Source organism: Pezoporus flaviventris, unplaced genomic scaffold, assembly GCF_033815535.1.
Source record: "Pezoporus flaviventris isolate CSIRO_AGI_PZ_B2104156 unplaced genomic scaffold, CSIRO_AGI_Pfla_v1 ptg000007l, whole genome shotgun sequence".
In the NCBI taxonomy this organism is placed as follows: Eukaryota; Metazoa; Chordata; class Aves; order Psittaciformes; family Psittacidae; genus Pezoporus; species Pezoporus flaviventris.
This window is the reverse complement of record NW_026892555.1, coordinates 32,066,143-32,296,549: the sequence shown is the minus strand read 5'-3', so window position 1 is coordinate 32,296,549 and position 230,407 is coordinate 32,066,143. Positions and strand designations below refer to the sequence as shown.

Genomic DNA, 230,407 nt, shown 5'->3' with positions numbered 1-230,407 from the left:
GAGTCACTTGAGTTGTGATCCCTGGTTTACATGCTTCTAAAATCTTGTGCAATGTTGTCATGACTGTGCAGTGGCTAGAAGTGGTTAGCTTTATGTGTTTTCTGCATTAGGTTTATATAAAATAAGATATCTGTATTATGGATAAATAAATGACTTAAACGCCAGGATGACTGGTCTAACAGAGTAGGTTTGTAAAAGGTGGTGGCATGGGGAAAGGTAGGTTGAACCCTGGCTTTGGTGTGGTAGCCAGTCATTCGTTAGTTTTTAATAGGCCTTTTTTCATTTCACTCTCTTACCAGTGAATGATAAAGAAAGAGACGACACTGCCATTGTACACATGAACTGATGTGGTTTTACTGCATTTGACCACGTACTTATAAGAAATATGCTGGTACAGAGTAGACACAGGTCTTATCTCTGCTGCCACTCCTTTCATAAAAGAATGATCTTTACATCAACAGCTTTCCATCCTTTTCTTGGTAACGTTGCAGTCCTGCCTTTTGCTCTTGGTCCAAATGCAGAGATTAAAAACACTCAGTTGGTGCAAACGGTGGGTTGATACAACACACAGAATGGGGTGTAGATGTGCTTCACACAACAGAGAGCAGAATTGAAGGGGAAAATGTTGCTTGGAGGCAAGACGCCTCTTTAATTGATTATGGCAAGGAAAATCAAATACCATATCTGCTTTTCTCCTGGAGTATATTGAGACTGATCATAACTAACATCTGTTCATGTTAAGCAAATACTTGTCATGATTTAAACTTCTGTTTGCATACAACTCTGAGTAGTGCATCTTAAGTCATACATATTCATATAGAATGAAGAATGCATAATGTTTGCATAAAAAGATAAGCTGTATGACTGTATATGAAGACAACGAGTACAATTCTCACAGCACTGTCATTGGTTAATTTTAAAATATCCAAGCATTATTTAAAAAACAGTAAGCTGAACTTAAAACTACACTACAAAATGATTGTATAACTGAACCAATGCTGACTTGTTTTCCTCAATACTAATTGATTTTAAAGTTTCCCTTTTTTCTCTAACACTTTTTGTTAATTAGTTGTTATTTTGACCTCCAGTAACATGATCAGACTTCTTCTGCCTCTGGGCAATTGAGTTATGCTCTGATCTTGAGTTCTAAGGGAGATGTTCAATTTTATTTTCTTCCACAGTTGAATAAACAGTACCATGTATACTATCTCTTGTGTTAGAATAGTGTTGTCTTCACATAAGACTCAAATAATGGCATTAGTCATTCATTTCCTTGTACACATACACCCTATTGCGTGTTGACAGGTTTATAAGGATGCAGTGGCAGCCGTGGGTGCTGGGAACCTCCTAGACGACAGCCTTTGAATCCTTGCAGTCCTGAGCAATGGTGCCTGAGTTAGTCTGTTTATTGTCTGCTTTCTCTCCCAGATGCTTGACTTGTCTGAAAGATTAATACATTAACAAGAGTGGTAAGGTCCAGGGTTGCACATCTTTAAGACATGTTTATTACCAGATGGCACATGAGATGCAAAGGTCACTGTGGAAGGTAACATTTTAAAGTGAAACAACAATATTTATGTTCAAATGCTATGCTGATGAGATCATATGGAAAAATGTTTCTGATTAAATTAGTTTATAAATAGCCACAATATATCTATTGAAAATTCCAAATGCCACTTCTAGCCTTCTTTCTTTTAATCTATTACTTCTTAATTTGTTTAGTAACAGGCTAGCAACTGGAAAAAAAAATCCATACTGGACAGACAATCTCACTTTCTTAAATAATTGAAAAGCCAGTGTGAAACTTGGTTCTATTGTCTACTACTTAAAGCCAATATTCCATATAAGAATTTTTTAAGACCTGAAAGTAATTTTAACTTTTAAATTCTCTGGGGTAAAGCTCATCTTGCACCCATAAGGACTTACTTGCAGATAGCTACCCCTATTTACAGGCAATATGATGTGATAAAACACATTTGACAAAAATCATGTTATGCTGATTACTCAAAATCCTTACAATGAAAAGAAAATCTTTTTCTTTCAGATTTCCATAGGAGGATGCAGTGTCTCATAGCTCATTAGTAAACATTATCAGTAACGCTAAACCTGAAATCTTGTTTATCCTCTCAAATTGTCATAAACTACATAAATTCCAGAGGAAATAGTTCTGAACAGGTTTAAAAGGTCAGCTAAGCTCTTAATTAGCATTCCTTATCTACCATGCCACACAGGCATTAAAATGCAGAGGATTAAATGGTACTTACTTTTCATGCGATCCATTTTCAACTTTCATAGCCCCTTCCACTGGATCCAGTCCTTGTTCTGAAAACTGTTTCAAGGCACTTAACGCTGCCTAAAATAAAAATGAGTTGTCAAAAACCCCACTGACACAACTGTATTAACGCCAAGTGAAGGTGTGTATTTTGATATCCTGTATTTAAATAATTTCCTGGATATTGAAGCCAGTTAGATTACAGAGCTAGTGGGGTGGGTACTTAACATAAATCTGTGTTCATGTGTGGCTTTGAGGATATCTCCTTTTTCCTGGGTATATGAGTAACTTACATTTGTGTTAATGCAAGCTTCATCACCTACATGAAGAATAAGATATACTTTTAGGATTCTTGCCTCTCTGACCTGTCAAGACTCTCCAGCTTCCCCACATGCTTTCCTAGAGCTCACACTTTCCAGAGCTCCTATGGACAAACTCTTGTCTTGTACATGATTGCAGAAGGTGTGAGCAATGGGAAGAGGGTCAGCAGGAAACTACTGGCAGTCCAAGACTGGATCTCAAATGCAGCAGACTAATGTCTTATGCATAGGTAGTGAAGTGTGCTAAACAGGATAAGCTAATATGGGATGATTATGAAGTATCAGCAATAGAAGAATGATCAATTTTCAGCTAACATTTTTCTTCACAAGTGCATTCTTTATTGACCAGATTCTCTCTCATCTTTGTGAGTCCTGCTTTAGGACTCAAAATTGTTCTCTCCCTCCCAACCACTTTGATAAAAAGAAAAAAAAATTATTATTTTTTTGTAATTAATTTAGCGAAAGTTGAGTATGAAACCCTCAGACACCATGTGGCTGACTTTGAAAACACACCCAGCACAATAAAACAGTTGAGGTCAGCTCTGTCTTGAAGGTGAAATGTCAAGCACAACTGAAAAGAGGATTTTTCTCTTTAATCATTCTCACCTAGATGCATTCAGTACTAACCCGGGGGAAAAGAGGTAACTTTTCACTGGCACCTCAAGTAATATCTCAAACACTGGAACTGACTGCAGGCCCTATGGAACTGCTCTTGACACAGAGGCTACAGCTGCTGTTTAGAAAATTGGAAGTTGCTTTCTTCTTAATTGTTGGGACAGAAAGAATGCATGTCTCTATCTTCACTTCCCTTACCTCTTGGAGAGCAGGGAATCTGTCCAGAACAGGAGCTGCCATTGTAACGAAGTACAAGATTTGCTTTTGTACTAATTCTTTGTCTGGCTTCTTTCAACAGCTCCTTCCCTTGAAAGGTGTGTTTATACAACTTAAATATTATTAGACAATGTGTATTTTGGTGAGATGAATAACAGTGCAAAAATTGCTAGGCTGCCCTGAAATAAAAGACCAATTGTCCTAGATTTCTCTATAGTAATAACTAGCTGCTAAGACTGCAAAAAGTATTCTCACCGTTAATGTGTGAAGGTGGAATCATTCTAGTTCTTGAAGTGAATTTTTTTTTTTCCCTAGCAAACAAATCAAAAGCTAAACCTTTCATAAAGTGTCTTGGTAAACATCAGATTATCAGTGTTACTTGCCCATCTACTCTATCTTTACCATGTGTTTTGGGCCTCCTGTATTTGACAGCTAACATGCTCCATACTTTCTTGTTTTTCCCATCTGTTGACATAATTTTCCCCTTCATCTTAAAATCTCTGCTGCCTGCATCTTTCTTTTTATTCTTTTATTATGTTATGGGTAAGGACTGAGTCTCAAATTCACCTCAATAACAGCTTCTCCTATCTTTCGCTTTTATCACCTGTTCAGTACCCCAGTGAATGAATCCTCCCTTTCCTCATTTCTTCTGGTTTTCTTGGCATTTTGATATATTTGCATTTTTTATGAGACAGGTCTTTCTCTACCACCTCATATTGTCTCTTGTAGCTTTAGACATTCATTCTCAGCTCTCTTATAAGCTCTAACCATCCTCTCCCTTTCCATCCTTGATCTTGACTGCACAGCAAAATCATTGTTTCTTAAACCCAAATAATTTCTCCCAGTGGCAACAAGCGTTTTCATCCACTGTCAACGTCTCTGTTTGTTCCAGTAACCTGGCACATTTCTTCATCCCAACTTCTCTTTTCTCTGCTTCTCCCTGGGGTCCTTTTCATCACAATGCCAGCACTACTTATGTGAGGAAGGGGAGCAGTTTGGGCTCCTATGCTTCCTTGCACAGGACTGCTTCTCTATTGTACTTTGGTTGGTCATGGGTTGGCAACTATGAGAGCGAGACAGTTCAGTGGGTAGGGACTGGCATACAGGAATCTTCTGTCTTCTTATGTCTATTTTTCCTGGTGCACATTAGCAAAACAGTCAGGATCTCTTTTCTTGTTATGTATGGTAATCCAAAAACCATTACCATTTAGCACTGCAAGGAAGCTGAGACATGTGCTTCTCCTACATAGTTTAACTACAATCTCATCTGTTTTTTAACACACCTTGTTTACTTTTTTCTATCCATCCTTAGCTTCCGGGTGTGATGTGTGAATTGTAAACTTGTTGTGGGAGAACTATTTGTTCAGGTTATTTGTTTGTACAGTGGCTTGGACAAAAAGGCCCTGATCATACTTGGTAAGAAGTAGAGCCAAGAAATGCTTAATTCAAGATTAGATCACAGGTTGATCATATGATACACAGAACAGCCTGATCTTGACCAGTGGTCACTGAAATCCCCACATTATCAAGAGATTAATTAGACCAACCCAAACTTCCTAATTCCCTTATAGAATTGCTCTGAATATGAATCCACCTGTTATTTAGTCCTATTTTACTCCTAGAACTGGCTATCACAAGGCATACCACATAAATTACAGAGAAGTTTTCAGGGTTGCTTTCCAGGAAAACTGCTTTGGAACTCCCTGGAGGACTATTAGCCACTATCCCAATAGAAACAGAGGGCATCTCTTTTCTTCTAACAGCAAGGGAAGTACCACGTTATAAAATAATGAACTCTGCTTATAAGCATGGATCGTTACTGTATGGGTGTCAAGGAAGTAAATATGGAACAGTTAGAGGAAACATATAAAACAAAGGTATGATTCAGGGTGTTTAATAATATGCATGTTTAATACCAACACAACATCCAAATTCTAAGCTTGTAACATGGCACAGTCTCATTTCTCCATGTCAACCTTTTTCAAGCCATGCTCTTCAAGCAGTCCTGTACCTGTATCCTTGCTCTAACAGAGGTGTCAGGGTGTTTGTGTGAGCACTGTTGAAAAGTCAGCCCTCTACAGCATCCCTCACTGCCAGATTTCTCACCTTTGATGCTCTAGAAGCTAATGATATCTTCAAAAGCTTATGGTTCTCACTACCAAGTCCCACTCCCCACATCTTCTGCCTCAGTCTCACATCTTTCCCAAGCCACTCCAGTGCACCCATTTTTCCCCTCCCTACTATCCATCCCAGAGCTCTGACTTCTTTTACAGCAGAGATGGTCACCTTTACTTCTTCACTTCAACTTCTCCCCCTATCCAGGCCCCTACATTTTTTTCCTGTTCTCCCACCCAGGACCCCCAGCTGCTCCCAGATCTAAACTTCCCTTCCCAAAGTCCTCCCAACTTCCTACATCCCACAGTCCCTCTTTATCTTCCAGTTTCCTAATGTGTTCCAGATTTATATGAGATCTAATTTCTTTTTCATGGAGCCATGTCTTTCTCTCCATAAGATACTTGTGGGGGAAGCCTAACTACTTATATCCCAACTTTTTCAACAACTTTTGACTTCTGGGAAAGTTTCTTTCCTTTTTAAAATGCTCATTTGTGGGATGTAACTGAAGGAAAGTAGAAAAATGGTAGACAGAGCCTTGCAGTGTCTTCAAAACTCCCCATTTTCTTTCTTCATAGCCTGCTTACATTTGGAAGGACCAGCAAAGCTGAGAGAAGCTGGTAAATTAGCGATACTTTGGATTTTAATAGGTGTCCTTAATGTTTCTCCTCCCCCCATTGTGCCCCTAGACAGACATGAAGATGCTGGATTCAGGAAGGAAGCTGGTAGCTGGGAGGCTGTGACCTGAATAGTCAGCAGAGTGTCACAGAGCCCAAGTAATCTGCAATGAAGAAGAGTTACAAGCAGACATAGGGCTAATTTAATCCATGATTCAATTCTATTAGTCCCAACAGATTTACACCACTTGGCTTAAATATAACTTGAGAATGGCAGATAACTTAGGTTAAATGAAAAGGAAAGAATGGAACATTTGACAGTGAATCTGGTGAACAATTTCCTCTTTTAAAGGCTCAACACTTCCTTCCGTTGATATTTTTCTTACAATAGAGCATCTGCACAGATACAGAGAAATTTTTCTCTCCCCCAGAAGATTTTACAACTGTTTTGTGAGTGAAGCCCCATAGGTTACAGAACAGATGTCCTTACACATTTCTTGTATCACTTGTTTTCTGTGTAGCTACAGCAGTGCCAAAAATATGATGCCAACAGGATGCACTGCACTGCTAGCTGTTTGTCTTGGCTGCCATTTCCATTATTAGTACGTGTGTGTATCAGGATAGGGATGGATGTTTCCAGTCATTTTTTAGCTTTCCTTAAGTCAATTGGCAATTAGTAAATAGCATTGAAACTTGTGAATATTCTTCCTGTTTCTCACTCTGGGGATTAAGTGTCTTACAGTGACAATCTAGTAACATTAGATCATTCTTTTAGCAAGAACAGCATACAGGCACTACACTAGTCCATGTGCATTTAAGACTACATCCTGATGATAAAATGTTTGCAAATTTATTTTAGCACAGTATGTGGTTTGTGATTTTCCTCTTAAATCTATATTACGTTTCAGATTATTCCATGAAGCTGAAAATTGTAAAAGTTTGTTGTTCTCTATGGCCCTTCCAGTTGACTTTACCAAGGAGGTCTGAGACAATCTTAATAAACACACTGCTTGATACTGTTAGTTTATTGGTGATACTTTTCCTAACATCGGTTTTCTAAGTACATAAAAAAAGCATATTCAGCTTGGCCTTAATCGTGGTTCTGAAGATGTAAAACTACGTGCAGAAATAGTTCCTCTGCAAAACTGAATTAAGTCAGGGTCCAGAGTAGGTCATGAAGGAGAAGATTTTACTGTCTGTAGTAGCTGGGTCTTAGTTCAAGGTTGAGTTTGCAAAGTCAAGCAGCTCATTGTGGCCACATGCCATATACATAACTAAGTCTCAGTCTTTAACTGCATGCATACAGAAATACACAAAGGGAACATATATATGATTGTATAGACTTACATATGTAAACACACACAAAGTAGCTCAAATTTGACTCCTTACCATGTCCATTTAATTCTCTTGGAATTACCAGGTTGGATACATACAAGCTAAACAAAACCCCACAGCTTCTATTGTAAAAGAATGTACTGTATTGCAAGCAATAACTTTTGCTAGTTTTCACCACTTTCTTCACAATGTGCCATTCTCCCCAGTTGATTAGATTTCATGTGAACCAATGTTAACATCTATTTAAAAATAAAATTCAGAAAGGCTTTTCACACTGCACAATGTAAACCTTAATTAAATGACTTAAAGCCCTTTCCTCAAGCAGTTTATGATATGCTTGAAAAACACAGGGTTATAATCTGATTAATTTATGTAGTTTACATGGAACTAGCATTTTCCAAACTGATTAATCTCTGCACAAAGGCATAGTCACCTGGTAGGGACTACAATTAAGGCTCCTGATTGCACCTGTCAAGAGAAGAGCTTGGAGGATAGAAGGACTCAACTATCTTCAAACAATGATGATTCACAGATGTAGTTTAGAACAAGTCCCATGTAGTAGTTAATGCTACCCTCAGGCAACTCATGCAGCCAGAATTTAAATGACACACAATCCATCTACAGCCTGACCTTGCCAGCTTTCTAGGGGTAATCCTACAGTAAGGATTAACTGTCCTTGAACAATTTTTCCAATATATTAAGCAGAGCTTCTATCAACAACAGCATGCGTGTTACCTTCTTCCACCTAGCTTTATCAGACCTCTGTGCTCATTCCTACATGCCTCTCAATATTCAAAGTGAATGGAGTAAAAGACACTACTCAACATGGAATTTTATTTCTGTAGGTTTTCATCTTCAACAATCTACTTAAGAGACTGAGTTAACTGTCGGAAGAGTCAAGTAGGCATAGCTTATTTTCACATGTGAACCAACACACTAGAATCTGACTGCCATTCTTGGTATTACGCAACAATTCTGCAATCCCAGTGATGTGGGGACTGAGGTGAAGTAATATCTGCAAGCTTTTGGAAGTGTAGAGTCTAGGCATATGGGTATTTGACTCTGCAGTGAAATGTTTGGGAAGCAGAGTTAAAACCTTTCACCCTCCTCTCTTTGGAGACACTGTAATGACATTGCTTCAGTGGATCAGATGGGATTTTGAGAAACCCCGGTCTATAGGGGTTAGAACTAGATGTTCTTTAAGGTCCTTTTCAACCCAAACCATTCTACGATTCTATGAGTGGCAAATTGTTCCTCAAAGCCTAAGACAGATCTGCATGATCATCTGGGGTGAGCCAGTTCTATTGCTTTAATGGTGATACAAGATTTTTTAGTCGTAAAGAGAGAAAACCATGCTGAAAAGCACCTAATTTTCAAAATAATTAAAAGGTATGGTTTTGCATGAAGAGTATTTCATAAATAATACTGAATGTCAAACTGAATGAATTTAACGCTAATGCAAGAGATCAATCCAGCATGGAGAGGTTAGTCTAGTTGCCAAGTTTAGGTTGTGTTCTTACTTGTGGGTGGAATAAGAGACAAAAGCATTGCTAAAAGACGGGGCTCTGACCATACAGGACTGTACTTAAACCTGCTGCGTTCTCAGAATCCTCCCACTTCATGTATTCCCAACTGTGAGGAGCAACATTTTCAAGTGCTACCAAAATGCGGGCTTTTGCCTCCATGACTATCTATGCTGGAAACCAGTAAATTGGCACTTCTTCATGAACATCGCAAAAGAGCTTTCAGGTTCGGTGCCAATACCTATTGAAGTGTGTCTGCATCCTTTAATGGTGATGTGAAGTGTGAAAGTTTGGCCCCAGTATCAGCAGTAAAATCCTAACCAAGCCTCTTTTGTCAGATATTTTCAGCATCTTTTCAGGATATATTCTTCAATTCTGGTCTTAAAAATCTGGAAGTTCTTTTAAAGAAAATTTATTTCTAAACTCAAAACTTCTTTCTCTTTTTCAATTGTTACAATTGAAAGAACAAAGACAAAAAGAATCATGCATCATCACAGCTTACTTATGAACATGAAGAAAAACATTTTTAAATTCAATTTCCAAGTGTTTACACTATGTTTATATACACATATATACATCAGATTTTCACCAGACAGCATTTAATCTTAAATTAATCTTGTTTCTAATTTTACATCCTCAGACAAAAGCTGCTTAAACATTGACTTTCAGAAGGAGGTACACATCTACATAGTATAGGTTCTTTCAATAATTAGAGATTTCCAAATGAGATAATTTAGATGGCAAATTATTGCATGGGTAAGTAGAGGTTTAAGTCACACAATTGTGACAACACGCAAGCATGGCTGAGAAGCTGCAGCCAAACATTATAGGAGAATTTAAGAAACGTGGCTTTAGACCTAAAACTGAAAACAGGAGAATGTATATCCTCAGGCAAAATCCTACACCAGCATGGAAGAAAGGCCGTGAATCACTGTCTCTTTCATCACTGATGGCTGGAAAGTATCCTTGTCAGCTGTGTTCTCAGAACAATATAGGGTTTTTAATTATTTATTTATACGCATTTCTACACATCACTGCCATAGATTTGCAAGTCCATTGTCATTAACCATATTGCAGAAGACTTTGACCTCTGGATTTTTAATAAATGGATTGAGGTTCTTGGCTATGTAAGAGTTCATGTTGACTTTAAAAATATGCTGCAATAGACAATCCTCTCCATCTGTCTGACCTCCACAGTTCCATTCTGTTTTTAAAATCACTACTACAGCCATCACTTTATAGCTAGCAGTACATAAATGAGTTGAAGACAATATCATTCCCCACCAGGGAATGGACTCTGACCAATATTAGCAGTGTAGATGTAGCCAGAACTCTTTTAATAAAACGTATGAGCTCTAGATTGAGTTGTATTTAAATAAGATACAAGCATTTTTTCTTCTAATTGGTTTTCTTAGGTAACTGCTCATGTAGAGTGGTTCAAAAAATTGTTATGAATTCTCAAAGATCCACACCAAATTAGTATACAACAAAGTTCAAACTATCAAGTATTACACAATGCTTACCCCACATGACTACACTTCCACTTAGTGAACTGAACTTGTAAAACATGCTTACAAGTTTTGGGGCTTTTTTTGCAAATACCTTTTTCTCCATGAGGCAAAATGGCACTAAAGACCAGAGGTTGTTTTATTATTCCTAATTTTAAAGAGAAGGAAACTGAAGTGAAGAAGAGAGTGCATAAGCACATAAAGGGCTAGCCCAAGGTCAGGCAATAAAAGTAAGAGTCAGTTTTACTAGCCTGCATGCATTTTATCATAGCCCAAGATAGAGAGAGTCTAAAACAAAAAAAGCTAAGCACTTTATGTGACACAGTGGGGAAAAGACTCCCTTTTAGGAAAAGAGGACAGGTGAGAGCTTCTAACAAATTTGTTTTGCTGAAATACTCTAATGAGTATTTTTCTCCCCCAATATTTTACAAAAATGCTTTTTTTTTTTTTGTTACAGCTCAACATGTTTCTGTTTCTAACGACCCTACACTTTGCTTTAGACATGGAACTAATTTCTGAAATATCAGATTCCTTGGTTTTAGCAATTTTAAAATGAAAGAATGTTTGTTCTCTCATACCAAGACCAGTACCTTAGGTTTTAAGTGTGTATCAGTCTAAACATGACTAGAAACTTTGGTTTGAAGACAAAAAACGTAGAGTACACCTAATGTAAACGACTGTCCATTGGCTTCTTCAAGGAGCACATTATATAGCTGGAACAATGGGGAAGCTTAAGGCTGTAGATTCCTTCATAACAACATCTGTAATGAAGCCCATGCACTAAATTGTATTGTATCTGCTCCCGTGTAACTCTACTCCTGTGGCCTGTCTATCGGCATTCAGAGGAGGATACTTCCACCCTCAGAGCCCTAAAACCAATCCCCCCTCTTCATTCACCAAGTCTCATTTTACAAGCATGCATGTACGTCCAACAAAGTTCCAAATCTAGATTGACAGCTAAAAGCATTATATCTAGCATATATGGTATGTAATTAGTAATTTGAGTGTTTCCAAAAGGCAAAAGTTTTGATTCTGATCTCAGGGTATTTTTACACTGCATTAACTGGTATTTTTCTCCTAATTGAAGTTGATTTAAGTGAGATCAGAGTCAGGCCCAAGAACTACAGGCTGAACTTCTCATCTGAAGTAGTTTGTAATGTAAGTTTGCCCTTGCTAACTGTTGATGGCTTGTCCTCATCCTATTTTAACCTACAACCATCAGCTCCTTTAATGGAAGTGTCTATAAAGATCTTCTCTAAAATATGCTTTTCCAGCACACTTAATGTCTTTTAATGTCTTTCCAATTAAATCCAGATGTGAAAAGCTTAAGGAACAGTTCTCAGGACTGAAAAAGATGACATAAATCTTGCAGCTGACAGAGATCCCACTGAGCTCAGTTGGGGAAACTCACAGAGGACTTCTTGTGGGCCAGAAAAGCTGCTGGGTATAAAGACAGATGTGTATACTCCTATTAAAAAAAATTAAATAAAAACTGACTCCTACAATGAGGTATCCACAGCTATCTGGGACATTACTAACTTAATTCCTCAATGTGCTGAGCACATCCTCTGTGGTACAGATTTCCCTCATCTTTTTGGGAAGTTTATCAGAGTTGAAGGGGGTCACATCTGTTCAGGAAAGAGCCCTTCACCTTTCAGGATTGCATCTTTTAAACCAGTGCAGGGGCTGATTCTGGAAAACACTGTCTGTCTTGGTCTCATGCTGCTATCAACAGGCAGATAATGTACTCAGCAAAGCGAGGCACTGAATTTCTGCCCTCTCTCCTTTGCCTCCTCTGTAATCAGGTTAGCAGATTCAATTGTGGTTTCATTACAGAAAAGTCCCCAAATGTGCTATTAATTATAAATTCTTACCAATCTGATGGGAAACTGGGCATTCCTAGTAGCTGACTACCACTGCTGGGCAAGTGCTGTTTGTGCAGCTGTCAATTTGGGGCTTATTTTGCTGTAATCACTTGTGTATTCTCAGGACTTTTTTATTTTTTATTTTAACAACAGGAGATCATCTTATTTTGCCCCTCCCATACTGTAAATGTGCGCTCAGCTCAAGCCACATCTTTCAGAGGGACAGAAAATAACCCACGCAGAGCTTGTATTAAAGGTCTCTAGAAAAAGTGCCCCGTGCACACAGCTTTAATACTTTCCTACCCTCCTGCTACTTACTCAATTTTTTTTCAAATTGGTGAATTTTCCAGACAGATCAATGACTTTCAAGAGCTAAATCCTTCTGAGACACCAGAAAGAAAAAAAGGGAACATGTTCCAAGACAGAAGAAAACCTCATTTCTAACTGAAGATTAAGATTGAGTCCATGTTCATCAGTGACAGGGACTTCAGTAGAGACAGTCTGGATAGTATTACTTAATTGCATTGCATTTTTCTAATTCCCAGAGACAGGTTTTAGCACAGTTTGGTGTCATGAGTTTCTGTATGGAAACATGAAACTAGGTACCTGAATTAAAGGATGATCTTACATCATCCAGTACAATAAGTGATCAAATAGGGGATCTGGACAATAGTGCAGATGTAACACTGAAAGTGGTAGGCTCTTAAACATGCACACGAGCTCCTGAAGATAAAATTCCTCCGGTTCTCAATTTTCCACAATGGCCAGCACTTTTCAAATTATTACTCCTGCAGGGCTGAAGGCTGCATCTGACTCCCACCAAAATCAGTGCTTCATGACCATCACTCAGGAGACACGAGGAATGCCCTTCCCTTGGAATGAGCCGCTGCCTCCATGAGGATCCCACTCTTGGCTAGCTCAGGGAATGAGCTCAAATCTCCTGTGCTTTGCTGCCAGGGACCACCAGGCCAGCTCTGATTTATAGCTTTTTCTTTGCAGTTTTATGATACAAGAATGTTCACTTGTAATTACAACAGCATTTTGTTGGCTCCCTGCCTTCACTTGGGTATTCACAACACCATATCCTTCATTCCAGCCTTTTTATGTCAAGGCCCCAAATTTGAGAAGAGAAGTACATCAGAAGTATTATGAAGATGCTGCAGATCTTGCTACTCCTCAAAGAGGGGACGTGTTCATATTTGCTGGGGGGACATGTGACCAGCTGGGTAGGGCACTGAACTAGGAATCAGGAATACAGCTAATCAAAATTCTTTCTCAGAAAAACACAAAATCAGCAAACAAATCTTTTTATGAGAATATGTCAGTTTTGAGGAAAGGTTTTCTAGGTCCAGGATAGGTTCTCCAGTCAAAATATCACAGACTGGGCTTGACTATGTTTGGCATGGCACATTTGTGTACTTGCTGGTTTTACAGTGTGAAAAAAAATTCAAGAGGTTAGACTAGCTCATTTCAAAGTGAATGAAAATACTTGAACATGATGGGGCTTTGTGGGATAAAAAATCTGTTTCATTCAGAAGACAGTGACTCTGCCACTAATCTGCTATGTGACCTTGGAGAACCATTTAGCTCATCATTTTCCAGGCGTATATTTAGCTAATATGATATTATCAGGCAGTATATTTCCATCATTTCTGGTGTAAATTAGATTTTCTAACTTTTTGTGGAAGTAGTATACTTCTTCAGAGGAAATTCCAGGTATTTTAGATACCATTTAACAGTTAACTGCCAAACAATTTCCAAGTCTTTTAGACACAGAATAGTTCTGTGCTAGCTTAATTTATAGAGCCATATATGTCCCATTTAAAGTGGCTGTGATTAAGAAGAAACAATAAGCTTAGATTTTTCTACTAAATGAGAAAAGTTTAAAGCCAATAAAGTATCTAGGATTTTAGCTGGAGATTAAATAAAGGGCACATTTGTTCCTGGTCACTGAATTTTTAACCTGGATCTGTTGCTCCTGCTGTTAATCTTCTATACATTCTTTATTAGCTTATAGCATCCAGCAACCCCAGCTCTGAGTGTTTGGAATTAGAGTTGAACTGCAAGATAACATTACTTTTTGGGGAGAGCTAGTGTATGGCAGCTGCCACATATTCTGACAGGAGGTGGCAGCCAAAGAAGTTGATTTTTTAAGAGGACTTCTTCCACAGACCTATTATAATTTTAGATTGGATGTATAAATTCCAACTTACAGTTGGGATCTGAGGATACTGACAATACCTGAGAAACCTGGAAGATGCTGCTGAATCTGGTGGATAAAATGCAAGCTGTACTTTGCCTAGTCCCTTAGTACAGTAAAGACATTGAGCCTTATGCTTGGACTCAGCTTCTTATCTCAGGTATGAGAATACCCTCCAAGTGCCCCAAAATTAGCCTTTATTATGCAACAAGAAGAAAAAAATCCTGGTTTTCTAGCAAAAAATGGAAGCTATATTATCTCTGTCCCCCCATTCCTTTCCATGTTTCTACGCATATTGTTAATAAAATATATTTTTCAAATAGAGTATTTTAACCTGCCTTTCTGTAATACAGGAGCTGTATCGTGACCTCATTGTTTCTCCTTTTACCTCAAAATCCTGTGAGAGTATTTTGGTATTTCCTAAAGGTGAAATAAAAAACTAATCTGCTTTCAGTGACTCATCGCTCTAGTGATTGAGTTAAACGACAGCATTGCAGAAAACTCTTGTAATGCGTATTTTTTTCCCCTGCCTAGTCCAGTGCTGCTATTTCACATACAATTTCAACCATTTCTTTAGCAAATGCATCTTGAGGTGAAGGATTAGCCTTCACCTAAAATCAGTAGCAGTTACCTTCCTGTTAATTTTGTTAAGTGGCAGATATACTTTTTATTGGACAATTTTATATTTTATATTTTATACTGCTTGCAGCTCCCCTTTTCAGTGGAAAGGCCAAATCTACCCCCAGATTCAGCTTCTACTGCCATTTGCTTGTTGATTTAAGTAGGAACTGGCTGTGCACACCTGGATTTGCTCTACAGCCATTAAATCCTACTTCTGGCTGCTCCTGCAACACAGGTAGAAAGATGAGTACTAACAATGTGGGATGGATCATGTACTTTCAGTCATCTCCATGAATGGTGTCATACAGGCTTCTGTGGTAAGAACAGGGTACACCGAGCAGTACGTAGCTCAAAAAGTGCTTCAAGAGAGACATTAACAAGCAGGAACCAGATTTCCTTAAGAACTCTGACTTCTTAAATTCAGGAACCTCTCCAACTGGCAGCTCAGCAATGCAGATGAGATACTCCTTGACTCTGATTAACTGAGCTCTGTAACTATGGACCTGCTTTTCCTCCATTTACAGTTACAGTCAAAAATATAGATATATGTCCAACAGCTTTACTGAACAGCTGGCTTTTAGTCTGGAAGATCTGCTCACAGCTATTTTATCATTTCATCCTAGCCTCTAATATTAAAATCCATTAACCACAGCTGTCAAAAAGAGCTTATTCAAAATCTTGCTAGTGACAAAATAACCTGTCAGGGTTAGACTCAATAAAGAATTCAGGTGCTTACGAATTAGGCACTGTAAAATAGAAAATAGCATATCCTTGGAATAAAATCAAAAAGGTCTAAAGTTAAGCGCTCAGTTTCTTTATTTGGTGTTAAGAGGAGAGCCAGGTTTCTCTGAAGAACAACCCAAGAAAGCTACATGCTGAGTATGCATCTACCTGTAGGTAATGAGGTACTCCAAGCCCAGAGGTGAACTCCTGCTCCCTTGAGTTCAGCTGCAAAGCCAGGATCACACGCAGAGGACATGGCAGCTTGGTCAGCTAGTGTCTGCAGATACACAGACCTCTCCCCAAGACAGCTGGCTCTTACAGCTCTTTGACAGGCCTGAGCAGAGCTCATTGTTTTCACTGAGAAGGTGAACACCAGTAAAGTGGATGGAGGTGAGATTCCCCTTTTTGTCAGTGACACGGGTGTGGAAACACTTGCCCAGCGTACAAGAGTTACAAATTTTACTTTTCTTAGCTTAAGGTCAACAAATCGCACATCCTACATCCCAGGTGACAGTCTAACCTTCAGGTCAGTGACAGGGAAGATTCAGATACTGCAGAAGACATAACATTCATGGGTGAAAGAAGAGTCCAAGGAAGAACCTGACTCCATAGGATAATCATAACTAGAGATACTGAGTTATCCCAAGGATCACCCCTATGCTCCCTAGATAATTTCTGTCCTTTATCTAATTGATACTTTAACATTAAATTCAGAATCACAGAATCATAGAAGAGTTAGGGTTGGAAAGGACATTAAGATCATCTAGTTCCAACCCCCCTGCCATGGGCAGGGACACCTCACACTAAACCATGTCACCCAAAAGTGATGTCACTTTTATGATGAAGTGATGAAAGCAGGAACTGCAATCCAGTACTCTGTTTTTTGGTGGCTACTTCAGCTGGTAGGATGCAGTAATACTCCTCATGATTTCTCTGTGTAATCCTGAGTATATTAAGTTTTTGTTATACAGTGGCTCTGGTTATCTGAAAAGGTAGATAAATAGCTGTACTTGCATTTAGACAGTCTCCTGTGACAGGACATTACAAATACCTTAAGGCTGTGGAAGGAACAGAGTCTGACTTCATGTTTCCTGAGTAGGTCTATGTTACTGTGTAAAACACAGAAACCACTAGCAACTGCTCCAACCACAGCTAAGAATAAATCCTTCAGGATGTTGTTATAGCTAATATTTTTCCATATGAGGCATGGTAATCAATATACATTTCTATCTTAATAAAAGATTTTATTAAGAAAAATAATAATAATCCTTAACTACTCAAGCTCTCTTTATGCAAATGATTCCAATAAGCCTGCTCATGTATGCAAACCCTATGTGAGGGCTTCCAGGATCATGCTACAAACAATTTTACTCTGCCATTATAGAGTAAAATTGAGTTTCTTAGAATCAACACACTCACAATAAAAGCAGAAATACTTAAATGGCAGTAGAGACTAAAAGATTATGCCCAGTCTGTTATCTCTAAGTATTTAATACTTTTAGCTGCCACATAAACAATACAATCATAGCATAAAGGAAATACTAGCTTTTTAAGGCTGCTACAAGAAGCAGAGAAAATACATTCATAAGCATGAGTATTATACAGTAATATGCTTCAAGTACAAATAAGATCTAACAGAAACCATGCTTGAGATAACTGTCATGCTATCAAGTTACAATAAAGAAAAGGAGAGGAGATCAGACTTATTCTTTCCTTCACAATGAAATCAGTATAAACAAATCATATAATGTTTGGACAGCAAACTCCTGAAACAAAGAAACCTAGAAAATCTCTTAAAACCACCCACAGACTCCGCATGCTGGTCTGTGATTATACAACTGGAGAAGATCATCCAAACTGCGATGTAAACCAACGTCAGTCTGCAAAGGATAGTACTACAATGGTTCTAACAAAAAATAAAGCAAGTCCCTGGAACAGCCATCAGTAATGGAATACTTTCATGTTTATCTAACCATTTTCCCTATAAATGAGGAATACTTTTTTAAAAAACTGAGAAAAAGAAGACAACTTAATCCCCATATTGAGGATAGTAACTTTCTTGTGTGTCTTTACTAAACTGCAACACACATCCAGCTAAACAAAAATGACCCTGGCACCAACAAAAAAAGAGGCTTTCTAAGTCACCCCAGTGCCTATTGCATTTTGACATGCTCCTCTATGAAACCCATTTTGTTCTCGTTCTTTTATACATGGGAATATTCACCCTCATTTTTGGCAAGATAGCTGCAAACAACATATCCCTTTCTCCTGTGGACTACACTCAAAAAGAGAAGATCAAATGCTGAAAACCTTTCAGTTTTGTCAGGAAAATACAGTGTTTCTGTAGACCACATATCTACCTCAGAACTGAAGTTTTTCTCCTTGCCTGGCAGCCAAAAGCAAATCATTTTAGATCTGAAAAAAATGAAGTAAAATAAAGTGCCTGTCTAGAAGAGATGTGAAAGAGCATGGTCAGTTCTCTGTCTATAGATATCACCTTGGTAGAATAAAGCTCTGTGTACTTCTTAGGTGAAGCTTCATGAGACACAAAGCAGTGGACTAACCCAGTTGCCCTGAAGGTGGAGTCTATGATCTACTAATTTTTGGTCTGTTTCTACTCAATTTATGATTCTAAATGGCTGAAAAATACTTTACTCAAATAAGAAGTTAATGACACGATACAAGCATGCTCCCTATTGCCAGTGCTGTGACAAGCAGTGGCGTTTCTTTCTTTCTAGCTATAGAGGAATTTGATCATTTGAACATGTATTTAGTAAGAAACTCACTTCATTAAAATCAACCACACCTGCAAATTCATTAATAATTTATATTTCTCTAACATTAATCTCATTTGCGTATTTAAGCCACAATTGACTGAACTGTAACTTGTTATCAAAAATGGGTATTAATCATAGAAAAGAAAACAAAAGAAGCACTAGTGAACTGACAAAGCTGGTTAGTTTACTCCAGTAAGGGTGCAATAATTAACAATACAGTGAATGAATATCAATCATTCAAATGCAGTAAAAAAACCCTCTCTATATAAGCAAAAGAAATGAAGAATGGTAGCTGACAAAAACTCAACAATCTTGGAGAAAAAATCTAATCACTATTACACTTACCAGACTGTGTGAAAGAACACTTTATTAAGAAGATGGCCCCATAAAATTGTACTAAAATGAATAAACTGTCATTCCTAAGAAAATATCTTCTTCAGCGTTCACACAAAGTTTGTTCCCTCATTAGCCATATATACTACTTATATTTCTATATTGCCAAAGTTTGATCTTTTCTAGGTCTTATTTATAGTATTGTGCCTGGCTAAAGCTGGGCTGCCAACATCAGTGTTACCAGCAGCTGAACACTAAGTTAATAATGCAGTTTACATGAACGGTACTTTTCAGGAAACATAATAAAAAAGGTTTCTAGCTGCTCTTTGTGATCACTGGCTCTCCTGTGTTTTAACTGTTGCCATGGTTTCATGAAAGCTGGTCATATATGAAAAGCTGAAGTAAAGTAATTTTACCTAATATTTTGATATGATTTTAAACATGCAATTTCAACTTTTAACTGAATATAAATTATTATGAATCCTAAAAGAAAAACAGAAAAAAAAATTTAAAATTGCATGTTCAAAATGTAATTCCCACTCATCACTGGGGTAGGGGTAGGAAGGAGTTTTTAATAAATGGTTCAGAATTGTGCTCTGGTATTTTTGTATCGCAGTTACAAGTTCACAATATACATATACACTACATATTCTAATAAACAGCATGCTTACTTTGCTAATAATTTCTAAAAAGAGCAAACCCCTCCTTATAACAGCTGAAATGGCCCAGATGTCACAAAAGCAGAATGCCTTTGCTATGCCAGGGAGGGGCAAGCCTTCCCTTCATGCAGGCACGTGGACGTCTGAGCCAGCACCAGCCCTTCACAAGCACATCGTGCCCAATGGGGTTTGGCAATGGGAGAGGGCAGGAGCACGTGCAGAACTGGTTCAGTGGAATTAAAGGTGGAATTAATTTATTTGTTGATGTACAGATTGCAAAGGAGTTTCAGACATGGTTTGCTGAGCAGAAAACAGCAGCTCCAGCCCCACGCCTCAGTCTCCTTGTAGCACCACAGTTCAACTGCCCAGTTTCTCTGATTTGTCAACAGAATCAAGCACTAGCCTTGAGAAATTGACTCCATAAAGAATATGATGTGTACATGCCAATTAACAACTTACCAAGTAGTCAGAGTTGATTGTTTCTGTTGAACAGCAAAGTTTGGCAGGCAGAAGAGCTGCTGGCACTGTTTGGCTTGTGGGAAGATAACATTTTTTATTGTTGTCTCTGCAACAGCTCTTAATACACTGTTAGACTGTTAGACTAAAAAGAGCAAGCTATAAAAAGCACTGATTTCTCCTGGAAAATACAAAACTTCTTCCTTGTAAAGCACTGTGGAAGATCCCACCTGGCAGTGCTAGAAACTCCAGCCCTCTACTTTCCCAGCGAAGTGACAGCACAGAGCTCCTCAGTTCCTCACAACATTATTACTCTCTGTCCTTCATTCATGTTTCTCACCAGCTCCCCTCAGCAGTGAAAAATCAGTCATCACATCCATTTCCTTGTTGAGTTGTTTCAATCTGAGGTTGCATTGGCTAACAGGGTGGATGCTGTCTCTGGGCACCAAAGAGCTAAGCATGAGGTCTAATCAAAATGGAAGAAACAGGTTTTTGCCTCTAACATCCCATAACAAAAAAAAAAAGGGTAACCAAAGGGTGAGGTGATGTTTGAGATCAGACAGAAATTGATCTATGATCTTCATCATGCAAATGAAGGACTCAGTCATGCAGTTTTCTCTTTGGAGAATGCTACCAGGTAGAAGTAACTTGACAGCTGTGCTCTCATAATAGCCAGTTTGGATTCCTGTACTCTTTTCAGTCCTGTGCATTGTTTTATTACTTTGTATTTAGATGGCAAAAACTCCATGACCTGCACTACACATCATTAAATCTACTAAATCTACCAACACACCTGTATCTCCTAAATCTGCCAACACAGAAGCTTACTCAGCCAGTGGAATTATTTGATGTGATCACTCACTACAAAGTGGGTTGAAAGCACAAACTTCTCTCAAGCCCACCACTGCAGAAACAACTGTAGCATTTTACTGAAGTGGGCAGGACCCAAGTGAGTAAAGGCAATTTGCAGCTCACTTGAAAAATAAGTTATTTTTGAACAAAGTTCCTTTGTTCAGTTTTAACACATTTCTTGACTTGTATTACCCACTTCTTCCTTTCCCATTCCCAAGGAAGTTTCCATTAATCATCCCTCTAATGGAAACACTTGTGTCTGATCACTGAGGAGTGGACACAGGCATAGATTTGGGCATGCACTGAATAAGAAGCCCAAGGGAAGCCTAGCTGAAAAGTTTGGGAAAGCAAGGATGCCTTTTTAAAATAAACTTTGTAGAGGTCAGCAGGACAGCAAGGGGTCAGCACCAGGCAGCCATTGGGTGGATGGCACAGGAGAAAGACAACAACACTTGTCATTAATTATATCTGTTGGAATGCTACACATTTCCCCCCCCAAGTGGTAGTACTCCAGACATCCAAGCACAATCTCTCCCACGTCCTACTCGACCCCAGGCAGGGCACATGCCAAGAAGCTTTCATACACGAGAAGCCAAGAAGTAGCTCATACAAGTGGAGGTTAAAGAATTTAAATTGTCCCTCCACTTTGAAACATTTTCTCGCTAGTTTAAAGCCATCATCTCACAATTGTCATTTCTACCAGAGAAATACATATTCTCTTTGAGCTAAATATGGCTAGATTTCTGTGCCCAGCCTCAAGCTAACAGAACTCTGTCTTTGGAGTGGAATAACTACTGGGAACTGTGTTGAATGGAACAAGAACTCCACTCCTAAAATTAATCCTGCATGATTCTAATACCACATACCACTTACCTGGGTCTAGACGTATCCTTCTCCTATAAATATTTATATTCAAAATGTCTGCAAATGTCAGACTGCATCACTACAGAGAATGCTCTTGCATAACCTTGAACTATTCCTATTTCATAACCAGTTTCATAACCAGTAGTATCTTTTATTTTAGTAAAATCCCCAATAAATTGTTAATTGGAGAAGAAATGGCAGGCTAGTAATTCATGGATGGATTCATTCTCACTTAACCCTGAACTTGCCAAAGATGTAGTCAAAATTAATTGTCTATTGTGAGCAGCCAGGAGACAGGTATCTTTGGAGCATAATTTGTCCTATCCTAAATAAATAGGGGAGAGAATTAAACCTCTGAAAATGCTTCTTTTTGTGCTTTCATTATAGAGCAACCCATAAAACTAACCCAATGTAAAAGTGTTGTAGGTGTCTGAAAGGTACAAAAAATGTTTTAGTGACTACATAGTTTATAAGGAAACTTTGGAATTCCAACATAGTAGTTATAATGCATAGTAGTTGCAAATCATGGAACAATATTATCTGGCCATGTTGTGAAAATTTCTGCCCATTTCTGCACAGTTACCTGAGATGTCTTAAAATCAGCTTCTGGCATTCTTTAGTGTATATGGAACAAAACAGCAGAATCAGCTGGACAGGAGGAGAGTGGGGTGTCCCCTGTACACTGCAGAACCCTGTCTTGCACTAATGGAACTAGACAAAACTTAGCAAAATTGATCTGGATATACTAAGCCCTGCTAATGGGTTCTGAATATTAAGTGGGAAAGAAAATAAAAACCTAGGCTGGGGTCACTGAAATACACTTCACTACTCTGTGGTTTAAGGAGAAATTCCCCTATGATGCAGGGAAACCCCCTACCCTAAATCCATCTCTTTTAGATTGCAGTAGTAAATAATGTATCTTTTTGTGGAAAACAAGTAGATCTGTAGAAAGACAGAATTCCACCAGTAGATAAAACAACAGACCGTGGCTGTGTTTTCATTTTTATGATGCATCCAACAGGGAATATTCAAACCGAGTGTTAATGTCTGCCAGTTCGAGATCCAAGATGGGCTTTGAACTTAGAGCTTCAGAGCCCAAGTTAAATCACCAAATTTTTTTGAGAGCTATTATTTAACTTCTCTTTAGTTTTCAAGCTTTCATACAGTCGTAAAACGTGGGCAAAAATATGCTCACTCTATAAACAGAAAAATACTGTGGAAGGAAACATATGCTGTGGTAAGACACAGTATCCACAGGAAAGTATTAATCATTTTATTACTGAAAAAAAGGGAAAGCTACCCAATGCTGAAAAAGTAGTAGCAGTGTAAAAGTAACTTGTTAGGTGGATAAAGAACTCCAGAGTCTCCCCATGATGTTTGTCACTCAGAGGTCTGTTCTTCCATCCCAGCCTTGAACAAAAGAGCTATGAATGGAGACCAAGTTACACGTAAGAATTTTAAAAGCAACCCTTCCTGCCTTCCCCTCAGAAAACTACAGCAAACAAGAACAGTAATGAGCCTGGCTGTGTTGATTTAAACCATTTGCAAAATTGCAGTTCTCAGTTGTGCTTGTATTAACCAGAGACCGGATACTAGGCTTCCTCTCTTATTTTGAGAAATCCATCATAGCTAGAAATTGCTTCTACAGGAGATGGAGAGAAAGACTTAAAACGCAAGAATCCATTATTCAAAACTGCAATCAGAAGTGAAAAAAAGACCTCACCATATCATTAGATTCAAAAAGAATTACCCAGAATTTGTCAGCTTTCATCTGAGACCTCATTATGAAAGCAAGTTGGTACCATACCTGGGTACACTTTTTTCAGTTTAGCTGCTCTCCTTCTCTGGTGATGTGCATTTTCCTGGTCTGTGCTACTTGGACCAGCAATAAATGTTACAGGTTAGTGATATTTCTGTTCCATAATTATAAACCACATATATTCATCAATTCATAAGCCAGAAGGGAATCTGAGTTGGTGTAGTCTGTCCTCCCTTATGTCCTATTATAATAATGCTGTCCCTGTGTGCTGACCAAAGAAATCCTATCCTGCTCCACAAAGTGTTAAAGACATCTAGGAGTCACTTTCCATGAATAAACATTTTTCTGCTTAGAACTTATTCTTTGTCGTCTGAATTTGCATCCCTTCAAAATTTTGCTATTGGTTCTTATTATGTCCTGCTCAGATAGACTAAAGAGTCCCTTAGGCAACAACAATTTTTATTTTGTAAATACTTCGACAGACTCAAGTCAGCTCCCAGTTTTTTTCATTAAGACATTACACCAAACGAGCTTTCAAGTCTCCCAACGGAAGGGATTTTTCCCCACTTCCTCCAGAAAATACTTTTGTGGCTGTTTTCTGAATTTACCTCAGTGTTTCCATATCCCTTTAAAAATGCTGTTATCAGGACTAGATGAATTTTTCCAGCATCAGCTTGACCAATGCCATATACAAGGATACACCTTCTAACTCATAAATACTATTACCTGTGACATTCATGGTCAAGTAGTCCTATGGGAACTGTTATGCAGATGCCCATCTTATATGACCCCTGATCAGTTACTTACTTCTTGGCTAAAATTCTTTGTTCCATCAGTATGGCTTTGATCCCTTGCTCCTTGATGAATAATCGTGCAGTTAGCTGTGTCAGGATGTACTTTGTTGAATCAGCTGGGCTTACTATATTGTATTCTACAATTTACCACCATGGAACGCTCTGCTGGCCTTTATGCTATCAGCAAACATTACTAAGAGATGATTTTATGCTTACTTCCAGAGCTTTGAGGAACATACTGCATATAACCCAAAGCTGAAAACTGAAACTGTGTTTTATATATGCAAATAAAGTGTTTATTTCTGTATAGTGTAGAGAAAGAGCAATAGAGTTTATCATATACTGGAACAGATTTCTCAGGATAACTCAGGAAATGCTGAATATATAATAAAAATAAAAGAGCAGGTCACATTTTTTGTCCTAGTCTGAAGTTTCCTGTAAACCAATGATAGGCTTGAAATGGAAATATATATATATATATATATATATATGTGCCAAGAAGACACTGCGGGTCAAGCTATATGATTTCTGTGCAGATTAGGTACATGAACCCTCATTTTTGAGTCTAGTACATGGCATGCTCAAAATCAATGGCCACCTCACACTTTGCAGATAGGCTTAAGGATACATTTGAGATCAAAGCCTTGAACTGTGTGTATTAACAGAGTTAATAAAGAAGAAAAGAAACAAAAAAAGCGATACCTAACTTTTTGTTACGATGTGAGAATAACGTTGAATATTGCCAGCAATATAAACTATCAAACATGAAGCCTGGAGCTTTCAGTACTATGCACCTTCTTAATGCAGAATACCCTATTCTGCTGAACTGAAATGTTTGAAGGCATCCAAAGAGCTCTTGCTTACTTGTGGTGGGTTGGCTCTGGGCGTCAGCTAAGCCCCCATCCATCTCCCTGCTCATTTTCCCCCCCGGCCCCAGAAAGATGGGGGAGAGAACTGGAATGGCAAAAATGAGAAAACTCATGGGTTGATAAAGTCAGTTTAATAAGTGAAGCAAAAAGAGGTAAATCCAAGCGATACAAAGGCACTCACCACTTCCCACCAGCAGACCAATGCTCAGTCACTCTGCAAGTGATGGCTACCTTGGAAAAACTCTTACCCCTCCCTCCCCCCCCTTCTCCCCCATGCTTTATTGCTGAACATAATGTTATATGGCATGGAATATCTCCTTGGCCAGTTAGGGTCAGCTGCCTCAGCTGTGTCCCCTGACAACCTCCTGCCCACCACAGCCTGTTTGCCCTGGGGTAGAGTGAGAAACAGAAAACACCTTGATCGTGTGCTTGCGCTATTCATCAGTGACTTAAAGAGTGGTGTGTTATCAACACTGATTTTGTCACAAATCTAAATTGTAGCATCATACAGGCTGCTATGAAGTAAATTAGTCCATCCCAGACAGATACAGTATACTACTGGGCAACAACAGAGTGGTACTGAATTCAGTGGGTACTGAATTCAGATTATGAAAGCAGGTGGTCAGAATATTATCATCAGCTCTATTCTAGCCTAAAAGTGGGTGTTTACCTCATTTGGCTATACAATATATAGAATTTTAAACAGCTGTATATCCTGAAGTCAACAGCCTGAAACTGTAGATTGTTATAACTGAGCTATGAACGCCCACCTCCTCTAAACAATACTGTGTTTCTTTCAAGAATATACAATAAATCTGTATAAGAATTGGTAGGACTCTTTCTATGCAAGACAAACAAAGGCTTTCTTAAAACATGAGCTATGCTTCACTGAACTTGTACTGCGTTTTTTAAAAAAGTTTTTTAGATTAAACCAATTTGTCTTTATTGCTTTTCAGTCTTAAACTTCATGGTCTGCTTGCTTCAGTATTTGAAAATCAATTATTTCAAAGTATTAATGTTATGAAGAGTTAGTTGGACAGATTACCCTAAAAAAGATTATTCTAAACATTCAAACTGCTTGAAATTATTTAGTGTGGACTTACTTAGATGTAAAAACAATGACTGTCTTTACATCTTACCCTTTTATTAGCTTACCAGCTCATTTTTATTCTCAAAACTCATGTACTTAAATACTACTCACTGTAGAGGAGCAGCCTGCACTGTCTCAGTGACAGGATATTAAATACCCTGCACTCTGTTTCCATTTAGTGTAGAAAGAATCTAGGTCTGTTGCATCCAGAAATGGAATTAAGTTATCAGAGAATATTGATTTCAACCTTGAGAAATGCTGTGGCTTTGTTGAAAAGTTTAATTGTGAAATAGAGTTAAAATAAAACTGAGGCAGAATGTCACCTATTAATTTCAAATGGAGTATTAGCAATACAAGACAAAATTAAGTTCTGAAAATTCAGGTTTCTGCATCATCCTTATTCAACTGTGATGTTATTACTGGCCAAAACCACTTGGGTTTGTTCCCATAGCTTAGCTAAAAGTTTATTTGTTGATATATGATCCCATAAAAACTATTCTCTGAGTCGGGATGGGAAAACAGCTTAGACATCCAGCCCTTCTTCTGGAAAGGTTTTCTAAAGGCTCCATTGCTTTGGTCAGACTTTTGTGTCTGGGCTCATAATCTGGGAAGAGCAAAGCCATGAATCCCCCAAAGTTATTATTTTATATAAAGTGACCTGTTCTCAGGCTGTTATTCCAGCCAGGGAGGCCGGCAAGAGAGATTAGGGTTATACCTACCTACAGTATAATAGGCTCTTACCACTAAGCTCCTGGAGGCTGAAACACTGTGGATTTTCCATGTATCTTAATATCCAGTTTAAGAAGAAAAAAGGATCAGGTAATCCATGAATTTAAGTGATACTGGGATCCCATTACAAGCAGAAACCTTTGGACCTTTCAAAGTTTTACATTCCATTGCCTGAAGCATTTCCTTGAATAATTTCTTGCTGAGTTCAGCATGCTGAACAGTGGGATCTGAAGTTTGGAAGAGGAAGATTTGGACACACTGGAGTTCCTTGAGATGTGAACATCATGCAGGAGAACAGTCATGGTCCACAGACTTTCAGTGCTCTTCAGGGCCAGACCCAGCATATTTCATTCACCTCAGTGATGACTCCCAGGGTGTGCGTCAGAGCAGTTCCTGAGGTACATACACTGAGCACCGCAGGAGCAGGTACCCTTTGCCTGCTCCAGCGATCTTGCTGCAATGCCTCCTGCAACCCATGCACTTGGATTATGTCTGGGGAAAAGTCAGGCTGGAGAGAAGTCAGCAAGGAGGCCTTCTGGGCACCTGCTTCTTGTCCCTGCCTGAGGCTGGGAGATAGCCAGAGTATATAGCAGCCTCAGGAGCTTGGAAGCTCAGAAGTGATTTTTGAAATAGTGAGCCCAAATATTTTTGGCGGTAGTTATATCAAATGGATCAGAAAACTGGAACAAGTAGGTGATAGAGCATCTTATTAAACTAACAATAAGACTGAAAACTACATTATTCTGAATTTTGCTCTTTTCTAGACCTGAGAAACAGGATATCCTGAATCCAAGGTTTTCACACACAAAAAAACCCACCAAGTCACATTACAGGTATTCAGGCAAAGGAGCTCTGTCTTATGACAAATCATATTCAATTCTCATTATTATTTGTCAGTCTCAAAATGAGTGTCCATCCTCAGTGAGAAATTTTAAATTCTTTGGTAAGTTTGAAGGAAGTACACAGGATGGATTTGAAAAGTCGTGTTGTGTTCTTCCATTTAATATTAAATATGTTTTCTTTTCTGTTTGTCTGGGGGGTTTTCCCTGAGGACAGAAGCACCACATCTTTACGTTCTCTTGAAATATTTTTTCTCACTAGTTCTGATGAAACTTCACTACTTCTGATGAAGAAGGAAGTGGAGATGCCAATGTTTGATGCTGATTCGGAGGTACACAGCAAGAGTTGTAAAAACGGCTGCCTAAAAGGGATTATGTGTTCCTTGAGCTGTTATACGTTTAAGGAGATATGAATAAATTTTCAAATTCCAAAATGATTAAAAAGATAGAAATACTCCCACAAAAAAAAAAAAAAAAAAAAAAAAAAGAACCGAAAAGAACGTTGGTGAAATGGAACCTATTCATGCCAAATATTGACAACACATTTTATATGAATAGGATGTCAGATGTCCTGGAGTTATTTATACAACTAGTCTACAAACAAGAACTGGCAGTACTAGAAAAAAAATGGGTTTCATCTGCTTATTTTTCAGTTCCAGAACATTTACAAACCTGTAGCAAAGAATAATCCACAGACTGTTGTGTTCAGTAGATTATACAACAAAGAATCAGAAGACTGGTTTGTTCTGCTATAATTTAAGGCTGATTAAGTCATGGTAGGGACTGTACAGATCATACATGATGTGCAGTCATCTTTGACCTCATCCTCTAGACCCTAGTTCAAAGAGTGGAAAACATCTGAAATGAGACCAACTTTTCATAGCTTTCTTAGTCAGATACGGGCTATAGCATAGGCATGATGGTCACTTTTCATGGAAGCTAGTTTCATTGTCACTATTCTCAATCATTTCTTTGAAATACATATAACAGCTTCATATCACTATTTATTTTTTATGTGTAAATTATTATCTCTCTCTTCCTTCTAAAGGTTCAGACAGAAGGAAAAGATGGACACTTCTCTAGTCCTTGGCATTTATCAGAGGATTTTTTAATCAACAAAGAGTCACAGTGGCTGAAAATCTGAATGTAACAATTCAGGAATTACTGAACTACTGAAGTACAGTGCAGTTCAGTTTCACTAGAACCCTAAGCTTTATCGCATTTTTCTCTTTAGAAGCAAATCTGCCTTAGGCAACCTATTTTTGACAGACTAGAGTACATCCTCCATAAACCTAAATTCATATGATAAGCTCTTATTCATAAATCCAATTTTATCCTTATTTTGGAGGGAAAAACTAAAGATAAGGATCAGTTTCTACACTTGCCCTTAGCTGCTTCAGAAGAAGGAATTCAAGCTGACAAAGCTTCTTTATTTCTACTTATTATTCTAATTACTTATCCACAGTTTGGATCATGATTGCTTCTATTTATACTGGGAGCCTACACACAGCACTATTTCTGCATGACTGCTTGTCAAACAAACACCTCAAACAATGATAAACAGCTCCCTTTCATAATCAGAAATTCAGAATTTTTCCGAGGAAACAAGCGAAACATATTTTTAAGATAGAAGGTGGCTGACCTGCAAATTGGAGATGTATACCTCAAATTTATTAATAGAGACAACTTGAAGTAAATCAAAGTCCTAAAATAAAAAATTAGGGCTCACAGTGCATAAAGTAAACTTTCAGTAATAAAGCATATTTACACATGTGAAATATTTAAAGTTCTTAACATGTAACATGTTATGCAGTATGCAGCTATACTTTGTAGGCATACTTTAAATGTACTTCAAATGATCCTGTTCTAACTAAAAGGCTACCCACGATTAGCATTAAATGAATGGGGTTTTTAACTAGGGAGAACAACAAAAGCTCTGCCTCTGATTTGAACGGTCATAAGAAAGAATGAGCGTGAAATACCAGCTTTCATTTACAAACAAACCGATATTTTAAGTCTGGTTCTAAAGTCTTTACACATAGTACATTTAGGGAAACAAAACCTGCTCATCGTTGTATGATAGGAAATGATGCAGTTAAGTTGAAGTGACAGTCAAGTTTCCATTTGAAAATCAGGGCGGCTAATGGGAAGCATTGACACAAACTACTTTTAGCCTCTGTGTAAGAACCTGACGTGCCAGTGATGTGCCCAACAGGTCTGACTCGCAGGCTGCTCTGCATGACAAACTTCCTCCATGTGCTACAGAGCAAAGTAGCACTAAGGAATTACTTGAGAGGAAGTTTGTCAACCTATACAAATTTGGGCAGAAAGAAAGGGACAGACAATTTTAAGAGAGTAGTACTTGATTTCCTTCCAAGGAGCTAACATAATGCAGTCCACTTGTTAAGAGCCTGCTGTGACGAGGTGTTGAAAGTACCCTAGTTCAATGGGCTGCAGTCAGCGTGGGATGCTGAGCAAATTTCAAGTTGCACCCTGAATCATGCAAGCATCCAATATGCTCACAACAGTTCTAGCACTCATCCTGAAGGTTTGCACATAACCCACGGCCACACAAAAAGAAGGTTAGAGCATATGGCAAGATTTTAAAGTGCTCTGAAAGACATTGGAGAACTTTACATGCAGCAACAAAATATTACATGTCCAAATGCTTCAAAGCTGTTCACAAGTATCACTATCATGCTGTGGGACTGATCCTGCTGTCACTCTCATTTCAGCAACCCCCTGCTTAGAATCTGAGAGTATATTGGCTCCGCAACTCTTCATGCAATGACATGTACTGAAGAATACCAGCAGAGACAACATGGAACTGTTATTTGAAGATGCTGATGTAAGCGTAACTCCTTGAGATGCTAACAAAAGTATATGTATACAATTACAATATTTTGCAGGTTCAGATCTGTTCTGTCGTCTACCCAGTGTGTCTGCTCTAGCCTAACAGTTTCAGTAAGGTGAGCATGCTTCCAAACAGGTGATGTGATACCTGAGAAATTCCCCTCTTGTCCCCAGCCCCTTCCTCCACCATTCATCTTGTGTGAACAACCAGCCCGGAATACGCTATCTAATCTTAGAAGCTCCTTTTAGGACTAACTTATTGCCAGTTTTGGTCAGACAGCTGCTTTATCTTACCCTGTACTCAGGGCTCAGATTTTCACCCACTTTGACTGACACCAAGAAGCAAATTGCATTACCCTGTTAATCTTTTGAGATTGTCACAAGGATCCACAGTGTGGCATGTTGGCAGTATGGTTTAACTCAGACCATCTGCTTCAAAAGTGAATGTCCTTCACACTTTAGATAAAGAAAAGCCTTTGCTAAACCTATACTACAGCAGTGGTTATTAAGGTAAATTTTTTTTGTGCCAGAATCTGCTTAAGCAGTTCTTCTCCCCTCTTCTCCACTCCCCTGTCACCATTACAGCCCTTGTGGATGCTTCATTGATTATGCTGCTGCAACTATCTATCAGGATGTATCAGTGACTGGCCTACAATTAACTTGCCAGGAAAAATGAAGTTATATTTAATGCTAGTCAGTTTTCATACCTATCTCATTCATCCTACAGGCCTGAAGAGATGCATCAAGACAAGGGGTGGCATGGCAGACGTACACGTTAGTGTCACCACTAACAGATTATCTGTGCAACCATGGCAAATGAACTACACTAGAAACACGATTCACTGGGAAAGTTAATTCAGTTATACAGGCTGACTCATAACAGGAACAACAGGTTGATTGTGGAATACTGCAATTATGCTGTTCTCTAGAGAATACCTACACTAGATTGTCAGGACAACTAGACTGATCTAACACTGTGCCACTTCTAAAATTAGCTGTCCAATCTATCCCCTTCCATGCCAGGAACACGCTCCTGCCTCCAGTCTTCCACCACCATGTGCATCTGCTGGTGCCCAAGGGGAGTCATAAATCTATTCCCATGTTTTCACAGGGTTCATTTCTCTGAACTGAGTCCCTGCAGGGGCAGGTGATGGTGCAAAGGAGCCAGCGACCATAAAGTTGGGAATAAGGTGGCAGAAAAGGGATAAGAGCACCTCTTTTGGCAGCAGGTAGCAATTAAGTTGATTTAGTTTTAGTGTCAAAGTACATAACGACTGATGACATACAAAGAAGTACTTACTACCTGTCTGTCAGTCAATCCCCCAGTGAGCATAAAAGGGTAGGAAGGTTCATTCTCCTGACTTAATGTGGTGGCATGTGTTAGAACTGGGCAAAGAAAGTGAATTAAGTTCTGCTGAGCTGAGAGTTTTGGGAGGAGAAGAGCCATGGCTCATTAGCTCCACTAGGCATAGGGGAGGGGAAGGTGGCTTTTCACCTAAGGGCTTAGGTAAACACGAGAATTTTACAGGAAAGTGCTTGAAGAAGTCAAGCGTGAGAGGAAACTGACTGAAGTTTGCATTTAGCTGCCTCTTTAATTAACAATGGGGATACATTCTGTGGAAATTACACATATTAGAGTGATTCTCTTTAGTCTCTATCCTGTGTAGTTCGTAAATTTTTATCGCCTTTTATCAATTCCTTGGTAAACAGTTTCTGAAATGCAACTCCTCTCAGTTGATGGTTCAACAATACAGAGACTTTGGTAGTACCAACTACAGGGGAAGAAGGGCTGATTCAGCATCCCTCCTAGCCTGAGATTTTCCACTTCTCATAAAAGCCTATGACAGATTAAAGAAGCAGGGCTGTAGAGATGAAGAAAGTCTGGTAATAAAATAGTGTGAGCTTAGAAACATGCTCTCTACTCTGAATACCTAGGTCTAGTGGAAGGTGTCCCTGCCCATGGCAGGGGGCTGGAACTAGATGATCTTTAAGGTCCCTTCCAACACAAACCATTTTACCATTCTATGATGATTCTACCATTCTATGAATATAGACACAGGAACAACAACAACAGCAATGAATTAGAGTAAATTGAGGGGGAAAAAAGATTTTATCCCCTCAGATTATTTCTCTCTCTCACCTTGCCCACATCACAGCCTCATCTGTGGGTGTGCTCTGCTCTTCCTACTAAGGATGCAGCACTGTTCAGGCAACAGCATAAGATTCCCACTGAGAGAGGATACAGCTGTCTGACTCTATAGGTGGTCATCTGGGAGAGGAAAGACATGGATTTCATTTTCCACTCTTAAATTTGTTGTCTATTTTAATCTAAAATTTAATTTTCTAAACATATGAACACTTTTAGGTAATTTTAAGGTACAACCATAATCTGTATTTGGAATTAAGCTACCATTATGATAGGATCCTGATTTTGTAGCCTGCATGTATGTTTACGAATACAGTGACCACCCCAGTTAGCAGCCTACAGCACTGCTCAAAGTGGACTTGAAGCTAAGTGCTTCTTCACTGGTGACATGTTTTCTCCTAAACAAGATCTGCTAAGCCAGTTTTCTTTTTACTTTTTCTAATAAAAGATCTGGGGCTAAACTACTGCTATTATAAATGAGATGAAACCATGACTTCTCTGTTGTGGAATCCAGCCCTTCAAAGTTTAGGCGGCAACTCCAGGTTGTTTTCTTACTCAGTATTGCTTATTCACCTGTTACCAGCCCCACAATGTTTTCATTCAACAGAGAAAAATTTGCTTGATTCCTACCTCTCAACAAACAGAAATTAACTGGCTTGCTTGCAACCATGCATGAAGACATTAGAACCAGCTGCTGTATATCTACAGCAGGCCTCAAGTTAAGATTAAAGCAGTGTACAGTACCAAGTAAATTGACCTATCCAGCAGTTTTCTCTGGGAAGAATACTGAACAGAACTGTAATATACCTCTTCTAATTTTCTTGTGTCAGCACTAAAGGTAGATACTATTAGGTATTTGCTTCACATCATTTACAAGGGAAAAAAAGTTTTCATGGGAAAGTGTAGCAAGGAGCTGAAGTGGTAAAAGACTGGTGAAATGCAGGTTGTGAGAAGGAATCTGGGGCAGAAATAAGAGCATTAAACCCCTTCCTTTAGCATTTGCTTTCTCCAAGACTACACTGCACTCTAATGCTCATGCTTAAAAAGCAGTTCAGAACAGGCTCCTGCTTCACTTGCATTACCTTACCCCGGGAGAGGGCTGTCATGGGGTACAAAAGCCCCCATGTCCCACCAAGGCCCTCACCCACCACCCTGAGGCTGGGTTTCCTCCAGCAGTCAGTCCCTGCTCCAGCACTGCCAGCAGAGATTACTAATTATGGCAGCGTGGGTCTGTAGCGCTGACACCTGCCTCCCCAGACCTAAACGTGGAGCTTCCTTCACAGGGGCCTCCTAGAGACATCACATTTGAAGAGCTGTCAATCACCCATGCCCTGGGCCAGATTCCTGTAGGTCACCTGCAAGTGAAATATTTCCCCTTACTAATCCCCAGTAGCCACCAAGGGCTCTCTTTAACAACGTGAGATGTCACTATGTCAAACAAAAATGGTACTAATTTCTGCTGCTGAGGTGAAAGTTAAATTCTGTTTCCTAATAATTATTTATATCAAAAAAGAAGACTGAATCAGTGACCTGTCCTCTGCCTTTAGTTTTCTTAGAGCCCTCTGTTCTTCGGGACAGCAATAGCCATGGGAATCATGGCTCTCTAAGGCCTGGCAGCTCCACAGCCCTGCAAATGTGCTGTCTCACTTTGCCTGCGGTTATACTCTAGTGCACAAAGAGCAGCAAGAAAGCTGAGCATTGAACAGCCAAAGGAACCAGGGACCAAAGGACATTCCATCTCCCGGCTTTGGAGGAGTGATAATGGGACAGGCAAAATCTACCTGCAAAACATGGTCTGGAGATGGCATCATCAGTAGGGACTTCTTAGCTAATACTGAAGGTAGAAACCCAATCAAAGCATGAGCTTGGAAGTGTGTTACCGTTTAGGTATTCATAGTCCAGCTGATATGTCAAACCATATACTTGCTCCCTCTGCCAATAAAATTATAAGGATATAGATACTTGGGATTACATATAAGAGAGAAATCTTAATGAATTCAATATGGCACCTTTATGTGCTTATTTTATATGACTACTCAAATACATATATTTTAAAAACATAAATGTATTCCTTCTGTGGGGAGACAAAAATATGGCTATTGGCTCTCTTGAAAAAAACAGCTTATGTAGCAATTTTTAGCTAGAGTTGGTTTAAAAATGAACTATGCACAAAGAAAAAATACATCTTTTTCTAAAGAAAGACTTTCAAAGAACCTTATGAAGATTAGCAATGCATTGAAGCCAAATATTTCACAAAAAGAACTTGGAAACAAAATACTGGTATTCTTTCTTGGATTACTCTCAGAGGCTTCCGACTATAATAGTATGCAGTACTTGTGTGATATGGACAATTGCCTTGGGACTGAGAAATCAGTTCTGCAAAGCAGTAAAAATGTTGAAGATCAGCACTTTGCAGGATACTGCCAATATTCTTTCTGGGACCAGTTACTTGCTGAGACACCCAAACTGACTTAGTGTTAGTGATGCATTTCAAATGCTAAACATGCCCTGCAGATCTGAATACTACTTTAGTAAATGATTTTTCCCTCAAGCATTGACAGATAAATCCCTTTAAGTCCCTCCTGCAACAGACCAGTGTTTATAAGCATACAAAAATTCTTCAAGAAAAACTGTGGATTAACTTTAAAGGGGAAGGTATATGCACCATGCAAAAGTGATTTTTACTGGAGGCAGTTAAATCTATTGACTGGGAATGAATTAATTTTATAGAGAAAATATTTAGGAAAAAAAAACAAGGTAGATATTGGTGGCTTAAGAAGATCTAATGGTAAATAAAGGATCTATTTCATAAAGCATGTATGAAATAGATGCATGTATGTCATTTTACAATGTCTTGGATTGTTTAATTATTCAGAACAACTTCAGCACCAGTTTTTCCTAGTCAGCTGCAATAAGTCTGAAGCAAGCTAATACTTGAAGATTTGGTCCAAATGAGCAACCAGATTCCAAAAACTTTATGGTGAAGATTTAGGAGAGGATTAGCATGAATAGCTGTGTCAGTGCTGGTTGACTTTCAAATAGCTGCCCATGGCTTGATTTTTCAGAAAATATTTGCTCAGTTCTGAAAAATCAGTTTCTCTGATGACTTTTTAAAAACTGAATCATCTGCAATCACAGGTCATTTGAAAATCTGTTTTCCTCCTAATGTTTTCTGGTAACTACACTTTTTACAGTTCTAACTAACAATAGTGAAACAGCAGAGAGAGAGTTTCTAAAAGTGAATCTTGTCAGCAACTAAACCATTGGTATGCCACATAAATAGCTTCACTCTTGGCATGCTAAATTTTCATGCTCTGATAAGATTTTTGGCATGATACTTTAATTATTCTTGCAAAGAACACAACTGAATCGTGAAGCACTCGGTTATCTTGGTGTCGTTCCCAATCAAAGGCAATATGATTATATGCAAAACATCACTATTGCTATTACAATGTAAATAAGGCAGTAAAACCCTAATAAAGAGAGAAAAAGTATAATATATAATACACCACAGTGTATTAACTCTGCAAAAAGTAAATGCTCAGCTTTGTAGTCCCCCTAGAATAGGGAATAATAAAATCTGCTTTAAAATGCCTATATAATGGCTGAAGAAGTAAGCCACTTTCCTTACGGAGTTTTTCAAACTCTCTTCTGCAGCACAACTGTCTCTGAGTATGTTTGGGGAAAAGGGGTCCAAAAGCTTCATGAATTATTCAAGAAATCTAGAAGCATTACAAAGGACATCCCACGACAGTTCAGCCCTGGCTCCGACCCTCTGCTCAGCACACAGACTAAAGGAAAGCATAGCCAAAGGCCCTGTAGTTGGTGCCACAGGTGATTATTTTCTTTGCACAGATCCCGTAAATGCCAGTGTAGGTGCAAAAGAACAGTCTTCTCCATGCTCCTTCTCTTTTGCCATGCCTTCTCTTTCCATCCTGATCTCTCTGGACACATGGATTAGGGAGAAAAGTCAAGTGCTCCAGGCCATAAACTGTTTTGTTCCTGTTCATAAAAGGGATGCACACATGGAAAATCCTGGGTTATAAGTGGAAGTCACCACCTACCTGATGCTTTGATACCATTGTATAAATTCTGAACAGGGACTATGGTACAAAACCAGATATAAATACTCTGTGTCCTCAAAGCCAGTTCTGGGCAGCTCCTTTTTCAGGTACAAACTTATCCAAATTACACGACTGAAATAACTATCTGCTGCCAATACAGCCACATCCTGTGGAAAGCAACTGAAAACTGAGGTAAGCTCTATTTCACAGAACTTCAAGCACTTGATTAGACATAATCATTAAAATTGTAAAACCAAAGACTGAAAAACATGTAGGCATTGGCAACCCCAGTGATTGCCTATGCAACCCTAGTATGGTCGGTCCCTTATGTATGTGCAACATAGTACAATCTTTAAATACATGCTCATTTTATTCCTAATGCTGCTCACAAGATGGGCATATTCAAAAGAGCATCTCTTTTCCAAACCTGACACATCATAAACCCAATGTTTCATGACAAAGAAAGTGGCAAATTATAAGGATGCCCTGGAAAGCAGCAGAGCCCACTAAGCAGAGCACTGGACCAGCACCTATGCTTCCAGGTTTGCTGCTGGCATGGTGGCTGATTTTTAGTAAGATGCTGATCATCCTTATCCCTCATTTCCCTATTTGTAACATAAACACAGTGGTAACAGCTTTCTTGGTAAAGTATTTGAGATAGATATACCAGTAAAAAGAGATAATAAGCAGTTTTGAGAGACAGGAGTTACACACCTCATACAACCTTCCCTTGTCAGTGGAAAGACTGAAAAAAACTCCACACCTTTCAGTTTAAACAAATCTAAACATTCCTAATCCTTGGATCACACCTGGAACTATTTATTACCAAGATCTGATTCTGTGATGGGATTAGTTCAGCCTCAGTGTTACAGTAACTCCACTGTGGTTTCACTCTTGTAACAGGGAATAAAAATACATACTTCTGGAGTTATGTTTCATATTAGATGGTGAGCATATTTGCATGAGCCCCCATTTTCCCATTCAGATTCAGAGGATCCCATTACAGAGTTTTGTATGGTTATTTTCTACTTCTGCATTGGGTCAAGCTTTCCCTAGGGTACACTTCTAATTCATAGTCTTCTACATTATTATTACCCTTTTGACCTAACTGATTAGCCAAAGTTTGAGGCCCTGAGGGCTGTTTCTATTAGGAGGAGAAAATTATAAAGTCAAGCATCTTTTAGGCATATCTTGTTAAATAAAACACCTCCAAAGTCACCTGCCCTCAACTTCATTCCTGTTTCCTTGAATGCAAGAGATTCACACAACAGCAAGGTATCTCTGCCATCCCTCTTGGAGTCTTTTCAGCCAGAACTCAAACCTTTGTGGGACTGTTCCAGTGCTCATGTAATTCTTTTAATTTCACTTTCTTTTCTTCCTTTGAGTCTTTTGCAATGCTTTTCCTCCTGCTTCATCTGCTTTTCTTTCATTTGCTTTTGTTCTTCTATTCCAGGTATATCCAACTTCCATAAAGATTAATATCCAGTCATACCCTTCTTCCACCTAGTTCAAGTGCCTGAGTATCCCCACATATGTTTTTGTTTCAGGAGGTGAAATGTGCCTGGGATTAGGTTGGAGGCTGCTGGTGTTTGAACTGCTACTAGCATAAGCTTACCTATTCCTTAACGGGTGCAGCAAGGATGCAGCATTCACCAAGTTCCATGTTATTTCACCCAAAGATGGGTGATTGCCTATTTTTGCAATGCTATGGAGAGCCTGCTGATTCACCTACATACCCCATTTGGCTGGCTCCAGAATCTGCAGCCAAACCAGCACTTCTCGGGGTAGTGCCAGTGGTAAGTATGTGTGAAGGAAGCAGCCGTATCTTTCCCCAGCCTTGTCTCCCTTGCTGCTTGCAGGATAAACAGCTGCAATAGCTCAAAGGAAAGCATAAGGAATGAGAAGCCAGGAGTGTGGGAAAGGCAAAACGGTGCTTTTTGCATTGGTGTCAGCACACCTGGCTTGAACTATTCATCAAACCAGCCTCATCCACGGCAGTCTCCCTGAGCTTTGTGCAAGCAGAAATGCTTGTATAGTTGACAACAGTAGCTGCCAGCTCTAATCTGAGAATTTGGATAGGAATGGAATGGAAAAGCTGTGAATTTTTAAATTACAGCAGTTACATAGAGTAGCATAAAGGGTCTCAATGCTTTCTAGCTGCCACATTTAAATATCTATCCAAATGAATTAGAGAACACAACAGGAAATATGCTCATGATGAACTCTACCTTGATCCTGCACTGACACAAGGGAGTTTTGGTATTTCATAGCCTTAGCAGCTGGAACCCTTAAAAATTTTAAGAATGTAGGAACCTCCAAAAGACTGCTGTGAAAGAAAAGTCAAATTTACGGTGACTTGCCCAATGCTAAGGGTGGCATCTCTGGCACAGCACCCTTTTGCCCATATCCCCATCTCCTAGCCCATCTGATTACAGTGCTTTCCTCACAATGGGAGTCCAACTATTATCTTCAAAGCTGAAAACCCTGTGTAAAAAGTAAGCTGTAAAAATAGCTAGAGAATAAGCTGTAAAAATAGCTAGAGAGCAGCACATCAGAGAATGCCCTGTTATTATTTCTTCTTGCAGAAACACATTTTCAAATAAATCTCCAGCATCAGTTCTTGTGGCAATATATGCAGCATTCTCTAAACTACTGCAGCAGTTGTGCTGTACCTATAACTCCAATCTATAACACAAATATTAAAGCAGATAAAAGGTGCATAACAACTATATTACCACATTAATCTCAAAAGGACACTTGGCTAATATAAAATTCAGCATCATCTTCATTGATGGCTCAGGGAAATAAAGTTGTAATAAATCGTTGCAAGGCAAAGTACTAATGATTGAATGAGGCTACGCAATTAAGATGTAACTTTTTAAATCGCCTTTGAGGTTAAACGTAGAAGAATTATGAGTAAAAGGGCAATTAAGTGCCAGGCTTTTCAATCTAAGGTCTCCTCATCAAAGATTCAGTTACCTAAATTGTTTTTCACTATTTCAGAGGAAGAGCTGGGTGTAACAATATTTCATCCCCCACAAGAGGAAGTAAAGAATACTCTTTCAAACAAAAGCATTACCAGGCTATCAAAATCTTTACAAAGAAAAATAAACCAATCAAGATTGATCTACTAGGGCTCTCAAGTTCCCGGATTCCTAAATGTTAACATTGGGTTATAAAAGGGAAAAGAAGTGTAAAATGTAGCCATTATCATCTTCATAGCACAACCTTGAGTAATATATATCTTAATGAAACATGAGCTTCACAAACATTGTACCTGATATTTCTATAATCTGCAACTTTTTATACAATTTTACATGCTGTGTTTAAAAATAATTTCCTTCTGAAATCTTTTGAGATTTATTTTTGAGGAGAAGTATGGAGTCATTTATGCTTTGATCCTGCAGATCTTAAATGACTTCAGTGTATATAATGTCTCTATTGATTAAAGCTATCCAAATCTAAGTGTATTCAAGATTGTGAAGCCAATTTAAGTTTACCTCAAGAGACACATGAAAAATCTAATACTTACTGACTGAAAAATTAAACTAGCTGCAAACAACAGTTGTGCATAAAACTTACAAAAGGACACTTTGCATAGTATTTAAAATAGCAATCTTTTTTCTACATTTCCTTTCTCTTTCCAAGTGACAATGTGCTAGTGCATTGGTATAAATTAGACAATTTTGTATTGTCATATCATATTCCATCCAAGGTTTCCAAGGCATGTTAAGATGCAGCAATTGATTAACCAGACTCATTTTGTGAGGTTTCATGTCTATATTTGTAGCAGAAAAGAGTGGGGGAAAAGGAATATAAGATGCTTCTCACCCAAGACCAGTAATATTTCTGTTACTGTGCTGTAGATTTCACTACTGTATCTGCATGACATAAACAAATAAAAACCACATGCAATTTTCCCTTGGGTAGAATGAAAAGCGGAGAAAAGAAAGAAAAGAAAGAAGCATAATTGATCGATGCTAGTCACATCACTTTCTGCATGTCTGGAAAGCCCTCAGAAGGCATATGTATTCCAAAATAACTAAAGAAATTCAAAATTCACACCAGTTTGTTGCAAGAGCTCACAGTTTTTATTTTGAACTAGGAATGTGCTATTTTGCTCTAACTTAAAATAGCCATGCACAACCCTCCTTTAGGAAAATACCACACTGAAAAATGTTCCCTTAAGTTACACAATAGAAAACTGATTTTCTTACTGATTGAAGTTAAACCAAAGTATCTCTAATTAAAAACTTACTTCCAGAGTAGGTAAAAGAAGAGTTCAGGAAGACATGAGAAAAAGAACTATATTAAACGTGGTGCTTTTTACCTTGGGCAAAATGGACATCTTTATCTTCAATGGCACCATAAACCTTGTAGCAACTGTTGCTACTGTACTGTCCAAGTTTCACTGTGCATCAATTTAAACAAGAAATGTCATTTATTGCTGCCACTCGCATTAGAGTAAAAAATCTGTTCCCTGAGTTTCAAAAGAACTTACAAGACTCTTCACGGAGCTGTTTACAATGGCCTTTCCAGCTTAACATTTCAGCTTTCCTGACACAAGAAAAAAAGTGCAAATTACTTGCGTATACAGCATCATAAAACACAGCCACTGACATAAAAGCTGAAAATGTGCATACCAGCTTTTTATTGTGTGTTTACAACCTAATTCAAGTTTATGAAAAAAGTTTCATTAAAAGTTGAATTATTGCATATCGGGCACGCTGGCATTACATTGACACTAAAGTAAAAAACAGAGTTAACTGCATTCCTGTTTGGTGGATGCAATTGAGCTTCTCTACATACATCTGTAATTTTGAAAAATTCCTCCTGCTTCTACAACAACCCTCTGCTAATTTTCTTCAATTTTCTGCTCCACTAACTTAAAAGTCATTTCCTTAAGAAAACAGATGACAGACAACCTGAGTGACTGATTATATTGTGCCATCACTTTGTTTTTTCGCTGAGGCCTTGGTTTAAGAGGATGGATGTTAGTGTAAATGACAGAAAGGGGAGCTTCGCATAGGATTTCACTTCTGTTCAAAGACAAGCTAATGCAACCTCGCTGAGGTGCAATCAACTTGACAAATGGATGCTGTGCAGCCCTGTGCCTCCCACTGAAACCCGAGAGTCTGATTTACACAATATTCCCCCTGTAAACGGAGGGAAGCCCAAATTCCAATCAGACTTAACGCTGCTCGGCTGTATAATGGGTTGATCTGATAATTCCTCCCATATAATGAAATCTGATAATAGTGGGAAAAAATACATCAGAGAGAATGGAATACATTAATGAACTTGTAAAAATACACTTAAGTCTTAACAGATTTAATAAACAGAGGAGGGATGGCTCAAACCAGGAGTCTTCCTATGTGGTCAGCAGTTCTCAGGTTTAACAATGAAGCTGACTGAAAATACAGAGTTTCTATTTACAATTGACTACATTCACCACACCTTTTCTCAGATGGCCAGGAAAAGAAAAAAAAAAAAAGCATTTAAATATCAAAGTAAGCTTTGTCATATGTTTACATGTCTTGCCTTGTTCTGTTTCCCCTTCAAACTAAACTAATTCTATGATACAAGCTGTTTTCTCAGGGAAATGTGAGTCAGATAGAAATGTTTTCCTACCCGAGAATCAGTGTTTCATTTACTGACTGGAAAAAAACAGGAAACATTTGCTTCTAGACTTTTATGATATTTTTTTTGAATTGAAAAACAATCAATTCAATTTAAAAACACTTTTCATACAAGTTCAACAGCTGGCACAAAACTTAACTGAATGTTTACACTGGAAAAATGTCACAAAAATGTCTACCAAAATCAGGATTTTTTGTGTATCATAATAAACTACTCTTACTGTCATTGCTCTCTACAAATAAACATTTTGCCTTAGCAGCTACAATTGCAACCAGAAGCTGTTCTCACACATATACAAGTTGACTAGTGCAGGATTTTTAGGGTTTTATTTACTTTGCTGTTGTCACAAATAAAAGAAAAAAAGAAAAAAACTTATGCAAACATTTCATGCTGAAGTGAATGGATTTCAACAGCTGCTGATTTGGTGACATCGAGAACCCCAGTGGAGATGTCCTGCTGAATTAACGTCTTGGAAATGTTAAAAAGAAACTTCAAACAGCCCTTGTTTAGCAGGCGGTCGAGGCTCACTCTCGGTGGGGATCATGTGAAGACTAGCAGAGCAGTCACTCAGTCATGAATCAGACTTGTCAATAGTTGCCTATTTTCTCAACAGGTGTCTCAATCACACGCCATCATCCTTCGCCCCATAGACTTCTGTTTAACAGAAATCTCTATTGCACAGGGCACTGTTTTTTCTTATATGAGACATGTATTGCTTTCTTAACAACCAGCTCCCTCCTACAGTCCCTACTGAACTTCATACTTGGTATAAACACATCTCTCTTGCCTATGTGAGCTAGCAGGGAAAGTATGAGAACTGTAACACAGGAGCGAGGAAGCATTTAATTCTTTGTTATTGCTGCAGATAAGCACAGCAAACACCAAACGATCATCATCAGCTGTTTTGTCAGATAATTATGAAATGCTATCATATCAAGGTACCCTTTGTGAGTCACTATGCAGTAATCACTCAGAATGTACTCAGACAGAAAAAGGCATCACTAACATAAAAGACCTTACTGTAAATAAAAATGTAGGGAAATGTTTCATATTATCTAAATAAAAAGTTTAAATACAAAGCACAGGAAACCATTTTCCAAAAGATTTTTCCTTATACCTAACTTTCAATTATCACTTTTTACAGCATTTTTTGTAATTAAATTATTTTTTCTAAGTTTTGGTATCCTCATTTCTTTTATATGACTCATACATACATATAACTATAAAAGTAAATTAAGTCCTATGGGTCACAGCTGTCAGAATCCTGAAGAATTACAGGTATTCACAGAAAACTTTAAATGACATAGTTTTTACCTTATAAAGTGTTTGTCTCTACTCTTACAGCTACATTCTTTGAGCCACAGCAGTATTAGGCAACGCAACAAAAAAGATTAGGGATTTTTTAGTCTTGCCTTTTGTGTTAAAAAGCAACAAACCAGTAAATATTCTACAACACTTACTAAGGCTTGTACAATTAGAACCCACTTTGTATCAGCGAACAACTCTGGGCTTCCTGTTGTTACCTTTGTTTTCCAATTTCATCTACTATATATACACAAAATACTGATGATCTGAAGTAATCTTTAGTATTTTCAGGCCAGTTTCTGCCTGCATCAGTGGAAGAAGTACATTTGTAAAATAATGTAGATAGGTTAGTAGCAGGGTACTTAACTTTTATAGTAACAGCTCCTGTAGAAACTACAGCTTCTGCCTGACTCACAAATTAAACATAAAAGGAAATTTACCAAAAAATATGTCTGCTTTATGCAATATTTTGAGATCATAACCCCCCTTGTATCAGGCTTTATTATAAAGTTCTCTAAAGAAGGCAAACTCTTCAAATGTAGCAGACAACTTAGTAATTTTCAAATACCTTTGAAATTCATGTCAAATGAAGTTAAGACAGCAAAACTGGTGCAGTTTGATCATTCCAGCTGTATGTCAAAATTCTTCCACATTGTTGGATAACATGAAAGTGCAGCACCAGTTCCTGTCACCCTCAATTTAAAAACTTTTGATATACTACCTCTGAGCATGGAGTTGTTTAAATACTATCTCTAACATCAGCAAACTGCATGTACCACCTGCACTGTGACTTGAATTACTGAAACACAACACTACACAATTAAAGAGATCATCTCAGATTTCAGCAGAAAAAACATTGTACCGAAGAAATTTATAACAAAAGAAAATATTTTAAATATATTTCAAATGTAAAATATAATTTGATTGTGTATGTGATGTATACACAGATAGTTAATTTATACAGGATACACCATAATGACAAGTTGTTTTAAGTATGCTGATGGATGAATATAATCTGGACCAGATCTTGAAAATGCCTTGTAACTGAGTGACCTTAACTACAAGCAATCGCTGTGAATTAATTTTTGTAACTTGGCATATAGATGTTTGTAATTTCTGTAAGAAGTAACGTATAATATACACGTTACTTCTTATGTTGCACTAACAGCATGGCCGTACTTCTTCTTTTGCTCTGAGATAATTTGTAAGGATTTTGTTCTTACTCATAGCCTTAATTTATTCAACACTGTATAAGACTTTTGACATAAGACTGGATTAATCAATTAGCTTCAACAGGACTGCTGAGATGTTATCAGAGGTACATCCTGCGCATCTGTACACAGAAAGCTTATATCTTTTGAGATTTACATTCTCTGTAATTTTTGACATTATATGAGGATATTATGCACAGAATATGCCGGGTGATTATTTAGAGAATACAAATTCATCCTCAGCAAATTCAGCCTCTAATGACATTTTCCTATTGACAGATTGATTTTGAACAGGAGCCCAGTCCTATATACAGACCACATTCATCAAAAGCATCGTAATCATACAAGCATATTAACATCTTGAACTTTACTCCCAGCACTCAAGGAATGCAGCTCATGGAATAATGAAATTTAGGGGAAATTATACCTTTTTTTTTTAAACGTAAAGACTTGCTTTTGACACAGAAAATGCACTTTTGCTGTACTTCCTGCTTTCTCCCCAGCAAAGAGCAAGAACTGCAAAAAAACCCAGCTATTTTGGAGCAAACCACTCATGTTGACATGTAATATTGTAAAAATTGAACTTTCAGCAGGTAATCTGCGATGATGCAAGTTCCACTTCATGGACACACACAGTCAGAATCATAATAAGAAAGAGGAAAGTGTTTTTACCAGCGGAGATAACACTGATATTCTAAAACTTGAGAATTCTTAGCTATAAACTCCAAAGATTAAAAGATATCTTAACAAATCAGATGGTTCTGAAAAAGAGTTAGAAGAATAAGCTATGCAAAATCTTCTCTGTATTTCAAGACTAAAGAAGCTTAAATTATTCTGCTTATGGGAGAAGGTGTGGGCAACCTAAGTGGACCTGCAGGACCTACAGTAAGAGAGATTTTCAGGGAGATGTCTCAAAAGTAACAAAGACAAAACCAAGATCTTTTAAAAGGTAGAGGAAGATCAGACAAGAAGAAAAGCACACAGCTTCTCTCAAACTCAGTGATATTCAGCTTTTTTTTCTTCTGCCAGACAAGGAATTTAATGGAAACTTCAGCTGCAAACTCTGTAACACTGCCTTTACCAAATTTCCTGAGCCAACACACTACCTCAGTGTACTCGCAATATCCATTCTGAGACCCAAAAAGACTTTCTGACTTCTTTGTATAGCAGAAACCAATCCACATCACCTGGTTATACCATTGGAAAAGAAAAGAGGGCAAAAGGGAGTTCAAAAACCAAATTATCTATTCTACTATAAACTCTGCGATATAGCTGGAAACTGCAACTTTCATGTAGTTTTACATTAAAAATTAAATGTAGGAATATCAGTTCTTAGTTTGACTGTATTTAGAGATGCCTTGTTTTACTGTTACGCACTTTAGAGAAGATCCCAGACAAAATGAAGATGGGACACTAAACCCAGGGAATGTTGCTGTATTTTGTATTTCACCTCAGATCAACCTTCATTCACATCAGTTGAACTTGCATTTCTGACTGTGTACATTTGTACGTATTGATCATTAGGTGATCTAAAGGAACAACTTGTATGCAGACCTACATTAAATATGAAAATGTTTACAGAATCAGGACATTTGGTCAGAATTTCTTAATGAAAGTGGTTTGGAAACTCATCTGGTATCGTTATAAACTGAATGAGTAAAGTTCTGGCAAAAAATAAAGCATGCATCCGTTTAAAAGCTGTGCGTGTTTTTTGTTTCTGAATACCATAGTTTAAAGTATCTAAATCATAAGTCCTGACTTAGAGGGTATATTTAAAATGTAGCCTTTATTTTTTCTCATGGGGCTTTAATTTGTATTTTAGACTTTGGGTCATAGTCCATATTAATTTTGAAGCTTCATGATTAAACTTCAATAAAGCTGTTCAGGTATCCTGAGTACTACTATCTTGTTACACACGGCAGTGTCTTATGCTGCTGATGGAACACATCTTGCCTAAATATCTCAGCAAGTGATTACCTCTGAAACAACTTCTGGTGGGCTGTTACATCAGACTGCTTCATACCTTCTCATACTTTCTTTCATTAAAAAATCTTTCAAGCAAATAATATATCCTTTTATTTTTCAATCCAACACTTTAAAATGCTACACTTATTTACGTAATCTTCAGTACCTTTTAATCACTTAGCCTTTTTGTCTAAAGATGGTACATTGAAAACAGCCAGTTTACCCCTTATCACTTTTCTCACTGTTTAGTGACGACTAGAAACAAGATGTTCCTTAAGATATTTCATAGTTTCATCAAATTCTATTCTTCCTGTTTTTTTGCAACTGGTTTTAGTACTGTTCTCTTCATTCCACTGCTTATTTTGTCACATTTCCCAAGTCTTACTATAACACAGTGCCTGATATATCGCTGTATGTTCTAGAGGTTATTTAGATATGAAGTGATCTTGACTTGTTACCCTACAAGGCCTATCTTTCACATAGAAAATAATCTTCTGCAGTTAACACTTAGCTCACTACTCTTCCTTTCAGCGACACTCATTGACAGAAAGTAGAATGGTGACAATTTTATTTGGTCATTTGCTTAATGCAGTTATTTTGGGTTTTGACAGGCAAATGAAACCCTGCTCTTTTCTCATGACTTGCCAATACTGTTGACATAGAAAGGTGTATGTCTAAACATATTAAAACACATGTTTGCAAGGCAGATGCAGAATGACCTATAAAGTGTATTAAAGCAGTCATATCTCCAGCTGAAGAACTAAGACAATTGCATTTAAAAGGAGTGTGCTGAGGGGAAAGTATGGGGACTCATTGCTACACTGCTCAGCTGACTCTTCAAGAAGCTCCTTTGCTGCTAAAAATGTATTCATGAGTTCCCCTTAATAATAAAAGTTAATTTCACAAAACAACTCCAGCCATATTAAAGCTATCAGCTTTTGCTTTTATTTTTCATATTTCATTAGGTCTCTGTTATAACATTGTTTAAAGAGCAAAATTGAGAGTCCAAATTGTGTATTTCTTTAAAATCCCAAATACTGTTCTCTACTGAATGTTGGTCTTGTATCACTTTGACCTGAAGAGTGATACAAAGCCATCAGAAATAGGAAGGATGCAGCCAAAATTTCTATTTTTCAGTACATTGTACAAACTTCTTTTACTCCAACTAAAACTCACAGCAAAACAGTCTTTAAGAGCAGAGGATAAATTTTAACTTTCCATCTACATTTGCCCCAGGAGCTACTTTTTATAAATGCAAAATGATTAATTGAAAAATATTACTTTCCTTTTTAAATGAAAATATATGTTGCCCCAAATACAATCACTTTACACTCTACTAAACACAGACAGGGATGGCTAGAGGCTACAGATCTTTAGGTTCTCCACTGATGCATAAACTAAACAAAAAAGACAACCTAACTTGTTTCAGAAAGCTTTATTAGAATAGGAATCTTTGAAGACAAACACAAAAGATTCTAATATGTTTAGATTTTATAATGTAAACAACTAATTTAATGCATCACTAGCAACATACAATAGTCGCCATCTTGCAACATGAATGCAAGTAAGAAACTGATGTAATCTGTGAGATATTTCAAAATAATTAATTTGAGAATGAAAAAAAGAACTTTTATTGTGTAAACTTTCACTGCATTTTTTAAAAGGATCAGAAAACTGCAGCAGTTGAACCTTTGCTAAATGAAGGTAACAAGCAATCTTTTGAACTGGCCTCTAAATTAAGAAGATGTAATTGCCTGAGAAAGGGTATTTGATCAAAAGGGATTTAAGTGTTACTTATCAGGGGAGTTCCAAAAAACTCTGCAAGATCCAGTTTATTTAAATGAGGGCCAAAAAACTTTCAAATTCTTGCAACTTTTCTCAAAGTACTTTGACATGTGCAAATCTATTTGCCAGCATGTCAGACTACTTCTGTGTTAATATTTTTGTTTATAAGGTCAAATGGGGCTTTAAACCATTTTCTGGTCAAGCCAGTGTTTGATGCCTCCTTTTAATTTCCTTAATTCCTTCCCAAACCCGTATCTTCTTGCTTAACTATTTTGCAGCTTAGAAAGTTATAGCAAACATTCCTTTCCAATTTTTTGCTTTTGTACTACTTTCCTCACAAGCATGGACAGATGCATGATGACAAAAAAAGGTCTACACACCGATCCCTGTTTATTTTTTATTTAATTTGAAAGAATGTTCCTGTTTTCTGGCATACTTCAAAACCAAGCCCCTGGTCCTGCAGTATTAGCTGCATTGATGAACTGCGGCACCCTGGGAAGCCTCACTCACAAGAACAAAGCTTCATGCACACCCAGCTGTCCCCTAAATGACTGACAGTGTATTATTGTACCACTTCACATAAATGACAACAGGGTACTGAATCAAATATGACAACATAAAAATTTTCTCAATTCATAATTCCCTAGAGCCTGCTGTGCTAGAAAAATGACCCCAATTATTCAAAACAGTGTTAAAATATGAAATATTTAGGGAGTAGTCTGAAATAGGACTGACTTGCTGAACAGCCTGATGTCTTGAAGCAATGACTAAACAGGTGTTCTGTGATCCCACAAACCAGCTAAAATCTTTATGTTACTGGGACGAGCCCTGTAGTCAGTATCAGCAAAAGGTGTGCTTTTTATATAAATAGCTTAGGCATGATGGGTACAGGAACTGCTTAGAGCCTCACTGCTGTTATCATGTAGAGAATTAAGTCTTCAGCACTTACGGTATCGAGCTACCAGTATAAGAGATTTAGCAACAGCAGAGATAAAAACAAATGCCAAGTTGTCCTTTATGAATTCTTGCCATATATCCACCCTGAAGCAAATGCAAAGCTTTTTTATAGACAGCTGAAGAGCTGAATGCTGAGGAAGAGAAGTTCTCATTTTGTCTGCAAGTTATGCTTAGAAGAATAATGAGATCGAGGAAGAAGACTTTCTAGGGGGTGCTGGGGAACACAGTGAGTCCAGCAGAACATGTCTTATTACCTTAAACTGCCATTGTAGCCTGACCTAGCAGTCCCTCTTTGGGGTCCATGTGGCAACCTCCAACCATGAGGAGCACATGGCTTGCAGGTTTAATCAATGCCACCACCACCTGGATATGTATTGGTGGCAGGGATGGGGTGGGCTGTAGAGCAAGGTAAGCATGTTCTTCCTGAAAATAGATATACATTGGAAAAAGCAGCTTTGTGTTGGGTAAATCCACTTCCAGAGTTGGGACAGGTATTCTGCAATTTAACTGTAAATAACTTCAGAAACTTAGAAGTTATCTATTAGTTTTCTTAGCTTTGGCCATTTGTAGTGAAAACAAAAGGGCAAGATTCACTTGATAGTCAATACCGAACTGTGGAAAATCATAGCTTACAGCTCTTTGACTCCCAGGAGGAATCGAATCCTTCTTTTCACCTTTCAGAACAGCCCTCTAACTGATATCTTGTTAAAGAAGAATTCCCCCAAACCCTTCTGCTCACGCAGCTCTACTGAACACACTGTTTTAGTGCATCAAAGAAGATGACCACTCTGTGCTTTTTACTTTGTGTTCCTGTGGCCACCCAGCTGTGCTGCTCTGCAGCATGAGGAGGGCTCCTACAGAGGATTCATGCTCCTGCAAAGAGAGGTGTAGAATAAAATTTACATCTTCTGCATCTTGTGTGAGCACACGAGCCGCTGAGCTTGTAGGTAAAGTAATTCATCATTTTTCCCACCAGCTTTGTGAATCTCAGCTATTTTCCTACTTTCACTACTAATGCCCAAGTACAAAATTAATTATTTTTTTTGGCTAGACACACTTTTTTCTTTATTTTGGGCCAGTCTGAATTGTTTTTTTGAGGGGATGCAGAATGAGAGAGGAGATTTTGGACTGTAAAATCAATTATTTGTACAGCCGTAAGGATCTGTGGAAAACTAGGTCTCACAGTCTCCCTAATGATGGGAAAGAGAAAGAATGAATATGAAGAAATACTTACAAAATTTAAAGTTTAACTTAAGAGTTCACTGTTTTGGTTTTGCTTGATACCTCCATTTTAGTGTTTATTATCTCAAGTCCTGGATCCTTGAGACAGTGAATTACTTGGAAGCAGACTTACATTCAGCATATGTGAAGGATCTTACTGGAATTAAGCATTAGTACTGGGACACAGACCATCTGTAAGGGCTATGAAATGAAGGACACAAGTACATATGGAGCTTCTGGGGATGCAAGAACTCCCATCAAGTGAGGATATTGCGCATTAAATGCTTTGAAGAGAAGGCTGGCTGATGACTCCTTCCTGTCTCAAACAGTGGGATGTTCTGACACGATGATCTGAGGAACTCAGCGAGACTACAAAAAACTATATATGAAATGAGTTTGACAGACAAGAGAAGGACTCAGATTCTATGTTAAATGAGTTATAGGAAAGAATATAAGCACTTCTTTTCCCTGGAGATGTCTGACACAGGGTATCAATAGTCATCATGTAAAAAAGGAAAGTGAAGGAATTTCCATGATCAAGCTAGGATAAGTTTTCATCTCTTTCTTGATAGGGTATTTAAAAAAACATCCAATGAAGAAAGCAGGATGTTGTTGCACCATGAATATCTAGGAACTGAATTTAATCTTAGTGCTCCTAAACATAGCTCCACAACTTCCTCATGTTCAGCAGAGATCTAAAGCTTCAATGTACTGATCCATATTACAGGTAGCATAGCTTAGAGAGCAACTTTAGAACTGAACTTTAAGTTGGACAGGAACTTGCCACAATCTGCACTGAGTGTGCATGCATGACTACTTTGACACTCTTCCCATTACTTGACAAAACTATTCCTTTGTTCCAAATTACTTATTATTAATTACCTATAAAACCCAACTTCCTTCATTTTCCTTTCAGGCTATTGTCGGGATATTTATTATGAGATCCTGGCTTCTTGCTATGAATCCTTGACATGAAGGGGTGTAGGATGTACTATGTAGATTCAGGGGAGCTGCATGACGATTATGCAAACAAGAAACTATGAAACTTCATTTGTACTAGGTAAATGCATAATGCCAGCTATGTGATATTATTTCAAGAGAAGTGGAAAAATTAGGTGACAAACACAATTTTGGCAAATGCACATTTCCTCAGATGCAACATGTGCAAATCATTATTTTGTCTTGCAGAGTGGTTAAGGCAATGTATTTTGAAATGGCAATTACATCATTAGTGTGTTAAACAACTTCACTGAATGACGAGTGATTAAACACACATCAACAAACAGACACAGCATTACTTTGATTAGTGTGTGGAAAATGCCACAGAATAACTCTGACAAGTACAGGGTAGGTGACAAAGTTGAGTCATGTACACTGTAACTTTCTTTGTCTAAAATGGAGGTGCCTACAAAAAAAGCAACTGGGTTTTGACTAAGTAAGTGTTAGTTTTAAATCATAAGGTTTGAAAGGTTTTACCGGTCCTAGAAATTAAAATGAACAATAGCTATTAAAATGAAATATGTCCTCTCAGGGTCAAGGTGAAAAATCCAGATTCTTGATAATCCCAACTGCAACATAAACTACTAGGGGGCTCTCCTTCCACTTTGATTTTGCCTCCATCTCTGTCACCAACTTTTGTCTAGTAGGTGTATGCCTATCCGATTTTAACTGTTGAGTAGAAAAACCCACCTCTGTTGTCTTCCCTCTCTTTATTCCTGTCAGGAAAAAAGCTGGTAGATTTCTTGATACTGCAAGAAGACTCAGTCTCCTGCTGCAGTGTGACAAGGAAGAAACTGACACTTTCAGCTTCTCCAAACTTCTCCAGTATCTTTCCCTTTTAAGCTTCTCCCCTAACACCAACAAGAAGATTCAAGATTTTTATATTTCCCCATTGGCCAGCTGAGCCTAAAGTAACAGCAAAACAAACCAACCCAGAAACAGATTTTCAGACTAAGGATAGCAAAGACCTAGCCTGTAATCCATAGAAGGCTGGCTCACTGCATGTTGTTAACGCCTTTCTTTTCACTTCCACATGCTACGCTGCACTGAAAGCCTGCTAATGCAAGCAACTAAGGGTGCAGTTCAAAACATCTAAACTTCTCCAGCTCAGGGCTGATATGATCCTGCTCTTCCTCCCTCCTTATGTGTGCATTCCTATTATTTTCTTATGCCAGGTCATGCTACTGTACAGCGAACAGGTTTAAGAGTACCAAACAAGACAAACCTTTCTACAAAAAAATAAGTTTTCTGTACAGTTAATTTTTGCCTCATCCTCTTCATTGGACATTTTACAAGGTGGGTAACCTGATCTAACAGCTTGCTGCTGTGGAAGGGGGTGGCTCTCCCTCCTCTTCTCTTGGCTGGGCAGTCCTGAGGTCTCCCTTGTTTCAGCTCTGGTACTCCTGTAAGCCACAGTACATCAGTTCAATTCACTTAACTGGATAAAAACTGGAGTTAGTTTCTGCCAGCTCAGTGGTTTAGGAAGTAGCCAGGGTTGGAGATGAACTCGGTGAGAAGGAACAACCAAGATAGAGTCTCCCACTATGGAGATAATCCTGCGACATGGTCCTGGGCAGCCTGCTCTAGGTAGCCATGCTTGGGCACAGGGGCTGGACCAGATAACCTTCAGAGGTCCCTTCCCACCTCAACCATTCTGTGATTCTGTGAATCTCACCACTCTTGTGAAACCTCACCAACAGTTGTCACCAGCAGAAGAGTCCCCATAAAATACATGGTCTTTCTTTGTCATCATTTACATGCCAAGCAAGGTAAGGTACCCTGAGACTGCAACAGCAGCATTTCATACCCTGCTGACACTACTGTGTAAACAAACATACATACACAGAGCCATGGAACATCGGCATCTTCAGCAAGCAGTCACGTTGGGAAGCTGCTCAGGAAGCCCTGAGTGAGAGCACCGAAGAGGTCTGGCAGGAGATAGCCAGGCCTTGGTTTACATTCTGTTCCCATTCGGCAGTTAATTATTAACTCACTTTTTGAAAACGAAAGATTATGCATCCTGAACAAATACAAATGTTTGATCTCAGGCTCATCAAGGAAAGCCTCAGCTGCCAGGGAAAAGCAAATGTTCTGTCACGTACATCTAGACGGAGATAATACGAAACAGAAGATGAAGAATACAGAGAGAATGTACCAACATTCCACACACAGTCATGGGGAGCACAGCAGCCAAAGAAAAAGTTCCAAATAGCAGACAACAGCCTGGTGATTCTAACTAAAACCTGGTGGGATGACTCCTGACTGAAACTTCCCTGACACAGTAAGAGAAGAGTGAGACATGGTGCTATATATCAAAAGCATGAATGGGCTCTTCTGGAGCACCAGGCACTCAGCTGCGGCCATGCCTGACTCACTCTGAAGATTATGTCAAGGAGAAGGCATCAGTCAGCCGCATCACACTGGCATGAGAAGGAGATGCTTTTACAAGGTCGGGTAGGAGTCCTGATGCTGAAATGGCTGTGATGGAATTGCCAGGCTTTGGGAAAAATACAAGAAGATTTTCACTGAGTCAAACTAACGTTTTCTCATTTTATCAAAGAAGCCACCCCAAAGAAATGAGAACTGCATTTATAGTAAATCAAGTGGAAATAAGCTGAAAAATGAAGCACATCATAACACCAGCCAAAAAAAGTAACACATGTATCTTAAAAAAAAAAACCAAAACCTAACATTTTCTTATTTTTTGGTTATGTCCAGGACAAAACTGCCCCCTAAAGTAAATCTGAACATCTAGAAAACAAGAATTTCACCTTAGAACAAAAATAATTTTAAGCAGAAATTAATGTCATGTCCACTAAATAATCTTTTTTTATGATGTGGAAAGGTATCTTAACAAAAAACCTAATCCCATTAATCTTTTTCAGGTACAGCACTGGACAAAATTCTCATCCTCTGCATACTCACTGACTACAGCATTAGGTTTTGTGGCTTTTGCTTTTCTTACAGATAAGACAGTGATGCTGGCTGGCATAAATCCCTAGATCTACAATTCTCAGACCATAACAAATACAGAGATGTGGAACTTCATATGTATTATGTATTTGATGCTACGGGTAAAGTTCTTCTTAAACCTTAAGTTTCAATGCTTCAGACACCTTCCCCTGAGCCTGACACCCATCTCTGAGGTCTTTTATCCCTAGAGCACTACTTCCACCTTTGCTGTATTCAAGTGCATTGGGAGTTGCTCACCTTTGGGCATTACCACAATCCGTTAGCCCTGCCCAGAAATGCCTGTTTGCAGGCCTGTATTGATGGTTTGCCTCATACCACATTTCCGTTTGCGTGTCACTGCTGTTTGTCAAGCGCTCTGTCAGCAATTTCTGAAACTGCTGAGCGTGGCAGCTTTCTTTTAGCACATCTCCTCCCTGCTGGACTCTCTTATCAAGTCTCTCTGTCTCATCAGTAGCTCTCTACCTCTACAATTTCTGCCCCTGCTTATTCCCTTTCCAGCTATTTTTATACTTGAAAATAAAAGTGATAATAGTGGTAGATTATACATAGCATCACACAATGGTTATCTGCCCTAGAAAATAAAAATATTCTATTTTAAGCATTAAAGTGTAGGAAAGTTCTAAAAACATGGTCTAACATACAACACAAATATAATGGATTGGATTAAATAGCACGGACTAAAAATATAAGCAGAAAAGGTCTGCTTTGAAAGAAGTTGTCACTTTAACAGCACATCTCATTGGGACTATAGGATGAAGTAATGGCAGAAGTCAGTAATAAGCAAATGGATAATACTGCCAACTCCAAAAACTGCACATATATAAAAACCTCCAAAATCACAAAAAAATTTTTAATAAAACTTTAAGAAAATGCACTGTTCTTTGATGTCTCTCCTGAAATTTAAGTAAAGAACTGGTCACTCCTCAATGAACATCAAGTTCAAAAAAAATTCAGGGTTAAAAATTCAGTCGTACAGGCTGAGTATTCCATGGCAAGCATTCAAAAAATCTCAAAATGGGCCCAAATAGGAAAAGAAATCATTCAGAAAAAAAGTATTCTAAAAACCATTACATTTCTACCAAAGATGTTGGCACAGCTAAACACAAAACCCAACAAAACATGCAGCAGGCTAGACTGCAGCGGTACTTCAGGGATGTTTCCCTTTTTTTACTGTTTGCCAAAGGAAAATGAAAGAGCAGCAACTGCTTCCACAATACTGCTTCATGATCAAATGAGATATGTCTTGTCAATCAGCCATTTGAAATGCACACTAATTAGTGTACAAGTATGAAATGTTTAATCTGAAAGAGCTCAAATGAAGTATATAGGGAAAAAATGTAAACTCATTAAAATCACAAGTTGAACCAATCTAAAGAATGAAAACTTCCTAGAGAGCATAGGAAAAGAGCAAGTGACTTGAAAAACTGCTGTGTCAAGTCCTGGCATATTTGAAAAAGCAAGATAATGTACTTATGTAGGATTGTAACCATCTGGTATCTGCTGGAAGCAAATCTACCACTGGATGTGAGTAGAGAGATATATTACAAAAGACAAATCCAATGTAGCAGGCAGACTGTAGTGCTGGAGATGCCATTGGGAAGCTGGCTTTCTTTTTCTTTTTTTTTTCATTTCTCTTTGTTTTTTTGATCAAGGTATGTGGTCAGCTGTGGTTCTGCTGCCGCAATACAGGGACAAATCTGGTATACAGCTCCCACCACTTTCCCACGAACTATTCCAGAGTCTCATTTAGACAGTTTTGCTTTTAAGAAACATAGAAATTCTAAAATCTACATTTTAGAATGAACATGAGAAAAATTATACTCATGAGCATAGAAGTGGACAGATCCTGAAGTCAAACTATGTCAGGCCTCATAGGCATCAACATGCCTATTGAAATCACAGGCTTTCAGGTGACTAGTCCTAATTACTAGTCCTAATTACCATACAATGCAAAAGAGATGATTTAAAAGTAATAGACTACTTAAGATAAAGAAGAGTTTCTGGAATTCAAGTTTTATACGATACAGCTATCTTGCACTTATTGCATTTCCAACTTTAAAACGTGGGTATTTCAGCTTAACAAAGGTACAGCAGTTCTGTCTCCTATTTTTTAAGAATAATAACGGTATCAAGTTAATCTGCTGTGAGGAAAATGGGAGAAACCCAAGCAAAATCATACCAATTACACAGGAACAGGAAACAAAAGTTGGTTGCTCTGGGTTTTTTTTAGTTAGCCCATTAAGCCCTGTAATTTTGTCAGTAATTAACGTCAGTGCCTGACAGACACTTGATGAGCTTTCTGTTTGCTAATGATTTGTTATTCTCTATTTATTTAGGTGAAGGCAAATAATGTTTCAATTCAGTCCTGCCACCCTGCTTATCGAACACAACCAGTCAATAGCATCCCTTTTCCCAGATACTGGAACTCTTTTGATATTTAGGAAGGAGACAAGCACAAATTTGTGAATCCTGTCCAGTATGTGGATCTCTTTTGTGACCCACTGGTTGGCAGTTGGCTTTTAGGTGATTGCTTTCTTTTGCTCTCAGCTCAGATGAAATCTTTTCATGAGTGATGTGGGTTCAATAATGCAACCACACTATCATGCAATGACAAAACATTTTTCTTTCCTTTTGAAGAATACTGTTGAAAACTACATAACTAAAACCAATGAACCAACAATGAGCATTTTTTAAACTTCAAGTTGAAGCAAGATTAGGAAATTGTAGCTACATTATGCTTCAAGCAAACCTATTTCTGCACATCCTATGATAAAATATCTATGTGATTTTATGTTTTTTTTTTTTTCCTCCCAGAAGAATGTCCTGTTTGGAGCGCTGAATGGGTACGCTTGGGATCAGAGTAATGCTGCATGTAATCTAGAATTTCCTCATTTCTAGGTGCTTGACTTTGCAGGCTCAATAGCAGTTTTTTCATTTAGATGTCTTAAATGTATAATTATTCAGATGGCTTAAATGTGCTTTTTGCTTACAAAGTCTTTTTTCTGTTTACATATCATACTCTAGCCTAAATAAATGCTAAGACAAAGGCCAAGCTGGCTGGTAGCCCAGAATGTAGTTGTTATCAAATTGACAGGGACCACCTCAAATTCATTGAAATGTCTAAATATTGTATTTGAGTTATAACTAAATTTTAAAAGACAATCTTTACCGACAGAAAAACAGAGTGAGTTTAGAACAGCATAAACAAGTTGCTGTATGAAATCAGAATTGAACATCGAAGTATGGTCTGACTTACCACAGCTCTCCATTATTACAAAACACCAAACACTCGAACACTTAAGGACAGGAAGTATCCTCATGTTACCATGTAAATAACTAATGGGCTTAGTTTATGTTAACAACTAACTTAGAAACTTCCAATAAAATGAAAAAAAACAACAATGCACCAATCAAAAATATGGCTAAAATGTCTGCAACTTTTCCCCAAAAGTAACTAATTATGATAATTATTAAGAATTATCCCTCTTTCCCTCTTTCCTTAGAGAATTTGTCACAGAGCCTAATAAAATGTATGGTAAATGTGAACACAGTACAATTCAAAGATGGCCTGCAAAGGCAAATAAAACTGGTACTGTTTCCAATCTACTGAAGATCTGAAAGGTACAAGGTTTGGTTTCATCAATTTTTTTCCTTTTTGCTTTTAAAACTTTTGGAGTAACCAAGTGTTGCCCTGCTTTTATACTTGAGTGTTGGAGGACAAGAATATTAAAATGGAAGCCCCCCTAAGTTCCCATCTGAAGGAGCAGGGTGCTGAGTGATTAACATTTAGGGTTTTTTTCTTCCTGGCTTTTCGCCAGAGGCTTGAATTAAACATTTTAAGAACAGCCAAACAAAACAGGAGTTTTACAGTCTGATTAAAAATTCCTTTCCCCTCTCAAATGCCAGTTTCTTGTGACAGATGATGGCAGGAGATGATGGCTTCATCTCCCTGCTTTTCCATCTACCCCTAATCTTCTATTACAAATAGGATAGACAAGACCTGATACATTCATAAAATCAAACACAACCTTTGCAGAAACCTTACATCTGACTTTAAACTAAAGCAAGCTCTTCAGGCTTCCTAACGTCTTAAAAATATGTAAAAGGCAATATAGTTTTGTCTCCTTTATGGATTGCTCTTTAGATCTAATCAGGATTTTACTATGGCAAGATAAGCAAATCCCAGTGACAAGAACATGCCATATGAAAAGCACAAGATGTGCTGACATTTAAAATCTACTAACGCTGATATTCTGGCCTTACTGGATATTAATAAAATTACGAGAGTGTGGGGTGAAGGTATTATACCTGGTCATGGCTGGCTTCAATGGAGCTTCCGATACCTTGGAAAGTCATCTGCACAGGAGACAGTGTCAAACAGGTCATACACTCTTTGCCATTTTGTCTATCACTGTAGTGTACCTATAACAGAATAACATACGTAATCTGCTAAACACCAGGTTTGTACAAGGGAATCATGCTAAAATACTGTCCCTTTTCAACAAGTTTGTAAGAAGAATTCCAAACATTTACATTGAATTCATCTTCAGTATAAAACAAGAAGTGTGTAAAATAATACTGAACTGGGGCCGAAATTTCTCTGATTTGTCTGTTGGATAGTTTTTCTAGTGCTGTGTTCTTCAGTTCCTGAGGCCTGTGAGACTGAATCCAAGATGTTGTATCTATATACAGACCTAGCTTCAGGTTTTCTTTTCCAGCCTAGATATAAATTTTAACAGCATTGTGCAGCTTAGTTATGAAGCATACATGTAAATCATTATACCTCCAAAAACTTAGCAATAATAATTTAAATTTTTCAAAAGTAATTCCATTTCTACTAAAATCCACTAACTCTTTTGACATGGCTAATCTACATTTGAATTTGATTTTTAATTAAATCCAAATGACAGATAAAATGGAGAAGAACTCACATTCTTGAGACGGCTAGGCTATCCTTTTCCAAGAGTAACTCATTCCCTACTAATGTCAAGATGTGCATATTGAACCTCAATCTTGCACGAAATACAGAGGAAGATAGTGCTTCTATTTGAATTATTCTCCTTGTCTTTAGGCTCCCTTCCAATAGTTCCTAAATCCCCTAAAGAAAGCATGGATTTTAATATGTTGAGACAAAATGAAATTAAATGTTGCCAGTGCTTCATTATTAAGAATAGGTTGCCACTCATGCTGAATTGTTGAAATATTACAGTTCTCTGTCTAGCTCCTGGCTTCTAGACAGGCAGATCAAGCACTTTGTTCTACAGGAGAGGTGGAATTTAGTTTATGGTGGTAATTTACATTGGCTATGTGACCCCTGTCAGAAATGGAAAGAGAGATCGGCTCTGCTGGAGACAGACCTTTTATGTTAGTATCTATTTACAGCTGTACAGCTCTCAGGCAAAAGTGACATGATAAAGCCTCATTTTGACATTTAGGCTACAAAATTAAACTTTATTATTTCTGAAGACAACTAGGAACAATATTAAAGTTATTCCCGTGGAAATAATTTAGTGACATAAGTATATATGATACTTAAGTGTACACTGTGTGAATGAAATCCCCTGTGCCTAGCTCTTCTCTGCCACAGGTGCAAATTGGGAATAATTCAGCTGAAGCAAAATCAGTGCAAAACTGGCTGAGAGGAAAACCAAGTTGATGCTATAGAATTATTTTACCAACACATCAAAACAGTTTTACTGTGGCCAAAAGTAAGATACAGAATGCAAAATTCTTGTACTGTGTATAAAAATATTAATTTCACTCAGCCCTTCCTAAAGTTTTCTGGATTATCCCTGCCTCTCTCTCAACCCCCACAATATGTGCCCACTAAATTGCTTGTGGCTCTCTGCCAGAAAAGCCATACTACTTACTTAGAAACCACAAGAGGCCCCTTCGCATATACAATGGTTTAATTTTGATTAATCAAAAGAGGTATGAAGGTATGAAATTTGGCTTGCAAATATAAACTGAAGTTCTTTAAATGCCAGGGACTACTGTTATGACAAGGACTTAAGAAGCTTCCACAACTGTGGTATCTGGCTGCAAGCTCCGTATTCTGCTGAGTATGTGTTGCGGGGATGTGATACGGAGAAATGGGGCAAAAAACCTCAAGAGGATGATTCTGTACTGCAAATATGACATAGCAAATAGTGCAAAATCTGGTGACTGAGAAAAGTACATGTCTTAGATCACATATGGAGAAATGGAAAAATAGCACTTTCTGAACTGCATAGCATGCCTGTAGGCTTATTTGTAATGAGAATAATATAAATAACATTACACTTCACAAACGTCCACTGGAATAAAGCAAAGCTAACAAGCTGAAAGAACAGGAGATACCCAGAGGAAAAATTATAATTAGTATTATGTGACGTTATGATCTGCAACAGCAGATTTGATCCATAACCCCTGTAGAGTCCCACATTGAAATTGCAATAAATTCAGAATTTTGGTTTCTTTCTAGGCTTAACTTTCCTGGAGGAATTTCATGATGCATTTTTGGCTTCATCTGAATGTATCAAAGCCATTACTTTGTAATTTCTCAGACAACAGTTCTCTAATTATCTCTTGCCCTGTTGAAGCTCTTCAGTTGAACCAACCCAAACACCTTCATATTATGTTAATAATATGAAAAGTAATATAAAACCCAAAAGACTGCACTTTAAATGGGGGACAGAATATAACTGTGTCCTTCCATCAAACCTCTCTAGCCTACAGATTTGTGCAATCACAGAAACATTCAGATTTCTTCTACAATTGGCATGGTATGCGCAATTTCCCAGTAATCACATTTTGTTATTTATCAGTCTAGCTGCTACATTCTCAAGCTCTCTATTTTATTTCTTTCTTCTTCAAATCTGATCTATGCTTCGAGTTTTTTTTTGCCAACCAAGAGTGCGAAGTATTTACCTTTTGGGCAGAATGCCCAAAATAGGCACTCTAACAGATAGGGTAGTGGTTGAATAGTTATCAAATAGTCTAAATAGGAGCAGATGCTTCTAGGTTTTTGGACAGCAGTATTGCATTTTATATGTCCTAGCTATTACAACTAAGTATGGGAGGAACCTGAATGTCTCTAAATCTATTTGAAGAATAGTGTCCCATCTAAGGCAGGAAACAAATCAAGTAAATACTTGATTCAGTATTTGCTATCAAGGAGAGGTGACTGAAGGCTGGCCAAATTATTCACAAATTAGCATAGTGCATTTTAAGGGTTAAACAGCAATGAAATTTCACTCACTAAAATTCAGAATGTTTTATTTGGATAACATATTGGCAGAGATCACCTTACAGAACAGCATTAGGAACCTGGTTAGAAAATAATGGCCAGCATACAGATGTCTGTAGTAAGGGCTGTGCAAGTTTCTATGTATGTCAAATGCAAGACTCCAGCCTCAGACTATTATGAGTGATTGACACATAATCCTCCTCCAAGGTACGTCCACATAGCACAAAGCAGCACCACAACAACAAGATCCTGGCAATAAGTCTACATGAGCCTGCTCATTTATTGGAAAAAGCACACAGCACTGCTAGCTTTTCTCCTGGGTAACTACATACGTGGAGTATCTGAGACAAATCATGTATAACCAGCTCAGAAATCCCAAACACAGCACTCCACGGGTACAGCACAAAACCTCTGTGTTTAAAATGCAAAGTGCATCCTGGGCATCAAAGCAATGACATATGCTCTAGAAGTCATTTTTTCCACAAGCACATGCCATGCATTTACTCATACATGTATGCGCTCATGTTTGATATCCACATGAGATGCAACTGTATATCTTTTTCACAGATTGTTTCAGTCAGGAACAAGCTGCATGGCATGAGTATGTGTAGAGGGATAGTACAAACTGGTGCATGTATATAGAAATGTATGTGAAGGTCTGAAACCATTTGACAAGTATGTTGAAATTTGGCCCTTGTTTGTAATACTTTAAATTACTGAAGAGATGCAAATACTTTGACGGACATTTATAGCTTCCCATAAAGGAAGATATAAGATGAATGTTTACAATGTTACAACTGAATGTAGAAGGGCATAGCCAAAATTCTCAACCTTTTATGTTGTTTTATAAAGGGAAAACTAAATTACATTGCATAAAGCTGCGCAAGAAAATACATTTAAGGTTACTTCTATCCTAAACCTGCTCTAAGAGTAGGAAATTTCGCATTTCGTGTTTCTATAAAGGCATCTCTTGAATCTACCTTTGCTATGATACCTTCCTATGTGCAAGCGTCCTGATAGAAACTGTAAAAATACTGAAGGATTTGTCTTGAAATAAGCTACTATAATCCACTGGATCAATATGCAATTCCAGATAATGGCCATCGTTATCTGCCTAAATTATTGTGTAAATAGAACAGGATAGTCTGCTGGTCTTCAGTGGGCACTTCTGGATTTGGACATCCGTCCTTCTGCAGGAACAAGGGCTATGGTTTACTGATTCACAACTGAGGAAGGTGAGAGACCCGTTATACACAGCAGTTAAGCTTCACTATAATATACTGAACCACTGTTAGAAACAAGCTAACTGTGCATTAACAAGAGACCAAGAGGAGTAAAAGTAAAGACTACTATTTTCACACACTGCTGCTTAGGTTTTCACAGTTTGAAACACAACTTCTGTCTGGCCAAACACTTTCTTTCTTGACCATTTAATAACTTAAAAGAAATAATATGCATTACCAAAAGAAAGAACTCATCTGTGACACTGGAGTTCATGTTTCCAAACCAAAAACTACTCTTGAGTCAACGCACCAGCAGGAGTCTTAGAATGCTAGACAGAAATAAACTAGGTAATAAAATGCCATTATGTTCAGCAATGCACAAATCTTCTGGATTGACAAGCCTGAACTATTTTGTTAGAACAAAGGATGGTATTCCTTTAAATCTGCCCCTTAAAGGGAAAGCACCCAATTTAGTCCAAAATTTACAGAATAATTTCCAAGATTCTATATAGGTTGCTCTGGATTTAAAGGGACAAGCAAACCAGAATGGGCTCAAAAATCACACGAGTCTCAAGAATAATTTTTCTTTCTTTAGCTTCCCAGTGAAATTCTTGTTTTTCTATACTGGTCTTTTATCTTTCCCTTTCTGTTGCTCTTCTACTTATACCTATGCCATCTACTATAAAGAAAGTGAAACAATTCTGTTTGTTTGAGCTCAGACTCTGTTTCATGCATGTTTACTGGCAAAGGAATACTCCTGGTGTGAAAATAAATGAAATATACTTTCATTTATAAAATAATTAAATAAATTAAATATACTATACTTTAATAAATTAAATATACTTGCTCACTTCAACCATTTTCTCAAAGCCAATTATAGGAGCTACCACAGTATAGTATTCTATTGCATTACCCACAGAACTTTCGTAACAAACAATATATTAGTCTCCTCAGGCGTGGAGCAGCAAATATCACTTTGCATTCTTACTACCTGCTTTACAATTCCATATATTTTATTTATGAGAGTAGAACAGGAGTAGAGTTAAAAGGAAAAAAAAAATTAAATTGGGGAAAAAGTCCTGTTGTATGAACAAAGACTTTTATGACAAGTTAAAGCATAGATAAAAAACAAGACCAGGACGAAAAAAAGAACTGTCCCAGATGAAAAAATAATACATACAATAAAAAAAAATAAATTAAAAAAACAGAAAAAAAGTGTTGAATCAAACTGTTTCCTGCAATGCTGGAGTTCCTTGATGTAGTGCTATTACTAAATATAGTATTTTACTAATCTCAGCAGGGAGCTGGCTAACTGCATGCCCGTCAGATGTTTTTAACGGTCACCCCCTGTGGAACAAATCTAAGGAGTGCATGAAAAACGCCCACATTTAAAAAAGCCCCCTTGCTAGATCATTAAGGGAAGATAAAGGCCTGTACATTCGGATGTGATATATAACACAATCATTGTGTCAAGAAAACATATGTTTGATTAGCGCGCCTCAGGTTCATTAATCGCTGTGTCTGCTTCACACCAGTGGGCAAAGTTTGCACCGCAGCTACTGCACGGAAGGATAAAGACACTCGGTAGCTTAAAGACCGACAGTTCAGCAGTAAATCTTGAGCTATTCCAACATGCTCCTCTCTTACAGAGTTTGAATAGCAGCTGTATCGTAGTCTTAAATCTTCATTAAAATATGGTCCTAGGGTTTAGACTAAGAAATAAAACATTACTGTACCATAAATAGCTAACAGCAAGCAGACTAAAGGCATTGTCACAGGTTACTGCAATAGTATTTTATGTTCCTCACTTTAGTAAGGCAGATAGCTGACATCTACAAAAAAATGTGAAATACAAATAAGAGTGAAAAAATTATTTGACACAGTTCCAAAAAAAGAATATACAAAATGTCTGCTAAATGCAAGACTAGTTTATTGCCTAAGCCAAAGAAGCCTATACATCTGGAATTTTTTCATGCTGTTTAGATACTCCCTGAATTTGGAGCTCCTGTTCCAGTGATGCAGGAGATCTGGAACGTTTGGCCACATATTATGCTCAGTCAAGCAAAGGAGGCCCAGCTCCATCCTGCCTCTGGATGTGACATTTGGTTCTAATTAAGAGAAAATTAGCCAACATCATGGTGTGCAGCACAATCGGTACAGTAAGGTGCTTACTGTTTACCTTCCCTATGTCAACCTTAACCCAGGTACGTACTTACAAAGACAGTGCTCCTGTGGAGCACAAGCAAAGTGAGCATCTGAGCAACTGTATTTTCAATGGCTGGCATTCAAGTGTGAAAAGGGACCTGTTTGTCTGACAGAGAAGCTGAAATCCGGAGATAAAATCAGGACATGGCTATTAAAAATCACACTTACACTGAAAAGTAATGTAAGTGTAAAAACCACACATTGCTACCTATTCATTTCCTCTAGTCTAATAACTAAGATATGTATTTTTTGCAGACATAGTAGAGAGTAGTTGAACCACAGTGAGTTAAACCACTGAATACAATCTTCCCCCCCCCCAAAAAAAATGAGTAAGAAAAACATGATTAAAAATGTATATTCAGAAATTAAAACAGTGTAAAGCACTACAAAATAACATAAGCTATAGCTGACATGGTTTTTGCAGAAACAACTTGTTTGCCTCTGATCCATTCACCCATAATTATTCAAGTAAATACTGTATTTTCAAGGAGAAGAGTTGAAAAAATTTTATAATTCACAATCAAAGCAAATATGAAAAACTGGCAAATGTGGGATCTCCTGTTGTTATCATACGGCCTAAAAAAATGGAGGGAGGTGAAAGAGCTTCTGTCTGTCTGCTAATAACATACGTAGCGGATGAGCATGGTACGGAGCACTTGTGTTGGAGCCCCTGTCTTGGGTATCATCCTGAAAAACTGACTGACATGAGAGAGGAACTTGGTTAGTTTGGAGGGAGAAAATTATCTGGGTTTAAAATTCTAGCAACAGCATGAATGGAAATATGTTCTCATGAACGCTCTTTAATTACGAAGGTTGTGAAGCATTGACTGTTCTCCATTTACAAACTGCACATGAAAGCCCCAGATGCCACATTACTGAAGAGGGAAGAGGATCACTATGAAATTGTGAGTACAAAACTAGCTGCCTGAGTTTGCTGAAAAGTCTGATGCTGGTACAGACACTGGATTTGTGCACTAACCTAGATACAGGGCAGTATGCAGAAAGAACCACCCTTCTTTAAGTAGAACAAGAAACAACCATTTCACTTCTGACAATTATCCTGCTTCGTTGTGCTCCCAATTCTGAACAAGCCTGAAAGAAACAACTGCCAAAAAACCCTTCCCTGAAAGCCTCAGCTTAACTCACAGAGGGGGCATAAACTGTTACTTGTCTCTTTTCTCCTTCTTCACCTTTTCTTCTCGCCTCTCTTTTCAATGGTTTCTGCTTGAGAGCTGAGTTCCCGTATAATTAAAATGAAAACCCAGTCTGCTATGAATTCACCACCTCACCTTCACATTTTTGCCAGCTGAAACTTCCAGTCTTTCAAAGTTTTGGCTGTATTCCAAGACAAGGTCTGTAGCTAAATTATCAAGTCACATTAGGATTTACTTAGAAAGATTTTGGCAGGGAACACAGCCTGGTGCATTTAGTTCTGGCTGCGGTATCTTGAGAGACCCTGATAGCTTTTATATTTTCTCACACATAAACCCCCTAAGTTCTAAAATTGGTTATGAAAATATAATCCACATTTTTTCCATGGACCAAGTTAAGCACAGGGATATGTAGGAGGATTTCAAATTGTTATTTGCAAGATGCGAGGAGAAAAGCTAAAATGTTACCGAGGTGACATCCACACCTCACCTGGGGACGCAGGCACTGCCATTAGCCAGCTATTCTCCATTTATCCTTCTTTCCTTTTAGAAACTGAAACAAAAAAGAAGCACCTGGCTGTTTATGGAGGCAAGAACAATGAAACTTCAGCAGCATTTGAATAAAGGGCTTTCTTCCTTGTAAGAGGGAGAGAGGCAACGATGGCCAGAAGAGAAGAAAGCTAGTTTAGACAGATTTCTGGCCAGAAGCCAGCTAGTTGGAGACCTGGTGTTAGAAAATTTACTGCCCCTCGTAGCTAGATTTGCATTTATTTTCCTAATTCTGCGTACTTGTGAATTAATTCAGAAACATTCTTCCTGCAGCAAATATTATCTCTTGCACCATGCTCTGTGAATGAATATGCTAGGTTTCCGAAGTTGCACACCTTTTCTTACAGTAACTAGTAGGAGGATGATTCTTATGGTTATTTTTATGCAGAACTACTACCACTATTTTGACTTCCTTTGAGGTCAAAAATAAGATAATGTGGACTAGATGGTCTACAGTCCAGAAAAACATTTCTTAAGTAAATGGAAACTAATAAAACCATTCCTTGTAGGTCTGCTCTGGGTCACTGCCATCAACTGTGGTACTGCCTACCTTCCCTCTGAAGTTAGTTGATTAAAAAATCCCCTATAAACCAGAATGCAATGAAGTCCAGGTGCTTTGATTTTTACATGAAGGTCTGTCTTTCAGGAACAATTCTTCCTATCAGTTTGTTCTGGTTTATCTCTCCCTCTATTTCACATTCCCAGCATGTTTTCTTACTTTTGGGTAGTCATGTATGAATTAGGGCTGGAGACCCTGAAGCCCTCTCCTACATAACATAGCCATTCAACGTCAAGTTGATTTTCAGTGTCGCAGCACACCTGCAAGTTTCTGAGACTGAGGTAAGGACTCTTGATTAACAGGTAACCTGATGTTGTGCAAATCAGAGATACCAGTAAAATTATCAATAAAATCCTGACTGATATGCTGCCTTTCCTTAGAAGAAACTACATTCCCTATTAATACAGCAAAAATTGTAGTTTTATTCCACTGTTGTCTGGAATAAATGGGGGAGTTTTGTACAAATAACCTGATAAAAGGGTGTAGGTTTTCTTCACAGCACAACAACTATGTTCTGTGTGCAAATTCACATGGATAAAAAGCGTTCTCCTATTTCGCGACTTATGCCCAGTGGCACAAAACTGTAAAGATGCCAGCGAAGTATAAAAGGCTGTACTAGTTTTGACTGGGATGGAGCTCATTTTCTTCACAGGAGCTTGTATAGTGCTACATTTGTGAGAGTATGCTCTGCTACAAAACAGAGCGGATAACACTAATGCTTCCCTTGCTGCTGAGCAGTTCTTACGCAGAGTCGAGGCCGCCTCTGCTCCTCTCACCACCTCACCAGCGAGTAGGCTGGTACTGCACAAGGATTTGAGAGGGGACACAGCTGGGACAGCTGACCACAAATGACCAAGGGGACATTCCACATGTTATGACTTTAGGGTCAGCATAAAAGCTGGGGAAGAAGGAGGAAGGGGAAGGTTTGGAGTCACAGCATTTGCCTTCCCAGGTAACCCCTGCACATGACGAAGCCCTGCTTTCAGGAAATGGCTGAACACCTACCTGCCAATGGGAAGCTGTGAATTAATTCCTTGTTCTGTTTTGCTTTACCTATTAAACTGTCTTTATCTCAACCCACAAGTTTTCATACTTTTACCCTTCCAATTCTCTCCCCCATCCCATGGAGGTGAGCGATTGAGCAGCTGTGTGGACCTGAGCTGCCAACCAGGGTTAACCCATAACAGTCCCTTCTAGCACCCAGTGTAGGGCATGACAGGTTTGAGGTAGCAACAGATTTGATCAGAGAATGGCAGATCAAATTTATAGCTGGTTAGCTACTGTTTGGCAAGCTCCTGTGCTTGCCATGGGGCTTGCTGGCTTCACTGTAGTCTAGCGCTTGTTAGTGGCTGCTTTTTGCTTCTGCCATTTCCTGTTCTCCTTATCATCCTATTCTGCCTGGGAATGCACTGATAACAGTAATGGGCTGGTAGATGGCCAGGGCATTGCTGCTGTTCCTGAGGTGCTGTACTGGATAGGCTAGAACTCAAGTCCTGGGGACGGTGACTGGATAAGTGAATGCTAGAGCAGGCACATCCAGAAGCATACGTGACCATGGAGTAGTCCATGCCAGAGCAGGTACTCCCCTGAAGGGACTGTGGCCTATGGGTAAGGTCAGGTAAGGTCATTCTGGAGCAGGTACACTCCTAAAGGATGGGCTTGTCCACAGACCACCACACAGGAGCAGAAGGACCTTTGGGCCTGTGGATAAGCCCATGCTGGAGAAGGTGAGGAGTTCATTACAATGTTAAACACAATGGCCTTATACAAAGGGACAACAGAGGAAGATTGTAATGGATATGCTTTTAAACTGTAACCCAAGATTTGGGTTGTATGCTGTACTATAGGTACCAGCTGAACCAGCAGAGGACAAGCCCCACAAAAAGCCATGAAAGTGCAGCAGTGGTCCAACTGATCTGACTTTGGTGTCCAATAACACCATAAAACAAACCACTTCTCTTGTCCTGAGTATCTACCCAAACAGATAAACATGGACTAAATGGACATTTTGAGGACTTTTTAAAGGGATGGCCCACAGACTAAGGGAATCCTATCTGTGTATAAAGCAAAGGATGGGAAGTGGGGGGGGGATAGGGAAGTGATGCTTAATGAGGATCTATTGTACAGTATGGGACCAGAGCATATTGTAAATGGTATGGAATAAGGTTTGGTTTTGGCTAGGATAGAGCTAATTTCTTCACAGAAGCTTGTATAGTGCTAAGTTTCGGATTTGTGCTGAAAATGGTGTTAACAACACAGGGATGTGTTCATTGCTGCTGAGCAGTGCTAGCACAGAGCCAAAGCTTTTTCTGCTCCTCACGCCACCACACCAGCGAGCAGGCTGGGGGTGCACAAGGAGCTGTAGGGGGGCATCCCAGAGACAGCTGACACCAACTGACCCAAGGGATATCCCACACCTATGACATTCTGCTCGGCAATTAAAGCTGGGGAAGGAAGGAGAAAGGGAGGACATTCAACGTGATGGCATTTGTGTTCCCAGACCATTACACATGATGGAGCCCTACTTTCCTGGAGATGGCTGAACACCTGCCTGCCCACAGAAGCAGTGCATGAATCCCTTCTTTTGCTTTGGTTGTACACAAAGCTTTTGTCTTCCTCTCAACTCACAAGTTTTCTCACTCATGCCCTTCTGATTCTTTTCCTCATCTCACCAGGGGGGAATGAGTGAGCAGCTGTGTGGGGCTTAAGCTGCCTACTGGGGTTGACCCACAACAAAAGTCTATAGTAATTTGCACATCAGGCAATAGTTTGCTAATTGCTGAAAGTGAAGAAAAAGTAACCAGCGTGACAGAAACTGAGATAATGAGGACTTTGTACACCATTTCTAAAGGTGTTTATACTCCCTGTGGGTAACGGACCAACATTGCTGTTGAGATTATTGTACTGGCCATTGAGCATGGCATAGTACAAACACACAGGAATACCCTTCTGCAAAAGGCCAGATTTCAATACTTCCAGTGATGATAGAGCACAGCACCATTCCACACATCATTTTATAGACCAATCTGACCATTGAGCAGGTGCAGCGCTAGTAAACTTCACTAAGACTCAAGGCACTGGGAAAGGAACCAAAAGCCCTATTCCACTGCTTGTTCTGCAGAAGCATGTATTGATAATTCATGGCAGCACAGTCACTCTCAAGCTACTTCAAGGGGTTTTATGAGTACTTATTTTTAAATATAAATGTCACTAATTCCCGCTGCCCTTTGAGTGTTAACATGAAGGCAAATCAGCTGACTACAGTTGCCCCTGGGCCCGACCACACACTACTATTTTAGAACAATTTCACTAATATTTGTAGTTTGGTTAATCCTGCTGGGAAAGAAATCTCCAATGACTTGAGGGGGGGAGCTAGTTGCACAGTTATATACTTAGAATTATAGGGGGGCTAACCCCAAATGTGGATGAAGTAGTATTTGCTTTAAAAGCCTTATTTCAAAAGTATTCTCTAACATTATTCCACAAACACGATAATGTTTTTAATACTCTAATTTTTTCCTTATTTCTGGAGATAAGGTCTTCTTCAGAGAAGCATTTATATAAAAGCAGTTTGCTGACATAGCATTCAAATCCATTTTACATTAATGATGCCAGGAAATCTACTGTTGTAATTTCAAAAGCTCCCTTTAATTATTGATCGTTTTGTCTAATTTGAATGAGTGATGAGACTTGCACTCCACAGGACTAGCCCATTTGCTGGCATTCCAGTCCCAAGCTGACAGTGGCCACAAACCTTTTTGGAGCTGACAAGTTCAAGGACAGAACAGGATGACCTGGGTTTACATTCTAGTTTTTAGTACTTGCTACACTTTCCCTCACTGTTTTTTCCTGAAGACTTGCTAAAACATACCTTTTGGTTCATTCATCTGCAAGGAACTTTGAAAATATACTCTGACAACACCATAATTACAACTATATTCATTATAACAGATTCAGTACATAGATCCCCCAAAACACAGTAAAATTTTACATTTATTTTTCCTCAAAAGCAATTTGAGGAAATCTGAGGAAAATCACATTAGTAATTCATGACTCATAAGAGATGGTTTGAGTTTTGTTCAATTTACCATATCTCACCTCAACTTCACCACTAAATAAAGCATAGAAACATAGAACGCAGAATGGTTGAGGTTGGAAGGGACCTTAAAGCTCATCCAGTTCCAACCCCCCTGCCATAGGCAGGGACACCTTCCACAACACCAGGTTGCTCAAAGCCCCATCCAACCTTGTCTTGAACACTTCCAGGGATTGTGCAACCACAGCTTCTTTGATCACTTGAACACAATCACCACAAAATGATTAAACTTCTAACTAAAACTTCTGTAGTGTAGGAAGAGTTAAGGTGAATGACTTCATGTGGGGCCACATTACACAAGGCAATGAGCTACCAGAAAGGCTGAAAGAAGCAGAGAGAAGTTGCTGCTTTCTGTCCTCAAAGAGTAATGGAAATGGAACCAACAAAAACAAAATAGAAGAATGTCTGTTATAAAAAATGAGACAGAACATTTGGGATGGGAAGGCAATCTATAGCCCATCAGACACCCAGAGACAGGAAATACCCACTGATTTTCTGGGAAACCATGGAAGCTTCATTTTAATGTGTTGCTTCAATGCCCTTCATTGAAGCTTCTACCTCCATCGCAGCATTCTTATTAGTCTGTCCTCATTTCTTTCCATTGGCCTCCTCATCAGGGAGATTCTGCAATACTGAGCATTTCTCAGAATGCTTTCACCTTACTCCTACTTACCAGAACAACAGAAAATATCTCCTAAGTCCCTTTACTATAGCTATTTGAATCTGGAGTCTATGTGAAATGCTTGGGGTTTTTTCCTGCTTATTTTTCTTCCTAACCAGCAATTTGTACCAATGAATTCTTGCAATTTTCAAAGCTAATTCAGAGATCTATGCTCTTCAAGAGCTCAAGAGACTGGTAAAAGTTTTGCTGTAGCCTTCTCCTTATTTATCATGGGGTTTTTTTGTGCAGTGCTCTTTGTTACCCAAATCCACAACTGGTGTGTCAATCTGTTGCCTTCAGACATGCAACAACTTGTACAAATAAACAATCTGGCCTCAGTTTTCCAGTCCTAAGTTATACTGAAGATCAAAAAAAAAAGAAATATCCTGGTGTGCTGGCAAAGACCGATGAAACTTAAGTTGAACAAAATTCTGCTTGCTGTGGGAAGAGAAAAAGAGAGACTGAAAAGGGATAAGATGTTGCTCTTACTAAGGCAAAAAACAGCTTCTGAGGTAAGAAAGGAGAGACATAGCTAATATCAAGACTGCCAAAGAGCTCTTTCAAATTAACTATGCATATTTTGCTGCAGTATGTAATGAGCAAGAACTAATGAAGGGAAAGCTACTTCCATCTAGTGAAGTCCAATGAATTTTAATTTCATGAAGCAACCAACATTTCTTAATTGCGACCTGCTTTGGAAAAGAACTTTTGAATTGAAATTGTTATTTTGGTCATCATCAATGAGTCGACGCACTTGGACACAAAATGTTAATGAAGGAAGATAAAGGCAACTGCACCAAATGTCAAGATACAAAAGTTGCAATGTGATGATAGTAATTTATATCCCTATTATTTCCTTCAGGCTTAACCCTTAATCTCTTGCTCATTCCTTTTGTATTAAAAATTCCCCGTGAACTCAAATCTGATTTTCATGAATGCATCTAGGTTTGTTTCAGAAAGAGTTTCAGGCCCAAATTCTTCACCATTAAAAATACTATGAACTATTAAACTGTGATGAACATTGTCAACAGGTTCTAACAGTGAATTTAATATTTGTCAGAGAAAGAGAACCCTGGGTAAAACCCAGGTTGGGATTCACAAGCCCTTGCAAATTCAGACAGATCAGATGCAAAGCTCACCCACCATCCTTTACTTGGGAAGCCAGATGCCAGTTCTGTGGTACTGCATTGTTAGTAACCACAGCTAACTCTGAGAGACCACAAAATGGTCACAGCATGGCCCAAGCTATGACCAATGCTTGCTTCACATACCATGCTGAGTCTGAAGAAGCCAGACTTGCCCCTGTTTGCTTGTTCACTAAGTGACTACATCCTTCAATGAAAGCAGAGAGCAGACACCGAGGAAAGTACCATTATCAATCACATTAGAATGACAACTGGCAGCACATGAGGACGTGTCTGCATCAGGCAACACAGCACAGGGCAGAAGTCTCAAAGGTATGACTGACTTCACAGTGTGAGGCAATAGCACAAACTTGCAAAACACTATGTAGGGTGCCCAGGCTTACAAGTGAACTGCAAGTTAGGTACCTAATTTGCACAGATGTTTATGAAAATTCAAAGAAGCATCTACCTTTTCAGATGATTTTGCAGCTTTAAATGACTTGCCATTAGCATCCACAGTCCCTGTGTCAATTTTGAAAATGGCATTTAAGTGCTTCTTAAAATTTAACCTGCTCCAGGAAATTTGCAGTTACATTCAAATCAGACCAAAACTATACATTTTTTCTTAAAATTCACTGAGGGTTGGATTTCCCTGAAATTTTTCTCACGTGTGTATCTCAGTAGTGACATTCAAGCACTCCTAGACTCCATCAAAACAAAATGAGGGCTTGTTTTGTTTAGAGCCATGGTAGGGAAACACTTGAGATCAGTGTCAACCCTAATACAACTGTGGAAATTTAGTTTAGGCCCACCTCTGGTGACAATTCAAAACCACACACTGAAATGTAAGTGCCACAAGTAAACCTGACCCTAGAGCTGGTGGTCTGTGCATGTGGTCTCTCAGAAACATATGCCTTCGGTACCGGCTGGGGGAATGAGAAGCATTTAGAAATGCCCAACAATAAAACATTCAAATCTATCAATGTATAAAATGGAACATTTAAGCCTCTAAACAAATGCTAAGGAGGTGGGAGGGGGTGTAAGATATAAACTGTGTAACCATTGCAATCAAAGGAATGCATCATGTAGAAACTATATCCTGTGTGAGGTTTTATTATATAGCCACTACAGAGAAAATGTTAAGAATCTTAAATCCTGCCAATGCAGCAAGCCAAGTATGTCTGCCAGCCACACACCAGGCCTGACTGTGGGCACGCAATTGTGGCTTTTTAAATTTTACAGTCTTTCCTTCATGGAAACTCCTAGGGGAATTTCCTACTGGACTACCTGCAACTTGGGTTTTGCCTCAGTAAAAACTGGAAGCTCAAATGATTCATGTGTAAACAGCTTCTCTAAATGTTTCCATTTAAACAAACTCTCTGAATAATTCACTGCAATTCAACAGTCAGCAAAAATAACTGTAACTTTCCTAATCTAGTTACAAAACAAGGGCCAAAATACCACATAGTCCCTTAAAAACAACATCTTTACCAAAGCCGAATTTTCCTTTAAATAATCTCTGGGCAAAGTCTGCAAAACAATTAACTGGTAGATCGTATAGGAAGCAAGCACTAAAATGCTTTATTCAGAGTTTGTAAAGGCTTGCTTGAAGTATTTGTGGTTAATTATCACAGGTAATTTGAAGCCTGAGCCTTGAAAGTATCCAAGCTAAACACCTGTTTTTCAGTGACACTGAGCTGCTGCTTATTGATGACAAATCTACTTAGAATAATAAGCCGTAAAACATAAAAAAGTAATTTTTTTTTAGTATTTTTCCATACACTGGTCCCAGTAACTCTTAATATTAGGGGCTTACAATTGAACATGGCTGAGATAATATACAAAAACTTTAGAAGAATTTAAATAACCACATTGTAAAGATGTGTCCCCTGAGGCTAAAGAAGTTAAAAAAGACCCATTCAAATAAGCAAATAACATTGTTTACATTTACAAATGAAACATCATATGAGTATTTATTGATTTTTTTAAAAATTCAAAAATACATTGTAACAGAACAGAATGCATACGTTCTTCAGTGAAAGACAAAACTATGGTTATCATCCGGACCAGAATACAAATACATGCTAACAATTTAAAAATCATTTTGGGTCATTCAGGAAACATGAAACAAGCTAGCTGTTTGCAAATGCAGTAGTTTTCTACTTTGTGAATATGCCTGAGAAAGTTAACCTGTAAAGAAATTGGCTTTTAAACTCTTAAACACAAAGAGCTTTCTAGGCTGAAATGGCGAAGAGACCTGTGATATGCACCTGACAGGCCACCGAGCCATTTCCCACAGAGATTCTGTTCACTGCTCCACCTCAGCTCAGCCACCCAGCAGCAGCAGAGTTTCATATCAATACCAGGCTTATTCAAGTGAGGTGTTAAAAACCACGCAAAGATGGTGTAAAACCATCAGTTACATACACAGCAGACAGATGTTAATAATCGAGATTCTCTACCAAACTCCTTGGTTTGTATCAGGGCCAAGTAAAAAGTAGTAGTCTAGTTTACGGATAAAATGGATTATATTTTTGGCTCAAGGTAAGAGCTTTTATAAACAATTTCTACAGAAGCATCTAGAATCAAAGCATGAGAAAAAACAGGACAAACACAACTAATCATTTTACAGTAACCACATACTGTAGGCAAGTAGGAATCAAAACGGTAACATAAATTGTGCATTGGTTCTATGAAAATAAAGTGTTACTAGAAGACACAAGCAATCTGACAAGATGTGAAAGGGAGCAGTGAAAACTTCACGGATTGAATTTCTTTTCATCAGAATTCATCTGTTTCTACTGCAGGCAGGTAACAAATGGAACTCAGGAAAACTGAATTCCTATTAGCAGCTTAACTCTACTACAGTGAGGCTTAGGCTTTTACCATTTCTTGTATTAAGAGACATTCAAACTAATAAATCAAAAATGATACTTTAAAAATGAAGACGAAAAGAAAGCTGCATGTACATTTTAGACAGAAACAGCATTAGATCAAATCCACTAGTGATATCTGATGTATGCAAATATATTGATTCAAAAATATTGAACTATGCTGCTTATGCCAACAGAACATCTGACGCTGCATCTTGAATTCTAGCAGCCTTTTTTATACCACTTCCAACAACTGCATACTTTGTAAATTACATGGGCTTTGATGAAAACAAATCATTGTCAGGCATGCAAAATTCTAACAGAAACCTCCCATTTCCAGAATTTGGTTACATGATCAAATTACATATGCTAGAACATACGAAACCAACTTTTCAAATGAAACAAATTCACAACTCTGAAAAACAGAAACTAAACCACCCATATAAAAAACCTACGACAGGAAAAATAGTATTTCTATGTAGCTCATTCTATCCTCTGGTGGTGCAACACAGCAAAATGAGCTACTGTCCTTATAGTGTGTAATTTTGCATGTCATAGTGATTGGGAAGAGGCTTCCTTTTCACATCTTCCACACTGCAGATATGACTGGATGTACTACAGAGGCTGCCACACCTATTCTATGAAATGCAGGGTATTTGCCATTGATGGATACAGGCTATCAGTGCTGAAGGACTCATGCACTGACCTGTGTGGTTCATCTTACATTCTCTAGAACTGACTGTGATGTCAAAAACATTCTGCATTGCTCTGACATCAGTTCTGCTCCTAGCCTGCACCTTCTGACGAAAACATTGTTCTATAGGTTACAAGCGAGGGGTGCAGGGTGGGAGGCAGAGTTACAGCTTTAACGACCTGGCCCAGAAGACAAACACAAAGTTAAGGTGGTGCATCACTACCTTCTGGCTCAGAGTCGAAGAGAGAAACTAATGCCAGAAATATATAAAGCTTCTAATGCCAAGAAGTGAAGACTCTTAAAGAAGTGCATGTAAAAAGCACAATTTAAGCCCGTAATTATTCAAGGAGAATAAACAAAGGAGAGGAAGATGGTCTGCAGTAAGGTGAATGGAAGGAAGGAACAAACAAGAGAAAGAGGGACATGTATATTGGTGCAGGGGTGGTATCTCCTGGACCCAGAAACTGCCTTGGACACCATCTAATTTTACAAGATAAGTTACATGCATGCCCACATTCACGAGGGCAAGAGTGAAACCTTGATGGCAATGCTATGATTCTGGCTGAAGAGCTTCATTTTCCCCCTCCCATACCTGAAAGCCTTGAATCCTTGCCAAATACTCCAGCTGTTTTGAAGGCTGCACTGCAGAACATGGGGAGGCAGGAGATATTCCTTTTAGACCTATGGCTTCGGCAGTTGGGGATGTTCCATTCATGAGAAGTTCCCTGGCAATCGTAGCTGTGCTATTTGTTGTAGGAGATATGCTGAAGAAAGAGCTAGAAGTCTGGCTCATTTCTTTGGATGACAAATAGCTTACAGTAGTACCAGGGGCTGATTTGTTGCGGCTTGCTTCCATCTCTTGATAAACATCAGGAGAGAGATGGAGTATTCCCTTTGGTGCTGAAAACAAAGACAAAGACCATTCTCATTACTCCAGAATAGGTTTGGCATGAAGACAATATCATTAACATATTTTACAGTTGAAAACAAAGTAAGCATTTAGAAGCAGTATCCTTTTTTCCACAGTAGCTGCAAATGAAATTGCATGATTTATTTAGAAAGAAAGCAGATTTGAAGTACCCGTCTTCCTACTCTTCCCCTGCTCTTTTTAAGGATTTACAATCCTGGATTCTAAAACAGTGGCTAGCACAGAACACACAACACGAACAAATAAGGTTTGGAGATCTGAAAACCATGAGGAACAGCTGCTACTTCAAAATAGTAGCACAACCATTATTTCACTACAATCTTCTACCTCCTATCTTATGCGATAATTTAGACTGTTATTTTACAAATAATTTAAACTAGCCTATGTCAGCACTGTTGCCACCAGAAGTAGCTCTTTTCTCTCCTTCCTACAGCTGCTGTTTGTACTCTCCAGCTGCTCTATTGCTTGTTCCAGGACCAGCACCTGTAGGACCATGCAGTGATGCTCATGAGAATGAGCTGCTGGATGCAAAGGAAGGCGTCTGGCAGTAGGAACACTGATTCAAGTGCTGGTTTAAAGTGTTTGCCAGCAGCCTGTGCTTAAATAACCTTAAATTGCCATGCAGCCACATCATTATGGTGCTAGTGACTCTAATGTCTTCAATTAAGAGGAAATTATTTATTTATGTATTTATTTAGCACATGTATGGCATCCTATGGTTTGCAAATAGCTATGTGCCTTGGACAACATTTACATTGAACAAAAAAAGCATGCATGTGTCACCATTAATATCAATAGGAGTTAGGGTAAACATAAAAAAGATCTACATTCATTTATGTGAATTACTTTTAAATGTTTCAGTGACATGTAAATTAGGGATAACTTGTCCACATTTAAAAATATATACTATATTTTCAGAAAGCATCTCAACCCTAAAACTGCTTGGAAACAGGAGCACACACTTGATCAGTTTTGCAGATATTCTTTTGCATGGAAAGGTGCAGAATTAAGTCTCAAATTTGCTAGTTTTCATATACAGTGAAGCATCTGTTGGAAACATGAGTCCCTAGTTTGCTGGTATAAGAGGAAAACTGTTCTTATTAATAATAAATTGAAAAATGAAATGTGTAATTTCATATTAATAGCATACTTTAATCTTCCAGCATATATCTGAAAATAAGATGGGTGAACCTGAGCCATATGGCATTTCATTCTAGCGATGATAAACCTATTTGTTAACTGATTTAGTAATCCCAAAAGAAATCAAAGAGTTCAATGCTTAATTCATTTGCAGTACACATTAAATTCATCTCAGAATGTAGAAAGAATTCAAAGAGGAAAAGAACATTCATTTCCAGTTACCTAGAAAACATTTTTCTAATCCTAGTAGTGAAAGTAGTATTTTTAAACAAAATGTCTACCACAAGGAGAAGACTCAAAAAATATTACCAGTAATTAATATCCTCATTTTCTAGTACATGGTGAAAATCGAACTTCCTCATTACTGACTCAGGAAACTGCTTACAGGTGAATATTTTAATTGAATTGCTCACACATTTGGCTTTTAAATTAATATTGCTTTCAGGAAGCTGGAGTATCACTTTGTACCATTCACAAAGACCTACCTGTTATTCACTTGATTGCTATCCCTAATTACCTTTGTGGGGCTGGGGAGCCTGGCTGGACCCCAAACTCTAAAAATGTTTTACCCAGTCTTAACAACTGGCTCCAAAGCTAGTGGACCCTGTGCTGAACTCTAGAGCTAAGCACAAGTTCAAGACTAGTGGGGAAGATAGAGGACAGGATCCCTAAATTTTGTTTTCTCTGTTTGGGACAATTTAGATTATAACCTCATAGATAACAACTATGTAAACATGCAGCATTATTTTATAGCACATAATCACTATACGATAGTGATTTTATACCCTTTTTCTAAGGCTATAACCTCCAAGGCCTATCACTGCTCATATTTTTAAACAGTCTTATACAAGACATAACATGAATGAAAATTAAAATAGATAACACAGACACTGATAGTTGATGTTAGGATACAACATCAAACAGCAACAATAATATTGAGTGGCAGGTGCTCATTACCTTCTAAGACCAGTCCCCTGTAAATCTGATTTCCCAAAAATATTTGAGAAACAGAAAGAAAGACTGAATAAAAGACAAAGCAGTGTACTTGTTTAGAAATAATGTTTTTCATATAAATAATCCATTTTAGAAAAGCACAGTACAACGTTAGCTTAAAAAAAAAAGTTTTAAAGAAGTTTAAAATCAAGTCCAGTGCTGCAGATGTCTGTTCCATTGATGTAATATTATTTAAAACAAACATTTCACATGCTTTCTCAGCCATTTCACTGTTTTTACATGATCCACCCAAATATCTAACTGCAGTCTGGAACAATGGTTTGGAATACTTCCAGATTACTAACCTTTCTAAATGTTAAAATAATTAATATGCAGCATATGATGAATAAAACGATATTGAACAGAGTATGGCAAATGCTCCTAAAGTACTGACTTTAATGGTGATGTTAAATTCATAATAGTACTTTTACACTTATGCAACACCTCTCTGCTAAAGACTTCAAAGTGCTTTATAAGCAATAATTAATTTAAATCATACATTGGCTCTGAGAGACAGATATTATATTACCATCATTGATTATCTCTGGAAACAAAGTAATGTAATATTCTAGACATTACATTAATACAGTTGCAAGCTATTAACTTTTTATATTCAGGGCCTATGCTTCATGCAGCTTCTTTCCTACAGACTAGTTTTAAAAAGACAATAAAACTTGGACTCTGAAAACTTTTAATTAATTATCTATTTGCAATATATTATTGAGGATTATTTTAATACCATTCCTCACTATCGTTTGCTTACTTCAACTCTGTTAAATTGTAGAGTGTATGTATGCAACAGTTTAATTACGGTAGAAAAGTTGTTACCACAAGATAAGGAGTATGACATCAACAGAGAAGTAAGTCTAAGAACAAAAGAACTCTTCAGAAATTATCTGAATTAGTCTTCAAACAAGCACTTTAATAAAAAATACAGGAGGAAGAAATTCTATCCTCTAATACCTTTAAGCATTGCAGAACCTCTCTAGGTAAATATTTTCATATTGTCAATAGTCTATCAGCTAAAAGCACTTTGGATTTTTGTGTCCACTAAATATTGATCCCATGCTAACTTCACCATACTCTAAGGGTTATCATCACAATTACTAGTCATTACCATTTAAACCAACAACATTGCATCTTCTGCTAATATAAATGGAAATGGAAATTATTTTAACGTTTCATGACTGTACCTCTAATTTAGAGGTACATTAAACTAATTTCCACATATATTACTTAAACCTGTGGGCAAACATGCTATGAAAATATGCAGGCTAGTAATGCAACGTAATCACTAACATTTGAAAAACATGTCTTATTCATCCCTGGTGGTAATTGTTAGCAGTCTCTCACAATCTTCTGAAGTCTCTGAAAACTCCACACCAAACGGCTCTCTTACCTATACATACATTTCTTGATCTTCCATTGTCTACTTTTGCTGTCATGTACTGGACCACTGCCAAACAGTTTAGACTCCAAGGCAAATGTACAATTAAGATATAAAATGGCCTGACTATCTTTCACAAGCCTTCCCCTTGAAGTGTAATCTCCATGCTCCGATTACACTTATTTTCACAGCAGCAGTAGCAGAGGCAATCTCCAAACGATCTATTGGAGTGGTGTTATTTTTATCCCTAACCCTTTCTCTGAATGGTCCCCTTGGCTGGGAAGACAAGGGGACCTTTCTACAAAAGGGATCCCCACTGTCTGGACCTTTACTCCTTCTGGAGTTCATGGAAAACAAAACTAATCACAAGAGGGACTTTCTACATGGGGAAGAGCGTGAGGAATGAGAATGACCACCAATATCATCAAATGAGCCTTAATGCAGTAAGACTCTGCAAAAAATGGAATTTGTTGATACAGGGGCAGTGAAAAGTTCCCCCACAGCAGTGGGCTACTAAATTAGGAAATGTTCAGAGCCATGACAGTGTTGCCTGCACACTATCAGGCAACACTGTCAGAGTCCACACTGGTACCACTGGTGTCCCATTTTCGATTTTCTATTTCTGTCAGGAAGATTAGAAAAAATGAAAAGCTGAAATTCCACTTTTACAATTCAACTCCAAAAGAAGACCTACAGCATGAGGCTTGTACTGTCAATTCGCATATACATATCAGTGCTAATTTTTTCTCTTTTCTACTTGATCAGCGCTGTAGGGATACTCTTCCTCTGCCTTCACTTACTGACTTCTTGGGGCTCAAGGTCACTTACTGACTTTTCATGTTTATGGATGCTCAGCATAACTGGTCTAAAACCACAACTTAATTCTTCCTTAGAGAACTACAGTTTTCTCCCTAGGCTTTCACCTGTCCTACAGGAAAAGCTGTATTTGGTATGCACAAGCAGTATAAGCTGGTGTATGACTTCCCCCAACATCCCTGAAGAGCATATGCTCTTCCCTGCACTACAACCAGTCAGGCACCAGCCAGGAGTGTTTTCATGTCTTGCGTAATGATGCACAGCAAACCATGATATAATTCTGTATATGACATGCTCATAAATTAACACCCTGATATTTGAAGCAATCCATCACTGGATGAAGAAAAGATTGTTCATAAGGAGATAATAAGCATTTATGGAACTGAATAAAATAATCAGTAATCATCAAGAAGCTTTCTTTCAGATTATGCTACCTGTATTGACAGACTTTTTATATTGTGCTGCTTAACATATATGGCACAATCCTCCAGTAAGGTGTTAAGCAGGAAATGTTAGACCCAGATCTAATCCTGACTTCACTATTATGTAAATTAAAATGGACAAAACCTTAAAAGGCACAGAGGACTTTCACATGCAATGATTCCTTCATAGAACTGGCAGGTTCTCAACATGCCCTAGAATATAGTCCATTAAAAATCCACTGAGAGAAAGAAAAGAGAATTTACAAAGCCAATTAACTATTTCAATAGCAAGACTGGAAAACGTAAATGTCATCATAAAAAATTATTGTTTTATACTCCACTCCCTACAAAAACCTATTTATATACTAGAATATTTTCAAATTTTGTTTCATTACCTCAGTAGGAACTCAGAAAACATCAGTCAAACAATTGAATAGGCAAATAATATGGCCATTATGTTCGCAGTCTACAGGCAATCTTGGCTTGAAATACCAAGATGCAATCATTACCCACTTAACACAGCTATCTGCTGTATTTCTAAGTCACCAGCTACTGCAATATTCAGACATGAAAAAATGTTTTCTCATTACACAATGTCCTTAAATCAAAAGATCTCATCTACATGACCTTAAACAAACAGATGTTATGTAAAGTCACTCACGAAAATACTGGCTTTTTTTTTAACCTCAAAATAACCATGACACTGAAGTAAATGCTATTTAGTTCTTTGTGAAGTCAGTTCTGATATCTTTAATTTCACTGGAACATTTTCTATACAGCCAAAAAGGGAAACTGCAGTATTACAGGAGGCAAATTGTATTCATGTCCATAACATTTGATGCTTAACTCATGTGAGGCAAATCCTTTGAAATCTCCCACAGCTTTACTCCTGCTTGGGAACATAAGATTTTTGTAAAAATAAGACTCACTGTTTGCAGTGGGGAATTTGTAGAGGAGATTCTATGAAATAATCCAACAGAGAGATGAAACACCTACACCATTATTTTACATGGTAACATCTGCATCATAAGTTTCAAAAAAAACATCAGCGTACCAAATAACCTAAAATTAAGATGAAGTAGGTTCTGAAAAGAACTGATCTAAATGCAGAAGAAAAGGCAGCATTCTTATCAGTAAAGAGAAAATTCAGAGTAGGAGCAAATCAAGCTAGTGAACTGGCAGAGCAAGGTTCTTGTAAAAGCTGCAAGAATGTGATTTTGAGGGAGTAAAGCAATTAGGAAGTGCCTAAGTGCAACTGGAGGTGACCTGTGCAGGCAAGACTTTTCATTAACAGATTAAGAGGGGAATGAGAATGGTGATGATGAAAACAAAGGCATGACCCGCAGGTAGAATAGATGAAAGAATGAGCAAGTCTACTAGACAAGGATGGAAAGGTTGCTGAGCTAAGAAGGTCAAGGGGGACATCAACAGACACAGTATATGTATGAGTGAAGAGGAAATCACAGGAAACAAAAGCAGTGCGGAAGTGGAAGTCATAGGGATAAGGAGTTTGACATAACAGAAAGGGGATGGAGGAGAGAATGGAGAACCAAGTCTTGATTATGGTAGCAATAAAGCCTCAGATCACAAGATTCAGTTCTTCAGGGACATTATTATCCTAGGTTATGGGTGAGGAACATGGTGGGTTCCAGGCTGGGGGACAGTAGGAAAAGCAGAAATTACTTCAGAAAAGTGACAGTATTTAGAGAAACACAGTGTTGAGGTTAAATGTATGATACTGGTCTGTTTGCCTTGCTGAGGACAGAAATGCAAATGCAGATAATTTATAGAATTACATTATCAAATCAGAATTTACAAGTTAATATAAAAAAAAAAGCACTCTGCATTGCTATTTCCCATGCAGGTTTTTTCAAAGGAACACACTAGCAACCCTGAACAAACGTAATTCATATAGGAATTAGGGGGGACTAGAAAAAGCAAAAGAATAGTTTCTCTGAAATTATCTCTACCCATAGAGCTGGCTATCTACTGTGATGGTGGCTGTTTCCTCTTTATATATTCTAGACATATCAAGAGCTTAATGGTTAAACAGTCTCCTAGAAGGCTGTCTTAGGTTCTTCCTCAGCCTGATGGCATCCAAACCACAAGCCTTACAGCCCAAGTGTATTTTTCCTACATACGCACAATCCATACCAGTCAAGAATCAAGCAACAAGTTGCTTGTAGAATATAATACTTGTATATTTTTATATATATATATGTATAATATCCCAGCCAGGGAACACCAGAATACATATCTGCACCTTCACTTACAAATGCTTTAATCAATGATAGACTACAAAGTCATGATTCCTTCAGATCACTCCTTCTATGTGGATTTCTTGCATTTTGACAGCATGTGACTTCCTATTTTCTGTCTGCAAATCATAATGATATTAGATACATATCTCCAAAAGACAGCTGCTGTTATCCAGATTACTCCACCCCTTAAGTACTCTCCTTCTAGTGAAGAAGGAAACTAAATCTGTCTCTCAACTTTCTGGGCCATACTTAAAATACTAGGTACTTTAAGAATATTCATTGTCCTTTAAACTCAGCAAAGAAAGTATCACATCCAAAGATGTGAAGCTTGCAGTACTCTGCATCTCAATAGGGGAGATGTGGGGAAACTGCATCTCAATAGGGGAAATGTGGGGAAAGGAGAAGCACCAATTGCAGCTGTGATCTTACACATGTGAATTGTGCCCAAATCCCACTCACACACAAACATGCTAATTTGGATCTTGCCGCTAGTTCTCAAAACAACAAATAATAAAGAAAAAATGACCACACTCCCCTGTTTTATTAATACGAGGTGATTTTTAGTATTACACGGTTTAGAAGGTTTTGGTTTTTTTTAAGTATTTCAAAAAAATATATACAAGAGTTATTTCATTGGTATTATTCTGGATAAATTATTACTTCATTCTGATTGCTAGATGAAATACAAAAATAAAACATTTAGTTACTGATAATGCCAAATACAGCACAGATTTCCTAGCTTCAGTAACTCAGGGAAGAAAAAAAATTGGACAAATCTCCTCTGCTTCTAAATTTATTTTTCCTATGTCTTCAAGTGAGAAAGAAATTCTAGTTATCTCATATTCTCGCTAAAAGATGGGATGAATGCAGAGAGGCAAGGTGCTACCAACTGCTATAAGAAGGTTATACAGAATGTAGGCAAGAGGCTCAGCTGATGGAACCCTGAACACACAGTCATGGTATAACGTTCACCTGATAGTATGTTTGCTAAAAAAAAAAAACCAACCCACTAACCAAACCAAAAATACCCCAAACCAAACAGTTTGAAAACTACTGTTCTGTGGCCTTCTGTGGCTTCATCAAGTAAGTAGTGTTGTCAAACCCTCTTATTGTGGTTTCTATTCAGAGTGATGTATAAATCTAACTCCTAGTAAGAGTATATTATAACTGACAAAGTTTAGTAAGTTTGGAAGCCATTCAAAAGTGAAATCCAAAGAAACAGCAGTACTTAATCAGAAAAAATGTAAACAATCCACTGCAAACCACCTTTGAAAAACACCCCAAAGAATTAGATATTTCCGCAAAACATAACACACAAATGCCAATTAAAAATGTCTGAAATACAAACAAAAGACTTTATTCCCAAACTGCAGACTTCAGTTACTGTTCATGGAAACACAGGAGTAGCAAATTATCTACTGTAAGTCTTCACCAAATTGCCCAGTTGAAAAATAAACATGAAGACAACTATTAAAAAAAGTCTTTCTAAAACTAGTGAGGGCCAGAACTAGGAAGTTCACATAAATTTTTCTTCCTCCAAAGGGAGGATGCATTAGTATGCAAAATTTCATAAATACACTCTTTATTTTGGGTTTATTTTCTCTTATCAACTCCCATCTCCCAACATCTAAGTAAGAAGTTGAATGTAACCATACAGTTAAGGCTTATAACAACACTGCATATTTTATTTTTCTCTTTTTTTTTAATGTCTTAATCTATTATTTAAGTAGATTTTAAACAAATATTAAAATACACATTATTTATAGAAAAAAAGTTTAGATTACCTCATCACAGATTCAAGAAACTCTTCTGAATACCTATTTTTTTTTTCTTCTTGCCTTTTTTTTTTTTTACTGTGAACAATTGCATAAGATCAAATGTCTCTGTTCCTTAGGAGATCATCTGCTCCTGCTGCTCATTTACCATCTGAAATCATAATCATCTGCTGGTGACAATCTAATCATCTTCACAGTAACTAATTGTGATGTCACAAACAAATGATTATGATTTCAGGTGGTGAATAAACAGCAGGAGCAGATGTACTCTGAAGAACAAAGACTGTAAAGTCATGCATGAATCTCTAGTAATAAAATGTTAGGCAAGAAAAACAAAGGGCCTGTCCTTTACAGAGAGGTAGGACTGCTCTGACTATATTTTATTTTATTCTCATTAGTTTTTCAATACTTTGTGACTACCCGAATTGCAGGAAACAGATAAAGGAAATCTATACTATGGAAATTTAAGGGTGGGGAACATATAAAACCAGTTAGGGTCATTTTTTCCTTCTTAGAATTATAATATATAAAACCACTATTACTTTTTCCTTTTATTTTTATGTATTTTTGTTTCTCATAGCTCATCTACAGCTTCTCCTAGAAGACATACTGCATGTTTGTGTTGTCCCATCCAGAAATATAAAACCAAAGTAAGTTCCCCAAAAAATGCACTTTGCATTAGGATTGTTTATTTGTTTCATGTTTTGCTTTTTTGTTGATAACTCTCTAAGTCAAACCCAGACTGATAAATGAGCATTCTGTTCACAGTAAACATCTCCTGTATGGGCTGCAAATGCTTGTGGTCTGCACACAGTGTCTCCATGTCTCCTCCAGAAGCATCAGGGAGAAAACTCCCCACTCAAAGTTATTGTTATTTCACATGTGAAAAAAGTCTAAGACATCCCAAACCAAGAAACAAATAGCTTCTTGCTTCATCTTTAAGATTGTGAAATGGAGAGGTAAAGAAGTAAACCTGTCAGAAGAAGCTTTTCCAGTGAGTAAGAGGAACAGAAGTGAAGTTTGCTGCTAAGTTATCTGCAAAAGTAACACAATAGAGGTGAACAAGAGGAGCTAATTTTCAAGGATATTTAATAGGGAACACTAAAAATGCATTGACTGTAGGGTATTTCTCAGCAAAACCAAACCACATAATGAGGCTACAATGAAATCTGTTCTACTGTACTAAAATATGACTGTTATGATTTTTGTTTTACTGTATTAAAGTATAAAACTTCACTTTACTATTCCAGTTTTATTTCACACAGTTTCAGATGGAAATTGTATTATGCACACAAAGAAAGAGTATCTGCCTGCAAAGGGGAACAGCAGATTCATACTTCTATCAGAAAGGCCATTTTAGTTTAGAAATACCAAGAGAGGTTTCAATGAAAAACTAAAAAGGAAGGCCTATTAGCAATTTGTTCAGGCAGAAATGATATCACGTTTAGAAAAGAAAAATGCTTTTCTCGGTCTTCCATGAGTCATGGATGAAATTGCAAGGTGAAGAAAGACTGGCCTGTTCTTTACATAACTGCTACATATTCATCCTCCTCTTATGACTTTATCACAGAAAATCACAGTTAAGCTGTAAATTTTAAAGAAAATACCCTAAAAGGAAAAGGCCCTTTAGAGGTGAAGAGTTAAAAAAATCAGTAAAAAAATATATGCCTGTTGGTACCATTTTGGATTCAAACCCTTCCTGCTTTGCAAAAGGATAGCACAGTCCTTATGACATTAAAAATGATACCCTTTTATCAGCTGTTTATTATTGTTGCCTCTAGATTGGAACCCTCAAAAAGGAGTTAGGGGATTAAGCACAGTGGTGTCTGAACAGGACTATGAGAAATAAATCCTGTGTCTATCAACATGATAGCCACATCTTCTTTCATTTCCAATTTACTTGGAGATCAGAAGAATGTAAATGAAAGCATCTAGAAATATCTTTCATGCATTAGAAAAGCACCCCAGAATGAAAACCTGTTTCTGTACCATCGCCTGTGGTGGTTGCAAAAAACATCTGTGAGCAGGTCAATCTGTGAAAAACAAGTTCTTTGGTCAGCACAGGTTTAAAATAATTTTTGTGTTGATCTTGTCTCCTGTTGAGTGAGTTTGCCTTTGTGTTTTCCTTCTGGATTTGGAGTCAAAGTATAACTGCCAAAGATTTCTTGCCAGATGAAGCCTGGGAAAAGGACTGTTTTTTCCTGTTGGTGTAGTAGATTGTTGTGATGTCATCTATAAATATATCTGCTACAAGACACTGCAGGGATAGGAGAGAAAAGCTAGATGTCTTAATTGTGCTGTTCCAAACTCCCATATGTTAATGTTTAAAAATGTCAGCATTTGAAGATGTTTCAGAGGCCATGTCCTTAGAGATTTTCACAACACAAACAGAAATCACTTAGAAGGGGATTGATGGGGATTGACAGTAGGGCTGGAAGGAAGCAATTAATAAGAAGGTCTTAGAATCTGTAGAAACCTTCTTTTCAGGGAAGCACAATGACATGTGCTGAATCCAAGAGTAATTAAATACTAGCAAACTTTTGTGTAAGTTGAAGCAGAAATTATTTCCCAGGTCTGACTGGAAATTCTGCATGTATACTGGAACAATACTGAATCCCCGTAAAATCTGCTTTTAGGACCATGTCCTTCAGACATATACAGACAAAAAATGGAAGGCAGCTTATGTGTGTGTCCATCTCTAGCACATTCCTTAGTTAAGGGAGATGATGTCTGGGGCTCTTAAGAAGTCCAAAACTCTAACACAGTTCAAGAGAAGAATCCAGTGCTCATGGAAAAGTGAAGGAAGTACTATTTAAATATTATCTTTACCACCCTAACCAGCAAAATCCTAGCTATAAGGTCACACAGGTCTGTCCTATTCATTACCTGTTGCAATAAAACTGAATTTGGTCTTCATCAACAAGGTCACTTGGGCCTTTGTGTCTTCAGACATGGCTCAAGGAAGAAAGGAATTACCAGTACCAGAACCTGATCAGGGTCAGGGATGTCTTGAGAAATTTTCAGCCCATACAAGTCCATTGGACCAAATGGGATATATCTTAGTGTGCTGAGTCAACAAGCTTATGTCATTGCAAGGCCACTCTATTATCTTCCAAAATGTCATGGAGATCAGGAGAGGTCTCCAATGCCTGGAGAAAGGCATCATCATAAAAAAAAGGCAGGCTGGTCAGCCCCACTTTGTCCCTGGGAAAATCATGCAGTAATTCCTCTTAAAGCCATTGGTGCGCACACAAACACTAAAAAAAATAAAAAGCCATTGGGAACAATGGGCATGAATTTATCCAGGTTAAAAAACAGCCTAAACAACCAGATTACCTTTGTGATAAAATGACTAGATTTATGAATGGAGGACAGTGGATGTTATTTACCTTGGCTTTAGCAATGTTTTTGACATTGTGCCTCCCTCAGCATCCTTGTATCCAAGCAATGATGTTAGAATCTAGATAGATAAATTACTAGATGATGAAAATCTGTTTGGATGATCAGGTTTAGAGGACAGTGATATGCTGTGGGGGACCCAATAGCAGCCTTCCAATACCAAAAAGAGGTTGCCAAACAGATGGAGTCAGGCACATTACTAAGGTATGTAGAAGAAGAACAGGAGATGATAGTCATAAACAAACAGAAGATGTTATGATTTGGATAAAAGGGAAACAAATCAAAGTGAAGATAATTAAGCACTGGAACAGGCTGCCGAGAGAAGCAATGGAATCTCCGTCCTTGGAGAACTGGAAAAAAAAAGACATAAGCAATCCTGTCTGAACTCTGTACTGACCCTGCTTTGAGTGGGCAGCTTAGATGACCTCCAAAAATTCCTTACAACTTGAAGGATTTTATGATTCAATGACTAAATAAAAATCTCCTTGTTCCTGCACTCATTCATACCTACACTCACAGGGAGGATACGAAAGACTTAATTCACCTAATTGCAATAAAACCCCTAAAATATTTATAAAAAGCATTTCAATTGTCTCTAATAATCCAATTCCTACAGAGACAAAGAGAACTAAGAATAAATATAAATTTAGAAAGCAATACTTACTGTTACTTGTCGGCTCAGGAAACCCAACATTCTGGCTGTTCCAACTCTTGTTTTCTCCAAGCTGAAACAGGTAGAAAAAAGACAAATAAGTAAAGAGCAAACTACTCCTTAAGCAGAACATTCATATTTATAAACTAGTTGAAAGATCCTAAAAACGATGACTTGGAATTGCCACATCTGCTCACAAAATTTTGTTAAGACATCTTAATTTTTGCCTAAAATAGGTTCTTTGAGAAATGAATACCCTTCATGAATAAACATTAACAACTATTGCCTAACACTGAAATATAAATGTTTCCCCAAGGATTAGGCTTAACTCAATGTTACCAAATCAGAGTTAAAATCAAATGTTTTATGCAGCTCTCAACTGAAAACATACACATACAAGAGAGAAATTATATTCTAAAATGAGAAGATCCTAATATCTATCCATGAAAGAATGCGTAAACACTACAAAGTATTTTGGGTATAATTTTAAAATATTTACTTGCTAGGAATACTTTCAGTTACTGAAGTGGACACAATAGAAAAGATTGCAATTTTCCATTTGATTTTAATACACAGACTTCTTTGAGGAAGCTAATTGCCTTCAAATTAATTATATTATGTTTAACACCGGGTATTACTCAGACACAGAAAGGGAGCAATTAACACAGAAGTTAAAAATGGAGCCATTCCTGAAGTCTCCACAGTAATTAAGATGGCAGTGTTTTAGAGTTATGTGTAAATGTGGACAAAAACGTCCGAGCTTGCTCATGAAATAGGAGTTATTGACAATCAGCTCTATGAATGCGAAGCCAATGACCCTTTTCAGATTTCACTGGGGTTACCCCTTGTCCTATCCTTATATGCCCCTGTAAAAAGTCCCTGTCCCTACAAGTTTTTTGAAGGCCTCCTTTAGGTACTGCAAGGCTACTCTAGGGTCTCCCTGAAGACTTCTCCATGCTGAACAAGCCCAACTCTATCAGCCTGTCTTCATAGGAGAGGTGCTTCAGAGGGCTGAAGCACCTTTGTGGTCCTTCTCTGGAGTGAGTCTCTGGACTCACTCCAACAGGGCCGTGCCTTTCTTATCTTGAGGACACCAGAACTGCACACAGCACTCCAGTATAGGGGGAGAATCACCTCCCTCGACCTGCTGGTCACGCTCCTTTTGATGCATCGCAGGAGTCGTTTGGCTTTCTGGGCTGCGAGCACACACTGCCGGCTCATGTTGAGCCTCTCACTGACCAACACCTCCAAGTGCTTCCCCTCTGGGCTGCTCTAAATCCATTCTCTGCCCAGCCTGTATTTGTGCTTCTGATTCCCCCCACTCATGTGCAGGTCCTTGCACTTGGCGTTGTTGAACCTCATGAAGTTCAGCCACCTATCAAGGGTGTCAAAGTCCCTCTGGATGGCATTCTTTCCCTCCAGCATGTCGACCGAACCTCATAGCTTAGTGTCATCATCAAAATTGCTGAGGGTGCATTGAATCGCACTGTCCATGTCACTAACAAAGATGTCAAATGTTCCAATGCCAACCCCCGATGAATGCCACTTGTCACTGGTCTCCACTTGGACACTGAGACATTAACTGCAACTCTGAGTGCAGCCATCCAGCCAACTCCTTATCCATCGAGTGGTCCGTCTGCCAAATCCATGTCTCTCCAGTTTAGAGACAATGATGTCATGCAAGACAGCGTCAAATGCTTTGACAAGTCCAGGTAAATGATGTCAGTCACTCTCCTCTTATCTACCAACACTGTAACCCCATTGTAGAAGGCCATTAAATTTGTCAGGCACAATTTACCATTAGTGAAGGCATGTAGGCTTCACCAGTCACTCCTTTTTTCCTATGTGCCTTATCATAATTTCCAGGAGGATCTGCTCCACAATATTCCCAGGCACAGAGATGAGACTGACTGGCCTGCAGTTCCCCATGACTTCCTTTTTTATTTCTTAAAAATGGAGGTTATATTTCCCCTTTTCTGGTCGGAAAAGAGACTAGGCTGCTATGACTTCCCAAATATGATGGACAGTGGCTTGGCCATTTGAACTGCCAGTTCCCTCAGGACCTGCAGATGCATTTCATCAGGTCCCATGGGCTTGTGCACCTTCAGATTTCTTCGATGGTCTAGAACCTGATCTTCACCTACTGCAGGCAGTTCTTCATTCTCCCCGTCCCATCTTTGCCTTCTGCAACTTAGGCAGTGCGGCTGGAGCACTTGCCAGTGAAGACTGGAGCAAAAAAGTTGTTGAGTAACTTGGCCTTCTCCATGCCTCTGGTAATCACATCTGCTTCCTTCTGGAGGGGCCCCACATTTTCCCTAATCTTCTTTTTATCACCAATATACCTGCAGAAGCTTCCCTTGTTGCCCTTGATCTCCCTGGCCAGATTTAATTCTTTAGCTTTCCTAACCTGATCTTTATCTTTCCTAACCTTGGCAAGCCTATGACCAAAGATGCTTTTCCCTTTCTCTGACAGATAAACTCCATCAGCCCACAACAGAACAGGTTTCTCAAAGTGAGTCCAATGGTCCAAGTAGCTGAACCCCCTGCCTGTGGTACCTGTCCTGTAACCATACATTGATTTGCCAGATTTGACTGGCCCTTTGAAACTCCCTCCTTTTGACTGGGAGGATTGATGAAAAAACTGCCTATGCTCCAGAGTCCCTCAAATATATTTGTATTTACCACTGTCTGTTACAACAGCATGTTTTTTGTCATGAATCCATATTGTGCATCCGTAACATGATAGGAAAATCAGCACAAGTGTGCCGCTACAATACGAGAATTTCCAACTCTCCTTATTAATCTCTTTTTACTGTTTATTAACTTGAGTGTGATGAGGAATTTAAGAATTCACTTAGTTATCCTTAGTGTTGCTGTCTCAAATGAATGCAATCTATTTTGGTTTTCCTCTGCCTAAGAGAATTAAAGTGACAGGAAGAAATTAAAAGATAGAAGCATGAAAAAGTAAAGACATCACAACTCTCCATTTTCACACATAGAACTGACGTCCTGATAGCTGCAAAAAGTCTCTCAGGGCACTATCAAACTTCTCTCCTCAGGGTTTCACACAACCATTACAGATTTCTTCCAGCAATCTGATTACCTCAGAAAAGAGCAGAGACTTTATATTTTACATTACCTGGATTACCTATTCACCCATGCTGCCATTAGCACCATGCATGGCTGTTGTAAAACTCTTAGGTCTTCCTTAAAACAGTTCATACAGTCACATTTTATGCACTGAGGTTAAGGTAAAAACTCTGACTTTGGTTCTGCTTTTTTTGAAGGGAGGAGGAAGGGTATGAAAGAATGTGGGGGGTGCAAGGGATAGAGAAGTTGCCTTTTTTAAAAGCATCAAAAATAACACAAGTGAAAATTGTCCATTTAGATGCCAACCTGATACGTCAGCTAATCTATGTTGGGCCCCATTTTGGAGTCAAAGAGAGAAACAAGTATCTTTTAATGGTACATCTTTATTGTGCAACTTTTATGGAAGGAATTTTGCAATGCTCAAATTGGTAGACATCTAAGGCTATTTTCTCTCTTCTCCAGCACAGTATCTGCAAATATGTTCAGTCTATTATATACAGAAGATAAAGCCAGATGTTCTAGATATTTTATGTCCTTAACCCCAGCAAAGCTATAAAAATTTGTTCTATGATCTTGAATACCGCCACTACATAAAATTTGAGTAGTTCACATTTTTTGGATACTGCATCATGTTTGCTCATTGTGTTCAGTATAACAGCAGGCCATTGTATGCTTTCCTATCAATTCTAAGATATCTATGTCTGCAAGCATGTAATTAAACCTTTTTTTTTTTTTTTTAAGATAATGCACTTGTAGGCAATAGTTTAATAAATGCAGGGAAACAAAGCAGCCACTCTATTTTTTTAATATAACCACAAGTTTCCACTGCATAGAGCTCTCCAAAGCAACTATGTTGTAGGCTGAAATTTTTCAGGCTTTATCTCTGAAAATTAGTGAGTAAAAATAGTTCAGCCAGTTTGAAATCCAGGAATGAAAACCTGTGTTTCTCTCTTTTGATTTGTTTTTTTAAAAAGCCCTTTGGCCAAATTGGCAGTGAAGAAAAACTGATAGAAAGTATCTTCTGGAGCAGAAAAGTCTCAGCATTCTGGTGAAATGAATTATCGTTTGACTCTGTCATAAGCCTTTTTAAAACAGCTATGAATGTAGTGTCTTCAGGCTAGAAACACCATCTAGGTTCCAAGTACCTCAGTTTAGAGTATGGCACGCTTGTTGAAGACTAAGTACAGTTAAGAACAGTGAAGAACATAGTGACAGTGAGTATGACTAGCATACATCGAGCAGCTCCTCTTAAAGAAGAGAGAAACAGGAGATGCAACACTAAGACAAACATTGACTACCATGGCTGCTTCACGTATAAAAATTACTAACATCATTCCTCTCAATGCTCTCTGGATGTCCAAAATGGATTAAAAGCAAGACGCACATTCATCCTGATTGGTAAGTAGAAATTGGCACACATGTCTCATGTACACTTTTGCATACAGACTATCCTATGGAACTACATTACTGTTTGTAATTACTCCTAGAATAGTACACTACTAAGTGTAGCTATAGAGCTATAGCTAAACAAAGGCTGATCTCTGACAAGCAACCTCCTAAAAGAGGGGGTGCACATGGTTAAGCTTCCACTCTTACTAAGTGACTAGCTGAGACAGCTAAAACTCCAGACAAGGGTAAAATGTGGGCATTTTAACAACTGATCCTTACCTTCTCTGGTTGGTCTTGAAGAGGAGTAGAGGCTTTGTAACCCAGCTGTAGCAACATTGCTTCTGCTGCATTTCTTTTAGCTATTTTCTTGTTTGGGCCTGTTCCAGTAGTAATATCATTGCCTACTTTCACCTTAAAAAGAAAACACTGATCATAATCACGACAAAGGTAAGACTTCTTAATATCAGATGTAATAATCTTGCTGATCTACCAACAACTGTCAGCCTCTTTTGATGAAAATGCAATCTTGAAAAAGTCACTGCAAAAGGGGACTACAATACTGCTTCTCACGGAGGAGCTGGATGAGATTTTTCAGAAGGTCCCCAAACTCATACCTCAAAGAGTTACATTTTTCTGTCTCTCAATGTACACACAGTCGTCTCTCTCTTCCACCAGCCTCTGTCAACCCCATTCTCCCTGCTGAACAACTCCCCCACTCTTTCTTAACGCAGGAAGGAAGCACTGTAGGACCTGTGCTTCCTCTTTCTTGTAGAAGCGCTGCCTTCTTGTAGAAGCTCCCGCGCATTATCAGGACAGTATCCAGAACAACGGAGAGACAAACAATGACCTGGAGATTTAAATAACAGTGGTTTCTAAAGAAAGATGAATACCACGTTCATATTCCTCCACTTTGTTGCATGCACTGCAAGGAACATGGGGGCTGGGTCTGCTTTCTTCAGCACTTACACCTGACAAGCTTTTATCAAAATTGTCTTTGGAAAGAAGTCTCCTCATTGGACCTGTGGCCTGTACTGCACACAAGGGTTTTGACAAACAGGATGCCTTTCATAAACCTGGGAGAAATTAAAATCTCAAAATAAAGGCAAATTATAGACAATGGATATCCACAAAGACTGAAACTCTAGCTTATTCATAGAATAATCATGGAATGGTTTGGGTTGGAAGGGACCTTAAACATCATCCAGTTACAGCCCCCTGACATGGGCAGGGACACCTTCCGCTAGACCAGGTTGCTCCAAGCCCCATCCAACCTGGCCTTGAATACTGCCAGGGATGGGGCAGCCACAGCTTCTCTGGGCAACCTGTGCCAAGTGCCTCACCACCCTCACAGTAAAAAAACTTCTCCCTAGTATCTAATTCCTTGGCTTTTAAATTCTTGAAGCTGTATGAGTGTGTTTTGTGAATTAGTGCTGTCATTGCTATTCACTTATGCAATAGTCATAGCTCTTGGATAGGTATATTTCAGTCTTTTCATTAAGCCATTTTATTTGCCAAATTTTTTCTTAAGATAGTGTATTACCTCAAGGTGTGTTAAAAAAAGGAAACCAAAATAAAATAAGAATAATAAAATAGCCAAGGTAATTTGAATGAAAGAAACCTCAGAGGTTAAAGACCTAAAACAGTCTGGAAGGAGCTTTAAAAATATTGTAAAAGTAGTCATGCACTTGTTAAATAAATAATAGCAATAAATTTAGTAATTGATGTTATACAATAACTATTCACTTTCCTCACATTGCCATTTATATATTTTCCTCATAGTTTTCATTTTTCTTTACTCAAATACTTATTAATTCTAAACACAGAGGATGTAACTAAATAATAGTGATCACAAATATCCTTTCTAAATACATATAGAATTATGCAAAAAAGCTTTGTCTACCTAAACCAGAAACATTAATAAACTCAAAATATAAACCTTATCTTCTATGCAGTTCCACGATCACAATTAAAAAATAGCCTTATGAGTTTATATGCAATAAAATTGAGGGACTTTAACGGGACAGGGCAAAAAGATAATTTATAACATAGCTCACAATAAATCAATACGCTGCTATTTCTCAGACCTGTAAAACTGGTTTAGCTATTATTAAAACCTCTATCAAGGATTAAAGGTCTGACTACAAAGAGAAAGAGCTTTCTGAAATTAACTTTGGGAACAGAACACCAACTAATGTCATCAGAGGTTTTCTTGTGTTTATCTAGTAGTCAGGACAAGTAATTGGATCCATTTCATCACATCTAAACTTGCTCTTTGTGTGACAGATAAAAATGAACATATTATCTCTGGATATTTTACTTCCACATTCAATTAAATTAAATGAAAACATTGTTTAAGCAGTTTATACAAAGGCTTTTTATCCTGATAAGGTTCTTTGCATGTCATAATGAATTCACTGAGACTTCCTGAAGGTGGGAGAAACAGCAGTATGATTTGAGTGTGAAAATATTACAAAAGGGGAAAAAACAGAGCTAAAGTGTTTAAAAGTATTCATAACAAAGCAACTGTTGTATGGAATTTCTTTGACTTTCCTAAGTCTTCTTAGATAGGGGAGACGTCTACATGTTCACTGCTGTCAAGATCCTTTTTTTATTCAAACCAAGGATTTTGCCACTATTGAGACTCCTCCAACAGAAAAAAATATTCCCAGCCCATCTTTCTAATACTGGACTGTGTTGCACAGTCATCTTCTGATGCTTTAAGCAACCATCTCTAACTGTGCACGCTCCCATGGGAGTGTAAGCATGGAAAAAGGGACTGTGTGTGACAGAATTACTCTTTTTTCAAGTACTTTCACGTAGCATAAAAAGTTGGAAATCCAAGTTTATATTCATAAATCAGTTTCTGCAACAAAAGGATCCCAATATCTTCTTTTGCTTCAGAGACAAACATAATATATCATCAAGAAAGACCACTGAGATCCAAGGAAATTAAGATTGCTAGCCTATCTTGATAAACATGAAGGAGGGACTCAAAGATTTAAGTGAAAATATAATTAATTTCCTGGGGAAGGAGATGCTGGAACATCATAAATCCTGCTTGTGATCAGAAGTGACATTTTGGTGTGGTTTGTAGACAACAAGTCAAAATATGTTGAGGCATGCTGTTCTGAATTGTTCTGACACAAAACTACCCATGAGTGAAAACACAAGAGTAAAGAATTCTTTCCTGTTCCTAATCTTTCTCAACCTGCTTTTGTGCTAACAAAATATCAAGGCTATATCAAATCTTTGTGCATGTTCTTCATTTGAAAATTAAAGCACCTACTGATTCTGTATTGGGTCCAGAGCCTTTAACTGGACGGGCTAAACCACTGGATGTAAGGCTGGTTTTGTGGTATTTCAGACATGAACAAAGCCACAAAGAAACTGAAAATCTGAAAAGATTTATAACACTTTTTAAAACTGAAACGCTTGGTAATAGGGAGATACTCATATCCATATTTCAGAATACTTGACTGTATTGCAATCATCTGATTAGCAACACCCCATTTTTTTCAAAAAGACAAGTAAAAGTAAATAAATCCTGAACCACCAGAGATAAAGACAAGTGATAAGACCATCAGGTGTAATAAAAATAAGGAGTATAAAAAATGCAAAACCACTACAACAAAACCATCTAAAAGGCACGTAACCTAATTGCCATTTGTTTCAGAAGAAAGTTTAAACAGGCTTTCTGATACTGTATTTCTTGCATAAGTGACCATAAAGCAAAGAAAGAGCTAAACACAGAGGGATCCATTTCATATCATGCCACCATTTTGCTCGAGTTTGAACATAACATAGCAAGAGCATTATCTCTAATGTGATGGCAGATGATACCTGCATAACAAATTCTCTACGGCGAGGCATTCCTCTCTCTGAAAGAAGAACATACTCTGGCTCCTTCTCCTTTTTGGCCTGTTGGATCTGAGCCAAACGACTGATAGGATTCATTCCTTGACCATATTCTGGTCCAGTCTAAAACAGATTTAAAAGAAAGAACCGTTATTTCAGCATATATCCATACTATTATGCTGCTTCAATAAGCCATTTACGAGGGTTACCTCTCCTTTAATACTGCCTTTGAGAAAATAAGAAGTAAAATTCCCATCGTCTAATCTGTTCTGAGACAGAAGGTAAGAATCCTTAAGCACAAAATGTTGCAAAAATTATACCTCTATTGTCTGCCACTGTTGAAGGTAGTGTGGATAACTAGTATCTGTAAGCTGCTAATACCCTCATGTCTCTATGGAGGTCCTATTGGGATGGATGAAAATTAGTGGGTCCATCAGTCAATTGCATCTTATTGCGTTATTTCTATGACCTTTTCCCTTAACACCTTAAAACAGGTTGCTGCAGTGCTACAGTATGCCATATGCTGAGGAGGGATTTACAAGGGGACTTAAACAGATTTGCCATTTAACAAGGAAGCTGCCTCTCTCAGCTTTCCTGCCTTCTTTCTCAACACTTTTGCCTTCCATTCTACAATGCAACTAAAGGTGTAGAAGGTTTGCTCTGTTTGTGTTATAGGAATTCACCCTCACAAAACTGTTACGTAGTGAAGCTAGAGAGGAGTAACTCCAAGGGTTAGAAATGTTGCATAGTGTGAGCCACCCACAAAGTATTCCAAATGCTTTACAGATGAATCCTTACAATAACATGTCAAAATGTATGCTTGTTGGAGGAACTAAACTGATGGAGGGAAAACAAAAGGACTGAGAGACTGATCTGTCCAAGATTTCACAGAGAGGTGAAAAACTGCAGTCCTTACAAAACATTTAGTTTTGAAGTCCTTTTAATATGTTATTAATCACACAGCAAATGCTCTCTGGATGCAAATAGCTATGAAAATATTTGTTTGCAGTTCCTACAAAGAAGAAATTAAGATCCAAAAAAAATTATCTGAAGTCATATTTAACTAATTTATATACTATAACACAAAGAATGAACTTGTAAATGTAAAAGGCATTTGAATGTAGAATTGGTTTTATGTTATTGAGTTACTTCCTCTTCATGAAGCCATTTGCAGGATAACATCAGCATTCATGCTTGTTTGAGCTTCTCAAATAAGAACAAACAAGTGGTCCAGAACCTAAAGAGATGATCAGCAACTGAAGGCAAAAAACCAGAGAGAGATATTATATTAAGAAAGCTGTGCAGCAAAACCTACATAGTGTAACTGCTGAAATTGTTAAGAGAAGACGTAGGTGACAGAATTAAAACAATGTCCTGCACAAGGGTAGCTGTGTGGGCAAGAAGCCAGGCAGAGATAAAATGCAGAGCAGGCTAAATAAAGTGCAGGCAATAAGATATAGCCTCATAAATATATATACAAAGAAAAATAAGTTAGTGTTGTCACTTTTTTTGATGCTCAAAACATATGCAGGTTAATTTAAAAGGAAATGGACATAGTGAAAGGATTTCAGAAGTTTGGCTATTCAAAAAATAAAAACCTTCTACATACCCAGGTTATTCTGACTATTAACATCTCTTTTAACTTGGCAAACTTCAGATAATTCAACGTAAAATTGTAATGGTAAATGGTACTTGGTAATGTGAGGTATTTTTTACATTATTATACCCTTAGCATCTTTCTTGAGAAAATCTTTCCAAAATGAGACTGCCAGAGCCAACAGCCTTTTCAGATCGTGCAGCTGCATTAATGCTGATGGTTTTCCATTGAATAATTTTTTATGTTAACTTTTTCCTGGACGTGTTTGAGAATTAGATCCTCAGAATTAGAGTAGGAGACAGGTATTTAATTAACCAAGCTTGTTTTGACAAATCACTCATTCTGTTTCGAAGGCAGAAGAAGATGATGAAGGAAGTCTTTATGTTGATTTTCCCAACCCGTTTTTGCACTCTCCAAAGTATTTGCTTATTTTAAATGGCTTTTACGTTGGCTGCTCCTACACTCCTTTGCACTCAGTGTACTGAGTATACACATTTCCAGTGGTCATACTTCTAGTAAAGTAAGTATTGATTTACTTATTTTTACAGTCTATCAATGTAACACTCGATGAGGACTGAGTTCAAGCCATACTGGTGTAATACTGTCCATATGTCCATATTATGGAAGCCATGGACTTAATTCAGAAAAACTGAAGATTTTTTTTTTTTTTAACTTACAAGAGGCAAATACAGAAAAAGAGATAAAATTTAGGTCCTGAAACTATATTCTGAAGTAGATTTTGGACATGAAGGTTTCATATTTTTTCCTGCAATTCTAGTCTCAAGGTTCCTGATCTGCACAGTATGGGGCAAAAGTGACTCTAAAACCAGAGAGAAAGTGAGTATCTCTCCACTGCTATTTACATTGACCTAAAATGAGTATTAAAGTCTACTAATGTGCCCTTACGTATACCAAAATCGCTATCCAACATGGCAGACAATAGAAATTCATGTACAGAGAGTTTAACTACTTCCTCACAAAATGCTTCTTCCTAAATTAAATGAAATGGAGCAGATTTCAGCCATTTCTAAAGCCTTGTCTTCTACATTGAGAAAATGACAAGTTAATCTAATTAGCTGCTCAGTACTGAGACCAGGTAGTGATGATTCACAAATACTTGGACACTGTGTGGCTGCTTTGGTTAGATCATTTGGAAGACTAATTACTTCAGACGACCCTTTGGTTTTGTATGAATTTAGGATGAGTAGACAAACCACGGCTAGTCACCGCAGACTGACTGAATTGTAGAAGTAGCAATATATTAATGCCACCGAGAATAAAAGCACCACTTACGAGGCTTGAGCTCTCAAAAATCAAGAGCCTCTAACGGAAGCCTCATGAGTGCAGCAGGAAGCATATTAATAGCCTCTGAGAAGGGTATGTTTTAATGGAGAGAGGGTGCAAAGTCTGCAAGTTCTCCATTGGCCGGTCTCCCATTTTCAGCATTTTCTATCTGTATTTAAGTGCCAGAGAGCATTTTCAAGCACACGCTAACTTTAACACAGACACCTGAAACAGAAAAAGTCCTTTGGCACTTGGCAAAGTGGTGCAGCAGGCTGAGATGTCCACATTCTATTTCAAAACTTTCAAAAATTAAATTGAAGCTGAAGCCACAAAACTCCCAGCTCCACAAGGGGAGGAAGCTGGACTGTGCACTGTTTCTCTGTATATCTAGTATTTCATATATCTTTCTCCCTCTTTAAACTGGGGAGGGGGAAAAGATCAGGAAGGGAACCACCACATATGCTTAGTGGCGTCTCCTAAAGACAATGCTAAAACTTCACATGGCTGTACAGAGCTGCTTGAAGGGTTTGATCCCCCACTAGACTTGGACCAAACCCCTGAAGACTTCAGTGATGTGAGCTCAGTTCTTAAGCTGAGCACTTTACAAGCTATATTATGTGTGAGAATTTCACAGCAATCTCAGAATTTAAAAAAGCACAGGCGTATTGGCACAGGCAAACAACAATATTGACAGAAAATGAGAAAAAGCCTTTACTGATTTTAAATCTGAGTAACTGTTACCGTCTGAGCAAACATTCTTAATTCTGTCAAAGATGGACACATACCTTCAATATTGTTTTTGGACGCTTTTTAAAGTAAAGTTTTGGCTTTTCAATCACAGGAAGCGGAGGAAGTTTCTTAAGTTCTTGTAGGACAGCTATTGCGGCACGTTTCTTTGAGAGTTTCTTACTGTTGCCTTCTCCTTCTGCAGTGAATTCTCCTACTGTAACTCGTGTAACAAAACTCTTCATATGAGGAGGTCCACTTTCTTTAATCACCTTTTAAGTGAAAGTAACATTGACTCAAATCACTCTAAAAGAATATAACTTGTTTGTATCTCTGCAATGTACTTACTACTAATGCAGTTTTCCTACTAATTGAAGGCATTAGATGAATGTCTGTAAAATGTGGACAATTAATTACAGTATCAAACTTGAGGACAGAAAATTAAGGCTAATTAGATAAAGCAAATCTAACGATCATGTTCAATGTTTCCCAGAAAGTACAGCAGACCTATGTTTTCAACAAGATGTATACAATAATACAATACACAACAATAAGGCATATGTAGACCAAGGCTGCTGTTTTTTACCTTGCAATGTGTTTCATATACTAAAAAAATTCAATTCACGAAGGTCCACTGCACTTGGGCTATTTCTTTACATAAAACATGTTCAATACTAGATTTATATGGCATCACTTCAACCCAGTCATCATTTTTTTCTATTATAATTGAAACTTAGGATGCTCATGCACAGTCCCAAACTTCAGTGTGAAAGGCGTGTATTTTTATGCTGTCCTGGCTGCCAGAGAGTACAACTCAGAGCACTATCCTATACATTGGAAAGCCTGCCACATTCTCACCTCCATGACTCTCAGCTGTTCCTTCCCAACAGTACCAAAAGGAAACATCAAAAGAGCCACCACAACTCACACAAAAGCCATCAGTTCTGAAAAGATTCATTTACTCATTCCCTTCCAAACACATCAGGATGACATTGAATAAAAACATCTGATGTACTTCTCCAACGTTAAAAGTTACAGTAATTTGGAAAAAGGAAAAAAGAAAAAGTTCTGAACGTACCTTCCTTTAGCTCTTTTTGTGTCTTCATTTTTACATACACACACAATCTCCTTTTAAGAGGCTGTACTGTTAGGATGCATTCACCAACAAATCACAGCACTACAAGTGGTAAGGTAGCCATCTCTTCATGTATGTACCCTATACTGGTCTGGACAATGTCTATCAGGAATTAGAGACCTCACTTGGGAAAAGGTTCAGTTATTTTGTTTGATGGGCGGAAGCAGCTACCTAATTTAATCTTTGTTACATGTAATGTGCATAAGGAGACATTAGAGCATCTGACAGGCATCTCCTTGTATCATCTTCAAAATCAATACAAATACATATGTTTTCAGTAGGCAGAATTACATCAAACCATTTGTTGAAGTGTAATGCTTGAGTGCAAGGGAATTGAGGTAAAGGTGCTACGGCCTTCTTGGTGTAATAACTACATTTTTAACAGGCTGAAACCTTCAACCTTAATATTATTACAACATGTTTTGTATTAAAGTTCTTTTTTATCAAGGTCATGTCCCTTGCATTATTTAGTTTTGCTATTACACTGTAATGAGGTCTCCTTAGGCTTGTATTTCTTTTTTAAGCTCTCTTTTGTGGCAACTTCACCCAGTATATACAATTACCACAGCATTTATCACAAAAAAGACACAAAATGAAAATTAACAGACAACTTTGTCCACATTTTCCCAGAATAAGACGACATCTGTGCCAGCATGGGATTTTGCTGTTGTAGTCCAGCAGTGTTCCCACACTTAAGATTCCAGGTAATAATTTCAGAAGTGTTTTCAAGATTGCCTCACTTGAAAGGTGCCCACTAATGTTCACCATGTGAGAAGGCAGTGGTGCTTTTGAGACCCAAGCTAAGCCTCAGGAAGCTTCACTGCCTGCATCAGAGCTGGGACAAGCTCAGCACCAGGATCTCCTGGCTCTCAGGCACAGTTGGGCTTCATATCAGTGCTGAACATCTTCATTGCACTGCAGTGTTTCCCTCTCTGTTTTAAAGGCATATCTAAATCCATCCCTGGACATTGCTATCCAGGTATTACAACATGTTGGCCAGAAAACATGGGTAAATTAACCTTACTAAGGTCCTTAATCTTTTTGTGGTCTTACTATCATTATATAGGTGTTTCTACTTACATGCAATATAATGTATTAATAAAACATATAAGAATGTCTATAGTGATCAGATTAAAAAGGACAAAATAACATGCTTAACAAATATAATTGCTGAGTTCCTAAAATATAACTTTCATATAAATTTTCTCATATTTGTATAAATGCACACAAGTATATATGTGTATGAAGAATGTTAATACAAAACCTGATCATATTTTCATATACAGGAAAATGTATTTCTTAATATAAAACTAATGTATTCTGGTGTGTTTTTCATCTTTTAAACATTTTAGTATGTGACACAAGGTAAATAATTGCCTGGAAAACATTCAAAATTGTTTCTTTGTTAGTGTGTAAATGAAAAAAAGTCTGTGTTGTCAACGGAATGAACCCCATAGGATTTAGATGGGATCTGGATCAAGCTAACCATCCAAATTTGGTAATTTAGCAAAAATAATATTTACCTAACAGCATTTTTGGTTAGCCCCAGGTTTTAGATCTTTTTACTCCACATGATTTCAAACAGTTGTTCTGTAAGCCTTGGGACAGAAAACACTGAAAAGAAATTCAGCCTTTGCTGTCCAAGAACACTATATGCATTAGTACATTAAACTATGTCCTCAGTTGAAAGATACGACCCGTGGACCAAGTCATGGCTAATTTAAAGCTGAGAATTTGATTAAAGGTGACAGTTCAATACACTTTTCTTTTTGTATTCCACAGATTTAAAGAATAACTCCAGGAAGAGAAAACACATGGGGCCAAAACACATCTAAGGTCAAGTTACATCAAAAGTGAATTTGGCTCAATTTAACGAATCATGCTGACAAATGAAAAACAGCAGTACAACTACAACGAAAGAGCAATGCTGGTTTAGTTATTAATTAAACTCCAGGTAGGAAATTCAAAAGATTATGACAAGATTAAATGGACATAAAAAGAAACCAATAATGGAGTAGTCAAAAAGCAGGTCAACAAAAACATTTCACCTATATCCAGTGATTATTAAGAAGTTTCAAAATACCAATATATTAATATATTTCCATATGCTGTGCAGGCATAGCAGATTTCCCCGGTTAAAAAAGAAAAAATAAGCCTGCATGTTTTATTAAAACTGGAGTAAGGAACGGTGACTGACCATCATGCAAAACCTGAGCAAGAGCTATTCAGTATGTCCATCATCCAACCTAAAAGCCTTAATCCCCAGGAGAGAAGGAGCTTGATGGGTGTAAGACTGCCTGCTGAGAACTTGCTCAGACTCCCAGCATCGGCAAATTGGTCAGTTCCTGTTTCAAAATACAGAATCTCTGCTTTACTGTGATAAGACTGGGACACAAGGAACTGCAACTCTTTTTTTCCCAGAACACTGGAAGGGGATGGAGGAGCAGAAAATCTACCTGTTCAGGCACTCTATCACTTCACTACTGATACTGAGAATAAACAAAAAAAATTAATAGTAAAATTACTATATTTGCTATTCTAAAGAAAGAGCACTCTAATCCAAAGTCATTCTCTCTTTTTTTACTGAAAATAAAACGACAACCTAAAGCAGTCCAACATGTTCTAACAATTGAAGTGGTTGACTTCAGTGATGTCTTTTCAGCTCTCCCAACTCCTTACTCACAAATCAGAAATAAAAACCATATATGTTGCAAAAGAACGGAAAAAAGCAAGGTTTTAGCCTACTGCCAAGGAGGGAATAGGAAGCAAAATGACCATTTTTCAGCTATTCTAACTCCTACAGCAATCCGTTTTGTACTCCTCCTTAAAAATTGTTTGTTCACTGAGAGTCACAGAATCATAGAATGATTTGGGTTAGAAGTGACCTTCAAAGTTCACCTAGTCCAACCCTCCTGCCATGAGCAGGGACATCTTCAACTAGATCAGGTTGCTCAGAACCACATCCAGCCTGGCCTTGAATGTCTCCACAAATGCCTTAGAATTCTGAGTTGTGTTTTGACTGAAAAAGGGCATGATTAAAGGTTAGCTAAGGATGCAGCAGCGATGAGTATGCGGTAAAGCTTGTTCTTTGTCAAAATTAAATGCTTTTATTTTAGTTAATAATTTAATAGATAAAAGTTCCTTAAAACTCATCCTAAAGTTCCTAGTCAATTAAAACTAGACATATTACATGAAACAGGGTAGACAGAAGAAACCCACAAGGTTCTGCATGCTCTTGCTATTTTCCACTTCTTGTGCAATTCTAAGGACATGTTTACATAGAACTTTACATATCTTTATGGTCACTGCTTCGTTGCATAACAAAACACTGTTGGAACATTTGCTGAAGCTTTGTCAGATGAAGAAAAGGCAGATCACACACACACACACAATGTCAGAGAAATATCAGAGAACGCTTTGATGCTTGCCTGGAATAACACAAGACCATTTGTAAATAAAAATCCTATCAGAAACATCAGATCCTGGGGATTACCCACAACTGCTTAGCATTTTTATTGAAATATAAGCCAGTACCAAGTTCAGCCAAAACTATTAAGAATGTCACCTATATAAGGACAGGAAATATAAGGGCAGGAAATAACACAAAACCTGTCAGGAGAAAAGAAACTGCCTTTTTTCAATTTTGGTAATGTTTTTTGGCAAATGACACATCAGACTTTTCTTATACCAAGTTATCTCTGCCTTCATTGTCTATTTGCCAAATGCTCTCCCTTAAATAAGCTGAAAAAAAGGAATAAAATTAAGAAGACATCTGAAGCACTATCCCTGTTTACTTTCCAATCTCCAAGGTATTCTCTGACCCATGCTCATACACCTCCTTGCAGTTTAGTGTAATGATTTGTATGGAACGATTCAAAATACTTTCTAAATGCTCAAGAAATAAAATGATGCGTGAAAACCGAAACATTAATTATGAGCTTCCTTTTTGAAACACAGGCATGTGTTTCCATTATGCCTGATCTTACAGAAGAGTTATGTTCTTTATATGTAGTTGCAAATTGAGATCAACACCCCCAGACACCCCAGTTTTATCCTCCAGATTTTACATTCTCTTAACTTTCTAATTACTCTATATCACATAGACCATACATATGAAGCATACAGCCTTTACAAGACTGAGGAATTCCTTAGTCAAGACCAATATTCCTTGTCTCTCTTACCTTCTGAGGGATTTCTCAGATCTCTAAGGTCCAAATATCTCATTTGACATTGGCCAACACTCAGTTTAAATGTAAAACAAACCCCAGAAATATAAAACTTTAAAGTGCCACTTACATCTGCATTTTCTGCATTACAAAGAAAAACAAAAAGGGAAAAAAACGAGCTTGAAGTGTGGTGGCTCCTACCACAACAACGTTGGATTTTTACAACCAGTTTGTGTAAGAACTCTCTCAACAGAAAAAATTTTCCTGCTGCTATTCTCCCGTAGTTAGCTCATTGATAGAATTGGAGCTATTCCAAATATTCTTTATTACTTCAGGTAAACAAAGGTGTCAGAAGCAGGTTCTTGGATAAAATCATGTTAAATGAGAACAAAAAATCATGAAGTCATAAGTAGAAATAGATAAGGAGTCAAACAGATAAAAAGATACTCATGCCTTTCCGAAACCAGTACATCGGATGAAAAGTATTTCAGTGGGAACTTTTAAAGTGTTTAAAGCAGTTAAAGCAAAGACTTTGGCTGACTGTTTTGAAGATTATTTCCAATCAGACTGAGTGTGGCTACTGATGTGGCTACTGATTCTAATCCCACAGCAAATCCTGGAATTGTCTTTCTGCCATACACCCATTTGCAATCAAATATTAGGTCTCTCATATCCTGAAAGAACATCTAATTTAATAGTAAAAACTCAGTGTCTTAGACTTTGATACACTAACATCTTTTTTATTTATAGTTTGCATTAATTCAAATGTAATATTCATAATGTATTTTTAACTGTGTTGAGTTGTAGAGGCACTTTTTTAATTCTTTCTTAGCAAACACACAAGTAATACATACCTCAAAACTGACGGGTATATTGCGCTTCAAAGCAATTTCAAACACTACACTGATCTCAGACTTGTTTGCATCTTTATCTTCTTCTGATTCTTTTCCTGTTTCTCCATTCTGAAAATGAAGAATACATTATCATACTACAATTTTTAGAAGATGTAAAAATACAGTATGCTTCTTCCCTGATTTCTCAGACTTTTGAGACCTCCTGTCATGCTGTATATCGGCCTTTTGTACATCCATCTCAGCACCCCATTATCAGACACCCACTAACTGTGAAGCCATATATAATGCACTTATGCTTCATAATAAACACATACACATTAACTGATAAATTAATGATAGGTGGCAAAATACCTTCTATGGGTTTTAGTGTTATTAATGACATGGGTAATAACCATGTGACACACACTTCTTCTGTCAAACATGAGGATCAAACAGACTCTCTGTGGATAACCCTTTCAAGCAAGGAAGAAGTACAGAGGACTGTATTTCTCTCAGAAGAAATTCAGTGAATCACCCTCATGCTTTGACTAGGTCACCAGGTTACAGGTGTCCTCAGCAGGTCCAGCTGGTTAATGGCCCCTCTATCAACTTCCCTGTGGGAGTTATGACCAGTGTGAAAAGGTAGTGACAGAGAACAGCTTGCTCAACACAGAACATTATTTATTTATCCATAGGAACATAACAAACAGAGAGGCTAAAAAATAAAACAACAAAAGGCACATGCAAACATTATCCTGACTATAATTCAGCTTTACACTTTAGGTAAGTCTTATTTTTCTCAGACAAACACTAGCATAGGGATCAGTGAAAGAGTTATTGCCTTCTACAACAACTACCTTTAGGTGTTTGCTCCCCAGGCCACATCTTCCTTAGTTCTCAAAGGTTTCACTTTCAGCTACTTTCAGACTGCAAAGCTCTGAATGTTTCAAACTGAGATCTTTCAACACCCATGTAACCTTGGCCAGGTTCCTAATTTTTTATTAGTGGAGGTAAACATCAAAGAAACTTGACCTAAATTAGGTGGATTCCTGCAGAGTTCCCATCTTACATAACAAAGTCTGATCTAAATCTTCAGCCCCCAACATAGCTGCACAATGCAGATACCAAAGTTATAAAATAACATTTAAAAGCATTGGGTTCTTCACATTAACAATGGAATTTATCAACCTTTTATCTACTATTAATTAACTCTTTATATATTAATCTGTAAGATAATGCAGATCCAAAAATCCAGCAGTCAGCTACAGCATGCAGACTGGGAGCACTTTTTGTCTCACTAAATGACTGCAAAATCCTGAGCCTGAAAGAGCAATTTCAATCCATAACATTAATCTGGAGCTATATACAAAACTAAAACCCCAGGACGTACCTCCTGAAAAAATAGGGTGCAGAGCAAAGCAGTAACAAGGGTAGTTAGAACTAAATTATGTAGGGCCTCTACTCATTTCATATAATGAAAAGTAAAGTATCACTTAAATCAAGAATGCAGGTCATTATCTACAGGACAGGCAAAGCATTGATTAGGTTCACTGAGAAAGATGATCTAAACAGAGTTAAAGGAACAATACTTAAAAGTAAAAATACTGGGGGGGAATATAAAGAGTATCAAATGTAAAGAGTGGGCTACTATTAGTTTGGAAGAACCTAAGTGAGAATCTTACCCAGTATTGTATTCTATTAAGCTTGTGTTTTATAATGGACACTGATAAGCTGAAAATCTGATAAAAAAAGCTACAAGGATGAACTACTGCTAAAAAACTCCAACTTTACCCCGAGACAGTGTGGAAACAATCTGTTCTATAAAAAGCTTCAAAATTGCTCAAGCAAAATTTGTGAATGTATATGGGGGAGATATTTTTTGATGTCTGCTTGTCTTTAGCAAAGACAAGAAAATACCAAATAGATAGAAAATGAGGCTAAGTGAATTTAGAAGAAATACTTTGCAAATTATCCTTGAAATGGGGAATACTCAATCACTGGTATAATTTACATAAAATAATACAAAGCCCACTGGACTGTCACCAAGACTTTAAGTCAAGAATGTTTAGGCTTTCTAGCTATGTTCTAGCTTAACCAGATAGGTAGAGTCTAATGTAGAAGTTACAGTTTAAAATTTCATGATTAATACAAACATATCAGTCCACAAAATCCCATATTGTCCCTTCTGCCCTTAAATTTATACCATATCTTTGCACATTTTTCCACCAAACTCAGTGAGACAGTTTAACCATGGGTCAAGAATAGGAAGAACCATAGATTTTAAGTTTTAGACCTTAGCACTGAGCAATAATCTTTCAAGCCACAGTCATGTGACTTCCCCAAGGAAGACAAAATATGTTCAGGAGTGTCTCAAGCATTCTGGATTTACATTTGATCCTCATTCCACAGCTGACACTTTAATTGTAAGGCCTTTCTTAGCCTTACATTTATGAAACAACAGAGGTGCTTTGGCAGCACACAATACCTCTTTTATGAAAGCAGGTTCATGTTCACCCATAACCGTGCCCTGTTTGCTGATTGCTTCTTGCTTCTGCTCACCTTATGCTCTTCTACATGTTTGCACAATGAAGTATTCAGATGGCCACTCTTTAGTGGTTTTATATGCATAAAAGCTTTTAGCCTTTTTTTTTTAAAGGAGGGGAAAGGGTATATCAAAATCAAAGAATACATAGAAGGCTGTATTTTAAAAAAACATAGTTATGAAGGCCAAAAGGTAAACCCATGTATTTACTGTGTTATATTCCATGGATCCCATTCCAGTGAAATTTACTAAGTTACTAATGGGATGTAGTTCTAGATTGTACCAGGTCTGTCCTTGCTGTACTCTCTGCTCTCCCTGGAAGCACACTGGCAGTGACTGAGGAAGAAATAAGCTAAATCTAGTCACGTAATTGAGGCCAGCCAGACTCTAACGTGTACTGGCCCTTATCCATGCATGCTGTTTGAGGAATGGTGAATCAGTCATCTCCCATGGCTGACCAAGCAGGTCAATTCTGCTTAAGGAACCAGAGTGTTACTGAGCTCGCCCACGTCCCATGGCAAAGGCCTATCCCACCACCATGTAGCAGCCCTGTGCAAACTTCACATGACCAGAAGCAGGGAGGAGGCTGAACCCTGGCACCATGAAACACTTAAGCTCTACTTTAACCAACCTCCAGTTCTCTGAAGAGCTACGCTCAACTCCACATGTTGCAGCAATTTGTACTCCACCATGACCTAGGCATAGAGCTGCCTCCAGCCTTCTCCAGTCACCTACACCTCTAACCCATGAAGTAACAGAGCAGTTTTTTCATTATTAGCTCCCTCTACTCTCAGTATAACCAAGCCACTGAGGAGCTGACAGTCTCCTACTTACAGACAGCTGCTACTGAGATCCTAACCGTATCCCAAGTGGTCTTCAACTGCTGTACCAGAAACTCACAGTGCTCCCACAGGTTTTACAAGTACAACGTGAATGTCTCAGCTAATCTACAGTATTGTCTCCTGACAACTCTATCCTATTTTTCTCATAGCTAACTGTAGATTTGAATCAGTTTACATACACAACTTATGGTGCTGAAGAGAAGAATGAAGTTACTTCGTGAGCTCACGAGACAGGCAATACTACAGCAGGCTACAAGAGTTTAGGAGACTCAATTTTCCATGACTACATTTTCTAAAAGCTTGCACATCTTAACAGATACTGATGTAAACAGACACGAAACAGAACCGATTAGGCAAGAATGTTAATTAGAGATTTTATTACCTTTGCTAGGTAAACTGAATATGTACATGGGCTGTGAAAATTCAGTATATAAAGGAGGTCCATATCGATGTTACGTATTTACTTCTGTCTACTATTTAACATCCTAAGCACTTAGTGGTTTCATTTCCATTCTGATTAATGGATAACTTGAATTCAAAGATTATTTTGATAAAATATATTATTAATCATACAATTTTTTAAAACTAAGAATATGCTGAGCTAAAAATTTGTTTCAGTAACATGAAATTCCCAGCCAGGCTTGTGCTATGGATTCATTATCAACCAATACGTTTGACTAGAAACCAAAAGAGAAATGAAGGGAATTAACAGTGAGAAAGGAAACAGGGATTCCTCCTAAGACTTTACATATTCTTTTTTAATAGTTTTCCTATTTTAAAATAAAACCAATATTAATTCTAGTAAATGATTTTGAAGAGAATTTCCTGATCCTAAAAAATAATGCAGCAAAACAAAGGGGTGAGTCAAACTGTCTTTGGATCAAAAGGAGGATGTAGACACGGGGTGAGGCAGAAAGAACAAAGATTTTTTTCATTATAGAAAATTATTTCCATTCTTAAAACACAGCTCAAAACTCTACACTCTCACTACTCACACAAGACACTGAAGGCACCATTAGTAATGTTTTGTGCTGTGCACAGGAGTTCAACAGGCGTCATCAGAAAAAGTGTACAAAATAAGAAGATTGTCTCCTTATGCATTCATTTGGACTGAGAAATGTTATTATATTTGTCCTTTCAATTTGCAAAGATTATTTTGACAACAATTTTGTGATACATATTTTTTAAAGTATGATGCAACATTTTCATTTTTAAGCAGCAATATACACCCCTTACAACACAGCAGTGAGAAAGCTAGCTATTTAAAAAGGTACTAAGTGGCTAAAAGCCTAAAACTATCAGACAGACGACCAGCAGCTGCCAGTAAGCTCCGTCAGGTTCTGGGGTACATTGGGCACAAGTAATTTCAACTGTAAAGATCATATGCATGGCACAACACACATTTAAGGTTACTAATTAACTCTCCATGAAGCCATTGATTAAATGGACACTTTCTCCACTTCTGGTATGAGCTCAAAAATTTTATTTCATTTTTATTTTATTTTTTACTTAGCCACTGCTGACAACCCCATCTTTAAAATCCCTACTTATTTTTGTTATTTAAGTCTAGCTCCATTTTAGATGTGGTTACGAAGAAAAAAACAGTAACAATTTGTCAGTATTATTTTTCTAATTACATAGGCTAGTAGGAAAAAAAAAAACATTAAAAATTAAACATTGAAAAAATGGCAATTAAATTGTTTGATTTGGTGTCTTAATGTGAAGATTCTGACACAAACCTGAGGTAATTTTTCTGGAATAGGCTCATTCTGGAGAGCTTGAAGGGCCTTCATTGCAGCATTATGTCTAGCAGCTTGACGAGTCTTTCCTTCACCAAAAAACTCACTGTTGCCAACAGTTAACTGGACATAGAAAATTTTAGGCACTGGGCAGTGATACCTAGAAAGAAGTCATGAAAAGAAAATAATACAAGTTATGAATTTTAACCATCAATCTTATGTAATATAGAGCAGTGGTTAGGAATAAAATGTTATCTTTTCTTACAGAGTAAGACCTAACACTCAACTATACAGACTGTTCCTCAGCAGGGCTATCAGTAACTCTGACAGCATCTCCTACATGACAACCAGCTCTTCACCCACATTTGCAGGGCTCTGCAATGAGCTCTACTATACTTCAGCCAAGCTTCCCAGCTCTGTTCTCTTCTTGGTTTCAGTCTTGAGAAGATTAAACCTAAGGAGAACTGAAAGTTCCAGTGTAAGCCACGCCTGGGAGACAACTCCTGTCCCACAGGAAAGGCACGGAGGAAGAAGCACTGCAAGGTCTCTCATTTGAAACCTGTTGGCGTAGCTCAGCTCACCCACATTGTTTTTCTTTTTTGTTTTTTTCCATCCTATAGAAAGATTTCCAAATATAATGGCAAGGTTTGATTTTCTGAGTATGTCTGAAAGGCACTTAAAGCAAAAAAAACCAAAACGTTTTCCTATGAACCAGCACAGATAGTATTTCTTGAAGGAAACAGTATCATCAACAGCATCATCGTATCATCAATTCCACATCTCTATTTTCAATAATAATAATAGCTTACCCAACCCATACTCAATACCCTGAAACCTGGCTCTCACTAGCAGCAAATGAAGAAGGCGATGTAATGCCATTCTTGGGTTTGGGAGGTCCTGTCACAGCACTCTGACAACTACAAACATAAAAACTTGTCTACATAAGCAATAGCTACAGAAAAGAAGTATTCCACCACCAGCCCCACACTCATTAAAAGCAATTCAGTACAGATAATTAGTTCTAATCACTGTTAAAATGATAATATTTTAAGAGAACATTTCCAAAAAGTTCTCTACGTAAATGAGGGAATCTTCTTCATACTCTTTGCTATGTAGTCTAGTCTGCCTGTGCTCCTTCCTCAAACAAAGGCTTTTCTTACACACTGGAGATTTAGTCCTTGGAAAAATACATGCCTATCAGAAATCGTATTTCATTTCTGATAAATAACTTGTATATATTTTATGGCATTGTAAAAAAACCCAGGATTCCAAAAGCATGGGCAAAAGCTAGCTCCATTACAACAAAACTAGAATCATTTGAAGACAAAGTACTACATTTTCCTTCTTCCTCTTAAAGGATCCTTATTAAAGCTTCCTCCCTCTATTTTCACCTGTTGACACAGATGATGATGTTTTCATATGAAGACTTTCTCACTTTTCATTAATAACTGTAACTGATTCATTTCAATTACCAGACAAAAAGGTGTTAGATAGCAGCACACTCCAAACCCAGATAAGCACTCCAGTCTCAGTGTCCCTGAACTTTGTCCCTAATTCTAAAAATACAATTATTTGGAAAGGGCAAAACCGTAATAGTGGCTCCAACAAGCCTCTGGCTATAGGGCCTTGGAGGGGTGAGCTAAGTTGCCTTTACGACATGTTAAAAGTGGGTATTTGCTTTCTTGTTTACAGTTTTAACACAGTTACAGGGAACTATTAAGACCTGGAAATGCATTTCCTTATGTCACTTTTTCATGAAATTATGGAATAACTCAGGTTAGAAAGGCTCGTGGAGGTTATCTAGTCCAAAACAGCACCCAAAGTAGGGTCAGCCTCTGAAGTTACACTTGTCTTGTTCAGACATTATCCAGGGTAATGTGGATATCCCCAAAGATAAAGATTCTATAACATCTCTGGGCAACCCATTCCAGTGTTTGACCACTCTTTCTGGAAGAACATTACAAAGGCCCTATATGCATAATGAAATTCAAACACTATGGTGCCACTCATTAACAAAGCAGCTGTCAAACCAAAGAAACAGCAACATTAATTTCTATCCCACTCCACCACTTCCTTCATTGCTTCTGACATACAGCATTCACCTTGTGCCTCCCTTTGCTTCTAAAAGGTACAGAATACCAAGACACTATCAATGTGGCAAAATCTACAACAAAAAGTACAGTGGCTTGAGACTGAGATTTACTTCAAAAAGAATGCAATTTTTTTCAAGTGAAAGGCAGAATTTCACTCTTTCCCTTCACTTAGTGAGTTTACATAAAATACTTCCTGTATCAACATTTTCCTTTGTTTTATTGGTTTTACTTGGTTTGCAATACTGTTTTAGGGAATATTAAAAATATATTTAGGGAATATGCAGGCAATAGATGCAAATAATACCTTGAAAGAATTTAAAACTAAGACTCAGGCACAGTCCTTTGACACCAAACATAGGTCAACCTATATTTCCAAGGTGAAAAATATTACACTTATTTAAAATCAAAGGAAAAATAATGAAAAGCTTCATAGTCACCATCAACTCCACTTCTTCCTCAGCTGACTTCGAGCTGTCGCTTGCTCCTCTACACTGCACCTGTGCCTTTTCTTCTGGCTAACCAGTCCCAGCTCTCTCATTCTCTCCTCAGATGAGAGATTCTGCAGTCCCTTAATCACCCTATGGCCTTCACCAAATTTGCACTGGTTTGTCCATGTCTCTCGTACTGGGGAACCCAAAACTGGTCCCAGCCCCAGGGCTGAGCAGAGCAGAAGGATGACTTCTCTCAACCTGTTGACAACAGTCTTGTAAATGCAGCCCAAAACGCTGTTGGCCACTTTTGTTGCAACAGCACAGTGCTGGCTCATGTTTAACTTGGTACCCACCAGGACTCCCAGGTCCTTTTCTGCAAAGCTGCTTTCCAGGCAGCTATCCTCCATCGTGCAGTAATGTATGGGGTTATTTCTGCCGAGATGCAGGGATTTGCATTACCTTTTGTTCAACTTCATGAACTTACTGTCCACCCACTTTCCCTGCCTGTTGAGGTCCCTCTGGATAGCAGAGGAACCCTCTGGTGCATCAGCCATTCCTCCGAGGTTTGTACCATCTGCAGACTTGATGAGGGTACTCTCTGCCACATTATGCAGATCATTAAAGAAGATTTTAAACAGTACTAGCCCCAGTATTGATCACTGGTGTACACCCCTAGCTACTGGCCTCCAGCTACACTTTATGCCACCAATCACAACCCTTTGACCCTGGCAGTTCAGCCAGTTTTCAAACTGCCTCACTGTCCATTTATCCAGGCCATACTTCATGAGTTTGTCAAGGAGGATAAGAGACAGTGTTACAAGCCTTGATAAAGTCAAGATAAACAGCATCTGTTCCTCTCCTTTCATCCACTGAGCTAGTCATCTCACTGTAGAAGGCTATCGGAATGGTCAGGCACAACCTTACCCTCTTAAATCCATGCCAACTGCTTACAGTCACCTGTCATTCTTAATATGGTCAGAAACAGTTTTCAAGATGACTTCCCCCATAATCTTCTCAGGGACTGAAGCGGGACTGACTGAATTACTATTTTCCCACATCCTCTTTCTTGCCCTTCATGAAAACAGGTGTGAAATTTGCTTTCTTTCAGTCCTCAGAAACCTCCTCAATGACAGCAATCTTTCAAAGATAATCAGAAGTGGCATCACTATGACATCATTCAGCTCCCTCAGCACTCACGGATGCATCCCATCAGGCCTCATGGACCTGTCCAATTTGTTGAAATGTTCCCCAACTCGATCCTCCTCCATCAAGAGCAAGTCCTACCTGCTCCAGACTTTCCCGCTGATCTCAGGGACATGGGACTCCTGAAGGCCAGTCTTATCAGTAAAGACTACGATGAAGGCACTTTGAGTATCACTATCTTGTCCATGATCATCAGGTTCCCTACCCCACTTAACAGTGGTCCTTAGTCTTCCTTTTGCTGCTGTAGAAGCCCATCTTGTCGCCCGTAACATCCCTTTTGAGACTCAACTTCCAATGGACTTCAGTTTTCCTAATTCCATTACTGCACACTTGTACAGCATCTCTACATTCACCGTTGGCCAACTCACCTGGGTCACAAATCCTGTTTGAGTTTAGACAGAAATTCCTTCTTCATCCATGCAAGCTTCCTGCTGCCTTTACTTGACTACCTGCATGCTGGGATGGACAGTTAAACCACTCTTGACCTTGGAGAAGGTAAACCTTGACAAGTTTCCCTGGACTCCTCTCTTCAGGAGCATATCCCCTGAGATTCTTCCAAGCAGGTCTCGAGACCTAAGTCTACTATCCTGAGGTCCAGTTTGTGATCTATTTGTCTTGTTCTCTCTTCTCAATATCCTGCCACTATCTCATGGCCCCTGCACTGACTCCAGCCTTCACATCTCTGACCAGTTCTTTGAAAGTGTGAGCTCCAGCAGCAGTGCCCATGCTGATTCCTCAACCACCTATGTCAGAATGTCGTCACTGGTGCACTACAGAAACCTCCTGGATTGCTCGTGCCCTGCTGTGAGGCTGTTTCCTCCTGTCGTATCACTTGTTATTTGGGAGAACAGCTCCTCACTCCATCCTCCTTCCAGGTAGTTGTAAAGAGCAATAAGGTCCCCTCTGAGCCTTCTCTTCTCCAGACTAAACAATCCCAGATCCCTCAGCCGTTCCTCATAAGACTTATTCTCCAGACCCTTCACCAGCTTCTTTGTTCTTCTCTGGACTCACTCCAGCACCTCAATGTCTCTCTTGTAGTGAGGGGCCCAGAACTGAACACGGTATTTGAGGTGCAGCCTCACCAATGCCAAATACAGGGGGATGATCACCTCCTTGACCCTGCTGGTTATGCTATTTCTGACATAGGCCAGGATGCCACTGGCCTTCTTGTTCCCCTGGGCACAAGCTGGCTCGTGTTCAGCAGCCGTCAGTCAGCACCCTGAAAGGGAGATTGACCCACTCTGAAACAAAAGCTCAGCTCAACTTTTGATCAGGACTAGCTGACAGAGCTGGTTGGCTGCTGCTACAGCTTGCTAGAAGCCACAGCCTCCTGCAGTTATCCTTTCCCTGCACCAACAGGCACCTTCAAGTTCCTCAAAGAGTTCCCAGGAACCCTCCCACCATCCCAGAAGTTCTCAGATCTACAGCTACAGCCTGAAACTGCTAACTCTGTTAGCTGCATCTTAGCACAGGATAAGCTCTGTCATGCAAAAGCAGTAGGCACCTTGATAGCACATCACACCTCACTACTTCACAATCCTCTTTAAATAAAGAGTAGTAGTGCTTTTAGAAACTACCTAGGCTTAGGGAAAATACAATATCCATCAGAAGTTCTTGTTTCTTATTGAGTTACTCTCCATTACAGGCAAAGGAGGAAAGCACATGAACCTTAATTCACTTCATAAACTCAGATCGTACAACAGGCCCTCACTTTTTTGCCTCCCCCCCTCTCCACCTTTTCTTTTAAAGGGTGTTTAGGGAGCTATTTATGTGATAATATGGAAAAATGATATTCAGCCTGTGGCTCTAGAGCCTCATGCAGCTCTTTGGCACTGGCAGAATTATTAGGCTTTTACATGGTTTTGATTAAACTTTCCTTGCTCTGGTTGGCCTCAAGCAGAGTTAGAAGAGCACTGATAATATGAACATTGACAGGAAAGTGCAAAGGAGCACCTGAAATGCTCAGAAAATGAACTAAATCTGTGAGGATACTGGCTTTTCTACAACATGGAGCATGTCAAATAGAACATCCTCCTCATCTCAAGGGTGAAGACAGAGTCAGTGTTAACAAAAGCCTTAAAAGTGATCATAATATTACAGTCTGAAAGTACGGTGTGATGATTAAACTGAGTTTTAATACAGAACGATTCTGTATCCTGAAGATGGATGCTCATGTAAGGAACAACTCCACGCAAATTTAAGATTATCTACCTGCCACTGATCATTAACAAACCTTCCCAATATACTACATTTGAGTTACTAAAAAGATTTGCTGTTATGCAATAACATATTAGCACATTTTCCATCACAAGAGCTCCTACACATCAGTCCTATGCTCCTTTACCTCTCTGACACTGTTCAGCCACAGAACTGAAACAGTCAGAATTTCCAACAGCAACACTTCGCAGACTCTTTAGGTTTCTGAAAGTTTTTAAATTACCTACATTTAAAGAATACACATCTCTCTGCATTCTACATGGCAGCTACACAGGCTAAGACTTTCCTTTGTATAAAATTCCTATGTAAAAAGTATTCCCAGGTGATACTGGCAGACACTTTGGACAGACACAATCAAATGACTGACTACAAGACCAGAAGACAATGAAAGGACATATGAAACAATAGATTCAATTGGAATGAAAAAAAAAAGTGATAAAGGATAATACTGTAACAACCAGTCACATATAACCTATTAAAACAAGATAATTTCTATCTGGCTCTTCTGGACATTTGAGATTCTTAAGAAGACCCCTCAGAAAAGAGGTCTGGAAAACAGGTTCTCTTCATTCCCTCTAAGTTTCATAGCATCAGAAATCAACTTTTTAGCTAATGTTGTTGGTATCACGTTAGAATAGTCAACCTGAAAAAGGATATTTGCTCTATGACTGTGACCTGGAATGCCAAGTTTCAGCAATGAGCAAATATTTACAACTAGTTATAAACCACTAAAAATAGGGGTTCATAACAGAAATGCTGACAGACCTTAACTAAGTTGGTGTGAGTGGGCGCCACTATAATTAAATAAATCACCAAAATCTGTTGACAATTAGAAAACTCATTTTGGTTTGCCACAGAGACAAACAAAAATTCTGTTCATTATAATTTTACTGGAATATGATGTCATAACATGTAAGCATACTGAAACAATCTGCTGCTTTTCTAGCCAAAATATTAATTGCATACTAAGGAGCCCTTGGGGCCTCTTCCTTTTTGGCCATCAAATCCACACACACAAAGACAAATAAAGTATTAGTACATACGTTATGTGTTCATACTGCATTTCCTGCATTTCTCTGGATTCCTCAATGGCATAAACGTTTTTGATAAATATTGTTACTATATTCTTAGAAGGGGAAAAAAAAAACACAACTGCAAGCTGCAGCTCATGGGAATCAGGAGATTTATTTAGATTTAGCCTCCTTTTCACTGTTAAAAACTCCAGCGAGACTTTGTCTAAATTCTAACGGCCAATGTATTCTCCACCTATGTAAAAAAGAACAAATAAACCCAATTACTTCCCCACTACACAAGTGTTATAGGAAGCATTACCCCATTCCCATTTCTTAATGCAAAGTGAAGAGGAATAGGGACCATTCTGGCTAAGGTGAGGGAAACACAAGATACAACATGAATGGGAAAGTCATTCTTCAGATGCCAGCTCTGTGCTGAAAGGGTCATTTTCTGTGCTTTTTTCCCCTGGCTCCTTTTCCATACCAACTCAATAAAGCTGGCAGCCCTGCTGAGACTGCTTAACCAGGAGAATGCTGTGAGCTTCACAAGTGGAGGCATAAAGAGCCACAGACTGCACAGGGGAGTATGAAATGGCATTTGCTGTGAAGAACTTTTTCTCCATAACATTTGGAATTCCTCTAGGGGAGCAAGTTGCTTAGTGCAGCTGTTCCCTCGCCACGTCTGATTTTTCTGAGCAGTCCATTAGCCACGTGCATTTCTTACAGATGTGAGCTCTATGTTTTGAAGAAGGAAACATCCAGTTCAGCCACTTTTGTCTTCATAGAGTCCACCTCCTGGTTCTTTCAGCAGGTCCACAACAACACCTGGGAACAAAGAGGCTCTCTTTTCCAAGTACTCCTTTTGAGAACCACAGTCCATTATCCCTGAATCAGTCTGGCTGTCCTCTTCTAGATTACCCTCACACCCTCCAAAAGCATTCTTAATGTAAAGGGAGCAAGACAAGGAACTATGCAGCTTTTTTTTTTGCCACGGACATCTGTTATTAGATGGAAAATCTGAAATTTCTATTCAGCTGATTTATTTAAATGGTCTATGACTGTTTTCACCTTTCTAATACTGACCTCCCCTCAGCTACATGGTCAAGATTTTAAAAAATGAAAAATCACCTATACTTGTCCCAGATCATCCTTCATTAGAAAGATGGTTTTAAACTACAATCTGAATCTTTAAAAGTTTAAAATTAATTAATTCTGAATTATTCAATATTTTTTCTCTATATGATCAGTTTATGAAACCAATTTTGACCTGGTTGTAGAAAACCACTAAGCAATAGAACATTTAATTGACCATGTAAGAATTGTAAAGAATAACCATGTGATGGAAATGTATTAACAGAGAGAGATTCAAAAGCATCTGTATTTTTTTTTAATAGTGAGAAAACATAACAAAGATGCTTCCTATTTTAAGACGCAGAACCCCCAAACCCTTTCTATTTCAAATGTAAGAATGCAAGCAAATCCTCCATTAAACACTCAAGATCCATGATTTGCAGGCAACTGCAATCTTGCAGGCAAATGCAGTCTTCTTTATCTATTAAGGTCTATTAGAAAACAGTGATTCTGCTGGGAATATGATCTAGACACTGAGTCGATACTTTGGAATCTCCTAATACTCAGGTTGGCTATACTTTTGTTTTTGTGTCAATGCTATCCTTTAACTTATATAGCTCACTTACTTTTTTGTTATATTTACCTTCCAAGGTGAGCTTTCCCATTCCCTCTCAGACTTCTGTTTTGCAAGGGAACAAGTCAAGTTAGTTTAGAAGTCTTTTGTACAAAAGGCTACCCACTATCCTGATAATCCTTCATAGCCCTTCCCTATGCTTGCTCCTGTTCTTAAATATGAGTGTCAAGAACGGTAGAAAATATACTGTATGAAAGGCTAACAGTGTTTTGTGCATTAGCAATATTCACAGATTTTTACTGGAAGTATCTTGCTCAACCCATCTTAAAAATCACATTTGCCTCTCCTCTGGTTCAATCAGCTGTTCTTCGTTTATCTTGCAAATAATTAATAATATTAGATAAAAATCCTGTTCTGTGATTTCCAACTGAATTAACTCTCAGGTGACAACCAAGCTAGCGCTATTAGTGCCTACAGTCTTCATCTTATATTTTATACTGGAAAGTCTAGTCTCACCCCATTTCTAATGTCAGTCCTCATGATCATCCAACTGTTCCTGGCATATCTTGATCTTCCTGTGTAGCAATTGAGCCTTCAACAGCACATGAACTTTTTCCTACTTTTTGTGCAAACACCTTTAACAAAGAAATTTAAAAGTTTGATTCTAAAACTGAAAGATCAGTATTTAATACATCTTCCTCCACGTTTGACTTTCAATACTGCTGATTATTTTTCTTTTCCTTTTCTACCTTGCATTTCTTATATAAATCCTTCCATTTCCTTCACTTTAATGAAAACAGTATCCTTATCTAATGCTATAAAATGCTGAACTGATTCTCACAAATATAACTTTTGCTTTACTCCCTTTACCTAAAAAATAAGTTAACACATAACACGCAAAGTTAACACATTAGCCAGACATAATCTACCTTTAGAATACAGTAACTTCGCAGTGAGTTTTATCCTTGTTTACTTGCATGTCTTTATTTATAATTTCTTTTAAATTTCTTTTGTGCTGAGTTGGGAGTATTTCATGAAGTTAATGATGATTCCCTTTTTTTTTCTTCTTTTCCTAGGCTAGAGACCATGCAGTTCCTTCAAGCTGTATGACTATCTTAATCAAAAAAACTGACTCATGATTTCAGGATCACAATACTGAAGCATTCCTGAGTAAAAAAACAAAAGGGAGGGGGATTCAGTTTAACATAACATTATCTAATGTGGACTCTTTCCAGGAGAATTTGTGATGACAAGATGATAACATTGCCACATCACTCTATCTCTGAATTCCAAGTTGCTCAGTACATTTGACTGTAATAAGTATTTCAATATTTACTCTCTACATGTACCACTACTTTGTTTACCATTTGCAGCAAATATGTACATCAACAAGTAAAAACACTTGCTCCTCGAAAGTAATTAGAAAAAAAAAAGAACAGAAAACTACAGACATTTTAAGTTAAATATTTTAACAGTCATAGATTAATCTAACAAGAAATACCACAAACATATTGCAGCACTAGCTATAGAGAGATGTTTCCATGCACAGCAGGTTCAGATCTCTCCTTCCACTTTTTTTGCTCTCTCTCTCACAGTGTAAAGCCTTAAAGTTTAGAAGGTAACACTTTTCAAAGTGCCAGAAGAGTCTCAAAACCAGCCCAAATACCTTTTTTTCAAAAAAAAACCCCAACAAATTAGTGCAAGAGAATACGAGGAAAAGAAGGAAAGGCTAAGAAGAATAAAAGGGGAAAAAAAAAAAAAACACTAGGAAAAAAAAGATCATGAAATGAACTTTCCAAAGTACCCTACACTGCAGATTAAGAGAAAAAACAAATGAAAAACAACAATCAAAATCAAGAAGAGAGCACAGAATGTTATGTGCCTCTGAAGAAGTATTTTTATCTGTCAACTGAATAACTAAGTAACGAAAATGGTCAACATAACTTCAACTTATTCCTGACTGCAAAAATAGCATGAATAATACAAGAACATAACAAGAATACTGCCTCCAGAGTTTAAGGCATTGGATAATGTCAAGTGGACAATGTTGTAATGGAGATAGTAGACGGCAGGGAGAAAAAGATAAATACAAGGAAAAAGAAAATGTTCTTTTCTATGCCAGAAAAACAAGTATAATAAGAATAAAAGGGAAAACATAATGAAGCTGTGATGTACACTGTATACTTAGAGGTTAAAGCAGACATTCAGAAGACAAACATCTCAAACTCTTATCTACTTCAGCTCATAAAATTTCCCATGAACTGTCTTACTCACTAATCTTTACAAGCATGCAGAGTGATTACTGAGAATGCTGTCCAAATATCCATTACAGTAAAAGAACATAAACAGTGTTGCATATCTGACTACAATGTCATTTTCTTTCTACATAAAAAACTCATGTAAAAAAAAAAAAAAAATCATGTCACCTGTCACCTAGAGACCAAGCAAATGAAAGAATGAAGTACCTCGTTTAATTTTATCATATATTTATACTGGTAATATAATGCTAATAAAAATGTTACTAACAAAATCATCTCAGGCCGAGGGCTTCATAAGAATTAATTAACCTAAAATTCCACAGAGGAAGAAGGCCCAAGCAAGCTCACAGTGTGATTCTTACCATCCAAGTTAACTTAAATTCAAATAACTAGTGTATATTGGGCTATATTCTCTTCCCACTTGGAGGAATGTAAACACAGGCATTTAATTGCATTATCCGGAGTAAAAAAATTAACTTGTAATTTTAAACTTGGCAACTATACGATTAAAAGTAAGAACAAACTCTAAAACCACACTTAATTCCAGCTTAAAGAGTCAATTCTCAGCAGCTGAGTGCAGTTAACTGAGGATGCACTCTCCTACCTTGCTAGTTATCATCTCTGCGTCCTATAAAAAACTACAATCATGGCCAGCTACAGCTTCTGTCCAGAAAACTTCAGACCTGTGTCATCAGACTTGCAAAGAAATAAAATGTGAGACAGAGAGAGCTTGGTCAATTGGAAAGAGATTCTGTGTTGCCCTACAGGGATCCTATCAGGGATGCTGAAAATAACATGGATGGTCTTATGAAGGAAGCTTTATGTGCACCTGTGAAGGGAAGGCAAGGGAAAGGATCTGTTAATCTATCATAGTGAAGTTTGGAAGGGGCAAAAAGGTCAGGAACTAAAAAGATGAGTGGAGAAGTCTTTCCATGCTTTAATTCCTTTCTATTTAAAAGCATAAAAAGAGCAGACTTCCTAGGGAAACTTGTTCATGAATAGCAGATACAATACTCTTTCAATATTCAAACTTTAATGGACAAATGGATTTACACCAATGTAAATACTGTAAGACAACTAAATATAAATAAATTGCTAATTAAAACATAAAAGTGATGCAATGAGGGTGCAGTAGTAGCAGTCACCAATGCACAGTGACTCACCTCAGTTGGTCTGCTGAGTACAATTAGGTACTGAATATTAACGCAGGAAAAAAGTTAAATCATGTTGGATCAATATATTACAATATAAGTTGCAGACTTGGTAGAAAATGTATATAGGATAGAGTATAACTGTATTCTAGAAAGCAGGGACTCCAAAAAAGACATGGAGGACAAAGACAGGAAGGACTGTTAGAATAGAATCACAGAATCATTTAGGTTGGAAAACACCTTTAAGATCCATCAAGTTGAGCTCCTTCAGTACCCCTGGGTAGATCCCCCCACCTGGCTCCATAGACTTGTGTATGTCTAAGCGTGTAGCATGTCACTGACCATTTCCCCTTGGATGATAGGGGCTTCATTCTGCTCCCAGTCCCTATTGTCTTCCAGTTCAGGGGGCTGGGCACAGTGAGAAAAAAAAATAGTCTTACTATTCAGACAGAGGCAAAGAAAGCATTAAGTACCTCAGTCTTTTCCTCATCCATTGTCACTGTTTCGCCCCGCATCCAATAAAAGGTGGAGATTCTCCTTAGTCCTCCTTTTGTTGCTAATGTATTTACAGAAACATTTTTAATTCTATTTTATGGCAGGAGCCAGATTAAGTTCTAGTTGGGCTTTTGCCCTTCTAATTTTCTCCCTGCATAAGCCCATGACATCCTTGTAGCCCTCCTGACTTGCCCGCACTTTCTTTCAAAGTTCAGAAACTCTAATTTTTTCCTGAGTTCAGTCAGAGCTCTCTGTTCCGCCAGGACAGTCTTCTTTCCCACCAGCATGTCTTTCAGCAAATGGGGATGGCCTGCTCTGGTGCTTTTAAGATTTCCTTCTTGAAGCATGGACAGCTTTCCTGAACATACTGGAACTCCTTTGCTCTTTAGGACTGCCTTCTAGTGTCAACCAGGCTCCTAAACATGCCAGAAGTCCAAAGTAGCAGTTCTGCAGAACCCCCTGCCTGCCTTTACTTCTCCAAGAATCAAAAACTCTATCATTCATGATCTTTATGCTCAAGATGGCCTCCAACCATCACATCACACACAATGAACAATAGGTCCAGAGGGGCACCTTCCCTAGCTGGCTCACTCACCAGCTGTGTCAGGAAGTTATCTTCAACACACTCCAGGAACCTCCGAGACTGTTTCCTCTCTGCTGTATTGTATTTCCAGCAGACATCTGGTAAGCTGAAGTCCCCCATGAGAACAAGGGCTAGCAATTATGAGACTCCTCCCAGCTGCTTACAGAGTATTTTGTCTGCCTCTTCATCCTGGTTGGATGATCTATAACAGGCTACTACTATCTGCCTTGCGGGCCTTCCCACTGAGTCTTACCCATAAACACTCAAACCCTATAGTCACCAGCATTAAGCTCTAGACAGTCAAAACACACAGGTCTACCCCACTGCCTCTCCCTCCTTCCCTATCCCTTCTGAAGAGTTTAATCTCCTTCTGTTGTGTATCCAAAATGGTTATTATGATTTATGACTTAGTAAACAAGGTCAGTACAGAGATTACCTTTACTGAATGGAACTAAGGTTCAGCTGCTGATGTCCACCTCCTTAAGAATTCCTGTTTCTGTTTCACTGACAATAATGTCAGACTTGAATCTAAATCAGTGAGGTGATTAGCCTCCATTTTCCCCTCCCTTGTCTAAAAGCTAAGAGAGTTTTGGGTTAGTTTTTTCGCAGAGATGATTTCCCTTTTGATCACAACACTGGGGGATTCAGCCCCGTATCAGTGAAACAAATTATCCAAACATATCATGGTGCCAAAGCAGCTGATGCTGTGAATGCAGCTATCCTTTGTGTGACAATGACCAACTTAAACAGATATCCTAAAAAGACAAGCAGATCTTCACACAATCCTGGTAATTAGCATTTCAGAAGAGATGTTAATTGTACTTCCTTTCACAGAAGCAGCCACCAAAATCACAACTGTAGACAAGACCTGAAGAAAAACTGTAATACAGTGGTTGCTGGTGAGAAGTTCTGCATTCAGACTCCATTTAGTCTGTCATAAAAGAATCCTGAAAACCTTTCTTGAGAAAACGAAATACTTCCTGAAACCTGCAGCAGAGCTTCTTGTTCAAAAGAGACAAAGATCTCGGACTAGGAGAGAGTACAATTCCAATCAGATCTTACTCAGTTATAATCTGTTAAAAATTAGCCACTAAGCTTCTTTCTGCTTGCTTGCTTCAGGAAACTCACAAGAGCCTCTCAGACTAATGTTTCAGCTCTAACAGCAGTTCATCTGTGCAATTACCAAAAAAAGCAGGCAAAGGAAAGAGAATGTATTTACTGGTAACCACTGCTCAGGTTCTGAAAGAACATATTTACTGGTAACCAATGTTCAGGTTCTGGACAGAGCAGAAAGACCATACCAAGAAAGGGAGGCCACCCAGGCTTGCTTCCACTGAACACGCTGTCACGTGTCTCTCGACTGAAATACCCACAGCTCAGCAGAAGTACAGGAAAAAAATATAAGTGAATGAAAAGCTAACTGTGGAAAGAAAGAAACACACCCCAAAAGTTCCTGCTCCTAGAGGAGCATTCTGAATCAGTGCTTACATTTATACACACCAGCAATGCTAGTCTTCTGTCCAATCCTGAAAGTAAAGGTGCGTTAAAACAACCAGATCTAGAGAAAGGACACCCAGTGAGTTGCAAAGCCAAGAGACTGAAGATATTCACGAGGTGCCGGGGCAGGCTCTGAAAATCTTTGAATCAAAATGTTTACAGGAACTCTCCCAAGTTGAAGAACAGTATTGAAAGACAGACATTAAGAAACCAAAGATTAAGAGGATCTATACTTCGCTCCTTCATGTTTTCAGCCTAAGTGAGAACAAGACAAGTCATGGCTGAAACTTGGAGAGAGAGATGTGGAGCCAGATGTACCTTCTCCAGAGCAAAGAAAGATCTGAGAAAGCTGACAATCAAAAGAACCCTATCCACTGAAAGAAGCTTCAGGTATTCAGAAGTACCCCAAATGTGAGCGAAGGACCACAAAAGGACAGGGCAGTTCTCTTAGAGTAAGAAAGCAATTAATCTGGGGAGGTCACTATACCCTGACGGAAAATGAAGACAAATATTAAGAGAAGAATAAAGTATTAGGGCTTATACCCCTGTATACATGGGGTCAAGAGCTCATTGACAAAATTATTTAATCTTAAGTGAAAACAGTTTAGAACACTGCAACAGCACAAAACGCCATGTCTTGTATATCACATTTTAGGCAAGAAAAGCGTTAAGCATCTAGAGGCTCTTCAGCTAAGGCTGAGATTTTAATACCAAGTAAGTACACTGACCTGGAGACTGAAGAAACACTGTACAGCGAATACTACCCAGAAAGTTTGCTCTTTATTCTGTCAGCTTGATTTTTAGTCTACATAGCATTATTTTAACAGCTGTCAATGTAATATTGTAAATACACTTAAGAGTATGTATTTTATTGAACCCTCACAGGTTAAATGCACCCATTAATGTAGTGGATAGGTTTGTCAGAAGGATTACAAGCAAGCTGTGCCAGGACACATCACATAACACCATCTTGTGAGCACTCTGGAAATATCCCATAATAGGGTGAGGGGACTGCAGAAAAATCACTTTGGGACAGCATTTAAGAAGTCTGTAGATTCCACAGCAGAATCTGGGGTTTCTGATCCCAGATACTCCATGTATTTTTATGATTTAAAACACTATGGAAATTAAACATTAGCTGTCAAAAATTTTATTGCAGGAATAAATATCCTCTGTCTTTTAAGGAATTTTTATATTGCTTTTAAGCCAACCATACTAATCACCATTGTCTAAACTGATAGCTACTGGCAATGGCAAAGCTCATCACCTGCAAGCTCCCTTGCCACTGTTCTTTTGGGAAAACTATTGTAAGACAAACAGATGTTTCTGCTGTTTTAAACCAACAGGAAATGGACTGACTTTCTCCCTTTTCCTTTCCTAGAAACAAATACTAGCAAAGAAAAACCCTAGCACAGCTGTACTCAACACTTTCCTTATAACAATATGTCTGTGTGGGAGGCAGGCAATGAGTGGGAACAAGCAGGCCAGGGGAAGGGAAATGCAGCATGCAGAAGACAAACACAAAGAATTATTTTGAAAGTCTGTGAGTGGATTATTACACTAGCATGCTGATACACTAGCAGGGCAGTAGCAGTGTGATGTACAAGAGTTTAAGCTACAATCTGAATCCTGCCTCAACTGATAATGCACAAAATTGAATCAACTATCCGCTAACAATCTCAGTTCCTTCCAAGTGAAGACATATTCAAATAATCTGAAAGCTTCATTAGTATGAACAGACTGCAGGTTTGGTGGCCGAGTTGCAGCCTTATCTTTAAGGAAATGTCTTTAGGTCAAGGCTGAGAAATTAAATAATATATTGAAATGCAGAATTCTCACTATCTTTCTGCGGATAAACCAAACACTTCAATTTTCACTGCTCATAAATTGGCACCTTTTACTTGCACTAGATTTACATAAAAAGCAGATAATGTCATTGAAGTTACTGCATTTCAGGGAAAGAAAACCTGACAGATGAAGGAAAACTTTGTAGCAAACCCAGTTTTAATTGATTTTTGCTGGATTTAAGACATTTTAACGTAATGAAAAGCTTCAGAATAGGAAAATGCAACTTTTGAAAGCGCTTCTGCTGTGAGACTCTTTACAACAAAACATGAATTAATGCTGCCATCTAATGGTCTAAACAAGACCTTTCCAGCTGAACAATCAAATTGCTAAACTGAATGATCACTTGCATTATTCTTAGAACTATTCTTTCTTTCCTTAAATTATAACTATCTGAAATCTGTATCTGTTGTTCAGAATGAAATTACCATGTATTTAGGGAGATACAACCTATTCTAACCAAACTCTTAATTTCTATTTCCAAGTAGTTTTCAAAAACCCTTTCTTCCAAAAGGGTTTTTGGCCATTTGTCCAAAAGGCTGCGAGGAGGGCAAGGAATGCAGAAAGGAGTTTTCTCAAAGTCAGTCAGTAAACATCTTCATCATCACACCTCTTAATCCATAAAATGCAAATTTTAAGGACAAAATTTTGCAACAATTGACTGGAAATGCAGGCAAAGCACCTCTGACTCTTCCTGGCCTTTTTTAGTGGAGGGATGTTGTACCCTGTGGCTGAAGTCTGAAGCTGACAACTGTAGCAAGGTAAAAATCCCAGTGCCACCCCACACCACTCCTAACCAAGCAGGTTCTTTTCTTGTGACTAACTCAGCTAAACACAGCAGGCTTCTGAATTGGGGGTTCACTCAACCTGGAGAGCAAGGGCACTGGTGTCCATAGCCTAACAGCTTTTTAAACAAAACACTATTTTGTTCAACCAAAAGCATTTCACTATTGCATGCCTGCCTCTCCTTAGTACTATTATTACCCAGATATGCCCCTAAAGAGTTTGTTGTTCTGAAGCTTTTCACTGCCTCCTCCCTGGGAAGAGATTTTTATCTTTTTCCAGTCCTTCCACTGCAATAGTCAGATGACTCCCACTATAGCATTCATCACATTATTACAAATCAACATCCTTAGGATTATTTCTCGAGTATGACTCAGCTCAAGATCAGATGCCTGAAGGTATTTAGTTAATGTATAGAAGCTAAGTTGAAATTATAGTGAAGCTCTGGAGAGTTCCATACAGAAGGTAGACATCCTTGTTTGTGGCATGACAAAGAGCATTCTAGACATGCAACTGCTCTGCTAAACCTTCTACTGGTTAGAATGGGAAACTGGGTTTCTTGTGACCAGGCAGAGACTATTTGAGAGGCATGTGAGCTTGGATTCAAATCCCAACAGCACAGTTGAACAGCACCTATTTGCCCAACCACAAGCACACAGTACCAGTTGAGATGTAGTCATGTACCTAGGACATCCGCATTATATGACACAGGACTGATTCATGAAAAGCAGAAGTTTCTCATGAATAGTTGGAGTCCTGGTGGATTACATGAAATGGTATGATGGCTGAACGCTACTTTTAGAGATTCCTTCAATTGTTTAAACTTAGCTATACGGGCCATTTGAAATGCTCTAGGGTATCTTGCCTAGCCTTTGGCTGCCACTCTAGCAAAGGTCTCCTCTAGGTCTGTTGCCATACTGATGTCTCAAACACCCTACAATGTCTCAAGGGGCACTAGAGGCCCATATTTAGGCAACTTAGCGTCCTCACATCTCCCACAGTACATATACTTGGGAAAAAAAATCTGCTTTGTACACAGCTGCACATAAAATCCTCCTCTGTTGCAGAAAGTCTCAGCAGAAAGCCCCAAACTGGAATTCTGCAACAGACAATAGGCTAATCATGTGCCTAAAGTCATGAAAGAGCTTCATGGAATAATCTGGACTTTACCTTGTCCAGGCTACTGGATGATCTAATCAATACTAGATCAAAGTCTTTCACATCCAACACCACGTTACATTATGCATTGGACTACTTGTGCCTCAGATGGATGAGGCTCTCCATGCAGAAAGAAGTCTCCTCCTAGAAGGTAAACAGGGTGCTCAGGCAGTGCAGAAGGACTTCTAAAGGCCAGGAGAATTTCAGACTTCATTCTCTTTCTGTAAATTAGATAACTGGGTTGTATAATTTTAGGTGTATTTCTGGAGACAGACTCAACAGATTTTACATTGTCTCCCTCAGTGCAACCCACTCGCTTCAAAAGCTGGCTTCTAGCAACTGTTCTTCTGGCTAGATTTTCCTTCCTTCCCCATGGGACTATGTAATTTCTGTGAAACAAATGAAGCTGGGTGAGGATTTAGATTGCATTGCTACGCACTCATGTCAAGTAACACTAGCCTCAAATTTGCTCCCTTTGATACATATATTTAATCTTTAACTCAGCATTCACAGAAGAAACAAAGTTTTCATTTTATTCTGTTCTTTCACCATAAAATCTTTTATTAATCTGATATGATAAGTTCAGTAATTTATACCATAATCACACAGTCTATTCCCTTTTTGATCATTAATGTGGGCAACATATTGATCCACTATGAAGACAGCAGTTGCAGATGTAGCTGGTCAAAGACCAGTCCTTAAACTTCCTTTTACTGTATCTCATTTTTAAAGTGGTGAGTCAGTATTCAGGGTACTGGTCCACAGGGCTTGATATACATAATTTCAGGAGCAACTAAGCCTAAGCAAACAGTTCCATGCATCAACTCAGTACCCAGAAGGCGAGCTGCCTGCCCAGCAGGTGGGAACTACATGTCCACGAACGGTGTCACCCTGTGCTTCTTGGCCAGGCAGCTTGGATGGCTCCAGCAGAGGCAAGGATGTGCTGTTCTCTATTTCTCCAAGTTTGGCCTTGCAAACAGCACTGGAAATAAGCTAACATCAAAAAAATATGTACTTAAAATGGCAGGGCTATGAAGAAAAAGAAAAGGAGGAATGATCTGTGCACTCTCACCCATGCACTAAGGGGAAAGGTGACAGTCTTAGTCTGCAGTTATTCAATATACATGCAGGCACAAGCAACCACATACATGAAAGGCTGAGTGCAGCAGAAGCTGCCAAAATGCACAGAAGCTGTAGTTTATTCCAGGGACCCCACCACTTTGCGTGACATTGCTTAAAGAACTATCACACTACCCAAATTCCTCAAAACCAAGCAATAAACTGCTTTAATTACTTTATGTCTGTTGTTTAGCTTGTCATTGTTTTGCATTTTCTTTGTTCCTATACTTCACAAGCGGTTTTAATTTTGAAAGCCTTTTTTTTTATTTTTGTGAAGGTTTTTCAAGCTTTCTCGACTGCAGTGAGACACATTTTGAGGAATTTTGTATCATAAGCAAATAGCTTCTGAATTCTCAAAGAAACAAAGGGTTGAATTTTGTGATGTCTTTAACATTATTTTCCATACTAAAACACCAAAAGCTGCTATTTAGTTTCTACTGGTTTTATTCTTGGCTTAAAACACTTACTTTAGGTAAATCTACAGGATGTAATTTCTGTTTTGTCACTTACAGACATTCTATAATTGAAAATACTGCAGGACAATTTAACTTCAGGAATGACTCTCTTCAATTCTAATTGAAGAAAAAATAGCTTAAAATAAAACAAACGAGCATTCAATGGTGACAAGGCAAACTGGATGACCCTGTAGTCAGAATCAACATCTTATTTTATTAATTGCTCTAATTTGAACAACCATGAACAAGCCAACTGCATACTCAGGGATGTGAGGGAATACAGGTTCTAGCATTGGCTACAGAGATGAGTAGTATGCACATTTCATCCTCAGCTCTGCCAATATTTCTCAAACCTGAGCTGCTGTTTCCAGCCTTGGCCTCTTCTGAGTAGAGCACCAGTTCTACTGAACTGTGACAAATGCTGTGCTGACAAACATGAAACCTAATCAGCTAGTAAACAGACCCTGAAAGCATCAGCACCTCCTTTCCCACAGTTGCTTTGTAAAGCTCTTAGATAAAAGAAGCCATGCAAAATGCAATGTTAACCATTTTTAGCTTTTCTGTAATGTATGTTGTTTGAACTGAAAGCTCCTGATGTGCCTTTGTTGCAAAATTGCTCAAAACTCCAACTTAGGAGACTTTAAACTGGTATAAACCAGTATAAGACTGGTAAATTTTGAGTGGCAAAACAGAGGGTTTTTTCCTTTATTATAATCTCTGTTAGTAATGCAGCAATTCTGACTGGCAGATGAGCAGGATCCAGTGTCCCACGCTGCAGCTAGCCTGACCCTGAGTGGGCTGCGCTGTGCTGCAGGACCCATGCCCAGCATGGGGCATAGGATGAGACTGATGCACAAATCACTCAGCCACAGGACAGACTTGCTGCAAGAGAGGGGCCTGCGGGCAGCTCCCCCTCGGTACCACCTGCATGGCCTTGACTTTATCTAACAGTACAGCAAGAAGTTCTCATGTGAACACCATTCCTGGTTTGCCTATAGAAATTACAGGGTTGTCTCCTTGTAAGAAAATCCTGTAAGAGTGTGAATGATCAAGAAGGGGAGAATCTCTGCTGAGGCCAAGGTCTGCATGGAACATTCTATGTGGGTCTCAGTCTTGTTCAATGCTACACCACTCAGGGCTCTCAGCATCTGAAGGGGTGGAAGATTATCTTTGCTGTTCTCTTCTTACAATGGCAGCTTATACATACAACTTATACTGTATACTTCTTATACATCTTCTTAATGATGCCTTACAGGGACTAAGTGTCTTTCTTACTGGGATCATAGTGGACCCAGCACCTCCACATCAAAAACAAGGAAATGAACAATTATGTCCAGCACAGGAGTAGTCCCAAAACCCCAAAACAGTATTACATGGCATTGTTGTTCTGTTTCATCTTTACTGCGGTACACATGTGTAAGCTGGTATATGCACAGGGGTTTATGTATGTGTTTATACAGGTAGACAGGCATATCTATTTTTTTACTACTTAGTTTTCATCAATTTACTAGCTACAGTATTTTTAGTCATCCTACATGGTGCAACTGCACTCAAACAAGCACAATGAAGCAGGCAAGTTCAGATTCTGGCCTTCTGCCCCACTCCACTTTTTTTCTGTCTGTATTAAACTGTACAAATAGTGAAGACAAAGATGCTTCAAAAATTCAGAACACGCTGAAGAACGAAATATTTGAATAGCCAGTTAAAAAACTGCTCCACCCACTAAGAGTTTCAAATTTTTTAATCTTTAAGAATTTGATATATTAAAAACATAATTTTAAATACCATCTTCTTAACAATTACTCAACTTACTACAGTAATTACTGCATTGAGGGAGGGCTCTGACTATAGATTTCTAACCTGTGAAATAAAGGATTTTTCCTCACTAAACACTGGGTATTAAGGAACCGAGATAGCTGGACAATCAAAATGGTTTAAAAATAGAAACCTGAGAATGGTTTCAAGTTAATTTTCAAAATGCATCCCTCCTAATTTTATATCCAATTTCTAAGAAAAGAGCACTTCACTTTTAATGATACAGATTCTAATTACGTGTCACTACAGCAAGAAAAGCAAAACCCCTCTCTAATGTTCTGTGTCCTCATTGCTACAGCTGTAGACTGTAACTCCAGTATGCACATTAAAAAACAGGAACAATTGCTTTACATGTCTTTATTCCTTGTGACATACTTAGGGCACCTCTCTTCTTTTAGAAGGGATTATGCATGTTTCAAAATAACACTGCAGAGACTCTTCTTCATAGAAATCTTAGTTTCATTTTACTCTGAAATAACTTAGGAACTTCACAAAGATTTAGAGCAGATTTATAAGCAATGAATAAAAACAATGAAATAATAGGAAAAGTACAAACCTCTGATTGTACATGCCCCGGAAATTGTAATTTGCTCTATAGTTGGGAATTGGCTTTGGATCTAATGGCCTGTAGATGGCAGGCTCTCCTCTTTTCATAGCCAGACCATTCAGCTCCACTGTTGGAGTTATACTGCCTGCAAAAAACCCCCAAAGAATACATGTAAGGCACTTAAACCACAAATATTGCAAGAGACACAAGCAAAATTGGGATGAGCAGCAAAAAGGCAGCTGCATGATATTCTTCTGCTCTTAAATTGAAAAAGATGCAACTACCATGACATTTCAGCTTCTCTAAAAGATTGGAATATAGATGCTAACCTAACCACAAGCAATAAAAAAGAACATTTAAAACATTTATCTCAGTGCATTCTCTATGCAGTTTCAGTAGATTAGTCTTCATATATGAATGAGAAAGTCAGTGCTATAATCAAGCTGGTTATTCATCTTTCCAAAGTGCTCATAATATGACACTTCCTTAAACTATAAAAAAAATAATGTCTCTTCCCACTGAATACCATTAAATAAAACCACAAAGAGAGCAATGAGGCATTGAAACAAACAAACAAACAGACATTACTGCAGTCATTTGGTAATCTTACAGGTTAGAAAAAATGTTTTATTTGCAAGACTTGAAAATTTAAGACTATAACTAAAAGCTAATGAGCTAACAGTAATGATCTAACAAACTGAAAAACAATACTGGAAATAAGTGTCACTACAGCCATCTACTGGTCACAGAATACAAAAATAGCTTGTGAGTTGTATCCTGGGCATTAGCCATTAAGGATTGCTTTGAAGTGGTGTGATAGCACTCTCTTGCTCCTTTAGAGACCAATACATGGCTTCTCCAGGCCCAGGACAATGTTTTTGCCCTGTGTCCTTCAAAATCACTGTGACTTTAAAAAGCTGTGACTATAAAAAGGAATCCTGGGTTTGATTCTTGACATTGCAGAGTATTACACAAGCTTCTAGATTTTTTTTGGCTTTGAGCATATTCTTAAAGGGAAAAGCTGATAACAAAAGAAGTAGGCTTTAAGAGAACTCATTTAAAAGTCCTATCACTTTACACTATTTTGTCCTGTATGTCAGTCATCTACAATCACTTTGTACATCACAGTATCACAGTATGCTAGAGATTGGAAGGGACCTCAAAAGATCATCTAGTCCAATCCCCCTGCCAGAGCAGGAACACCTAGATAATGTTACACAGGAATGTGTCCAGGCGGGTTTTGAATGTCTCCAGGGAAGGAGACTCCACAACCTCCCTGGGCAGCCTGTTCCAGTGTTCTGTCACCCTCACTGAGAAGTTTCTTCTCAAGTTTAAGTGGAACCTCTTGTGTTCCAGTTTGTACCCATTACCCCTTGTCCTATCATTGTTTGCCACTGAGTAGAGCCTGGCTCCATCCTCGTGACACTCCCACATTATATATTTATATACACTAATAAGGTCACCCCTCAGTCTCCTCTTCTCTAAATTATAGAGACCCAGCTCCCTCAGTCTTTCCTCATAAGGGAGATGCTCCACTCCCTTAATCATCTTCGTTGCCCTGCGCTGGACTCTCTCCAGCAGCTCCCTGTCCTTCTTGAACTGAGGGGCCCAGAACTGGACACAATATTCCAGATGCGGTCTCACCAGGGCAGAGTAGAGGGGAAGGAGGACCTCTCTCAACCTTGTACAAGTCCAATCCTAATCTAAACATATTCACATACAGTTCAACTATTATGTACATTAAAAATTCTCCTGTGCAAATTCCCCAGAAGTTCTTCATTACACTATCATACCTGTAAGTCAGCTATGTTGATTCTCATCCTCCAACTCAACTTATATCTTATTAAATTTATTTACTGGCAGTATAATATTCCAACACTTCAACAGTATTTACACAGAGAGGAAAATGACATACCTGGATTATTGTTAACATTATTTTTGGGTGGTCTAGGCGTTGGTTTGGGAAGGGTAGTTTCATTCAGTGCTTTGCTAGCAGCAGCATGTTGGGCCTTTTTAATACTGCTTCCTTCAGCTTCCCATGTCTGTTCTCCGAGAGTCAGCTGCACTGTGAACATCTTCAAAGACAAAGAAAAGGTAAACACTGGCAAGATTATCACTATGGACTAGACCAATCTGTATAAAAGCTTTCAGAGCTGAAGAGAAACTGTGCTCTCTTTTCATTATGTTCAATTCCCAGAAAACTATCTGATTCTTAGAGAGATCAGTGAGTCCTTAGCAGTGGGCAACATTAAGCCTTTCAAACGACAAAGCAAAATAGCATAATGTTAATGTCAACTATGAAAGAGCAGAATAATATTTAAACCAAGTAATAATAACATAAAACATATGATCTACTCCTGAAAGACTATATACAGGTCAGTTAAGACCACGATTCTACACACATTTGAATGAATTTAGTCACTCTACTAGTAGAAAAATGTAAACAATGCTACTAAAAGAAGTAATTTTTTAATAATTCTGAATGGATTTAAATGACTGCTCCTCTTCAAGGCAGCAGAGAATGTGGCGCAAACACCTGAACCCAGTGAAATAATTTCTCACACAACCTGGTTTCTGAAAATAACTTTAGGGCAGAGTCACAACCCAAGTATGTTCGAAAATACGAAGTAAGAAAGAAAAGAAGTATTATCTTTCTGAATAAAACTGCAGTTCTTTAATGTGGACTCTATAGCAAAGAACGGAACTGTAAAACTTCAGAGTTCAGAAATGGACTAACTGATCAAAAAACATATTTCAAATCTGGAATAAAGGATTATTTCAAGCAGTATCTATCTGTGCAAATCATGAAGATGAAACTCAATGCATATTTAAAACATTAGATAGACTCTTTTATCTTCTGTGTGATACGTCCATGTTCTGTTCAACTTGAGCATATAAGAATAAGAGGAGAAAGGGTAAGAACTCAAAGTCTTTATCATATCAATTCCGTACACATAAAGCAGGATTTAAAAGACAGATACACATGGTAAACTAAGATACACCTACCTCAGAGAACATGCTAACTCACTTGAGGCAACATAAAGAAATCTACATGTTAGTGTGAGGAGTATATAAAATACAATTTTTATTTCCATAGGTGTTTGTTCTGTAATATTTTAAGTTATTTAAACTTGCTGGATCCAGGACCAAGTATCTAGAGATGGGCAACCTTTAAATTTGCCTTTACATATATTTTCATTTAGCATGTACTTGCAAACAAGCATTTGTACACAAGTATGTGTCTACCTCCCAACTCAGCCCTATACATGTACATACCATGCATATGAACTGAATGCTATAAATATATACTTGTGTCTTAATTACAGGCTTGAGCTTTGGCCTACTGTAATTTTCAGAAGCACAGTGCCAGTCCCCCTATCACAGTTCCTATTGCCATGTCCTTTTTTTCCACAACAGTCATGACATTTCCTCAGAGACAAGAAGGAAGAAAGAGTATCTTTATTTTGCCTTCTGTCAAATGCTATCCACTCCACTCCCCTGAAAGCTAAGCTGGGTATTACAGCTGAATACCTGTAATTACATAAATTATCTATAAACATACATCCTTATTACTAGAAGAATTGAAATCTGATTTCTGGACGTGGTGTTTATATATTTTTTATTTTGCAAGAAAGTATCAGTCTAGTATTTTTATAAGAGGTGAATAATATTGAATTTAAATAAAAATATGATTAATAATGGCTACTTACCTACCTATAACTCTCTTCTTAATGCTTAGAGCAATAAGCAGAAAATCAATACAATATAGGATTTGCTCAGCTGACTTCTACGGCCAGAGCTCCAACCTTCTCAACTTAGCACATCTGATAAACTCCTACACACACCCCCACACCCCCCCCCCCCCCAGCAGTAAGTGGGATTTAATTAAAGGAATAGAACTGCCTAAACCAAAATCTGGAGTAGTCAATGAAGTACTCAAGTTCTACAATACTGGAGCTGACAATTCTGCTACGAATTAAGAAGTATTTCCCACCAATTTTTTGAGGAAGTTTGTATTCCTTACTTCCCCCCTAATTTACCTGATGGCTAAAGCGTGGAAATGCAAAGGCACAGAGCCTACTCTAACAAACACTTCTAGATTTTTCTCATGATGAAGAATCCACCTGGAGGGCAGACTCTTAGAAACTTTAACTGCACTGTCAGGAAGCATCACTTCTATCTCCACTGTTTCTAGTTTCCCATTTCACCCCAAGTGTCAGAACTTACTTTCCAGAGATAACTAGAAAAAAGGATACAAAAATTTACTAGCATTTGTGGTCACAATGCAGTGAGCTGTCTCACAGAGCATGCCTCTGGAAATTATGAAAACTACTAGTGAAGAACAGAGTATGTGTAGGAGGAAAGCAAGATGAGATGTTCTTTCAACGGCAAACAGCCGCAGCAGCATTACATCCTTCAGATCATGCTTTCTAGGATAAACCCAGCTCCATTTCACATATTCTATCAGGTATATCAACCTATTACTAGCAAGACATTATACTAAACTGCTAACACAGTCATAATAATTTCTATGTCTCTGCTTTTCGTAAGTCAAAGGTACACAAGTCTGCATAATCTTATCAATATCACCCTTGTTCTTCCACCCCCTCCCCTCCTTTGTTTTTTGCATTTGCTGCACAGGTCAAAATCAGCCTTAATATTGTTCTGAGCCTACAGAGCATATGTTTGGGATTTTTTTTATTTCCTATCCTGCTAAAATGTAAAGTATAACATGAATGTAATGTAACTCAAATTTCTTTACTGCTGAAGGAGTATGAACAGCCAAAACTACACCTTTTGGTACCCTGAAAGTACTTCTTATTTCACAGTAATGGATAAAAGGCAAAAAAAAATAAATATACGACACAACAGTGAAAAGCACAACAGATTTAACATGCCACAACCTAAAACCAACCAACCAACCAGTGTATCCCGTGGTGCCAAATGCCTTCAGGAAACTAAAGAGCACTTTAATTTCCATTTGCAATGAGGAATCCTAAAAGCCTTCTGACTCTCATTAGCCCTGCACCTGCTGACTTTTCTACCAGTATAAAGGATGCGTGAACGAGGTCAAACAAGGTCAGTGATTCACATCAACTCTGCACTAGGTGACAATATAACATGCAACTGAGAAACCAGGGGCAATGGCAGAGGGGCAGCCCACACCTAGCTGAAACTGTTGTGACTGAAATAGGCAGTGTGACCCCACTGCCTTACACAGCTCTGCCACTCTAGAAATACTGAGTTCCAAGCAGCTATTAATTACACCATAGTTTCTCTTTCTGAGTTTTTCAGGCTTTTCAGGCAATCCTCCAGACTGCTCTTAACTAGGAAGGAAATTCAAAATTATGCCTGAAAATTATTATAATGAGACTATCCCCTTGTATTCCACATCACCTGAAAGCATCCTAATCTGTACTTCCAAAACGAAGCTGGATATGCAAACTCGTATGAGAACTGCCCAAAGCTGTTCACTAGAAACTTTAATGCTATAATCGTATCAGGAGTCTTAATTTCACAGGAAATGTTAAAGTTGCACAGAGTTTAACAGAAAGAATAGTAACAACGTCTGTGCCCTATAATGCTAGATCCAATGATACAGCATCAATGCAATCAACTTTATGGATACAGAATCATAAAAATAAGCACTTAAAAGAAATGACACAAAACTAGCTTTGTTGTCATCTGCACTACTATGAAACAAACCCTGAGGTAGTTACCAGAGGCACACCAACTGGGGAGAAAGATTCAGGCAACTTAAAAAGTAAATGCTCCACGATGATTAAGAAAGGGTAGTCCTACCCTGGAAAGACCTTCACAAGGTCTTTTACAGAGACCAACAAATATAAACTCAAAGGTGGAAGTGAAAGTTACGTTTAAAATGATGTACAGAACTTCCACAGAAATACAGACATACTTTCTGAAATCAGTAAAGAACAAAAAGAAAGCAAATAAATAACAGTAAGAAACCCCTCAGACAAGCAGCATGGCTGTGTTTGACAAGCACAGTTGTCCAGACCATGACATTATCTATTCAGCATTTAAGGTATGGCTCATCACCTGGAACTGTGACCTTACCTTGGAATGAGCAGGCCCTCTTTCATTCAGAAGCTTATACTGGGGTTGAATTCTATTGAAACGGGCTAACTCATTTACCAGACACATTGGAGTTTTCTCTTTGGGGTTTGCCATGTTATCTTGGAGAGGAGCTGCAAATAAAGAGTCTGTAAAGTTTTTGTGGAGAAATGTGTTCTTCACAACTTTGTAAAGCTTTGTAAAAGCAGCATCAGGCTTAGAAAAGAAAATACTTTGGCTAAAAAATAATTTTGCACATATGCTAAATACAATGCTTAAATGCTATTTACATATTAATCATAGGAGAATATGTATTTTACAATAACCATTTTGATGACATGCCATTAAAAAAAATACTAAAAATACAACTATTTCTTTCCAAAATGTCTCTATAAAGCATGACAGTGTAGGAGGACATATACATATGCTACATTTTCCATGCCACCAAAGTTTACTGTCAGGAGCACACTGGTTCCAGGAACTGACTACTCTTTCTGAATGGTTTCTTGACACTTTGAAGCAGAAGTAGAGTAAGAGTTGCAAGATAAATATAGCAGATGAAACCCTGTGGTCCCCACCTGCTTCTCCCTGCTTCTTCCTGGTGTTTTAGACTTTTCTCACAATAATGAAGTCACTCTCAGAGCACTCCCAAAAACCACCTTTTTTCCCCCTTCAAGGATTTTGTTCTGCTTTTCTTAGATGACTTACTTCATGTGTACTGCCTTACTTTTTTTTAACTTTCTATTGCTTTTCAACTCATCCCTAACAGACACTGTCTCTTGCTTATTTTTTTAGGATAACATTTCTGCATTTTATACCCGGTTCAGCACAGGAACTACAGTATTTATTAGGCTACAAAAGAAACACTGAATACTGCCAAGCAGTCTGAAGACATTCTGTTCTAGGGAAGAGAAATACACTTGGAGACCTTCCTGCACCACTAAAACTTCTGTACAAAAGATACGCTCAGAATTTGACAAAATAGACGTTCGTTTTTTCTGAGCTTTTATGTCATTGGTCAACACTTCACAGTAAGTCTGAGCTCAATTAAAGAAATTTAACTTAATAAACAATCTATTTAGCCAAAATATTTTTCTATAGGATTTTTTTCTTTATTTTAATAACCTTTAAGACCTTATTTATTTAGTTATTTTTCAAATCAATGAGACATCAAAAAAATTTGTTTGAACACCAAGAAAATACACGTGAACCAACTTACCTGGTGAGTTGCTAGAAGGAGCAGGATCCACAAGGCCAGCAGGAGGACTGCTACAGCTGGCAGCTGATTCTGAAATGGATCCATTCATTGTGGATGGCAGACCCAGTGTATTTGTAGTGGCAACTGGTAGGGGTAGCACCATAGGAGACATGGTGGGTCCGGACAGGTTTGCTGTAGTCTGCATCTTAACTTGTGCCATTGCCTATCACTGCAATAAACAAATTATTATAAGCAGGGCACTTTGAATTTTGACTGTCAAATAATGGCAGCGATATTAGCAACACTTCTTTTTTGCTCCTAGATCTGAGTCACAAAACTATCCACGGAAGTAAATGCCTCTGAAAACATTTCCAAACTGAACTGAAGCACTGAGAAAGAGAGCTCACAGCCCAAGAACATCACCAGAGCAGAAGCCACACGCCCTGAATGTTCTGTTGCTCAGCTATGGACAGACCCTGACTCAAATACAGGAGGAAGAACTATTATTCTAGAATAAAAATCCATGTAATTATTTTGTTGATGAGATTAGCACCTGCCAGTTTCTTCAAGAAAGAATGTCATTACAACAAACTGCCATAGCCATCTTTTGTCATAGTTTTTTCAGTAAATTGCACACAAAATACCAAATGAGGCAAAAAGAGAAAATCCCTGGGGTTTTCTGCCTGTTACCACACTACAAAAGAGGAAAAAAAAAAAAAGAGTAAAACCAAACACCAAATAAAATACCAAAGCAGCGTTCTAAAAAATAACTGCTTCTTCAGTCAACAGGCGGAGTATAAACTATTAGCACAGGTACTACGATTTCCTAAACTAGCCTTTAACCCACTGCCTAAAGCATTTACCAGGAACATGCCAGGTACTAATTATCTCTCTTCAACTACCCAAAATGAGTCTCTTCATTACCAATACCTGTTCTTTGGCTAAGTCTACACTCGTAAACAAATCAGGGTCAGGGCACGGCTCCCTCACACTATTCACTGAGAGTATGCTCCTCGGCAAAACTTTGGCTACTGACAAAAAACTGTTGAAAAAAACACATGGGAGCAGTTCAGAGGCCAGGAGGCATCCCAGGCAATCCACACAAATAAGAGAGGAGGCAGACATTCTCAGTCCTCCAGGGAAAGTCTTGAACTTCTCCTTTTGGCATCAGCAGCAAACGGGATGATACATTTTATGCAGTAGCATGGGCACGGACTTGATTTTTTAGGTTTCATGCCCATAATATGATCTGTACAGAGTGAATAGAGAGACAACCCCCAAAGCAGCCAACAAGCAGCCTGGGGACCTGGGACTTTCTCAGCAGCAGCTCTGGTCCCTCTGGCAAAAGCAGAAGACGACAGGAACCCAGCTCTCCTCCATCACAAGCAGACCCTTACCACTAAGCTGTTTGCTACTTCTGTTGAGGAATTATCTCTTCCTAAGCAAAAATCCCAACCAATCCCATCTAAGATCTTACTGAAATTAGTAGAATTATATAAAAAAGTTCTGATTACATCAGTATTTTTGCCCCCCCAGATCTGTTAGAAAACATCCAAGTATCTCTACTCAGAGGGACACTGTTGCTGCATTAAGATCCCAAATCATTCAATACACCATAAAGTACAACAGCTGCACTATTATAACGAAAATAATAAACCCTATTACTATTGACTGTGCTTTGGAGAAGAAGTTCAGACTGGAATGCCAGTTTTATTACTGAGGAAAGACAGGCTGATTTGAATCTCTGGAAAGGCAAAAGTAAAAAATTGAAAATGAAGCTAAGATGCACTCGCTTGGCCTTCTCATAAATATCTTAAGTAAAATGCTAGTAGTGACAAAAAATTATAAAAAACATATGCAGTCAACTGAGATATATTCATGTGTTCAAAAATATGGACTATGCTTAGACCATAAAAGTCCTACTGTCACTACTGTCCTACTGCTGTCATACATACAGCAGTATTATTAGAAGGACTTAAATACTGAGAATGTGTAACTATAGAATTCTTTCGTATATTACATGTTTCATTCTGATTTTAAATATATTGGTATAGATCAGAATGAATTATAAAAGGTTCTTAATTGTAAACATCAAGTCAATGATGTCAGAATCAGGCCATATTTATTAAAATGAAACAAACATGAAATATCATCACAATAATTAAAGTTTAAGAAACTCCTTACAATTTGGAGCATTTTTGCTTTATAAACATGACTATGAGAAAGCCATCACTCACATAGTACTCACATAGTAATATATGAGATATACTGAAGACTCATTCTTGGGCCCTACCAGCTGTGAATTAGCCTTTCATCTTCCAGTACTTTGAAAGCTTATTCTTCTTTCCAAGTAAGCAGAACTTACTAATGACCAAATAATGTGGTTTATGGTATTGTTGTTCTAAAGGCAGAAATTGTAGGTTTGATCCTTTGCTAATAAGGATAAAAAAACCCAGTTTGATAATAGCATCAGGGAAGTATGAAAATGAGTAAGATAAATTTGAGGAGAAAAAAAAAAATACACTCTTTGTCCTACAATAAAGTTCATAGGAAATTTCTTTACATTTCTTACATATATACCAATGTTGTACTATTCTATAAACAGCAAAGGAAGAACATTTTGAGGCCTTCCAGCCAGGAGCACAGACCCATTTGTTACTACACAACAAAACGTATGACCTGGGGGAGAGAGATTTCACTAAGCTGGTCAGAGAGGAAATGCAGTTATATAATCAAAACGTTGTTAAATCTTCTATGTGGATGTTTTTGAAAAAACTGGCATATACAAAAGGAGAAGTCTATTTACATATTATGAATAGGGTTAGAGATCTCATTTCAGGTGGCTAACCCAACTCTCATCTAGGAAACCACTCCACCCATGCGTCTCCAGAGGAGTTCCCCTCGATACTAGGCAATGCTCACAGACACTTGGATCTCAATGGGAAAGCAGGACTGCACAGCTGTGACTGCCACTGTTGTGTCTCTACTGAGCTGCCAAGCTGCCATGTTAACACACCACAGCAATGGTATTTCTTGCAGTCCTAATCACATACATCTCCACCCAGTCAAAGTCTGCATGTCGCAGTGCTGACATTTTTGTAAAGTTACATTCTAGACCTTATGGTGCCTTCAGCAGCATAACACTGCAGTATTTTTAATGCTCTAAACTGCGCAGCTTAGAAATGATATGCAGGCATTTAAAGGGATGTAAATATACTATATTTGCATTTTACTTCCCATCCACTGTGAAAGCACTTTGCACACAGGCAGCTACATGGGTTCCATTACCAGTTGGTATTAACTTTCTTGTTAAACTATATATAAACTGTCAATTTTAGTCTCACACTAAAAATACCCAAACCAAAACAAACTCACAATAAAAGAACAAAACAAACCACTTCACATTTTAAAGCTAAAATATTGCTGTCAAACGTTCCATTCATTTTTCCTCTAAGTTTGGAAACACAACATTGTGGTGGGCTGATCCTGGCTAGACACCAGGTGCCCACCAAAACCACTCTACCACTCCCCTCCTCAGCTGGACAGGGGAGAGAAAATATAAGTAAAAGCTCAAGATAAGGAGAGAGCGAAAACACTCACCAACTACTGTCACAGGTGAAAAAAAGAGTAGAGTTCAAGAAATTATCTTAAATTACAACCAATCAATCAGAGTAAGATAATGAGAAATAAAGCAAACCTCAAAATCACCTTCCCCTCACCTCTCCCTTCTTACTGGGATCAGCTTCACTTCCAATTTATCTACCTGCTCCCCCCAAGCAGTGCAGGAGATGGGGAATATGGGTTGTGGTCAGTTAATCACACGTTGCCCCTGCTGCTCCTCCCTCCTCAGAGGAGGACTCCTCACACTCTTCCCCTGCACCAGCCTGGGCCCCTTCCAAGGGGTTCAGTCCTTCAGGAGCATACTGCTCCAATGAGGGTTCCCTGTGGGTTCACAAGTCCTGCAGCAAACCTGATGCAGTGTAGGCTCCTCTCTCCATGGGGCCACAGGTCCTGCCAGGAGCCTGTCCCAGTGTGGGCTTCCCACAGGGTCACAACCTCCTTCAGGCATCCCCTGCTCCAGTGTGGGGTCCTCCATGGGCTGCAGGTGGAATATGTTCTACCATGGACCTCAATGGGCTGCAGGGGCACAGCCTGTCTCACCACAGGCTGCAGGGGAACCTCTGCTCCGGTGCCTGGCGTACCTCCTGCCCTCCTTCTGCACTGACCTCGGTGTCTGCAAGGCTGTTTTGCTAAGAGATTCTCACTCATCTCTCCAGCTACAATTGCTCCTGCGCAGTAACTTTCCCCCTTCTTACTTAGCTATGTTATCCCAGAGGCACTACCATCATCACTGATGGACTTGGCCTTGGCCAGCAATGTGTCCATCTCGAAGCCACTGGCATTGGCTCCATCTGACATGGGGGAAGCTTCTGGTGTCTTTTCACATAAGTCCCTCCAGTAGCTCCCCCCTACCAAAACCTTCCCTTGGAAAATCAATATAAGCATTAATTTAGTTATATTCACAGATGCAGAATATTTTTAACTGTGAATATACTTGTGTCATGCTAAAAAGCACCACACAACATAAAAAATGACTTGTATTTTTTCCTGATGATTATAATTTCTTATATTTTCTGGAACATGAATCAATTTATATCTTAAGATATGAAATAAATGTTCACGTGAAAATGATACTTAGAATATGTCACAGAAATTGAGTAAATAAAGATATGTAAGCAGGTAAGAAGGCACAGAAGGTGGAAAACATAAACAATGACTTAAACACTTTCACAACATGGAAAAATTGAAAAAGCAATACTTGACTTGAAACACAAGTTGTTATATGAAAAACCAATAGTTGGAGAAACTAATGATCTGAACAGCTGAACCGGAAGACTGGACTTCATCTGCACAGAAAGTGAAAATGCACATATGCAGTAGGGTGTTACCACACTTTCACACTGCTCTGCCACAACCCAACGTACAAGTTCTAATCTGTGTACAAGTATGTTGCACATGACACATGGTACATACTTGTGAAGTGCTTTACAAAGGTTAACAACTGAGGGCCAGCCACTGCTGAGCTTGTCTCTCACATATCCAATACTTCCACTTACACATTTGAATTGTTATTTTCCACAACAGTGCCACATTAATGATCCCAGATCCTTTTCTGCAGAACTGCTACACAGCAAGTTCTAGCCTGTGCTGCTTGTGAATCTCTTCTGCAGCTAATGAGGGTTTGTTCTGGTCTTCCTTAAATTCCCTTACCAAAAAAAAAAAAAAAAAAAAGCAAAAAGAAGATAATTTCAATTTTTCAAGATCACACTGAATTCTAGGTAAGAAACGTTTGCAGCCTCCTCTAAGCCCACCTTATAACCTTTACAAATTTAATAAGTGCACTGTTTCATTCACATAATTAATGAAAATATGGAAAGGCATAGGAACAGCAAGCATTACAACAAACTGGAGGCAGTTGTAGTGAGCAGCATCTCAAGGGTTTTTCCAGATCAACCTCTGCTTTGACTGGCAGCTTTTAATGCGATTCTTCTGTAAAAGTTTCAAGTCACAGAACACTAATAGTTAACAGCTTCCTAACTAAGGAGGGTTTGCTTTTAATTTTAGACTTAACATTGAATTCCCCACTCTCCACCTGTTCTCTTGATATTCCTTCACTCATTCAGTCACACAAAAGCATACAAAACTGCCAAAAGGTAAAATTTATTTCTTGTGTGCCACTTCTCACGTTCACAGTAAATATTTGTACATGTATGTGCATTGATACAAAGAGCACTACAAAAGTCCTAAGCTTTATATAATTTCTTTTCACTGGGTTATATCTAGAAGCTTGTTTGGGAAAGACAGAAAACACACAGCTTTGCATTACTTTCAGAACAGCCATTAATTCAATCTTTTTTGTTCTATAAAATCAAATAACAAGATAGCCACACAGTAGCATTTTAGCAAAAGCACTACTTAAAGTAAGTCATCAGATGATTACCTAGAATTATTAATAAAATTTATCTTGTTTCATACATTTTAAATAGGAAAAATTGACAAAGTATGCATGAAATCACCTAGGGTCTATATATATGTCTTCAAATATATTTTTTTTTGTATTTATATATTTATATTCTATATTACTGCTGTGTAAGTGGCGAGGAGAAGTAAGACAGGCCAACCCAATATGGGTGATAAGCAAACTTCTACTTTATTTGTGGTGCACTTCGCTTAAATCCGCCTGGTGTTTAGCCACGCCTACTAGTCAGAACAGTATTGGTTAGTTCTACCCAGCTTCCTTCACATTCTCCTCCCACATCCGGCATCCGGTTACCTGTGAGGCCTACACCTTGCTTTGCTCGCACAAGGCCTCTAAGGATCCATGGCCTTGCTCTTAGAGCCATTCTGCAACACTGCTGGTCCTCATTGTCCCTCCCCGCTTACTCCTCCCTCAATTTGTTGCTTTTTGCCTTACCATGGATGCTTTGCCAATAGCCAAACTGATCTAACGGCTGGCTGCCAATGTCCTCCCTCCCCTGCAGCAAAAAAAAAAAGCGAATACTTTCTGTCCATTTACCTCACTGAACTAGCTCACAAGCAGCTCAGGAGGAAGATCAGAGGAGTGCCTGTGTCTGTAGAGGGAGGGCCATAAACTCCTGACCTGGAGTGGGTGCAAGGAATTAGCCCTTTCAGCTCCTGCTAATCAGCTTAGCTTTGCTGTCAAACCACAGACACCAAAGTTAAAGCTCCTTACACTGTTCCACACAAAACCCACGATCTTATTCCCAATGATTTCATCCTCAGAAACCTGTGGCCTGTATTTTATTTATTTTTTATTTTTTTACAGTACATTGCACTAGAGAATCTTAATTTCAGTGAAAACTGGACATAGCTACTGGCTAATTAACAACTAGGTAATCCATGACAGCAAGTAAATTTAGGCCTTAAAAGCATTTTACTTTCCTGAAGGGGAAGCTGGGGAAAGAGGGGAATCACTAACTTTTATTTTGCTTATTTTGATAAATTAATCTACAACCAAAGACAAAAATGCACACAAAAAGGACAGTGAATTGACACAGAATACTGGGGACTAATACTCAAAATCCAAGGAACTGCAAGCCTTACAGAAAAGTTCCCCTACCTGCTCAGTGCTAAAGCCCAGTCCCTGAGGACTAACTAAATACTTCCTTACAAGCAGCTTCCTCTGCTCTTGGAGTGGAGAGGAAAAGCGTTGCAGATAAATCCCTGGGAAGCCAAGGCAGGGCCAGGCAGCTACAATGAATGCAAGGTCAGAACATCAAATCCCACCACACTTTCAGAAAACACACAAGTTTTTTTTGTAAGGATATTATCATCCACGGAAGGACTATCCTTTGCAAACTCCTACACAGGGTCAGTAAGAAGCCTTCTGAGGAGGCAGGAAGACATTCTTGAAAAAAAAAATAAAAATCAAGTAGGAAATTGAACAGATTAAAAATCTGCACTCAAAATACTTTTCAGCTACTTCTTCGAACAGCAGTCAGCTCAACTTCCCCTTCAAATTACTGGGCAAGCACATTAAAACAATCAGAAAAAAAAGGACTTAAGACTCAGAAGACTGAGCTAGAAACTGCTTCATCTTACAGACTTCTTTTGATACTATACTGGTCTCCTGATTTCCAATACCATGCTGATCCAAGAGGCTGCATGAAGCATATGAGTCCCTAAATCAATGACCAAATTACCACTATCTGGGAATACAAACTATTTACACCTGTCACCAATTCAATCCTTATCAAGCAACTATCTTTACAATAGCTTTGTGTAATTTTGAAAAGAAAGGAAAATTTCCAAACAAAACTAAACAAAACAAATAAGGTAACTAATTACGGAGCCAAAGACTAAAACCTAAGATTTCTTCAATCACCAAAATGGCCAAAGGTAAGAATATTTGTTGCCATTTAATTATGACGTGCGAGCAAGGGGGCTAGAAAAGGCTTACTCTGCAATCAAGATAGAATCATAGAATCATAGAATAGTTAGGGTTGGAAAGGACCTTAAGATCATCAAGTTCCAACCCCCCTGCCATAAGCAGGGACACCTCACACTAGACCATGTCACCCAAGGCTTTGTCCAACCTGGCCTTGAACACCGACAGGGATGGAGCAATCACAACCTCCCTGGGCAACCCATTCCAGTGCCTCACCACCCTTACAGTAAAGAACTTCCTCCTTATATCCAATCTGAACTTCCCCTGTTTAAGTTTTAACCCATTACCCCTTGTTCTGTCACTACAATCCCTAATGAATAGTCCATCCCCAGCATCCCTATACCCCCCCTTCAGATACCGGAAGGCTGCTATGAGGTCTCCACGCAGCCTTCTCTTCTCCAGGCTGAACAGCTCCAACTTTCTCAGCCTATCTTCATACCGGCAGTGCTCCAGTCCCCTGATCATCCTTGCGGCCCTCCTCTGGACTTGTTCCAACAGTTCCATGTCCTTTTTATGTTTACGATAGGATTCATACAACTTGAAGTACACAATATATGTCACATGGGAAATACAATAAGCAAGCATTTTGGATGTAGTAGATTGCTTAAGCCACTACAGCAAAAGACAAGTAACTAGTATGAAAAACGTGGGATCTACAATGCCATTACATGTACAGTAATCACATGAGAACACTTACCCATTCCATATGGCACTGCTGTACAGTGAGATATGAGGATTCGGGTAAGGATTAGATACACATAATTTATGTATATTTATGTTGCTTGTTTCCAAATATAAGCAAGGTGTCTAAACTCCCACTGGAGTCAAAGAAAATGCAGTTATGGAACTCAGTAGTCTACTCATGGCTTCCAGTGCCATCTGAGATATCCTAAGTTATTACATCTGGATACCTGCATATTCCATCAGCTGCAGCTTTAACAAGCTGAGAGAGGACTTCTGAAGACCCATGCCACATCTGACACTGCATGTGGCAGATGGTTCAGATAAACCCCAACATGAAAAGGCAATGAAATGGCAATAATACATGTATTTAAACAAATGTGTTACACCACTAGTCAACACAGCCAGCAGACTCAGGGAGTTATTCAAGGTGATCAACAAGTAGGCTTCTAATTTTGGATTAGCTACACCACACAGCTGAATGGCAACTGAAGACTAGACAGGTTAACTTAGTGTCTCAAACTGCACTAGATGCCAAAATACAGGCAAATGAAGCCTACCCAAAGTCTACTGCCAAACCTGCCCTCAACAAATAAGCAATCATGGACCTTACTAAAACTAATGGACAAAATTACAGAAGCAAATAAATTCCCTTGCAGAGAGGTTTCCCATGTAATATATTTGCCTAAGACAGGCCTTTTGTAAGGAATGATGGAAAATGCAGGGGTTAGGGCACTGACCGTAACTCTGCACAGTTGCATGTGCAAAAGCCTAAAATTTGCTCGCTCTCCCCTGTCTTCCCTCCCACTCCTGGAGGGATGGGAAGAAGAATCAAAAGAATGTAAATCCCACAGTTGAGATAAGAACAGTCCAGTAACTAAGGTATAACACAAAACCACTACTGCTACCACCAATAATAATAATGATAAGGGAAATAACAAGGGGAGAGAATATAAAACTAAAACAGGAGAGGATAAGAAAATAATATGCACAAGTGATGCACGATACAACTGCTCACCAACCGCCAACCAATACCCAGCCAGACCCGAGCAGTGATCTGGCCTTCCGGGTAACTCCCCCCAGTTTCTATACTGGGCATGATGCGCTGTGGTATGGAATACCTGCTTGGTTAGTTTGGGCCAGGTGTTCTGTCTCTGCTTCCTCCTGGCTTCTTGTGCCCCCCATCACTGGCAGAGCATGACAATGAAAAGTCCTTGATCAGGGTAAGCACTACTAAGCAACAACTAAAAACATCAGTATTATCAGCATTATTCTCAGACTGAAGTCAAAGCACAGCATTGCACCAGCTACTAAGGAGAAAAATAACTGTTATAGTTGAACCCAGGACGAAAGAGAAACTTACCAGAAAGTGGAGCATATTGACAGGAAGGAATGCAACTCTTCCCTTGCTTCCCTGGCAACAAAGCTGACACGAAAAAGCTGAGAAAGGAGCAACCCAGGCCACGCCATATCTTACTGTGTACAGCAAAACTCAATGACCCCAGCCTGTACACATGGCTTATTTTCTCTTCCAAGAAAGACACTATAGTCAGGTCCTGTGTATACCAGACAGCCACTTGAAGTCTCAAGTGGAGACTTCACAGGAAGACATGAGACAGAGCTCCTTAAGTAGAGAAACTTTATTAATATACATCTTAAACCATAATGGAAAGAAAGATCGCTGTTCTCTGTTGAAATGACCAAGGAGATCAATCAGATTATCAACTCAAAGATTTAAATGCCAGAAGAAAACTAAAAGATAAGGAAAGACAATCGGTTACATCAGAAACTGAGCCAATCAAGCATCTCAATGCTTTTCAACCTATTTACAACCCAAAGTCCAAGGGGGAAAACTTAGGCTGTTTCATATAAATGTTTGCTACCTTACAATAATAAACTCATCAGAAAGTTTGTCCCAGTTTACTGCTGCTGTCCAGAAAACAAAGATGATGATTAAAAAGCCATGGAAATTTCCAGCAGCCAATATGAACTAACCCAATTCTCATGCTGCCATAGGTTTTATGCCCAGAAAATTCTCCGAACCAGCCTGCCAGAACATTGGTTCAGAAACAGCATCAGTTTGACCCACCCAGGATACCCTGAATTATCACAGAGAAGAAAATGTGAAACTCCTTCATGAAACAGAAAGGTGACCATCAGAGCCTTCTTTGTGGAAGGCCTTCCACATCCAAAACCCATCATGGTTTGAGGTATATACAAAAGAAATAGCTTATATATGCCTACACAGTCATACAGATGAGAGGCACATCACACTCCCCAACACTAGAGAGTAATGTCCTTCTTTGTATTCATCTACTGCAGCTGGGTGTAACCACTAATCCAAAGGACAAAAGCTGGCTGTCCAGTATTGTAACTCTTTAGATCTCCACCTTACCATGACTGTAACCTATGACTTCTTGAAAACTGAAAACTTGTATCTCCCCAGACATTCTGTGATATACAGTCACATCTGTAACATTTCTGTAAAACTGACCTCACCTGGTCCCTCAACTCCTGGAGAAGGGAGAGGAGGACCATCCAGAGAAACTTGAGGCAACACTGACACAAATTGAACTGAATTTCCACGGCTACCCCAAAATTTACCCCCACAAAACATATAAGAAAGGTTCCAGAAGATAACTAATTAATTTAGTGGCTCCAGAAGTTGTGGACAAGGAATCTGAGATTAGAAATATGTGGAACGAATCATTGGAAATACTTTATTTTACTTTCTGGAATAAGTCATACAAGCACAGCCATTTAAATCTTTCACTGAGACACAAAATATTATACCAAAATGGTTACTGCTTTGCCATCATATACAGAGGTCATCATATCATCCTACTGCTGGTGATGGGCAGGTAAACCACAGTCGCCTTAGGTGAAACAAAAATGAGCAACTAAGATTTTTCACGAAGAAAAATAGCTGAAAAGAAGGGAAGCCTAAGCCACTAGTTTAACAATCAATCATCAGCTTAAAACTGCACAAGAGGATTAAGTAAGCAAATGAAAAAAAGGTGACTCAGACTTGATACACTGCCACTAAAGACTCGTCTGCATCAAAGCTGTAATTGGTTTCTTACTTGTGATACTGGAGTCTAACCAGAGCTTCCTCCCAGAGCCCAGCTTCTTATTTAATTAGTGTTTTTAAATTTCTCTCTTATATGTTTCCAAAAGCTATATTTTTTTCCATTCTTTGCTAGCAACTGGTAGTTATATTCCTAAGATCTTAAATAAGATTTTACTGATTTTAAATTACAAGATGTAAAGCACCTCTCCAACTTTTACTTTGTTCTGAAGCAGGCAAAAATTACTTCTTAATTAAGTTTATTCCCTAACTAGAAATTCCATATCATTAATGGAATTCAGAAAATTATCTCAGTTTTCCTTAACTGCCTGTGACAAAATACTTCTCATATCATGTCAAGTAACAAAGACTGGTAAAGTAGCACAAACATGCCTTTCTCTTTGCTCCTGCTACCAGCCCTCCTCATACCATAATCACTCCCTATTACTAACAGTCACAAGATCTTCAGAAAAGGTGCTTTCAGTGGACAAAGCTGCGGGTGTTGTGCTCTATTGTTAGAAGTAGATAAAATTCTGTTTGAGTGCCTTTTTTTATTCTTCAAGAGTGTACTTAAAGAAAAACAGTATTTCACAGCTAGAGTGATGACTGTCCGCCCTGTAGTCTCATACAGCTTCCAAGAAGCTGCAGCTCCCAGACCCAGTTGGGGTCAAATTGCCATTTCTCTTCATGAGTTTCTCCTAGAGTTTCCCTTTCTTTAGCTCTCCCACATATGTTGTGATTTTTGGATATTATGATGCTTGGATATAAGACAATTTTGACATACAGCTTATGAGACTAGCTCTCTGCTCACTGGTGGACAGAACAGGGCATAAGACACCTTGTCATATCAGGAGTTCTGCAGTGAGTTCAGAGGCTCCTCCCTACTTTAGATGCAGCTCTCCTCAGTCAATGATAAAAGGTTAAAATAATTACTAAGTACTGGATTAAGCATACCAAGTTCTCTGAGAGAATAAAAGCACAAAATCTTAAGTTTTCAACTGGAGAAAATTAACAGTTTAGAGATGCTGTGTCTGGGGACAAGGCCATAAACTGGTGCCAAATTGATGTCACAAGCCTGGTTTGACAGCAATGAAAACAAAGAGGCCAAAAATTAAGGAAATGGACAGAGCATATGTATCCAGTGGTGACCTGGGGCCACTAACACTGGACTCCAACAGAGAAGATAGGAAGAGGCATGCACCTGGAAGAATTAAGGGAAAGCCAGAGCTAACTGGTCCACCACATGCAGCAAATAGTTAGCAGTGCAGTTTTCTCAAGCATCCTGAGAATGAAAACAATCATCTACAACTCAGCAAAATACTCAAGGACAATCACTTCAATTGCCTACTGAGTTCTTGCAGCAAACCAATGCTCTGAACAGAAATTATGAAGTTGTGCAATGAAACATAGCCATATAAGTGATTTATCTTTGGAAGAAACTACAGATTATAGAAGATTTTGATAATCCAGGAAGAGTTAAAAAACATTAGTGCCATGCTTACAGATCCTTTCACAGTTCGCAAAGGCAGAAAACACTGAAGTAAAACTGCTGGATGTATTATCAGTGCTAAGTGTTACCTAAGCATTAGAAACTTGCCACACACTGAACACACATTCTGCTGAAGCACAGAGACTATGCTCTTCAGGCAGGGTGACAAAAGGTTAATTTCTGGAATTGAATCAGTAAGAAGGATACTAAACTAACAACCAACAACAGAAAGGAAGAGTCCTGGTAAAAAAGATTTGGTTCAAATTGAGAATAATGTAGGGGCACAGAACCAGCATGACAAAAGCAGACTTCTTCCTTCAACTCCTTATGTACTAGCGGTTAGCAGTACCAAGCAGGATATATCATAAGATAACAAATAAGAGATCTTCAGCCATATAGGTGATGATTCAGAATAACCTGTTTTCCCAGACCAAAGGAAGTTATAAGCATAGCTACTACACAAGAAAAATGTAAACAAACTGTGAACTAAAATTTGGAATTCTTTCAAGTATTTTTATAAAGAGTCAGAAATAAAACAAAAGACAACTCTGGCTAAAAGTGCAGCCTGATTCAGTGGCAGCATGAAATGACTCAAAATAAAAGGAAACCACACCCAGAAATGAGTGAAACTGAAAATGAAGTTTGCATATATGAGGAATGACAACACTGTCTGCATTAGCATAGGCTCACAACTACCTGGAGACAGAATGGATGGGTGGATGATGCTCTGAACTGCTTTTAAAAGAATGTCTTTCTGACCACTTACTATACCTTCAGGACTCCAGGGACATTATCTTCAGCAGGGTACAGTTAGCTTTTGTGACTCTGGAGACATTCTAAACCAGAGTGAAAGAAAAAACTTGCTTTGGAACTTGCAGAAAGCTAATGCTTCTGTCCACTACTGAGCCAAAAACCCCATTCCTTACCTTCAAAACCAAAATCAAATAAGAAGTACTTCAAAAGGAAAAAAGGACCCTGTTTTCTAGGATCTCCAACAGAACACGTGGTATTTGGCTACATATATATGCCTAACACAGTCTTGCCTCCTGCAATAAAGGCATCAAGGCTGCAATGATACACAGCAGAATTTTAGGTTAGAAATGCAGACCCCAGAGCTGTGGAGCAGAGGTCTGCAATCCAGCACAACAGCAAAGAGACCTACATTTGAAAAGCAGAGTAGACCCTGGAACTGGCTCAGCTAACCCTATTCACCTGCAGTGCTCAGTCCTGCCCTATCTTGGGGATATATTAGGTATATTAGTTTGTTAGTAACTGTGTCCCTTCCTCCTGTCAACTATGAAGTGCCTGAGCAAAGGTAAACAGTACCAGGCAGTATTTACAATGACAGCAAATAAAACTGCTTCTTTTTTGGTGCTAGATGTCAAAATTCCTAGAGATCACAGAGTTAGCTAGTAAGCTTTGAGGGCTTAAAAGCCTTAAAAAGGTCCAAAGTCCTACCTGTGACCCAAAAAAGAAAAAAAACAAACCCAAATCCAAAATAGGCAAGTTGCTGCTTACTTCGCTTTTACAATACTTGAAGTATGGTATTAAACTGTAGTATTAAAGATCCGTATCACCAGCTACAGCAGCAGTTTGCTATCATGCCTACCTGTAACGATGGTGGATGCTACAAAGCATCAAGGGGCTCTGACTGCAGTGGGATTTGAAGAGAACCAGAAAAAAAGAGTCAAAATTTTAGGTATAGCTTAATGGTCACATGAAAAAGGGCCTCCAACGCCACCTCCTGTGGTGAGTTGCCACTGACAGTAATTTGTGGAACAGCCAGTTTCAGAAGAGCCTTGTAACGTAACAGCCAAAGGGTTATATTAACTCTTCTCCTGAGACCTGGCAAATACCTCCGGTTGCCTGCAAATTCATATCCATAATGTTCTCATGAATGACAACTCCATGAAGTCCATAGAAATGGGATCCAGTGCTGGCATCTTCAATGACTTTTCACCTGTTTCAGGCTCTAAGTGATAAAAAACTGGCCAGTTGAAGAGGCATGAAGAAAAGGTGATATGGACCATTCTCCCTTTTGAAGAGGTCAAATCCCATATCTAACTCTGTGTACACAGCTAAGAGAACATTGAGAGATGTCTCTGAGAAACCAGGGTAAGCTTTACCTGCCTCTTCATCCAGGACAAGCTTCTCATCCCCTTTCATGAAGGACAGACAGCCTTAGTTGCTGTGCAGAAGCTGACAGGAACCTATTTCATACAAGGCAAGTTAGTGTGTTGCACTGAATTACAAGAGGGCCAGTCAGAAGTTTTCCAGAAAATCCCTCTGAAGTAATTTATTAAGATTCCCAGGCCTTAAACTGGTGCAAAAAGAATGTCTCTTGAGTATACAGTCCTAAACAAAATACCCACTGGCAATGTCCACTTGAAGGCCATTGCCACCACAGATGGAATACAGTTCAAAGCAGGTGGGTTTAAATACTACCAGATACACAAGACCAGAACAAAAAGCAGTGAAGACATTTTCCACAGTCTGGAAAGGCAAAAGCCCTGCAACTTAGTATCTAGGACTGAAAAAGGACCAGAATTGTGAGGGGGGGGGGAGGGGGAGAAGGGGGGGGTGGAATTAAACAAAAAATGAATACAGCTTCCTAACAAACAATTTTAGATTATTTCTTGTTCTTACCGTGTTTAACAAAGCCTAAATACATACAGACATTATTTCATTTCTTTGTTTGTATCACTACAACTGGATATGCTACAAATTGACCCAACATTGCTCTGTATCAGTTCTGCACTCTCCCCTTGGGAACAGTGTATCTCGATTTCCTCCCTTCACTGTATCAGTGTATGGACCTGTGATTTGGCGGACATGGAAGATCTCTATCACTTATAGCCGGCTACTGATCCAGACAACTTCAGTTACTGACATCAATCTGCACATTTAGTATAGTGAAATTTCCTTATATTTGTACACCACCTTTTTTTTTTTTTTTAACTGGTGTTATTGCATGAGAAACTGGAAACTACAAATACATAACAGCTGCCAAAAATAAGACACTAAAAATAGCAATAGCAATAAAAATTGGGTTCCTCATCTCTTAAAGAACTTTTCTTGTTCCAGTAGGTGACCATTTCCATTGCAATAAACTTCCCCAGAAAATCTCATCTCCTGAACTCAAAAGCCATTTCCTTCAGCCTGAAGACAGTCTCCTCAAAGCTGTCAAGCAATGAAACTGGAAGCGTGACCACTGCCAACACCATCCTTTGGAAGTTTTCAGGAAAAGATGAGACTGTAAACACACCCTTTGAGCATGTGGTACTACAGTAAACACCTCAGCAAGCTGTCTTTCCCCAGAAACTAAAGATAGCAGGTTAACACACACTCACCATAATACTTGACCGCTGGCTATCACTGGGACACCCTCAAACACCAACAGCAATCTGTGCTCAAACATTCATTTATAGTTAGTCTAAAAAGAACTTCTCCCAGCTTTTTGACTAAAATAGATTATGGGGATACAGAAATATATTGGAGTCACAAAATGAAATAATTTAATATACAAAAGTGTTATTTACCAGGGAAAAAAAAAACAACAAACAAACAAAACCACCCACCACCACAGTTTGTTTTTATTTGGTTAAGTATCAATGAATTTGTAACATACAGAAATGCAGTCGAATAAAGCAAAAGAAAAGATGCAGTGTGGCACAGGTGAGCACACTGTGACCCTGGAATACAGGTTTTACTACTGGGAAACCTTCAGACTACTACTGGGGAAAAAAAAAAAGGAAAACCAAAACACAAGACAGGTGCCTTTGAAATGAAGTACGAACAAACTTTAGCAGCTACAGACATGCATGTGACTTTAGCATCACACTACCACAGATGGTTTTTCAAAATTCATTTTTAGATTTGAAAAAAGATTGCATGTCACAACTCCTAAAGTGTTTCCAGAACAACACCTGACAAGAAATCTCACAAATTTTTACCTCAGATTTTTACTGAACTCTTGATCTTTTAATGCAAACATGCTTTGGATAATGCTGATCACGACTTTGCGCTGACAATGAGCAGACCCCTTAAGCACAGAGCCCTTGACTTTTAATATATATGTATATATTAACTATGTTATACACAGGTTCCATTTCCTCTCTTTGCAGTTTGTCACTTGCTCACATCAACTTCATTTCCCCCTTCCACCATACATCCTCTCCTCCCTGAACAAAACTGCCAGCCTCATTCCCTGACTTGCCTTCACACGACCCCAGCCTTCTGCCTTACACAGCCCTCAACCAAATGGAAACTCCTGCCTTATCCTTCTGACCTGCTGGTTTCAGAGACCGTGTATATGCTACCTGTCAGCAAAGAGCAAGCAGACGAGTGCTGGGTGAGGTGAGAGACCCAGGCAGAGCCTCTGGCAGCTCAGACCCATACATGCGGGTATTTACAAGCATTAACATGGTGAAACCAGCAACAAGAACAGCCAAGAAGCATGAAGGCAGAAAGAGGTAGCAGGGATCCCTGGTTTCCCATGTGGATTTTGACACCAGTATCCACAGCAGCTTTAAGGGAGCCATTCTTTTCCTTTGTTTCTCTATCTCTTTTTTGGAAGAGAGAAAAAAATCAAGATCTGTCATAAGATATACAGGCTATGTGTGACCCAAAGATTAGAAATGCAAAATAATTGATTCTGGCAAAAGAAAGGCCTAACTCCTATGTCATAGATCCTGCTGTTGCTGATAAGAAATCAGCGTAAGCAGGGGAAAGAAAAGTGAGGCTTTGGTGGCTTATTAACAGGAGTTATGTTGTTACAGTATCCTGAAAGGATGCAGTTAGGTCCTTTCCCACCACATTACTGTGACCCATGTGAGGAAGCAGATACTTGACTCTCCAATGGGAGAAGATCTGTGCACATGTATATGTGTACTTATGAAGTATACACCAAGTAAAATGGCACTAAAACCTGCACAGTTTGTAAGGCCTGCTCTCCAATGCTATGATACTATAAGATGCATTTTAGGCTGAAGGACTAGACATAACTGATGCATTTTTCAGACTTTTTGAAGACTGACAAGTCAACAGCCACATATTTCAGGTCGAAGTCTAGATAGAGCATGACAGGTGCACCTTTCCTAATGGTTGGAGAAGTAGTCTTGAAATCAGAGGATCTGCTTCACTACAGCCTGTTCCCTAACCTTCCCAAGGTCATTTTTCATGACACTTTACAAATAAAACACATATTATTTGATTCACTTCCCACATTCACACCAATGTAAACCAGAACTATGGTGGCGTTATGTTTATAAACCTGTGCAGGAAAATCAAGCCTGAGATTTTCTCCCAGGGAAGAGGCTAATCAAGTTAAGTGCTTATTTAAACTTGGTCAAGTCACTGAAACAGCTCCAATCAGGTTTATCTGCAAGTAAAATTAGAATGTTCCTTTAAAATCTACTTTCATAGTTCAGGGCATAAGATTATTCAAAATCATTCTTATTTTGACATAATTCTTGGGGGACAGGGTAGCTTAAGCTCGCAATCCAAGATTTTGTCTTCCAGACTACAGCCTAAACTGAACTCAAACTGGATGATTTCTGCTAAAGCTGAGCAACATTGGTGAGAAGCCCTCTGTAAAGCAAAGAAAATCTGAATTGTCCCTTCCCCTCAAAACCTATGAACAAGCAGGCAGTCTCAATCCTGTTCCTAGCTGTCAGCAATAGGAATCTTAGCAAAGACAGGCAAGAGCACAAATATTTCTCTCCAGGAGTCTTTCTAGGGCAAAGCGAAAGGTTCAGCTGCTGGAAATCAGAACTGGAAATCTTGCACTGCTGCTGGCTTTCTAGAAAAGATATTTCATTCAGAAATCTGTCAGCCTAGCATTGTTTACATAGACAGTGATGACTGTACAGGCTATACAGAACCTCCTTCTATTTAATAAACTACTTAACTGCATTAATATTACTACCCTGGTGTAGACTGCTAACCTGGAATTACCACACAGCTCAGGAAGACCTTACTCCTGAGCAGCTTGATGACACCAGTAACATAAGCGAGATAGAGCAACATACGCTCACTTACAGAAGCGCAAGGCAACTACACCTAGTTACACCAGAGCAAATAAGTCTTATATGTGCCTTGCAACATCGTGGTTATGCATGCATGTTCCTCAGTAGTGTTCAATACAGTATTTCACACAAAGAGAGGGGTAACAACAGCAACGCTCCTACTTTTTTGTACAACAAACTTTTTTTTAGCACCATGGTATTTGCACGGGGAGCATTCCAAGCACAGCCTGAGGAGCTTACGTCTTGGAACAGCTTACTGGCCGTAAGGCAACACCGGGCAGATGCACTGTGGGGAGATTTTCTGCTTGGGTATCACTGGCTTGGCGGGTGTGACCCCAAGCGAAAGGCAAACAGCTCCGCTGCGGGATTTACCCTCCCCAGCTCGCCTCGAGCAGCCCCCACTTTCCCAGGAGGGCATGGCTGGGACTTTCAGGCCTGGCTGTGAGAGATGAACTTTCTCCCACCAGAGACCTTACCACTAGGAAAACGCAGCCTAACGGCCTGGGCTACGCCGTTTACCAGCAGTATCTCCCTGGGGCCCACATCAAAGACAGCCCCCAAGCCCTGGTGCCACTGCACTGCCCATCGCTCCGTAGAGGTATCGCCGACATCCATTTTGGGAGTGGGAGTTCCCAGCCCCGCTGGCAAAGTTTCGGGCCCTGTCCGAAGTTGGGGGCAGCGCAGGATGTGCGAGGCGAGGGTGACCCACACGGCACCGACAAGCACTACGGCCAGGCTGCGGGATCCGCGCCGGCGCCCCTCGCCCCGCCGCCGGCAGCTGCCACCCAGCGCCCCAGAGGCCGCGCACCTCAACGCGCAGACGGGCCCGGGAGGACACGCCGGGCCGCGGAGCAAGTTCAGGTCGCACCCAACTACTTCCCGAGGTCTGAGGCAGGGCAGGCCCGGCGAAGACCCGCCGAGGACCCGCCGAGCCCATCCCAGCACCAGCGCACGGCCCGGCCGCGGCCGGCCTTGGAGCAGCGGCCGCCGCCAGCAGACGGGTTTCGGGTGTGGGGAGCTGCAGAGGGGTCTCCTCCGCAGCCCCTGGTGACTCTGGCGCCCCACCTATGCTCCCACCCGGCTCCTCCGCCCCTCGGCAGGGAACTGGGGGCGCAGGGCGGATGGCGGGGTTGGCGCCTCCTCCACCGCCGTCCCCAGCCGGAGCAGAGCCGAACGGCAGCGCCGTGGCGCAGAACCTCCTGCCGGGCCCCGGGGAGGTGAGGGCCGCCGAGGGACCTGCTGAGCCCTAGCCCCGGGGCCGCTGCGCCGGCTGGAGGAGAGGGTGACGGGAGGGGGCCTCGGATATGACGGCTGAGGCAGCCCCTTCCCCTGCGGCGCGGCTCCCCACATCCAGCGGTCTCCCCCCCCCCCCCGGCAGCGGGTGGTGGGCCCGCCCCGCCGGCCCGGTTACCTGCTTCCCGGGGACACTTTGGAGACGCCTCCAACATCGGCAAACACTAAAGAGAACTGACCCCGCCGCCGCGGCGGCCGCCGCCGGCCCCAACCACTCCGCCCCCCCTTCGCCCTCCCGCCGCCACCGCCACGCCTCGCCGCAGCAGCGCCTCCCGCCGCCCCTCGCCGGCCTCCTCCTGCCTCGCCGCTGCCTCCCCCACCGCGCTCTTCCGCCCGCGAAGGGCTCCCGGCGCTGCACCCCGGGCTCTCTCCCCCCCTCTCCCGCGGCTCGAATGGCCCCGTCCGCGTCCCTTCCCCGGCCCGGAGACGCGGCGCGCAGCGCCCCCAGCGGCGGCGTGGGGCACTGCTCTCACCAGCGCCAGCCGCTCCCCGGGATCCCCCTTCGCTTTGCCAACGGCGAACCGCCCCGGCGCACTCCCTCTCTCTAGAGTCGGGTGCTACGGAAGGAGCGACAGGGGGGTCATCGCGCTTTGCGAATTGCCTTGCCGTGGTCGTACCTCCGTGTGGGTGACGTTTCCTGACCCCTGCTGGCTGCTCCCGAAAGCGCTGCCTGCGCTGGAGGCAGGGGATTCCTGCTCTCCCACAGAGATTAAGCTGCAAGGAGCGGAATAGCGAGGCTTAGTGCGAGGAAGCAGAAAATAATGGCTTGCAGGAACCGAGTGAGAGGCGGATAAACAGAACGCAGCATGGCAGGAGCTTTCCTCCTGGGCGGAATTAGGGCAAATGGTGTTGCTGAAGGGAAGGGCAGCCGGTGCGGCTGCTGGGCACTGCCCTGCCCGGGGGAGCCCGCAGGAAACGGGCCCTGCTGCCCTCCCGTACCTGCTCCAGTCCCCAGCAGCAGTGACACTGGGGCGCCGGCTGGCCCAGCAAGTCCACACCCTGCCACCGCCCAACGGGATCAAGCCCTGTCTCACTTGGTGCACGTTTTTGGATTGCCCCCTGTCCGTGCCCTTCCAACCAACAGCAGTCCTGTGGTTCCACCAGCAGTTACCTCGTTGCCCATCTTTCGGGTTTTTGTATGGCCTCTACAGAAGGTACAGCTAGAGAGAAAAAATAAAAGAAAGCAAAAATAATAAAATAAAAAAGCAGTTGGCAATCAGATTTATGGCTGTGCAAAATTGAGGTTAAAGGCTAAACCGTTCCTTGAAGTCCTCCTTGACATTAGAAATCAATAGAAGAGAGAATAAGGGAAGGGAATTCCAAGACATTAACCTTTAGCATTAAAAAGGTAACATTAAAATTCTTTATCTCAAAATAATCAAAAGTTTATTGTTTATTTAAGAAAAAAGGCTTCTGAATTTAGTCCATAATCTACCTGATTTGCTTTTTAAGAATCTGCTTTCTTGACTGGCTCAGGTAATTATTTGTCAAGTAAAACAAACCAGGAATTTTTAAATCCATGACAAAGCCTGGTAGAAGCATCAGAACTTGAAGCAACGGATTTCCTGCCCGATTTGCAAGACTGCAGTAACAAAACTCCTCAGGCTTATAAACAAAACTAGATTTGGGAGATGTCTGTATCTTTATCCTAGGCAACTGGATTTTAATGATAGGTATGGAGTTAGAACACTGGACATAGCAAATGTAATTTAAAAAATCCAGATACATAAGTCAGGATCAGAATGAATCCAGCGCTCTCATTTTCTCCGGTTTCTCTCTTTTTTATTTGAATCTTGACTTGAACCAAGTGGTGGATCAGCATGAAAACTGACCAATAAACAAAAAGATGCAGCCTGACAGGGTTTCCAAGCAGATGGTATGGGCACACTCCCGAATAACACATAGCCCAGGTGAATTTTGGTAGTAAGCTTATATATTGCAGACAATAATTTATATGCCGAATAAGTGCAATGACACTTGGTGGCCGAACTGTATTACAAGTGTCTAAATGATAGCAAGGTTTTATTCAATACAACAGATTACTAATTTGAGATTTAAAACTTATTTAATCATAGTCTTAGAGCTCAGCATTTGCTGAGACATTTTTATACATACCGTGTGTTCAGCTGTAGTAGCTTGTCATACTCCCCTTTCTCATTCCTCCACTGTTTTTCCATTTCTGAGATTCCTCATCCCTCATTTCATTTAAGAGCCGAGCACAGAAGTACATAGTATAATTTCTTCTGTAGTCTTCTGATACAAGTTAGCAATAGATAATCACGCAAGTACCTGTCATAAGGCTACTACAAGCTTTTGCATAAGTAAGGGTTCGTTCAGATGCTGAATCATAACGCTGTCTATAAAAGATTTTGTTGCTTTTTACTTATTGTTAGTCATTTCAAGAACAACCTGTACATACTGCATACACCTAGTATCCGTGTATCCAGCAGAAAAATGCATTAGTTGAATGTCAGCATCAGGTTACAGGGGAAGTTTTCTGAACTTCCTGCGATAGACAGAATTCCAACAAACCTCTAAAGTCTCCAGTCTGTGCTATTAATTTCAATAGCTACCTTTTTTACAGTATTGCTATTATTACAGAGATAAAAACTTAGTTTAAAAACATATCTTGAAACACATGTATTAACTCAGAAGAGTCTCATATCTTAATACACATTCTGTGCTGCAAACAACATACGGCTGAAAGAAAACTGAATACTTGTTATTCAAATGTTTTGAATAACAAAGAGCAAATTTAATTGAAAACTTAACACATATATATATATATATATGTATTTTAAATACACTGATAACTTCTGGATCTAATTTTGTCCAGGTATAAAACAAAGGATCAAATATTAGCGTTTTGGTTTTTAGTAAGTTTCCTGTGTGACTGGAGATGTACATACATGAACAATTAAGTTGCGTTACTAGCAACTCTTCAGATTTACTGTACCTTCATGGGTTTTTTTTCCCTGCTATTGAGATATGGGATGAAGCCTACTCAGTACCTCCAGTAAAAGCAGCTTAACAGAACTTAAAGCCTCTCGATTTTTGTAAATGAGATGCATAGTTTGTATATACTCATCCACTCCATTAGTACATAATGGGAGTGTCATGACTTGCCCAACAATCTAGTTTCAGTAGGTAAGTTGTTAATAGGAGTGATTAATTCAGTATGCAGTTTGAAAACAAGAGGAAGGAAAAAAAAGCCACACTAATGCTTAAACGCCTGTGCAAATGCCTAACTGGGGGAAAGGACACAGAGGAATTCCATTTGTGTACACGAGAGCAGGACTCTTGAAGACACTTGGCCTTTTCATTTTTAACCTTAGATTCAGGAAAAATAAACTGGCACTTTCAAGCTGACTTGCAAAAATAAAAATATTTTAATTTTTACTGATAAATTTTATTATTAGAATTGTAATTAAAAAGAAGTCACCAACAAATGAGTTTCCATCTCTCCATACACACTTGTACAACAAAGCAAACAAAAATCCCCCCAGAAAATGCAGTGTAATGTATTTAACAAGGAGATTGACAGAACCACAGAAACAGCAGACTGAGTTTAAATCAACATATTAGGAACAGAAAAATTGGTTAAAAGGACCTCTGAAGGTCACCTGCTCCACCATCCTCCCTCACACCCCCCCCCCCCAAAGAAGGACCAGCTGTAAAGCTGGATCTGACTTCAGAGTTCACAAGTTGCTCAGTTTACTTTTGAAAACCTCCACAAAGACTGAGATTTTACAACCTCTTCCAGCAATCTGTCCCAGGGTTTTCTAAAGTTTCTTTTTAGCTGTACTTTTAAAATGTGTATTAAAGGACTTAGTATATATTTTGATACTAAAGTTGAGAGAGTAACTAAGCTGTTACAGAGTGCTCATAATATACCAATAGGAAGCAGACAATGCATTACGTGTATTATTCAACTGAGTGAAAGCCTCTAATAGCTTAATACCAGAAGAACAGGTCACTTACCTTTTTTAATATTATTTTTCCAATAACTAAAAGCTATTAAAAAAACAATAGCCAGGAGTTTGGGATTACATTTGATTAACAGCCAGAATTATTGACAAACCTAAGTTTTACTGGACTTCTGCTCTCCCCAGTTACAGGTGCAGAACTGTGACTATGAAGGAAGATTTTTGTCTACGATGCATGTCATACTAGTGAAAAAAAAAAATTAGCACCTTATGTAGCACACTGAATGAGACACATGAACAAACCAAGATATAATAAACTTACGAGTCAATACTATACAGTTTTCTCAGGTAAAGGAAACCATTTATTCTTTATGCTCCAGTGAAGACTCATGAGCATTAACAACTCACATAACACATTATCTTTCATGATTCATGTCTAAAATTCATGTTCCCTAAATCAGATGAATCACACAATCACTTTAAGAATCTAAATGAAGTGAACTAGAACTTGCATTTGTCAGCATATATTCAACTTTTCCCATCACTTCAAATTACTGTTGGTGTAAGGACATTGTGCAATTTCTAGGCCCACATCTCCTTTAGCAATTATAATTTTTTTAGAACACACCAAAGTGAGTCCAGCCAAACAATGTGCTGATTTTGCAACTACCAGCTTACATCTAAGTTTCTTACCATCAAGGTATCAAAGCCATTTTTTCATTTGTTGGCCCACTGACCCAAATTCAGATCGCTTTGCAGACAGAATTGTATTTCTCTCTAATTATGTGCTCTCACTGCTTTCACACATCAGTGCTGGAAATAGTAAAGCCTTGCCTAAATGTAATTAACTTATTTGTTGAATAATGCTAGTGAAATTTAAAAATTATACTGGTAAATTATTTTATAGTAAATGTTAGGAGCTGTATTACATATTCAGAAAACTTCACATTATTCATTATCGCAGTTCACTTATCCAAAACTGCACAAAAGCTAACCCTAAGTCTCTAGTTTTAATTTGTACATTTAATTTGTTTGGGGTTACAACAACATGAATGGTTTTGTGTCAGCCATTTCCATAATTTTCTATTTAATTTTCAACACAAGGAACTAAGAACTTTCTGTACAGTTATCCTGGCTGCTTACAACTACAGAAAATGCAATTATGCACATTTGTGCCTATATAGTTAATACGCCTAGTAACCGTATGAACTTGTGTGTTATGCAGTTAGCTAGTACACAAGTTCATCATCTGTGTAGAATGCAGGAAACTTTTCTTATTTCCTATTTTTTTCCAGATTTAGAAAACTAGGTTTGGATTACTCCTATAAAACACAGCCAATGGATTTTTTGAAGAAAACCAAGCTAATTCAGGTCGATCAGGGCTTCAAATCTCGTGACCTACAGGTAATGAGGACAAATATAACTGCAGTTTGATGAATTAGTGAGAATTAACGCCAGAACTATCAACCTGAAGACCACAGAGTCTCAGTTTTCCATTGCAAAGTGCACAGTCAGACATTTAGGAATGTCCCACTTCTGCATCACCGGGCTTTGCTTGGGAGAAAAGTATAGGAAAGCCAAAGTGTAATTACAGGTCAAAGCAGCAACAGACTCTATAAGATTAAATTCCTGTTTGCAACCCTAGGTTGTTTTTTGGCTTCTGAATGTTTGTTTGTTAAGGATTTGCTTTACTGATAGCATTCTGACTACATAACAAGGCTTTCAAACAAGTGCAGACATGATGCTGTTTTCATTGACAGCATTGTATGAGCATTACGCCCATCCTGAAGTGCTTTTGATTCTCGTTAGTGCTTCTCACTGCAGGCACAGATTACAGCACTACACCTCAAAAAAAACCACCCAGTAACTGCATGAGTCTGTCTGTACGTCAGTGACGAGAGTAGGTACACCTATTAGCACAGTTGTGCTAGTGAGAGATTGTACCTAATCATACCTACCAACAACTACCAGTGGCAGACTGTAATGGACTAAGTCACAAAGAAAGCAGGGATCAGGCCTTTTAAATCTTAGAGTAAGTTAAGGTCAGTGTTGGGACATAAAAATTAAATATTTCACTCACTGCCAAACATGTTCTTCTACCGGCATCAAATTCACCAGAAACAGTTAAGCAGATGTAAAAGGACACAACTGATTTGCAGAAAACTGAATCGGCAGAAAGGTACTTTCCATTCTGCATAGTTTGTTTGCTTTTCCACCCAGCTATGTAAGTTATACTGTTCCAAAACATGTTGTCAAGCTTATATTCCTTAGCTACCACACTAAGGTAGTTAAGGTAAACTAAGTCTAATCCTCCTTAAAATGCTCCTTTTATCACAGGACTCCTTTTATTGCAATGGAAAATCTCTGCCACAAGTTGAAAATGACTCGTATTTCTGCTATTTTGCAGAAGGTAAAATAATGACAAGGCAATTGGGCAAGAGTATAAAATTATACAGGAAATTAAACCTATATTAAATTAGTAAGTTTTTAAATTATTAAGTTCTTGTTCCAAGAGAAATCTTGGACATCTATGAAGTCAAACAGCAAGCAGAAACGAAAGAAATTCTCTGTGCACAGCATTATGTATACAGAACAGACACAGTCTCCATAGGGAAAACAGGTTTCAAAAAAAAAAACAAAAAAAAAAACTTCAGAAGTTACTAGTATTGTAAACATGAATCAGTAAAACACAGACAGGGCTTACCTGCCAATAGGAACTACACTAAAGCATTGCGTACACGTGCTCGGAAGTATAGAATCTCATGAATGAAACTGCTAAAAGCAAGGGCAACCAGCAGCATTGTTGCTCCAATGATGGTCGGTTCCAGAGGGTTACCAATGCCTCCAATTTGCCATTAACACTACCTCTTGCTAGTATATATCAGCTTCAGTCTGTTTGCCCAAATATTTAAGTCATGGCTCTCAGAGCAACTAAATGTGTGTTATTTCTAGGGACAGCAGCAACATGCAGCTTCAAAAGGTGAAGCGCTACTGAGCAAACACTCGGTATTACATCAGTTGAAACCACAGAATTTACACGTTTTACACCTACAACAAAAGCGATTTAACTATTCCACTTCACCTACAAAGTAGCCATTTTTAAGCGAGTTTACTCTGCAAGAAGTTTGCTGTATATTATACATGTTACAGCAACTAGCACTATAACTTTTTCACAGGACAAGAGTGGATTAATAGTATAACACTGTACTCTTGAAAGAGACACAGATCATATTTACATTAGATGAAGCTGGTTAAAGCTGTTTGGCTTCTGATCATTTCAAACTCCTGTCAAAATTAAGTGAGTCCCCAACCCTTAGTAAAGCTTTTTGGGGGGCTGCTAGTAAAATTATAAATGACTGTCAGCAATGAAGCATAAATATTGTCAGGTAAGTAATCTGACAAAACCAGCTGCACTAAATTCATGCAGCAGAACTTCTTTCTGGAGACCAAATCCTGCAATACTACTTGGTAAATATAAAAAAGAATGAATTAAATGCTTTACCTTGTGACAAACTCCTGACAGTGACACGACCCTCTACTCAAAATAAAGCCAGGTGCATTAATGGCTTTCCATGCATCCCAAGGCAGCCATCTAGCTACAAAACAGTATGGAATTGGCTTATGCAGAGATTGCCACAAATTTTCCAATTAGATCTTTGGTTTACTCCAAAGAGAATCCCGAGACATTAAACATGAGGTGCAGGGATCCTCCAGACATAACGAAACTTGTCTTCCAAACGAAATGACAATCCCTATCATTATCCAAATGGTAAGCCTTTATAACGTTCACTTTCAAAAAGTGTTGCACAGAAATGAGCTTCAAAAAACCCCCAACATTACAAAGTAGCTGATGGGAAAGCATAGAAGCAGATGACATTTAGATAACTTTAAGAGAAGTTCTGAGAAGTTTTTATGGAAAAGAATAACAAGCTTTTCTATTCAGCATTTCCTCATAGTAACTCAGATACCAGGAAGACGTGAGATACGATTTAGTCTATTCCTACAGACTAAAACAAGGAAGGAAGCTAACAGAAGTAACTTTCAGAACTACGAAAACGTAACAAGGTACCATACCAGGGCTATTTTTCACCTGCAAGACTGCAGAACCTGATCAGGCACAGCACGGTCTACTTTGCTCAGAGTTTACCAGGGTTCCTGAAAAATTATTGCAAAGCAAAAAGAAACCTATTACCTCAGTTCATGGAGACAGGCTATCTATTCTCCAAGTTGTAAAATCTGATCAGGCCAGCAGTTTTTCTTAGTGCAGCTTATCCCAACAAACTCTGATAATGGTTTTTACACAAGACCTTGATTGTTCTGTTAGATCACGACCATAGTTTTATTGCATTTGCCCTCTTCCACTTTTAAAGAGCTTTGTAAGAAGAATTACAGCTTGGTGCAATTACTGATGCCCTCCTAAAAAAAGAACTGCCACACACACAAAACACCCCAAAGGCACTCCACCCAACCAGCTACATCTTCAGAAATCTATCAGAATTAACGTTAAAGAACTGGTTGTTCCCCCTTTCATTTCTCCCTCCCACCCCACTTTGTGAGCGTTTTTTATCTCCATACAGCATCCTTATTGTGTTAGTCAACACAATCTGCAGGAGCATTTGGAAGATCATTCCCAACACAGGATTGTCTGGACTCCTACTTGTTTAAGGAAGCCAAAGTCTCCTGTTACTCCAGCATGATGTTTAAGATCGAAGTTACTCCCTGGGGCATATAATGCACAGATATGTAAAAAAGGTTTAAAAAGTTATAGTCCAAAACTCAGTGTGATATAGAACACATTAGTGCAAGGTGATGTCCCAAACTTCTTTTTGCTCCTGTAAACTCAAATCCTGATGCGAATCAAGACTGCAGGCTCAATATACCCTAAATCATCTGGAGACTGGATGCTTTATCAGTCTTTGCAACTTGTTTACTTAGTATTGTATACTTCCTATACTGCTATCTTCAGAATACCAATCTTCAACAAATTGTTAAGACCCAATAAAAGATGTGGGCTTGGGTTTTTTTTGTGCATGCAAAGATAGCTATCAATGGTTTCTATAGATTTATGAACACTTTAGAGAATAAGAAAAACAGTCAAGAGCTAGTTACCCTTCATCACTGGTCAGAATGACATCACACGCTCTTTACTGACCAATACAAATACCAAATAGAGATTAAAACAGTTTCCTCCATCTTTTCAACAAGACCTTCAGAATAATGAGTGAGACAAGGAACCATGTGGCTTTGTCTTGAAAACCTTCCATCACAGAGCAAGAGTCCTGTTCTTTAAGCATACAATAGACAAATGAGCTCTGTATCCAAGACTTCTGTCTCAAGTCCTCTGTATTAGATGACTATACCACATTTAGCTTTCCATCTAATCTCAAGAACATCTGATTGCCTTCCTTTAGGAAAATAACTGGCTATTTTCTGAATCTGAATCTGTAACTGCATTCAATGAAGGTTTGACACTGTTGCTCTGAAAAAAATTTAACTGACAACATCCACACAAAGTAATGCTGCCTGCTCGCTATTTAAAAAAAAAAAAAAACACATCCCCCAAAAATCCTAGGCACAGACACTCAAGGCAAAAGATCAAAGGCTTTGTAACAACAGACAGAAGAATCCCCTGCCAACAGATGGGCATAAGCAGTCCAGACCCCCAGGTCAGGCTTCTTACAGCATGTAACTCAGCTTCTGCGTAAAACAAGACTTCTAGTGCTTTATATTATGCAGAAAATTCTCAAGATACAAAAGAGTTTTCCAGTTATCACCTCCTAAACCCCAGCTGCACAAAAAAATCCTTCCCATTTCTTGCACTAGCTCTGAAACAATTATGCAGCAAACTGATTCAATATGCTAATTGAGATTTTCACTTCTTCATCTCAAGTCAGTTCCCTACTGGTCTAACATGGTGAATCATCTCAGTGCAGGCAGGGACAACCAAGTTAGAAGGAAAGGTAAGAATGTGAATCATAAGACTGGAAAGGAAGGAGGAGGAGTACAAATTCTTCCTTTTCAGTGGCAGCACACTAAGAAAAGACACTGAATAGCAGGAACCCTGCTTGATTTTATATGTCAAGATAAAATGCCACGGAGAACTGCATTAGCACCATGCATATAATATCATAGTCCTGGGAAGAGAAAGGCCACAGAATGTTCATCTGAACAGATTTAATCCTGACCTACTTGGCAAAAAGCACTCCAAAGAGCTCCAAAAGAATAGGTCCCCAGCTGCTGAAGACAAGACAGAAGTTTTATGGTCTTATCATGGAAATTTTAAATATCAAAAGCCAGACCAGCATGAGGGAAGCAAATGTGGTCGGTGTTACAGGATTCCAGATTCTAACATCTTCCTTAGAGGGTACCATTATGGTCTCCAGCTCTTCGCTAGATTCCTATTCCAGAAAAGCAGAGTCTCTCAGAAGCAGCTCTTTCACCAGCAGAAGTCTGAAGAAAAATGACACTTCAAAAGACAAAGTTACTTGCAGAGAACATGTATATAAACTGAAGCAGTTAAATACAATCTAACCTACTATCACGCACACCTTAAGAGCTACTATGGAGTATCATACTAAAAAGACTGTGCACAGAGGCTTATAAATCTAATCTCTACACTGATATCAATCATGCACGATCAACTGATTTTGCATTTAGTTTTTCAAATACAAAATAATTTGGTGAATGAAACCCACAGAAGTTTCTAAGGAAGCCACTATATGACAGCAGCTACTTTGGAACTGCAAAGTTACTGAAAATGCTCTTGCTTTGTAATTAAAAACAAAACAAAACAAAACCAAAAACCCAAAACAACCTCAATTTTAAGTAGCCCCAGAGAGAATGAACTTAAATTGAATCAACTGTTTAAAATCTTTCGAATACTACTTATAAAAGTACTTAAAATCTGGCCGGGAAAAAACAGGGCAAGTGAACAGAATATCCTGTGTTGCTATTTTCAGTAAACTGAAATAAGTATTTTCAAATTCGTGTTTCTGAAGTATATTTTAATATAGGAAAGGAGGGTTCACTCTTCCAATTTTATTAAGGTATTTTAAAACTTGATTTAAATTTGGAAAGTTTGGAAAGTTCACAGAAGTTCTGGAAACTATAGGCCAACAATTACCTAGCACACAAACCAAATTCCAAGTCCCCCTTCCCACCCTGCTCTGTAGCTGCAGTTGCAGACTGAGTCTCACTAAGGCAGTTTATTTCCCCTTAGCCAGTTCAACATTCAACTCTTCACGTACCACTGATGAGGAGAGCAACTCCAAAATGGATTGAGTAATTTGGATTATAAGTAACTGGAAAACAAGCTCGTTCAAACCTATTAGCTTTTAGAATGATCGGTATTTGTGAGTGTGCAAACACAACATAATGCTTTACCAGAGGAGGCAAAAACTATACTGCTTCTCTCCACAAAGCTAGAATTATATAGCTGCACCACTGCAAAGCTTTTAATATCAACAGGCCATCTTCTAAGAAATATGAGCACCACAGTGGTTTCCCCATCCACCCCGTTTTTAAACGTCATTCATTTCAATAAATATTTACATATATAAAAAAACCCTCACCAAGAACAAGACAGGAAAGTCTTACTCTCAGTTGTACTTAAACCTTTCCTGACAGGCGTGTGTTTAATCTCTTCTCTAAAACTTAATTACTGACATGGGAATTTTATGGTCTCCTCAGACCGTACCTTTAAAACCTGAGATGTGAACTAGATTTCATCAGCATTTCAAATAAAGTAATAATAGTTGAGCATCCAGAACAGTATTCATATCATAAATGAATTTAAAAAAAACCAACTTTGTTTTCAACAAAAATAGGGCTTTTTAAAAAAGTGCCTTTTTACAAATCAGAAGCCATCATCTCTGGAATAAAACACTGCACAAGACTGAAAGCAATTATTGATATGAGGCAGCAGAATTTTCATTTAAGAGTCCTGACATATGCTAATGATGTAATAGAAACTTTATTCCCACCACTGCAAGCAAACAAGAATCCTGCTTCTGAAACTCCCCATTCAGTATTTGAAGTGTTCGTCAAATAGCAAAGAACCATGATAAAGAGCCAGCTGATCATACATGAGAAACAGAAGCACTACTATGGTTTTTGTTTGTTTTAAGAGACTATTTCCTTCAGCTGTTACAACATACCCTTGGGAGAAAAGAGAAAATGCCTACTATTATCATAATTCTTCCCTTGACTGCCAGTGTAGCATTTCTGAACTACTGACAGCTTTGTCACAAGAGTAACTGAATGTAAGGAACAGTGCTTCTGCCCTCCACCATGAAATGGCCCACACGTATTTCCATTCAAGGGTAGCAAACTATTTTAAAACAAGAATTTATTGTGTTATAGTATAAAGACACTAAACACAAAACAAAGTGTTTAACAACATGAACATTGACATAAAATAAAAGCAAGATTGTTTCAAGCTAATTCTGTAACCATTTCATGTGAGAAATTCCAAGTGAAAGAAAGTTACATACACAGGGTCACCCTACAGAAAGGATGGCACCACCTTAATCTAATTCAAGCCCTATTTTAGGACATCATAGCATTGTAAGTATAGCTGCACTATTTAGAGGGCTTGAGTGGTACACAGGCTTTGTCTTGGCCCTCTGTATATAGGTGAACTTACCCACAGATCTACAAGAGAACCAATGGAGACATTTGAACTGTAAACTAAAAGACCTGAGGTACATTCTCTTCTAAGCTACCTTGTATTTTTTTAAGTACATTATAGGGGAGATTAAAGAGCAGCACAAATTTGATTACTTAACTTCACTGTAGTCCATGTGATAGCATAGGTCAATAAAATAATGCTTTGCACTATAACACCCATCTTCAACAAAATACATACAGTATAAGGCTTCTCTAGAAACCATGTATTGTAGTATGGCAAGCCACCATATGAAAAGATACATGAATCCGAGATGTACTTGAACCATGTCTTCACAGACATTACCTGGTGTCACAATAAGGTCTCTTTCCTTTGGACTCTTTGATAGGATCCATTATGTGAACCATTCATACATGAATTTCTCAAAGATGCATCAATCACTTCAATCAATACAGAGCAGCTAACATGAATATAACAGATTAACTATCAGATGGCTGCTCTTTCATACAAAACCATTTCCAAGAATAACCAGTTTGATCAACTCACAACAATAAAATTTTGCTAAACAAAGAGGCAGGAGCAGTACTATTTCATTTGCTTAAAATTATTATTTTTGGCTCATAAAAGAAACTGAATTCTATGTCTTACAGGCTCATTGTGAAAATATATACACACATCAAATTTATATTGAAAGCTAGATTTCACCATTGAGTTTTAAAGGCCAAGAGATATTTTCAGTACAGTAAAAAAAATAGCAGTTCCTGAAGTATACTGTAGCCTCACTTCACTGCCAATATCCATAATTCAGTTGCTGTACAAAACACTTCTCTGAAGGAAGCAAATCCATCTGAATTCTATCCACCCTGAGTTAAGCATCTATACTTTAATATGTTTTAAATATTAGGTAACAGAGAAGTATGTACAAGGCTATAAAACTTGTCAATTATCACAGAGCAGTAGGAAAAAAGAAAGAATCAGTATTTTCAGCCAATTTTCTGTTTGCTATTGTAGTTATTCAGTCTGGGCTGGGTTTAGGTTTCATAGGGGTGTCTTTTGGCTTTTATTTGTACACATTCATGCATTAATTGCTTGATTTTACGTTTTTTTTGAGTGCAATAATAAGGCAACAGTAAAAAAAAGTTATAGAAATTTTGCATATGTGTAAAGGTATTAAGTTTATAAAAGTGCTTCCTAAAAAGACAACTAATGGCAGTATCAAAATATTACAGAGTGGTGAGAACAACTATCATTTCAATAAATGTTGCTCCATAGAAAAATGTCTGATTTTAGGCTTTTTCCCCTTTCCTGGTGAAGTAAAAGCCTGGAAAAAAAAACTGGTATGGATGCATGTGATAAGCAAGATAAGAAAATATACTTTAGTCTAAACTTAAATAAGAAGGTCCACACTTTTTTGTCAAAACATTAAGCCTCTGTCAAAAATGTATTTTTTTTTTTCTTTTTATAGTACAGGATTAAAAGACAAGATGATGCTTACAAGATAAAGAAATAATTTACATGAAAATATCTTCTGACAAAGCTTTTCAATCAAAATATTGTTTTGTAACATTCAAACATGACATACAACACAAAAGAAACAGTGAATGCAAACAAAAAATGTTATATGGATTGCTTTCAAACACATAAATAAATGAAATATTGGTGTAGGCAGTAGGGCTCATGCTGATGGCTAGCAGGAAATAACAGTGTGCAATCTATTTGGAAAAAGCTCTAAAGTACAAATTACAAGCCCAATTATGGACTGCAGCAAGTTCAGTTATATCACTGCCATCCTCTCCTATCTCCAAAATAAATTCTTGATTAAATCACTCATACCCTAAATTACTCATACCTTTGCTTCAGAGATATGAATAACTATATACAAAAAGTAGTTTTATTTCACCATAGGGATAACATTGTACCTCTCTGCCAATGTCACTTGAAAAGCCTTCCATGTCAAAACAATTTGACAGCAGATAACAACTTAATAAATATGCAATGATCTTATTACAGTCCTTCAGCTAAGCATGGTAACTCATGCTGCTAGTTTTGTAATCACAGTGCATAGAATCCAAATATCAAAGAATGGGGTAGCTTTTAAGGTAATGGTCTATCCCTTGCTTATAATCCAAATATATCTGAAACTTCCATAAACTCTGTCATGCATCAATCTTTTTTGTGGCAGGAGCAAAACCTTTCCCTGGTACAATGTCCATTGCCGGCAATGGATGCACCAAAACCGCCAAGGAGCTCAGTGTTATTGCACAATATATGAAGACCTGGAATTCTTCCAAAAGCTTAAAATAAAAATAATGGAATTATTCTGACATTTCTGGACACCTGCATTAATACTGTATGACTAATAAAAGCATGTCAGTTGCATGGACTGAACCAGCGATCAACATGCGCCCAGAATGCACACTAGTAAAAATGCAGTCAAAGGAAGTAGTCTTCATTGCCTATAGGTCACTTCCAGTCAAAGGTTAAAGTTCAAAGACTGAATGATCAAAGTGCTCATTTTCTCAGTAGGACTATCTTCTGCTACGAGGATCACAAAATGGTGGCATCAACATGTGTCATCTTTAAAAATAAAAGAAGAGCATTTATGGAAAACATGTAAACATTCTAAATCCAAATTAGCAAGGTGCTGTAGGCAGAAATAATCCCAGCATTGACAGTAACATGCAGTGGAAATACACTGAATGAATAATTCTGTGTTTCTGTTCAGTAACAACTCAGGTAAAAAGACAGTATTAACCATGAAGCTTCCAAAAATATACATACACTCCGCGACTCATTAGAATTGGCAAGTATTCCATTAAAAGGACAGTTATTTTCATAGTCTATATTTGGAACGCCACTCATCAGGAAAAGGAAAAACCAAGTACACCTAACATTTTGCACCCCTGAAGTACAGTAGGTCCACTCTAATTATCACATTGAGAAATCCTTTTACAAAGAATATGTAGTGATAAGAGCTGGCAGAGTGCGCTCCTTCTGATGCATTCAATATATATATGTATACACACATATATATACTCATATATATGTACGTACATTTATTTCTCAAGAATCAAAACAAACTACAGCTGACAGAATTATGCAAAAATAATATGTTTCTACTGTAATCCTAAAATATTAAACCTGAAAATAATTTTCATTACAAAATTTTTGATACTGTAACTGCACAGGACATAACAAAAAAGTGTAATTTATGGCAATCTTTCCTTCAGTGTGCTCAATAGTAAAGTATTTCTCTTCCTGCAGTATACTTGCATCTGTCAACAGTAAATATTATGCTTGTTAACAGAAAGCAAACTATTTTTAATGCACTTGTAACCTCACACACCTAGAAAATATAAGTTCATAAGCAGTATTTTTACCGTTTACAGACTTAGTATGCATAAAATAACAGTGAATAAGTCTACATTTGCACTGAAAAATATTATGTCATTAACAGTATTGCACATAAAAAACCTCTTCATTTTGACAGTAGGGTACTATAGATGTAAAATACACCGGACAGAATGAAAAAGAGATAGAAGGGGTATTTAAACTGTGTACTAAAAATTTAGGCCCAAAACCAGAGAAAACACTTTTTACTAAAAAATCAAAACAAACCCAAAAGCAGTAAGGAGGTGCTGGTTGAAAACAAACACCATTAATCATGGCAGCGAGGCGAAGTTCCCAATGACCGAAAAAAGGCTAATATAACCCCCATTTTAAGAAGTGGAAAATGGATGACCCAGGGAATTACAGACCAGTCAGTCCCACCTCTGTGCCTGGCAAAATCTTGAAGCAGATTCTCCTGGAAGGCATGCTGAGGCACATGAAAAACAAGGTGCTTGGTGACAGCCAGCACGGCTTCACTAAGGGGAAATCCTGCCTGACCAATTTGGTGGCCTTCTATGATGGGGCTATGGAATTGATGGACAGGAGCAGAGCAGTTGATGTCATCTACCTGGACTTGGGCAAAGCGTTCAACACTGTCCCACACAACATCCTTGTCTCTAAATTGGAGAGACATCAATTTGATGGATGGACCACTCGGTGGATAAAGAACTGGCTGGATGGCCGCACACAAAGAGTTGCCGTCAATGGCTCAGTGTCCGGCTGGAGACCAGTAACGAGTGGTGTCCCTCAGGGATCAGTGTTGGGACTGGTCTTGTTCAACATCTTTGTTGGTAACATGGACAGTGGGATTGAGTGCACCCTCAGCAAGTTTGCTGATGACACCAAGCTGTGTGGTTCGGTTGAAATGCTGGAGGGAAGGAATGCCATCCAGAGGGACCTCGACATGCTTGTGAGGTGGGCTGATGGCAACCTCATGAAGTTTAACCATGCCAAGTGCAAGATCCTGCACCTGGGTTGGAGCAATCCCAAGCACAGCTACAGGTTGGGCAGAGAAGAGATTCAGAGCAGCCCTGCGGAGAAGGACTTGGGGGTATAGGTTGATAAGAAAATGAACTAGAGCCAGCAGTGTGCACTTGCAGCCCAGAAAGCCAACCATACCCTGGGCTGCATCAAAAGGAGCGTGATCAGGAGGTGATCCTGCCCCTCTACTCTGCTCTTGTCAGACATCACCTGGAGTACTGTGTACAGTTCTGGCGTCCTCGACAAAAAAAGGACATGGAACAGCTGGAACAGGTCCAGAGAAGGGCCACAAGGATGATCAGGGGACTGGAGCACCTCCGGTATGAAGATAGGCTGAGAAAGTTGGGGCTGTTCAGCCTGGAGAAGGCTACGTGGAGACCTCATAGCAGCCTTCCAGTATCTGACAGGGATCTATAGGGATGCTGGAGAGGGACTCTTCATTAGGGACTGTAGTGATAGGACAAGAGGTAATGGGTTAAAACTTAAACAGGGGAAGTTTAGATTGGATATAAGGAGGAAGTTCTTTACTGTAAGGGTGCTGAGGCACTGGAATGGGATGCCCAAGGAAGTTGTGAATACTCCAACCCTGGCAGTGTTCAAGGCCAGGTTGGACAGAGCCTTGGGTGACATGGTTTAGTGTGAGGTGTCCCTGCCCATATCAGGGGGGTTGGAACTAGATGATCTTAAGATCCTTACCAGCCCTTAGTATTCTATGACTATGACCATTGTCCTGTTTTCACAAAAATCTACTTCCTGATATCAAAGCCAGGCAACAGCTTTATGAAAACAATTTCAGCCTGGATGCCTAAGTAAACTGCATCTGAAAGCTCTTCCTCTGTCTTTAAGATAACATGGTCAACTCCGAGCTTGAAATTTCACAAAAACAATGTACACTTGAAGCTGGTGTTGGGTAGGGCAATCAATCTAGAAATGTATTTAGTTATCAAATATCAAAAGCCTCAAAACAAGAATATCAGTTTGTAGCAAAAAAGGCTCCATAACTCTGCTTATGAAGTTAAATTGCTTTGTTGGATCAGGGATGAAATGAGATATTACAAACTGTAATAAGCTAAATACTCAGAGACACATGTTTACACATCAGAATGCATCTCAAACGGCCATTTTGTCTGTGTTCATATTGGTTCCCTTTATATCAACTCCCAACCACGCACTACTTGCTCAAAGTTAAAAAGAAAAAAACCCTGGAAAATTAAAAAAAAATAATTCCTTCAAATGCATATACTAAAAGTGACAACAGTCTTCTTCCTTCTTCAAAACACAGCAATTCAATTTCACATTAAAGCTAAGCCAGTCTAATGACAACAGAAGGGGCAGAACCACTCTGCATCTCCCTTCTCATGTTCTATTAGCACTGGCATTTATTTCACCCAGTGGTTTACCCTTGGGTAGCTGGTTTTCTTTCTCAGTTTGGATTGGTTTTTCTCCTCCAGTTTACCCAGCCCAAAGTGGCTGAATCACAAGATTAGATACGTGACCCTTCAGTTGAAGCAGAACTGACTTTTTCTTGCCTGAGGTTGGTTACTAGGTTGTTTTGAAACTGGGGGGGGGGGGGGGGGGTTCTGGCTTCCCAAAAACAGCCACTGCAGTTACTTCAAAGTTATTAAATGACATATTCTATGGACTATAAGCAGCCTAATGGCTTTGAGCAACTTTCAGAGTCAGATAACCCACATTTCTTTTACGTACTCATTTGGAGTTTTACTTGTTTAACTCAAATTGACTGTTATGAGTAAGAAATCATAGTAGGATCTGCAGACTGCTCTCCTTGATAGCCTTCAATCCTGAGTCAAAACAATTTTAGTACAAAATACATACTTGAATCACAAAGCGAATAAATGAAACTTTACTTGTTTCTCTTTTAAAATAACTAGTAAGTGAAAATCAAACTAGTTAATAAAAACTCTCCCAAAACTGCCAATGAAGAGGAAGCAAAATTAGAAATTGAGAAGCACCAAACACATTACAAGAGTGGAAAAAAAAACCCAAACAAATCAGAAAAGAGAAAGTGACTACTGAATAATGTGGTAAAGATGAAAAATGCAGCCTTGTGGGCAACAGGATTGTTATTCTTGGAGTCAATCTTAAAAATAATATAATGTACAATCACATGGTATATAGTCCTGACTTTCTTAAATATCTCTTAATCCCATGACATACACACTCCTCTAACTGTAATTGAAGTCACCTTGTTTTAGAGATACTAGTAAGAGTATTATGAGAAACTGAGTTTCATTCTCTTACATTACCATGTATCAAAACCCCAAGGGTCACTGCAAGCACTATAAAACTCTCAAGTTCTTCTTGTTAAGGCATCCATAGGCTTTTAAGAATCTAAGGATGAAGGCTTTGGTGTTTGCCTCTTTTGTTATTAAGTCCCATTGTCTCAAAATACCTGGTCTCATTTCAGACAGGGGACAAGAAATGTCCTGGGGTGGGGAGGCAGCAAAAAAATAAGAGGATATCTTATGACGGAGCCTTCAGTGAAAGGTAGTGATGGGATCAACACCTTCTGCACCATCCTAGCATACAGCATTACCTGCCCTAACATAACCCTTCCCAAATACGTGAGCTCCTGATAACCTCATTTGTACAGTATTTCCCTATGGAAAACAAAGAAAGGTTTGTTCAAGAAGCACAGCCCATCTCTATCCCCTCCTCCTTTCTTTCCTCATCAATGAAGTGGATAAGACAAGCACATACAACCCCAGCTCTGGGAAGAAGACATGAAATTTTGGGACAGAAGAAAGAGTATAAAGACAAAGAACACATGGAAAAAGGAGAAAGAAAACAAACCAAACCAAACCAACCAAACAAACAAAACAACCACACAACACCAAAACAAGCACCAAAAAAAAACACAAACCAAACCAACACAATACTAGCACTGCAGACATTATGACACTATGCATAGCAATTTTAACATTTTTTTTTATCATGTACATGTAGAATCTTATTACTATATTATGGACTGTTAGCTCCTAAGAGCCTCTTTAAGTCAGCCAACTGTCCCACACTGGAACTCTGATTAGCAGTGGAAATTATTAAATCACATAGCTGTTTAAAAACACACAAGCACCATTCAACTATCATAAAAGCTCTTAAAGCATTAACAACAAACAAACAAACAAAAAAACTACAACAAAAACAACCTGACTTGAGAACTAAATCTAGTTTCCTTATGTACCTTCCTTAACACAAAACTTAAGACTTGTCATGGACTAAACACAGTTTACAAGAACTTTCTTTCAAATCCAATCCTAAAATTTAAAACCTATACATCTGTGCTGTTAAATTTCCATTAGGAATTAACTGAAATATAATTAAAAAAAAAATGCAGCAGAGTATCTTAGAAACAGGATTTTAACAACTTTTGAGATTTAAAAGGAGAGTTTAAGGCTTTGAATGCATTATCCTACTTCCCTACATTTTAACTGCCTTCAGCCTGAAAAAAAACAAAAAGTAAACAAAATTCCTGGTCGTAGTTAAATACTTACCATGATACCACCACTTTGTTTTCTTTGGATTCTTGTTACACGTTCTTACATAAAATGAGTTATCTGGGGGTCGCCTCTGCAACAGAAAAAAAGACCTACAAATAATCAGACAATCCTCATATTGTAATGCATGAGATATTTAATAAGCTTACGAAAGGCTACCATGTGAATGCAGTGAAAATGAGGCAACAGGCAGAGCTAGACCTTTGTCAAGAAAAATCTCCTACAGATCCAGGTAATAATTCTTACTGAAGATACTTCAAGCAAAAAATTAATGAAAAAGACAAAACAGTTTGGAGGTAGAGAGGGAGGGAAATAAATTTTAAGAAAGCAAAAAAACCAACCCAAAGAAAGGAACAGCTATGATTCAAAAAACACAACCACCCAATCAAAAAAATCCAAATTAAATTCCTTTTGCAGTTCGGAATCTAATTCTGATATATTAGATCCAATTCACATTCACACACCTCAGCTTGGAGCGGGTGAAAAAATTAACATGAATTCCGTATCTGATCCACACTTCATATTCTTCAGCTTTCTTTACAAGTGTCATCATTATGCATAACCAGAGTCTTAGGATACAGTACAAAGCCATTTGGAGGGTGTTTTTCTATCACATACACATAACTAGGACTGATCAGCACGTGACATAAATAGGCATGTTTGGATAGCACAGACATACAAGCTCTGACCACATCTAACTTCCATATACGCTCCACTGCAATAGTCAAGAATAAAAGGGTAGACATTTAACAAAAATGGCATAAGGTATTAGTGCCACTCATCCATGATCAAGAAAGCAGCTTAGCACCATCTACTTCCCTGAAATGAAAATAACAATGATCACTGAAATAGTACAGCTGTAAAGCCATGCAAACATCTGCACTGGAGACCTTTCAATAGTTATTTCACACTGCCTTTAGAGACGGAATCATTTTACAAAGAATTGTCCTAAAACATGACTGAACTTCAGAATTAGTACAATTAGAAGGGTTCCATTCACTCTTTTTTGCAATAATGATATATGCACAGGTTACCATGAAAACAGTAACAAAGCACTTACTGCACTATTCTGCAGTTCTAGCTCAGTATCCTTTCAGTAGTAGAAATGTACATACAGTAGTTTAGTCTATTTTAGAATTTTGAAATTAAAACTTCACTTCTCAATGCAGAATTCTATTAACTTTTACTTATTTTGCTCCAACAGTGCCAAAGGTGCTCATACCTTTTCTTTGCAGCTGGAAAGCATGCTAATAATGCTAAGACAAACAGATTGCACTGAGAGAGCTGGAGACCAGTCTTCTGTTAGAATGGATAAACAGATATGACCATTGCTATAAACATGAGGATGAACAGGAATATTGTCTCCAGTAAACATGACCTAAAAAAAAAAAAAAAAAAAAGAACAAACAACTGTAATTTACTGTCCAGATTTAAATAAGACTGTTGCTTTTGGGAAAATAGTAATATAAGAAGTGGATCTGCCATTTTCACTTACACTAAATAATACACTTTACCATGTTAGGTTCATTCATTTTTGGAAGCTATTAAATGAAATATAAAATAAGACAATGGGAGCCTAAATAGCTAGTGAAAACTGTGTTAAACAAATGGTTCAGTGTAGGTTGTTTTTTTCTCTATGGATATTCATACAGCATAGAAAAATGCAAAGGTAACAGTATAAAGACATCAAACTAAACTTTTTATATTTTGCAGCTTTGGTCTTTCACATCCTAAGGAATACAGTTGCCTAGCCAAAACACTGGATGACTTCATAAGCCACAACATCATACACCAGGAACCACAACGAGACTCACAAAGAAATATTTCTATAACCCTGAGCACAACAGAAATTGGGTTCTGGACAACTCACCCAGGTTCCAGCTTAAATAATAAAACACATCAATCCTATTAACTATAAAAGACTTGTACAACCAAAGTACGTTACGACACAGGGAATATAGCAGGTCGAAGGAGGTGATCCTGCCCCTCTACTCTGTTCTTGTGAGACATCACCTGGAGTATTGTGTGCAGTTCTGGTGTCCTCAACATAAAAAGGACATGGAACTGTTGGAACAAGTCCAGAGAAAGGCCACAAGGATGATCAGGGGACTGGAGCACCTCCCGTATGAAGATAGGCTGAGGAAGTTGGAGCTGTTCAGGCTGGAGAAGAGAAGGCTGCATGGAGACCTCACAGCAGCCTTCCAGTATCTGAAGGGGGCCTATAGGGATGCTGGAGAGGAACTCTTCATTAGGGACTGTAGTGACAGTACAAGAGGTAATGGGTTAAAACTTAAACAGGGGAAGTTTAGATTGGATATAAGAAGGAAATTCTTTCCTGTGAGGGTGGTGAGGCACTGGAATAGGTTGCCCAGGGAGGTTGTGAATGCTCCATCCCTGGCAGTGTTCAAGGCCAGGTTGGACAAGGCTTTGGGTGATATGATTTAGTGTGAGGTGTCCCTGCCCGTGGCAGGGGGGTTGGAACTAGATGATCTTAAGGTCCTTTCCAACCCTAACGATTCTATGACTCTATGAATATATTTAGATCATTATTTCAAATTAAATATATTTTTATTAGACATGGATAAATATGGAAGAACAGCATTTAGAACCTTAACTCCGCCCTATTAAAAGATAACATTACACAGTCCAAAAAATGTTAGAAAAGCAATATTGTCAACCACTGCTCTTACGTCAAATTCCTGCCAAACGCATAGCTGGCTCGGGGCCAAGGGAAATGGATTAAAAATTTTGTAGCAGCTTTTATCCTCCCAAGCTCCTTACCCAACATAACCGCTATCATCTTTTATGCAACAACATAATAAACCTCTACCACTCATATACATAATACCCAAGAGCCTCTTAAGTGTTTCCTAAGTTATACATACATATGTATGCGTACAAATACGTATACGTGTACACAACACACCCACTCACACTGACAAGTAAGCAGCAACATCTTCATCATGCAGGAAACTGAAATCGGATAGTTTAACACCTATCTGCTAAATGGCAGATGGATTTCTAAGGCAGCAGAAAAACTGGATGCAAAATGATCTTCCCTAAGTCTTTAAACTGGTATTTCTTAAGCACTGAAGAGCTTACTTTCATAAACCAGTAATATATTTCGCTTTAAATAATGTCTTCCTTTTATAGGAAAACCAGAACGCGGCATATTAGGCAAGTAAAATTATGCACACTATGACAGACAACATACATTTAAAAGCAGAAAACAACCAAGTGATTAAGCAGCAGAAGTGTAAACTGTCAATTCACAGCAAGCAGATTTGCAGGAAAAGAATTATGTATCGTATAGAATGAACTTACTGCACAGCAGCATTTTTATAAAATTGTCTACAACGAACAAGTATCAGGAACTTAAATTCCTAACTTTTCTGTGCTAAAAATCATTGCACATGTACAGATCTAATTTGCTGCTTTACAGCAAATAGCACAGAGCCTAATGCACAGATCAGGTAATGAGTACCAACAGTACCTACCTGAAATGTAGTGGCTACACTGTTGTGGATTACCTATGAGCAGCTTGCTGCAAACCCCATGAAGTGCAGAAGCACAGATGAACAGTTTATTCTTTAAAACCTAAGACTGAAATGTCAGCATTCTAGTTTTTAATCACAGTTCCTAAAAATATGTAATGTTTATGGTTTAAGTGTCTCTCACAGCTCTGTGCTTCAGTTTCAACACCAATGAGAAAAGTGTCAGAGATCATTCTTGGAACTTTAAGCTGAAACAGACAAGCCAACAACTAAGGCGCTCTTGCTTTTCTTTCTCCTGTTTCAGAAAAGCAGGGCTGATAGCTGAACACTACTCTTACCAGCTATGTCTTGTAACACTTCCCACAGATAATGGAGGGATGGATGTACAAAGCTCATTCTGCAGCCTGGTAGTATTGCTGCCACTTCAGGTCTTTACACTGCTGTGAAAGCAACACAGTACCTCCCAGCTCAATTCTAACCACTAGATTTGCAGGCCTCTCTTAGACATGTCACCATGTATCTATGAGAATCCCTACCACAAGCATTTCTCCAGATGTATTAACACACCAGTAGAGAACATGCAAGAGGCTTAAATACAAACTAGAAAAAAATAGAAGCTGGAGCAAAAAAGGGGATGAAAAAAGCAGTTTGTTGTTTACTCTGCTCCTGTACCACAGTTCAACACAATCTTCCTACTTTACCCTGTGTTGTTCTTTTGTAATATATGAATATCAATCTCAAGCCTTCAATTTACACTGCTCTTTCACCTCCTATGAAACCAAGTAAACTGTCACAACACTATACGTCACTGCAGTCTCATTTTTAAAAGAAAAAGCAACTGCATAATGTGTTTAATACAAACTAAAGTAACTAAATCTCATACCAGGATAGGTGGATAATATTTATATTCAGCATGTGTCAGGCAGCTATAACCCAGAGGTAGCATTAAGCAAGAAGAAAGAAATCAGGTTACCTGAGGCGAGTCAAAAGGATACCGACTACTGAACTTAAATAGAAGCTGAAATTTCTCCCCTTCATATAGGGTTCCTGGAGCACCTTCCATGTCGACAATCCATCTAATGAATGGGAAAAAATATTTTTAGTATTGTGGACTGACAAATTACAATTTTCTTCCTGCAGCACAGGACAAATCTAATTGATTACCAATCACAGCAAAATATCCATTAGTATCATATCAATTACAAAGGTGACTAACATAACAAGCCTACACTTGAAGGAAACAAGTTTTGTATTTTACATACAGGCATTTAACATAACTGCTGTGAATTATACAAGTAATTATGACTTGAACTCGACACCAAACCATCAGTTCCCAATATAATGACTGTTAATGTGAAACAAAGCTGAAACAATTGTTTACTACTACTGTTACAGTTTACTCCTACACAAAAACAGGGCTGAAGGAAACAAACTAGTATGTGTTCTTTTTCATGTTGTTTTACTTTTCTGTCAAGGAAATCATCCATACAGTTCATTAGAATAAAATATGTATCCAAGGGGGAAGGGCAATACTACTCTTACATTTGTGAAAAACTCAGAAATTTAGTGGCATATAACCTGACAGGTAATAGAACCAAAACCAGAAAAGTTAGTATATAAAGGAGAAATACAGAATGGAAAAGGTCACAGAAAATTAAAAACAAAACAAAAAGGATAATTTGCAACTATAATAAAGACAATACCTCAACATATCACAGTATTCATTTTCCTCTCATTTTCTCCTTCCATCATAACAACAGGTAAGTCGCTTACACATGGAGCTGCTGGGAGGGTTACTGGTTTTGGGTTGGATTTATGGGCGTTTTTTAATCCAGTCAAAAATAAATGCATATTGTTCAACACATACAGCAACACCCTGCTATCTAGCTTCTCTCATTTCTTACTTCTATTGATGATCGCTTTATACCATCCTTTGCAGCATTGCTTCCCCGTTTTTGTCTTTCACCCTTGATTAAGTTTTATACATTTGAGCAATATGACAAAGTGAAGATTCAGCAAGAGACTCAGATAACATTAACATCGGTCTCCAGTGGGGCAGCTGAGATTTTCAGAATAGCAACATGTTCAGAAAAGCTGACATCTCCTCCAGCTGGCAGTCCTGGTGATCCTATTCCCAACCTCTCCATCTCTCCTGTCATATACACTCTCTCCCTGTGTATTTAAACCGTGCACATGTTTTATCTTCTATTATTCTTTTGTTTGGTTGGCTGCTTTTTGGTTGTGTTTTGGCGGGTTTTTTTTTAAGAGAAACTGCTTCTTTACTGAACTGTCATGCTCTTCAGCAGAAATGCATCTTCAATAGCAGCATGGTAATAGCTGTAGTGGTGTTTCACATTTTAATTTTGTGATTTCACCTACCTGCACTCCAGACCACTTAACTCTTCTTATACCTTCTGCTTTTGCATTTATACACATGGCGGACCAACACTCTTCAGTTTTACTGTTCCCTGTGATCCAGAACCTCCACTTCCAAACTTTTAAAATAGTTTCATTTACTAAGTAGAAGATAACTCTGCCTGGACTTTTCTCCTTTTATGGTGAAGGAATCAAGAGAACCCATCTTTCCTGTGTGCTTTACAATTTAGCCATCTCACATTTCTAATCCTTGTGTATTTAAAATAGATGATTGCTTAACATTTCAAATGACCCAGTTACACCATGGGAACCAGTTATTTTATTCAACACCTTTCAAACCCAACCAGCATTGCCACACCAATCTTTACTGCACCAGTTCAAATTGCAACTTAATTAACTCAGAACATGCCACTTGGCACCAAAAACCCTCAAAGAGAAAAAATACAATGTTATTGAGACAGGAAGCCTCTTAAACAGTGACAATTCCAAGATCTAGCATGAAAGTAAATAGAAGTTTTTACTTTCAAGGTATAAAAGTTGTACATAATGTCTCTGGGAACAAACAAACACACAGACTTTTCCCTTTTCCATTCATCTGCTGTAAACTTTCTATTTAAGTGTAAGCTTAAATGTTTAAATTAGTAGAAAACACTTGCAATATGAGACTGAGTCCCTTCTTGTTTTAGTCACATTCATCTGCATGAAGTATCACAAAAATCAGCAGCAGGTAAAAAGCGACAGTGTTTATTTCAGTACACAGAAGGCTCAGAAAAGCCTCATGTAACATGGCCTGAGTGCCACCTCCAAAAAAGCAGGTGTGAAGCACCATCAGTAGTCAGCTCTATGTTATGTTTTTAAGTTGATCCATCAGTCAATAGTACAGAACATGCAGCCTGCCATTCATACTCACATTTACATCTGCTAAGGACTTTTTTAACATTTCTCTAAAATTACACTAAGAAAATTAGTTAAAAGAAAGGTCAACACAGTCTAAATCTTTAGAATTGCAGTCAATTAAAGCAAAAAAAAACAACAAAACATTAATACCTCTGTCCATTTCAATGGATAGAAGACAGAATATTTAACAATGTTATTCTCTGTTCTGCTAATCACAGAAAAAAAAACAGCAGGGAGCAAAGTGCAAACAAATGTTCTTGGATAACTTTGCTCTTTAAGAAGTTTCTTCCATTTGCTTCAGAGAAAAAAAGGTAAGGGAAATTAACAGCTACAAAATGTACTTAACAAAAATAACGTAGACTAAACCATCTATTCCATTATTTCAATAAATCTAGAGGGGTTTCAGAGGTTTGTAGTTATGAGAGATTGTTAAATTATTTTATTCTAAAATATGCAGAAGCTTCTACCAATTGACAATTTGTTAGACACTAAATGCCTAATAAAAAATTAATTAATTCACTATTAAGTTCCTGAGAGTGTCCAGCACATCACTGCAACATACTCATTAAGCAGAACCATGTCTTTCATTCTACTCCCTAGACTAAAAATTCAGAATGTTACTTGAAATAAGTGGTGGAAGTGGCCTGCAGAGAACTTCTCATTACATAGGCTTTTCAGCTTGATAGCAAAAATAAAATAGTGTATATACTTACTGTGTAATTGAATTTTGTACACTCTTTTCATTTAGAGTCATTCCTGGAGGTGGATCATTTTGCAATGCCAATAGTTCTTTTTGTAATCGTTTCTATAAGGAAATTGTATAAATATTTGAAATATTAAATAAAGTTCTACAACAAACATTCACACTAAAGTACATTGCATCAATTACTGAAAGGTAAAAGGAGTCTTACTTGAAAACTTAAATACAAAGTGAAATTGAAACATGAGAAAGAAGGAAGACTCCTTGTCCCAGAAATCAAACTGAAAAGTCACAAACCTTAAACTTACTGTTTCAGTAAAATGCAGCAGCACTCACATCTGCAACACTGCTAAGTGAAGAACTGTGTTGTGTTATGAAACACACAGAGGTATCCAGAATTTTGTCATAATACAAAGATGTCAATCAGAGCTCTACACCTGGCAGCAAACATTTCATAATCCCCTGACAGCATCAGATATACAATTAATTCTCCAAGATTTTAACAGCACAACTCTTCCTCCTCTAAGTAATTTAAGACACTTCTACCTGGCATCTGTGAAAGCCTTTGCCTTGTCCCAAGTCATTCCAGAGGACAGAACACAAAGCTAAAAGAAGACTATGTGACTTGAAGAACACAAACTATATTACAACTTTATAGTAACTTAGAACATATAGAGTGACAGTATTTAGAAATACAAAGAGCTCAGATAATTCCTACCTATTTTGGCATGGATAAATCAGTAACTGCAACCAGCTGCTTCTCTCAGAACTACCAGAACTGTTTCTTACAACCTCTGGAGCAAGGGAAATACAACCTCTGTGAAGTACTGCTATTGGCACTGCTTTCAGTGTGTTTTTTCTACATATAAATAGTTATACAATATATTTTGTCATTTCCAAGCCACATAAGAAAGTTCAAGGCTTTTTCATTTCTTATTCTCCTTTTTCCTGCCAACAATTTTAAGATTTACTGCCTACCAGTCCACTTCCATCATCTTACTATTCAAAATGACCTTACACTCAAGAGGAGTAAAAATACATGGTTTGGGAGTTTAATATCTAATGTTGACTCAACATACAATTTTTTAAAATCAGGTTTATCATGCACTTGTAGCTGCTTCTTACTGATCTTCCAAACAACTTTTCTGGTGCCTAGTAGAACTTAAAAAAAAATGCACAGGGGAAAATAAGGCAGTCACTTGTCAACACAGAAGTGATTCAGGATCTCGTATCTTTGACACAGAACTACTGAATTTATTCAGACACACAACTCCTAAAGAAAAGGTCCTTATACATTCAGTTTACGGTTTGAAATAACCTTCTATTGCTATCAAGCAGTGATGAAAACTTGTTTTGAGCTTCTGTTTTTCAAATCCTTACCCTGACCCCAGACAGACACTTTAAGTCCCTTATTTTTAAGCAATTACATAAACACTCACTCCAAATGTGCAATTTCACCCCAGAATTGCAGGCAATCAGGACAGAAGACCAACAACTGCTATTGGAGATGACACAAACCTTTTTTTTTTGTTCTCTCCAGCCATAATGACCATCTTGGATAACTTCCCTTGAAATTAAAGGTCAAAAGTATAATTTTATAATAAATTCCTAGATTTCTCCTGTCCCCATAATGACAGGAGCTCAAACTGGTTTACAGTTCATGGGGGAAAATGCTATAAGCATTATAAAAGATTTCATAAGTATTATTCTAGCCACCTCAGACAGAAGCAAGTCAAAGTCTTCACACAAAGGTAACTACTTCTACTGGACCAAATGATACACATTTAAGATGTGATACTTTGGGGAATACAAGTTCTTATTTGGGTTTTCTCCAACTGGAATAATAAAATATACTATCCATTTTACAACATTCTACTATTCCATTAACTATGCCATACAAGTTAATCATAACTTACCTAACAACATAGCTGGGTATCTTCAGTCTTTCACCAGACATTTTCAAGATTTCTTCTATCAAGCATCAGCTCAATTACTTCTGTACAGATTAACAAAGACCTGCCTGCAGACCTTTTCCAGAAAATGCTCTAGAGTACTCTACAGCAATTGCAACAAGTTGCAGAGTGCATCCCAGCCTATTAACAAGAATTAATTCCAATACTGAAAAATCGTTTTAATAGAGGGGTTAATGTTTAGAAAAAAAAACACTCTCTGGTCAACGCTTTCCAGTGTCTGACTATTCTCAAGATATAAAATGTTTCTTTGATATCCTACTGGACTATCTCATGTTCCAGTTTGTGTCTGTTACCCCTTGTCTTCCCTCTGTGGCTCCATTTTCCCAGACATCCTCCCATGAGCCTGTTGCAGACATCAGCAAAGTCTTCCCTTTGCCTTCTCTTCTGAAGGTTGAAGAAATACAGTCAGCTTCTTGTACATCATGTAGTACAGCCCTGTACCATCTTGGTGGGTATCTGTTGGACTCACTCCTGCACATTAATATCTTTCTTGTACCAGGGCTTCCTAAAGACAATACTCCAGATGTTGTCTCAAGTGCCAGAGAGAGGGGAAGAACCACTTTCCTTGAGCTGCTGGCTACATGCCTGCACACACAGCCTAGGAAAATTTGGAAGATACTCTCCAAAGATATCATGAAGGAGATTGGTTTTTATTTAACCTCTCCCCCTTACCATGATTTAAAATAATCTGTCCCATGTTGTGTCTCATTGATACACAAAACTGGATTATCAGGAGTCAAATCTAGTTTAATTTAAAAAAAAAAAAAATTGCTCTTAAATGAAGCCCTTGCAGACCAGATTCACAGAGTTTAATTAGGAAATTGAGCTGGTTACCACAGTTATTCAGAAAACATCTCAAATTTAAATGCTACAACTTGAAGTGAATTCCAGTGTTTATCAATATATGTACTAGCTAATCAAAGGGGGTACAAAGAACATTAATTCTCTCAAAGTAACACTAAGTCTAACTACTACTGTACCACCATGCACAAATCCAGAAGCATGCACTCCTAGCTTCAAGATAAGACATTTATGTACTTTTCAAGAAACATGACTCTGATATATCAAGCCCATGCACGTTACATACAAAAGGCATGCTGCAACTGTAAATTTCTTAAATTAAGCATTTGAAAAGGAACAGTTTCATATGGTGAAAAGCCTGCCTTGTATTTGACAGCCATGAATACAGAAGACTTCCTCCAGCACAAAGCACTTGTGTGAGAATTAGCAGCAACTTGCATAGCAGGACAAAGTATAATGGATTAACGCTTTTCAGAAGATTTTAACTATCTTATTTGTAGACGCTTATAAATTTCGGAAGATACCTCATGGAAGTCACCTCTCCATCTTACTAACACAAGCATGGATCAATAATTCTTAAAATATCTTGGCCATTAAAAGCCTTTAACACTTTCCACATCACTATCTCTTGCTTTTATAACTGGAAGAATTTTCTTCACAGTAAGAGATCTAGGCGACTCATATAAATTATGTCAGATTACTTCTCTTATTCTTCATAGACAGAGAATTCTTATACTTATTTCAACTTATTTTTAGCCTTCCCCAGTATCTACTCAACTAAACACATAATTCTTTCAAGCCAATGCAGACTGCCCTCAAAATACCCTCTGGTAAGTCAACTCAGCTTGACAAATGCCCTCTCCCAATCAGAGACACAGTCGAAACTAGAGTTATTTTACTACAACCAAACTACAACTGTGATACCTTGAGATGTGGTCTTTGCGACTAATAAAACAAACAAAAGAGATACAAAGAGTGGTTTATACCACATTTTTCTTCTATACTTATTCAAATGTCTCACTAACACAAATAAAAGATACTTGCCCAGTCAGAATACAGCTCCTGCTTCTCTTTTACAATAGTTACCACACAGTAAGAGGAGTAAATCACATCAGTTCAGTGTGATTCTTCTTCCAAAACCTATTTTGGTTACTTTTTATCTAGAAACTCACAAGTTAATTGTCTATTTATTCATATAGGTATCAGAAACTATTTGGTTCAGTGATCTGCAGAAGCCAACCTGTCACATGACAGTAGAAAAATAAAAATAGCATTTATCACCTGGAAACTCACTCAAAATAACATCAAAAAAAAAGCCCTCAGATTCAGATACTTAAACACAACGGGAAAAAAAAAAATAAAATCAACCCAGACAGAAAGATCCTAGTGACTGACACAGTATCCAATGTCTAAAAGATACTGAATCTGTCACAGAATGATTTGGCTTGGAAGGGACCGTGGACATTATCTAGGTCCAACCCCCCTGCCATGGGCAAGGACACCTTCCACTAAACGAGGTTGCTCAAAGCCCAAGCAACCTGGCCTTGAACGCTGCCAGTGATGCTTCCTTAAGTATCAAGGTAATTAAATACCTTAATGTCTCCTTAAATACCCAAAGTGCTGTACCTCCTCATGTAACTTATACATCCACATTCAGGTTATACTAAACAACATTCAGCAAACATTCAGAAGTAAAACTTTATTTATTCTTAAAAGTGTATATAATTAGGAAAAAAAAATCAAATTGTCAATTGTTCCTAAATAACCCAATTTAAATTCATTCCCGTAAGTTCCTACTATCTCTCCCAATTCCAGGCATCAAAGGAAGCTGTTCCTATTTATTAATTCTTCTAAAGTGTACACCTACAGACTCTTTACTTACTCTTCATATTCCTGGTGAGATCTTCATCCAGCTCAACTACCTTTGCCTTCAGTGGCTCTTCCTGCAACATCTTCCTCTTCCTTTTACTTGTGGTTAAGATTTCAGTACTGGGTTAGCATCCTTCACTTAAAGAAATTTCAGCCTTCCTTCATCTCCTTGAGCTCCTCAGTTTATTTCACTTTCTTTAGATTACAGAAGTTTATTTACGTACCCTATTTCCAGAACCATTTTGTTTATTCTTTTGCTCAGTTTAAAACAAACCAGCAGGACCAATGTAATTCTAGTTTTAATATAAGATGATTTAAAATATAACTATTTAACCAGATCATCTTGATTTTCTGAACTTGGGTGGGGGGGAGCATGGAGCTATGTAGAACCAGTCAGCTACACCAGCCAGGAAAAATCTACATTATTAGCCACAGTGGCATTTGTCTCCTATTTCCACTAAGGTACCTGATGACTAGTGTCACAATACATTTTCAAGAACAAGCTATCTAAAGGCACTCCCAAGACCTTTGCTCACATTTCAGCCAGACAGTGAAAGACTACTATAAATTCAGAAACCTAGTATAGAAAAAAGGCAAAACAAAGTGGTTTTGACTCAAGTGATCTTTTTTCAAACACACATTACTGGCTATCTATAGCACTGTTATGATTAGTACTAACCTGCAAATGTTCCCTTCATTTCTATCTTCCTAGTACAATGCGTGTTTTGCAGTAGTACTGTTCCAGCTGTCAGTGCTTTCCTCCTACCCCTGCCATACTTCTATTTTTGCTGCAATTTCCAGATTCATACCCTGCAACAGTAGTTCATGTCACTTTGTTTTCTTGCTCAGGCTGCTATTGCTATTTATATACATTTAAGCTCTGTCCTTTTTATTTGGCATGATTTGTTGTTCATTTAACTGCGTCATGTATTTTCTGCTTTTCTATTCACAGTCTCATCCCTTCATCTTTCTAGTGATTTATAAAAACTTCTCTTAGTGCTTTTCATAGAATCATAGAATAGTTAGGGTTGGAAAGGACCTTAAGATCATCAAGTTCCAACTCTCCTGCCATGGGCAGGGACACCTCACACTAAACCATGCCTCCCAAGGCTCTGTCCAACCTGGCCTTGAACATCACCAGGGATGGAGCATTCACAGCTTCCTTGGGCAATCTATTCCAGTGCCTCACCATCCTTACAGTAAAGAACTTCCTTATATCCAATCTAAACTTCCCCTAAGTTTTAACCTGTTACCACTTGTCCTATCTCTACAGTTTCTAATGAATAGTCCATCCCCAGCATCCTCATAGGCCCCCCTTCAGATACCGGAAGGCTGCTATGAGGTCTCCACGCAGCCTTCTCTTCTCCAGGCTGAACAGCCCCATCTTTCTCAGCCTGTCTTCATACGGGAGGTGCTACAGTGCCCCGATCAACCTTGTGGCCCTCCTCTGGACTTGTTCCAACAGTTCCATGTCCTTTTTTTTGTTGAGGACACCAGAACTGCACACACTACTACAAGTGAGGTCAATGAAATCTGGTAATTTAAAACAGCGAACAACGGGTAGATTTCACTCTTACACGCTTGTTCCTTCCTTTCATACTGAGCTTCAGCAGTCAGTTTTCTGTTCTGTACAAAGTCTTCAAGTTACAAATAGCTCCTCCTGTAGTGATACTGCCTTTTACTATTATTCCTATTTATTTTTTTCCATATTGAGAAAGCTTGCCACTGTAAATTTGCATTTTCTTCTGGAAACCTTTATCTCTTCAACACTATTTATAACCAGGAGTCTTTTATTTACATATCTCCAGCCCATGTTGCGACATGGACATCTGAAGTCAATACCATTATTGGTTTTGCTTTTTTTTTTACCACAAATCGAGAATACCTTTCTTTTCATTACATACTCAAGTTGCTTTCAGCCTCTTAGCCAGCCCCTTTAAACCAATATATAAGCTAGTGCAGCTACTCACTCCCACAACAGCCTCCAAACAGATGTTTTCTATACGCTGATACGCTCTTGGGAGCTGTTCTTTTCACATCACAAGACCATCTTTCCAACATTTCTGCTAACCCATCATAAGATTTTATACAGAAGCTCCCTTCCTGCTTGTCCACTTTCTATTTAGAGAGACTGCAAAAGAAAACACAGACTGCAGTGATGGAGTTATTTATGTAAAGGGGGATAAATGAAGGATGCACAGGCAATCTTAACTTGAAACATCAATTCACTATCTAGACAGAAACAGAACGCCAGAGTAGGAAGATCAGAAACCCAAGACTGGGTAGCACCACAGTCCTTCAACTAAAGAAATAACCAGCTGAAAAAGGCAATGAGTAGTAACATAACCAGTAGTTTACACAAGTATTTTCAAAAAGGTGAAAGTCTCTGAAACACAGATTACTTGACTTACCTGCCTCTACAGGAAACGTTGACTCAAGGATGAAATCAAAGAACACAGCTTAACACTGATGCAAACATCCGTTCCAAAAGAGAGTTTATGCCAGTAGTTGAGACATGACTGACACAGCAATGGCTTGTATTTTGTTGCTTATTCTGTCAAACTGCATTTGTGCGAGCCCTTTGGTTATCCTCCACAGATTTTCTAAACTGCCCAGCTCATAAGACTTCTCCAAGCATATGGAGCAAAAAGCAAAAACATTAACTGGTGCCAAAGGAGTAAAATTCCTGCTGCTCCCCAGACAGCTCACAACAATCTCTAACATTTCAATCCTGACAGCCAACACTCAATGTCTGTCATGGTTCCAGTTAAATGTATCTCTGAAGCCAGTATCTTCTAGCACCTTTACTAAGCAAAAATACATACTTCTTCTCAAAACTGACACACATCTTACTTGGACACCTGTGGAAGTGGTGTGGTAACGAGTTCTCAAATACCATCACGGAATTCTCACTTGTGTTGATTCCTGGTGAATCCCATAAAGAAGCAGAAAGCAGGGCAGAAGCATACAAAAAGATGCAGTATGTGAAAAGGGGAAGAGGATAGCAATTTAGGACAGGAGGAGGTTTGAAAGTCAGCAACATAAGTATTTCAGAAAGCATCTTCTATAATCAGATAGTTGAGCTGCTGTGCACCACTGAGTTACATGTTATATATCACATAAATGCTTTCTAACAAATACAGAATTATTTCACTGGTCTCTTTGTCCCTGTCAAGTAACTCAAAAGGCAATAACCCATATTCCTAAAGCATATATGGCAATATTACCATCACATTCTCCAAAACCAGGGATCATTTTCCGATTCTACCAAAACCAAGTATCATACCCATGGTCAGACAGATAGACAGACTTTAACCACAATCCCCCACAGTGCAATGGCGCAGATCAAAGATATTTTCCTCCCCTGCAATGAAAACTTATCAGGTCCTTGTAGGCAATTTTTACATGCCTTTCTTAATGCCTTTAAAAAGGAGTATCACAATATCAGGTGTCTATTTCCAGTTCTAAGCCCACTGCCAAACTCTTACATCAGCTTTGCCACTCCCTAGGAAAACTAGGGCCCACAGAGTTAAAGTTTAACAAAGTTATATGCAAACAAAAATGTCTACAGTGAAAAAGCAAGGCACCCTTAGTTATAAGAGTCACTACCAAGTATGCATTATGTACATATAGCTGAGGGCAACTAAGACAGTCAATGAATATTGTTTCAATTAATGCGCTATGCTTCATAACTGCAGCAGGCAAAGCATGCATACACTGTTAACACTGGCACTGTTGATTAGCAGTTAAAATATCAACACCATAATCCAATCAAGTTTGACCATGCGCCCATACTCCTGACTTACTATCACCTCAGAGCTGAAACTATGAACTTTATGAAGGTAAATTATATAAAGAAAATAAAATTCAGGAAAGATCAATGAGTATATTCAACTGTGATATCTTTGCAATTCTTGAATATTCCACTTTCTGTAGTTTCAAGACATTCTGCACAAAATGCACAGGGTTTTAAATGAGTAATATCTTAAATGGGTAAAATAAACAATACACCATCTTAGTCAAATATTTTACCTATGATGAACAACCCTTAATATCGACTTGAAAGTCTTATTTTAGAGACATTTCTTTTTAGAAAGAAAGGAAGGAAGAAATGCTGAGCTGATTAAACCACCAGGAGATTCAATACATGGCAGGATATATTAAGAGCAGTGGTATGAGTCTGTCAGAAAACTGCTGGGGAAAAAGCAATTTTTTTCTAACAGTAGAGCAGAAACCTACCAGTAGAGCAAAACGTCAAAAATGGGCAAACAGCTTCGAAAATGGGCAACAGCTTTCCTTCATTTCTGTCGGAGGAGATGTTCCACCACCACACCTTTTACCACAAAAACAAGCTGTGATGGGTGATTAAGCTGGAATGCAGTGGCCTTTTCACCTGGAGTGGCAGGGACTTTCACTAGCACTGCTCAGTTAGGTAGTATCAGGGGATATAAGAAAGACGGAATAGCAACTTCACAGACTAGAAAGCATGGGTGCCCAAAACATCTGAACGTGAATTCTGTTAGAATCCTTCTATTTCCATACACTTTTAATTCCTTTCTCTTTGTTGCTGTGATGTAAGAAAGGAGTAGCCTTCCAAGGCCAAGCCTTCTTAGACACTGTAAAGTCAAATCTTATCTGGTTTGGATATCAAAGAGGAAGAAAAACTAACTCATATATAGTTAAAAATTAAAAATTAATCCCACAGGGATTGATTCTTCTATTCTATGCTGGTAAAGCAGCTGCACCCCAGGGACACCTAACAATATTTCTTCTGTAATTACCAATGATTCCCTTCCACACCCAAAGATATAAATGTAGCCAACAAACTCTGTTAGCACAAAAACCAGTCAGTACTAGGAAGCAGTCATGGCAAATAATTTACATTTCACTTATGAGCTATAGGCTGTCACCTCCTTGCCCAGTCAAGTCCCAAAATATTTCACAAAAAAACATCTTTTCTGTTTTGAATAAGTTTCTGCATGCAAGAGACAAACGGGAACCTTGTACCCGAACAAGAGGAGCTGTTAGCAGGCTGTAACACTACTGTTGTTACAACACCACCAAGCTGATTCATAAGCAAAGCTGTTGCTAGCCTGCCAGTACAACCTACTAGCCTGAGAGTAAGACCACGACCAACTCTATTTTCAGTATTTTGGTTCTTCCATTCACACATTTCTACTGAAAAGAATCTCAAATCCAGAATATAAAGTCCTAAACACTGAGTAATACTCCTGTTTTTCAAACACAACTCGTCTACAGAAAAAATGTTTTAAGCAGTTTGAGTATTGCTGAAATTTACTGCATGCTACTCTCTAACCTTGCCTTTAAATACCAAAAAGCTCTCAAAATGAAGAGAAACAAGATTAAAAATGGTGACATTTTAAGAAAAAAAGCCACTCAAGAAAATCTAAAGAGATGAAAAGTCCCAACAAATTAAAAAATCATTTGTTTCCTAATGAATCGGGTCACTCAAGAAAGCCCCTGCAGAGCGTATCCTACAGCTCAGGAGAAATAATCTGGCCCAAACTCCCAAGCAATGCACATACTTGATTATTATACTCCTGTGTGAATTTTTCCTAATCAAAGTTCTTCCAGTAACTTTTAATCAAGGCCCAGAGGAGGAAAAAAAGAGAATTGTCTGGATGTGCCCAATTAAAGTTTCAGCAGGACACACAACAACACAGCTTCACAAAATACTCTGTCCAAAAAAAAAAAATAATGCCAGGATTTGAAGAATTGTTTTTCGGTTTTATCTATTTTTGGCTGAATATCAGGTTTTCAATCTGTACTGAGAATGCAGAAGCAGATTAGTCTCCTCCTCCTCCTCATTCCTAATAAAACATGTTAACATCTGGCAACCCAGTTCTAATGTCATTTTCCCAGACCAATCCATACTTCAAGTTCTGAATGACAGGCATTTTGTACATTTTGCTCTTTATAAAAGAGCCAAAAGGCAACACATAAATCTTTTAACTAGCTACTTACAAATAAGTTTCTACCACTAATCCATTGTTCTTCTGGGCATTTAAAAATTTCACTAGGTTAGGCATTGGAGGGAAAGGATTGTTGATTTCTCGCTTCACTAACAGAATATTAACTTCACATGCTCCAAAATATTCTACAATATTTGACTGGAAGCAACACAGTCCTCTTCTAAACAGAGTGGTATGTTTAACAAACTCACTAAGAGGTAAGATCAACTTGAAATCAGAACTACAGTATAATTAAAGATAAATCAAGAACCACACACAAACAAAACACTTTCAGAAAAGCTTCTTGCCAGATAATCCAATTTTTTTAGCATGAACTTGTCATTTTAAAGCAAATTTAAGTGAAATCCACTAATAAAAAAAAAGACTGCCAAGCTAGTCATTTGCTTTATAAATGGAGACTTCAAATGTACCAACACCAAGCACAAACCTCACACAGTATTAAGAAATCAAACACAAATTATCTTTAAATGACAAGAGTCTGGCACTATTTTAACTGCTTCAGCTAAAGAAACGCATTTAAGACAATAGCATGGGCTAGCACAATGAGGGCAACCAAATATTTACCTTGGAATTTCTCACCCTTTTAGAAGTCATTCGAAAGACTGATAACCAAGATAAAACGCTACATTCTGACAAAAAGCCTTTAGGAAAGAAAAGGGGCAAAATGTTGGAAGACGCAAACTATAATAAGATTTAAATCATCATCAAATCTGTATCCCTAAATATGACAGGGAGAGAATTCCTAACTTAGGAAAATTCAATCCATTCAGCTTCCTTGTTCCTTCTCACTAGTAGCCACCAATTTCTAATCAAAAAGAAATACATAAATCTACGTGAACAAGTAAAATTAAATTCTATTAAGCATTTTATTCCAGCAGACTTTTAGAGACAATATTTGCTATACTCTAGTAAACATCTATTGACATATATACAGGATTGTCTTCCTGGGGCTGATCCAAGCAGTATTTCTAATTAAGCTGAATACAAAAGGATGAACAACTTTGTATTTGTAATCACTCAAGAAGAAACAATTATTTTTTAATACTGTGTATGAAAGGATGAATAGCTAGTAGCACCAATCAGAGCATTAATTATAAAAAAAGATGTCTTACAATTCATGCTCTACCATCATTAACTTCTGTCCTTTAACACATTAATACTGCTCCCAGGAAAGCAAATGATGGGGTTCTCTCCCTTCTTGCTCTGCCACCCTGGACTGATACCTGTTTTTCATTCTAGTGATTAAGGTGACCTCAGAGGAAAAACAAAAACAAAGAAAAAAATACTGCAAAGGCTGGCAGACTCCAGAATACCTTCTGAAAGCCCTCAACTATCAAAAGCAGGCAGAAGACACATTATATGACCTTCATTCTATCACAAAAGGTTCTTACTGGCTCTTTTTACTTAACCTATTTTATTTCCTTTTTTTTTAATAAATGAAGCTATGCAGGATTCAATGAATGGGTAATATTAGCTGTTCTTCCCTTCAAAAGACAAAACCTCTTCAAAACAATGCAAGATGCACAAAACTTCTGGCTCCAAGTACTGAGCAAGAGACCTTTGCTGTCCTCTGCCCCAGTGGAAACTTCAGACTGCAAGCTGCTCGAAAGCTTGTCTCTTAGTTGTAAAACAAGGCTACATAAGAGACATGGTGATAATACTGAACACATTTGTATTTGTTGACCACAGCTATAACCACGGCCAAGTTCAATAGAAGTTGCGCATTCTCTCTTTCATTTTAATAGGGGTAATTTAACCACACAATCTGTGGGAGTATTCACCAGGTAAATTATACCTGCATAATTTATAGTGAAGATCCTTTAGTCTGAAAGCCTTAGCTCAGTAGAATTTGAGCAAACAATTAAAGAAAGTGCTTGATCACAGAGTTTCACACATTGTTTGAGCTAAGCTGCTTTAGCTTATTAATTACAAACTCGCAGAACTTTCCAAGGGAGCAGCTTAACAAGACAACATTCCCTGGCTTTTGCAAATCTATTGTTTTGTCTTCTCCCCTTCTCAGAGCTCAAATAGCTAGGCCTAAGAGCAAATACAAGCACACCACTAAACAATCAGATGGAATAACTATTCTTTACAATAAATAACCATACTTTTATTTTCTTGATTTAAACCATAGATGTATTCATAAGGTACCAACATACAATGTGACAGCTTGAAAGCATTCATGGTTTTCTGTATTTTAGCTATATAGTTGGTCTTTTTGGAAGAAAGGTTGGTGATAACACTCAGGGACACTGGTTTCAGTAAATTTGCCTACCACTTCTTCCTTTTTCAGAAGTGAATTCTTCCATTCCACCACAAAAATTGTGCAGTTGCTGCACAGCAAAGTGTTTCCCAAAATTCTATTTATGTAAGCAGATGAAAAAAAAAAAAAAGCAAGAGAGACTTCTTAGGGCCTAAAGCCATAACTTTTATTTCTCTTTACTGACTTAAAGACTTTTCAATTTTAAATTTCACCTGATATTCAATTGATTTAAAGTTTATTTAAAAAAAAACAAAGAAAACCAAGACTGAACTACCTCATCTTGGTTAAATACTCATATATTTTGCATTTATATTCTTTTACTCTAGCTTGGCTACATGCCAAAGCTAATATGCAACACATCAGTATAGACTGATAACTGAAGGTTACATAAAGGACTAACAAATTCTTAGTGGACAAAAGAAGTGTATCTTACTCTCCACCCATTCTGGTCTCAATTACGGACTTGCATTTTCAAAAATTTCTGTAAAAAATTACTGAAATTTTTATCTTCAACACTTTTTTACCAGTGGCACCACTACATACTTCAAGACGTTACCACCAATAACACACTGTGTCCATGTCCCAGAATTTATTATATAGTTACAGTAACCACTAATTTTCTTTTTATTTCTCAAATATTTTGTTTGAACAACACAAATAGCATCCCATACTGTGACATTTCACAGTACAGAACAAATGCATCATCACTGAAGTTTCAGTTGACTGAAAGCTTCCCTTGATTAAGGCTGGGTTTGTCTGGTATTTTTTGGAAAATATATTAAAAATAGTTTAGAACTTTTTCCTGGACAAAGCTGCCAAATTAAATAAAGAAAAAAATTATTCCCAAATTATTAAATAAAAAAGCTGACAATATTGAAGATAAAGCAATAAGTAACTGTTCTGAGAACAGCTGGAAACATAGAACTTCCACTAAGACTAGGACAGGTAAAAATAGACCCAAGAGCAGATAAAGAATAGAACCAGGTAAGTTTACCCAAAAGCATATATAATTTTTCTTGACATGTCAGTGGGCTGAATGCATTTTCCCCATCCCCTACCCCACTGGGTGAAAATTGTGGGAACCTTTTCCATTGCTACTGACTTGTGTTTTGTGATAAAAGGTCCTGGTGATCTCAAACTGTAACATGAATTCTGCATTGTCACCTAGAACAATTATTTTATTAAATGCCTGTTTAGACATTTATTTAAAAAGAAACTATTGCTGAAACAAGACTTCTCAAGTAGCACTTGATTTTGATGTGTGCATGTATTTTGATGGCAGCCCGCCCACAGGCAGTTTTCAAGAGCAAAGAAAAATAAAATCCTGATTACACAAACGGATGGTGAAAGCTGACATTCTACACTCTTGACTAAAGGTGGTTGTGTTATTAACTACAGTAGCTCTATTTAGTCAGATTTAAATACCTACATGTACAACTCTCATGTGCCTAATTTTAAAGAAAAGACATGAGGTTATTCTGGGTAATAAAACACAAACCTAAACCTGTTCCCATAGATGCATTTGTGAAAGCAAATAAAGATGTCAAATCGTAATTTACAGTTTAAAGTCATCTGGTATTAAAATTGAAAGGAGGGGAAATGTAAAACAATGGTAATTAAGATGTCAGCATTAAAGATAAAGTCAGTCTTCCAAGTTTAAGATGCAAATAGCTGACATTCTGGGGGTTGAGGGAAAGGCCTTAATTATCTAACACTCTGTACAGCAATGATGTATTTTCTGCGCATTTTCAACTGAACTTCCTTGGTGCTACTTTCTACCCACACTTCTTAATACAGGCTGTTTCTCCAGCTGTTCTGAGAGCAACTGTTTATTGCTTATTATTTCCTCAGCATTTGCTGCATTTCCATGTTATCTGTAGCTTTACGAGTTCACATTACTAAAGATGTTATACCAAATTTTCTAAAGCGAATCCATTCTATTCACTTGTTGTACACTACTTAAAACTTCTCAGAATATTTCTGGGGGTTGGGGTTTTGCTTCTGTTTTCAGGGGAGGTTATGTGGTTTTGGATTTTTTGTTGGTTTGTTGGTTTTTTTTCTTTCTGTGGGTTTGTTTTGTGTTTGTTTATTTTTAATCCTTTTTTTCCATGGAAAAGTTGCACAAGCTTGTGTTTTTCTGGGAAAAACCTTGAAATAAATGCTTTTCCTTCAAGGTTTGTTTGGGGGTTTTAATTTTTTTCCTTGAAAAACAAACATCATTTAAAGTTATGCAAACCAATCCAGCAGTAGCAAATTAGCCACCACTTTGGGCAACACAACACTGTGGTCAGAAAACAAAACACAAGATCCCATCACCATTGGCTTCTACTATTCTGGAAGAAGAGCATTACAGAAAACTACCATTAAGGAATGTCCACACAGACAAAGATCACAATAAATTTAAATGATACGCATAAAGGCTCAAAGTCACAAATTTTACAAATCACTATGCATCCATCAACTGAACCAAAGGAGCTCTTCAGGCTGATGTTCAGTGCCACTGGCAAAAAGAGGCGATTTGTTAGAGTTTCAAAACCTTCCTTGTAGGCTAACTTAGAGCATGCTGAACAGGTAACTCTAGTTTTAAGTTCAGAGAAATTTTGGTGGATCTGTGAAAATAAGATGTAACTAACCCAGGACATCATACATGGCTGTATACAATTACAGCCAATTGAAGAAGCAACTAAAACTTCTTTAATGTATCAATATATAATTCTTATCAGAAATAGAAATAACATGGCCATAAACCGCAGTGATAGACTACTGGTATAGTTAGAGTCTGCAATGGATAGCACAAACATTTCAATTAAACACTGAGTATTTAAAAACACTCTACATAAACAGAAAAAAGACATCTTTTTCTGTCAGGCAATTTACATATTAAATGTTAGTACTGATAATACTAAATTATATGATCCTGAACTGAAAAACACTTAAAATGGTACACAACAGTTTCTTTATAAATGCTTTTCATGCTGAAGATTTAATTGTTAATTAATAGAAGAATTCAGAGCCTTGAAACCTTGCTCACCTGCAAAGGTGTCTGCTATTGAGAAGCTGACTAATTTTACAGTTCAATACTAAATTTCTCATTTACACTTCCTATTAAAAACATATTAAAAAAACAAAAAAACAACCAACACCTAACAATTCCTTTTCCAATTTGCTAAACAACATTACTAAATCAGTAGTTTCCTAACCTTAGGAAAAAGTCACCAGAATGTTCTACAACTAGCAACATACAGACAAAAAATCTCTAAGCTTCTTTGAATGTCTCATCAAAAGACAACAGAACACTAGTAATAAAAAAAAAAAAAGTGTTACCTTACAGCTGGCATTTCTAAACTGAAAGCAATTACAACAGCAGACCTACCATGACAGTGTTTTCAGGAAGTGAGTACTACCCTCTTTTAGGCAACATTTGACATTCACGTATCCCAAACAACCTCATTTAATTGTAATCAACATTTCCCCTTTACAGAGGGAGCAACAGGAACAAGGGTGAAGCAAGCTGCAGAAGGTCATTTACTAGGCCAGAGACAGCAGGACAGCACAGGTTTACAAAGTCCCATAGAGTGCCTGCTTCAAGTTTCATAACTACTATTTCCCTGTAGTTCTCACAGTTTTGTAAAATATACTACTTAATAAATCATTCCCTCTATTTTAAAGTTATGCTTGTTAAAGGCTGAACCTTAGAAGAGCATTACAAAAATGCATTTACCAGATAGAGCTGACAAAAGGAAGGCAGATCAGACTATCTGTCTAAGCTACAGCTAAATGAAGAACATTCTGTACAGTATGTTCAAGTACTTGATCTTGTTTCATTTCAGTAACTCAGGAAGACACACCATAGGGTTTTTTATGCTTCTAAACTTCACGAGCAGAATTTTCACCCCATGAAGTTCAATGCTCTAACACCTTAACTCTTTTTTAGCTACACTAAATCTAAGCTATCAGGACAAACTAATTTCATTCATTTTGTACACTCTTTCTAGGCTGTTCCATCACTAGTGAAAAAAAAATGTGTTATACTGAACCAAAACAAAAACAAGAAAGAGAAAAGAAGCAGCAGTCTGAGAAAGGAAACAGGAGTGCTAATCATCCAGATCTAGAAACAAAATGGAAAACTGTAAGAAACTGAGGAAAAGCAGTGCAGTTACAGGTGAAATCAGGAAAGACAGGGCCACTGCCATAAAACCCAGCTATCTCTTCTCCTGCCCAGTCATAATAAATCACCACCCACTCAGAGCAGCACACAGAGAAAGTGATCCATTCTTGCAGAGCAATTTCCGCAGCTACTGTTTAAGAACTCCTTCAGAGAAGGTATGAATAAATAATTCAGCTGGAAATACCTGTCAAACAGCAGGATGTTTCATGCTACTGTACCTACAGCAACCCTATCCAGCCAAGTAAAAACAGGCATTATTTGTCCACAGGTCTGACACCACACTACAATCTCGTTTTACGGAAAAAAGGAGGAACCCACAGGCAACATGGACACACGCTCTGGAACGAGACATTGCTGTCCCCAGCCCCGCTGTGCCCGAGGATTACAGCTCCGTAACCCCAGAAACGCCTGTGAAGATGGAGCTATTGGTCACATCCTTCGGTGACACCGGGCGGCTGTTCCAGACCTCCCCCCCCTTCCCCCCCCCCCCCCCATCCCCGCTACGCTGCGGCCAGGGAGGGGGCCGAGCCGCCACCTCCCAGGGCGGCCAGAGAAGCTGAGCCCTCCGCAAACCCTGCCTAGGGGGACAGGGATCCCTTCACCTTCCCCTCGCCTCCCCAAGGAGCGGTGACATAGCCCGCCCCGCCCGCCCTCACCTGCGGCTCCCTCCTCACCCCCCACGGCCCGGCCTGCCCCTTACAACCTGCCCTAGGGGTCTCACCTCCATCCCAGCGCCGGACTGGCCCTTCCCTATCTCGCCCTGCCCTGCCCTCCCCGGCCCCGCCGAGCGGCCGCCTGCCCCCTGTGCCCGCTGCCGCTCCATGGCCGCCACGCAACCGACCCCCCTCAGCCGTTGCCCCAGCAGTTGCTCCGCCCGCACCGGTCTCCGCAGCGCACTACCACACACACGCCCGAAGGAACAGCTCCTCCCGGCTCCGGGCTCCCACCGCCGCCGCCCGGTCCTCGCATCCCGCGGCTGCCCCGGCTGTACCGCAGCCCCGGCTCCACCGCAAGCTCCTCACCTGCATGGACGCCATGATGGATCCTCCCCCTCCCCTCTGCGCCGCCGGACAGGGCCCACGGAGACGCAGCGCCGCGCGACCGTCCCCTCCCCGGTCACGTGCCCGTGCCGCCGGTTCGAGAGGCCGCGCATGCGCAGGGACAGCACTGTGGAGAAACCGGTGCGCGAGCGGGCGCCGTCTCTGAGGGGTCGGCCTGGGTCCATGGGAGGCGCCTCGTTGCGCCCATCGAGGGGCTTCAGCGGCCCGTGGGCTGCTCGCCTAGCGGCGAGGAGGGAGCCGTGTGTCTCCGCGGTGGAGCGGGCAGTGACGCCGGCCATCAGCGCCGCCGCCGGGAGGGAGCGGGTTGACCCCCCCACCCCGGCCGATCTCTCTCTTTGTAAAGGTTTTTAGCTGTGCAGTCCAGACTCTTTAGAGAACGCTGGTGATGGCGGCTGTGGGAGAAGGCCTGCCTGCGGCTCGCGCTGATGGACCGTTCTCGTGAGGGGAGACCTGTCCCTGTCGTAGTCTGCCACAGGTCGTCAGATGGACTGATTTTTCTACACTGGTGGTCCGGAGACCAAATTAGCATGGGTGTAGTTCAGAGAGAGCTTTTTTGGATTCCACATTTTCCTTTCCTGGGCTGGAATGTCTTCTGTGTTTTGTACCAGATGATTTTGTGGTAACTGTGTAGGTGAAAGTAAACAAGCACCATTCATTAAAAGCGACCTGCATGCAATCAGTAAGTTAAGCAACTTGTGGAAACACTTTGTCATAAAGCAGTTGTTCCAGGTGTAGTGTTGCAGACCTAAGGGATCCTCAAACACAATTTTTTTTTCCAAAGATAAACCTATAAAACTCATAATCTAGTGGATATATAATATCAGGGGGTTAATAAAGATACTGATTTTATAGGTCATTATAATTTCCATCTACTCACTACTTTGGCTCACATTCAAAAAGCAACGTTGGAGTACCATTCTCTGCCCCTTCATACCCACACTTCGTGATGATGTTAAAGAATCCCCTTGTGTTCCCTCTGCTCCATTGGCAGCACCTGATTTTTTCCTCCAGAGATGGCCTAATTTGTACACATCCAATGAACTTAGCAGACAATTGGTTTCACTTTGTGTTTACTTTTGAAACCTGATTCTTTAATTTTAGACCTCAAGACGGGCTGTGCATCTGAAACCCTGCCTATTTTCTTTAACCTTACTATTTGGCATGACACAAAACACTACTTCAACCTACAGCTTTACCTTCCGGTGTATTTTTATGTATCCTCAACTTTGAAAACTGCTAACTGGAGGAAAACATAAACCCAGCACAACAAAGCATCAGCTTTCAAATTGTATCCAGTGTCAGCAGTATTGCTGATGTCAAAGTGAGCACACCAACTTCTGGGGCTTGTTTAAAGGGGCGAACAAAAGGCAGCAGCAGCATCCTTGTCCTGTGAGGCAGCTGCCGAAGGAAGAAAGCCTCTTGGCTTTATGGGAATTTGCTGGTGACAGAATTGATCATGTGTTGATTTCTGAGTGGGAAAGCAGACTAGCATGCCCCAAGTAAGGATGGAAAAATGATTGCCATATAAGCCAAATCCTATACTTCTTATTCTCTAAATTCAGCTTCAATTCTCAGTCACAAAATAGGAGCTACTGGTGCTGTGCAATCTGGCACTGCTCTACCAACTCCGTTTAAATAACATTTAAGTCAGAAGGGTCTTGCTCTGTGTGTTTTCAAGTCCGTAGTTACACACTATATCATTCTGCAATGCTGTTTAGGTTGCAGAGGATTTATTGCATTAAGTAGACAGATTAGACCTAGTATGGGTTTTTTTTTCCCTGCAGTTCTTTGAAGTAAGGCATTAAATGGAGCGTCACTATTTCTGTTTTACTAGATGTTGTTGTTTTGCATGAACCAAACATATGTTTATCCTAAAATAAATTTCTTAATGCCATATGCCACAAAGATAGCAAGAACATCAAGTTTAAGCAGTGGACATGTGTTCAGTTGTAAACATGGACATATTGACTATCCGTGTTGATATAATCACAGTGAGATAAACCTAATTTCAATCCAGTATATTCAGTTTCTTAACCATGTTCCAGAAAACCCTTGTTGAAGGTCAGAAGATACGAAAAGGCGTAAGCTTATGAATACCAGCACACTTTGTAGGCTGCAAGCTGGTTTTGCATGGAGAGATCAGCTTTTTAGTCTTAAGTGAAGTGTAATTGGTATAAATATGACTTATAGTCTGTAATAAGGAAAAAAAAATCTCTCGACAAAAAGCCACCCTAACAGAAAATCATAGCATTTAACTGTTCTTATGTTCAAGAAGACTTTTTTCCTATCACACAGAGGTTTTCAGTGTTAAAACCAAGGCACCATATTTTGAACCAAAATATTGTTTACTTAGATACAGCTTCCAATTGTGCTGTAAATTCCATTCCTGAAGATACTGAGCATAAAAAGCAAGGGGCAGCTTGCCCTTGACATGAATAGAGTACAAATTAATTACTACCCACCCTGTCTTAACTGGGTATGTAAGAAACTAAAGCATTACTCTGTAGCTGAAACTCCTGACCAGAATCCCCCCCATCCCTAAATTCACCTTGAGTAGAGTTTATTCTTACAGGACTACTAGTGGTATATTTTATCACTGTTTTCACATCTTTGTTTTTTAAAGTGTTGCACAATTGCCTAATATGTACGTGCAACATTTTTAGCTCTTCGTCATCATGGGAATAGGTGCAGCTGGAGAATTTTCCCTGTGTTTTATTGTTTTGTCGATTTTTTTTGTTTTTCCCTTTCCTCATTTATTGGTAACCTGGCTTTCAGAGAATGCTTTTTATTAAGTGTTTTTGTGTGGTGCATAATGCTCAAGGGATTCAATCTCCTAAGCACAATAAGAAAACAAACACTGTTAGCAGACTCCCAGAGAGAATTTATGTGAATGTCAGTATGTTCTTCCTTAAATACAGTTCCATTCTTGATTTTGCGGTAGCTCATGGTATTATTTGTTCTCAGTTTCTCAGTAATCTCAGCAATGAAGGGCCCAAAATCCCAAAGTGTGTAGATTTCACAAGGAATCAGTTATATTGTAATGTGCTGTTTATTTCAGTGTTGACCTTTACCTATGCAAAATGTACAGGAAAACACTTGCAGTTAATCCTTCCAAATCTGTTGCAGGTGTAGAGATAGCCAATGCAATAGCTGTTTGGGTTTTGCTGTTTGTTTTTAAAAAAGAAAGCTTTAGCCTTTGGCTAATGCAGCCTGATCCTGCATCACTCAATCTAAATTTTGACAGAGACTTCAAGGGTCGGAGCCTTAGGCCCCAAATACTCCAAACTTCAGGGGTAAGAGGAATTTCTTCTGTTATTTTCATTTTGGAAGCTATCTTGCAGTGATCTGATCAAATACATGACTATGACTTGCATATCAAAAACATATAAAGCAGATAATGAAAATTATATCTCCTAGTAAAATTGTTTCTATAAATATTCATAAATTTGATCTAAAAATCCACTTTTCGTCAGAGTTTTCATTACCTTACATTTACAAGAAAAATGCAACTACTGTTCAAACTACATTTATTAGGTAATTGATCTATATCTGGGCAGTTTCACAAAGGTCAAATACATTTCTTGATTAGGGTCTTTATAATTTTGTATTCCATCCCCTGTGTTATCCATAATGTTTCCAAACATTACCAAGCATTTTTTCCCTCTGCTCCCCCCATTTTTTCCTCCTGTATATCATTTTTCTACATACTCATCACTGCCTGCTTCTTTACAATTTCTGCTACTGTAATAACACAGGGGATTGATTTCTTTTGTTTCTGTCCACTAGACTTTTTTAGCTTTCCATTTTGGCTCCTTCTAAGGAGGAATTCAACTATACGTTCACATTCACCTCCCCATATTACTCCAGTGGCATAGCAACCGTAACCTGCAGTGCCAGGAGACAGCCTCTCATGAGTGAGTGTGGAGGACTCCCTGCTTCTCACAGGAATCTTCAACTGCTTCTTCCACTCCTGCCTGCCAGTGAAGGAGTTTAAAAAGTCTGTGGAATGGAGACCTAATGGCAAACACAAATGTGATGCACCTGCATCTAAAGGTGTAGAATCAAACCAAGACAAGGTTCTACCAAGAATATCAAAGAAATAAATTGCATACATATCTAAAAATGAAAAAAATACCCCAAATTTGCAAAATACCTTTGAGCTGTTGAGATTTTATTGTTGTTTTAGTCCTCAGTGATAATGTAGGTTTTTCATCAATGACATATTCCATTTTCATCTTGGTTCAAAATAGCAACAGGCAGATTATCACTTCCATCCCAGGACTTTCAAAGGCACAAAAGGAGGCTAAGGAAAAGAGAAGTTTCAACTTATTCCTGATCCACTGGATGTGCAGTGGCTGCACAAAGAGGGTAATACTGGTTTTGGATGTCATATGCTTCCATTTCTTCTCTTGTCTAGGATTTGACAGTTTTGCAGCCACTGTGTGATGTGTGAATTTCAGCTTATCCACAGAAGACTAAACTACCAAAATAATTTTCCATCAGATCAGAAAAAGAGTCTGTCTTAATATGTGGGCCCATAGTTGTTATAATTTCTGCGGGGGAAGAAGGAGGGCATGTGGCTAGGGGAAGGAGTGGAAATGCCTGCTTTAGTAATATGCCATAATTAGCAATTTGTAGTAATTGTCAAGCCATGTTTTTTGGCACCAGTAGTCCGCTAACTTTTAAGTGCTCTAAAGATAAATATCTATAAAGATAAAATCTGTAAAGAATTAAAATAATGAGAATTGTGGAGGACCTATACTCATTTAAATAGATGGATGCATTAAAAGTGCTAAGTTATGTAATTATTAAAAGTTCTTCCATATCAAAAACACCCTTTTCCAGAGCCCATGTGAGCAAGTTAATTAGCCTCCATCAAATAACAAGGGTTCAGATGCTGCTCAGTGATAATACCTGTAAGATTCAAATACAATTATCATTTAGTAGTTTCATTTTAACACTAAAGACTTTGCACTGCAGACTTCCCAGGTAAGCCCAAGGGTACTATGAATACCTAGTTGATTTTGTTGCAGGAATATGCAGAAGTGACTCTTCGTAACCAATGAAGACAATACTGATAAGGAATTTTCAAAATTAATTTGCTTTTTGGTCTTGAAGCAAGATAAAATTGCTGGAGAAGAGGTTTATTGGTACCCTACTCTGTGCTATTACAAACTCTTGAGTGCTGAGGAGCAAATCCTCAAATGCATACATCAGACTGCACACTGCCATCATCAGACCCAGAACTCTACTTACAGAGCTGGCAGAATTGCATTTTGCAGGCCTGTACACCAAGATGACACTGGGCCAGCCTGTCTATTTGTGTTTGTTTATTTAATGTCCCTTGGGAAAGACAGGACTTCCTATGGGATATGGCTATGTGAGAAAGGGAAAGGGAGCTGTGTTAAGAAAACATCATAGATGAGCACTTACTTGACTATTTCAGCTGAACGTTTTCAGACAGCTCTCTTAAGTCACAGTTGTTTGTTACAAGTCAAGATATTTTTCCTTATTGAAAGGCTCTATGACAAATCTGAGAGCAGCTTAAATCTTAATGCAATATTGATGTATCATTTACATGTTTCGTTTGTAGCAAACTCCAAGTAAGTCTGAGTCAAATGGAGTGTTACTTCTAGAAAACATTATCTGTTAATTTAGTATGGTAATGTGGGAAGTTTTTTCCTGCATGAAAAAAATTAAATCCTTTGCACCAAATGCAGTTAGATATTTTTCAGGTTTCATAATACCAACCAAAACTGAGAACTATTTATGTGAGAGTAAAGAAACCTGTATAACAAGTATCCCATTGTTTTACTAAACAGAGAAACAAGAATTTATAGCAACCTAAGGCATGAATTATGTATCACTTACGGCTGATGTAGTGGTGATTTTGGAGATAAAGGTTTTCTATTATTAAGTGCAAATAGGATACCAGTGGCATTTTTTTTCATGTGGACAAAAGCCTTCGCTATGAATTCTCACCTGGAAGGGCAGTTTTAAATCTGAATTAACATGAAAGGAATTAGCAGTGTTTTCTTTTAACTTCCAAGTGACTTGGGGTTGAGGAAAGAAGTTGGCAACATGTAAGGAATAGCACTACTTCATGTCTGTATTCCCCCCCAAACTCATCTCACAAAACTATCCTGAAAACCAGTGACTTTGGCACTGTACAGTAAGATTTCAATTTACCAAAACCCTCTCAAGTTGTTACTTTCACCAATCTAAATTGCAGTAGGTATTTCAGGGGAAACTTTAACTTAGTTTTCCAATTCTACCCTCAACTAGTTAGGCTACAAATCATTACATGTTTAACCTCTTGAAAACTGCCCAAATATGTAAATTCAATAGGGTAAAAGGTTGAAGAAGTCCATTTCTTAAAGTACAGTCATGATCTTGCATCTCCGATTCTCCTCCCTTGGAGCATGGGAGGAAAATCCTGTATTCTGTAAACATAAAATAGTAACATGCCAATGACAGAAGTATCTTTTTCTTCTCTCCTTTATCTCTGTGACCTTTCTCCCATAGAAGAAAGACTGCACCACAACCTATGTGTTAGACATAACGTACGCAAAGCTTTATTTCATGACATGTAATGCTTGTTAAAACTTGCAGTGATAAAAGCTCACTGTTCTTTCCCCTGTGCTGCCCTTGTGATGACACTCAAGCTTCATGGGTGGCTGATAATAAGCACAAAATCTACTGTGTGCTCTTTGCTTGTTCCTCCAGTCATTGTGCAACACATCGAGTTCACAGCATTGGAAACTTCCTGTAAAACTGCCATCTAGTAAGCTACATTTAAAAAGAAATCCAACTCCAGTCCAGTTTATTTGTCAAAAACTCCTTCATAGTTGAACTTTTTCCATGGGAAAAACTACCTAAGGCCCCTTCCTGCTAATTGCAATTCTTTAGTCTGTCTTTAAAGACCCAATATAATTTCCAAATCTACTCAAGCGTAAAACATTTAGTTCCTGCTATTTTTCTTTTATTCAGTTGTTGAAATGAAGTTTACACCACAGCCTCTGCCCTTAGCTTTGGCCCAGGAAAACTGCTATTTCTAACTAGTACCTACACATACCTACACACCTAACACTGTGCTTTTATCAACTTTGCAGAGAGCTGTTACTCTCTTATAGTGTGACATTTGAGACGTAACAAAATAAATAAAACTAGGGACACAATACATGGACTGCAAAGTTCCCTTTCCTGCCCCATTAATTTCCTTGTCCACTTATCTATCACATAAACCAAGGCAGGTGTTTCAGGCAGGTGTTGGGAAGTCCCTTTCAATGGGAAGAGGAAAAAGAAGAAAGGGTGAAAAAAACCCCAATAGCCACTGCTGCAACTTGTACCTGTAAAATACGATGCATAGCGATAAAACGCAAATAGAAGCAACCAATTTTCCACACTTACTACTGTTAAGAAATGCCTTTTAGATGTCATGTTCAACACAGCTGTTGAATGTAATGGCACAGTGAATCTGGATGGTGAATCCTCCTTTCTTCAGCCTCAAAACCAAAAAGGAATTCCATCTCTTGTGGAACGGAGTTCTGATCCTTCCATATATGCAGAGTACTTCATGCTGGAGACCCACTGGAGACTTCTTCAGCAACTTAGACATAGTCAAATGATGAAAAAACATGATCCAGCAGGACCTCTGTCATTGCTTGCAGTTACTGAAGAACCTGGATTTTTTTTACAGCAAAATCAGTGGCTCAGTTTAAAATTTGAACTATCAGACACAGGGCTTACTTACTAAATAAAAAGGAGTATTATGGGACACCTGAAGTCTTCAAAATGCCCTCTTCAAGGTTGTTCAGGAATACCGTCCTCTTTTAGTACTTGGTAGTTTCTGAGAACTGTGTATACTTGTAATTCTGAGGAGCACAAAGATAGCTGAACACTTCACACCTATGAAACTCTTCAGAACTATGGACACCCCAGACCTTTAATTTTACGCATGCAGTTTCACAACCTAGTATCCAAACACATATTAGCAGTTTGCTCACCACATAGATATGAAAACCATGATTCTCCATGTGAATATGCTCTGAAAAGCCATAAATCAACAGAAACACAGGTTTAAAAATTTTCAATATTGAAATTTATTTCAAACTCAGGGGTTAAGCGTGGTAAATTTCCAATGGTCTGATAATAGCACACCCATGTCGCTATTGCAGAAATTGCACTAATTCCCTCTGCCCCCCTCCCCCTTAGAAATCTGGTTAGTTTTAACATCCGATGGTTTTGCAAATAGTGTGGCTCTAGGACACTACTGCATTTCCTGAGTGTTCAAAGCTACTGTATTATACATTAAGCTGAAGGAAAAACAATTAAGTTATTATTCAGAACTAAACCAGCTATTTTACCTTGCTGCTGAAGTATGGAATCATAAAATGCAATGTATTTTAACAGGAAGTAGTTTTGGAACGCTTAAAGAGGGGAAAAAAAAGGAAACCCCAACTTTTTTTAAAAAGACATCCTTTTTTGCCTCAATTTTAAACTAAATAGTTTTAAACTTCAAGTCATTAACATCCAAACTATTAAAAATGGCCAAAGAACTTACAACTTGCTCAGACTGAAATGTAGTTGTGACTAAAATATCCACGTCGGTATTTTTTGACCTTTTAGGGTATTCCCAGTGGCTCTAACAAAAGCAGCACAACAGGTTTGTGTTTATCTTTTTTAGTGCTCTTGAAAATGAGTTACTAAGAGCACTGACCAGAGTGCTTAAACATAGGATTTCAGAGTATTGCCTTGCAACGCACTTCAGCTTTATTGTGCAAAACCCAATGTAGTCATAAACATCCCCACATTTAACACAATAAATTGTGCCAAGTATGTGATGTGAATGTCAGCTAATCCATCAACACTTTGACAAATGTCAGCTTGTCTATTCAAGCATTGTTCAAGCCCAGGGTAAAATTCCATTTGTCACAACTGAACTCCTCCACGGGCAGACTGCATAGTCTATGTAAGTTACTGGGCTTTGTCCAGAAAAATCTCTTCACAGCTGTATTCACTTTGGCAAACAGGTTTAGAGGAGAGTTTCAGCCCTCTAAATTCACCACGAGTTAATACATCAGTAGAGGTCCCACCATCTGTTCGTGGGATTTTTCCATGAAAGACCACAACCACTTCTTGATCAAAACAAAGCTGAAGCAGTGGCAGCTGACGGAAATGCTTAACCATGTTGTTCTGGCATAATTTTTATAATGCATTAGATTTATTGTCATTTACAGATGATTTTGGCAGAAGAGTTCTTATGGCTGCAGCTGAACAAAAAGCAACTTCTTTTCTCAAGTTTAATTTATTTTTTTTTGTTTCTTTATGGAAATTTGTTTTGAACAAAGAGCTGATAGTCCAGGCAGCTACCAGCAGGAACTACCAAGAGGTGATGTGTTCCACTCTAGTATTATGTCAGTGGCTTGCCAATCCTTTTCCCCTAAATATTTGTAAAAACATTGGAAATACCTATGAAATTTATAAAACAGCTCCTTAAACATCTGCTTAATGCCCTTTCCTTCAACTATAAAAGACCTCCACATTTCAGGGTCTTTTTCTGTGGATACAAGAGAGAGATCGAGGAAGAGGTAAAAGACAGGATAATTATCTTTTCAGTCATTATGTTACAAAATCTAAATGACTACTACTCTAAAGATTAAATACAGACTTTACATAACCAATCACAACAATGGAAATAAGCCATAACTGAAACCATATAAAATCCTTATCAGTTCAAGTGACAGTACATTAGTAATAGCCTTATAGGTTATACAGAAGATAATATACACAGATTCTAAATTATTTTTCCCCTTAAAAGCCACTGTCAGTATGATCACAGTCTTACTGTACGGACAAGTGACTTGAATATTTGTAAATACTAATGGGGAAAATCAAAGTTATAAAAGAAAAATGTATCAAGTACACCTTTAGACATGTCTATACTATGATTTAAATTAAAAGCCCTAAGCATTCTCCTACACATTCCACTTTCAACCTAAATGGAGTATCACTGTTAGTATACAAACCTCAGAGGGCACTGCTAATCTAATTAGTGTAACTATGCTACTATCTTACAAAGGAGATTAAGTTCAGATGTTTAGAAACCTTAACAGTAACAGAAAGTTAGAAACCCTAAGCAGCTACTCATATTTAACTATAATTACCTTTTAAAGAGCATTTGACTAAACTCCAGTATTTTCTATGGTCATTTATTAAAAGAAAGTTCTACCACACCTAAAGGATAAGGCATAGCCATCTACTAATTGGCATATTTGTTTATTTGTCTCAGTTTGTGAAAAGTTCCTTATTTGTGTAAGCAGCAAAACAAATTTCAACTGAATGATTGCTATATGCAAAAGGACTGAAGGCAACTGCCTCTGCAGTGAACTTTACAGTTCTCAACAGCACACACGCAACATGCTATCTGAAAAAGTTACTAACTGAACTACATGTATTAAATACTGAAAAAAGTTTTACATTTTTTATTATAATTTATTTTATTTAACAATCTAAGAAGTTTGCAGCCATCAGAAGTTCCAGTGCAATTTCAGGTGCAATTGGGAATTCAGGAATCTCCGTAGAGCTGTTAGTATAGCGGACCTTGTAGGTGAAATACATGCATACTTTGGATAGGACATGGGATGGGATCTCTCTAAAATTCACCTCATTTGTTTCATTTTCTGCAAACTGTCCTGTAGAAAAAAACAAAACACCAAACCAAAAGTCAGACTCTCAATTCACTGCAAGATGAAATGCTTTACCACGTGAATACAACACATTCTAAACAGACTTGTGTTAGTCCGATATTCCTAGGTATTCAGCATAAAGCAGGATGTGCTGCATTTACAACCCTCAAGAATATTAAGATCCCCTGCATTGCAAAATGTTTATTTTGGCTGCAGTCTATTAACAGTATTCTGAACAATTACACCAGAAATTTAGGTTTAATTCTGATGCTTGCTTGGTAGGTGCTCTTGTTCAGTTCCAAAGGTCACAAAAATAGTATTACAATCGAAATTTCTAGCTGTCTTAGCCAAGAAAGAATAAGTCTATATGTTCTGTATCTGCATATGCATATTTATCAGTAGTCCCTTCTATGATCACAGTAACTTTGAATTTTCCAGTTTCAGGCAGATTTGACAGAGGGTTGAAACCTCAAAGACACATTAACTTGATAAGCTGTGAAAGCAGGCAGCAGGAGGGACAGGTAGGGGATGACACTACAGAAGAGAGAAAGCACTCGTGTCAACTTCTCCGTCTTTTCTCCTCTACCCTTTTGGTCTTCACGTATTACTTCAGACACTTAAACCAGAGGCAGTCTTATATATGCAGTAACATGAGGTCCTTCCCTGCTGCAAATTCATCTCCCCTCCTCTTAAGCTACCCTTTGTCATTAAAAACAGGAACTCTTTGCCATAGGATCTCATGACCATATTGCGGCCTAAACCCCAGCAAATGGCTAAGCACCACACAACCACTTGTTCACTTTCCCCTGCAGTAGACAAGCGAAGAGGAAAGGAAGAGCAAAAGCAAGAAAAGTCATGGGTCAAGATAAAGAACTGTTTAATAAGCAAAAGACAAGTGGAAGAAAAAAGAAAAACAACTCATGCAAAGGTTATCACTCACTACCTCCCATGGGTAGACTGATGCCCAGTCAGTTCCCAAGCAAAAGATGGCTAAATAGCTAACCTCCTTAACCCACTCCTCTCCCTATTTACTTCATGACATTGTATGGCATGCAATATCCCTTTTGTTAGTTTGAGTTACCTAACTGGTGGTGTTCCCTTCCAGCCCCTTGCACAATACCTCCACCTATTCATGGGGGGGTGGGGAAGAGTGAGAAACAGATAAGGCCTTGACACTGTGCAAACCCTTCATAGCTAAAAAGTTTGGTGTGTTATCAGCATTGTTTTGGTCACAAATCTAGACCACGGGATCGTATGACCTGCTATGAAGAAAATTAACTCTCTACCAGCCAGACCCAGTAGAGAATACTAAAGGCTCCACCATGGAGGTGGCAATGAAGAGCTACCAATTCCTCTTTGCTTTCAGCTTGACAGCTACACATCTCATGTAATGCCCTCAAGTTCTCACATCATGAGAAACTAGTAGTAATGATACTGTAAGGTCCCTAACTCTCCAAAAGCAGACAGAGTCTAATTATATGGCTGGTAGTACGATACCCCACACAGGTGAAATGTTCCACTGGAAACAGGAACTAGGCAGGATCTGGAAAAGTTACTACTTATTCCAACTTTCACACACTGTGTGATATAAATTCAAACCTGTCCAAAAGTGAGAACAAAGAACATGAAGGTACTATATCTTTTGTACTTACCTGGTCCACTCAACATAGCTTTTATTGTTCCCGATGTTAATGCATGTTCTCTTTTTACAATGAACTCATGGCCGTCAGAGGATATTAATTTCACATACATAGCATCTGGGCCCTCACACCCACCATATGTTTTCTCTTCTCCATCTATAATGGAAAACAGATTAATCATTTCAGAACACGATGAGTAACTCACATGACTAAGTATGCAAGCTTCTCTATGTTTACAAACCAAAGAGCCCAATATAATCAGATGTAAGACAGAAGCCTTTTGCCTTTTTGAAAATGGCTTCTCTGAATCACTCAGCTGTCTGTTTTGAAGACAGAATTTATGCAAAAGTAGGAACTTTTTTTGTTAACATCTCTCTCATTTCTCCATCATCAAATTCTGACACGATTTCCAAAACCTAAGTATGGATGAAATTTTCCTTTAGACATTATCAGGTGAATTGAACATACTACTGCTTCCCTCTGTAAGGCTACTGCCATATTTACCATACTTACTAAAATGTATGATAAATATGGCTTTACTTACTAAAAGTTACCCGAATATACATAAAAACCAAACCAAACAAACCAAAGCAAGCCCAAACAAAAACAACCAACCAAACCAAACCAAACCAAACCAAACAAAAAAAAAACCCAAACAAAAAACAAGTGGGTTTTGAAGTACAGGTAAGAGTAAAAGCAGTGAGTATTCCTGTATGAAGAAATGACATGAAGTAAGATTCACCCTCCCCCACTGCCCAGCCAAACCAAGCACCATGCAGTGTTAGTGCACATCCATGTCATGACCTTTGCTGGAAACAGGGAAAGTACAAAAGCAGTAAACCCAAGGGAATTTGGAAACTCTCCCCACAGCAGTTTTGACTGTGCTTTTTCCATTTCTCTTCTCCCTTCTGTCTCACTACATACCTACCCTCTGTTTCTCTAGAAGCCTTATCCCCCTTCTCTTTTTGCTCCTTTATTTATTCTCTCCTAACAAAAGCTCAAAAAACGTCTGTTGCCACCACTGCACTGTTCACTTTGTGCAGGATGCACAGTTCCTCCATCTTGCACCGGTCTTGTCTATTTATGCAGCAGGCAGGAACCACTGACAGCTTTGTGCCTGTAGAGTGCTCAGCACTACAGGACACCATCACGCTAAGGAGACGTGACTCTGTATCTGGCCTTTGCATATTCCTGTAAACTCTTCAGGAATAAAGACTGCAGTAATGTTAAAATATTTTTGAAAAAATGCATGTAAAACCGCACCCCACCTAAATATACAATTCTATCAAATTCAGACTGAAAAGTTAATGCCTCCTTTCAAACACTGCGTTTTCTAAGGGACTAATACAACAACTATTGCTAGAACACCATTAAAAGTACTTGAACTTGACACTGCACAAAATTTGATTTTCAAAACAGTATTATCTTGACAAAAAGTTAAAAGTGAAAGTCCTGGAAGTTCTTCCAGCTTGGGAAAGTACAACAGAAGAGATCTGTACCCTTCTAGAAAAGTGATATAACTGCCAGTATTTATGATTGCATGCAGAAGTACAGGAGATGAAACAGGTACAGACTACAGCCTTGACATTTGATTGTCAGAGTTGGTTTTCCTTCTGACAAAACAAGGAATAGGAATTAATTATGTCAAAGCACCTCACATTATATCTAGTGTTACAGCAAATACAGAATTCTCCCAATCAATAAAGCTGCTTTGTGAATTTGAAGTAAAAATTGAATTATCGTGCAGTTATTGCCAGTTTTAATAAAGTATTGCCAGTGCCAAACATGCTAAAGTACATTCAGGAAAAGTGTAGATAGATCTTTAATCTTTCCAATCATGTTTCATTAAGTGGTCATTTGTAGAGGCAGACACAACAGTTTTGGAGATTTAGTCAGATCACACACAATGTAACTTATCAGAAATCAGTCCTTATTATGATCTCTTTTCCAGAATTCAACAGGCTGACCTTAACTAACAAACAAATTTAAAACAGCACACAGTGAAATTTTTTTGTCTACTATGTAAAAGCTTAGTGTTACAAAAGCCTAAAGGCATCCTGTTTTAGCATGTAAATTTTCAGCACTATGCATATTAAACAAGTGAAATCTGTTGTTGGGTAGATGCGTTCTGAACAGGTCTTTCAGCAAATGAACAGTCACTTCAGAAAATCTTCCTAAAAACATCTGTAGGAAGTTCCATTAACCCTTGAGGCTACAAGAAAACCAGTGACAAGATCATTATTTAAAGTCTTACAATCCACCTCCTCTACCAAACCTCGGAGATGATGAACTTACCCATTCTCTTCCTATTAAGCTTTTTTTCTTTTCAACTGCAGCTTTTGCAATAGGAGCGTCTGAAAAAAACACAAGTGGCAACATCTTCAGTCATAAGTCATCTTTAGTTATTAGCCTGAATGCTACCATAAACACTCTGCAGAAAAGAATCTCACACAGCATACAATGTTGATGAACATTATGTTTTGAAAGTGTTATGCTCTGAAATTTATTTTTGCTGTTGAGAGATCCCTACCATAATCCAGAAGCTGGAGAAAGGGGCCAACAGGAAAAGTATGGAGTTCATCAAAGGGAAATGCAAATGCCTGTTCCTTGGGAAGAACTACCCCAGGCAGTCCTGCCTGGGGGCACATCAGCTTTGCAGGAAGAGACCTGGGGGTGTTGGTGGACACCAAGTTGAACCAGGAATGTGCCTTTGCAGCAGAGGTGGCCAACAGCTGCCTGGGCTGTATCAGGAGGCATGTTGCCAGTAGGCTGAGGATGGTGATCCTACCCCTCTACTCAGCACTGGTGGGACACATTTAGAGTGCTGGGCTCAGCTCTGGGCTCCCCAGCACATGCCAGGCTGAACTGAATCCTGCAAAAAGCCACAGAGAAGACCAAGGGGTGGGAACACCTGTCATACAAGGAGAGACTGAGAGAACTGCAGTTGTTTAGGCTAGAGAAGAGAAGGGTGAGGGATGACTCTAATCAGTGTGCACTAAATACCTGGCCTCCAACTTATCCTTTCCAGGAGATTGACAGTTCCAGATACAGCCACCAATATCACCTAGATAGTCTACTTCAGACACTTCATGTAGGTATTTACATGGTAAGTTAACCAGGGGCTTCTGTAGTTTACAAATATTGACATCCAGCTTGCTACAAATTTTGCCAGGTAAATGAATCCAAAGAGTTAGAGAAATAGAAGCACTTGTTTACAGGACAAATCTGGTATGCTCAGTTACAACATTTCTTTCTTTACTTTGAACTGCATCTCTGCTGTGGAAAAGAAAACTTGGGAAGAGAAATTCCACTCACCCAACTGCTGTCCTAAAATTCCTTTCACATTAACAGCTACTCTCTAAACATTAACCCAATACAAATCAATACTACTGTTCAGTAGTACATTACCACTGTTCTGTGCCCACATGGTCAGGAAAACAGCACCAGTGATTCTGGGTGGTTTCACAGCTGATACCCAGAGCTGGCAGCAACAAAAAGACTGGTAGGAATTCTGACAAATCATGTTCTTGCTTTGAAAAGCAACAAGTGACAGCAGAGGCATGAACTGTGACTACCTACTAGAAAAGGACCCCAAGTGTGAAAACCAGAATACAGATCACTACTCACATCTCTTCCCTCCAATGTTTCTGGTAAAAGCTTAGCAAAATAAGAAAGCAAGTTGAGGAGGAAGCCGAAAGATTTGGAGGGAGAATTACAGAGATCTCTGCATCTCTTCAGAAGATGCAGCTCTTTGCTGCTGCCCATAGCTTCACTTCTCACCATCACTTTGGTGCCAATTTGTTCCATCTCCTTTTTCTCAAATTATTTCTACATTTCTAAAACTATAATTTCTACAAATATGCAATAGTCTGAATGTTTCCTCAAGCTTTCAGAGGCTGACTTACTATGTACACCTAATCAAACTACACATGCATAACCAACTGGTTTTAGTTGTCTCTGGAGAACTCAGCGGAAATCATCCTCCACTTACATCGTGGTCTTTGAAAATTATCCTTATTTCACAGAAATAGCTTAAACTATTTTCCTTCCCCATTGGTATCAGGAACATCTTCACCTGTACTCTTGCAGATGAAAAGTTCCTGAATATACAGTTCAGGACACATTTCAAGAATGACCTTTGAGAGTTAACTTGCATCCACTGTCATCAAGACACATTAATATCAAGTGTTAAGTGCCTTTGCCATTTACAGTAATTCCAGGAACTCATCCAAGGAAATTACATCTAGGTGCTGGAACAGATGCGGCACTGATGGGATCTTTCACCCTATTTCAACAGTTTTTTGTAAATAGATATCAATCATCTTATTGGAGAATATCTGTTGCTCAGGAACTGAAGGGATACCTGACATTATTACTTCTGCTTTGCAGGAGAGGATCACTTTGCTACCTCTTTCTCAAGCCACAAAACCCTTCCCTACATTCCAGAAGAGTAGTGAAAATAATAGCAACAATAAAACAAACAAACAAAACCCTGAAACCCCCAAACAGACAAAAAACCCCACAAAAACAAAACCACACAAGAAGTGATACCGTTTGGAGGTACTGATGATGATAAAATGTGCCTTGGTTTCCAATAAGAATAATGCCGCTAAATATCAGAATAAATACAGGCTAGTTAGTGGGAATACAAATATATTAACATCTTGCAAGGTAAAAGCATAACCTGAGAAGACTAATACATTAAAGCTGGGGAATTGAAAAAAAAAAGTCTACACCAGAATATTAGAGTTGTCCCAAAAAGCTGCAATAAGCATTTTAATAAAATCAAATGAAATGTGCTATTATAAGATTAGAGGGGGGGAAACCCAAGCCAAACAAACCAAAACCCAGTAGTTAACACTTGAAGAAAAAAAAAAAAAAAAAAAAAATCAGGCTCAGTGGTCTGAATTCAACTGTATTAAAAAGGAAGATGGGATAGAAGTGCAGTAAACATTGCAGATTTAGGACATGCTGGAATAAACCAATACCTAAAAAATGAATCAATCATTTCCTTGAAAAAAGGAAACACAATCAAGATGCAATCTGGAATCTGTAAATCATAAATAGATGAGAAGGTAATCTTAAAATATGAGACAGAAACTTAGTACCAAAATACAGTATGATGTTGCAAACATGGAACAACTGGACCAGAGAAGAGCTACCAATTCCTAAAAAAACTCTTTTTTTTTCTGTTTTAAACCATGCTGCCAGAAAAGAGTAGGCAGATTTAGACAATACAGAAGTGGAAAACACCGCAGAACATATAAGTCACCAGTCCTGAAAATGACAAACTAGGAGCCACATGAAAATATATCGTATTAAATGCAAGATTCCTGCACATAGGGACTGATGCAAGTTTCTTTCATGTAGTGAGGGCTTGTTATTTGGGAGTATAGTCATTCTGTGGTCAATTATAAGCCGATGCAGCACTGTAATGGGGGGAGGGGGCGGCGGGGGGAAAAGGAGGCAAATGCATATCAAGGATTTCTTTGCAATAAAGATGGGGAAATATGAACATTGTTGCACACGAGCAACAACTTGTCTGGAATACAACACACAATTCTGAATTCCCGTTTTCAAGAAAACCAAGTTCTAATTACAAGAACTACAGAAATGACCAAAGAGCCTGTTGTATAAAATAAAAATTAGTCTCACTTTACTCAGTTTAGCAAAATAAAACTAGAATGAACATAGACATAAGAATTTATTAAAAGGATAAACAAAGAGGGAAAAGTATTCTAATCTTATTCCTCAGTTTAAGTCCAGCAAAGCAACATACACTAAAAAAAAATAAAATTCATACTGCTATTCCAGAATCCAAGTTTGGTTCCAAATATAGAACAAAACTAACATTCTGTTACCAAAAGTAAAAGATGCATAAAGCCTACCTTCTTTTAAGAACAAGGCATAATACATGCCATTATATGATGCATTTGACATGTAAGCAAGGGATACATTTTGTTTTCTCTCAGTTTCTATGCTGGTATCATAGAGTCAATGCAAAAAAAAAAGAGAAGGAAAGAAAAACAAGAACCTGGGAAACATCAAAAACCTAAAAAATAGCCCCAAACCAATAAAAAAATCCAAACCAATAACTCCAAACCAATAATAACCTCTTAGAATCTACTGGTTCTTCTTCTGGATCAAGAAGCGTTCAGTGTGTCATGACAATTTAGAAGATAACTGCAGTTCAAAATTAATTGTTTTATGAAAAGCATCTTCTTCCCAAAAGCTACATTCAAGTCATTTGGGACAGTATTAACGTGATCTTGTGCAAGCCACAGCTTATTTTTAGTCAACTATCTTACTGGTTCCAAAGTTTGCAGAAAAATAAGTGGGATAGCAGAAGTAATACACCAAAACACTGGCAGAGAAAATACGCAAGATTTATTTATTTCTTGGATAGAATCTTGATTTGCTATTTAATGGGAGGTAGAATTCCCAGTCACACCCAAGTTATTGCTTGTGTGTATAGTAAAAATAGTGCGGAGGGAAATTTGCTGCAGAAAAAATATATATATTTTTAATTGACAATTGCATGTCCTTAAGTGCTAAATAGTAGGTTAGAAACAGAAAAGTCAAGTGACCTAGTATACTCTCTTACCAGAAATTCTTTTCTTACAGTGTATTTCCAATGCACTATTTATTGAAAAGCATGTCACTATTTCCTTCTGCATAATGAAAACAATAGAAATGACATTTTTTCTAAGACAACATGAAGAAACAGACTTGGTGAGAATTCTGGTAACTACCTGTATTTTAATTACTTTTCCACATTCTGTAGCTGCCCGTCTGACTTCACCAAGACTACACCACAGGGGAAGAGAACAATCCAAGTTTTCTGAACACTCAAGCATTTGCCTTTTTTTACTATGTTTTGCTGATCTGACTATTTCAGACTCCTGCGAAGAACTACTGATTTTTGTTGAAACACATTTGTAATTCCATTTCCCCTTCAAGAAGCTGATGTGGCATTAGCAATTAGGTAGCTCAACTCCCTGCCTTTAATCTCAAAAATGCACATATATTAGGTACTATTGCTCTCCTGCCTTGCTTCCTTTTAAAAAAAAGGTGAGCAAAACCTGCAAATGTTAGGAGAAAGATTACATAAAAAGGATATGCCATTTTTTAATAAGTGAGGAGAATAAGAGACAACTAGAACCAGTGTATCTGGCACAGAAACTTTCCAACCAGTCTAAAAAGGAAGCTCTTGCTGTAGAAAACAAAGTTCTCACTGAGTATTAAAGGACTGAAAATTTTCACAAGTTGCTAGAATATTTACACCTATGAGGTAGAATTTAGCAAAGTATCATAGAACATGGTAATTAACCCACACAAGGAATGTGTTCTTGTTAGCCTACTTCAACATCTTATTCTCCTCCTTTACAACTCTAAGAAGAAATACTATGGTATGGTGAGTTTGGTTTGATCTCTTTTCTACTTCTCTTGAGCACTGAATGCAAAACAAAACCCAAAGCATGTCCATGACCTTCCCACCTCACTCCCAAAGCTGTGTGCTCATCCCCAAAGCTTCCC

The 230,407-nt window shown here is 38.5% G+C and overlaps 3 protein-coding genes and 1 long non-coding RNA gene across 9 annotated transcripts; 1 reads left to right on the top strand and 3 right to left on the bottom strand.

Annotated features, from left to right (window-relative positions):
* Window positions 1-329: 329 nt before the first annotated feature.
* STAU2 (staufen double-stranded RNA binding protein 2) lies at window positions 330-144,202 on the bottom strand. 5 transcript variants are annotated; one of them, XM_061448277.1, is made up of 14 exons: window positions 144,004-144,202; window positions 142,788-142,933; window positions 138,625-138,784; window positions 136,719-136,854; window positions 114,402-114,561; window positions 109,300-109,407; window positions 103,204-103,416; window positions 99,523-99,660; window positions 95,962-96,093; window positions 91,216-91,276; window positions 78,023-78,330; window positions 59,376-59,489; window positions 2,265-2,353; window positions 330-1,441 (listed from the first exon to the last, which is right to left on the bottom strand). In XM_061448277.1, exons 1-14 carry the CDS (start codon window positions 144,200-144,202, stop codon window positions 1,348-1,350), a joined length of 2,058 nt encoding a protein of 685 aa, XP_061304261.1. In that variant the 3' UTR covers window positions 330-1,347. The 5 variants fall into 5 exon arrangements, with proteins under 5 accessions (XP_061304261.1, XP_061304262.1, XP_061304263.1 ...); XM_061448278.1 differs by having other exon boundaries at window positions 142,788-142,918; XM_061448279.1 differs by lacking the exon at window positions 59,376-59,489.
* On the top strand, window positions 87,324-88,109 carry LOC133266750 (uncharacterized). Its single transcript, XR_009742501.1, has 3 exons — window positions 87,324-87,510; window positions 87,733-87,802; window positions 87,967-88,109. It is a non-coding gene; the product is annotated as an uncharacterized LOC133266750 (long non-coding RNA).
* On the bottom strand, window positions 144,097-210,649 carry UBE2W (ubiquitin conjugating enzyme E2 W). Of its 2 annotated transcripts, none has more exons than XM_061448282.1 (6): window positions 210,505-210,649; window positions 192,429-192,520; window positions 189,416-189,518; window positions 186,171-186,326; window positions 184,946-185,021; window positions 144,097-144,211 (listed from the first exon to the last, which is right to left on the bottom strand). In XM_061448282.1, exons 1-6 carry the CDS (start codon window positions 210,517-210,519, stop codon window positions 144,189-144,191), a joined length of 465 nt encoding a protein of 154 aa, XP_061304266.1. In that variant the 5' UTR covers window positions 210,520-210,649; the 3' UTR covers window positions 144,097-144,188. The 2 variants fall into 2 exon arrangements, with proteins under 2 accessions (XP_061304266.1, XP_061304267.1); XM_061448283.1 differs by lacking the exon at window positions 144,097-144,211 and adding an exon at window positions 176,764-179,636.
* A 10,363-nt stretch (window positions 210,650-221,012) lies between these two features.
* ELOC (elongin C) lies at window positions 221,013-225,221 on the bottom strand. The gene is made up of 3 exons (XM_061448276.1): window positions 225,167-225,221; window positions 222,884-223,027; window positions 221,013-221,237 (listed from the first exon to the last, which is right to left on the bottom strand). The coding sequence occupies exons 1-3, from the start codon at window positions 225,168-225,170 to the stop codon at window positions 221,047-221,049; spliced, it is 339 nt and encodes a 112-aa protein (XP_061304260.1). The 5' UTR covers window positions 225,171-225,221; the 3' UTR covers window positions 221,013-221,046.
* Between the last annotated feature and the right edge of the window lie 5,186 nt (window positions 225,222-230,407).

Excerpts from the sequence above, each read along its gene's own strand:
- STAU2 (XM_061448277.1), bottom strand. The coding sequence starts at position 144,202 with ATGGCACAAGTTAAGATGCAGACTACAGCAAACCTGTCCGGACCCACC. Across the intron at positions 109,408-114,401 it reads TTCCAGAAAAATTACCTCAG|AATGGAGAAACAGGAAAAGA; the intron begins GTTTGTGTCAGA and ends CTTCATTTTCAG. Across the intron at positions 2,354-59,375 it reads TTGAAGCCAGCCATGACCAG|GCAGCGTTAAGTGCCTTGAA; the intron begins GTATAATACCTT and ends TTTTTATTTTAG.
- UBE2W (XM_061448282.1), bottom strand. Across the intron at positions 189,519-192,428 it reads GTACAAAATTCAATTACACA|ATGGATTGTCGACATGGAAG; the intron begins GTAAGTATATAC and ends CCCATTCATTAG. Across the intron at positions 186,327-189,415 it reads ATCCTTTTGACTCGCCTCAG|GTCATGTTTACTGGAGACAA; the intron begins GTAACCTGATTT and ends TTTTTTTTTTAG.
- ELOC (XM_061448276.1), bottom strand. Across the intron at positions 221,238-222,883 it reads AGCTATGTTGAGTGGACCAG|GACAGTTTGCAGAAAATGAA; the intron begins GTAAGTACAAAA and ends TTTTTTCTACAG.